This window comes from Heptranchias perlo, chromosome 10, assembly GCF_035084215.1.
Source record: "Heptranchias perlo isolate sHepPer1 chromosome 10, sHepPer1.hap1, whole genome shotgun sequence".
NCBI classification, from domain to species: domain Eukaryota; kingdom Metazoa; phylum Chordata; class Chondrichthyes; order Hexanchiformes; family Hexanchidae; genus Heptranchias; species Heptranchias perlo.
In genome coordinates, this window is record NC_090334.1 from 46638448 (window position 1) to 46926805 (window position 288358).

At 42.9% G+C, this 288358-nt stretch overlaps 3 protein-coding genes across 4 annotated transcripts; 1 reads left to right on the top strand and 2 right to left on the bottom strand.

Moving 5' to 3' along the window:
* The first annotated feature begins 24518 nt into the window (after nucleotides 1-24518).
* Nucleotides 24519-127335, top strand: nid2a (nidogen 2a (osteonidogen)). Its single transcript, XM_067991629.1, has 29 exons — nucleotides 24519-24807; nucleotides 25372-25674; nucleotides 26584-26822; nucleotides 27447-28021; nucleotides 28594-28743; nucleotides 28862-29113; nucleotides 30791-30991; nucleotides 31407-31634; nucleotides 33538-33681; nucleotides 41477-41608; nucleotides 51325-51453; nucleotides 57110-57355; nucleotides 61366-61602; nucleotides 62775-63020; nucleotides 64338-64583; nucleotides 65797-66042; nucleotides 73983-74228; nucleotides 86330-86575; nucleotides 87755-88000; nucleotides 89576-89821; nucleotides 102012-102257; nucleotides 116716-116937; nucleotides 117631-117800; nucleotides 119710-119839; nucleotides 120401-120572; nucleotides 121116-121273; nucleotides 121478-121601; nucleotides 123074-123186; nucleotides 124310-127335. Exons 1-29 carry the CDS (start codon nucleotides 24607-24609, stop codon nucleotides 124318-124320), a joined length of 6105 nt encoding a protein of 2034 aa, XP_067847730.1. The 5' UTR covers nucleotides 24519-24606; the 3' UTR covers nucleotides 124321-127335.
* Nucleotides 127336-127337: 2 nt separating this feature from the next.
* Nucleotides 127338-177624, bottom strand: rtraf (RNA transcription, translation and transport factor). The gene is made up of 8 exons (XM_067991630.1): nucleotides 177457-177624; nucleotides 174460-174584; nucleotides 171450-171549; nucleotides 169256-169336; nucleotides 166864-166952; nucleotides 147078-147146; nucleotides 132003-132051; nucleotides 127338-127677 (listed from the first exon to the last, which is right to left on the bottom strand). Exons 1-8 carry the CDS (start codon nucleotides 177515-177517, stop codon nucleotides 127523-127525), a joined length of 729 nt encoding a protein of 242 aa, XP_067847731.1. The 5' UTR covers nucleotides 177518-177624; the 3' UTR covers nucleotides 127338-127522.
* Nucleotides 177625-209722: 32098 nt separating this feature from the next.
* LOC137326492 (guanine nucleotide-binding protein G(I)/G(S)/G(O) subunit gamma-2) lies at nucleotides 209723-272327 on the bottom strand. Of its 2 annotated transcripts, none has more exons than XM_067991631.1 (4): nucleotides 272118-272327; nucleotides 233146-233244; nucleotides 221066-221159; nucleotides 209723-211647 (listed from the first exon to the last, which is right to left on the bottom strand). In XM_067991631.1, the coding sequence occupies exons 3-4, from the start codon at nucleotides 221150-221152 to the stop codon at nucleotides 211519-211521; spliced, it is 216 nt and encodes a 71-aa protein (XP_067847732.1). In that variant the 5' UTR covers nucleotides 221153-221159; nucleotides 233146-233244; nucleotides 272118-272327; the 3' UTR covers nucleotides 209723-211518. The 2 variants fall into 2 exon arrangements, with proteins under 2 accessions (XP_067847732.1, XP_067847733.1); XM_067991632.1 differs by lacking the exon at nucleotides 272118-272327 and adding an exon at nucleotides 234057-234076.
* Between the last annotated feature and the right edge of the window lie 16031 nt (nucleotides 272328-288358).

A 288358-nucleotide genomic window follows, 5' to 3' on the forward strand; every position in this document is an offset into this window, starting at 1 on the left:
CAGGCGCAGATAACAAATGCTGGAATCATGTAAAGTAGGGAGAAAATGGCTTCAAACGGTGTGCAACGCTGATTTAAAGTGGTAAGTCGCAAAATGGTGTCTAACGCTCAACTCAATGCACAGACTTAACCCCGATCATCTGAACGTGTCTTAGAGTGCCTGGAGGACCCCCACCAACGCTATTTAAAGGGAACAAGCAGGATTTACAGGTTAGTGGCTGGATTATTGCTTCTGGCTGCCGAGACACTTGTAACTGTTTTTGGAGGTCTCCTAGACTTGAATACTAGGACGCGGGTACATAGCCTAACAGTTAGAGCCAGGAAGTGCAAGAGTGAAGTTAGGAAATGTTTCTACACGCAAAGGGCAGGAGAGGGTTGGAATGCTTTTCTGCAGACAGCAGTTGATGCTAGCTCACTTGTGAATGTTAAATCTGAGATTGATAGATTACTGTGAACCAAGGGTATTAAGGGATATGAGGCTAAGGCAGGTATATGGAGTTAGGTCACAGGTCCATCATTATCTCATTAAATGGTGGAACAGGCTTGAGGGGCTAAATGCCGCTGCCACTTGCTGCCTCCTGATATGCACCACCTTCTCCTGTAAAAAAGCGGGATGTGTGTCTGGATGATGTGTCTGTCATGGTGGAGTAGTAGCTGCCAGTGTGACCTGTGAGTTGTGGGTGGGCGGCTTGCAACAGTGGTAATGTGTAAGGGTGAGAGGAAGCATCTGGTTACAAGAGTTGAGTACTGATGGAAAGAGTTTGTTGGTATGTGGGTGATGGGGGGTGTAGTGCATGGTGCAGTTGGTAGGAGACACCACTTGACAGTTGACCTCACTCACCTTGAGCATTCATGTTAAAGCATTGAACTACTTCTTGCACTGCATCCATGTTCATGATGTTCTGGAGGGCCTCTTGCCCCCCCCCCCAACCCTGCAGATATAGGATGTCCCTTCTTCTGTCTACCTTTTGCACCAAGGTCTCTAGTGCATCAGCAGAGAACCTTGGTGCATGCACTCTCGCAGGCCTGGTACAACTCAGATCGGCAGATTGGTGAGGTGTGTCGTGCAGATTGTAGACTGTGGGATTTAGTAGTGCGCAACCTTTATTCAATGTTTTAACATAACTCATCAGTATGTAAACATAGAGATGGGACGTGCATCTGTGTTTTATGTGTGCGATGTCTGATCTCCGTTCAGACTCCGTGCAGACAGTAGACTGTTATTTTCAGAAAATAACAGGTACCAACTCCTTTAAGAGATTTCTAAGCAACATCCTCCCTTTAAGAGATTGAGCGCCCCCGGTGGTGGAAAGTGCGAATTGCATTGATTCCATGTGCAAGGCCAGGAATCGAACGCTGATTGCAGGTGAGTCCTCGGGCCGGTTGAAACTTGTGTCCAGCCTGTGCAGGGGTCATTGAGCACAGGGTAATAGCACATCACGCTACCCGCGCCCAAGAATGGCCCCTATCCAATTTTTTTTTCCCCCACAGTGTCTGAGTCTCCACCTAGAACATAAGAAATAGGGGCAGGAGTAGGCGACACGGCCCCTCGAGCCTGCTCCGCCACTCAATCAGATCATGGCTGATCTTCGACCTCAACTCCACTTGCCTGCCTGATCCCCATATCCCTTGATTCCCCTAGAGTCCAGAAATCTGTCTCTCTCAGCCTTGCATATATTCAACGACTCAGCATCCACAGCCCTCTGGGGTAGAGAATTCCAAAGGTTCACAGCCTACTGAGTGAAGAAATTCCTCCTCATCTCAGTCTTAAATGGCCGACCCCTTATCCTGTGACTATGCCCCCTAGTTCTAGACTCTCCAGCCAGGGGAAACAACCTCTTAGCATCTACCCTGTTAAGACCCCTCATAATCTTATGTTTCAATTAGAAACACCTCTCATTCTTCTAAACTCCAGAGAGTATAGGCCCATTCTACTCAATCTCTCCTCATGGGACAACCCTCTCATCCCAGGAATTAATCTAGTGAACCTTTGCTGCATCGCCTCTAAGGCAAGTATATCCTTCCTTGGATAAGGAGACCAAAACTGTATACAGTACTCTAGGTGATGTCTCACCAAAGCCCTGTACAATTGTAGTAAGACTGCCTTACTTTTGTACTCCAACCTTGCAATAAAGGCCAACATTCCATTTGCTTTCCTAATTGCTTGCTGTACCTGCATGATAACTTTTTGTGTTTCTTGTACAAGGACACCCAAGTCTCTCTGAACACCAACATTTAATAGTTTCTCATCATTTAAAAAATATTCTGTTTTTCTATTCTTCCTACCAAAGTGACTAACCTCACATCTCCCCACATCATACTCCATCGACCACCTTCTTATTTTTCCACAAGTGCTTCTAGGGTGGTGGGGCCAGGAAAATACACATTCCTCGGTATCTAATATCTTATATGCAACAGGCAATGCCTTTCGAAGTGTAAATGCCACTAAGCAACATAATAAATACTAGAAGATTCTATCAAAGCTCTGGGATTTCTTTCAGAATTACACAGAGCAGCTGGATTATAGGTGGAATATTATATGGATGATACATTGTGCATGGTTTGCAAATTTGATTTACATATTAATTGAACTGAAGCAGTATCATGAGGGCAGAATTCAAACTTGACTGCTTTATTGCTCTTTACATGTAGTGTGTGGACACCTTTACATGAACCATATCAGAAGAACTGGAGATCAGTACCAGAGGTCACCAACAATTTTATTAACATATTACAAATTCCAGTAACTTACATGTAGGCAGTTTCCTTTGCAGCCTGCAGCTGCAAAAGCAACTCATAAATTACAAGGCTATACAATACCAGGTGCAATTCATTTGGGAGAAAGCAGAACTGGTTAAATTCTCTTTACTGGTCTCATGGGTGCATGTAATCTGTTAAATATGTATATATTACAGTTCAGTGAGCATAAAACTTGAATCTCAAGCAGTGTTTGGCAAGAAATGTTGTAGCACTGTCATCCAATGTACAAATACTTTATAGAAATTATAAATTTACTTTATAGCTTGTTTTAAAATTATCTTCTCTAACATAAAAAAAGTTTTATCTCTGCTCTTCTAACCTTCAGAAAGATTAGTGCGTCCTTAGAGTGGACCTTTTGGCCATAAAGAACGACAACTGATTACTTTAGATCCCAATCATGTTTGTGGTTTCTTGTCAAACTTAGTATTGCAAAATGACTACCCAAAGAGAAAATCTTCCAGGCTTCTTGTAGAACAATAGTCTACACAGAGCTGTCGTGGACTGCATTAGGTTGTTTCTATCTGTTGAGCTATGTTATTTTTATTTATATTATAATATCTCAGTGATCTCCCAATCCAATTCATTTTCCCCATAAAAGAAAACAAGCTTCTAATTTTTTTAACAGATGTTCTGTAGACTCAATACAAGCTAAACTTTCCTGAATTTGCAATAATCATCTTTTGGAATTCTGTATTAACCAGTCTTCTGTATTAATACCGTGACACAGAGTTAATCACAGCTCCAAGCACAGAGCTACAAGATTGTACATTTAAAAATCATAGGAACATAGGAACAGGAGTAGGCCATTCAGCCCCTCGTGCCTGCTCCGCCATTTGATAAGATCAAGGCTGATCCATATACCCGTCTTTGGCCCATATCCCTTAATCAATGCGCAAATAGAACGTATAACAATAAAAACACACCCAGGTCCTGAAAACCAACAGTTTCTCTGAGAACAGTTTATTGCCACATTTATGTTATAGTGCTGCCTCTAAAACCTCCAAGGTTTGATGTTGGGTGAACAGAGCTCTCAGCCAGCCCATACAGGCCAGTCTTGTGGCATTCTCTTTGTGGCCTTACAAGTCCTTCCCTTGAGATTGGGAAGGTCTGAAGTCTGAATGGGGAAATTCACAAATGTGACTTTATAACAATTGTGATCTTGTGCATGCACAGTTATTCCAGTGTTGCTGTTGGTCTCTGGGTCTGCTCCCCACATGGTAATGGAGCAAATACAGAACACTGGACCCTGGATCATACTGCAGAGCTGAAATTTAAATTGGGTATTAGATAGGTACATTACAGAAACATGACAACTGTGACTCATATGACCAAAGGCAAGATTACACTGTTGTCAACAACTACAAGTTAAAACTTTTGTGAATTTATTTTCACAAAAGGTGAACCAGGTTTATGCTGCGGCACTTAAAAACAGAGTGGCTTTATTTAATTACTTCCAGTTCACATGATAACTTCAAGATTTCCCATCTTCAACTCCTCTGTTTTGCTGATGTGCAAGTTGGTACCCACAACAGACTAACAATCCTGTGCCTTCTATGTCCTGGGCTAGGGGTATTTCATTATTTTCACAAAACTACGTATGACACAAGAATTAAGTTCAGGAATTTCGACCAACTGCCAGGAACAATGGCAGACCATCCTTCCTGAAATCCCTTACTGCTCTATCAGAACATAAGAACATAAGAAATAGGAGCAGGAGTAGGCCATATGGCCCCTCGAGCCTGCTCCGCCATTCAATAAAATCATGGCTGATCAACTCCACTTTCCCGCCTGATCCCCATATCCCTTGATTCCCTTAGAGTCCAAACATCTATTGATCTCAGCCTTGAACATATTCAACAACTGAGCATCCACAGCCCTCTGAGGTAGAGAATTCCAAATAGTCACAACCCTCTGAACTCAGAGTTATGGTTGACAAGAATGTTCTTTGTTTTCTTCCTCTTCCAGTTTTTCCTTCACTTTTCTCCCTGTATCCCCTCCTCCCCAGAAGTCAACGGGACTGAATTTCTTTGGGGCTTCTCCCACTCCGCTGCCGTAACCTCAGTGGAAGTTCAGCGGAAATCCTCTTTATGCGCTTAAATTGGGTTCGGCCAAATTTCCTCCGAAGTTACAGGAGAGGCCCTGAGGAAATTCACTCCCAATGACTCATGCTGCAGTATAGTTGAAAAGACGACAGCACCATTCTGGTACCTCGCCTAAGTGGGCATTCTTAATGAGTGAGGCTGGACAGTAAACATTAATAGGTTATTAGACCAGGTAGGGCATTACAATTGAGCCCAACCCTGTCTTTATCTAATGTAACCACATGCACTTCCAGCAGAGGTTATTGGGTAGGGTTTTGGACTGGAGGGAGGTGTACAGTGGTGTTCCCTAGGGGTCAGTGTTGGGACCACTACTTTTCTTGATATATATTAATGACTTGGACTTGGGTGTACAGGGCACAATTTCAAAATTGTGCAGGTGACTCAAAACTTGGAAGGGTAGTAAACAGTGAGGAGGAGAGTGATAGACTTCAAGAACATATAGACAGGCTGGTGGCATGGGTGGACTCGTGGCAGATGAAATTTAACGCAGAAAAATGCGAAGTGATACATTTTGGTAGGAAGAACGAGGAGAGGCAATATAAACTAAAGGATATAATTATAAAAGGGGCACAAGAACAGAGAGATCTGGGGGTATATGTGCACAAATCGTTGGAAGTGGCAGGGCAGGTTGAGAAAGTGGTTAAAAAAGCATACGGGATCCTGGGCTTTATAAATAGAGGCATAGAGTACAAAAGTATGGAAGTCATGATGAACCTTTATAAAACACTGGTTCGACCATGACCACAATTGTGTCCAGTTCTGGACACCGCACTTCAGGAAAGTTGTGAAGGCCTTAGAGAGGGTGCAGAAGAGATTTACTAGAATGATTCCAGGGATGGGGGACTTTAGTTACGTGGATAGACTGGAGATGCTGGGGTTGTTCTCCTTGGAACAGAGACGGTTGCGAGGAGATTTGATAAAGGTATTCAAAATCATGAAGGGTCTGGACAGAGTAGATAGAGAGAAACTGTCCCCATTGGCGGAAGGGTCAAGAACCAGAAGACATAGATTTAAGGTGATTGGCAAAAGAACCAAAGGTGACATGAGGAAAAACTTTTTTACACAGCGAGTGGTTAGGATCTGGAATGCACTGCCCGAGAGGGTGGTGGAGGCAGATTTGATCATGGCCTTCAAAAGGGAACTGGATAAGTACTTGAAAGGAAAAAATTTGCAGGGCTATGGGGAAAGGGCGGGGGAGTGGGATTAGCTGGATTGCTCTTGCATAGAGCCGGCGCGGACTTGATGGGCCTCCTTCAGTGTTGTAACCTCTCTATGATTCTATGATTCTACTACTTAGGATCAAGAACCTTAGTTTCCCTTCATGTAACTGGGGGTTCTTAAAGCCAATTGAGTGTCCTGGCTGAAATGAGCTCAGTACAATATATGGATCAAACTTGGTCCTGGTCTCTGTGGCTCAGAACTAGAACTTTCTTAACTGGACAAAATAACTAACGAGTTCTATCAAAACAGCTCTTCAGATTTTCCTCACCTCTACTAATCAACACCTGACAGCACATTTCGTACCGTAGATAAGAGTTATGGCAACACTTAGAATGATAGAATCTTACTTCACAGGAGGCTGCCATTCGGCCTGTTGTGCCTGTGCTGGCTCTTTGAAAGAGCTGTCCAATTTAGTCTCACACCCCAGCTTTTTCCCCATAACCCTGCAAATTACTCATCTTCAAGTACATGTCCAGTTGTCTTTTGAAAGTTCCTATGGAATCTGCTTCCACCACCCTATCAGGTCGTGTGTTCCAGATTCTAACAACCCTCTGTGTGAAAACATTTCTCCTCATTTCCCCTCTAGTTCTTTTGCCAATTATTTAAAATAAATGACCTCTGGTTACCGATCCACTTGCCAGAGGAAACAGTTTCTCCCTATTTGCTCTATTAAAACCCCTCATAATTTTGAATACCTCTATTAGGTCTCCCCTTAACCTTCTCTGCTCCATGAACAATCCCAGCTTCTCCAATCTCTCCACATAACTGAAGTCCCTCATCCCCATTATCATCCTGGTAAACCTCCTCTGTACCCTCTCCAAGGCCTTGACATCCTTCCTAAAGTACGGTACCCAGAATTGTACACAATACTCCAACTGAGGTCTAACCAATGATTTGTAAAGGTTTAGCATGACTTCCTTGCTTTTGTATTCAGTGCCCCTATTTACAAAGCCAAGTATCCCATACGCTTTCTTAACTGCTGTATCAACTTGCCCTGCTTCAAAGATTTGTGAATATGCACCCCCAGGTCCCTCTGCTCTTGCACCCCCTCAAAATAGAACCATTTAGATTATACTGCCTCTCCATGTTGTTCCACCAAAAGTGGATCACTTCAAACTTATCCACACTAAATCGCATCTGCCATGTGTCTGTCCATTTCACCAGTCTGTCAATGTCCTCCTGAATTCCGCTACTATCCTCCTCACTATTTACTACTTTGCCAAGTTTTGTATCATCCGCAAACTTCGAAATTATACTCCCTATATCCAAGTCCAGGTCATTTATTTATAACGAGAAAAGCAATGGTCCGAGTACCGACCCCTGGGGGACCCCACTGCATACTTCTCTCCAGTCAGAAAAACATCCGTTCACCACTACTCTCTGCCTCCTATCCCTTAGCCAATTACGTACCCAAGTTACCACCGTCCCTTTAATCCCATGTGCTTCTATTTTTCGAATAAGCCTGTTATGTGGTACTTTATCAAATGCCTTTTTAAAGTCCATATATACACCATCTATTGCGGTACCTTCAACAACCCTCTCTGATACATCATCAAAGAACTCAATCAGGTTATTCAGACATGATTTGCCTTTAACAAATCCCGTGCTGGCTGTCCCTTATTAACCCATGCTTCTTCAAGTAAGAATTAATTATGTCCTTGTCAATGGTCTCTAGTAGTTTTTCCACCACTGGCGTTAGACTGAGTGGCCTGTAGTTACCAGGTTTAACCCTCTTCTCTTTTTTGAATAGGGGTGTAACATTTGCAATCCACCAGTCCTTTGGCACCACTCCCATATCCAGGGAGGATTGTAAGGTTGTGGTTAGAGCTTCTGCTATCTCCACCCTTGCTTCCCTCAGCAAGCTAGGATGCACCCCATCCAGACCGGGTGACTTGTTAACTTTGAGTGATGCCAACCTATTTAGCACCTTCTTTCTATCTATTTTTATCCTATCCAATATCTCTACTCCCTCCTCCTCTATGGCAACATTAACTTCATCCTCTTCTTTCCTTAAGAGAGATGCAAAGTACTCATTCAGTACCTTAGTCATGCCCTCTGCCTTCACAAGAAGTTTTCCTTCTTTGTCCCGAATCTTTTTGATATATATTAATGACCTGGACTTGGGACTAGACGGTATAATTCAAAGTTTGCAGATGTCACGAAACTCGGAAATGGAGTAAACAATGTGAAGGATAGTAACAGACTTCAGGAGGACATGGACAAACTGGTGAAATGGGCAGACACATGGGGGTAAATTTTATCCCCACATACGGGTGGGTTGGAGGCGGGTGGGTAAAAAAGTAAAATCCAACAACAACCCGCCTCCTACCCACCCACTTCCGGAAGCGGGTCGAGGGGCGGGTGAACAACCTGCTCTCAGGAGGCGGGTCGGTCAGTAAAATCTTTTAAGGAGACTGCGGGCCTCCATTTTAATAGGTTTTTAATTTTTAACTCCTGGGGGCCGGATTCCCGGGCCTTCTGCTTCACGCCACATAAGAGGAGATGAGAAGGCCTTTATTGCACTGCGTGTGGGCAGGAGTGTTTCTCCAGGCCCAACAAGCCTACCTGCCGTGATCCCCCACACACGATCGACCGACACCCACCCCATTTCAACCCCCCCACCCCGTGATCTCCGATCCCCCAACGATCTCTTACACCCCCATAATCTCCGCCCCCCCCCCCCCCACCACGAGTTCCGACTACCCCGATGTCCGGCTCCCCCCGTGACCGACCCCCCCCCCGCCCCCCGATGAACCCCCATGACCCACCCCCATGATCGACGCCACCCCCGCCCCCCCCCCCCCCCCGATCTAAGTCTTATCTGCTGGCATCCGTTCCCCGGCTGCTCTTCCGTCCGACTGACAGCCAGCCTATCAATCTGACTGGCTGTCGGGCAGGAAAGCTACTGCTAAAACTGAAAGATGTCCTTACGCCAAAATTGTGAGGACATCCAGGAAACCTATACTTCCGGGTTTCCCCCCGCCCCACCCCGCTCTCTTCCCGGTTCCCCATTAAAATTTACTTCATGGCAGATGAAATTTAACGCAGAGAAGTGTGAAGTGATGCATTTTGGTAGGAAGAATGAGGGGAGGCAATATAAACTAAATGGTACAATTTTAAAGGGGGTGCAGGAACAAAGAGACCTGGGGGTATATGTACACAAATCTTTGAAGGTGGTAGGACAAGTTGAGGAGGCTCTTAAAAAGCATATGGGATTGTGGGCATTATTAATAGAGGCTTAGAGTACAAAAGCAGGAAAGTTATGCCTAACCTTTATAAAACACTGGTTAGGCCTCAGCTGGAGTATTGTGTTCAATTCTGGGCACCACACTTTAAGAAGGATGTCAAAGCCTTGTAGAGGTTGCAGAAGAGATTTACTAGAGTGGTGCCAGGGACGAGGGACTTTAGTTATGTGGAGAGATTGGAGAAGCTAGGGCTGTTCTCCTTAGAACAGAGACGGTTAAGGGGAGATTTGATAGAGGTGTTCAAAATCATGACCGGTTTTGACAGAGTAAATAAGGAGAAACTGTTTCCAGTGGCAGAAGTGTCGGTAACCAGAGGACACAGATTTAAGGTGATCGGCAAAAGAGCCAGAGGTGACATGAAACATTTTTTTACGCAGCAAGTTGTAATGATCTGGAATGCACTGCCTGAAAGGGTGGTGGAAGCACATTCAATAGTAACTTTCAAAATGGAATTGGATAAATACTTGAAGGGAAAAAATTTACAGGGCAATGCAGAAACAACAGGGGAATGGGACTAATTGGCTAGCTCTTTCAAAGAGCCAGCACAGGCACGATGGGCCGAACACACTCCTCCTGTGCTGTACCTACTAGGATATGGTATTATGATAATCAGCCCCACCATTCCTTTAACTATCCTTTTACTTTTTATATGTTTATAAAAGATTTTTGGGTTCCCTTTTATGTTAACTTGTTAATCTTTTCTCTTATTCTCTCTTTGCCCTTTTATATCCTTATTTATTTTTCCCCTGCACTCTCTGTATTCTGCCTGGTTTTCAACTGTATTCTGTACCTAACATTTGTCATAAGCCTGCTTTTTCTGTTTTATTTCAACGTCTATTTCCTTTGTCATCCAGGGAGTTCTAGCTTTGGATGCCCCATCTCTCCTCCTCATGGGAATATACTTGGTTTGTACCCAAACTATCTTTGCCTTAAAGGCCTGCCATTGCTCATTTGGTGTTTTCTTGGCCAATCTTTATTTCCAGTCCACCTGTGCTAGATTCCTTCTCAAATCACTGAAATTGGCTCTCTTCCAGTTGGGTATTTTCACCTTTGATTTGATATAACTCCTTATTCCTATTTCAGGAAAATAATTAACAAACTTATCTCTATGAAAAACACTGGCAGCCCTATAAGCATGTACATCGTATAAGACATTGCAGGAAATAACAAAATGCTTGTTAGAAAGATCAGAACTGCCTCCATGAAAAATTGGAAAACCCGATTGAATGTGTTGAGGTTAGTACAGAATGCATGACAAATCCCTCCAGCACGCCAGCAGGACGGTGAGGTTTAGGGATCAGAAAAGTGCAACAAGGATGGCTATGGAATTAAAACTTTAAGTTGCTGTCTGTTTTAATTATTTTAAGAAACTAGAGCACACTGCTTTATCTTGGCTTTATATTTTAATAAGAAGCTTATCTTGTGGTGGTATAAGACAGCATTGATTTTAGTTCTTTTTCTGGCAATCGGGAATGTCTTGAGGAAAGACACTGGAATAACCTGGCAAGGACTGCGCAGTCCTTACAGTTCCTGATGTCTTTCTGCATCTTAAGATGTGGGATTCATTTTATCCACTTCGGACATTTTGAAAGGTTCGTGTAGAGTTTTGGGCTGCTGACTGATGAGCACACCAGCTGGCTGCCTGTTCCGGAGTCGAGGAAGCCGAAGCCATTTTGAGACCCAGGCCTCATTTAAATGGAAGCGGTGAGCTATGGGCAACAAATGGGCATCCCGATGCAGCTCGCTGGTTTCAGGCTACAGGAATTTAGACTGGCACCTATGCCGAGCTGGCCCACAGGTAGATCCTGTGATGGTGGGGAGGGGGGGGGGTAGGGATGCAAAGTGGAAGGCGGGCGAGCCAGGGTTGGTAGCATCCTGCAGTATTTTTTGGTGTCACAGGAGCCTGGAGTCCTCCCAAGGCATAAAATGGACGGAAGAAAAATGTATATTTTTAAACTCTTTGGCTCCCATTGGAGCCACTCCAACTAAAGAAGCCTGGGGGTCCAAGCCTGGATCGTGGCCTGAACGCCTACAGATCAGGAAAATATATTCAAAATTTCTTAGCCCCTTAACAAAGGGGGCCAATGAGGGCACGGAAATGATCTTTCTGTTGGTCCTTGGGCAATCCTTCCTTCGAAACTGTCACAGTCTGCCACAGTTTGCAGTCTCTTGGGGTAGGTGGATGCCTGAGATACACCTCTAGTGGCATGGGTACCCGCCCACTTTGTTCAAATTATGTGACTTCCCCTTGACCCCACGAACTTTGGTGAGGTCAGTCGTTGGCCGGCACATCCTGACACTTACGCCAGGATATCTGCCCAGCATGATTTTGTACCCAAGGTACTCTGCTCTTCAAATCTGTATGGTGTCAGATTTAGGTTAATTAATTCTTTTCCATGTAACTTCAGAAAAACATTACAGTATTAAACAACAACTTCAAAGTAAAATAATATGCAATGGCCTTATCTTCTGTGTTAAACCTTGAATTATTTTAAGTGAATCAACAACACTGTACATATACGTTGTTCTTTTAATACTAAAGAAAAATCTCAATGCTGCACAAATGGAAAATAAATGGGTAATGGATGCCAAGCCACAGAGGGCTGACCAAAAGCTTGACTGAATGTACAGATTTTGAGAAGATTTTTAAAGGAGGAGAGTGAAGTGGGGGGCTGTGGGGGGGGGGGGGGCAGGAGGATTTAGAGAGGGAGTTCTAAAGAGTAGGGCGAAGGCAGCTGAAGGCTCTGCTACCAGTGTTAGGGTGAAGGGAGATGGAATGTGCAAAAGGTCAGTCAGAGGACGAAAGAGTGTAGGAGGAGATATAGTTGGGGAGTTTGCAGAGGGATTTGAAAATGAGAACAAGGATTTTAAATTTAATACATTGGGATACTTGGAACCAATATAGGTCAGCAAGGACTGGGATGATGGAGGAGCAGCACTTAGTGCAAAACAGGATAAAGACAGCTGACTTTTGGAGTTCATGGAGGGTGGAGAATGGGAGGCCAACAAGGAGGGCATTTGAAAAATCAAGACTAGAGATAGCAAACCTATGGATAAGACTCTCAGTGGCAGAGGGACTGGGGGGTGGTGGTGAGGAGAATAATGCTGCAGAGGCGGAAGTAAGTGTTGATGGATAGAAGCTAAAATTTTCAAGCTTTTATGCTAGATATTGTTTCAGGTTCAGCTTCTCCAGCCTCTCCAGTAAGTGAACCAAGTGAACCTAATATCCCCAATGACCCTGAGTGCACCCTTTTCTGCCCAATACCGAGTTAAATAGGGCCCCCTTCAATGCCTGCACATGTGGAAGCTTCAGACATGGGCCTGGCACCCATTGCCAATGCAAGAGAAAGGTGCACAAGCAGGAGAATCCCTGTGGAAATTCAACCCAATTAATCTTCATCTGAAACGAAAACAGAAAATACTGGAAACACTCAGCAGGTTGGGGAGCAACTGTGGAGAGGAACAGAAAAGTTAACATTTCAGGTATGGAGCCTTCATCACAACTTCTCTGAATCTGATTCCTGTTGGATAATAGAGAGGTTAATATAATAATTGTTAAATGGCCAAACTTTTCATTTCATAGCTTCTGAACGATAGGAATTCTAGGCTGGTTTCACAATCATTACCTGTGTTTGAATATTGAGGAACAGCATGTCAGAAGGTGCTTCAATTTGTTATTTTTTTTGTTCTGGTCTGCCTTCACAGGATCTTGAAACAGGTTGTGAAACCCTCTGACACAGATCAAAGCATCAAGGATCTTGAGGTAGGGATTGTTGATTGACAGCTGAATCTAAAGTGAAGACATAGGTCAGCCTGTGAGTATAGAATCATAGAACATTTATGGCACAAGGAGGCCATTCGGTCCATCGTGTCTGCGCCGGCCGAAAATGAGCCACCCTGCCTAATCCCGCTTTCCAGCACTTGGTCCGTAGCCTTGTAGGTTACGGCACTTCAAGTGCATATCCAAGTACTTTTTAAATATGATGAGGGTTTCTGCCTCTATCACCCTTTCAGGCAGTGAGTTCCAGACCCCCACCAAACTTTGGGTGAAAAAACTTTTCCTCAGCTCCCCTCTAATCCGTCTACCAATCACTTTACATCTATGCCCCCTTGTTATTGACCGTCCTGCTAAGGGAAATAGGTCCTTCCTAGGCACTCTATCTAGGCCCTTCATAATTTTGTACACCTCAATTAAATCACCTCTCAGCCTCCTCTGTTCCAAAGAAAACAACTCCAGCCTATCCAATCTTTCCTCATAGCTAAAATTCTCCAGTCCTGGTAACATACTCGTAAATCTCCTCTGCACCCTCTCTAGTGCAATTACGTCTTTCCTGTAATGTGGTGACCAGAACTGTACACAGTACTCAAACTGTGGCCCAACTAGTGTTTTATACAGTTCTACCATAACCTCCCTGCTCTTATAGTCTATGCCTCGGCTAATAAAGGAAAGTATTCTATATGCCTTCTTAACCACCTTATCTACCTGTCCTGCTACCTTCAGGGATCTGTGGACATGCACTCCAAGGTCCCTCACATCCTCTACACCTCTCAGTATCCTCCCATTTATTGTTGTATTCCCTTGCCTTGTTTGCCCTCCCCAAATGCATCACCTCACACTTCTCCGGATTGAATTCCATTTGCCACTTTTATGCCCACATGACCAGTCCATTGATATCTTCCTGCAGTCTACAGCTTTCCTCCTCACTATCAACCACATGGCCAATTTCTGTATCATCTGCAAACTTCTTAATCATGCCGCCAACATTTAAGTTCAAATCATTAATACATACAACAAAAAGCAAGGGACCTAGTACCGAGCCATGCGGAACCCCACTGGAAACAGCCTTCCCGTTACAAAAACACCCATCAACCATTACCCTCTGCTTCCTGCCACTGAGCCAATTTTGGATCCAACTTGTCACTTTCCCTTGAATCCCATGGGCATATACTTTTTTGACCAGTCTGCCATGTGGGACCTGGTCGAAAGCCTTGCTAAAATCCATGTAGACTACATAAAATGCACTACCCTCATCGACCCTCCTTGTTACCTCCTCAAAAAATTCAATCAAATTAGTCAGAACGACCTTCCCTTCACAAATCTATGCTGACTGTCCTTGATTAATCCGTGCCTTTCTAAATGACGGTTTATTCTGTCCCCCAGAATTGATTCCAATAATTTGCCCACCCCGAGGTTAGAATGACTGGCCTGTAATTACTCGGTCTATCCATCTCTCCCTTTTTAAACAATGGTACAACGCTAGCAATCCTCCAATCCTTCGGCACCACACCTGTATCCAGGGAGAATTGGAAAATGATGGTCAGAGCCTCTGCTATTTCCTCCCTTGCTTCTTTTAACAGTCTGGGATACATTTCATCCGGACCTGTGATTTATCTACTTTCAAAGATACTAATCTCCTTAATACTTCCTCTCTCACTAAGTTTATCCCATCCAATATTTCACACTCCACCTCCTTAACTACAGTCTCTGCATCGTCCCTCTCTTCTGTGAAGACAGACGCAAAGTATTCATTAAGAACCATACCACATCTTCCGCCTCCACACATGGGTTACCTTTTTAGTCTCTAATAGGCCCTACTCTATCCTTAGATATCCTCTTGCTCTTTATGTATTTATAAAACATCTTTGGGTTTTCCTTGATTTTACTTGCCAATATTTTTTCATGCCCTCTCTTTGCTTTCCTAATTTCCTTTTTAATTTCACCCCTGCACTTTCTATACTCCTCTAGGCTTTCTGTAGTATTGAGCTCTCGGTGTCTGACATAAGCTTTCCTTTTTTGCCTTACCTTACCCTGTATGCTCCTTGACATCCAGGGGGCTCTAGATTTGGCAGTCCCACCCTTTTTCTCTGTAGGAACATATTTACTCTGAACCCCTTGAATCTTCCCCTTGAATACCTCCCACTGCTCTGACATTGATTTACCTTCAAGTAGCTGTTTCCAGTCCATTTTTGCTAAATCACTTCTCAGCTTAGTGAAATTAACCTTTCCCCAATTGAGAACTTTTATTCCTGTTCTATCTTTGTTCTTATCCATAACTATGCTAAATCTAACTGAGTTATGATCACTACCACCAAAATGCTCTCCCATTGATACTCCTTCCACCTGCCCAGCTTCATTTCCTAAAACTAAATCCAGAACTGCCCCCTCTCTTGTTGGGCTTGCTACATACTGGCTAAAAAAGTTCTCCTGAATTCAATTTAAGAATTTTGTGCCCTGTACACCCTTCACACTGATTGTATCCCAGCTAATATTAGGGTAGTTGAAATCCCTTACTATTATTGCCCTACTGTTTTTGCAGTTCTCAAAACTTTGCCTACCTATTTGCTCTTCTATCCCCCTCTGACTGTTTGTGGGTCTATAGTACACTCCCAGTAGTGTGACTGCCCCTTTTTTGTTCCTTAGCTCAATCCATATGGCCTCATTTGATGATCTTTCTCACATATCATCCCTCCTCACAGCTGTAATTGTTTCTTTAACCAAAATTGCCACCCCCCTCCTTTTTTATCCCCCTCTCTATTCCACCTGAAAACCCTGTAACGAGGAATGTTGAGCTGCCATTCCTGCCCCTCTTTAAGCCATGTTTCTGTAATAGCTAAGATATCTTACTGCTACGTGTCTATCTGTGCCCTTAGCTCATCTGCCTTTTTCACTATACTTGCATCGAGGTATATACCTTTAAGCACTCCTTTGTTGTTTATTTTCTAACCTTTGTTTCCTCTGCCTCCCAAACTCACTTACTAATTTTCTGCCTTCAATTACCAGTTTTGCTGCTCTCCCATCTGAATCTACACTCAGGTTCCCATCCCCCTGCCAAACTAGTTTAAACCCTCCCCAACAGCACTATCAAACCTCCCCGCGATGGGAGTAGGGGCAGGATTAATGATTTACGAAGTACACGGTGTGGACTCTGTCCATGGCAATATTATGCAGCAGGCTTTAATTTTTCTGACTTTCTCTGATGCATGTTATAAGCTCCACACCCCCTCCCATTCCGTCGAAGAGCTCAAGCATCTAAAATGTTGCATTGGCCCTCCATATGAGGATCCCAGTTCACCCATGTACCTAGTTGTACCTGTTCTCTGTTGGGGAAGGGGTGTTGTGCAGAGCTATCATTGAGGCTGCACAGTGCAACTCCAAGGAGTCCATTCTCTAACATTCCTTCTCCTTCGAAAAGCTATGCTATGTTTAATTACCTCAGAATGAAAGTATTGTGTGTAGTCCCTGGGAAGGGTAGGGACTTGGCAACAGGAGTAGGCCATTCAACCCTCGAGCCAATTCTGCCATTCTGTTAAATCGCGGTTGATCCGCACCTCAACTCCATTTACCCACCTTTTCGCCATTTCCCTCGATACCCTTACCCAACAAAAATCTATGGATCTCAGTCCTGAAAATTTCAATTGACCCATCATCCAGAGCCTTTTGGGGCAGCGAGTTCCAGATTTCCACCATCCTTTGTGTGAAAAAATGCTTTCTGATTTCACTCCTTACTGACCTAGCTCCAATTTTAAAAATATGTTGCTTTGTTCTGGATTCCCCCACCAGAGGAAATAGTTTCTCTGTATCTACCCTATCGAATCCCTTTATCATTTTAAACATCTTGATTAGATCACCGCTCAACCTTCTAAACTCAACGGAATACAAGCTACGCTTATGTGACCTGTCCTCATAATTTAACCCGGTATAATTCTGGTGAATCTGTGCTGTATCTCCATCAAAATCAATACATTTTTCCCGAGGTGCGGTACACAAACCAAATACAATACTCTAGATGGGGTGTGACAAAGGCTGTGTACAACTTTTGTGTTCCAATAATCTTGAGATAAAGGCTAACATTCCATAAGCCTTTTTGATTATTTTTGTACTCATGCACTTGCTTTTAGTGATTTGTGTACATGGACACCTAAATCTCTTTGCTTCTCCACAGCTCCCTCATTAAGAAAATATTCCGATTTGTCTTTCTTGGATTCAAAATGGATGACACTTCCCTACATTGAACTCTATCTGCCATAGTTTTGCCCATTCACTTCGCCTGTCTTTGTCCCTTTGTAACTTCCTGTTCCCATCTACACAACTTGCACTCACATCTGCACGCTTGGATATACAACTCAGTATTCATTGATGTGCAATATTTTCTGAAGAGGAGAGCATGCCACTTGCACGTTAATAAAATAAAAGCCTTCTTATTCAGGTATGACATTGGACTGTTGGTAATGACACAAATGGCTTCATGCACAAAGTCAATGATGCCCTCCATTTTGGGGAAGCAATCAATGTTGAAAGCTCTCACTACCTCTACTCCTGCTGTTGGTGGTCTCTGCTGATATGTATGTTGGTGGATGCATGGTGAATTAGGGTTTCAACTACTTACTTAATACAGCCGTGAATTACAGTGTTGGCTGACGTCTGCAAGTCCATGTAGCTTAAACAGCTGAGGGCAATGGTGACTTTCACCGCTACAACAACTTGCATTTATATAGTGTCTTTAACGTAGCAAAACGTCCCAAGGGGCTTCACAGGAGGGTTATCAAACAAAATTTGACACCGAGCCACATAAGGAGCAAAAGCTTGGTCAAAGAGGTAGGTTTTAACGGACGTCTTAAAGGTGGAGAGAAGTCGAGAGGTGGAGAGGATTAGGGAGGGAATTCCAGAGCTTAGGGCCTAGGCAGCTGAAGGCATGTCCGCCAATCATGGAGCAATTAAAGTCGGGGATGCGCAAGAGGCCAGAATTGGAGGAGCGCATAGATCTTGGAGGGTTGTAGGGCTGAAGGAGGCTACAGAGATAGGGAGGAGCAAGGGCATGGAGGGATTTGAAAACAAGGATGAGAATTTTAAAATTGAGGCGTTGTTGGACCAGGAGCCAATGTTGGTCAGTGAGCACAGGGCTCATGATGGGTGAACGGGTCTTGGTGCGAGTTAGGATATGGGCAGCAGACTCTTGGATGAGCTCAAGTTTCTGGAGGGTAGAAGAAGGGAGGCTAACCAGGAGAGCATTGGAATAGTCAAGACCAGAGGTAACAAAGGCATAGATGAGGGTTAATGTTACCTTCATGAACCAGGGGGCATATTTCAGTCACAGCATTTCTCCTGACTGTGAACCTCATCATGTAATGGACCTCTGTCATTATCAAGTAGGTGACTGGTGCTCCCAGGGACAGTTTTGTCAATGAGGATTGCACATCTTATAAACTCTATACTGCTAGGCCACCCTCTGCCATTCCCACTGCACCATCATATAGCAGAAAATGTCCCTGTATCATTCTGTGTAGCTGAAAAATCTTCTGTGCTATCCAATTCTGACAATGCTGTGTTGATAAGTCCAAATCTAATTCTTCCTTTGTAGGACTAGTCCACATTCTGAATGAGAGCTATCAAAGCTCTGGAATCTATTTTTTTGTACATTTCCCTCCCCCCTCCTCTTGTACAATTATCTCCTCAGGACAGATTTTTACCAAAATCTCCACACTTCTTAGCAAGCTCTTAATAAACGTTTTTATTTTGTTTTTCTAATTTACTTACGTTCATTTCAGCATGTGAGTAGGCCTCAGAATAGCCGTAATAAAGGACAAAATATCCAGTACCACTTTCCATCTGTTTTGTTCATCTGTTTATTCAATCTACTATTTTGTTCAAATTAAGACGCAGAAGAAAATCTCGCCCCATATTTGTTCACGACTTTTGTAACTTCTATATCTTAAGCATCACATTTTTTTTGGAAGAGAGTAAATTACAGGACTGCATGTCTTCTTCTTCCGGAACCGTCCCGGAGTTCCCTTATTAAGGTGCAAAGTATCGGAAGTCTGATGTTTTGCCTAAAATCTTTTCCAAATACAAAAGACTTCCTTTGACGGTCCCTGAAGCCTTTTCTAAACAGCCAGATCTTATCTATGATTTACTTTCAGAATAACAAATGTATGCTGGTGGTAACAAACCATAATTACACACCGATCCCTTTGAACATTGCCAGACACAATACGGAAAACCCCATTATGAACAGACAGACTACCTATTCCGTCTTTCTGTCCAAAGTCCTTTCATCTTACATAGTATGTGGGTAGAACTGGAGGGAAAAGAAACACAGTCACTTTTTTTCTCCGCTAAATTCCTGCTACATTTTAGCGATATTATGAATGATCTGTATCTCGGTAGGATTGGAATGGGAAACGATTGTGTGCGATTTCATTTGTAAACATATGAATTAGAAGGAAAAACATTAATTTACCATACGCGTAAAGTTCCAATTAATTATGATGGTGTAATTTTTCTGCATTAAATTCACATATTCTGTGATCACGACAGTATTGAATGTTTCTTGCACAGAGGTGCTTATATTAACTGATTAACACCGAAAGTCTGTTGGTATGTTATACAGGCGTTAAGGCATTTTAAAGTATTGTAATTAAAGAGAACCATACACCACTGGAGCAGTACAGAAAATAATTCAGTTGTCTTTTAATATTTACAATAATGGGACACGTCAGGAATGAATTACCAGACTATAACTAAGCATATATGAATATATTATAATTTACTGTGCAGGTACAGCATACTGTGTCAGACAACCAAAGATAGAGTGTGAATAAATGTGCATTGCAGCAATATTATTCTGAAACTATGTCAGGGGCATGTTTTGTTGAACCGTACCTAGTACAATCTTTCACCGGTGTGAGTTGGAATACGCCCGTTAACTTAAACATCTTGGGGGGAAAAAAAAATTGGATAGGGTCTATTATTGGGCGGGGGCAGCGCGATCTGCTATTACTCCACGCCCAATGGCCCCTGCGCAGGCAGGACCAGACTTTTGTGAGGCCTGAGGACTTACCTTCAAGCAGTGTTCCCAATCAGCATTGACATGAGGATTTAATGCAATTTGCACTTTCCACCAGCAGGGGGAGCGTCAATCTCTTAAAGGCAGGCTGTCCCTCAAAAATCTCCTAATGGTAGCTGGTACCTGTTTTTTGCTGAAAATACCAGTCTGCTGTCTGTGCAGAATCTGAACAGAGATTGGACATCGCACACGCAAAACACAGATGCACCTCCCGTGTCTATGTTTACAAACTGATGAGTTATGTTAAAACATTGAATAAAGGTTGTGCACTACTAAATCCCACATCCCCCAATCTGCATGCCAGATCTCACCAAAGTGCCAGGCAATGACTATCTTCAACAAGAGAGAATCTAATCACCTCCCCTCGACATTCAACGGCATTACCATCGCCGAATCCCACACCATCAACATCCTGGGGGTCACCATTGACCAGAAACTTAACTGGACCAGCCATATAAATACTGTGGCTACAAGAGCAGGTTAGAGGCTGGATATTCTGCGGCGAATGACTCACCTCCTGACTACTCAAAGCCTTTCCACCATCTACAAGGCACAAGTCAGGAGTGTGATGGAATACTCTCCACTTGCTTGGATGAGTGCAGCTCCAACAACACTCAAGAAGCTCGACACCATCCAGGACAAAGCAGCCCGCTTGATTGGCACTCCATCCACCACCCTAAACGTTCACTCCCTTCATCACTGGCGCACTGTGGCTGCAGTGTGTACCATCCACAGGATGCACTGCAGCAACTCGCCAAGGCTTCTTCGACAGCATCTCCCAAACCCACGACCTCTACCAACTAGAAGGACAAGGGCAGCAGGCACATGGGAACACCACCACCTGCACATTCCCCTCCAAGTCACACACCATCCCGACTTGGAAATATATCGCCGTTCCTTCATCATCGCTGGGTCAAAATCCTGGAACTCCCTTCCTAACAGCACTGTGGGAGAACCTTCACCACACGGACTGCAGCGATTCAAGAAGGCGGCTCACCACCACCTTCTCAAGGGCAATTAGGGATGGGTAATAAATGCTGGCCTTGCCAGCGATGCCCACATCCCATGAACGAATAAAAAATGTTTAAAAATCTGCCGATCTGAGTTTGTACCAGGCCTGTGAGAGTGCATGCACCAAGGTTCTCTGCTGATGCACTACATTCCTTAGTGCAAGAGATGGACAGAAGGAGGGACATCCTACATCCGTGGGGGTTGGGGGGGGGGGGGGGAAGAGGCGTTCCAGACATAGACCCAAAAGGCAGTGGGAGGCAGCGGGGAACAAAGTCAATGCCAGGTGCACAGCATCATGAACATGGATGCAGTGCAGGAAGAATTTCAATGCTTTGAAACGAGTGGTCAAGATGAACGAGGTCAACTGTCAAGTGGCATCACCTACCAACTACACCACTAGCCGCATCCAGTGCTCCACACACTACACCCCCCATCACCCACCTATCAACAAACTCTTTCCATCAGTACTCAACTCTTCCAATCAGATGCTTCCTCTCACCCTTACACTTTACCACTGTTGCAAGCCGCCCACCCACAACTCACAGGCCACACACACTGGCAGCTATTCAACCATGACAGGCACATCACCCTGTCAGACACATGTCCCACTTTCTTGCAGGAGAAGGTGGCACATATCAGGAGGCAGAAAGTGGCAGTGGCATTTAGCCCCTTGAGCCTGTTCTGCCATTCAGTGAGATCATGGTGGACCTGTGACCTAATTCCATATACCCGCCTTAGCCCCATATCCCTTAATACCCTTGGTTCACAGAAATCTATCAATCTCAGATTTAGAATTCACAATTGAGCTAGCATCAACTGCCATTAGCAGAATAGCATTCCAAACTTCTCCCACCGCTTGCCTGTAGAAGCATTTCCTAACTTCACTCTTGCATGTCCTGGTTCTAAATATTAGGCTATGTCCCCACGTCCTGTTATTCAAGTATAGGAGACCTCCAAAAACAGTTACAAATATTTCGGCAGCCAGAAGCAATAATCCAGCCACTAACCTGTAAATCCTGCATGGTCCCTTTAAATAGCGCTGGTGGGGTCCTCCAGGCACTCTAAGACACGTTCAGATGGTCGGGGTTAAGACTGTGCGTTGAGTTGAGCGTTAGACACCATTTTGGGACTTATCACTTTAAATCAGCGTTGCATACTGATTGTATCCATTTTCTCCTTACTTTACATGCTTCTGGCGTTCAGTAGTTGCGCATGCGCTAACTCCTATACCAAGATGGCGTCAGGTGCAAGTTATGCTGGAAACATGCGTGCGCAGCCAAGACGCCATCTTGGATGTTGGAGAGGCCGTGTGTTGCCTAAACAATGGCGCTACACCACCCAATTTAGCGCCCCTTCAGTCTTGTTACATTGAAGTTGGCCTCTTTTTGTAAAACAGTACTTCAAATGCTAAGCGCTATACCACATACAAGACTCGATTTTTTTAACAAGCCCTTAACTAAGCAGTAAGAACACGTTGACGGAATGTGTTTGAAGATCTTATTCACAATAGGATAGTTATTTGCCAAAGAAATTATGCAAAATGCACCAGCTCATGGATAGGTTCTTCATTTCTATCTGTTCCACGACATGCAAATAACTAAATGTGTTCACCGCAGGCCGCTTTGAAATATTCATATTGCTTCTAAACTCTAAGGCCTCCTACAGCTATTTGTGTTCATTGCATCCTGTGGCGAGGCAGAATTTAAAAGTAAATTGCAGTAATTTCAAAGCTTAATGCAGAGGTGAATGGGCGTAAATTTAAAATGTATATCTGGTAATAAAAACGCCAGCATAGGCACGACGGGCTGAATGGCCTCCTTCTGTGCTGTATGATTCAATGACATTGCTTTTGATTTGGTGATTTACTGATCACTATCAGTACATTTTCATTTTCAAAGAGTCAATTATGTTTCTGGTGTTTTGCAATGTGCCATAGAATAGTCAACTGTTTACTGATCTTAACTACTGCGAGAATATTTTACCCACTGTATTTCTTAATTTTCAGTTTCCAAGGAATATATAAGTTACACAATACCTTGAACTGAATTTGGAAATTGTTTCTGTTGGTATGTCTGATAAATGGTTAAAACACGTCTTGATTGCTTCAGATACCCCAGTAATCATTTCCTCTTATACAATTCATATTATTTTGAACATATTCTAAGTAAACGTACACAATCTTTACTAATGACTTAAATGTATACAGGTTTAGAGATGAGTCAATATAATGGAACATTGCCCTATTGAATTAGAGTTTAGTATCTAAACATGTAACATATGCATCACGCATATGGGATTGCAGCGGTTTAACTGGATTTCCTTTGGGCATAATAACTGTTTTACTGAAGGACATCCTCCCAGCAAAAACTCGGCAAGAACATTTTATTCTCGTCATCAGGATCAGCAGGGAGTGGCTGGAGAGGAAAGCTTTCTCTATTATAAAGCCATTGAAGTTTGAGGCAAATTAAGGGAAAGGGTGTGTAGCGTGCCATCATGGTCAAACTGCAATTTAGCTTGTCTCTGACTGAGGCCGAACACTCAACAAGGAGCCTTTGAAAAACACTGAAAAGCTGATACCATTTGCAACATGCTGTTAGGGAGTTTGAAAAGACTGTAACTGTCCCCTGCCCCCACCCTCGCCGCCTCAAAACATACAGACGGGAAAATGTTCAGATTATGGTTTAATAAAAATGGTTAATTTCAATTAGAAATTACAAGAACTGCTGGCCTCTGCTGAATACTCAAGTCTTTTTCAGAGCAAATGCTATCATTTGACCGTTTGCTGACCCCAGTATTGTTAAAAGAGTTTGTAATCGCAACACCAATTTGAATGCTGGAGATGGCCAAAAGCGATTGGAGTCTGATTCCCGTGAACAGCTCGGACTCCATCATTTTAGAATTTGGATCCGTCAGCTTTAGTAAATTCTGTTTTTACTGTTTTTTTTCTACGTGTCAAAAGACACGAAAATGCTGTCGTTTCGAACGGCAACAAGTCACCGGTCCACATCATTAGTGTTGGTGCAAACTGTCCTGGGGCTGTTTCCGATGGGTTCGCGCCAACATTTCTAAAACAGTTCCAACGATGTTTTTTTGTTCTTTCGGTGTTTTCTTTAGGTCTTGACTGTTTAAACGAATAAGTGCGATGAGAAAGTTGAGTATAGACAAAGTTTTAATAGGAACCAGATGTTAACTGATGGTAACGTGCGGCTTGACATGTCGATCATTTTTGACATTAGTCAATGAAAGTGCAGGGATTGGGTTGCTCCCGCCCTCGCCCGGGGGCTATTGGCTGTAGGTTCTGCGGCAGTTCCGGGGTTAAAATTCCAACATTAACCGAGCTATAAAACCGGGAGATCAGGGCACAAACCCGCTTCTCTCTTTTTCCTCTCCCATCCACTTTGGAACAAATCTGTTCGTTTCCAGAATGCAGGGAAAGGGTTTCGTTTTACTTTTAAAACTCCACTGTATTCTCAGCTTGGTTTCTGCAATCCAGAGAGAAGACCTTTTCCCGTTTGGTCCACACACACAGGACCTTACTCTACAGGAAGGCGATGATGAAACCTCTCAAGTTGTAAAACTCAAAAGGCCACTTGTCTTTTATGATACACAGTTCAATAATCTTTACGTAAGTTTTACCTTAAGTCGATTTATTATTGTGCCTGATTGTAAATAAAACAAGTTACATTCAGTGGGAACTGACTTCGTTGATGAAATTACACAATTAACAGTGGACCAGACCTTCTCCCGAATGAATGTTTTAAAGACTATTTTGTTGGGGGTTGGGATCTCCGCCTTATCGGTTCTCTTAAAATTTAGTCCAGTTAAGGTTTGACCCAGTAATTACACAGCGCCCTCCATTCACTTAAAAGGCAGAAGTTTTAGTAACTAATTCAAATGAATCGACGGAAGTTCGTTCTCATCTTTCTTGACAGGAGAAGGTGGAATGAAATCTGATCTAAAAATGTTGTGTAAGGAGGCATATATTTACCTATTTTATGTATAGATGTGAACATGTCTGTAAAGATCGCAGTTCAGGGTAATAATTGCCCAGGAACGGTACTAAAGGTGTCTAAAGTAAAATCAAAGTACTTCAGATCAATATTATTGTAGCCATTAGTTTTAAGAACAAAGACTGTGAATGAGGCGTTCTACTGGGTTGTTGATAAACGGTTGAATCTTTCATCTTCAGGTAGGAACGAATGGGATCATCTCCACCCAGGATTTCCCCAGAGAGACCCAGTACGTGGATGACGGATTCCCCATCGATTTCCCGGTGATAGCGCCTTACCTGTCAGATATCGACACAAGCAATGGCCGAGGGCGGATTTATTACAGAGAAGACGATTCCCCTGACATCCTTGACCGCGCCGGCCAGGAGATCAGGAGAGGCTTTCCTCAGAGCTCATTCACTCCGACCAACGCTTTCGTAGCCACTTGGGAGAACGTGGCGCCTTATGAGGAAGTGACGCGCTCGTTTGCCTCCTCCAACAGGGTAAGAAACTACAAGAAATCAGCAAACTGCAAAAGTACTGAGAAGAGATGCCAGCAATTATATATATGTCTGGCTTGGGTATACCTTTAGCAGCCATCCTATTAGTGCTTTCCTCTAAGATTGATGATCAAGCTCTTGGCTACCACTGGGGACCGCTTCTAATACAACACTACTTTCCATTATTGACTTATACAGTGATTTTGGATTTAAAGCCATAACTGATCAAGCATAGAGTCTGGTTGAAAGAAACCAGGATGCATTTTATTGGTTCTTTAAATATATACCTACAGGGCAAGTCATTCTAGCTGAAATGTCATCCATTCATAGTCAATGATGGGGGTGGGGGAGGAATACATCCTAAATCAACATAATGGGTGGGTGCATGTATCACGACATTTGAGACACAATTTAATTCTGCTTCACCTACTAAAAGCGATCTGAGTTTGTTAAAACCTCAGAGGGTTGTGAACTTTTGAAATTCTTTGCCCCAAAGAGCGGTGGAGGCTGAGTCATTGAATATTTCAAGGCTGAGTTAGACAAATTTTTGATCAGCAAGGGAGTCAAAGGATATGGGGAACAGGCGGGAAAGTGGAGTTGAGGCCAGAATCAGATCAGCCATGATCTCATTGAATGGCGGAGCAGGTTCGAAGGGCCAAATGGCCTACTTCTGCTCCTATCTCCTATATTCTTATGACCCAGATACACACTTTTTCCATCACTGATTTACCAGTTGTTTCTCAACAAGAGAGTTCTTTTGGAATTAACGTTAAAACTCCTGTAATATTGGTGTAAGACATCCAGTTTGCTATTTAGTTTGTGTCTGTTTAAATAGATTAATTCTCATGAAATGCCTTATGATTGAAAATATGGTGCAACTAAATAGAATTTGTACATATTTTTCCCTTCTAGTTCAACACCTTTCAAGCGCTGTTGGCTTTTGATGAGTCAAACACCTATGCAATTTTCTTGTACCCAGAAGATGGGTTGCAGTTTTTTGGCACCCGTCCTAAGGAGTCCTACAATGTTCAGATAGAGCTACCTGCTCGGGTGGGCTTCAGCAAAGGGGAGATTGTGTACATGCAGTGGAAAAGAGATGGTCCTTTTTACAGTGTTACCAGCAATGAGCAAACTGTGAAAAACCTATATCAGTGAGTACATTTTGTTCTCAGCCATGTACAGTCTTGCCCCTTTAAACCTCTTTGCTTATGTACCTCTCTCTCCTCCTTTAAGACACTTTATAAAACCTACCTCTTTGACCAGGTCTTCAGTTACGCTCCTAATATCTCCTTCTTTGGCTCAGTGTCAGTTTTTGTCTGATTAAGCGTCTTGGGATGTTTTACTATGATAAAGGTGCTATATAAATGCAAGTTGTTGTTTTGTTACAAAGCAACTTGAATAACAGAAGTGCAAGCTATTGAGCTTAATTTAATGAAATTTAAGCAATTAGCTAGCCACATTGCTGCACAAAATATTGCAAACTTTTATGTATATTAAGAACTGAAAATTATTTAATTTCCTAGATTAATACATTTCCAATTAGTAAAATGCCAAAGACTCAGTTTCTGTAAGTTTTGGAGTTGTGAGGCCTTGTGCTAGACTTAATATTCAATAAGTTCTACATATGACTAATTGGAATTACTTTGAATGGCAGAGGAGTTTTACTGAAATTTAGTGAAAATCTGCTTGAAACACTAATAACTAAAGCTTAAAAATGCCATTTAGAAAATGGGTATTAAATTAAGACTAAACTCATTATTTTATGACCACTGTAGGATGGGCAATTCAGGTGCCCGAGGAGTATGGGTTTTTCATATTGGTGGAACTTCCTCATTCAACAATATAGTGCAAGCAAAAGTGGGAGGGGAACCTTCACGAGAGGATTCTATCGTAACATTGGACAGTACCCTAAGTGGTCCAGTTAAGCCCAATATATTGGAATCTGATTACACTGAGACTGAAGATTACAAACAATATTATGAAGATGATGATGAAGAGGAGTTTGAATACACACCCTCAGTATCCACAGAACCTCAGGAGAGAGTTGACGGTATTCCGGAGGACCCACCTTATCCAGATGCAGGCATTATACCATCCTATCCTGAAGGTTATCCAGAGGCAGGCATTGTGTCATCATACCCTGAGTCTGGGGCTTTGCCATCATATCCTGAGAGATATCCAGAAATTGATGCTGGGTCATCATATCCTGAGAGGTACCCTGAGGTTAGAACTGGGCCAAGGTACCCTGATGGATACTCAGAAGTTGAATCTTTGCCTAGAAATCCATTACCAGTTACACTTGACAGACACGTTGTCAGTGTGGAAGAAGATGAGGAGCTAGGTACTGGTGGTAAGTGGCTTGGAAAGTTGATTTCAAATATGGCTATACTGTTTGACCAATGTATTACGATTAAAAACACATCACTTTTGAAATTGTAACCTGTACTATTCTAATCTGTAATAGTCGATAGAAGCAGAGTTTACCACTCAAGAATATAAAAAATATTTTTGCATTTGACATGAAAGCTTTTGGACAATTTGTAGCAATATTTAATTCGCACAATGTACTGTATATCAAATATGAATGCTGATTAAAATCACTATAGATTTTGACAATTTTATGCTCAAGTACCAAAGTGCAATTCTTGAAAAATAATGAAAGTAGAAATAAAATTATTGTATGATGGAGTTTGTAATTTTTGGAGTCGTGAATGGGGATTTGACAACTTACTTTCTCCTTAGTTTTCTGGGGCCTAGTGATACAGGTTTTTCAAACCAGGCAGCAGTGGCCAATCCCAATAAAACTTGTGCCATTATTACCTGTGGCTCATAAGAAGTGGTAAATATTTTGATCTGAGATTTTCTTTGTTGTAATCTGAAAATTTGTTGGATGTTTTGACGAAGGCATTCCTTGTCTTTCAGTTTTCACATACAGTACGGATACAAGGGAGACCTGTGAGAGAAACCAGGAGCAATGTTCCCAGCATGCTTATTGTGCTGATTACTCAAGTGGATTCTGCTGCCATTGCCATTCTGGTTACTATGGCAATGGAAGGCAATGTCTGCCAGCAGGTAGTTCAGATTTTTAAAATAAAGTTCTTAGCTTAATTGAAATTTATCTCTGTGCTTAGAAACTGTCTAGCAATTGAACTTATACCTTTATGTAATTATTTGATTAATTTCTCTGTAGGTGTTACGCAGCGTGTGAATGGAAAAGTCAATGGAAAGTTAATGGTTGGAGCCAGTCGAATGCCTGTGGAGTTTCAGAATGCTGACCTTCATGCATATGTAGTTGTAAATGATGGGAGAGCCTTTACAGCTATTAGTCAAATTCCTGAGATAGTGGGTTGGGCAATGCAATCACTGTCTATAATCGGAGATCTTTTTGGGTGGTTGTTTGCTATAGAACAACCAGGCTTCAAAAATGGTTTTAGCATTGCAGGTAAATGCATCTACATTGCCTAATTTTAATTGAAATTTGTCATATGTCCATTACCCAGAGTAAATGAGGAGTTGGGTAAGTGAAGAGTTACCAACTCCTGACCTCTGACTCCTTTTAATGTATAAGCCCACCTGGAAACTGGGTCATGCAGTTGGGCACAAAGTCCTTTGGGGCTCTTTAAGTGTAGTTGTAAAGATCAGTACTTTAGTGTACTAAATGCCTAATATTGTAGACATTGAGCAGAGCTGGAACCCAAACTAAAGTCGAGTTATATAGAATGACTTAACATAACTAGTTCCAAGGGAGATTTTGAAGCCCTTCGTTTACTTTTTAAACAGTAGTAAAGAAAATAACCTGTGGCTCTCTTATTTGAGTTACTGTTTATATTCGTTCATAATTTAAAATCAACAGAAGCTCCTTTTATGGCTCAGCGAGTAAAGGCACCACGTGGAGCAGTACTAGAATATCTCCGGTTAATATCTGGTCTGTGTTGAGTTAGCTTCACCAGGGCAGAGATTTGAAGGATTCTACCCAAAGTATTAACCTGCCTTTCTCTGTCAGATGCTAACTAACCTGCTATTGGTAACTCTTCATTTGCTCAAATTTCCAGCATTTCCTGTTTTTATTTAGCTATTCTCTGTATACCTGTGAACGTGATTGCGCACAGTGTATATCATCCCATGTGTCTCTGACTGTAATGATGCTAGTAATGCACACTGGGTACACCACTCCAGAGCAACAGTGGTAGCATTACAATTGACCTCAATGTCTCCGGAATAGGTTGTGGGAAAAAAGCATTGCCCATGGTTCTTGGCTCCTGATTGTTACTTGGAATGTACAGTGCAGAAACTGGCCATTCGACCCAACAGGTCCATGCTGGTGTTTATGCTCCACATGAGCCACCTCCCTCCCTACATCATCTAGCCCTATCAGCATATCCTTCTATTACTTTCTCCTTCATGTGTTTATCTAGCTTTCCCCTTAAATGCATCTATGCTAGTCACCTCAACTACTCTTTGTGGTAGCGAGTTCCACATTCTAACCACTCTCTGGTAGTTTCTCCTCAATTCTCTATTGGATTTATTAGTGACTATCTTTTATTTTTATATATATATATTATACTTAACCTCTCAGTTCTGGTATCATCCTAGTAAATCTTTTTTTCACCTTCTCCAATGCCTCTATCCTTTTTATAATTTGGAGACCAGAACTGTGCACAGTACTCCAAGTCTGGTCTAACCAAGGTTCTATACAAGTTTAACATAACTTCTCTGCTTTTCTATTCCATCCATCTAGAAATGAGCCCCAGTGCTTGGTTTGCCGTTTTTATGGCCTTATTAACCTGCTTCGCTACTTTTAGTGATTTGAGTATCTGTACCCTGAGATCCCTCTGCTCCTGTACCCCATGTAGACTCTTATAACGATTGTTATTCAGTGACCCCTGCTCAAATGCACATGTGAGGACAGGACCTGGTTTAGCTGTGATTTTCTCCATAGTTGCTGGGTGCTCACTGTCCACACTCGCACATAAAGAATGATCACTTGGTTGAGATATGATCACAAGAATTATTGGGTTTTGAGGAGGCGTTGTAAGGAAAGAAGAAATTGTAACAAATGTAATATTGCAGCAGTAGGTCACTTTCATTGCATAGCTTATTTTTAAAAAATGTCTTCTAGGTGCCAAATTTATTCGCAATGTCGATGTCACCTTCTATCCAGGCAATGAGAAGTTAAATATAATACAAATAGCTCAAGGTCTGGATGCACAGAATTATCTCAGTGTTACTACTGAGATTGAGGGTGAGTTGCCTAATATTGCCCAAGGTGCTACAGTCCAGATCCAGCCATATGATGAACTCTACCACCGCTCCAGTTCTGGTATGTCAACATCATTGTTAGGTTGTGTTTTTTTTTTACATATGTTAACATTTTTTACTTTTAAACTTCCCATCATTTTTATTGTGTTCTGAAAATTTTCAGTTATCATTTGGTTCTTTAAAAAAAAAATTCATGGTTTCTTGAACTTTCCTCTGAAATGTAAACAACTGTTAAATAGCTAGCTTGCCATTCACTAGGAAGAATATTGTGATATAACATCTTTAACTGAAGCTTTGTAAATGGATAAAACCATTTCATACTATGCAGCTGTATGTGTGAACACTGTCACACTTTACAAATGATGCAGTAAGAAGTATAAACCGTATTGCAGTTATTAAGATCTTTCATTTTTAATTTTCTTTAACTATGTAAATAGTGCAGATGCTACTTTTTTTTTCAAATTTCTTCTTTGCAGCAATGACTTCCACAGCCTACAGGGAGTATTCTGTTGAATCCGGGAATGGTGAGACGCAGACACTTAGATATCAGTTGAGACAGAATATTACCTACTATGACTGTGAACATGCACCAAGGACCATTCCAGCCACTCAACAACTCAATGCCGACCGTGTTTTTGTGCTATATGATCAGAATGAGCAGGTGGTTAGATATGCAATGATCAACCAGATTGGACCCGCCAGAGGTAAATGATATCTGGGTTAGACTCTTGCACTGTTTTTGCGTTTTTTAAAATTTTAGCTCTGTGGAGAAAGAATAAGATGTTGGAAATCTTGTGCACTCTGGGTGCCTATTTTAAATGGTAATACTGCATATAAACTGCGCAGCTAACAGTTTAAAAAAAAAATCCTGACCTGATTCTGTTGGATTCAAGGAGTCAGTGGTCAGTCTCAGAAATGCATGTTAAACAATATCTGCTTGCACCTGCTGGGGCAAGAGCATTGTTCACTTGATCCTTGAACAATGTATTTTATTTCTTCTCAGCAGTAACACATACTGAATGATTATTTGCAGACTATCTGACCCCTGCCTTCTGATTGTTCCTGCATGCATAGAAAGTACTTGCTCACGTGTTAAGCAATAAACAGACATTCATAAAGGAGGTAGGCAAGAGGAGAATTGGCATAATGACCTAACACCAAGGTCAATGAAAAGGGGGAGAAAGCGGCTTAATATGTCAGATCTTAACAAAGCTCTTTTTACTCTGAACGAGTGAATAAGTTGGCCACAGGCCTGAGGTCAGGAAGTCAAATGATTCAATGCATGAGATAAAGTGTCTGATGGGTGAAGCGAATCATGAGTTTGTTAATTTGCTTTCAAAATACACAAGACTCTTTTCCAGTAAGATTATGTGTAGAGAATGAGAATGTATTTTGTACATTGATATAAATTATATTTATCCATTACTGGCAGTCATTTTTTAAAATAACACTTTTCCTTTCTAGCAACTGAATTTGCTTTCGGTTGGAATTTCTTTTCCAGTTAAGAATGAACTTAAGACAATGAATCCTTTTTATTAAGCTGGGTTTAATGTGAGGACTAAAAACATTGAACCTTCTCTGATTGCTGGAGGGCACATTTAAAACTGCTGCCTATTGTACTAGTAAAAGGATGGCGACAAGTCTGATGGTGTGATTGTATTATTATCACAGAGGATACGTTGTCATGTTTAATGCACCTCCCCAGAATGGGAACACTTATGGAAACACAAGTCCTCAGGAATATTAATGGCACTATAGGTGTTTAATCAAGGTTTCCCGGAACTATCAATATCAATGGTATTCATTCTCACCATCTTTACTCATTCTGAATATCCTTCTTTCACCTCTCATCTGAAGCATAAATCTCTAATGATGGTTGTTAAATTTGCTAAAACAGTTGTTTAAATTTGAAATCTACATTAATTCAATTAGGAAAAGGCACAAGAAGATAGTATAAAATATCTGAGGCAGTTTAGAAGTTTATAGTAATAAATTGCCCCCTCTGCATATGATCCTACACATCGCGAATGGCACTGTGGGCTGGCACTTTCATATTCTTCCTCTTGCAAATGTCAGAGGGGAGAGAACAAGGTTGATTGCCTTTGGAACTAATTAATGTCTGGTTCATGCCTTGTCCTTGAACTAACACCACCAAAATCACATTATCTGGTCATTCCTTCATCTGCTGTTTGTGGAACTTTGCTAAGCACAAATTGGCTGCCATGTTTGCCTACATAACAATAGTGACTGCACTTCAAAGGTAATCCATTAGTTGTAAAGTTCTTTGGGATATCATGAGAACGTGATGAAGCAGTATATAAATGCAAGTGTTTTCTCTCTTTGTTCCTTTAGCTCTGCCAATAAAACATAGTCTAACAGCTGTGTTTAGGGCCAGTGTTTTGGTTAATTATGGATATGATTGATTTCCCTGGTGTTGTAAACTAATGGTAAAATACTGATAATGGTAGGTGTTAATTCTAATTAAGATACTCACCTGTCCTTGGGGCATCATATGACTGGTCTTCTAGAATTGTATATACTTCCTCAGCATACACACCTTCTTCTTTAAAATGCAGTTCTTCATTTATTTCTCTTCTTTTTGTGCAGCTAACTCCAGGCCTGAAACTGTAAATCCATGTCAGGTTGGAAGCCACACTTGTGATGTGAGGGCAGAGTGTATCCCAAGAAATGAGCATGACTACATCTGCATGTGTGCACCAGGCTACCAAGGAGATGGCAAGGTTTGCACAGGTGCGTAAAGAGAATAAATGTGATATTGGTGCTGCACAGTCTTGTGTGGTCTTTGCTGTACATCATTTAGGTTTTTTTCATTCTAACTAGCAATTTTTAAACCAACACTGACTGAGAAAGGTGCATCTACAATTTATTGCTGCCTGGCATAATATAGAATAAAATTCTATTTTACATGGCATGCAAGGATACTTTTTAAAGTTGTATGATCCCACAACTTATATTTTTATTTCATAAGTACTCATGAAAATAATGAACACCTGCAAAAAAAAAATAGTAAAACCGTATAGTAGTTTTGAAGTAGCATGGCAACATTTTGTTTACATTGGTCCTAAATTTACTCACCATTTCCAGCATTTTATTGCTGGCATGGCATTTCTGCTGTGAGACCTGCAAATTAGGGTTGATCCTATTTCCATTAGGTTTCCACTCTGTAATACCTGCGGTGCTGTTTCTATTTGGCTCTGGGGCCTCCCTGTGGGGTGTGAGCCAATGCTGCCTGGAGCTAGTTTAATATGTGCTAATGAATGCTGTACATGGGCCTAAAACACCAGGGTAAGTTAGAATGAAATAAATGGGGTGTTTCTGTTGCCACCATTGGCTGATACTGGTAGAAGTGTTTCTAGCTTGTAGCCTGTAGCCTTGAGAAGTTTTAAACAGTGATTGGTGGTATTTGAAGAGATATTTTGGAGCAGTTTTCTTGCAGTGCACCTGTATAAAGTTGCCCTTACACCTGACAGCCTGAGGGCCTCTGAGACTACAGGGAAATTTTTGTCCCCTCCCAAAGTAAAAGATTCAGAGTCAGCATAATGGGAGGCCCAATTAGCATTCCCTTGTACAGTATTTTAATAGTGGAAGAGCAATATGGAGGAAAGGAAGGTGATGCAGTACTTGAGCAGGATGCACCACACAAGTTGTTACCCTTTTACAAAGAGTTTACAGCCCATGGTTATCTTTTGAAGATCTCAGTGAGGAGCTTTCTGTGTGAAGAGTATACAGTGAAATCTGTAAATTAGGCACACTTAAGGGACTTGCATCAGATGTCCTTTTATTTGCAGGTGGCCCTATTTTCAAAATGGTCATTGTATGTACAGTAAATTATTTGGGACAGTCAACGAGCGTCCCTTTTTTGCAGGTGTCCCTTTTTTGGAGGTGTCCCTTTGTACAGGTTTCACTGTAGTTTATAAAAGAAGCTAAAGGAGAGCTGTGCCAGCTTTTGCATGAAGACCTGCAGCCAAGATTAGCCATGCCTGTGGCTGTAAAAACTATCACTGCACTCAATTTCAATGCCATTGGCTCCTTTCAAGTGACCAGGTGGGATCTTAATATCATCCGAGGATCTGTCAGAGCATGCACTTGTCAGATAACGGACATCATTTTCAAGGGAGGGGAACTGAAGGCAATGCATTTGATGTGTATATGGAATTTCAAAAGGCATTTGATAAAGTGCCGCACGGTAGGCTTTTCAAGATTGCGGCCCATGAAATAAAGGGGGCAGTAGCAACATGGATATCGAATTGGCTAAGGGATAGGAAACGGAGCGTGGTGGTGACCTGTTGTTTTTCGGACTGGAGGGAGATGTACAGTTGTGTTCCCCAGGGGTCAGTGCTAGGACCACTGCTTTTCTTGATATATTAATGACTTGGACTTGGGTGTACAGGGCACAATTTCCAAATTTGCAGATGACACAAAACTTGGAAGGGTAGCAAACAGTGAGGAGGATAGTAATAGATTTCAAGAGGATATAGACAAGCTGGTGGCATGGGTGGACACGTGGCAGATGAAATTTAACATAGAAAAATGCGAAGTGATACATTTTGGTAGGAAGAATGAGGAGAGACAATATAAACTAGAGTGCACAACTCTAAAACAGGTACAGGATCAGAGATCTGGGGGTATACGTGCACAAATCATTGAAAGTGGCAGGGCAGGTTGAGAGAGTGGTTGAAAAAGCATATGGGATCCTGGACTTTATAAATGGAGGCACAGAGTACAAAAGTATGGAAGTCATGATGAATCTTTATAAAACACTGGTTCGGCCACAACTGGAGTATTGTGTCCAGTTCTGGGCACTGCACTTCAGGAAAGATGTGAAGGCCTTAGAAAGGGTGCAGAAGAGATTTACTAGAATGATTCCAGGGATGAGAGAATTTAGTTACATGGATAGACTGGAGAAGCTGGGGTTGTTCTCCTTGGGACAGAGATGGTTGCGAGGAGATTTGATAGAGGTATTCAAAATCATGAAGTGTCTAGACAGTAGCTAGAGAGAAACTGTTCCCACTGGCGGAAGGGTCAAGGATCAGAGGACATAGATTTAAGATGATTGGCAAAAGAATCAAAGGTGACATGAAGAAAAACTTTTTTACACAGCGAGTGGTTAGGATCTGGAATGCACTGCCTATGGGGTGGTGGAGGCAGATTCAATCATGGCCTTCAAAAGGGAACTAGATAAGTACTTGAAAGGAAAAAATTTGCAGGGCTACGGGGAAAGGGCAGGGGAGTGGGACTAGCTGGATTGCTCTTGCATAGAGCCGGCGCAGACTCGATGAGCTGAATGGCCTCCTTTCGTGCTGTAACCTTTCTATGATTTTATGATTCTAGAGCTGGAGAATTCATGCAGTTTGGCATGATAGCAAGAGCATTCTTATAGGGCCATCCAATTTTATCAAGTTGCTGGTTTCTCAAGTTCAGGGTGCAATAGATGGCACCTACGTAGCAATGCAAGCTCCTACATAAAACCCACTGAACCTTCTGAATAGGAAGAGGTTCAGATAGTGTAACCAGATTCAAATAATTCTCCATGTCAATGCCAAATTTACTGGAAGTTGTCATGATGCCTTCATCCGCATGAATTCCAGCCTCCCGAATCGATCCCAGAAAGAAATTTAAATAAATGGATGGTTTTTCGGTGATAAAGTGTATCTCTTGCTTTCAGACATAATGGGCTCAATTTTAAAACCGAGCGGGGAAGGGGCGGGGGGGGGGGGGGTCAAATTGAGGACGGAAAACCCATTAGTACAGGTTTCCTGGGCGTCCTTACAATTTTGACGTCTTTTTTGTCGGTTTCCCGTCTGACTGATTGGCCTGATTGACAGGCTGGTCTCAGTTGGACAGGAGACCAGCTAGGGAGAGGACGTGTTCAGGTAAGTCTTTGTTTGTTGGGATGGCGGGGGGGGGGTGGGAGCATGGGTTGGCACGAGGGTCGTGAGTCATGGGGGGAGGGATTGGGGGTCCATCATGGGGTGGGCGGATGTCTGGATCGGGGGTCCACGATTTTTGAGGGGGAGGATCTGGATCGGGGGGGAGGATCGGGGTCGGGGAGGGAGGGTCATGGATCGGGAGTCTGTGGTCAGGGGTCAGGTGTCCACGATCATTGGGAGGTCGGTGTAGGAAGGCTTGTTGGGCCTGGGGGGAAGCACTCCTGCTCCTCTGGGCCCACAAGCTGTGCCTTTCTAGGCACCTACCTGTTGGTCTCGGACCTTCTCGCCTCCTTTCACGAGGAGCAAAACAGAAGGCCCGGGAATCCCGGCCCCCACCGGGGTTGAAATCAGGAAGTCCAGAAAAATGGAGGCCCAAAGCCTCCTTGAAAGGTTTTAAGGCCCGACCCGCCTCCTGGGAGCGGGTTGGTCGCCTGCCCCTCTTCCCGGTGAAAACCAGATATAGGCAGGTTGGGGGCGGGTCTGAAATGGTGGCGATTTTCAATGCCCCCGCCCCAACCCACCTGTTTTTCACTTTTAAAACTCTTCCGACTCCTCCGCGAGTTGCAAGAATGGAAGCAGAGGAGGACTACAACGAAGCACATGCTTCTACTAGAGTCATCATAGAGAGAATGATATGGGTCTTAAAGTAATGCTTTTGCTGCCTAGAAAGATCGGGAGGGACTCTGCAATGTTCTCCTGAGTGCGTATCATGTATAGTTATGGCTCTGCACAACTTTGCCATCCAAAAAGACTTGGATATTGGAGATTCCTGGAGAGGTGGCCCCAGCTGCTTTTGAGGAGAATGAATGGTGCCTCATGAGGAGTGTCACCTGGAGGATTCCTCAGTGCCAGTTGCAAGGGGGATCCGAATGCAACTAATGAATGAAGTATTCTCCTCTGTTTAAGTGTTTCCCTTTGTCACCATTGCCATTATTCCATTTCCCCCACCATCAGATCAACTTCAATTCCTTCAATGTAATCCACATTGTGGAACCCCACCGCACCTCGGACTTCTTTGCCCCTTTTAAACCCTGCCAGTCTTTGTGCTCAATTATTCATGGAGCTTATAAAGTAAGTGATCCTTTTCTTTTATTACAACAATTTCATAAGTGAACATTAGCCATCCTACTCTTTCTACACACCATACTTCCTCTGGTTGTTTAAACATGCCTTTCTTTCTCCTATTCTACTGCTTCTCATAGCTGCAACCCAAGGCCCAGCATCATGAGATAGTTGGTTGCCCTTATGGGACAAAAGCCTCATGTGACTGAGGTGGACCATGTGTCGTGACAGCTTGGACCTGGGAGGGACCTACTGTTGGCTGCATCTCTGGAGTTTATGCCTGGGCAGCCTGAACTCACCTTTTATGTGCCAATTGCATGGAGCTCTGAGGGGATAGGCAAGGTACTTGCCTTGCACTGCCTCTCCTGAGAAATGGCAACCTTATGCAGGCCAACTCCATCAGTCACCATTCTACTGTGCCAAGGATCTGTGTGTCCACTGATCTGCGGGGTGGAAGGTGTAATGACAGCTATCAGATCCTGAAAGCTTTGAGAGGCAATGCCTATATCCTGGCCAAAGTGTCTGCAGGGTTCTGACTAACTCGGCTCCTGTTGCTCCGGGGCTACAGTTTATGCTTCTGCAATGGAGGCCTCATTTGAATAATCTGAGCTGCCAGCACTAAGTCACTGCTGACATAGCAGCTCGGTGATTTGGGGGGTGCGGGAAATCCAGCAGCTCGTCTGTGAAGCTGAGCCAGGGGGAGGGTGGGGCATGGAGGGACTGGCAGCGGATGGGCTTTTTGTGGGGCTAGGTGGAGCATTAATGCAGAGGTCTTGTTAAAAACTGCTGGTTAGGTGGCTCTAGACCAAATATCAATGGGTGGAGCTTATGCAGCACACATTCTACCCATTGGTACCTGAAAACTGCATCAGGTTCCTACGTATGTCATAGGACCCCGATTTGCTTGCCTTAATGAGGCACCACCTGAAACAGGCAAGTAGTCTGGCTGCTCGTTTCCAGGACTGGATGGATCAACTGAGAATAGGGCAGTAAATAGTACCCTGCCATTTTCCCTGTGCTTGCCGCCCCGTTCCCACCCGGAAACCGGGGCGAAAATCATCCTCGTTCTTTATTTGCATTGTGGTGCTGAGACCCACGTGCTATCAACAAAAAGTTATCAGTAACACGTGACACATCAAATGAAAGTGATTTTCTCATCCCTACCTCCTCTAACGATGCATAAAGTGAGAACTATGGTTTGATTGATCTGTAAAAGTTTCAATTGCCATCCCTTCATTTGGGCAGCATAGCTATATTTGGCACACAACACAGCCTGTTACTCAGCTTATGATGTTAAATGCTATATTTTACTAAGTACAGCTGTGGCTTTTGCAGATACTTTGCTGGTATTCATGTTTCTTGTGCATACTTGGAAGGAACAAGAGCAGCACTAATTGTTCACTATACCATTGTGGACAACTAAATACAAGAAACTAGAGAGAAGTCTTCAAGGTATTGGAGACTCTCCAACTGAAAATTGCTCTGAATTTCTATGTCACTAGCACCTTCCAGGCATCATTCGAAGACTTAATTTGAATCAGCCGGTATGTAGCCAACTACTGCATTCCTGATGTAACCAAGGCCTGCCAGATTGCACAATATAGCATGGAGCCCCAGCAGCATAAAACAAAGGCAGCCTGGTTTTTATTAGCTGGCCACTTCCCCAAAATTATCAGCTTTACGCATGCTGCCATTCATACAGCTGGTCATAATCTCGGGCCACACATATTCATAGGAAGGGCTTCTATTCCTTCACAATGCTAATGTTTTGCAATAAGCAACTCAATATCCTTTGTATCAGGGGACGTCCCACTGGATTACAAATAAGCCAACGTGGCTATTTTCAAAAAAGACAACAAAATGAAACTGGATAAATACAGAGGATTACTTCTATCAAAATAACCAAGTAAATAGCAGCCAACCTGGCCTCAGAAGGGGGAAGCCCTATCTGACCAACCTTCTTGACTTTTTTGAGGTACTGACATCCCAAGTGGATTTGGAAAGCTTTTACGATGTGTTATATCTGGACTTGCAGAAAACCTTTGATAAAGTCCCACATGAACAGCTGCTGCTGAACTGTCTAGACAGCCATTGCCTGAGCATCCTAACCACTGCACAGCTGTATTTATAGCCTATTTACAAGAAGTGGTGATTAAGTAGTTCATTGATTTCTCGGAAGTTTGAAAATGACCAGGAGTGCCCATGGGTTTTGGGGTCGGTGTGTTGGGTCTCTAGTGTGCTGGGCCACATGGTGATGGGATGTGGGCTCATATCTGCAGTTCCCAACATACTAAGTTCTTTATCCCAACTGCGCCATTCTGGGAAGGCGTGTCTCCACAGACAAGGGAAAAATTAAAGGGTCAATCACCCAAGATCTCTTGCACACCTGGGGGCTGGTCGTAGAAGAGTAGTGCAAGATGTTTCCTTTTTCACATTCTTTGTGTGTTACTGCGTTTCCAGTCCATCTTCTCGGCTGGGATAGACACCCTGGGGCTATGTCTGAGTTTGGATGATAGTGTAAAATGTCCGTCCATTATACGCCCAGCCTAATTTTCCCTTCCATTGATTTCCATGGAAAGGAAAATCAGTCGTGGTGTATAACGGGCACCTAATTCGATATTGCCCATTTTACATTATCACCAAAGTTAGAATTGCTCCCCTTGTATGGAAAGATTTCAGCAGGGGGAATATTAAAATAACTTTTAAAAAAAAGTACTAGACACAGAGCACAGGAAGTAAGAATGAACCAAACTGAAAACTCAGTGACTGGAGTCTGCCCATTTTGATGTGATTGTGAATGTGGAAGCACCTTTGGATGCATCTGTTTCTCTAAAGAAAAAGTTATAGGATCTAACTTCAACACAATTTTATGCCACCTTTAAATTTCTAATGATAGAAGAGAGCTGACTATCCCATCAGATCCTTTGTATCAATAGAGATTTCACCAGCAGTCCAGCTTGGTAATGGAGCTCAGTGCATGTGCTTGAATATACATGTGCAGAGTTCCTGCTTTTTAACCACTCACCAATGTTGCAAGTGGACAATGCTAGCTCCCTGCTCACATCGCTTTTAAACACATTTAATGCTGAACTGCTTGGTGCAATTTAACTGGTGACCTAGTGTTATGTAGCACAGTAATCTTAAACTTATTAAAAAGTTCTTGGCAGCATGATTATCATTGACCCAACTTTCAAATTAAAAAAAAATATTAACAAGATTTCAGGCTGTTGACTGTTCATTTAAAAAAAATAATTTGCACCAGAACAATTTTTTTTCCACAAGTTCTGTGTAACAAAAGGTAGAATGAAATGTTTTGTGCTGTCCAGATGGGAACAAAAACTGTCTCTTTTAAAAAAAAACACCAGCTGGATTTGCTTCTTCCAACTTGTACTTTTAAAACTATTTAAATCCACATGGAACAACTTGGACGTTAAGTGAGACAGTTTCACCTAGTTAATTGGAAGACACTCATTTGCTGAAAGATTTTTCTTCATTAGTGTATAACTGTAACAAGACTTTCACTTTCTCCTCAGATATCGATGAGTGCGCTGATGGTGGTTCCCATGGATGTGGAGATAATACCGATTGTATCAATGTTGCTGGATCCTATGGGTGTGAGTGCCAGCGTGGCTTTGAAATTCCAGAGGATGGGCTCACGTGTGTTCGTAAGTATTTTTAGATATCTTTTTAAGTGAATAAGGTCATTCTTTTTCATTGTGCTTGGCAGCTAATAAACACCAAATTTTGTAACTAATCTTTTTAAACAGTGACATCAGTACAATCACCCTTATCCCAAAGGACCTCTAACAATATGGGTCATATTTTCCACTGTTTAATGTTCTTAGCAACAATACAAATGTGCATAAATACTGAACACTGATAGAACACCCTAATAGACTATTCATTTGAAGATTGCTCTGATCCAAAAATGGGTTTGTGAAAAGTGAGAGAAAAAAGCAGCTTTTTACTCATTCAGTCTTGTTAATCTGTAATCATGTAAAAGTCATGCCAAAATATGTGAGAAGAATAATCAAAAAAGGAGCATTTAACTCCCGGACAGACCCGGAGTTCTTGATCTTAATAGAGTCTAAGGTTTCAAAGTATCACTGCTGCAGAGACTGAAATGAACAGTACAAAGGAGTTTTCTTCCCCAGATAGGTTTGCCAACTCTCCAGGATTGTCCTGAAGTCTCCGAGATTAAAGATTAATCTCCTGGACATTGCTGCAAGCAACACAAGAGAAAAATCATAGGGGCTTTAAAAAAGAAATGGTGCAATTTTTTCATTTTCTTTGAACACTTCTTTATTAGTTATAAAAATATTGGAGATGGAAAAAAAAGTCTGTTTGATTGGACGGGAAGGTTGGAGGCTGTAGGTGATGTGATGAAACCTCCAGGAATATGTCCAACCAGAGTTGGCAATCCTATTCCCAGAGCATGGGTACACTTACCTTTTCCTATCCTGTAGTTCAGCAAGAGGAGGAAGAAAGGCTGACCCAGGAGCAAAGCAGTCACTGCTGATGGATGACTTATACTAGGCATTACCCCAGGCAGTGGATTTACCTCAATGGAATTAGCTACCTGGGCATGATGGCAAAGTAGTACTTAGCAGAAAGACAGTTGATCAAAAGAGACCTGCAGGGACAGCCGAACACCTGCTCCACATTATCAATGAAGGTCACCACTGCTCCCAGCTCTTATGCTACAAAATCCTTCCAGGCACCCACAGGAGATATTTCAGGATCAGATGCTTTCTATCACTGCATTAACAACATAACAAAACATTTTATAGCTACGCACCCAACTACATAAAACACAACATCAACAACAGTAAAGGCAGCTAAAGCTTTACTAAACTGGTGGCTTCGCTAAGATACTGGGCATCATGGACACTATTCACATAGTTATTTGTGTACCCAGCAATAATCTTATGGCATACCTAAATAGAAAGGACCATTAGCAGCTTTTGGCTACTGAAGGACTATTATTATAAAGAGTTTATAATTACAATTTTGTTTATTCATTCATGGGATGTGGGCGTTGCTGGCAAGGCCAGCATTCATTGCCCATCCCTAATTGCCCTTGAGAAGGTGATGGTGAGGCGCCTTCTTGAACCGCTGCAGTCCGTGTGAAGTTCTCCCAGTGTTGTTAGATCTAATTGAATGATGGAACAGGCTGGATGGTTGAATGGCCTACTCCTGTTCATGTGTTCCTTTGTTTCAATGTTCCTATGTTCCATAAACATGCCAATAGTATGCAATCAAAAAAAAATGCTAATCCTCAGTGCTGTTCCTGCCTGCAAATTTGCATTGAGCAAAATTGCATGTTTAGAAACAACGCATTCCTGCCATTATATTAATGCACCTTAATTTTTTTTTTAAATCCAAGAAAAAAGGATCATATAGCCAATTCAGCTTATGGGAGTGAATTTCCGCAGGGTTCTCCCGATTATCCGCCATACCTTTTATGGGGGGGGGGGGAATTCCTGGAAGAACGGAGCCCACTCCGTTTTTCCAGGGGGTTTCCGTGGCTCTGCCACTGAAATTGTTGGACGAGCTGAAATTTAGCCCTTGTGTTTCTTGTTTTTGAACTTTAATTTTAACTGACATTCAGTAAAACAACAAAATATGAAAAGCTTTCAAGTAAAAATCTGAATTATCTCTAATTCACATACTTGTTTATTCTTAGCTGATATTTTGCAGTTCAGGGCGAGCAATCTGGGCATCATTACGAGGATAGAGTGACTGCTATCTGTCGGTCTGCCTCTGTGCTTTAATGATGGAAGCAAATTAACTGAAAAAAGCTTTCACTGACTATTACCAAATTTTACAGATGAATTCCCTAGGGGATATGCTCCTTTCCTTTTTGATAAGTCTGATAACTCCATAGCTGCAGGAAGCGATACAGGAAGAGATTTGTTGGCATTGTGTCTAACCTTGATCTTATTTGTGACCCCAGGGTAAAAGGTTGCACACATTTTTTTTTACATATCCCATTGAGGATATATTTTGAGCCTTGCCAAAAAAATGTGCCTTGTAATCAGTATTCTGCTTGTGCTGAATGCAATTGTGGAAAACAAATGTGATGGAAGAAGTTTTTTTTTCCCCTCTGGATTTAAAACATCCTTTAGTCCTCCAAGGATTACAGATGACATGTATAGTTTGGCAGAAGCAGTTTCAGCTGTTTGTGATGCTGCAGATGTGATTTCAGCATTACCTCTCTTTGTGCTGACTGAAGCCATTTCTCTTGATTTGAGCAAATCAACATTAATTTTGAATAGGAAATCAGCAATTATAATACAAACACAACGGGGGTGAAATTGACCTTGGGCGATAGCGAATCGGCAGCTCGTTTTACACCCCGCTCGATTTGAAAAGAAAACAGGCTGCTGATTCTTTATCACCCACTTTACGCTACAGTCCAAGAGCAATTTCACCCTCATTCAATATCAAAAAAGGATAGGACCAGTCTTCAATACAAATACCTTTAAATTCGGAATCCAAAGAATTATTAGGGGTTGAAAGTTGACACGAGTACAAAATGGGGTTTTTCTCCCAGATATAGCCATCTGATCGGCAATCAGATTCAGGAAGCAGCTGCCACAGAAGTTCATGATGCCTCGGGTGCTAATGAACAGGTAAGCCCATTAGCTCTGTTGAGGTTGAGTGTTATTAACTTTAACATTCTGTAACCTGCTGCCCCATCCACTGTGCTTCACATCTTGGCTTCCATTCCTCCTCAGCTTCCACTCTGCTCCATTCCTCCTGAGTTCCAGCTGGGCTGCACAGCCTGACTCCCAAGCTGTGCTCTGGTCACTAGCTCAGAATGGGCCCACAATATACCTCCATAACTACACTCCAGATTGTGTGTTGCCATGGGAGATCAGCCAGTTCATGTATGAATATAAATGCTGTGTAATCAGTTTTTTTGCTGTGTATATATCCCTATGCATAAGAACTCTGAAAACCAAAATGAAAAATAAATGTATTAATTCTCACATTAGAATTAAATTAGTACTTGCTTATTGTTAAATTCTGAGAATTAACCTTTGACTTTAAAGCTTACCACCAGTGAATATGCAACTTTAAGAAAACTGGTGCTTTGATTCATAAAGCAGTTTAATTACACATCTTAATCACACAAACATTTGTTCCATTTTTAACGACAGGAAAGAGTCTCAGGATAACTTGATTATGTTTTCTGGTCATGGTCATACAGTAAATAACTAGAGTAACAAATTCAAGTTTTGTTACAATGTAGAGAATCTTATCAAGATGGAAAGAATTTTGCACACTAGTTTTGGGAGCTGAGCTATAGTTACTGTTAAGATCTCTAAAATTGAGACCCAGTGAAAGTATCTCCTTAAAAGTAAACAGTTCTGTCTAATGCTGGGATATCTTATTGCACCATATGAAGAAATAGATAAATTATGATGACATGAGCAACTAACATAAAATGTTATAATAGACTGTGTGGCATTCATAGTTAAAGTTAGCAATGTGCTGCAGAAAACTGTGGACCCCTCGCAAAAACACTTTACACACTCCAAAACAACGTTAGACTTACAATAAATTAGCAGAAACAGCCAGAGCAACTCTGAAGAGAAGAGACCCTTTTACATATCCAGAGTGTTTGAGTTTTAATGCAATAAAACACATTTACAACAGTAAATGGTTAAACATAAACTGAAACAGTAGGATTAATTCCACGATTCCATATTCTTCGTGGGAAGGCTGCACTCAAAGGCAGCATGGGTCGGAGATAAGGTACAGCATTGCAACCCTAATTCTTCGGCCCACGCTCTCTGCTGGGATCGCTGGATTACAGACTTGGTCCAAATATTTTTGGCGCAGTAAAATTTTAAGAGGTTGCAAAAGGGTTTCAAAGTGGAACTGGACAATCTCCTGGCATCCAAAAGGAATTTGTGGTTATTTAATTTCATAAATGATATATAGACATACGTCCCAAGAAAGAAGTGGGATAATTGGATGGGCAGGTTTGATGAACTTCTGCCTGAAATACAATGCAATGTTGCTAAAATTTTAATTGTATTTTATAATGTTCTACAACCAATTATTGCCTTTAATATAACATGTATGCCCCATCATAAGTATGAGAACTGATTGCACACTCCCAGTGTGGAGGAATCCTCAGACCTTTCAGCTTCTCAGAATTTTGTATGGTATCTGTGACAGGACTGACTACATTTCACTGCTTTCTCCCTAATGGGTCAGTGGGTAAATGTACCACATGGTGTGGACCTGAACCCCAGAGTGAGGAAAGTCCCAGGTTTGGTTCCCTTGTCTCTACTGGAGTTAGCTGATCTCCATTAGGGCAGCAGTGGGAGTGCTGCTGTTGTCTTTCAGCTAGTGAAGAGAAAATTATTCAGGGATCCCGCTGCACTACCCAGCAACCCCTGCTGGAAATAAGAACATAAGAAATAGGAGCAGGAGTAGGCCATATGGCCCCTCGAGCCTGCTCTGCTATTCAATAAGATCATGGCTGACCTTCAATCTCAACTCCACTTTCCGCCCGATCCCTGTAATCCCTTGATTCCCTTGGAGTCCAAAAATCTGCCGATCTCAGCCTTGAATATATTCAATGACTCAGCATCCACAACCCTCTGAGGTGCAGAATTCCAAAGATTCACAACCCTCTGAGTGAAGAAATTCCTCCTCATCTCAGTCTTAAATGGCCGACCCCTTATCCTGCGACTATACCCCCTAGTTCTAGACTGTCCAGCCAGGGGAAACAACCTCTCAGCATTTACCCTGTCAAGCCCCCTCAAAATCTTGTACGTTTCAATGAGATGACCTCTCATTCTTCTAAACTCCAGAGAGCATAGAATCATAGAATGGTTATAGCATGGAAGGAGGCCTTTCGGCCCATCGAGTCTGTGCCGGCTCTCTGCAAGAGCAATCCAGCTAGTCCCAATCCCTCACCCTATTCCCGTAGCCCAGCAAATTTTTTCCCTTCAAGTACTTATCCAATTCCCTTTTGAAAGCCACGAGTGAATCTGCCTCCACCACCGTGTCAGGCAGTGCATTCCAGATCCTAACCACTTGCTGTGTTTAAAAAAAAAAAAGGTTTTTTTTATTCGTTCATGGGATGTGGGCGTCGCTGGCAAGGCCAGCATTTATTGCCCATCCCTAATTGCCCTTGAGAAGGTGGTGGTGAGCCGCCTTCTTGAACCGCTGCAGTCCGTGTGGTGAAGGTTCTCCCACAGTGCTGTTAGGAAGGGAGTTCCAGGATTTTGACCCAGCGACAATGAAGGAACGGCGATATATTTCCAAGTCAGGATGGTGTGTGATTTGGAGGGGAACTTGCAGGTGGTGGTGTTCCAATGTGCCTGCTGCCCTTGTCCTTCTAGGTGGTAGAGGTCGCGGGTTTGGGAAGTGCTGATGAAGAAGCCTTGGCGAGTTGCTGCAGTGCATCCTGTAGATGGTAAATACTGCAGCCACGGTGCGCTGGTGGTGAAGGGAGTGAATGTTTAGGGTGGTGGATGGGGTGCCAATCAAGCGGGCTGCTTTGTCCTGGATGGTGTTGAGCTGCTTGAGTGTTGTTGGAGCTGCACTCATCCAGGCAAGTGGAGAGTATTCCATCACATTCCTGACTTGTGCCTTGTAGATGGTGGTAAGACTTTGGGTAGTCAGGAGGTGAGTCACTCACCGCAGAATACCCAGCCTCTGACCTGCTCTTGTAGCCACGGTATTTATGTGGCTGGTCCAGTTAAGTTTCTGGTCAATGGTGACCCCCAGGATGTTGATGGTAATTTGGCAATGGTAATGCCGTTGAATGTCAAGGGGAGATGGTTAGACTCTCTCTTGTTGGAGATGGTCATTGCCTGGCAATTTTCTGGCACGAATGTTACTTGCCACTTATGAGCCCAAGCCTGGATGTTGTCCAGGTCTTGCTGCATGCGGGCACGGTCTGCTTCATTATCTGAGGGATTGCGAATGGAACTGAACACTGTGCAGTCATCAGCGAACATCCCCATTTCTGACTTTATGATGGAGGGAAGGTCATTGATGAAGCAGCTGAAGATGGTTGGGCCTAGGACACTACCCTGAGGAGCTCCTGCAGCAATGTCCTGAGGCTGAGATGATTGTCCTCCAACAACCACTACCATCTTCCTTTGTGCTATGACTCCAGCCACTGGAGAGTTTTCCCCCTGATTCCCATTGACTTCAATTTTACGAGGGCTCCTTGGTGTCACGCTCTGTCAAATGCTGCCTTGATGTCAAGGGCAGTCACTCTCACCTCACCTCTGGAATTCAGCTCTTTTGTCCATGTTTGGACCAAGGCTGTAATGAAGTCTGAAGCCGAGTGGTCCTGGCAGAACCCAAACTGAGCATCGGTGAGCAGGTTATTGGTGAGTAAATGCCGCTTGATAGCACTGTCGACGACACCTTCCATCACTTTGCTGAAGGAATGGGGGGATAATTGGCTGGATTGGGTTTGTCCTGCTTTTCGTGGTCAGGGCAAACCTGGGCAATTTTCCACATTGTTGGGTAGATGGCAATATTGCAGCTGTACTGGAACAGTGTGGCTAGAGGCGCGGCTCGTTCTGGAGCACTACAGCCGAGATGTGGTCAGGGCCCATAGTCTTTGTTGTATCCAGTGCACTCAGCCGTTTCTTGATATCACGAGGAGTGAATCGAATTGGCTGAAGACTGGCTTCTGTGATGGTGGGGATATCTGGAGGAGGCCGAGATGGATCATCCACTCGGCACTTCTGGCTGAAGATGGTTGCAAACACTTCAGCCTTGTCTTTTGCACTCACATACTGGACTCTGCCATCATTGAGTATGGGGATGTTCACAGAGCCTCCTCCTCCGGTTAGTTGTTTAATTGTCCACCACCATTCACGACTGGATGTGGCAGGACTGCAGAGCTTTGATCTGATCCGTTGGTTGAGGGATCGCCTTAGCTCTGTCTATAGCATGTTGCTTCCGCTGTTTAGCACGCATGTAGTCCTGTGTTGTAGCTTCACCAGGTTGGCACCTCATTTTTAGGTACGCCTGGTGCTGCTCCTGGCATGCTCTTCTACACTCCTCATTGAACCAGGGTTGATCCCCTGGCTTGTTGGTAATGGTAGAGTGAGGAATATGCCAGGCCATGAGGTTACAGATTGTGTTGGAATACAATTCTGCTGCTGCTGATGGCCCATAGTGCCTCATGGATGCCCAGTTTTGAGCTGCTAGATCTGTCCTGAATCTAACCCATTTAGCATGGTGGTAGTGCCACACAACACGTTGGACGGTATCCTCAGTGCGAAGACGGGACTTCATCTCCACGAGGACTGTGCAGTGGTCACTCCTACCAATACTGTCATGGACAGATGTATCTGCGACAGGTAGATTGGTGAGGACGAGGTCAAGTAGGTTTTTCCTTCGTGTTGGTTCACTCACCACCTGCCACAGGCCCAGTCTGGCAGCTATGTCCTTCAGGACTCGGCCAGCTCGGTCAGTAGTGGTGCTACCGAGCCACTCTTGGTGATGGACATTGAAGTCCCCCCACCCAGAGTACATTTTGTGCCCTTGCTACCCTCAGTGCTTCCTCCAAGTGGTGGAGGAGGACTGCTTCATCAGCTGAGGGAGGACGGTAGGTGGTAATCAGCAGGAGGTTTCCTTGCCCATGTTTGACCTGATGCCATGAGATTTCATGGGGTCCAGAGTCAATGATGAGGACTCCCAGGGCTACTCCCTCCTGACTGCATATCACTGTACCGCCACCTCTGGTGGGTCTGTCCTGCCGGTGGGACAGGACATACCCAGGGATGGTGATGGAAGAGTCTGGGACGTTGGCTGAAAGGTATGATTCTGTGAGTATGTCTATGTCAGGCTGTTGCTTGACTAGTCTGTGGGACAGCTTTCCCAATTTTGGCACAAGTCCCCAGATGTTAGTGAGGAGGACTTTGCAGGGTCGACTGGGCTTGGTTTGCCTTTGTCGTGTCCGGTGCCGGGTGGTCCATCTGGTTTTATTCTTATGACTTTTTGTAGCGAGATTGTACAACTGAGTGGCTTGCTAGGCCATTTCAGAGGGTGAATAAGAATGAACCACATTGCTGTGGGTCTGGAGTCACATGTAGGCCAGACCGGGTAAGGACAGCAGGTTTCCTTCCCTAAAGGATATTAGTGAACCAGATGGGTTTTTACGACAATCCAATAGTTTCATCGCTACCATTACTGATACTAGTTTTTTATTCCAGATTTTATTTAATTAATTTAATTTAAATTCGCTGTGGCGGGATTTGAACTCGTGACTCCGGATTATTAGTCCAGTAGCATAACCACTATGCTATCGTACCCAAACATGTCACCTTTGGTTCTTTTGCCAATCACCTTAAATCTATGTCCTCTGGTTCTTGACCCTTCTGCCAATGGGAACAGTTTCTCTCTATCTACTCTCTCTGGACCTTCATGATTTTGAACACCTTTATCAAATCTACTCTCAACCTTCTCTTCTCGAAGGAGAACAACCCCAGCTTCTCCAGTCTATCCACGTAACTGAAGTCCCTCATCCCTGGAATCATTCTAATAATTCTCTTCTGCATCCTGTCTAAGGCCTTCACATCCATCCTAAAGTACAGTGCCCATAACTGGACACAATACTCCAGTTTCATAACCTCCCTTTTTATCAATTTTTTGGTCATCTTATGCTGATTTCTATAACTTCCCCATTCCTCAGGCTTACTACTCTTCTTCGCAACATTATAGGCCTCTGCTTTTAATCTAATACTATCCTTAACTTCTTTAGTTAGCCATGGATCAATCACTTTTCCCGTGGAGGTTTTATTTCTCAATGGAACGTATATTCATTGAGAATATTGAAATATTCCTTTAAATGTTTGCCATTCCTTATCTACCGTCATACCTTTTAATCTAATTTCCCAATTTACCTTAGCCAACTCGCCCCTCAATCCTATATAATTGGCTTTATTTAAGTTTAAGACTCTAGTTTCGGACTTAAGTCCGAAACTCCACGGGACTTAAGTCCGAAACTACTCAAACTCAATGGGAAATTCGTCATATTATGATCACTCTTCCCCAAAGGATCCTTTTGCGGTGAGATTACTAATTAACCCTGTCTCATTACACAAGACAAGATCTAAAATCTAAGTTCTAAAATGGGTATGTATATATGCATGTTGGGATGAGGACAGGATCAGGCTCAGTTGTGACAGCTCTCACAGTTGAATAGCCTACATGCATTCATTAGCTAAGCTCCAACATGAGGAATAGCCACTTGAAGGTACCGCAGGGTTTCTGCTGCCACATATGGTACTGTACTCCTGCAAGAGATGCTCAGGAAAGTAATGGTAACAGGATGGAAATCTGAGGGTGCAAAAACTGACTACATGCCTGTGCTATTTGCTTGCAGGTATTGATCAATGTGCTGAGAGTAGATGTCATCCAGATGCGACTTGCTACAATATCCCTGGTTCATTTGTCTGTGAGTGTAACCCTGGCTATGAAGGAGATGGTGTCCAGTGTCGACCGGTAAAGCCTGGTAGGAATCCAAAATCAAATGATATTTACAGTAACCTTGTTTCCTGTATGCAAACAGTAGGGTTTTACTTGAATGCTTTAATTTAAAGGACTGGGAAAAGCAGGAGGATTAATTTCTATATAGTGTACTTCTCCCCCACAGTAATATTTTTTTCTGGCTCTGACAACTACAGACCAGCCCTCAGGTCAGTTAGAAGTGCAGTCTTGCTTTAAAGAAAGGTGCCCCTGGAAATACATGGGTGAACCCTTTCACCAATATAACCATAGCAGATGAGTTGGAGACACCCAAAATGGTGCTCTCTACAAAGAATAAAATGAAGCAAGAGAAAGAAAGGGAAATACTTTGTACAGAGAGTGCCTTCTCCTGGGCTTCCCTTCATCTTTAATGAACTTGCAAGAATACTTTTGAATTGAAATGTCAGACTGGAAATCTATTTAAAATATTTCTCAGTACTGTGATGTCACTGCAGGATTGCTCTGTGACGACAATAATTATTGCTCTACTGCAGAAATGTAGAGAGACTCATTTCTGAAACTAGGTTATAGAACTCACTCCAGCTTTTATAAATAGTTGGCTCATATAAAGGAGTCACGAAGCAAGGGGAAATCGGTACTCTTTTGTTATAAAGTTTGAAGCCTGAAATCATCTTGGGTTCATGCAACTGTTTATTTTAGTTGCTAGAAATATCTTTCTGCTCTCTTTTTCCAGTTGTATCTCTTAGTTACCCAAATAGAGCTCAAACCTTGGCAGCAGTGCTAAGATAAACACCCAAAAAAATTACCGTCCATTACATGATTTTGGCTGGCTGAAAACGTATGTTTGTTTGGAAAAATATATTTCTAATGTGTCAGATAGTCTGATGTGCACGTCTCATCCTCATCCCATGTATCTCTGGATCTTTTTGAAAACTCTCATGACCTTTTGTTGCATGGCAAATTTTAGCTTTGTTTTATCTTCATCTAAAATGGGCAAAGTAATGTGTCAGATGCTTCAGTCTTACTTTAACTTAACCCTGACTTAACCTTTCAGTATTTTTGTGTGATTAAACTGGCTATTGTACTAACCCTCATTGAAGATATTATTCTTGATTTAAAAAAAAATAAATTTAGTCAACTTTCTGCAGTATTGTACCTATTGGTTATAAACAAGTATATGTTACTGAGGAAAAATATTCGATTCACAAATTGCCATTGATTTGAAAACCAGGCATCTCTGGGCCAATTTTCCTATTTGTCACAATAGGAGAAGACCATGGGGTCGATTTTCACTCCCTCTGCCTGGTGGAAAGCAGGCAGGGGGTGGGGGGGGGGGGGGGCAGTTAAATTGGAGTGGGGGATTTATCCACTCCTTTCCACCCGATGTGGATGACTGCAATTTTAAATGGCAGGCGGCAAGGACACGCGCCCCAAGCTGGTGGGGTACTCTTTAAATATGCAGATCAGGCTCTCATGACATCATTGGGGCCCGATCTGCCATTTTGACCTGAGGCCCGAGCAGCGAAACAGTGGTTGCTTACCTTCCAAGCCAAAGCTGCCAGGAACTGAAGCCAAGGCCAGACGAGGCCCTGTAAGGTAAGTTTTTTTTTCAAAAAAAAAGTCAGTTTCCACTTGCTCCATGTGGAGCAGGAGTGCTGCTCCAGGCTCCACAGGGAAACCATGGGCCTCCCCTGCCCCGGACTTCCAATCCCCCGACCAGGACTCCCCTCCCGGAGCACTTACCTTGTGCTGAGGACCGTTCCTGTATGTCCCTGGCGGCAGCACCCTGTCGCTCGATTTTAACAGCCGGGCGGCTGCTTCCCATCGACTATCCAGCCATTCTGGCCAGGAAGTCGGGAAGTGGCATGTTAATGAGGCCTGGCTATTAAAATCGGCCAAGCCTGCCTACTGCCAATCCTTGGTGCTTTGTATAAACCAGCTATTCAAATTTTAATCACCTTCCCCACAGCCCATAGCAATGCTGGGTGACAAGGATGCAAAGGCATCCCTCACACCCATCACTTTTAGGGCACAAATGATCATATGATGTTATCGCGTCGTTTGTGTCCCATTATAATACTATGGGTGGACTTATTATACACCCAATGTCACCTCTGGTGGAAAATCCGGGAAGTGGTAGCAGGTGGCAAGGAACTGGCAGAACTGTAACTGAACACTGAGAAACCGGATTTATATTGTAGTCTGCAAAGTTCCCTTTGATTTGAAATGCCCAACTGCCAGGGTTTTGCTTCTCAAATTCAAAAGCAGCAAAGATCACATCGTCAGTGTTACTCTTTGCTGCGATATGGCTCCAAGCGAGCTGGATGCCCTCCAGTTCCTCAGACAAGTGAGCCTCAGCAGTGAATATCAGCAGTATTTTACCACAGGAGCACCGTTACTGAGCCTGATCCTAGCCTCACCTGACATGTACACTTTCAGTTTGGATCAATGAATTGAGATATGGATTGGGAATCCTGGCCAACTTTTCCCTCCCTAACCCAAGGGTGCTGTAGTACCCTAATGTTCCAGTCTGAGACAAGCTCACTTAGCACAGACTGGGGATTGAATCTGGGATTTTCCTGGTCTATATGATTCAGCCATTCACAGGGTAAACTTGCTAAACTCTCTCCCGTGTCATTTACAACGACACTTTCAAATTCCCAACTGCCTAGCCTTTGGCTCTCCATTCATCACAACATTTCTGCAGCTACCGATCTGTTCATTCACACACTCACCTCCACCTTTGATGCCCTTGTCCCCATTAAAACCATTACTCTCTCTCACCCTGGTCATTCCCCCTGGTATGGTCCTCATCTCCACTCCCTTAAGTCTAAGGGACGCAGATTTGAACGTTTATGGTGGACAGCTGGTTTAACCATTTATCACCAGATCTGGCTGGATCACATAAAGTACTATTGGGTCCTGCTCTCCTTTGCCAAAACTGCTCACTATTCCAGGATCATCCTGGAATGTAAAGCTAACGCCCAGCTTCTCTTCACTACAAACCGCCTTCTTAAACTCCTCTCCCCTGCCCCCTCCACCCTCGCCTCCAACAACAAGCGTGTGGAGCTCATGAACTTCTTTGTCAATAAGATTGATCATCCGTTCAGCTGCCTCTGCTGCTTCCCTTCTCCCCCCACCTCCCAGCCCACCAAACCAAATTTCCCCTAATGTTCCCCCCTGCCCTAGCCCTCAACTCGTGTCTTTCGCTAGTTTCTCCCCTCATGTTCTTTCCAAGCTCATTTTGACCTTGAGACCCACCTCCTGCTCCCTCGACCCTAGTCCCACCAAACTGCTGACCGCTCAACTTCCCTTCCTGGACCCCATGTTAGCTGATGTTAACGGTTCCCTTTCCTCAGGTACTGTCCTCCTCCCTTCAAATCTGCTGTCATCCCCCTCCTCAAAAAACCCACCTTTGACCCCCCTGACCTTGCAAACTACTGTCCCATCTGCAGCCTCCCTTTCCTCAAGTCCTTGAACATGTTGTCACCTCCCAAATCCGTGCCCATCTTTCCCACAACTTCATGTTTGAATCCCTTCAATCAGGTTTCTGTCCCTGCCACAGTACTGAAACGGCCCTTATCAAAGTCACAAATGACATCCTATGTGACTATGACTGTGGTAAACTATCCCTCCTCATCCTTCTCGACCTGTCACGGTTGACCACACCATTCTCCAACTCCTCTCCTCTGTCGTCCGGCTGGGTGGGGCTGCGCTCACCTGGTTCCATTCTTATCTATCCAGTTCTAGCCAGAGAATCACCTGCAATGGCTTCTCTTCCCACACCGTTGCCTCTGGAGTCCCCCAAGGATCTATCCTTGGCCCCCTCCTAATTCTCATCTACATGCTGCCCCTTGGCAACATCATCCGAAAACACAATGTCCGGTTCCAAATGTACGCTGAAGACACCCAGCTCTACCTCACCACCACCTCTCTTGACCCCTCCACTGTCTCTGATTTGCCACACTGCTTGTCCGACATCCAGTGCTGGATCAGCAAAAATTTCCTCCAACTAAATATTGGGAAGTCGAAAGTCATTGTATTCGGACCCTGCCAAAAACTCCGTTCCCTAGCCACTGACTCGATCCCTCTCTCTGGCCACTGTTTGAAGCTGAAGCAGATCGCTCGCAACTGTGGGGTCCTATGTGACCCTGAGATGAGCTTCCGACCACACATCAGCTCCATCACCAAGACCACCTACTTCCACCTCCGTAACATCGCCCGCCCCTGCCTCAGCTCATCTGCTGCTGAAACCCTCATCCATGCCTTTGCTACCTCTAGACTGGACTATTCCAATGCTCTCCTGGCCGGCCTCCCATCTGCCACCCTCCATAAACTTGAGCTCATCCAAAACTCTGCTGCCTTTATCCTAACTTGCACCAAGTCCCGTTCTCCCGTTACCTCTATGCTTGCTGACCTTCAATGGCTCCCAGTCCAGGAACGCCTCGATTTTAAAATTCTCATCCTTGTTTTCAAATCCCTCAATGGCCTCGCCCCCTCCCTATCTCTGTCACCTCCTCCAACTCTCCAAGAACTCTGCGTTCCACCAATTCTTGCCTCTTCTATCCCCGATTTTAATTGCTCCACCATTGGCGGCCGTGCCTTCAGCTGCTTAGGTCCTAAGTTCTGGAATCCCCTCCCTAAATCTTACCGCCCCTCTACCTCTCTACCTCTCCTCCTTTAAGACGTTCCTTAAAACCTATCTCTTTGACCAAGCTTTTGGTCACCTGTCCTAATATCTCCTTATGTGGCTCGGTGTCAAATTTTGTTTGATAACGATCCTGTGAAGCGCCTTGGGATGTTTTATTACATTAAAGGTGTGATATAAATGCAAGTTGTTGTTGTAAGCCATTGGGGGAGCCTAATTCTTAACTTCTTTATTGATGTAACAGCTTATCATTCTGTCTCTACCAGCCTTTCTCATACTGAATGACATGCAAATTTTATTTGAGCCCGCTGTGATTAATGAAGCCAATATACTCATGCAGTGTTGACCATCCTACATGGTTGGTTTATTAAAAAAATGGGAATGTTACCTAAGTAATCTGGATACCACACCTCAGTAAGGATATATTGACCTTGGAGGGGGTACATTGCAGATTCCCCACAATGATACCAGGGCTTAAAGGGTTAAATTATGAGGATAGGTTGCATGAACTTGGTTTGTATTCCCTTGAAGTTAGAAGGTTGAGGGGTGATCTAAATGAGGTGTTTAAAATGATAGAGATTCAGTAGGGTTAATACTGAGAAACTATTTCCTTTGGTGGGGGAATTCAGAACAAGTGGGCATAATGTTAAGTGAAATTAGGAAGCACCTTTTCGCACAAAGGGTAGTGGAAATCTGGAACTCCACTTCCCCTAAAAGGCAGTGGATACTGGGTCAATTGAAATTTTCAATATTGAGATTGGACTTTTGTTAGGTAAGGGTATCAAGGGATATGGATTAAAGGTGGGTAAATGGAGTTGAGATACAGGTCAGCCGTGATCTGATTGAATGGCGGAACAGGCTCGAGGGGCTGAATGGCCTACTCCTGTTCCCATGTTTCTATTTAACTTCAGGTTGATTAAGTATGTATTGGGGAGGCGGGGACGGGGTTGCAATGCCATTTTATGATCTTATTTCAGTCTGAAGCGCTGTATTTTGTTGTGGAATAGTTGACAGAAATATTTTCTTTCTTTAGAACTAACAGGACGTCCAAAGACTGCTTGTGAGGAGCAGCGAGATGGAGTGCAAGGAGAGTTCAGCCCCCGCGGACATCGTCCACACTTTGGAATCCATGCTCCCCAGTGTGATGAACAAGGCAACTTCAGGCCTACGCAGTGCCACAGCAGTACGGGCCAGTGCTGGTGTGTGGATGAATGGGGAAGGGAAATTCCTGGAACCAGAACACTCCCTGGAACTAATCCACCACAGTGTCAGGTCCCAGGTCAGTAGGTCTAGTTTAGTTCATCCACAGTTGTTATCTCACTAAACCACTGATTAGCTGAAATTCTAAATGGGGTAAAATCATAGATCCACTGTCTCTTTAGACACGTCACTTTCAGTATCACTTGACCCTGCCTTTTGTTTACTTATTTACTTTCTACTTGCAAGGGTCAATTTTTAATTGGGATATGACTGAGGCCTGATCGCCACTCTTAATATACATGATGCTCATTTACGGCAGGTGTTTGGATTGGCATAACAAGTTCCCCCTGCAAAGAGATAGTTTGCTCCTTCATAATTTTGCCTGTATAAATCTGGTGTCCGGGCTGTTGCCTTTGAATTGAAAAAAAAATAAGGGACAAGCACCAAGTGAACTGTGTGCAGTTGAATTGTTATTTTCAGGTCTTTTACCACTGATTTTTCTTTTTGCCAATTCAATGACTAAGAAGAGTTTTTGTCTGAGGTTTTGGTGTATTTTTTATTTGCCACCTACAACTTGGAACAATAAGTGTCGATGGGATTCCCTCTCTCCTTGTATCATTTGGAGGGAAAACTTGTACAAAACTCTGCTGCATGTATCCTGAACTGCATTTGCCCCTGTCCTCGCTGACCTACATTGGCTCTCTGTCTCCGAAGGTCTTAAATTTAAAATCCTCATTCTTGTCTTAAAGCACCTCCATTACCTTGACCCATCCTATCTCTGCAATCTTCTCCAGTTCTATATCCCTCCACTTGAACACGCCATTCCTCTGTCCCCATTCTTTTGTGTGTCTCCCCCTCACATTGCCCCATCATTGGTGGCAGAGCCTTCAGCCACCTGGATGATACTCTCTGGAATTTCCTCACTAAACCTCTCCACCTTCACCCTTTCCTTTTGAAAACATCCTCAAAACCCATCTCTTCAACAAAGTTTTTGGTTACCCCTCCTTTTCTGGTTTGACATCTGTTTTCCATACACTTATCTGTGAAGTACTTTGGGGACATTGTTTATGTTAAAGTTGCTACATCAATTTAATTTGTTGTCACTAATGAGTACTAATTGGAGAAACTGAATGCTTGTAAATGAAGAAAGTTTGTTACCCCTCGAGACAAAACGGGCGCTCTCAGCAGAATTGCTTTCTTTAGTGCTGAATATAACAACATTTGTCAGCCCACTGCGCAATTCAGTCTACAGATACTTTCAATGATTCATTCACTGTTTATCTCATTGATTACTCTGTACGTAGGAACAGCAGTTCAGCCACTCGAGCCTGCTCCGCCGTTCAATAATAACAAAAATCTATCGATCTCAGTCTTGAAAGCTCCAATCGTCCTAGCATCCAGAGCCTTTGGGGAAGAGAATTCCAGATATCTACTACCTTTGTGTGAAAAAGTGCTTCCTGATTTCCCTCCTAACTGGCCTATCTCTAATCTTAAAATTAATGTCCCCTTGTTCTTGATTCCCCTACCAGAGGAAGTAGTTTCTCTGTATCTACCCTATCGAATCCTTTTCACATTTTAAACACCTCAATTAGATCACCCATCAATTTTGTGTAGAGGATGGTATCATCAACAAAAAGACCCACAAGATTTTGGATGAATTCTATCCTGTGGTCACTGGTCTTTTAGATGGGGACTTAGCCAGTGAGTACAGGGTGGCAAAATTTGCAAAAAAAAATCATAATTGACGAGCAGGTCAAGCTGACTTTCTTGATGCAGGAAAGCTAATTTCAATTTAACAAAAGTAGATGTTTGTGTTTTGTGAGGAAGCCAGCTCAAAAGCTTACCATGTATATCACAAAAAATTGGTGAAAAAGATGTCATACCTTATCTGAGGATTTAAAGATATTAAAGCTATTATTCAGACTTTGTATTAGCCTCAAGGGAATCATTGCATTCTGGATTAAAGGACTGAGAGTGTCAGAAATTAGATATATGGGTTTTCTGGGGGGGTTCTGCTAGTCTCTCACTGGAGTTATGACCGGAGACCAGCAGGACCACTGAGGAATTTCAGCCCTGTGATGTTAAACTTGTCCACCTTATGAACAGAATTGTATTTATGGCTCTATCCTTTTCAAGTGGAGGGATAGTGGGATTGGTCTATTGTTCACTGCAGATTTAGTTAAAGATTCACCAGCCTTGGAGCCATGTGAATCATCGTGTCTTTCAGAGCAAATCTTGGACTTTCTCTTCTAGTGAATTGTGATAGGGTATTTTCACATTGGGACCTGGCTTGGACCTATTGTGTTGCCTGCTCTATCCCATCTACCAAAGCATTTCTAATTTTGGCTATTGCTAAGTAACACACCCTTATTAAACAAGATTCTGTAGACATTCATAGTTTCTTGGATTGGATATGGCACCATACAACACTGAGATTTGCTTGGTTTGAGCCCAGTTTGCCTTACAAACAGGCCCCTTTTGACATTTGTAACAACTCAGAAAATATAGTAGCAGATTCCTTGAACAGACTCAAAGTTCACTTATCCAAAAGGATATTGAACCAAGAAGAAGCCAAATCATTTGGTTTCAAAATGATGTTACATTCAAAAAAGAATCCAACAAACTTCATGACTTCTGCCGAAGCATTCTGTTGGAGCTAATGCTACTTGTAAAGCTCCTACTTGAAGTCCTCACACATTTACTAAAGCCTACTGCTTGAATTTATCATCCACGACCATATAGTTTGGAGCCATAGTTCAAAGGAAGAATTTCTTTAGGTTGGCAGGCTGTAACTAGTGGGATGCTGCAAGGATCAGTGCTTGGGCCTCAGCTATTTACAATATATATCAATGACCTAGATGAAGGGACCAAGTGTAATGTATCCAAGTTTGCTGATGATACAAAGCTAGGTGGGAATGTAAACTGTGAGGAGGACACGAAGAGTATGCAAAGGGATATAGACAGGTAAGTGAGTGGGCAAGAAGGTGGCAGATGGAGTATAATGTGGGGAAATGTGAAATTATCCACTTTGGTAGGAAGAATAGAAAAACAGAATATTTTTTAAATCATGAAAAACTAAGAAATGTTGGTAATCAGAGGGATCTGGGTGCCCTTGTATACGAATTACAGAACGTTAACATGCAGGTACAGCAAGCAGTTTGGAAGGCAAATGGTATGTTAGCCTTTATCACAAGTGAGTTGGAGTATAAGATTAAGGAGGTCTTGCTGCAATTACATAGGGCTCTGGTGAGACCACACCTGGAGTACTGTGTACAGTTTTGGTCTTCTTACTTAAGGAAGGATATACTTGCCTTAGAGGGGGTGCAACGAAGGTTCACTAGATTGATTCCTGGGAGGAGAGGGTTGTCCTATGAAGAGATATTGAGTAGAATGGGCCTATATTCTCTGGAGTTTAGAAGAATGAGAGATGATCTCATTGGAATTCTTATAGGGCTTGACAGGGTAGATGCTGAGAGACTGTTTCCTCTGGCTGGAGAGACTAGAACAAGGTGTCATAGCCTCAAGATAAGCCATTTAGGATTGAGATGAGGAAACATTTCTTCACTCAGAGGGTTGTGAATATTTGGCATTCTCTACCCCAGAGGGCTGTGGATGCTCAGTTGTTGAATATATTCAAGACTGAGATCGATAGATTTTTGGACACTAAGGGAATCTAGGGCTGTGGAGATAGGGCAGGAAAGTGGAGTTGAGGTTGAAGATCAGCCATGATCTTATTGAATGGTGGAGCAGGCTCGAGGGGCTGTATGGCCTACTCCTGCTCCTATTTCTTATGTTCTTATGAATCAGATGCTGTCTAAATGTTCCACCCACCTTAGGATTCAACAGTATGTACAGAATAATAAATAAGAAAGATACCTCCAAAAAGTGAACAGTTCACTGGGAATGGTATGGGGAGCATAACAGTGTATGCCTGTTGCTGAAAGGAGGTGTTGTATAGACCAGTACGTGTTTTGTAATTGACTGGAATGCTGTGTCAGGTGCCGGAACATCACCTTTCGTGCTTTTTGTTCTGCTCTGTGATGATATGCAAATCGTCGTCTTCCTTTTTTATTTCGTTAACTTCAATAGAACATCCAAAGACTGCTTGTGAGGAGCAGCGAGACAGAGTGCAAGCAGAATTCAGCTCACGTGGAGATCAGCTGCACTTTGGAATCCACGTCCCTCAGTGTGACGAAGAAGGGAACTTCAGGCCTCTGCAATGCCATGGCAGTACAGGTCACTGCTGGTGTGTGGCTGAAAGCGGACAGGAAATTCCTGGGACTAGGACACCACCTGGAACTGGTCAACCACACTGTGGGCAGCCAGGTCAGTCAGTATTTTAATTAAGCAAAATGACCAGTGTTGTAGCAAAAATGAGAAGGTCAAAGAAACTTTAATTTTTTTAAAGTGAGTCTAACTTGGAACATGGTGAAACTCCCAGGTGTAATTCATAAAAGGTGAATATCATGGAAACATGATTTAGGCATCAGTTATCTCATGTGGTTATGAATTGTTTATCACTATTAATTGACATTGAGCTGCAAGTATGATTGGGACAAAAGGCCTAACCACATTTATTTGCATCCAAAAATCCCGATTATCCTTCCTGCGCCCTTCCTGCCCCTCCCCCCCACTTCACATCAGTCTTTTCTGTTGTCAGCCATCTCAGAATGCCTCTTGCATCCTTCATTTCTACTGATCTCTCTTTTCTACTGCTTTTTAATATAGGTTTCTTGTTCTCACCAAATTAATTCACCATTTATTTAGTCTTTCAACCTCAACAAAATGGCACTAAAGTTTCAGAAATAGATATAATGAACAAACAGGAATGAATAAAGGATTAAAATTGAAAAAAGCACACCAGAAAACAAAAAGATAGCAAAAAAGAGAGATCAGTATTTTATAATAACATTTCTTCTGCCTGTTTTAACCGTTGAGTATGTTTGTTAATTTTCTTCTTCCTTTTAGTTTGTGTTCCAGTCTCTGTTTTTCTTCTTTCTAATTGGATTTTTTCATTCAACAATCCTGTGACATTAAACTTTTCACCCCAAACACATTCCAGCAAAAAAAATCCTACAGTCACGTTCTACAAAACAAATTCTTTCCAATTACACCAGGAAAAACATTCTGCACGATACTGCTGCCATAACAGTTCCTTACAATAAACTCAAAGTAACATTTATGAAATAACACGCACAAATCCAGGGTTGTGTCCCGAACGAACTACATAACAAAAATTGAAAATAATGAATTCTGGAGGGTACAGGCATATCCCTGGCGGTGACAGAATTTGGATCAATTTGAAGTGATGAATTAAGAATATCAAATGTGAAGTATATTGAGCATTAAAACATAATGGCTTATGTGGGTCTTCTTTCCTGTAAACAGACTTGTGACAACATTCAGTATACAAGAAGAGATGTTACATGACTCAATTTGAGTGATTTGTACTTTTATTTTGTAATACTTTCAAAACCAGTTTCTTTTTCTTTAATTAGAACCCATTGAACGACCAAAGACTGCTTGTGAACAGCACAGAGAGAGACTGCAAACAGAGTCGAGCCCGCATGGATCTCCACATCTTGTTGGAATGTATATTCCTTGGTGTGATGAAGAAGGGAACTTCAGGCCTCTGCAATGCCATGGCAGTACGGGCTACTGCTGGTGTGTGGATGAAAGGGGACAGGAAATTCCTGGGACTAGGACACCACCTGGAACTGGTCAACCAAGCTGTGGGCTGCCAGGTCAGTCAGTATATTAATTAAGCAAAATGACCAGTGTAGCAAAAATCAGGAGCTCAAGTGGAATTTAATTTTTTTTAACGTGAGGCTAGCTTGGAACTTGGTGAAACACCTGGGTATAATTCACTGAAGCTGATTATGATTGAAACAGTGGATTTAGGCATTTGTTATCTCCTGTGTTTATGAAATGCCTATCACTGTTGACACTGAGCTGTAAGTATGACTGGGACAAAAGGCCTAACCACATTTATTTGCATCGAAAAGGCCATATTATCTTTCCCGATGATTTCCCCCCTCTCATCAGTCTCTTCTGTTGTCACCAATCCCTTGCATCCTTCATTTCTACTGATCGCTCTTTTGCACTGCTGTTCCTCTGGCTTCCTTTCTTACCGAATTAATTCAGGCTTTCAACTTCAGAAAATCGGCACTATATCTTTACTCTAAGATTCAGAAATAGATCCAATGAACAATACAGGTAAGAATAAAGGATTAAAATTAAAAGAGGAATTTCAGGCAACTCGAGCAAAAAAGAGAAATCAGTATTTTTTATATTCAAATTTAGGGCCTGTCGTAACCATTGCATCTGTTACTTTTCTTCTTCCTCATTAACTGTTCCATTCTCGTTAGGTAATTTTGGAATTAGCCATCTGGGCAGTAATCTGACCGAGTGGATCATCTGCCCATTACACAAGTGGCCCAATTTTCTTTGCATTGATCTTTGCCACCAGGTTACCACCCAGGTGGCAAAGTTCAAAATTACCCCCTCTGTGTTTTTCTCCTTTCTCATTGGTTATTTGCTGCACTTGTTATATTTATGTTATTCAACAATCCTGTGACATAAAATTTTTCTCTCCAGGTCAATTTTCTCCGCAATCATATTCCATCAAAAAAATTCCCACACAGACCTGTTTTACCAAACAAAATTCTTTCCAACTACACCCCAGATTAAAAAATTCTGCGAGATACTGCTGTCATAAGAGTTCCTCACAATAAACTTTCATACAGTAACATTTATTAAATAACACATACAAAGATCTAGGATTGTGTCTGGAATTATCTATATAATTAGTTGAAAATCTGGTGGTTACAGATGTATCCCTGCTGGTGAGAGAACTGGAATCAATTTGAGGTAATGAATTAAGAATATCATGTCAAATATATTGTATTTAAGGCATATCGGTTTAGGTATGTTTTCTTTACTGGAATCAGACTGGTGACAACACTCCATGTTCAAGAAGAGATATTACGTGACCCAATTTGAGTGATTTTGTATTTTTATTTTGGAATAGTTTCAAAAGCAGTTTCTTTGTGTTTAATTAGCACCCAATGAACGTCCAAGGACTGCTTGTGAACAGCACCGGGAGAGACTGCAAACAGAGTTCAGCCCACATGGATCTCGGCCTCTTATTGGAATGTATATTCCTCAGTGTGACGAAGAAGGGAACTTCAGGCCTCTGCAATGCCATGGCAGTACAGGTCACTGCTGGTGTGTGGATGAAAGCGGACAGGAAATTCCTGGAACTAGGACACCACCTGGAACTGGTCAACCACACTGTGGGCAGCCAGGTCAGTCAGTATTTTAATTAAGCAAAATGGCCAGTGTTGTAGCAAAAATGAGGAGTACGAAGAGATTTTAATTTTTTTAAAGTGAATCTATCTTGGAACTTGGTGAAACATCCGTGTGTAATTCATAAAAGCTGATTATCATGGAAGCAGCGGATTGAGGCATCTGTTATCTGCTGTATTTATGAAGTGCCTATCACGATTGATTGACATTGAACTGTAAGTACTCCTGGGACAAAAGGCTTGACCACATTTATTTGCATCCAAAAGGCCATATTATCCTTCCCGATCATTGCCCACACACCTCCCATCAGTCTACTGTGTTGTCAACCATCTGAGAATGCCCCTTGCCTCCTTCATTTCTACTGATCTCTCTTTTCCTCTGCTGTTTCTGACTTCCTTGTTCTCACCAAATTAATTCACCATTTATTCAGATTTTGCAGACTAGGGAATATGGCACTATATCTTCACTCTAAGATTCAGCAGTAGATGTATTGAACAATACAGGTATGAATAAAGGGTTAAAATTGGAAAAAAAACACTTCAGAAAAGTAACATAAGAAAGCAAAAAAGAGAAATCAATATTTTAAAAATAAAATGTCATCTGCCCGTTGTAGCCATTGAGAATATTGACTTTTTTGTTCCTTTTTCTTTAAGTGTTGCAGTATCTACGTTTTCTCCTTTGTAATTTTATATTTCCTATATTTTGTTATATTTTTGCCATTCAACAATTCAGAGACACAAAATCAATCTTCCCAAGGTCAATTTTCTCCCCAATCACATTCCAGCAAAATAAATCCTACACTGCTACATTCTACCAAACAAAATTCTGTCTAGTTACATTCCTGGAATAAAAATTCTGAGATACTGCTGTCATTACTGTTCCTCACAATAAACTCTCAAAAAAAGTTACATTATCAAATAATACACACAAAAATCAAAAATATTTCATTCCAGATACAATCTAATACTAATTGTGGTGGGTAGAGTTGTATCCCTGGTGTTGACAGTAGTGGAAACAATCTGATATATTAAGACTATCACACGTGAACTATATTGTGCATTAATGCTTATTGGCTTTGGTATGTTTTGTTTCCTATAAAAAGAATGGTGACAACACTCAGTGTACAAGAGGAGATGTTACATGACCCAATTTGAGTGATTTGTAGTTTAATTTTGTAATAGTTCCAAAAGCAGTTTCTTTGTGTTTAATTAGAACCCATTGTTCATCGAAAGACTGCTTGTGAACAGCACCAGGAGAGACTGCAAACAGAGTTGAGCTCGCATGGATCGCAACATCTTATTGGAATGTATATCCCTCAGTGTGACGAAGAAGGGAACTTCAGGCCTCTGCAATGCCATGGCAGTACAGGTCACTGCTGGTGTGTGGATGAAATTGGACAGGAAATTCCTGGGACTAGGACACCACCTGGAACTGGTCAACCACATTGTGGGCTGTCAGGTCAGTCAGTATATTAATTATGCAAATGACCAGTGTTGTAGCAAAAATGAGAAGTTCAAAAAGTTCAAATTTTTTGAAGTGAGTCTATCTTGGAACTTGGTGAAACACTGGTATGTAATTCAAAAAGCTGGTTGTCATGGAAGCAGCGGATTGAGGTATCTTTTATCTCCTATATTTATGAAGTGCCTATCACTATTTGACATTGAGCTGTAATTATCACTGGGACAAAAGGCCTGACCACATTTATTTGCATCCAAAAGGCTTGATTTTCCGGTCGCATCTATTACCACCACTGTGGTGGAACTAAGATAATTCACTATTCTCACCTACAGGAAGTGGGAGGACACGACTCACCCAACCCTTTGTCTGGAATGTGTAATTTGTCCCAGTCATTGTCAGGCAGGCTACAGAGTTCAGATAAGGCACGGTGCTAACACTACTGATTTTAAAGATCAGACAATGCTAACACTACCAAGTCCAGAGAACGCACAGCACTGACACTACTGATTTCAGAAAATGCACAGCGCTTAACACCACCCAGTTCAGAGAAGGCCCAGCACTGACACTACCGAGTTCAGAGAGGAAGGGGTGAGGCCGTGGAGGGATTTCAACATGAGGATGAGCATTTTAAAATCAAGGTGTTGGTGGACTGGGAGCCAATGTAGGTCAGTGAGCACAGGGTGATGGGTGAATGAGACTTGCTGCGAGTTAGAATACGTGCAGCAGTGTTTTGGATCAGCTCAAGTATATTGAGGGTGGAAGATGGGAGGCCGGCTAGGAGAGCATTGGAAATTTGAGGTAACAAAAGTATGGATGAGGCTTTCAGCAGCAGATGGGCTGAGATGAGCGATGTTGTGGAGGAAGTTGGTGTTCTTTTTGATGGAGAGGATTTGGGGTTGGAAGCTCAGCTCGGGATCAATTAAAATGCCACGGTTGCAAACAGCCCGTTTCAGCCTGAGACAGTGGACAGGGAGTGGGGGGGAATCAGCAGCAAGGGAACTGAGTTTGTGGCGGGGGCCAATGTTTAATTGGAGGAATTTGCAGTTCCTCTGGATGTTAGATAAGCAGTCCAAACAGTGGCAGTGGAGGGGTCAAGAGAGGTGGTGGTAGTGCTGGGTATCGTCAATATGCATGTGGAACCTGATGTCACGTCTTCGGATGATGTCGCCAATGGGCAACATGTAGATGAGAAATAGGATAGATCCATGGGGGACTCCAGAGGTAACGGTGCAGGGGTGGGAAGAGAAGCCATTGCAGGAGATTCTCTGGCTACAACTGGATAGGTAATAGTGGAACAAAGCAAGGGCATTCCCACTCAGCTGGACAATGGAGGAGAGGAGTTGAAGGACAGTGTGGTTAAACATCTTTTAAAAACAACTGAAATAAAGATGAGGTGTGATAGTGCACCTTAGTCACAGTCACAGAGGATGTCACTATTGACTTTGATTAGGGCTGAAACCTGATCGGAGAGTTCAAACATGGAGTTGCAGGAAAGATGGCAGACAGGTATAGGGCCAACAGACAGCAGCATTGTCTTCTACTCCACAGCCGCAGATAACGCACAGTTTCTTTTGGAATATAGGCGATGGCTGTTGGGAATTACAAACTGCACAGTGCCTCCTCTTCACTCCTACAGCTGCTCTTCCAGTTGGGTTATGTGTATCCATGAATGCTGCTTATTCTCCTTCACTGCTCCTTCTTCATTTAAAAAAAATTGATCACAAGATAACTATGGAAAAGCAAGGCCATCTGGCTCGCCTTGAATCAACTGTTCATAGAATCATAGAAAGTTACGGCACAGAAGGCGGCCATTCGGCCCATCGTGTCCGTGCCGGCTGAAAAAGAGCTATCCAGCTTAATCCCACTTTCCAGCACTTGGTCCGTAGCCCTATAGGTAACCGCACTCAAGTGTACATCCAAGTACTTTTTAAATGAGTTGAGGGTTTCTGCCTCTACCACCCTCTCAGGCAGTGAGTTCCAGACCCCACCACCCACTGGGTGAAAAAAATTTCTCCTCATCGCCACTCTAATCCTTCTACCAATTACTTTAAATCTGTGCCCCCTGGTCACTGACCCCTCTGCTAAGGGAAGTTTTGATCCCTCTTTGTGTGACGAATGATTTCTTGATATCAGTCCTACATTTGAATCTGTTGTTTTCTCCAATACTAGCAATCTGATCCTAGCTATACTAGGGCTCATGGGATTGGGGGTAATATATTAGCATGAATAGAGGATTGGTTAATGGAAAGAAAGCAGAGAAGGAATAAAAAGGTCATTTTCGGGTTGGCAGGCTGTAACTAGTGGGGTGCCGCAGGGATTGGAGCTTGGGCCTCAGCTATTTTCAATCTACATTAATGACTTAGATGAAGGGACCGAGTGTAATGTATCCAAATTTGCTGACAATACAAAGCTAGTGGGAAAGTAAGCTGTGAGGAGGACACAGAATCTGCAAAGGGATATAGACAGGTTAAGTGAGTGGGCAAGAAGGTGGCAGATGGAGTATAATGTGGGGTTAGTCACTTTGGTAGGAAAAATAGAAAAATGGAATATTTTTTAAATGGTGAAAAACTATTAAATGTTGGTGTTCAGAGGGATTTGGGTGTCCTTGTACATGAATCACAGGAAGTTAACATGCGGGTACAGCAAGCAATTAGGAAGGCAAATGGTATGTTGGCCTTTATTGCAAGGGGGTTGGAGTACAAGAGTAAGGAAGTCCTGCTGCAATTGTACAGGGCTTTGGTAAGACCACACCTGGAGTACTGCGTACAGTTTTGGCCTCCTTATCTAAGGAAGGATATGCTTGCTTTAGAGGCGATGCAACAAAGGTTCACTAGATTGATTCCTGGGATGAGAGGGTAGTCCTATGAGGAAAGACTGAGCAGAATGGGCCTATACTGTGTGGAGTTTAGAAGAATGAGAGGTGATCTCATTGAAACATATAAGATGCTAAGAGAGTAAATGCTGAGATTGTTTCTCCTGGCTGAAGAGTCTAGAACTAGGGGACATAATCTCAGAATAAGGGGTTTGCCATTTAACACTGAGATGAGGAGGAATTTCTTCACTCAGAGGGTCGTGAATATTTGGAATTGTCTACTCCAGAGTCCTGCGATTGCTCAGTCATTGGATATATTCAAGACTGAGATCGATAGGTTTTAGGATTCTAAGGCAATCAATGGATATGGGAATCGCGCAGGAAAGTGGAGTTGAGGAAGAAGATCGGCAATGATCTTCTTGAATGGCGGAGCAGGCTCGAGGGGCTGTATGGCCTTCTCCTGCTCCTCTTTCTTATGTCCTTATGATCCTCCTTGTAGCTTTTCTCTGCACTGGCCACAGCACATAGGTAGCTCCCTTGTGCCTCAGTGACTAGTATTGCACAAGGGAGTCAAGGTGTGGTCTGAGCTGCAGACTATTCACAACTTCCTCTGACGTAAAGGCCTAGACTTTCCTTATGAAAACCACCCACTTCTCGGTGGTGGTCTAGTAAGTGATGGGGCAGGGCACCTCAGCCAAAACTCTGCACCAGAACTGGCCACCTTGATTTCTGCCATGATTTCCCTCACTCGACCCCTCTGTGGCCCTGATCAGTCTGCTGGCAGTGCACTCACCGGAATCAAATGAAAGGAGTGGGGGAAATTGCTAAATTCAAACACACGAGCAGTAATTGTTGCCTCTACAGAAGTGACAACAGCTCTTGTACCCTACTCCTAATGTTTGGCTGGCGGCTACATTGATCTCCTGGACTGCCACAGCAACATAGGAATAGGAGTAGGCCATTGAGCCTCTTGAGCCTGTTCCCCCATTCAATTAGATCATGGTTGCTCTGTATCTTAACTTCATCTACCAGCCTTGGTTCCGTATCCCTTAATACCCTCAGCTAATAAAATTCTATCAATCTCAGGCTTGAAATTTTCAAGTGACCTAGTCTCACCACACTGTGGGCTGCCAGGTCAGTCAGTATTTTAATTAAGCAAAATGACCAGTTTTGTAACAAAAATGAGGAGTTCAAAGAGAGTTCAATTTTTTTTAAAGTGAGTCTATCTTGGAACTTGGTGAAACACTTGTATGCAATTCAAAAAGCTGGTTATCATGGAAGCAGCGGATTGAGGTATCTTTTATCTCAGGCACTTCATAAGTACAGATCACTATTTGACACTGAGCTGTAATTATCACTGGGACAAAAGGCCTAACCACACTTATTTGCTTCCAAAAGTCCATATTATCCAGTCGTGTCTATTACCACCACTGTGGTGGAACTAAGATACTTGGCAATTCTCACCGATAGGAAGTGGGAGGACACTACTCACCCAACCCTTTGTCTGGAATGTGTAATTTGATCCAGTCATTGTCAGACAGGCTAGAATTCAGACAAGGCACTACTGATTTTAGAGATCAGACAGTGCTAACACTACCAAGTCCAGAGAACGCACAGCGCTGACTACTGTTTTCAGAAAACGCGCAACGCTTAAGAATGATTGGGACAAAAGGCCTGACCATATTTATTTGCATTCAAAAGACCTGATTATCCTTCTCAATCATTCCCCTCACCCCTCCCATCAGTCTCTTCTGTTGTCAGCCAACTCTTCATTTCTACTGATTTCTCTTTTCCACTGCTGTTTCTCTGGCTTCCTTAGAATCATAGAATCATAGAAGTTTACAACATGGAAACAGGCCCTTCGGCCCAACATGTCCATGTCGCCCAGTTTATACCACTAAGCTAGTCCCAATTGCCTGCACTTGGCCCATATCCCTCTATACCCATCTTACCCATGTAACTGTCCAAATGCTTTTTAAAAGACAAAATTGTACCCACCTCTACTACTGCCTCTGGCAGCTCGTTCCAGACACTCACCACCCTTTGAGTGAAAAAATTGCCCCTCTGGACCCTTTTGTATCTCTCCCCTCTCACCTTAAATCTATGCCCCCTCGTTATAGACTCCCCTACCTTTGGGAAAAGATTTTGACTATCTACCTTATCTATGCCCCTCATTATTTTATAGACTTCTATAAGATCACCCCTAAACCTCCTACTCTCCAGGGAAAAAAGTCTCAGTCTATCCAACCTCTCCCTATAAGTCAAACCATCAAGTCCCGGTAGCATCCGAGTAAATCTTTTCTGCACTCTTTCTAGTTTAATAATATCCTTTCTATAATAGGGTGACCAGAACTGTACACAGTATTCCAAGTGTGGCCTTACTAATGTCTTGTACAACTTCAACAAGACATCCCAACTCCTGTATTCAGTGTTCTGACCAATGAAACCAAGCATGCTGAATGCCTTCTTCACCACCCTATCCACCTGTGACTCCACTTTCAAGGAGCTATGAACCTGTACTCCTAGATCTCTTTGTTCTATAACTCTCCCCAACGCCCTACCATTAACGGAGTAGGTCCTGGCCCGATTCGATCTTCCAAAATGCATCACCTCACATTTATCTAAATTAAACTCCATCTGCCATTCATCGGCACTGGCCCAATTTATCAAGATCCCGTTGCAATCCTAGATAACCTTCTTCACTGTCCACAATGCCACCAATCTTGGTGTCATCTGCAAACTTACTAACCATGCCTCCTAAATTCTCATCCAAATCATTAATATAAATAACAAATAACAGCAGACCCAGCACCGATCCCTGAGGCACACCGCTGGTCACAGGCCTCCAGTTTGAAAAAACAACCCTCTACAACCACCCTCTGTCTTCTGTCGTCAATCCAATTTTGTATCCAATTGGCTACCTCACCTTGGATCCCGTGAGATTTAACCTTATGTAACAACCTACCAAGCGGTACCTTGTCAAAGGCTTTGCTAAAGTCCATGTAGACCACGTCTACTGCACAGCCCTCATCTATCTTCTTGGTTACCCCTTCAAAAAACTCAATCAAATTCGTGAGACATGATTTTCCTCTCACAAAACCATGCTGACTGTTCCTAATCAGTCCCTGCCTCTCCAAATGCCTGTAGATCCTGTCTCTCTCAGAATACCCTCTAGCAACTTGCCCACTACAGATGTCTGTAGTTCCCAGGCTTTTCCCTGCCGCCCTTCTTAAACAAAGGCACAACATTTGCTACCCTCCAATCTTCAGGCACCTCACCTGTAGCTGTCGATGATTCAAATATCTCTGCTAGGGGACCCGCAATTTCCTCCCTAACCTCCCATAACGTCCTGGGATACATTTCATCAGGTCCCGGAGATTTATCTACCTTGATGCGCGTTAAGACTTCCAGCACCTCCCTCTCTGTAATATGTACACTCCTCAAGACATCACTATTTATTTCCCCAAGTTCCCTAACATCCATGCCTTTCTCAACCGTAAATACCGATGCGAAATATTCATTTAGGATCTCACCCATCTCTTGTGGTTCCGCACATAGCTGACCTTGTTGATCCTTAAGAGGCCCTACTCTCTCCCTAGTTACTCTTTTGCCCTTTATGTATTTGTAGAAGCTCTTTGGATTCTCCTTTGCCTTATCTGCCAAAGCAATCTCATGTCCCCTTTTTGCCCTCCTGATTTCTCTCTTAAATCTACCATGGCACTTTCTATACTCTTCAAGGGATCCACTTGATCCCAGCTGTCTATGCATGTCATATGCCTCCTTCTTCTTTGTGACCAGGGCCTCAATCTCCCGAGTCATCCAAGGTTCCCTACTTCTACCAGCCTTGCCCTTCACTTTATAAGGAATGTGCTTACCCTGAACCCTGGTTAACACACTTTTGAAAGCCTCCCACTTACCAGACGTCCGTTTGCCTGCCAACAGACTCTCCCAATCAACTTCTGAAAGTTCCTGTCTAATACCATCAAAATTGGCCTTTCCCCAATTTAGAATTTTAACTTTTGGGCCAGACCTATCATTCTCCATAGCTATCTTAAAACTAATGGAATTATGATCACTGGTCCCAAAGTGATCCCTCACTAACACTTCTGTCACCTGCCCTTCCTTATTTCCCAAGAGGAGGTCAAGTTTTGCCCCCTCTCTAGTCGGGCCATCCACATACTGAATGAGAAATTCCTCCTGAATACACTCAACAAATTTCTCCCCATCCAAGCCCCTAATGCTATGGCTGTTCCAGTCAATGTTGGGAAAGTTAAAGTCCCCTACTATTACCACCCTATTTTTCTTGCAGCTGTCTGTAATCTCCTTACATATTTGCTCCTCAATTTCCCATTGACTATTTGGGGGTCTGTAGTACAATCCTATCAAATTAATTCACCATTGATTCAGATTTTCAACCTCAAAAGTGTTGATATGTCTTCCCTCTAAGATTCAGAAATAGTTCAATGAACAAACAGGTGAGCACAAAGGAAGAAAATTGAAAAGTGAACATCAGAAAGTGAGACAAAATAAGCAAAAAAGAGAAATCGATGTTATTGTTACTTCTTTGTTCCTTTTTGTTTAAGTGTCCCAGTCTCTGTGTTTTACTCCTTCATAATTGGATATTTTCTATTTTTGACATAAAATCTTTGTCTCCAATTTCAATTTACTCCCCAATCACATTACAGCAAAAAAAATCCTATACCAATCACATTCTACCAAACAGAATTCTTTCCAATTTCACTCCGGGAAGAAAATTCTGTGAGAAATTGTGGCAATAACATTTCCTCACAATAAACTCTCAAAGTAACATTTATCAGATAAAACATACAAAAACCTACGGCTGTTTCTGAAATGAACTATATAACACTAGCTGAATGTTCTAAATTCTGGAGGGTACAGGTGTATCCATGGTGGTGATAATAGTGAAAACACTTTGAGGTAATGAATTAAGACTATCATATGAAATTTATTGTATTTAAAGCATATTGGCTTAGGTGTGTTTTCTTTCCTATAATCAGAATGGTGACAATACTTGGTGTACAAGAAGAGATGTTACATGACCCAATTTGAGCAATTTCTGCTTTGATTTTATAATTGTTTCAAGACCAGCATCTCTTTGTTTGATTAGCACCCAATGAACGTCCAAGGACTGCTTGTGAACAGCACCAAGAGAGACTGCAAACAGAGTTGAGCTTGCGTGGATCGCAACATCTTATTGGAATCCACATCCCTCAGTGTGATGAAACCGGGAACTTCAGGCCTCTGCAATGCCATGGCAGTACGGGCTACTGCTGGTGTGTGGATGAAAGCGGACAGGAAATTCCTGGGACTAGGACACCACCTGGAACTGATCAACCACGCTGTGGGCTGCCAGGTCAGTCAGTATTTTAATTATGCAAAATGGCCAGTGTTGTAGCAAAAATGAGGCGTTCTAAGGGACTTTAATTCTTTTTAAAGTGAGTCTAAAATGGAAATTGATAAAGCACCGAGGTGCCTTAATAAAAGGTGAATATCATGGAAACAGATGATTTAGACATCTGTTATCTCCTGTGGTTATGAAGTGCCTATCACTGTTGATTGACATTGAGCTGTGAGTATCACTGGTACAAAAGGCCTAACAACATTTATTTGCATCCAAAAGGCCTGATTATCCTTCCTGGTCACACCCCTCCCCCCAGTCTCTTCTGTTGTCAACCATCTGAGAATGCCCCTTGCATCCTTCGTTTCTACTGATCTCTCTTTTCCTCTGCTGTTTCCCTGACTTCCTTCTTCTCACCAAATTAATTCACCATTTATTCAGATTTTGCAGACCAGGGAATATGGCACTATATCTTCACTCGATAGATGCAATGAACAATACAGGTATGAATAAAGGAGTAAAACTGGAAAAAAAAAATCAGGAAAGTAACAGCAGAAAGCAAAAAAGAGAAAAATATTTTTAAAATAAAATTTCATCAGCCTGTTGTAACCATTGAGGTATTAACTTCCTTTTTGTTTAATTTTTATATCTCTGCATTTCCTCCTCTTTGTAATTTTATATTTCCTACATTTTGTTATATTTTTGTCATTCAACAATCCTGTGACATAAAGGGTTCGATTTTAAAAGGGCGGTGGGATGGTAGTGGTGGGGGGAAGGTCAATGAGCACGTGGCAAACGCGAATAATAAAAACCTACCTTTCCCCACGCGATTGTGACTTAATTGGTGGCCATTCATCTTGTTTCCGGGTTTGCCGGCCGAAAGCTGCGCAGTGGGCGGACTGCGCACTCGCATGACAGGCTGTCAGCTGGAGCGTCTGAGTTTAAAGGGCCGTTACTCCAATGGATTTTGCTGGAGCAAAGAGCCAGAAGACCCAATGGAGCAGCACAGGAGCAAGGCTGCTCCAAGATTCAGCGGTGCCTCACTTCAGCTGCTACTGGCTGGGGTGAGGAGGAGGAGGAGGAGGAAACTATTTTACCTGGCCAAGAGGAGGAAGTGCCCCGCCTCTGCCACCAAGAAGGCCTGGATCGAGGTGGCAGAGGTCACCAGCAGGAGCAGGAACATCTGCCGCACTTGGGTCCAGTGCAGGAAGTGCTTCAATGGCCTAAGTAGGTCAGCAAAAGTGAGTACACTTCTTGATTCTCCTGCATTCTGTGTTGCACATCAAACCACCCCACCCCAGCCACCCCAACTCGTTCTGCACAGCCAAGACTACTCCATCACATCACTCCTCACACCCATTTAAGGCTCCTCTTCAACTTACTTGCACTTCCTGAGCACATCCTCACCTCCCCATTTGTGACCCCACCACTATCACTCACCGCAATCCCGATCCAATGTGATGTCTCTGTCGAATGCTCACCCTCTGATGCACCTCTTTCACGGTCCGTCTCACCCAAAACAATGCATTCATCGGCTGACCACTTCACCATCACTCGCTCACATGTCTGTACTTTCTCCCCATGTAGGAGAAGAGAGCGCAAAATGCACGAGGGCGAGGACTGGAGGGGGGGCCACAACAAATAGTGGTCCTCACAGAGGCAGAGGAGGAGGCCCTGGAGATCAGCCGCACCCTCAAGTGCCTGTCAATCGGGGACGCCGACACAGGCACCCCACAAACATCTGGAGACACAACTTTAACATTCATCACGCACAACCTGAATTGATGTTAACAATGTTTGCCATGTTGAACACCTCAGTGTGCTCATCGCAACATGACACATCTGTGATGATGCTTAATATTGCCTTCTGTTCTCTTACAGGCCCTTCAACAACCGCAGTGATGGCAGAAGATGATTCCTCAGAGCTCCCAGCCTCTGAGGGCGCACTGTCACATCTTAGCGAGCCATCCACCAGCGCAGATACTCACACCTCGATGGGTCCTAGTAGTCAGTTAGTTGGGTTGGCACCTGGTGAGTCACCACACACAAGTGAGCACGAGCAGACACCGGTGGCAGGGGCAATCCGCGTCGGGGGGCACACTCCTCTCCAGGCTCTACTCAGCTGGACGCAGATGGTGAACCCCGGGGGCCATCTTTTTAAAAGGTTAATGATCGAGGGTTGGCAGCACATTGTGCGTGCCACCTGTTCCAGTACCTCGCAAATCTCCACAATAGCCCGCATGATGGAGGAGTCCAACTCCTGCATTAGTGAATTGGTGGCAGAGGAACATGAGGGAATCTGAGGTAGTGTCGCAGTTAAGTGCGGGAATGTCTGCGATGGAGAGAAAGCTAGCCTCCGTTGAGCTTCAAGCACGGTTCATAAATGAGTCCATTCAGGCCCTGACAACGGCCGTGCGGACTCAGGATGAACAACATTCTGCCGCCTTAAACAGGCTGAGAGATACTTTAGAAGTGGCCTTACAAGGCATCACACGTCCTCCAAACTGTTGTCCAGCAGAGTGGTAGGAGTGATGTGGGCCTGGCCCAGGGAAGCGTGATGGCGAAAGGGGACATGGAAATGGGAACGCCACTCAAAGTACTCCCATGTCTAACCCGTTGCCCCCCTCTTAGCCAGTACCCGCAATGCTGCCTCCTCTCCAGGTGGCCGTGTCAGCCCATGCACAGGTGCAGGTGGTGCAGTCTTTGGCGGGGCCCTCGGACTCCAAAACCAGAGTGTGTAGGCCAAAAGCATCTAAACAGTCCGGCCATAGACATGAGCAACCTGCCACTGCATCTGCTGCAGCCACAGGGGATGCACCATGTAGAAGCGGTAGGAAGAGAAAGGCGAAGGATTTGTGATCACGATGGGTATGCACAAGGGTGTCTGACGCACTATCATGTTTTTCATTTATATTTGGTTTATGTTAAAATCACATTAAATGTCATCATTCTCACCGCTACTGCCATGTCTTGCCCATTCTCGACTGGCTTTGTAATAATGCCCTTTCATATGCTTCACCGTGACATTTGATGCCACCCAGTGGGTCACTTTACAGTGGGTGTATGTGTAGTTGCAGGACTGTTTTGTGCAGGGAGGGGGAGAAGGGTGCTGGTGTTGGTGCTGGTCTTTCCAGATGGTGTGAGAACTGGACTCTTCACACTTCCTGACCTTTCAAGAACGTTCACAAATGAGCGACTCCCTGGCCTTACGAGCAGCCAGGTGAGCTGCTGCTCTGCCCATGGGTTCCTTGTACTCCTGCTCCTGCTCAATGTGGATGGTGGATGAGGGGATGGGACCTCCTCAACTGGTACCCCTCTCTGTTGCGCCATGTGGTGCAGGACACAGCACACTACTATAATGCGACCCGCTCTCACTGGTGCGTATTGAAGCGCTCCCCCAGAACGATCGAGGCACCAAAATCACATCTTCAACAACCCTATCGCATGTTCATTTGTACACCTGGTGGCAATGTGGCTGTCGTTGTATTGATGCTGTTGCTTGGTGATGGGGCTCGTCAGAGGTGTGACGAACCCGTGTGCAGGGGGTATCCCTTGTACCCCAGAAGCCAGCCCTTAAGGGTGTTCAGTGCTTGGAAGAGGCCCCGGATGTTGGATTCCCTCAGAATGAACGAATCATGGCAGCTGCCAGGGAATCTGGTGCACACATGAAGAAATCTTTTGCAGTGGTCACAAAGGAGCTGAGTGTTGATGGAGTGATACCCCTATCTATTGATGAACAGCCCTGGCTCGTGCGGAGGTGCTCGGATTGCTATATGCGTGCAATCGATTGCACCCTGTACCTGTGGGGAGCCAGCCAGAGAGTTGAATCCCACTGCCCTCTCCGTCTGGCTGAGGTCGTCCATCGGGAAGTTGACGTGTTGCGAGGCTCTGCGAAGTAAGCCATCGGTGACCTGCCTTATGCACATGTGTGCAGATGACTGAGAGACTCCAGTGATCTCACCAGTGGCACCCTGGAATGATCCAGAAGCGAAGCAGTTAAGAGCAGCGGTGACTTTAACTACAAAGGGTAATGAGATGCTGCCAGGCCCAGCCGGGAGCTGCTCGGCATGAAGGAGGCTGCAGATGTCTGCAACCACCTGGTGACTCACTCTGAGCCTTCGTATGCGCTGCTCCTCAGAGGTCCAGGAAGCTGAGCCTCGGTCTGTAGACCCTCTGACGAGGGTAGTGCCTCCTGCAATGTTGCTTCCTCTGTTGTTGCCCTCTGTGCTCTTGTGCAGGTGCCTGTGACGCAGCACTGTGTTGTGGAGCTGCAAGTGGCGGAAGTGCACACTGTGCCTGGCGAGGATGGTGCTGTTGCTCATCCTCTGATGTACTGGTGAATGCAGCCATCGCGATCCCCCATCCTGTTGGTATCAGTTTGTGGGGGTCTGAAAAGTTGGTAAATATACGTAAATGGAACAGTTCTAAGTGTGAACCAAGAATTTTCAGTCTACACAAAGAGATCCCAGCCAAAAGTTTGTCTGAGACAGAGTAAAAGGACTAGGCCGGTAGAGCAGGAGTCCCCTGGGGCCATCTCCCTCTCAAACAGATATTCCGCTTTGAATATTGTTGGGGGAGATGGATTATCAGGGGAATGCAGCAAGAGCCAAGACCGTGGCACCACGAGTGACTCAGCTGCACAGGAGGGGAGGAAAAAGAATGGGAGAGCAATATTGATAGGGGATTCCATTCTAAGTGAAATAGATAGGCATTTCTGCGGCCGCAGACGTGACTCCAGGATGGTATGTTGCTTCCCTGGTGCTAGAGTCAAGGATGTCACGGAGCGGCTGCAGGACATTCTGAAGGGGGGAAGGTGAACAGCCAGAGATCGTGGTCCATTTTAGTACCAACGACATCGGTAAAAAAAGGGATGAGGTCCTGTAAGCGGAATATAGGGAGTTAGGAAATAAATTAAAAAGCAGGATCTCTAAGGTAGTAATCTCAGGATTACTCCCAGTGCCACGTGCTAGCGAGAGCAGAAATAGGAGAACAGACCAGATGAATGCATGTCTTGAGAGATGGTATAGGAGGGAAGGGTTTAAATTCCTGAGGCATTGGGACCGATTCTGGGAAAGGCAGAACCTGTACAAGCTGGATGGGTTACACCCAAGCAGAACTAGGACCAATATCCTTGCCGGGGCATTTGCTAGTTCTGTTGGGGAGGATTTAAACTAGTATGGCAGGAGGATGGGAAACCAAAGGGCAGTACAGATAGGACAAATTCTGACCAGGAAACGGGAAGTAGAAAAGCAGTTAGTGACGTAGTTAGCAGCTCAGAAAGGCAAAAGAAGCCAAGGTTAAATAGTGTTCAGCACAGGAATTTGACGGGATTAAAGAGTATATACTTCAATGCAAGAAGTATTACAAACAAAGCAGATGAGCTAAGGGCACAGATAGACACACGGCAGCATGATATCATTGCTATAACAGAAACCTGGCTTAAAGAGGGGAATAATTGGCAGCTCAATATCCCTGGATATAGAGTTTTCAGGCAGGATAGAGTGGGTGATTAAAAAAGGAGGGGGGCTAGCATTGTTGGTTAAAGAATCAATTACAGTTATGAGAAGGGATGACATGCTAAATGGATCATCAATCGAGGCCATATGGGTTGAGCTAAGAAATAAAAAAGGGGCAGTCACATTACTAGGAGCGTATTATAGACCCCCGAATAGCGAAAGGGAGATGGAAGAACAAATATGTAGGCAAATTTCTGAGTGCAAAAATAAGAGGGCAATAATAGTAGGGGACTTCAACTACCCTAACATCAACTGGGATTCAAACAGTGTGAGGGGCACAGAGGGCACAAAATTCTTGATCGGTGTCCAGGAGAGCGTTTTTAGCCAGTACGTGACACGACCAACAAGAGGGGATGCAATTCTAAATTTAGTCCTGGGAAATGAAAATGGGCAAGTGGGTGAAGTGACAGTGGGTGACCATATTGGGGATAATGACCACAATTCAATTAGTTTTAGCATTGTTATGGAAAAGGACAGATTTAAATCAGGAGTAAATGTTTTAAATTGGGGGAAGGCAAATTTTATAGAACTAAGAAGTGGACTGGATACGACGACTTGAGGAGAAATCAGTGGCAAGCCAGTGGGAGGCACTAAAAAGTGAAATTCTACGGGTACAATGCAGACACGTCCCCTCAAAGAAAAAGGGTGGCACTGCCAAATTTAGAGCCCCCTGGTTGTCTAGAAGTATACGGGGCAAGATAAAGCAGAAAAAGAAAGCTTATGACTGTCACAGAAAACTAAATACTGCAGAAAGCCTAGAGGAGTATAGAAAGCACAGGGATGATGTAAATAAGGAAAGCAAAGCAAGGGCATGAAAAAATATTAGCTAGTGAGATTAAAGAAAACCCAAGGATGTTTCATCAGTACATTAAGAACAAGAGGATAGCTAAGGAAAAGGTGGGACCTATCTGGAATGATAAGGGTAACTTGTGTGTGGAAGCAGAGGATGTGGGTAGGGTTGTAAATGAATATTTTGTCTCCATATTCACAAAGGAAAGGGATGATCCGGACATAGTAGTTAAAGAGGAGAGGTGTGAAATATTGGATAAGGTAAACATAACGAGAGAGGAAGTATTAGAGGGACTGGAATCCTTGAAAGTTGATCAGTCACCAGGGCCGGATGGATTGTTTCCTAGGCGATTGAAGGAAGCCTGGGAGGAAATGTGGTGGATTCTTAATTGCCCTCTGAAATGGCCGAGCTAGCCACTCAGTTGTAAAATCTCACTTAAAAAAAGTGATAAGAATAAAACCGGACGGACCACCCGGTATCGGACCACGAGGCACCGGACACGACAAAGGCAAACCAAGCCCAGTCGACCCTGCAAAGTCTTCCTCACGAACATCTAGGGACTTGTGCCAAAATTGGGACAGCTGTCCCACAGACTAGTCAAGCAACAGCCTGACATAGCCATACTCACAGAATCATATCTTTCAGCCAACGTCCCAGACTCTTCCATCACCATCCCTGGGTATGTCCTGTCCCACCGGCAGGACAGACCCACCAGAGGTGGCGGTACAGTGATATACAGTCAGGAGGGAGTGGCCCTGGGAGTCCTCAACATTGACTCTGGACCCCATGAAATCTCATGGCATCAGGTCAAACATGGGCAAGGAAACCTCCTGCTGATTACCACCTACCGCCCTCCCTCAGCTGATGAATCAGTCCTCCTCCATGTTGAGTACCACTTGGAGGAAGCACTGACGGTAGCAAGGGCATAGAATGTCCTCTGGGTGGGGGACTTCAACGTCCATCACCAAGAGTGGCTCGGTAGCACCACTACTGACCGAGCTGGCCGAGTCCTGAAGGACATAGCTGCTAGACTGGGCCTGCGGCAGGTGGTGAGCGATCCAACATGAGGGGAAAAACCTACTCGACCTCGTTCTCACTAATCTACCTTTCGCAGATACATCTGTCCATGACAGTATTGGTAGGAGTGACCACCACACAGTCCTTGTGGAGACCAAGTCCCGTCTTCGCAGTGAGGACACCATCCAACGTGTCGTGTGGCACTATCACCGTGCTAAATGGGATAGATTCAGAACAGATCTAGCAGCTCAAAACTGGGCATCCATGAGGCGCTGTGGGCCATCAGCAGCAGCAGAATTGTATTCCAGCGCAATCTGTAACCTTATGGCTCGGCATATTCCTCACTCTACCATTACCAACAAGCCAGGGGATCAACCCTGGTTCAATGTGGAGTGTGGAAGAGCATGCCAGGACCAGCACCAGGCGTACCTAAAAATGAGGTGCCAACCCGGTGAAGCTACAACTCAGGACTACATGCATGCTAAACAGTGGAAGCAACATGCTATAGACAGAGCTAAGCGATTCCACAACCAACGGATCAGATCAAAGCTCTGCAGTCCTGCCACATTCAGTCGTAAATGGTGGTGGACAATTAAACAACTAACGGGAGGAGGAGGCTCTGTAAATATCCACATCCTCAATGATGGTGGAGTCCAGCACGTGAGTGCAAAAGACAAGGCTGAAGCGTTTGCAACCATCTTCAGCCAGAAGTGCCGAGTGGATGATCCATCTCGGCCTCCTCCCGATATCCCCACCATCACAGAAGCCAGTCTTCAGCCAATTCGATTCACTTCACGTGATTTCAAGAAACGGCTGAGTACACTGGATACAGCAAAGGCTATGGGTCCCGACAACATCCCGGCTGTAGTGCTGAAGACTTGTGCTCCAGAACTAGCTGCGCCTCTAGCCAAACTGTTCCAGTACAGCAACAACACTGGTATCTGCCCGACAATGTGAAAAATTGCCCAGATATGTCCTGTCCACAAAAAGCAGGATAAATCCAATCCGGCAAATTACTGCCCCATCAGCCCACTCTCAATCATCAGCAAAGTGATGGAAGGTGTCGTCGACAGTGCTATCAAGCGGAACTTACTCACCAATAACCTGCTCACTGATGCTCAGTTTGGGTTCCGCCAGGACCACTCGGCTCCAGACCTCATTACAGCCTTGGTCCAAACATGGACAAAGAGTTGAATTCCATTGGTGAGGTGAGAGTGACTGCCCTTGACATCAAGGCAGCATTTGACCGAGTGTGGCACCAAGCAGCCCTAGTAAAATTGAAGTCAATGGGAATCAGGGAGAAAACTCTCCAGTGGCTGGAGTCATACCTAGCACAAAGGAAGATGGTAGTGGTTGTTGGAGGCCAATCATCTGAGCCCCAGCAGTTCCTCAGGGCAGTGTCCTAGGTCCAACCATCTTCAGCTGCTTCATCAATGACCTTCCCTCCATCATAAGGTCAGAAATGGGGATGTTCGCTGATGATTGCACGGAGTTCAGTTCCATTCGCAACCCCTCAGATAATGAAGCCGTCCGTGGCCGCATGCAGCAAGACCTGGACAACATCCAGGCTTGGGCTGATAAGTGGCAAGTAACATTCGCACCAGACAAGTGCCAGGCAATGACCATCTCCAACAAGAGAGAGTCTAACCTCCTCCCCTTGACATTCAACAGCATTACCATCGCCGAATCCCCAACATTCAACATCCTGGGGGTCACCATTGACCAGAAACTTAACTGGACCAGCCACACAAATACTGTGGCTACAAGAGCGGTCAGAGGCTGGGTATTCTGCGGCGAGTGACTCACCTCCTGACTCCCCGAGGCCTTTCCACCATCTACAAGGCACAAGTCAGGAGTGTGATGGAATACTCTCCACTTGCCTGGATGAGTGCAGCTCTAACAACACTCAAGAAGCTCGACACCATCCAGCACAAAGCAGCCCGATTGATTGGCACCCCATCCACCACCTTAAACATTCACTCCCTTCACCACCGGCGCACAGTGGCTGCAGTGTTTACCATCCACAGGATGCACTGCAGCAACTCGCCAAGGCTTCTTCGACAGCACCTCCCAAACCCGCAACCTCTACCACCTAGAAGGACAAGGGCAGCAGGCACATGGGAACAACACCACCTGCACATTCCCCTCCAAGTCACACACCATCCCGACTTGGAAATATATCGCCGTTCCTTCATCGTCGCTGGGTCAAAATCCTGGAACTCCCTTCATAACAGCACTGTGGGAGAACCTTCACCACACGGACTGCAGCGGTTCAAGAAGGCGGCTCACCACCACCATTTCTAGGGCAATTACGGATGGGCAATAAATGCTGGCCTCGCCAGCGACACCCACATCCCATGAGCGAATTTTTAAAAATAGCAGACTCTCTGAGGATCATTTTCCAATCCTCACTGGATACAGGGGAGGTACCGGAGGACTGGAACACTGCAAACAGAGCACCATTGTTTAAAAAGGTTACGAGGGAAAGGCCGAACGATTATAGGCCGGTCAGTCTTACCTCGGTGGTGGGCAAACTATTAGAATCAATACTGAGAGATAGGATAAACTGTCACTTGAAAAGGCATGGTTTAATCAGGGATAGTCAGCATGGATTTGTTCAGGGAAGGTCATGCCTTACAAATCTGAATGAATTCTTTGAGGATGTGATAAGGAGGATTGATGAGGATAGTGCAGTGGATGTAATCTACATGGATTTTAGTAAGGTATTTGACAAGGTCCCCCATGGCAGACTGGTTGGAAAGGTAAAAGCCCATGGGATACAGGGAAATGTGGCGAATTGGATCCAAAATTGGCTCAGTAACAGGAAACAAAGGGGAAAAGTTGATGGATGTCTTTGCGAATGGAAATCTGTTTCCAGTCGTGTGCCACTAGGCTCAGTGTTGGGTCCCTTGCTGTTTGCGGTATATATTAATGATTTGGACTTGAATGTAGGGGGCATGATTGGCAAATTTGCAGATGACACAAAAATTGGCCGTGTAGTTGATAGTGAAGAGGATAGCTGTAGACCAAGAATATCAATGGGTTGGTGGAGTGGGCGGAAAAGTGGCAAATGGAGTTCAACCTGGCGAAGTGTGAGGTAATGCACTTAGGGAGGGCAAACAGTAAAACGGAATACTCAGTAAACGGGAATATATTGAGAGGGGTAGAGGAAGTGAGAGACCTTGGAGTGCATGTGCACAGGTCCCTGAAGGTGGCAGTACAGGTAAATAAGGTTGTGAAGAAGGCATATGGAATGCTCCCCGTTATTAGTCAAGGTATGGAATACAAAAGCAGGGATGTAATGATGGAACAGTATAAAACGCTGGTAAGGCCACAGCTGGAGTATTGTGCGCAGTTCTGGTCACCACATTACAGGAAGGATGTAATTGCTGTGGACAGAGTGCAGAGAAGATTTACAAGAATGTTGCCAGGGCTTGAAAATTGCAGCTACGAGGAGAGATTGGATAGGCTGGGGTTGTTTTCCTTGGAACAGAGGAGGCTGAGGGGAGACTTCGTTGAGGTGTACAAAATTATGAGGGGCCCAGATAGAATAGACAGGAAGTACCTGTTTCCCCTAGCGGACAGTTCAAGAACTAGAGGACATAGATTTAAGCTGATTGGCGGAAGGATTAGAGGGGACATGAGGAAAAACTTTTTTACCCAGAGGGTGGTGGGTGTATGGAATTCGCTGCCCGAATTGGTGGTAGAGGCAGGGACCATCAACTCTTTTTAAAAAGTACCTGGACCTGCACCTAAAGTGCTGTAAGCTGCAGGGCTACAGACCAGGAGCTGGAAGGTGGGAGTGGAATGGGGACCTGGTTGTCCTTTGAGCCGGCGCTGATACGATGGGCCGAATGGCCCCCTTCTGTACTGTACCTTTTCTATGGTTCTAAACCCTGCTGCAATAACTGACCTTTTATCCCCATCTGTCAAACAGGGATTTAAATGTCCAAATTTCTGCTGGCTGAAACACGACTCCTTCACCATGGTGTGTTTCACACAGCACGGGAAACACACTGAGGAAGCATTGAAATCGCTTGCCAGCATAATTAATTACATTCATGCACATTTCAAGTACTTTAAGTACATGAATTGGTGGTTTAAATATCATCCCACCAGCTTTAATTGCCGGTAGCACTTCCGGGTTCGGGAAGGGCACACGCATTCAGATGACTCTGGGTCGTGTGCATATTCAGTGTGTTGGAGCCAGGATTTCTGCCTGCTCCAAAAAAAAATGATTTTCTTTGCCCCCCCCCCCCCCCCGCCCGCAAGAAATCTGGACTTTTATTTTAAAATTGAACCCAAAATCTTTCTTCCCAAGGTCAATTTTCTCCCCAATCACATTCCAGCAAAATAAATCCTACACCACTACATTCTACTAAACAAAATTCTTTCCAGTTACATTCCTGGAATAAAAATTCTGAGATACTGCTATCATTACTGCTCCTCACAATAAACTCTCAAAAAATAAAATTTATCAAATAACACACAAAAATCTAGGATTTTGTCTGGAGTGAAATATTTGACACTAATTCTGGTGGGCCGAGGTGTATCCCTGATGGCGATACAGTGGAACCGAGGTGATGTGTTAAATACAATACATTTTACTTGATATTTCAAGGCTATCGTGTGAAATGTATTGTATTTAAAGCATATTGGTTTAGGTGTGTTTTCTTTCTTATCAGACTGGTGACAACACTTTGTGTACAAGAAGATAGGTTTCATGACCCAGCTTGAGTGATTTGTACTTCTATTTTATAATTGTTTCAAAACCAGTCTCTTTGTTTGATTAGCACTCAATGAACGTCCAAGGACTGCTTGTGAACAGCACCGGGAGAGACTGCAAACAGAGTTGAGCTCGCATGGATCGCAACATCTTATTGGAATGTATATCCCTCAGTGTGATGAAGAAGGGAACTTCAGGCCTCTGCAATGCCATGGCAGTACAGGTCACTGCTGGTGTGTGGATGAAAGCGGACAGGAAATTCGTGGGACTAGGACATCACCTGGAACTGGTCAACCGCACTGTGGGCTGCCAGGTCAGTCAGTATTTTAATTATGCAAAATGACCAGTGTTGTAGCAAAAATGAGGAGTTCAAAGAGACTTTAATTTTTTTTGAAGTAAGTCTAAATTGGAATTTGGTGAAACTCCCATGTGCAATTCATAGAGGCTGATTATCATGGACACAGCTGAATTAGGCATCTGTTATCTTCTGTGTTTATCTGGTGCCTAACTCTGATTGACATTGAGCTGTAAGTATGACTGGGATAAAAGGCCTGACCACATTTATTCGCATCCACAAGGCCTGATTATCCTTCCTGATCACCACCTACCCATCAGTCTCTTCTGTTGTCAACCATCTGAGAATGCCCCTTGCATCCTTTATTTCTACTGATCTACTTTTCCACTGCTGTTTCTCTGGCTTCCTTGTTCTCACAAAAATTAATTCACCATTTATTCAGATTTTGCAGACTTGGGAATTTGGCACTATAACTTTACTGTAAGATTTAGAAATAGATGTAATGAACAATACAGGTATGAATAAAGGATTACAATTTTTAAAAAAGCACAAAGCAAAAGTAACAGAAGAAAGCAAAAAGAAAATCAATATTTTTCAAATAAAATTTCATCTGCCTGTTTTTGTTAATTTGCTTTTTCCTTTGTATTCTGAGTCTCTCTTTTTGCTTCTTTCTATTGGGACATCTTCTATATTTGTTATATTTTTGTCAGTCAGCAATCATGTGACATAAAATAGTTCTCCCCTATTACATTCCAGCAAAATAAATCCTATACAGCCTCATTCTACCAAACAAAATTCTTTCCAAATACACTCTAAGCTGAACAATTCTGTGAGATACTGCTACTATAACAGTTCCTCAGGATAAACTGTCAAAAATCACATTTATGAAATAACAGATACAAAAATCTAGGGTTGTGTCTGCAATGAACTACATAACACTAGTTGAAAATCTGAATTCTGGTGAGTACAGGTATATCCCTAGTGGTGATAGAAGTAGAAATAATTTGAGAAGATGAATTAAGAATATTACATGTGAATTATATCACACATTTAAAATGTATCGGCTTAATTATAATTTCTTTCCTATAATCAGACTGGTGGCAACACTCCGTGTGCAAGAAGAGACGTTACGTGACTCAATTTGAGTGAATTGTACTTTTGTATAAGTTTAAAACCAGTTTCTTTTTGATTGATTAGAACCCATTGAACGTGCAAAGACTGTTTGTGAACAGCACCGAGAGAGACTGCAGACAGAATTGAGTCCGCGTGGATCTCGGCCTCTTATTGGAATGTATATTCCTCAGTGTGATGAAGAAGGGAACTTCAGGCCTCTGCAATGCCATGGCAGTACAGGTCACTGCTGGTGTGTGGATGAAGGGGGACAGGAAATTCCTGGGACTAGGACACCACCTGGAACTGGTCAACCACACTGTGGGCAGCCAGGTCAGTCAGTATATTAATTAAGCAAAATGACCAGTGTTGTAGCAAAAATAGAAAGACTTACATTTATATCGCGCCTTTCACAAACTCAGGACGTCCCAAAACACTTTACAGTACAATGAAGTAGTTTTAAAGCAAAGTCACTGTTGTATTCTAGGAAACACGGCAGCCAATTTGCACACAGCAAGGTCCCACAGACTGAGTGTTTTTATGTGATGGTTGAGGAATAAACTTTGGCCAGGACACTGGGGAGAACTCCCCAGCTCTTCGAAATAGTGCCATGGGATCGTTTACATCCACCTCAGAGGGCAGACAGGGCCTCTGTTTAACATCTCATCCGAGAAACAGCATCTCCGACTGTGCAGCACTTCCTCAGTACTGCACTGGAGTGTCAGCCTAGATGTTGTGCTTAAGTCCCTGAAGTGGGACTTGAACCCACCACCTTCTGGCGTAGAGAGGAGAGTGCTAAGATGGAGCCATGGCTGATACTAAGCGACTTTAATTTTTTTGAAAGTGAATCTAACTTGAAACTTGCTGCAACACTTGTGCATAATTAACAGAAGTTGATTATCATAGAAACTGTCGATTTGGGATCTGTTATCTGCTGTGTTTATGAAATGCCTATCACTATTGATTGACACTGAGCTGTAAGTATGACTGGTGCAAAAGGCCTGACCACATTTATTTGTATCCAAAAAGCCTGATTATCCTTCCTGATCACCACCACTCCCAGCACTCCCATCAGTCTCTTCTGTTGTCAACCGTCTCAGAATGGCCCTTGCATCCTTCATTTCTACTGATCTCTCTTTTCCACTGCTGTTAATCTAGGTTCCTTGTTCTCACCAAATTAATTCACCATTTGTTCAGATTGTGCAGCCTAGGGAATATGGCAGTAATCTTCAGTCTAAGATTCAGAAGTGAGATTACAATACAGGTAAGAAATAAAGGATAAAAATTGAAAAATGCACATCAGAAAAATAACAGATAAAAGCAAAGAAGGGAAATCAATTTATTTAAAATAACATTTATTCCGTCTATTATAACAGTTGAGTGCATTAACTTTTTCATCACATTTATTTAAGTGTCCCGGTCTCTGTGTCTTTTTCTAATTGGATATTATATATTTCTTATATTTTTTATCATTCAACAATCCTGTGACATTAAATCTTTCTCCCCAATTTCAATTTGCTGAACAGTCACATTCTACGAAACAAATTCTTTCAAATTACACTCCAGGAAGACAAATTCTGGGAGATACTGTTGCCTTAACTGTTCCTCAAAATAAACTCTCATGAAGTAATATTTATCAGATAACGTTAAAAAAAAATCTAGGGTTGTGTCTGTCATGAATTATATAATACTAGTTGAAAATACTAAATTCTGATGGGTACTTGTGGTGGTAGAATGGATCAACGTGAGGCGATCAATTAAAAATATCACGTGAATTGTGTCGCACTTGGTCTTTTTTCCTATAAACAGACTGGTGACGACAAGAAGAGATGTTTCACGCCCCAATTTGAGTGACTTGTACTTTTACTTTGTAATTGTTTCAAAACCAGTATCTCTTTGTTTGATTAGCACCCAATGAACGTCCAAGGACTGCTTGTGAACAGCACCAGGAGAGACTGCAAACAGAGTTGAGCTCGTATGGATCTCGGCCTCTTATTGGAATGTATATTCCTCAGTGTGACGAAGAAGGGAACTTCAGGCCTCTGCAATGCCATGGCAGTACAGGTCACTGCTGGTGTGTGGATGAAAGCGGACAGGAAATTCCTGGGACTAGGACACCACCTGGAACTGGTCAACCACATTGTGGGCTGCCAGGTCAGTCAGTATTTTAAATAAAGAAAAAACATTGTATTTATACCGCGCCTTTCACATCTGCAAGATGTCCAAAAGCACTTTACAGCCAGTGAAGTACTTTTGAAATGTGGTCACTGTTGTAATGTAGGAAACGTGACACCCAATGTGTTCACAGCAATAAGCAGCAGTGAGATCATGACCAGATAATCTGTTTGTGATGTTGGTTAAGGGATAAATATTGGTCAGGGCACTGAGGATAACCTCCCTGCTATTCTTCAAAATAGTGCCATGGGATCTTTTACGTCTCCCTGTGTGGGAAGTTTAATGTCTCATCTGAAAGACGGCACCTCTGACAGTGCAGCATTCCCTCCAGTTCTGCACTGGAGTGTCAGCCTAGATTTTGTACTCAAGTCTCTTGATTGGGGCTTGAATGTGCAACCCTCTGACTCAGAGGTGAGATTGCTACAACTGAACCATGGCTGACACCTAATTATAATGCAAAATGACCAGTGTAGCCGGAAAAATTCAGAGAAGCCAGTTACCACGAAATCAAATGAATTAGGAATCCATTATCTCTGTGATAGTTAAACTCATGTTACTATTGATTGATTGCTATCATATTGAGCAACTGTAACTATGACAGTGGGTTGAATTCGGGGTCGTATTTCAACCGACTGCTTCCATTGGATGGGTGGCAGGTGGAGTGCCCAATGGAAGCAGTCGGAGGTCTGAACCATTTTCATGGTTGGGCCTCATTAGCATTCCATCGGCAAGCTGCTCAACTTGCCAATCAGAGGGATATCCACGGAGCGCAGCTGGTGTAAGTAAGTTAAAGTGGGGGGGTGGCATTCCCAGGGAAGGGCAGGGGGTGGTTGATTTTTGGGGGAGCGAGGAGGAGCACCAATGCTCCCCCTGGTCCCACAAAATTGTTTTAAAACCTATTTTTCAACTTATTTGAGCAGGCCACAGTGACCCCTTTTAAGAACTGCTGGTTAGGCCATTCAACAGTAAATACCAATAGGCCTGAAAATCCGCAGGGGTGGGCATGCTATGGTGTAAGTGCTAGGATGCACCCAGTTCCAACCCTGCTGAAGTTGGTGGGATCCAGGGGGCCATGATGAGCAGACCATTTTTGGGTTGGGGGTGACTCTGCAACACCCCCCTAGGCAAAAAGACCAAAACTCCAAGGCCACTTGGAATATTTGAAAACAATTTTTCTCCCCCGATCTTCGGGGGTCCAGGCCAGAAACAGTTGGGCCCACTTCCGCCAGGTGTCGGGTTGGTGTGCTTGATCTGACCAGGCGTATGCCGGGTCCCCATTGAGGACCAGGGCCCGGCAACTCCCAACTTGAGGAGTCTCCACCCAGCCCTGCCCAACCTTTTATCAATGGCTATCGGGGGCACTTTAGACCATTCAGAAACTGATCCAAAAAAGGAGATATTTGGAGGAGTGACCAAAGGCTTGGTCAAAGAGGTGGGTTTTTATGAAGGAGGAGAGGGGGTGGAGAGGCAGAGGGGTCTAAGGAGTGAATTCTAGAGAGTGGGGCCGAGGCGACTGATGGCACATCTGCCAATGGTGGGGTAAAGAGAGAGGAGGATGCACAATTGGCTGGAGTCAGAGGAACAGAGCGTTTACAGGGGAATTATAGGGCTTGGGGAAGTTATGGAGATGGGAGGAGATGCAAAGGTCATGGAAAAGTTTTTAAAAAGTAAGCACAAGTACTGAATGTGCGTGGGGGCCCAGCATTTCCTGCAGAGCTTGAATCAGCAGCAGCAACATGCTCCACGTTGAATCCACCCACAGTTCCAGCTCCGAAATGCAGTTAGCCAGTAGCTGCAGCTGGACACACTTCCTGCACACACGGTCACCAGGGACACTGGTAGTGTCCATGACTTCCCACATAGTGCAGGAGGAGCATTTCACGGGTGCGAGCTCTGCTGGCATGACTTGCCTTAGATTTACACTGCGTTCACCTCTCGGGCTCTCTTCCCGTTCTCGGACTCTCCTTTTACACTGCGTTCACCTCTCGGGCTCTCTTCCCGCTCTCGGACTCTCCTTTAACACTGCGTTCACCTCTCGGACTCTCTTCCCGCTCTCGGACTCTCCTTTTACACTGCGTTCACCTCTCGGACTCTCTTCCCGCTCTCGGGCTCTCCTTTTACACTGCGCTCACCTCTCGGGCTCTCCCCTCGCTCTCGGGCTCTCCCCTTACACTGCGCTCACCTCTCGGGCTCTCCCCTCGCTCTCGGGCTCTCCCCTTACACTGCGCTCACCTCTCGGGCTCTCCTCCCGCTCTCGGGCTCTCCCCTTACACTGCGCTCACCTCTCGGGCTCTCCTCCCGCTCTCGGACTCTCCCTTTACACTGCGCTCACCTCTCGGGCTCTCCCCTCGCTCTCGGGCTCTCCCCTTACACTGCGCTCACCTCTCGGGCTCTCCCCTCGCTCTCGGGCTCTCCCCTTACACTGCGCTCACCTCTCGGGCTCTCCCCTCGCTCTCGGGCTCTCCCCTTACACTGCGCTCACCTCTCGGGCTCTCCCCTCGCTCTCGGACTCTCACGCACCCGTGATATGCTCCTCCTGCACTATGTGGGAAGTCATGGACACCACAAGTGTCCCTGGCGACCATGTGTGCAGGAAGTGTGTCCAGCTGCAGCTACTGGCTAACCGTATTTCGGAGCTGGAGCTGCGGGTGGATTCACTGTGGAGCATCCGTGATGCTGAGACTATCGTGGATAGCACGTTCAGTGAGGTGGTCACACCTCAGGTGAAGATTAAGCTGGCAGAAAGGAAATGGGTGACCGCCAGGCAGAGTAAAAGGACTAGGCAGGTAGAGCAGGAGTCCCCTGGGGCCAACTCCCTCAAACAGATATACCGCTTTGGATACTGTTGGAGGAGATGGCTTATCAGGGAAAAGCAGCAAGAGCCAAGTTCTTGGCACCACAGGTGGCTCTGCTGCACAGGAGGGGAGGAATAAGAGTGGCAGGGCTATAGTGATAGGGGATTCAATTGTAAGGGGAACAGATAGGCGTTTCTGCGGCTGCAAACGTGACTCCAGGATGGTATGTTGCCTCCCAAGGATGTCCTGGAGCGGCTGCAGGGCATTCTGGAGGGGGAGGGTGAACAGCCAGTAGTCGTGGTCCATATCCGTACCAACGACATCAGTAAAAAATAAAGGGATGAGGTCCTGCAAGGTGAATTTAAGGAGTTAGGAGATAAATTAAAAAGGAGGACCTCAAAGGTAGTGATCTCAGGATTACTACCAGTGCCAAGTGCTAGTGAGTATAGGAACAGGAGAATGGACCATATGAATGCATGGCTGCAGGGATGGTGTAGGAGGGAGGTATTTAGATTCCTGGGACATTGGGACCATTTCTGCGGAAGGTGGGACCTGTACAAGCGGGACGGGTTACACCCGAGCAGGACTGGGACCGATGTCCTCGCGGGGGTGTTGGCTAGAGTGGCAGAGGGATGGGAACCTGAGCAGTGAGACAGAGGAGGGGGAAACAAGGATAGAAACAAAAGACAGAAAGGGAAGAAGCAATAGTGGAAGGCAGAGAAAACAAGGGCAAAAAACATATAGGGCCATAGTGAAAAATAAGACGAAGATGACTGGCAATCTTAAAAAGACAAGTCTAAAGGCATTGTGTCTTAATGCGGGAGCATTCGCAATAAGCTAGATGAATTAACAGCGTAGACAGATATTAATGGTTATGATATAGTTGCGATTAAGGAGACATGGCTCCACGGTGACCAAGGATGGGAACTGAACATCCAGGGGTATTCAATATTTAGGAAGGACAGGCAAAAAGGGAAAGGAGGTGGGGTGTCATTGTCAGTAAAGGAGGAAATCAATGCAATAGTGAGGAAGGATATTGGCTCGGAAAATCATGATGTGGAATCTGTATGGGTGGAGCTAAGAAACACCAAGGGACAAAAACGCTGGTGGGGGTTGTCTATAGGCCCCCAAACAGTAGTGGAGATGTAGGGGAGGGCATTAAACAGGAAATTAGAGATGCATGCAAGAAGGGTACAACTATAATCATGGGTGACTTTAATATACATCTAGATTGGTCAAACCAAATTAGCAATAATACTGTGGGGGAGGAATTCCTTGAGTGTGTAAGTGATGGTTTTCTAGACCAATACGTTGAAAAGCCAGTTAGAGAACAGGCGATCCTAGACCGGGTATTGTGCAATGAGAAAGGATTAATTAACAATCTTGTTGTGCGGGGTCCCTTAGGGAAGAGCGACCATAACATGATAGAATTACTCATTAAGATGGAGAGTGAAGTCGTTGAATCTGAAACTAGGGTCCTGAATCTAAATAAAGGAAATTACGAAAGTATGAGGTGTGAGTTGGTTATGATAGATTGGGGAATTTTACTAAAAGGGATGACGGTGGATAGGCAATGGCTAATATTTAAAGAATGTGTGCAGGAATTACAACAATTATTCCTGTCTGGCGCAAAAATAAAACAGGAAAGGTGGCTCAACCGTGGCGTACAAAAGAAATTAGGGATAGTATTAGATCCAAAGAGGAGACATACAAAATTGCCAGAAAAAGCAGCAAGCCTGAGGATTGGGAGCAGTTCGGAATTCAGCAAAAGAGGACAAAGAGATTGATTTAAGAGGGGGAAAATACAGTATGAGAGTAAACTAGCAGGGAACGTAAAAACTGACTGTAAAAGCTTCCATAAATATGTCGAGAAAAAGATTAGTGAAGACAAATGTAGGTACCTTACAGTCAGAAATGGGGGAAATTATAATGGGGAACAAAGAAATGGCAGAACAATTAAACACATACTTTGGTTCTGTCTTCACAAAGGAGGATACAAATAACCTCCCAGAAATGTTAGGGAACCAAGGGTCTAGTGAGAGGGAGGAACTGAAGAAAACCAGTATGAATTTAAAAAAAATAGTGCTGACAAATCCCCAGGGCCTGGTAATCCACATCCCAGAGTACGAAAGGAAGTGGCCCTGGTAATAGTGGATGCATTGGTGATCATCTTCCAAAATTCTATAGACTCTGGAACAGTTCCTGCAGATTGGAGGGTGGCAAATGTAACCCCACTATTTAAAAAAGGAGGGAGAGAAAAAACAGGGAATTACAGACCAGTTAGCCTAACATCAGTAGTAGGGAAAATGCTAGAGTCTATTATAAAAGATGTTATAACAGAACACTTGGAAGGCATTAACGGGATTGGACAAAGTCAGCATGGGTTTATGAAAGGGAAATCATGCTTAACAAATCTACTGGAGTTTTTTGAGGATGTAACTAGTAGAATAGATAGGGGAGAACCAGTGGATGTGGTGTATTTGGATTTTAGAGTCATAGAGTTATACAGCATGGATAGAGGCCCTTCGGCCCATCGTGTCCGCGCCGGCCATCAGCCCTGTCTACTCTAATCCCATATTCCAGCATTTGGTCCGTAGCCTTGTATGCTATGGCATTTCAAGTGCTCATCCAAATGCTTCTTGAATGTTGTGAGGGTTCCTGCCTCCACAACCCTTTCAGGCAGTGAGTTCCAGACTCCAACCACCCTCTGGGTGAAAAAGTTATTTCTCAAATCCCCTCTAAACCTCCCGCCTTTTACCTTGAACCTATGTCCCCTTGTTATAGAACCCTCAACGAAGGGAAAAAGCTCCTTAGTATCCATCCTATCTGTGCCCCTCATAATTTTGTACACCTCAATCATGTCCCCCCTCAGCCTCCTCTGCTCCAAGGAAAACAAACCCAATCTTCCCAGTCTCTCTTCATAGCTGAAGCGCTCCAGCCCTGGTAACATCCTGGTGAATCTCCTCTGCACCCTCTCCAAAGCGATCACATCCTTCCTGTAGTGTGGCGACCAGAACTGCACACAGTACTCCAGCTGTGGCCTAACCAGTGTTTTATACAGCTCCATCATAACCTCCTTGCTCTTATATTCTATGCCTCGGCTAATAAAGGCAACTATCCCATATGCCTTCTTTACCACCTTATCTACCTGTTCCGACCGCCTTCAGGGATCTGTGAACTTGCACACCAAGATCCCTCTGACCCTCTGTCTTGCCTAGGGTCCTCCCATTCATTGTGTATTCCCTTGCCTTGTTAGTCCCTCCAAAGTGCATCACCTCGCACTTTTCCGGGTTAAATTCCATTTGCCACTGTTCCGCCCATCTGACCAACCCATCTATATCATCCTGCAGACTGAGGCTATCCTCCTCGCTATTTACCACCCTACCAATTTTTGTATCATCAGCGAACTTACTGATCATACCTTTTACATTCATATCCAAGTCATTAATGTAGACCACAAACAGCAAGGGACCCAGCACCGATCCCTGTGGTACCCCACTGGCCACAGGCTTCCAGTCACAAAAACAACCTTCGACCATCACCCTCTGCCTTCTGCCACTAAGCCAGTTTTGTATCCAAAGTGCCAAGGCACCCTGGATTCCATGGGCTCGTACCTTCTTGACCAGTCTCCTGTGGGGGACTTTATCGAAGGCCTTACTGAAATCCATGTATACCACATCCACTGCGTTACCCTCATCCACATGCCTAGTCACCCCCTCAAAAAATTCAATCAAATTAGTCAGACATGATCTTCCCTTGACAAAGCCATGTTGACTATCCCTGATTAATCCTTGCTTCTCCAAGTGGAGACTAATTTTGTCCTTCAGAATTTTTTCCAATAATTTTCCTATCACTGATGTTAGGCTCACTGGCCTGTAGTTCCCTGGTTTTTCCCTACTCCCCTTCTTGAATAATGGTATTACATTAGCGGTTCTCCAGTCCTCTGGCACATCCCCTGTGGCCAGAGAGGTTCTGAATATATGTGTCAGAGCCCCCGCTCTTGATAAAGTCCCACACAAGAGGTTAGTGTGCAAAATTAAAGCACATGGGATTGGGGGGAATATACTGGCATGGATTGAGAATTGGTTGAAAGACAGGAAACAGAGAGTAGGAATAAACGGGTCTTTTTCCGGGTGGCAGGCAGTGACTAGTGGGGTACCGCAGGGATCATTGCTTGGGCCCCAGCTATTCACAATATATATCATTGATTTGAATGAGGGAACTAAAAGTAACATTTCCAAGTTTGCAGACGACACAAAGCTGGGGTGGAATGTGAGCTGTGAAGAGGATGCAAAGAGGCTCCAATGTGATTTAGACAAGTTGGGTGAGTGGGCAAGAACATGGCAGATGCAGTATAACGTGTATAAATGTGAGGTCATCCACTTTGGTTGTAAAAACAGAAAGGCAGATTATTATCTGAATGGTGATAGATTGGGAAAAGGGGAGGTACAACGAGACCTGGGTGTCCTTGTACACCAGTCGCTGAAAGCGAGCATTCAGGTGCAGCAAGCAGTTAGGAAGGCGAATGGTATATTGGCCTTCATTGCAAGAGGATTTGAGTGCAAGAGCAGAGATGTCTTACTGCAGTTATTCAGGGCCTTGGTGAGACCACATCTGGAGTATTGTTTGCAGTTTTGGTCTCTTTTTTTATTCGTTCATGGGATGTGGGCATCGCTGGCGAGGCCGGCATTTATTGCCCATCGCTAATTGCCCTTGAGAAGGTGGTGGTGAGCCGCCTTCTTGAACCGCTGCAGTCCGTGTGGTGAAGGTTCTCTCACAGTGCTGTTAGGAAGGGAGTTCCAGGATTTTGACCCAGCGACGATGAAGGAACGGCGATATATTTCCAAGTCGGGATGGTGTGTGACTTGGAGGGGAACGTGCAGGTGGTGTTGGTCCCATGTGCCTGCTGCTCTTGTCCTTCTAGGTGGTAGAGGTCGTGGGTTTGGGGAGTGCTGTCGAAGAAGCCTTGGTGAGTTTCTGCAGTGCATCCTCTGGATGGTACACTGCAGCCACTGTGCGCCGGTGGTGAAGGGAGTGAATGTTTAGGGTGGTGGATGGGGTGCCAATCAAGCGGGCTGCTTTGTCCTGGATGGTGTTGAGCTTCTTGAGTGTTGTTGGAGCTGCACTCATGCTGTTGAATATCAAGGGGAGGTGGTTAGACTCTCTTTTGTTGGAGATAGTCATTGCCTGGCACTTGTCTGGCGCGAATGTTACTTGCCACTTATCAGCCCAAGCCTGGATGTTGTCCAGGTCTTGCTGCATGCGGGCTCAGACTGCTTCATTATTTGAGGGGTTGCGAATGGAACTGAACACTGTGCAATCATCAGCGAACAGCCCCATTTCTGACCTTATGATGAAGGCAAGGTCATCAGCGAACAGCCCCATTTCTGACCTTATGATGAAGGGAAGGTCATTGATGAAGCAGCTGAAGATGGTTGGGCGTAGGACACTGCCCTGAGGAACTCCTGCAGCAATGTCCTGGGGCTGAGATGATTGGCCTTCAACAACCACTACCATCTTCCTTTGTGCTCGGTATGACTCCAGCCACTGGAGAGTTTTCCCCCTGATTCCCATTGACTTCAATTTTACTAGGGCTCCTTGTTGCCACACTCTGTTAAATGCTGCCTTGATGTCAAGGGCAGTCACTCTCCCCTCACCTCTGGAATTCAGCTCTTTTGTCCATGTTTATCTGAGGAAGGATGTCCTTGCCATGGAGTGCAATGAAGGTTTACCAGACTGATTCCTGGGATGGCAGGACTGACGTATGAGGAGAGATTGGGTCGACTAGGCCTATATTCACTCGAGTTTAGAAGAATGAGAGGTGATCTCATCGAAACATACAAAATTCTAACAGGACTAGACAGACTAGATGCAGGGAGGATGTTCCCGATGGATGGGGATTCCATAACCAGGGGTCACAGTCTCAGGATACTGGGTATGCCTTTTGGAACCGAGATGAGGAGAAATTTCTTCACTCAGAGGGTGGTGAACCTGTGGAATTCTCTACCACAGAAGGCAGTGGAGGCCAAGTCATTAGATGTTTTCAAGAAGGAGATAGATATATTTCTTAATGCTAAAGGGATCAAGGGATATGGGGAAAAAGCGGGAACAGGGTACTGAGTTAGACGATCAGCCATAATCATTTTGAGTGGCGGAGCAGGCCCGAAGGGCCGAATGGCCTATTCTTGCTCCTATTTACTATGTTTCTATGTTTCAAAACAGGAGTGGCCCTGGGAGAGGAGCAGCCAGTAAAGGGGACTTTACTGTGGGTAAATAGTGAAAGATTGTTTCCACTGGCTGGCAAGTGAGGAACAAGGGGATGGAGATTGAGGATTCTCTGGAAGAACCGAAGGGGAAGGGAGAAGGAAAGTTTTTGAACTGATCATAGGATGCTTCACCACAGGTCGCTATTGAGGCAGAGACGAGAACATCATTTAAAAGGGAATGGAATAATTATTTGAGAAGGAGGAAGATAAAATGATCTGGGGGTATAAATTACTGGAGGGTGTCAGCATTGGCACAGGCACCAGGGGCCAAATGACTATAATTTCTATCATTCTATGAAAACTCTCCTTTATCGAGTCTGAGCCCAGAGAATGGTTTTGAAGTTTTGCTGCAGAGCTGAGTTTTTAACAATGTGCCATGTGAGAAGTGCCCGTCGGTTTTGATGTTTGAAGTACAAGTACAAATCAGCTCTGACTGAGGCTCCCAGTTCAGAGTTGTTAGCTTCACACAGAACCTGAGTCCAAACCAGAGTCCATGGAGAAAGGGAGAGTGATGGGGCCCATTAAACGTGGCATTGACTGGGTAGCCTGACCACACCATGTGCAGCGCAGGGTGATTCTGGCTGTAGTTACACGGTGAACTGAATATAAGAGGATTATAGGATTACTATTAGTTACAGGTAAGATTTTTTTTTTATTCGTTCAAGGGATGTGGGTGTCACTGGTAAGGCCAGCATTTATTGCCCATCCCTAATTGCCCTTGAGAAGGTGGTGGTGAGCTGCCTTCTTGAACCGCTGCAGTCCGTGTGGTGAAGGTTCTCCCACAGTGCTGTTAGGAAGGGAGTTCCAGGATTTTGACCCAGCAATGATGAAGGAACGGCGATATATTTCCAAGTCGGGATGGTGTGTGACTTGGAGGGGAACGTGCAGGTGGTGTTGTTCCCATGTGCCTGCTGCCCTTGTCCTTCTAGGTGGTAGAGGTCGCGGGTTTTGGAGGTGCTTTCGAAGAAGCCTTGGTGAGTTGCTGCAGTGCATCCTGTGGATGGTACACACTGTAGCCACAGTGCGCCGGTGGTGAAGGGAGTGAATGTTTAGGGTGGTGGATGGGGCACCAAACAAGCGGGCTGCTTTATCTTGGATGGTGTCGAGCTTCTTGAGTGTTGTTGGAGCTGCACTCATCCAGGCAAGTGGAGAGTATTCCATCACACGCCTGACTTGTACCTTGTAGATGGTGGAAAGGCTTTGGGGAGTCAGGAGGTGAGTCACTCGCTGCAGAATACCCAGCCTCTGACCTGCTCTTGTAGCCACAGTATTTGTGTCTGGTCCAGTTAAGTTTCTGGTCAATGGTGACTCCCAGGATGTTGATGGTGGGGGATTCGGCGATGGTAATGCTGTTGAACATCAAGGGGAGGTGGTTAGACTCTCTCTCGTTGGAGATGGTCATTGTCTGGCACGAATGTTACTTGCCACTTATGAGCCCAAGCCTGGATGTTGTCCAGGTCTTGCTGTATGCGGGCACGGATTGCTTCATTATCTGAGGGGTTGTGAATGGAACTGAACACTGGGCGTAGCACCTATTACTACTAGTTATGTACAGATTATCAGTGAATTATTGTATTACTGTTGGTTATGAAGGGAATCTGAGTGTTACCAGTATTAGTTATTGGTGCAATTTTAGTGAGTTACTATTAGTTACTGGTGGAATCAAAGTTCCTTCCATGGGGGAGGACCTCATATCGGTCACGTAATCAATCCTCCAGGAATACCTCCAACCAGAGTTGGCAACCCTATCTTACCCCCAGTTCACATTGGCACTTTTCTCCTTTTCCGCCCTGTTCATGCCAGCATTGTTCTCTCCATCCCAGTACATCGAGGCACTTTTCCCGCTCAGTTCATATCTTTCCTTCTGTGCATGTTGATACCATTTACCCCTTCCTCAGTTGATACTGGCACCTTTTTAACTCTCACCCTGCACCTTCAGTTCCCTCTCGAATTCTCACTTTCTACATTACAACAGTGACTACACTTCAAAAGCAAGGCTTCCTTTCTTTTCTGTTTCTTTCTGCTCCCTCTCTTGGACCTCCTCCTGCTCTGAGGAATGAAACACTGAGGTGGGCAGCAATTCTGAAGATAGTTGTGCAAGACTGGGAATCCCAATCTTACAAATTTATTACAAGAATTTCCACCTAGAGCTGCATTTCATCCATTAGAGCAGCACTATGGGGGAGCTGGGAATCCCCCAGGAAATTAAGACATATACATCAGTGCATACACTATGCTTGGCTACGCCCTGCACTTGGATACAAGGCTAGGTGAGTTGGAGTACTAAAGGGATTCATTTCTGTTCAGCTAAACCACCTTTTCCCATTCATGATTATTTCTCTGTTACATACTGACTTTTCTATATACTTACAATTATTAGGTCTGGATCTGTGATGTAGTATGCGGAGTAGGAATGTGCTCAATTCACCTCTGTGATCTGAATTTGAAGCACACGAGGACTGAAGGAATGAAAGGTTGCTTTCTCTCCCTGGGAGCTGTAAGAGTTCTAAATATGAGTTTGGGCCATCTCAACTAGTTCTCAGTAGGCATGAATCCACAGCCATTAACTGGCACTAAATGGTAATGGTAGAGAGGCCATAAGATTGACATATGGGATGTAGCCAATTTACCCTGGTGCAGTAGGTGGTTCTGTTCAGAGGTAGGTTTAAGATATTAGGGCCAAATAGAGGGAGCTTATCAAAAGAGAAGATGATGACTGATGTGTTTTCTCTGATGCGCACAAATATAATTTTCCTAGCTATTGTATAACATTGGTTCCCCCATGCCCTTTCATATTTTAAATGAACTTATTGACTGAGCACCACTTGGAACTTGCATTACTTTGATGTAAAATTGTAACAACAGTGATAGAGAAAAGTAACAGCAGAGCATTGAAGGAGAGACCATTTAAAGAGACCGCAGTTGAAATTGATATGTGAATGTATCCATACCATGCTCATACAGGCTTTACCATGGACAAAAATGTTGCATTGAAGTAATTAGTGGAAAGGAAAGATACCGAACATAATACTAAATGTTAGAATGTTGCCCTTTATATTTTTATCTGTGATAGTTTGAAATCTGGCTTCTTTCTTTTCAATTGACTAGCACCAACAGAACGTCCAAAAACTGCTTGTGTGGAGCAGCGAGATCAACTACAAGCAGAGCTCAATCTGCATAGAGCTCGACCTCCTCTCGGAATGTATATTCCTCAGTGTGATGCAGAAGGGAATTTCAGGTCTCTGCAGTGCCACGGCAATACAGGCCACTGCTGGTGTGTGGATGAATGGGGACGGGAAATTCCTGGAACCAGGACACTCCCTGGAAACGATCAGCCACAGTGTGGGCTGCCAGGTCAGTCAATACACAGTTTTATTTTGGAAAGTACTATAATGATTCCTGTCTGGGAGTACATAATCATTTTCATGCTAACTCCACTGCTGCTTCGTGTAATTTGGCATCAAAGGGAATCCAATGGTTTGGAACGAGTAATCTTTAGAACTCTAAGCTTTAGAATTCCATCAAAACAACAGAATCTAGCTTGTTGAATACTAGATTGGTTCATAGCAGCGCTGACAAAAGTAACACTACAAACTTGAATATGTGAATAAAGTTGTCCCTGAAGTTAGCTGGATTTTCCAATACATATTTCCGTAGTATTTTCAAAGGGATATATAGTTTTCATGAGCCTTACATTAATTGGTGGTGAGCATTCAGATTTCACCAAATGGTTGTACAGTCTACTGCTGAAAATTTAAGCAATGTAAATAACACAGCAAAGTGGGAATTTAGAGCTAAAAAATTAAATCAGATAATTTGAATTAAGCGACTTTGAATTAAGAGTAGTCTGTACTGAGTTTACAGAATAAAGTGAGAATGCTCTTAATGTTTGAACCATTCTTAGAAGAAAAAGGTCTCTCAGAACCTTTATTCCTGAATATTTTTAATGTACCATCCTTAATGATCTGAAGCTCACAGACGTTTCTCATGATTCCTTTACCTTGTCAAAAGAGTGCATCACATCTCCCCATCATGTGACTTCACCTTCCTACACCATACATAAAATGTAAATAACTGGGGGAGATTTTCTACTTGGGGACCAAATGGGCCTTATTAGCATTTCTCCAGTGAGCTATGGACGTCAAATGGGCATTCTGAGGCGGAAAATTGGCCGGCTGTAATACCGCAGCCAGCTGACAGGTAAGGCCTGTTAGGGGAGAGTGCATGCTGGGGAGGGGGGAGGGGGGAGGCGGAGGAACAAGAACAGACCACAGCGGGCCGGAAGTGGGGCCAGGAGGAGCACTCTTTAAAATCTTTTTTTTTTAAATGTCTCTTCCGTGAGAGGCCTCTCTTTAAGGACCGCTGGTTAGGTTTCTTAAAACCTGGAGAAAGTGGGACTGACATGCACATTCATGCTCTGCCTATTTTTCCACAAATTTCAATCAGGGCCCTGCAACAGGCATTGGACCCCGATTTGCATATTTTAAACAGTGTGCTTTGGACTGGAATACTGGGCACATGGCGCACAAGTTACCCACCAGATTTTCAGCTTAGATCGATGAGATGAAAGTCTCCTCTTTCTACCCACAATAAGGGTCATAATTGGCGGCTGGCAGTTGAAAATTCCCCCATTATTTTAGTGTATTGAATACTGTCATTATAAACACATTCAGTGATACACACACTTCTTTGTTCCTATCCCTATACCAATGCTTTGGAAGAAATAAGCTGATTCACTGTGTGAACAGTTAATTAAGCAGGTACTCAGTGTAATGTCTCTGAATTAGACAAAGGTCCAGGTTATACAATGAAAGAAAGCTCTCCTTTCACTACTGGCAACTGGGTTCAAATGCAACCCAGATCAATAAGCTGAAAGTCTCCACATTCTGTCCACAATAAGGGCTATAATAGAAATGGGTTTGGAAATTTGATCACTTTCTTGTGGGCATGAGTCTATCACTCAACGCTGATCAGCATTAAACTGGCAATATCACACAAAGGCCAAGAGATTCCATATTAAAAGAAAATATTATGGAGGCTTGGGTTTTAAGACATGTTGATCAGAGGAAAGCAAGACTTAATCTTCGTCTGTCCCTTGCTACACCTAACCTAGGACTGCTCAATGCTGACGCTGGGTGCCCAAATTTAAAAGTATACTATTTTTCTGGGGTGGATTAACGCACTGGTCTATAGGGCCTGAGACCAGGGGCCACGGCCAAACTCACCATGACAGGGCATGAAAAAATATTGGCAAATAAACTCATGGAAAACCCAAGATGTTTTATAAATACATTAAGAACAAGAGGATATCTAAGGAAAGATAGGGCCTATTAGAGACCAAAAAGATAACCTATGTGCGGAGGCGGAAGATGTGGTATGGTTCTTAATGAATACTTTGCATCTGTCTTCACAGAAGAGAGGGACGATGCAGACATTGTAGTTGAGGAGGAGGAGTGTGAAATATTGGATGGGATAAACTTAGTGAGAGAGGAAGTATTAAAGGGATTACCATCTTGGAAAGTAGATAAATCACCAGGCCCGGATGAAATGTATCCCAGGCTGTTAAAAGAAATAAGGGAGGTTCTGACCATCATTTTCCAATCCTGACCGGATACAAGCGTGGTGCCGGAGGATTGGAGGACTGCTAACATTGTACCATTGTTTAAAAAGGGAGCGAGGGATAGACCAGTAATTACAGGCCTGTCAGTCTAACCTCGGTGGTGGGCAAATTATTGGAATCAATTCTGAGAGTCAGGATAAACTGTCACTTAGAAAGGCACGGAGTAATCAAGGACAGTCAGCATGGATTTGTTAAGGGACAGTCATGTCTGACTAACTTGATTGAATTTTTTGAGGAGGTAACAATGAGAGTAGTCCGTTTGATGTATTTTACAAGAATTTTCGCAAGGCTTTTAACAAGGTCCCACATGGCAGACTGGTCAAAAAAGTACAGCCCATGGGATCCAATGGAGAGTGGCAAGTTGGATCCAAAGTTGGCTCAGTGCAAGGAAGCAAAGGGTAATGGTCGACGGGAGTTTTTTTGTGACTGGAGGGCTGTTTCCAATGGGGTTCCGCAGTACTAGGTCCCTTGCTTTTTGAGATATATATTAATGATTTGGACTTAAATGTAGAGGGCATGATTAAGAAGTTTGCAGATGATACAAAAATTGGCCGTGTGGTTGATAGTGAGGAGGAAAGCTGTAGACTGCAGAAAGATATCAATGGACTGGTCAGGTGGGCAAATGGAATACAATCTGGAGAAATGTGAGGTAATGCATTTGGGGGAGAGCAAATGAGGCAAAGGAGTACACAATAAATGGGAGGATACTGAAAAGTGTAGAGGCAGTGAGGGACCTTGGAGTGCATGTCCACAGATCCCTGAAGGTACCAGGACAAGCTACTAGCTAGGTAGATAAGGTGGTTAAGAAGGCATATGGAATACTTTATTAGCTGAGGCATAGAATATAAGAGGAGGGAGATTATGCTGGAACTGTATAAAACATTGGTTAGGCCACAGCTTGAGAACTGTGTACAGTTCTGGACACAACATTACAGGAAAGATGTGATTGCACTAGAGAGGGTACAGAGGAGATTTACGAGGATGTTGCCAGGACTGGAGAATTTTAGCTATGAGGAAAGATTGGATAGGCTGGGGTTGTTCTCTTTGGAACAGAGGAGGCTGAGGGGTGATTTAATTGAGGTGTGCAAAATTATGAGGGGCCTCGATAGAGTGGATAGGAAGGACCTATTTCCCATAGCAGAGGTCAATAACCAGGCGGCATAGATTTAAAGTGATTGGTAGAAGGATTAGCGGGGAGCTGAGGAAAAATGTTTTCACCCAAAGGGTGGTGGGGGTCTGGAACTCACTGCCTGAAAGGGTGGTAGAGGCAGAAACCCTCAACTCATTTAAAAGTATCTGGATGTGCACCTGAAGTGCTGTGACCTAAAAGGCTAGGGACCAAGTGCTGGAAAGTGTAATTATGCTGGGTGGCTCATTTTCGGCCGGCGCAGATACGTTGGGCTGAATGGCCTCCTTCTGTGCCGTAAATTTTCTGATAACACAGAATAACTGCATACAACTTCTGGATGCTGGGTCAACTTCATTAAAGTGTACTATGTTGCGATACGATTTGCTTTATTACTAATGCAGTATGTAAACATTCCAGGAGCCTATCTCTCCGTGCGTAGAAACATAGAAAATAGGAGCAAGAGCAGGTCATTCGGCCCTTCGGGCCTGCTCCAACATTCAAAATGATCATGGCTGATGGTCTAACTCAGTACCCTGTTTCCGCTTTTTCCCCATATCCCTTTAGCATTAAGAAATATATCCATCTCCTTCTTGAATACATCGAATGACTTGGCCTCCACTGCCTTCTGTGGTAGAGAATTCCACAGGTTCACCACCCTCTGAGTGAAGAAATTTCTACTCACCTCTGTTCTAAATGGCATACGCTGTATCCTGAGACTGTGACCCCTGGTTCTGGACTCCCCAGCCATCGGGAACATCCTCCCTGCATCTAGTCAGTCTAGTCCTGTTAGAATTTTGTATGTTTTGATGAGATCACCGCTCATTCTTCTAAACTCTAGTGAATATAGGCCTAGTCGACCCAATCTCTCCTCATACTTAAGTCCTGCCATCCCAGGAATCAGTCTGGTAAACCTTCGTTGCACTCCCTCCATGGCAAGGACATCCTTCCTCAGATAAGAGAACCAAAACTGCACACAATACTCTAGATGTGGTCTCACCAAGGCCCTGTATAACTGCAGTAAGACATCCCTGCTCCTGTACTCAAATCCTCTTGCAATGAAGGCCAACATACCATTCGCCTTCCTAACTGCATGCTGCACCTGAATGCTCGCTTTCAACGACTGGTGTACAAGGGCACCCAGGTCTCGTTGCACCTCCCCTTTTCCCAATCTATCACCATTCAGATAATAATCTGCCTTTCTGTTTTTACAACCAAAGTGGATAACCTCACATTTATCCACATTATACTGCATCTGCCATGTTCTTGCCCACTCACCCAACTTGTCTAAATCACATTGGAGCCTCTTTGCATCCTCCTCACAGCTCACATTCCACCCCAGCTTTGTGTCATCTGCAAACTTGGAAATGTTACATTTAGTTCCCTCATTCAAATCATTGATATATATTGTGAATAGCTGGGGCCCAAGCACTGATCCCTGCGGTGCCCCACTAGTCACTGCCTGCCACCCGGAAAAAGACCCGTTTATTCCTACTCTGTTTACTTTGTCTGTCAACTAATTCTCAATCCATGCCAGTATATTCCCCCCAATCCCATGTGCTTTAATTTTGCATGCTAACCTCTTGTGTGGGACCTTATCAAAAGCCTTCTGAAAATCCAAATACACCACATCCACTGGTTCTCCCCTATCTATTCGACTAGTTACATCCTCAAAAAAACTCCAGTAGATTTGTTAAGCATGATTTCCTTTTCATTTACCCATGCTGACTTTGTCCAATCCCATTAATGCCCTCCAAGTGTTCTGTTATCACACAGGAACATAGGAACAGGAGTAGGCCATTCAGCCTCTCGTGCCTGCTCCGCCATTTGATCTGTGATCTAACTCCATATACCTGCCTTTGGTTGCCAAAAAGCTATCTATCTCAGATTTAAATTTAGCAATTGAGCTAGTATCAATTGCCATTTGCGGAAGAGAGTTCCAAACTTCTACAACCCTTTGTGTGTAGAAATGTTTTCTAATCTCGCTCCTGAAAGGTCTGGCTCTAATTTTTAGACTGTGCCCCCTACTCCTAAAATCCCCAACCAGCGGAAATAGTTTCTCTCTATCCACCCTATCGGTTCCCCTTAATATCTTATAAACTTCGATCAGATCACCCCTTAACCTTCGAAACTCCAGAGAATCCAACCCCAATTTGTGTAATCTCTGCTCGTAACTTAACCCTTGAAGTCCGGGTATCATTCTAGTAAACCTACGCTGCACTCCCTCCAAGGCCAATATGTCCTTCCGAAGGTACGGTGCCCAGAACTGCTCACAGTACTCCAGGTGCGGTCTAACCAGGGTTTTGTATAGCTGCAGCATAACTTCTGCCCCCTTGTACTCCCGTCCTCTAGATATAAAGGCCAACATTCCATTTGCATTCTTGATTATTTTCTGCACCTGTTCATGACACTTCAATGATTTATGTACCAGAATCCCTTAGTCCCTTTGGACATCCACTGTTTTTAACTTTTTACCATTTAGAAAGTACCCTGTTCTATCCTTTTTTGATCCAAAGTGGATGACCTCACATTTGTCTACATTGAATTCCATTTGCCACAGTTTTGCCCATTCACATAATCTATCAATATCCCTTTGTAATTTTATGTTTTTATCTACACTGCTTACAATGCCACCAATCTTTGTGTCATCGGCAAACTTAGATATGAGACTTTCTATGCCTTCATCTAAGTCGTTAATAAATATTGTGAATAATTGAGGCCCCAAGACAGATCCCTGCGGGACTCCACTAGTCACATCCTGCCAATGTGAATACTTACCCATTATCCCTACTCTCTGTCGCCTTTCGCTCAGCCAACTTCCTAACCAAGTCCGTACTTTTCCCTCGATTCCATGGGCTTCTATCTTAGCTAACAGTCTCTTATGTGGGACCTTATCAAATGCCTTCTGGAAGTCCATATAAATAACATCCATTGACATTCCCCTGTCCACTACTTTAGTCACCCCTCCAAAAAATTCAATCAGGTTTGTCAGGCACGACCTACCTTTCACAAATCCATGCTGGCTCTCTCTGATTAACTGAAAATTCTCGGTGTTCAGTCACCCTATCCTTAATTATAGACTCCAGCATTTTCCCCACAACAGATGTTAGGCTAACTGGTCTATAATTCCCCGGTTTCCCTCTCTCTCCTTTCTTAAAAAGCGGAGTGACATGTGCAATTTTCCAATCTAGAGGGACAGTTCCTGAATCTGGAGAACTTTGAAAGATTATAGTTAGGGCATCCGCAATGTGCTCACCTACTTCCTTTAAAACCCTGCGATGGAAACCATCTGGTCCTGGGGATTTGTCACTCTTTAGTGCTATTATTTTCTTCATTACTGTTGCTTTACTTATGTTAATTTTATCGAGTCCCTGTCCCCGATTCAATATAAGTTTTCTTGGGATTTCCGGCATGCTATCCTCTTTTTCGACTGTAAATACTGACGCAAAGTAATTGTTCAACATGTCCGCCATTTCCCCATTGTCAATGACACTATCCCCACTTTCAGTTTTTAAGGGGCCAACACTGCTCCTGACCACCCTCTTTTTCCTAATATAACTATAAAAGTTCTTTGTATTGGTTTTGATATCCCTTGCGAGTTTCTTTTCATACTCTCTTTTTGTAGCTCTTACTATCTGTTTTGTGACCCTTTGTTGCTCTTTGTATCTTTCCCATTCGCCAGGATCTGTGTCATTTTTTGCCCTTTTGTATGCCCTTTCCTTATGTTTTATACTGTCCCTTATCTCTTTAGCTGTCCATGGCTGTTTTTTTTGGCAAGTAGAGTTCTTGCCCCTCAGGGGTATAAACCGATTCTGTATCACGTAAAATGTTTCTTTAAACATTTCCCACTGATCATCAGTCATTTTACCCATTAACAGATCTGCCCAGTTTACTGTGGACAGTCTCTGTCTCATCCCATTGAAGTCGGCCTTGCCCAAGTCTAGAATCTTAGCAGCTGATTCACTTTTTTCCCCAAGTGTTCTGTTATCACATCCTTTATAATAGACTCTAGCATTTTCCCCACTACTCATTTTTAGGCTAACTGGTCTGTAATTCCCTGTTTTTTCTCTCCCTCCTTTTTTAAATAGTGGGGTTACATTTGCCACCCTCTAATCTGTAGGAACTGTTCCAGAGTCTATAGAATTTTAGAAGATGATCACCAATGCATCCACTATTTCCAGGACCACTTCCTTTAGTATTCTGGGATGTAGATTATCAGGCCCTGGGGATTTGTCAGCCTCTAGCTCCATTAATTTTCCCAGCACTTTTTTTTACTCATACTGGTTTCCTTCAGTTCCTCCCTCTCACTGGACCCTTGATTCCCTAATATTTCTGGGAGGTTTTTTGTGTCGTCCTTTGTGAAGACAGAACCAAAGTATGTGTTTAATTGTTCTGCCATTTCTTTGTTCCCCATTATAATTTCCCCCATTTCTGACTGGAAGGGACCTACATTTATCTTCATTAATCTTTTTCTCTTGACATACTTATAGAAGCTTTTACAGTCAGTTTTTATGTTCCCTGCTAGTTTACTCTCATACTCAATTTTTCCCCTCTTAATCAATCTCTTTGTCCTCCTTTGCTGAATTCTGAACTGCTCCCAATCCTCAGGCTTGCTGCTTTTTCTGGCAATTTTGTATGTCTCCTCTTTGCATCTAATACTATCCCTAATTTCTTTTGTACGCCACGGTTGAGCCACTTTTCCTGTTTTATTTTTGCGCCAGACAGGAATAATTGTTGTAATTCCTGCACACATTCTTTAAATATTAGCCATTGCCTATCCACCGTCATCCCTTTTAGTAAAATTCCCCAATCTATCATAACCAACTCATACCTCATACTTTCGTAATTTCCTTTATTTAGATTCAGGACCCGAGTTTCGGATTCAACTACTTCACTCTCCATCTTAATGAGGAATTCTATCATGTTATGGTCGCTCTTCCCTAAGGGACCCCGCACAACAAGATTGTTAATTAATCCTTTCTCATTGCAATATACCCAGTCTAGGATCGCCTGTTCTCTCGTTGTTCCTCAACGTATTGGTCCAGAAAACCATCACGAACACACTCCAGGAATTCCTTCCCCACAGTATTACTGCTAATTTGGTTTGACCAATCTATATGTATATTAAAGTCACCCATGATTATAGTTGTACCCTTCTTGCATGCATCTCTAATTTCCTGTTTAATGCCCTCCCCTACATCTCCACTACTGTTTGGGGGCCCATAGACAACCCCCACCAGCGTTTTCTGCCCCTTAGCTCCACCCATACAGATTCCACAAGATTTTCTGAGCCAATATCCTTCCTCACTATTGCATTGATTTCCTCCTTTACTGACAGCGCTACCCCACCTCCTTTCCCTTTTTGCCTGTCCTTCCTAAATATTGAATACCCCTGGATGATCAGTTCCCATCCTTGATCACCCTGCAGCCATGGCTTCATAATCGCAGCTATATCATACCCGTTACTATCTATCTACGTTGTTAATTCATCTACCTTATTGCGAATGCTCCGCGCATTTAGACACAATGTCTTTAGACTTGTCTTTTTAAGATTGCTAGTCATCTTAATTTTATTTTGCACTTTACTACTCATTTCATTTTGAATTTTACTACTCATTTGTGTTTTAATGGATCGGGGTGGGGGGTTTCTGCACGGGGGAGTGGAAGGCTCTCTAATGTTCTTGATGCCCAGTTTACGAAGAATTCTTAATCCAGCTTTGACCATCCCCCAACATAACTGTTACAAATTTCAGGTCTTTCCTCGATATTATATTGAGTTCAGTGTCACTGGACAGTCCCATCAGCAGACCCGGTGACCCTACAATCTTGAGAGTACCTTTCTGGTTACATGATTGTGTGATTTGGAAGCTGTAACAATAAGATCCCTCATGGTGTGTACTGGATACTGTGATCTCGCACATGCTCCATGTTCATTTCTTCTATCTTCAAGGCAGATTGATAAGCATTCTAGTGAGATAAAATCAATTGTAAACCAACAAACTTGTTTATTTTACATGAAATGCATGACTGAACAGACTCTTTAACCTTGAAACCTTGAGAAAAGGTAAAAGAGAGAACAGCCTTAATACAGCTAAATAAGATACTAAGTAAACTGTTGTCGGGTGTGGTAGCATACTGGTTATGATGGTGGACTAGTAATCCAGAGTCATGAGTTCAAATCCTACATGGCAGCTGGGGAATTTAAATTCAATTAATCAAATAAAATCTGGAATAAAATACTAGTATCAGTAATGGTGGCCATGAAACTACCGGATTGTTGTAAAAACCCATCTGGTTCACTAATGCCCTCTTAGGGAAGGAAACCTGCTGTCCTTACCCGGTCTGGCCTATATGTGACCCACAGCAATGTGGTTGATTCCTAATTGCGCTCTGAAATGGCCTAGCAAGCCACTCAGTTGTAAAATCTCGCTTAAAAAAAGTCATAAGAATAAAACCAGACGGACCACCAGGCACCAGACACGACAAAGACAAACCAAGCCTAGTTGACCCTGCAAAGTCCACCTCCAGAACATCTGGGGACTTGTGCCAAAATTGGGAGAGCTGTCCCACAGACGAGTCAAGCAACAGTCTGACATAGCCATACTCACAGAATCATACCTTTCAGCCAACGTCCCAGACTCTTCCATCACCATCCCTGGGTATGTCCTGTCCCACCGGCAGGACAGACCGACCAAAGGTGCAGTACAGTGATATACAGTCAGGAGGGAGTGGCCCTGGGAGTCCTCAACATTGACTCCGGACACCATGAAATCTCATGGCATCAGGTAAAACATGGGCAAGGAAACCTCCTGCTGATTACTATCTACCGCCCTCCCTCAGCTGATGAATCAGTCCTCCTCCATGTTGAACACCACTTGGAGGAAGCACTGACGGTAGCATGGGCTCTGGGTGGGGGACTTCAATAACAATCTGTAACCTCAGCCCGGCATATTCCTCACTCTACCATTACCAACAAGCCAGGGAATCAACCCTGGCTCAATGAGGAGTGCAGAAGAGCATGCCAGGACCAGCAGCAGGCGTACCTAAAAATGAGGCGCCAACCCAGTGAAGCTACAACTCAGGACTACATGCATGCTAAACAGCGGAAGCAACATGCTATAGACAGAGGTAAGCAATTCCACAACCAACGGATCAGAACAAAGCACCGCAGTCGTGAATGGTGGTGGACAATTAAACAACTAACAGGAGGAGGAGGCTCTATAAACATCCCCGTCCTCAATGATGGCGGAGTACAGAACGTGAGTGCTAAAGACCAAGGCTGAAGCGTTTGCAACCATTTTCAGCCAGAAGGGCCGAGTGGATGATCCATCTCGGCCTCCTCCCGATATCCCCACCATCACAGAAGCCAGTCTTCAGCCAATTCGATTCACTCCACTTGATATCAAGGAACAGCTGAGTGCACTGGATACAGCAAAGGCTATGATCCCCGACAACATCCCGGCTGTAGTGCTGAAGACTTGTGCTCCAGAAGTAGCTGCGCCTCTAGCCAAGCTACAACCTGGCATCTACCCGACAATGTGGAAGATTGCCCAGGTATGTCCTGTCCACAAAAAGCAGGACAAATCCAATCCGGCCAAGTACCGCACCATCAGTCTACTCTCAATCATCAACAAAGTGATGGAAGGTGTCGTCGACAATGCCATCAAGCGGCACTTACTCACCAATAACCTGCTCACCGATGCTCAGTTTGGGTTCCGCTAGGGCCACACAGCTCCAGACCTCATTACAGCCTTGATCCAAACATGGACAAAAGAGCTGAATTCCAGAGGTGAGGTGAGAGTGACTGCCCTTGACATCAAGGCAGCATTTGACAGAGTGTGGCACCAAGGAGCCCTAGTAAAATTGAAGTCAATGGGAATCAGGGGGAAAACTCTCCAGTGGCTGGAGTCATACCTAGCACAGAGGAAGATGGTAGTGGTTGTTGGAGGCCAATCACCTCAGGTCCAGGACATTGCTGCATGAGTTCCTCAGGTGCAGTGTCCTAGGCCCAACCATCTTCAGCTGCTTCATCAATGACCTTCCCTCTAGCATAAGGTCAGAAATGGGGATGTTCGCTGATGATTGCACAGTGTTCAGTTCCATTCGCGAACCCTCAAATAATGAAGCAGTCCGAGCCCGCATGCAGCAAGACCTGGACAACATCCAGGCTTGGGCTGATAAGTGACAAGTAATATTTGCACCAGACAAGTGCCAGGCAATGACCATCTCCAACAAGAGAGAGTCTAACCATCTCCACTTGACATTCAACGGCATTACTATCGCCGAATCCCCCCCATCAACATCCTGGGGGGTCACCATTGACCAGAAACTTAACTGGACCAGCTGTGGGTACAAGATTAGGTCAGAGACTGGTATTCTGTGGCGAGTGACTCACCTCCTGACTCCCCAAAGCCTTTCCACCATCTACAAGGCACAAGTCAAGAGTGTGATGAAATACTCTCCACTTGCCTGGATGAGTGCAGCTCCAACAACACTCAAGAAGCTTGACACCATCCAGGTCAAAGCAGCCCACTTGATTGGCATCCCATCCACCATCCTAAACATTCACTCCCTTCACCACCAGCGCACAGTGGCTGCAGTGTGTACCATCCACAGGATGCACTGCAGCAACTCGCCAAGGCTTCTTTTACAGCACCTCCCAAACCCACAACCTCTACCACCTAGAAGGACAAGAGCAGCAGGCACATGGGAACACCACCACCTGCACGGTCCCCTCCAAGTCACACACCATCCCGACTTGGAAATATATCGTCGTTCCTTCATCGTCGCTGGGTCAAAATCCTGGAACTCTTTTTCTAACAGCCCGTGTGGGAGAACCTTCACCACACAGACTGCAGCGGTTCAAGAAGGCGGCTCACCACCACCTTCTCAAGGGCAATTAGGGATGGGCAATAAATGCTGGCCTTGCCAGCGATGCCCACTTCCCATGAATGAATTTTTAAAAAGTAACTAATTTTGAATCAGCGATGGGGGCTCACCATAATTAACGGAAGCAAATCAACAGTAATGAAGAAAATAATGGCACTAAAGGGTGACAAATCCCCAGGACCAGATAGTTTCCATCCCAGGGTTTTAAAGGACGTAAGTGAGGGGTTGTAGTCTAAAAATTCGAGCCAGGACTTTCAGGAGTGAAGATAGGAAACACTTCTACATAGAGTAGAAATTTGGAACACTCTTCCACAAACGGCAGTTGATGCTAGCTCAGTTGTTAATTTTAAATCTGAGATTAATAGATTTTTGTTAACCAAGGATATTAAGGGATATGGGACTGAGGTGGGTGTATGGAGTTAGGTCACAGATCAGCGATGATCTCATTGAATGGTGGAACAGGCTCGATCGGCTAAATGGCCTACTCCTGTTGCTATGTTCCTCGACTAGAAATAGTTAATCTAGAGCAATATTGTAAGTTAAGCCATGACTGCAGGACAAGGTCATGGGCACAAAGTGATGATAAGTAAGTTCAGGAAACACGTCTTCACAGGGATTAATATCTGGGACTGTCTTCTGGATAATTGGAGCTCGTGCTAGTGGTTGGTTTTCTACTGGAACTATCTACTCTATCCACGTTTCCCTGCCCTTTTCTGTATCCTTTTATATTCTTCTTTTTCCCATACATCCAATTCCCCTTATAACATGATTTAATGGGGAGAAATTGTTTTTGCACCAGTAACTGGTATTGATTTTTGTGTGTATTACCCAGACCAGAAATAAAGTATCACCTAAGTGGAGCACAGATAGGACAATTAGCCGGGAAGATCACATCTGTAATGGAGCCTGTAAATTTCCTTTTCATTAATTTTAAGTGGAAGAAAAATTGTCCAGTCACAGGCACACGATTGTGCTCCGCCAGGTGATAATTTACACCCAGGTAATACAGATGAAAATTTTCCCTTGCGTATCTGCACCCGTGGCTCTGTCTGTTCCCCCAATCTGATAACAATGTTACCATTTAGAGTTTACTTCCTCACTGTTTATCCAAAAATATGCCATTTCTCATTTCTCTGCATCAGCCACCTGACTTCCCACTACTAACATGTGTATGTCTTTCTGCATTCTTCCCCACAGCTTGCAATGGCCCTAATTTGGTATCTTCAACAAATTGCAATATCATTCCTCTTGTGCCTATGAACAACTCATACATAGAAATGGAAAAAAACAAGTGGTTCTAACACACATCTCTGAGACACACAACTACCTACGTCCTACCAATCCAAAACATCTATCCACTTACCTATGTGCTGCCCCCCAGCGACATCATTCGAAAACACGACATTAGGTTCCATATGTACACTGACAACACCCAGCTCTACCTCACCACCACCTCGCTCGACCCCTCTACTGCCTCTGATTTGTCACGCTGCTTGTCCGACATCCAGTACTGGGTCAACAGAAATTTGCTCCAACTAAATATCAGGAAGACCAAAGCCATTGTCTTCGGTCCCCGCCGCAAACTCCGTTCCCTAGCCACTGACTCCATCGCTCTCCCTGTCTGAGGCTGAACCAGACTGTTCGCAGCCTTGGCATCCTATTTGACCCTGAGATAAGCTTCCGAATCCATATCCTGTCCATCACCAAGACCGCCTACTTCTACCTCTGTAACATCGCCCGTCTTTGCCCCTGCCTCAGCTCATCTGCAGCTGAAGCCCTCATCTATGTCTGTGTTACAACAACAACGACAACAACTTGCATTTATATAGCACCTTTAACGTAGTTCAACATCCCAAGGCGCGTCACAGGAGCGATTTTCAAATAAAATTTGACACCGAGCCACATAAGGAGATATTAGGACAGGTGACCAAAAGCTTTAACTTTTAACTTTTTTAATATGGTTTCCCTTTGAATATCTATGGCTAGTGGTGACTCTTGCACATCCTCATCAGGAACTCCTACAATGCCTCTTTCACCTTCCTCTACAAAACTGAGGCAAAATACTTATTTGGCTTCTGTCATTTCCTCACATTCAAGTACAAGATGGCCTCCCTAATTATTTCATTTAACAAGAGGAGATTCTACATTTTAACTGTTCTTAAATCGATGCTTTTCAGAACCCATACAGCGTCCACAGACCGTGTGTGAACGTTGGAGACTGAGCCTTCTGGAACATTATGGTGGCATTCCAGCTGATGATCAGTATATCCCCCAATGTAATCAGTTTGGGGACTTTAGCCCTTTGCAGTGCCATGGAAACAGTGGTTACTGTTGGTGTGTGGACAAAGATGGTCGAGAAATTCAAGGAACTAGAACAGAACCTGGCAGTACACCAGCATGTGAGAACTTACCTCTTTACTTTGGTTGTAAAGTGAAAGTTAAAGACCTTTTTTAAAAAGAATAATGAAGAAATGGTATCTGGTAAAAATTTTACCGTTTGCTTTCCAAAATGAGAAGTTTAAATCATCAGGGCACTTTTAGGAAGGAAGAGTTTGCATTTTATAGCGCCTTTCACGACCTCAGAACATTCCAAAGCGCTTTTAGCCAATGAAGTACTTTTTTGAATTGTAGTCACTGTTGTAATGTTTGGAAATGTGATAGCCAATTTGCGCACAGCTAGGTCCCACAAACAGCAATAAGATAAATAATCTGTTTTAGTGATGCTGGTTGAGGGATAAATGTTGGCCAGAACACCGGGATAACTCCCCTGCAGATAGTGCCATGGGATCTTTTACATCCACCTGAGGGCAAATGGGGCCTCGGTTTAACATCTCAACCGAAAAACAGTGGGGCTTGAACCCACAACCTTCTGACTCAGAGGCGAAACTGCTACAAACTGAGCCAATGCTGACACTTTTGAAAAATATGCAGTATTAAAGATAGCAACAGTAGAAAGCCATAGTTTGTATTGGTTATTCAGAATTGTTCATATTGCCTTTTGATGTAACACTGCATTATAACCATAGTATTTTTACAAACATTTAGAATTCATCCTAGAAATTTATGATTTTTTTTTCTCTTGGATTTACCAGGTATACCAACTGTTGCACCTCCCATTATACAGCCTACTACAGCGCCTGTTGTGACTGCACCACCCACGGGTACCTTCCTTTTATATGCTCAGGGACAGCACATTGGGTACCTGCCCCTGAATGGTACTCAGCTAAACAAAGAGGGAGCCAAGAGCCTGTTAGCTCTTCATGTAAAGTATCTATTTTTATAAGTTTCTCCATTGGAATTGCCCCAGATAGTTCTAGCATTCAGGAAGGGGAAAAGTGGGGTCAGGTTATTTTCTTTTTTTGGCAAGTGCAAATGGCTCAAACCATTAAATTACTCATGCATAAAAAAAGAAAAATCAGAACAAGCACTGGGACAGGGAAATTAATACAACTGTGCAAATTAGATGAATTGAAGCATAATTAGTGGCAAGTACAGCTGGTGCAAGTGAGAGGCGTAAACACACAGATGTTAACTGGTAAGTTAAAAGAAAGAAAGACTTGCATTTATATAGTGCCTTTCACCACAACAGGATGTCCCAAAGTACTTTACAACCAATTAATTACTTTTGAAGTGTAGTCACTGTTGTAATGTAGGAAGTTGCCATTCCTGTGTTACAATTTGTTGGAAGTATTTTTATCCTTTTTAATTCTTTAAGAAATTTCAGGCCCTTGGAGCCGGTGATAATCGATGGGCCCTGAAATTCCTGGGGGACTGCTGCGCCAGATGAGTGAACCCTCCCTCCCACCTTAACCCCACAACCAAAACCTTGTCCCAAATCTTGGGAACAGGATCATTTGCATAATCAAGGCAGACCACTGGTTCCGGCAGGGACAACCCAGCATCACCTGCCCCAGCTTGACCTGTTCCGCCCTCGGAAGGTGAAGCAACACGTTGCTGCATTACCCGAGGTCTCCGAGGCCCAAAGAGGAAAAAAAATGTTTTCATTCTTCAGCTACCACTGGAGTCATTCTGCTACTAGAGAAGGTAAATTACCTTATTCTAGTAAAGGTTTGGGGACTTAAAAAGGACCCAGTGGAACTCATGCCAGTTGAGACCAGGTATGAGTCCCTTTGAAGGATGTAAAGGGAGGAATTTCCCAGGGTAGCCCAGGAACTCCCCCACCCTCACCTAGACATGGGGCAGGTAGAAGATCCACCCATGACCCCCTCCCTGGCCAGAATTTAAAGGTCCAGTCTAACTGAGTCAGAATTCTAATGGAACCAGTATTGCCTCATTATTGTAGACGCCCCCCCGCCCCCCCGCAAAGGGAGAAATCAGATACATACCCCCTCCCAACATAAGGATTGTGGGGTCATGATTTGACAGTTTTGTTGAAGTAATAAATCAGTGCCAACTTGACCTGGGTTCACACAGGTCTTCTCTATGCATAGTTCATAGATAAAAGTTACTAGGAAATAAGAGGAATGGTCATGGTCTTTCTGCAATGAAGTGAAATGCTCTGTGTTCATTGCTGACATGTGCAAGCAAGCCAGAAGCAGAAAACTGAGCACAATCATTTGCATATGCAAATATGCCTTATGTAACTGTTGCCAGTTCCTTTCTATGTGATCAGGCACATTGACAACATCTGCAGAGTTTTTTTTAAACACTTAGTAAATCATTACCACATTGGAATATATAACTGGCATTAGTCATATTCTGTGAATTAACTTAACGTGTATCCATTATAGAAAATACTAATTTAAAGTATCTCAATTTATGCTGCCATTTTACATGCTAGAGTATTTTTTTTCTCTTGCAGAGTTTTAAATGTCTCCTTTGCGGTTACTTTTTAAGTTTGCCTCTCTACAATGCTCTGATAGTGTTTATTCATCTGCTATTCTGGATTAATTAATGTTTAATAGATTAGTCTCTCCTTATATTTCAATAAAGTAAACTTAACTTCAAACAGTGTTGCTAGTTAAACAGAGCTATGTAATCTCTTTCCAATAAGATAATATGTGCAAACTTGTATTAATATCTAAGGTTCTCTAGCTGTTATACTGATTTGTAAGCCTGTCTAGATTGGGTTCTCTGCTTTTTGGATTTTTCCGAATGCTAGTCTATTAGACGATTAACTGTTTTCTTCTGGCTTATTTTTCCCTTCTAAGGGTTCAATTGTTATTGGTATTGATTATGACTGCAGGGAAAAGATGGTTTACTGGACTGATGTTGCTGGCCGAACTATTAATCGAGTTAGTTTGGAACCTGGTGTTGAGCCAGAAATTCTTATTAATTCGGGTGAGTTCTCATTCATTTGGGTCATGAAAACTAATATAAAAGCATAATAGTTAACCAACAAAAATCATGAACATAAGCAGAAAATGTTGTAAACTTTTTTTAAAAAATACTTTTGTATAGTTATGATTTCTTTTTAAATAGACTAATAAAGAAATGTTAGCAGCCCTCACTGCATTCTTCTTGAGGAGTGGAGCATGGGCAGGCGGGTGGAAGCGGGGTGCTAAATGCTGTTCAACTTTTTGGTCATGCCTTCCTTGCCACATTGTTATTTGTGCCAGTGTTTGTTACAATACATATCAAAATGGCCATTAATATTTTACATTGATCACAGGCTCATTTAATGCAACTCCAGCATGCACAAATACGTACAGAAAATAGAGTGCTGGCATCTTTACAGCTGGGACACACTTCATTAGATAACTTTAAGTTCTAAGATGTTTCCCATCGAAAATAGCTGACACACAAGTTGCAGCTACACAGGCCAATTACCATACCTACTAAATTGTAGGGTGGATACTGAATAACTTATACCTCCTCTTTGTACTTCTGCTTCTACTTTAGGACTGACTAGTCCTGAAGGACTAACCATAGACTATGTCCGCAGAAACATGTTTTGGACTGACAGTGGATCGGATAAAATAGAAGTTGCCAAAGTGGATGGATCTCAACGGCGAGTTCTTGTTGATACTGATCTGGTAAATCCCAGAGCAATAGTAGTGGACTCTCTTAGTGGGTAGGTTTCATACAGAGCTGTCAAAATGTTAGTTTTTTTTAAAAAAAGTCTTATTTTAGCTCTTCCATTTTGAGATTTTCAGAAGAAAATAATTTAAAAATATCAAGTGTTTTCTTTCCAATTAGGGACACGTACACAGCCTACGTAGGCAGCATAATTATAGCTTTTACAAGTTGTCAAGCAAACAGCAGGATTTTTCCAAAATGTTAACATATGACAGCAATCCAAATTACATGATATGGCATCATGTTGCACAGATGTTGGTACCACATTATATTATAGATCTAAAATACTTCCACTGTTCTTAGGATGGAGAAAATTTCTATTGCAGTAAATTGATCTGGGTAGAATACCTCAATGATTACTAGCAAAGTTCCAATAGAATTAAACAAAGTCTGGGGCAAGCAAATGTTTCCTTTTAAGATGGCCTCAAAAAGATAATGGCCTGTTTTGTAAATGCTAAATGACAGGCTCCCACTGCCCTTAGATTAGATACTCGAACTTGTTTGTATTAATTCTCACGCTCTTCTGGTTTCCCTCCAGCAACCTTTACTGGACAGACTGGAATCGTGAAGCTCCTAAAATTGAGACTTCTCATGTAGATGGAACTAACAGAAGGGTGTTGGTTAAAAATGACATTGGATTGCCCAATGGGTTGACTTTTGACCCATTTTCCTCACAACTGTGTTGGGCTGATGCCGGTATGTTTCATAGGCTAAGCAGGTTTTATTTTTAAAGGAAACCTGTTAAAAGGATCAAATTAGTTGGTGTTAAAGCTAATTTTAAAACATGACTGTAGGTCATGAAGAATAAAACAAAATTGAGGAATTTCACTTTTGAAATTTGCTATTGAATACTAACTACCTTTCTTATTACTTGATTTCATTGGTGATTGGGATGAAAAGGAACCAAAGACCTGGAGTGCATATTTCCAGATGGTACAGGAAGGCATGTGGTGCAGAATGGTCTAAATTATCCCTTTAGTGTTGCTGCCTACTCAAACCACTTCTACTACACAGACTGGAGAAGGTAGGAACTGTTAATTTAAATGTAAGTATATCTGAAACGCTGCATATACTCTATTAATGGACATTTGTAAAAACCAAAGGGGGAACTTTTTTAAACAAGATTAATTGAATATACGTATTATGGACCAATCCTGGTTATCAGTACTCAACTGTTAATTTCTCAGCAGACCTGCAGTAATATGTGGGCCTTCTTGAGCCGCTGCAGACCAGGTATTGAAGTTGCTCCCATAATGATGTAGGGTGATGACTTCCAGGATTTTGATCCAACGGCAATGAAGGAGTGATGATATATGTCCAAGTCAGGATGTGACTTGGAGGGCAACTGGGTGGTGATGTTCCCATGAACCATCTGCCTTTATCCTTCTAGATCAAGGGTCTCAAACATACAGCCCGCGATAGTTTAATCCAGTGTCCTGCGCTTAGTATTGCCCTGTACCCCAAAATGGGACATAAATCTCAGCGCTGCTTCTCATAACCCGGGAGAACAGCACCTTAAGGACCACTGTTTACGCTGCTGTAGGACAGCCAAAGTCTTGGCAAGTTGTTGCAGTGCATTCTGTAAGTAGCACACACTGCAGCCACAGTATGCTAGTGGTTGAGGGAGTGGATGTATAGACAACTGGATGAATTGTTAATCAAATGGACTTCTTTGGGGTGGACAGGATTGAGCTTCTTGAGTGTTATTGCAGCTGCACTCATACATGCAAGTGGACCATTATGCCTGATGTGTGCCTTGTAGGGCGAAGAGGCTTTAGGGATTCAAGTAAGCCACTTGCCACAGAATACCCAGCCTCTGAGCTGCTCTCGTAGCCACAGCATTTATATCGCTGGATTAATTGAGTTTCTGGTGAATAGTGGACCCCCCCAAAGACGTTGATGATGGCAGATTTTGCAATGCTAATGCTATTGGATGTCAATGGGAGGTGTTTAGGCTCGCTCTTGTTGGAGATGGTTATTGAGTTGAATTTGTATGGCACAAATGTTCCTTATCACATCAGCCCAAGCCTGGATGTTGTCTAGGTCTGGCTGCATGTGGGAATGGACTGCTTGATTACAAGGAATTGCAAATGGAGCTGAACACCATGCAATCATCAGTGAACAGCCCCACTTCTGACCTTATGATGGAGGGAAGGCTATTGACAAAGCAACATTAGGACAGGACATACCCATAGATGATAATGGAGGAGTCTGAGACATCGGCTGATAAGCAATAGGCTGACAGGTATGATTTTGTGAGTTTGATTAACTAGTCTGTAGGACAGCTCTCCCAAGTTTGGCACTAGTCCACTTTGCAAGGTTGAGTGGGCAAAGGTTAACTTATTTATAACTTATTAAACCACTTGATTAGATCAGTGTCTTGAGACCACTCACTAGTATCCACTAACCTATATTTAATTCTTTTTCCCAGCTGCTCCACACTTGGATTTTGCAGTTCTGATCGTGTTCACATTACTTCAATTTCTTGCTTTTCAGAGATGGAATTATAGTTGTAACTAAAGATGGCAATCAGCTTAATGATGAGTACCTACCCGATCAGCGATCACATCTGTACGGAATAACTGTGGCTTATCCTCGTTGTCCACATGGTATGGAGGATAAAGAATTGAAAGTCTCTTGTAGGAAAATAGCAATTCTAAGTTGAACAGAATTGTATGTTTTGTAATTGTATTGCTCCCCCTCCCCAAAGCAGTGTGTTCTAAAAGCAATTCCAAAAGGTCTAATGTAAAGTCGCAGCCATATTCTATTTGTACTACTACTTCCTGTTTAAAGCGTTTCTGGTGCAATCATCAACATATTGTAGCCTCCTTTACTTAAGATTCCAGAATTTTAAACAAAAATAATTAAAACTTAAGTTTAAAAAAAGTATTACAGGGCTACTCTGAGCTTTTTCTACTAGCAGTCACCATTTGAGTTAGAACTAAAATGCTTACCTAACATCAGTGATGACGACAATACTCCTTTCACTTAAAATATTGGTGATCGAAAAGTCCTACTTTCATTCTCCCCTCATCCTTTCGCATCCATTTGAGCAATTACGTTAAAGAAAAGGGTACAGGCTTTTAGGCAAGTCCTTCCTACAGTTTTGACTCATAGATCCTATACCAATATACTGTTCAGAAATCTGTTGCAAACTTATGGTTTGATATTACAGCAGTGCCTTTTCATTAATTGCTATCTACCTATATCATTCAGGATTGAGAGTAACGGGTTCCATGACCTATATAGGCAGATTAATAGGTTATTTGATTATTCCCTTATTCTGATCTTCAATGGTATGTAGAAATTGTTTCATATCATTTTGACTTAGCACCTCAAGTTTTCCTAAGTCCCCCACCCCACTTCATTTTCTTCCTTGGCCAAGTGGTTGACCTGTTCTCAAGTCAATGCCACTATTCAGAGATTTCAAAATAGAGTTCTCAAAGCTGTATCTTAGAGCTCTAGTCAGTTGGTAGAACTCAGGAGTCAAAAAAATGGGGAACTATGAATTATTAATCCAAATAATCAATTCTTGCCACATTATTGCAGAATATAGACTTGATAATTAACAATGTAATTCTTAGCGGGGAGAAAAAAACTAAAAATGGTAGCAAACAGCTACAATTGTTAAAATTCAGTAATAGTCCATTTAAAGTAGTGGTATGTACAGTGTGTGCATTTCTAACAGAGGTCTATCAGTTACACAGCTTATTTTTCTTTCCTTTCTGGCAGGGAGAAAATAATGACTGCTGGTAATGACAACTATATTTCAGCCTACTACATCTGGAGGAAAAGGAAGTCTCTATTTGGAGCACAGTGCTGCAGACAGATTGGTGTCAACTCCCCCCCACCCCTGCCCTGACCCCCTCCCCCACCCTGACCCCCTCCCCCACCACTAATTTAGTAGGAAGCTAAACTGAAAATGTGTTACATAGCAACTACTTTTTTGTAAGAGTTTTCATACCTCATTACTTAAGAAAAAACACTACTATGCTGACTTCTAATTGAATGGTATGAATACCACCCTACCTAGCCTCTCTAATTTTGAAATTTAATTTTAAGAACACAAGCTTAAAGCAGTAGTTCTGTGTAGGATACATGACAGAAGTACGTGATGCAGTGTAGCTATAAGCAAAACCAGCAAACTATATAATACAGCACTTCAGAGGTGGTTTAAAGGAAGGCAGTAACTTTTTTCTAAAGCTTATAAAAAAAAACCAGAACTTTTCAATTTCCTTTCCCATTATCCAGAATTTACTACAAATCTATTTCGGTATTATTCTTAGCTTCAAATAACTCTCCAAGCAAATATACCTTTCAGAAGTTCTACATGCTGAATCTGCACCTTAAACTTAGTTTCCAAGATTTAGTAATCCCCTTGAGTTACTGATTTTGTCATATGATAATTATGTTACCTTAGTGGAGGTCCATACAATACATGGACCTACCAGATGTATGAATGTTCCATAGCTTGACAATATCAAAGCATATAATCAATTCCTGTTTAGAGCAAATACTTCTTAGCCAAAACTGCTTTAACCACAATTAATATTACAAATTGAGCCAAAGCTTGGTACATTAGAGGATTTAATCTGGGACAAACTATAGTATTACCAGTTTTATTTAATTGTGACATGCCTATGTATCACTCAATGTCTTATGAATAGCCTGCCATATTCTGAGGTACAATACTATAATCACTAATGCTACAGACTAAAAGACAAAAAGCTAGACAGTCATGTTAGACCACTGCAGGCAATGAGTAATAATCTTAAAAAAAAATCCAGGTACAATATGATTTACTATAAGTTATCAAACACCATGGTATTAAAAATGGCCAAACTACTTTGTAAATTTAAAGGCTTCTATGATTCAAATTTAAGAAATAACTTCACATCATGAATATTGTAAATATTTACAGCAAAAACATGCCCAATTCTTAAAATTGGCTTCAATCGTCAAAGGGTTGAAAAGAACTGCACTGAAACTCTGCAGAATGTTCCTGATCTTTATGGCCGACTCAGACACTGAGAATGCATTTACACACTAAATCACTATGGAACTATTATATTTCCTAAAAGTTTTAGTTTTTAAATTGGCCTATTTAATAAATGAAGCAACAGATCTTTCGAAGTAGTTAACTGGTTCAGTGTTGGCATTGCCAAAAATGTCACTGGTTTTGCATCATGTAGATCTATTCAATATTGTTCTGATGCAGTATTCTACTAGATGTTAATGAATTACATAAAAGGTACCCAGCAACTCTGGAGACGAATTAGTTATAGTGATATTATAACTGACTATAGTAGCTGAGACACTTCTCTGCAGTTCTTAACCCTTAAGAACACAGTTTGCATACTAGACTTTTGACCAGTAGCATTTTCAACTTGTACTTCCCAAAGGATCTGGGCAGGAGAAGCAGACAGAGAGAGACAGACAGAGGAAAAATGTTTTCCCATCATTAAGGTACAGAAGGCTCATAATTGAGTTAAGAGCTTATCAAAATATTCTGATAGGTATCCAATTTATCTTTTATCTTAGATTGGCAGGAGTAAGGGCAGAAGAGAAAATACTTGTTTTTAATATTCATATTTAAAATTTTCAATAATGCTGAATGAGTAATCATTCACAAATCATTAAAAACATCATAGTAGAAAAAAGGGTGAAAGAAACAAAATCAGTATCTTAAAAAAACACAAAGCTCAGTTTAATCCAGGTATTCAGAACTTTGTGGAACTGATTATCTGAAGACCTAAATGGCAATTCAAAATACTATGTAGAATACAAAATTATCACGTAAAAGGTATTCTACAGAGTAATCACATAATATAAATGTTATGAAGGAATATATCTGTTCGCTTGATCTCAGTGGCTCTTTAGATACCATAGTCATGCTTTAAAAATGCTAGTTATAGCCTGGCAGTAGACATTGTGTGCAAAATCTGAGTGTGATGGGCACTAATGATTCATATCACACAAAGGACAGTTACACAAAATGTTTGTTCCCAGTCTAACTCCAACTAATATTTTTGAAGCATCACAAACAATTGTAGAGTGACAAAAACTGATAGCATGCAGTATTTCCTATGTCAGGATAATGTGCCACCTTCCTCTTTAAGCAGTTGAACAAATACTAGTATGACAGCAGACAGATTGATTGGAAAAACAATTCGAATCTTTCAATCAGTCCATCAATTCACACTCAGTGCAAATATTGCTAGTCTATCATACCTTCAAAACAGCAGGGTTTCCTTTTTAAAAACAATCCTGTTTTTGTTTCTAAACTGCTTCTCCAACTAGGGACAGTAGCACCAAACCCATCTCCATAACAGAATCTTCAATGGGCTCAATGTGGCATTCTCTACTGGTATCATAGAAAATAGTATAAATTATTCAGCTTTTCTAATTATACCATTCATTGAAAAAAATTAAGTAATTATGTTGACCCGCACAAGTTCTCAGATGGTTTATGTATAGATAAACATTTGACTAACTGAAACTGCTCTCTGAATTACTTGTTTTGTATTTCTACCCCTTCATTTTAGAAGACACATTGTGATGATGATCCATGCAAGTTTTTTTCTTGCAAGGCATATACTATAATTTTGACACAACCTGAACAGTTTAATTTTATACTTTTGCTATCTATTTCCTATTGTAAAACATATACAACACTTGGAATGTGTGTAACTAGACAATACTCTTGTAACCACACTGTTGTACTTTGTTGCAATTTAATAATAAACTCTGAAAACAAACCTTTTAATTTCTGAAGTTATTATAGCATTTATTCCACGTTAGTGAACCGTTTAATCACACCAGTTTACTTCAATCACCCAGGCTCAAAACAGTTATTTTCCCTTTATCAACTTCTCTTTACATCTACACAGTTTCAAAACAAAAATGACAAAACTGTGCAAATTGTTACATATTTCCATCTTTTGATCATCTTCCAACCTTTCCCAGCCTGTGATCAGTTTTGGGATCAGCTATTATTGACTGAACAGCTACAATAGCTTCATTAATCTTGGTCTGCAGGTCTCGTAGCTCCTCTATATGCAGCAACCGGAGGACTCTTGCAGCCTCATTCAAGGTAGCATCTGTTAAAGCCAATACATATTTCAATAGTGGTTAAGTCTAAATTCATGAGGTATAATCTATGTACTTTAATGTGGTGAAATTCAAAGCAACAGCTAGCAACGGAAGCAATCAAGCAACTTAGAAAGCCAATTTGGCAAGTAGCTGGAGCAGATCTGACAATACATAATAGGATCTACTGATAATACATACTAAGACTGAACAACAATATAAATCTGACATTCTATGCTCCAAATTTCTCCCAGAACAAAATAAACTTGCCCCATTTGGAACAGGTTTCTTGACTGGACCAATACAGAAGTGGTACAATGTAAATTGGTAGCAGATTTAGCACTGAATTAAGCACTGCAATGTGTGAGCTATAGCTACCTGGAGAAGGCATTAATAGTGAAAGGTCTATGAAAAACTTATGTCACTATATATTTATTGAATTTCATCAATCACAGACCCTAGCTGCATGTTTCCACGTATACGGAGGCAGGAAGCAAGATCACTTAAGAAATCAAGGTTATCGCTCTCTCAAATATAAGATTAATGTAAAAATTTAGGACAGAGGAGAGCAGGAAAAACTTTTTCTTTAACACAATTGTGAGGCTGTGAATGCACTAACGTAGTTCGTGATTGAAACCACGCTAAGTTTTAAGAATAGGTTAGATAAGTGGCTGATGGAATGGGGAAGAAAGAAATATAGGAGCAGGGTAGGTACATGGGATTAAGATTACTGCTCACTTGGAAGTTAAACACCAACTCAGACTGGTTAGACTGAATGGCTTGTTTCCATGTTGTAATTTCTATGTAACTTCATGTAATTCCTGGTCTATTAAGCAATTGAAGGGTTAGTATATGTGTAATCTCTGGGTTTACACTTCCAAATGACAATATATACCATTACTATTGAAGAAATCCCACATTAACATAGTATCCCAATTTGACAACATGGAAAGACAAATTAAATATTTCTTTAAAATGTTAACATGTATACACAATATGTAGTATAACACTCATTTGGTTTGGAAAGTGAGTAAATCAGGTGGGTGAGAATTCCAATGTCATACTGTATTAAGTATATTAATTCAGATAAAGGATAGAGTGTAAAATTATACACCAGGTCATGCTGGAAGGTTCAGTCAACTCAAATAACTTGTTCGATAAATGGTTCAAAAACACCTCTCACTGCACCTTTTCCAAAACCAAAAAGTCTCATGACACCACCACCCAAAAAGCAAGCAATGAATCAATGTCCCTTAATAATTAATTATTTTGTAGTGCCTACTTTGTCATTGGATTTAAACATGAATGGATAAACTAGATAGTGGAGAACATTATTATAAACAAATAGACTGAAGTGTGTAATGCTATAACTGAATATCTAATAACTACATTGGGCTCGATATTAGGAGGGAGGCGGGTTGGCAGCTGGGGGGAGGGGTTGACTGGGCGCGTGGGTAACGCGCCCAGTGAATTCGGGGTGCTCTGCACACGATTGCAGCCTAATTGAAGCCACTTACCTTGGTTTCCGGGTTTCGTGCTGGAAAGCTGCGCAGCAGGTGGACCATGCACCCGCATCATAGGCTGTCAGCTGGAGGAGCCCTATTTAAAGGGGCAGTCCTCCACTGACTGATGCTGCAGAAAGGAGCCAAAATTACAGTATGGAGCAGCCCAGGGAGAAGGCTGTTCCCAGGTTTAATGATGCCTCACTCCAAGTCCGACTGGATGGGGTGAGGAGGAGGACAGATCTTCTCCCCGGCAGACGGGAGGAAGTGGCCTGCCTCTGCCACCATGAAGGCCTGGCTTGAGGTGGCAGAGGAGGTCACCAGCACCACTAACATATCACACACCCGCAGACAGTGCAGGAGGCGCGTCAATGACCTAAGTAGGTCAGCCGAAGTGAGTACACTTTCTCATTCCCCTACACTCCGTCAACCACCTCACCGCCCCCACCCCACATCTCCTTCTGCACTGCCAACACTACTCTGTCACATCACCTCTCACACCCATTGAAAGCTCATCCTCATCTTACCTGCACTTACTCACCTCGCCAGTACTCATCCTGCCACTACCACTCAACCCAATCCTCATACAATCTCCTGGCTCTGTCTCATACTCAACCACTCATGCAGCTCTTTCACAGTCAGCCTCACCCAACCTGCCACTACCTGTGCTGCAGCCATAGGGCATGCATCACAAATGTGTAGTAGGAAGCATAAGGCAAACGTGTCGTGAGCATGAAGGAGATGCACAAGGGTGTTTGAGGGTTTGTCATGGTTTTTACTTATATTTGATTTCTGATCAACTCACATTACATATTATATTGTCACCACTACTGCCATGTCTTTGCAAATCTTGTCTGGTTTGTGCGATAATGCCCTTTCCTGAGGATCACCATGAAGACCCACAACTGATGCCACCCATTGTGTCACTGCAGAATGGGTATGGTGTATTTGCAGGGCTCTTTTGTGCAGACGACTAAGAGACGTCGGCGATGTCCCTGGTGGCACCCTGGAAGGATGCAGAGTTGTTGATGGCAGTGGTGACTGACAGCGACAGGTAAGAAGATGGTGCTCGGGCCAGCTGGGAGCAGCTCGGCATGAAGGAAGCTGCAGATGTCCACTACTACGTGTGCACTGCTGCTCAGAGAGGTCCAGAAAGCTGAGCCTCGGTTTGTAGGCCCTGTGGCAAGGGTAATGCCTTCTGTGCCACATCTCTCTCTGCGATTGCCCTCCCTCCTGCTGTGCAGGTGGATGTGTCATAGCACTGTGTTGTGGTGCTCCACGTGTCAGAGGTGGACGGTGTGGCCGGTGATGCTGTTCGTCCTCAGAGGAGGTCATGACGGCAGCTATGATGGCCCCCATCCGGAAGATGTACGTTTGAGGGGGTCCACAAGATAGGTAAATGTGTCTGCACACCGGGGTTGAGGTTCCAAGTTGGTGAATTTTGTTAGGAGGAGGGTGGTGGAGGCCAAACTTTATCCAAAGTGACAGAGTGGCCTCCTGCAAAGAGTGAGGGTCCCCCCCACCCCCACCTGTCAAATGGATCTTTGCAGCTGCCAAAGGCTGGTGGCAGCAACGCGTCCATTTCAACTGGGAGTGTTTCCCCCAGCTGCACGTGCATCTAAGCGAGTCACTGGGGAACCCGGAAGTGGGCGGGTTGGAGCCGGGCTCCGGACCTGCCCCGGGAATCCCCGATTTTCAGAGCCCCCTCCCCCGCCAGCTCTGACATCCAAAAATCGAGCCCATTAACTTCGTTCTTGCAGTTTAACACAGAAATTCCCACCATGTTACAGGTTCGCGGATGACATGAAGATATGAGCAGATACAAGGATCTTGGATGGAAAAAACAGGTCACGGACAGAGCTGGATGCAATGTAATATGGGCAGGGGCCAAATGCATCACACTGAACATTATTCAAGGTTGCATGCTCAAGGCTGCTGAGCAGAAGGACCTGGGGGTTATAGTTCATAAGTCATTGTAGGCCTATGACCAATGTCACAAAGCTCTTGCGAAAGCAAATAGGGTGTCAGAATGTATAGTTAGAACAATTCAATATAACTAGAAGTACTATCCTCTCCTCATACAAGGCCTTCGTCTGACTGCATCTAGAATACTGCATTCAGTTGTGGTGGTGGATATTGAGGCCCTGGTAAAGGTTTAGTGGAGGACTAAATGAATATCTAGCTTAAGGACAGGCTTGAACAGCTGGGACTTTTTTTTTTAAACTTTGGAAAAGCACAGACTTTGAGGAGAGATGATTGATGTCCTTAAGATAACAGAACCACATGGAATGGTTATTTGAGCTAGATAGGCAGGAGAAGACAAGGGGATATCAGTACAAGTTACGAAAGCATAGAATTAGGTTAGATGCTAGGAAGTATTTTGTTTCGCAGAGAGTAGTCAACTTCCAGAATAAGTTGCCAGTGTGCGCAATGAGTGCTGATTCACTGCAAGGGTTCAAAGGACATATGGACCAGTTCCTGTGTGTGGAAAGTATCAAATTATAGAAGGTAGGTGGGTAAATGGGATTGTGACACTAGTCACTGCGGTCTCTGGGATCTTGCTTGATTGGTTGGAGGGGTCTGGGGAAATTCCTGTCTGAGTTCTTTTCCTAAATTGGAGTTTTCTTCTCTGGCTTTTTGCCTCCCCAGGAGTTTGCCTGACTGGTGGGGGTTTAAGGATATGCGTAGGTTGCACCATGTCAGGACTGATCAGGCTTGATGAACCAACTGGTCTTTTCTTGTCCTTTTTTGTATCTTTATATATACAAGTTGCAGCACGCTTCCAAACCATTGGTTATAACAACAGATTTGCAATTCAACATCATTCTGCTTACCTCCAGTATCAAAGCCAAGAAAATGCTTTTCTAAAGATACAGTTAAGCCCTGAAAAATAAAATGGAAGAGTATATGGGCAAAAAAATTGTATAAACAAAGCATGTAAACGGAGTTAAAAATCTTTGACTTCCACCTTTAGGTGCAACAATCACTGCTCTTCAAAAATTAAAAGTTAGAGGATTTTGTGTAACACGAGTAAGATAAGATCTGCAACTAGAAAAAGGAGATATTAACAGAAGCATCCACGAAGAAATTTCACATTTGAACCATGTAGATATCTCCCCAGTAGAATCTAACTGCATCCTTTTGAATAGAAGCTGTATCTGATGGTTATCTGCACAGAGCCAGAGCCCCTGCCTAAAAACTAATCTTCAGCACAGCATTAGTTAGTTTACCATAAACAGTAAAACTAAAAAGGTTATTTAAATACTGGTATAGTGCAGTAATTTTAACTTGCAAAGGCAAGTTAATGTTCAGTGCACAGCTGATTCATAAAAATCTACTTTTGAGGATAATCAGTAGGAGAACCCAGGTCAATCCACAGGGCAAAAAAAAATGGCTGCGTGCCAACTGGCAGTGAATGTTTTGGGAATCTGATCGGCATTTGCCGACAAAAGTCAGCACAGCCAGGACCCCTCTGCCTCACCTGTTCCTCCAAAATCCCAGTGGCTAATGCAGAACAGGTCCCTGCATGCTCTCCATGCAGCTCCCAGTGCTAATGGCGGGGATGTGGTTTCTGTATTCTGGAGGCATTAACTCCCAATAACAGAAGCTCCCATGCCCTATATACAGAGGTCACAATCTCAGCCATTAACACTGGGAATGGCATGAAAAGCAGGGAGGACCTGTTCTACTGCATCAACCACCAGCCTCAGATAGGATTAGAAGGGGAATGAATGATTGTAAAACAGGAGACTGATGGTAGTAAAATGGGATAAGAAACAAAGCCTCAACAGCTTTTTGGGGGAAAGAGAGTTCCAGATTTCCACTACCTTTTGTGTGAAAAAGTGCTTCCTGATATTACCCCTGAACAGCCTAGCTCTAATTTTAAGGTTATGCCCCCTTGTTCTGGACTCTCCCATCAGAGGAAATAGTTTCTCTCTATCTACTCTATCAAATCCTTTAATCATCTTAAATGCCTCAATTAGATCACCCCTTAATCTTCTATATTCAAGGGAATACAAGCCTAGTCTATACAATCTGTCTTTATAATTTAACCCTTTTAGCCCCAGTATCATTCTGGTGAATCTGCACTGCACCCCTTCCAAGGCCAATATATCCTTCCTGAGATCTGGTGCCCAAAACTGAACACAGTACTTTAAATGGGGTCTAACCAGAGCTTTATATAACTAACATAACTTCCATCCCTGTGTGTTCCAACCCCCTTGAGATAAAGGCCAACATTCCATTAGCTTTTTAAATTATATTTTGTACCTGTCCACTAGCTTTTAGTGATTTCTGTACTTGGACCCCTAAATCTCTCTGCTTCTCCACAGTTCCTAGCTTCTCACCATCTAGAAAATACTCTGATCTATCTTTCTTTATCTAAATTAAAAAGCAAAACCACAAAAGGTAATAATCTCTGGATTATTACCTGAGCCACGAGCAAATTGGCATAGGGTAAATAAGATCAGAGAGATGAATGCGTGGCTCAAAGATTGGTGTGGGAGAAGAGAGTTTTGATTCACGGGGCACTGGCAGCAGTACTGGAGAAAGAGAGCTGTTCCGTCAAGATGGGCTTCACCTGAACCATGCTGGGACCAGTGTTCTGGCGAATCAAATAACTAAGACTATAGATAGGGCTTTAAACTAAATGGGGGGGGTTTCAGGTGGGGGGAAATTTAGAATGTTGGAGAAAAAAAGACAAGGAAATAGTACAGGTAAGAGATAGGGTAATGATAACCAGGGTGTGACAGGACGGGACAGAGCGAACAAACGTAAGAGTGCACCAGCAAATGGGGTCAGATTAGGAAAAGAAAAATGGTAAAAAGACAAAATTACAAGGTTATTTATGAAGAATGCTGGGCGCATTCAGATAAGATAGATGAATTCATGGCACAAATAGAAACAAATGGGTATGATCTCTTGCCATTACAGAGACATGGTTGCAAGGTGACCAAGGTTGGGAACTGAATATTCAGGGGTATCTGACACTTCAGAAGGATAGGAAGGAAGGAAAAAAAAGGTGGTGGGGAAGCTCTGTTAATAAAGAATGAAATTAGTACAATAGTGAGAAGTGATCATGGCTCAAAAGATCAAGATGTAGAATCAATTTGGGTGGAGGTAAGAAATAGCAAGGGTAAGAAATCACTGGTGGGAGTAGTCTATAGCCCCCCTAACAGTAGCTACAATGTAGGGCAAAATATAAATCAAGAAATAATGGGAGCTTATAAAAAAAAAGTAATGCAATAATCATGGGCTATTTTAACTTTCACATAGATTGGACAAATCAAATTGGCAAAAGTAGCCCTGAGGATGAGTTCATAGAGTGTATTTGGGAGTGTTTCTTAGAACAATACGTTGTGGAACCAACCAGGGAACAGGCCATTTTAGATCTGGCAATGGATAATGAGACAGGATTAATTAATGTCCTCAAAGTAAAGGATCCCTTAGGAAACACTGAACATAATATGATAGAATTTCACATCCAGTTTGTGTGTGAGGATCTTGGATCTGAAATTACTGTATTAAACCTAAATAAGGGCAATTACAATGGCGTGAGGACAGAGCTGGCTAAAGTAGACTGGGAAAACAGATTAGAAGGTATGATGGTGGATAAGCAGTGGCAGACATTTAAAAAGATATTTTATGACTCAACAAAAATATATCCCAGTAAGGAGGAAAGACTCCACAAGAAGGGTGTACCAACCATGGCTAACTAAGGAAGTTAAGGATGCTATCAAGTTAAAAGAAAAGGCATACAACATGGCAAAGATTAGTAGTAAGCCCAAAGATTGGGAAAACTTTAGAAACCAGCAAAGGAGGACTAAAAAGATAAAAGAGGGAGAAAATAAATTGAGAGTAAACTAGCAAGAAATAAAAACTGACAGTAAGAGCTTTTACAAGTATATAAAAAAGGAAGAGAGTAGCTGAAGTATAGGTCCCTTAGAGGATGAGACAGGGGAAATAATAATGGAAAACAAGGAAATGGCAGAGGCATTGAACAGATATTTTGTATCTGTCTTCACAGTAGAAGACACTAAAAGCATACCAATAATAGTAGATAATCAAGAGGCAAAGGGGACGGAGGATCGAAAAACAATCACTAGAGATAAAGTACTAGGCAAACTAATGGGTCTGCAGGCTGACAAGTCCCCTGGACCAGATGGCTTACATCTGAGGGTCTTAAAAGAAGTGGCTAGAGAGATAGTGGATGCATTGATTGTAATCTTCCAAAATTCACTAGATTCTGGAAAGGTCCCAGCGGATTGGAAAACCGCAAATGTAATTCCCCTATTCAAGAAAGGAGGGAGACAGAAAGCAGGTAACTATAGGCCAATTAGCCTAACATCTGTCATTGGGAAAATGCTAGAATCCATTATTAAGGAAGTAGTAGCAGGACATTTAGAGACTCAAAATAAAATCAAGGAGAGTCAACATGGTTTTATGAAAGGGAAATCGCATTTGACAAATTTATTAGAGTTCTTTGAGGAAGTAACGAGCAGGGTGGATTAAGGGGAAAACCAGTGGATGTAGTGTATTTGGATTTCCAAAAGGCATTCGATAAGGTGCCACATAAAAGGTTACTGCACAAGGTAAGAGCTCATGGTGTTGGGGGCAATATATTAGCATGGATAAGAGGATTGGCTAACTAACACGAGAGTCGAGATAAAGGGGTCATTTTCAGGATGGCAATCTGTAACTAGTGGGGTGCCGCAGGGATCAGTGCTAGGGCTTCAACTGTTTACAATCTATCAATGAAGGAAGCGAGTGTACTGCGGCCAAATTTGCTGATGATACAAAGATAGGTGGAAAATTAAGTTGTGAGGACAGTGTCTGCAAAGGGATATACATAGGTTAAGCGAGTGGGCAAAAATTTGGCAGATGGAGTATATTGTGAGAAAATGTGAAGACATCCACTTTGGTAGGAAGAATAAAAAAAGCAAAATATTATATAAATGGAGAAAGACTATAGAATGCTGTGGTAGAGGGATTTGGGTGTCCTCCTACATGAAACAAAGTTAGTTTTTGGTGCAACAGGTCATTGGGAAGGCAAATGGAATATTGGCCTTTATTTCAAGGGAGAGTATAAATGCAGGGAAGTCTTACTACAACTGTACAGGGTGCTGGTGAGACCACACCTAGAGTACTGCGTACAGTTTTGGTCCCCTTAATTAAGGAAGGATATACTTGCATTTGTGGCAGTTCAGAGAAGGTTCACTAGGTTGATTCTGGGTATGGGAGAGTTTTCTTATGAGGAAAGATTGAGCAGGTTGGGCCTATATTCACTGGAGTTTAGAAGAACGAGGGGAGATCTTATTGAAACATATAGGATTCTGAGGGGGCTTGACAGGGTAAATGCTGAGAGGATGTTTCCCCTCAAAGGGGAATCCAGAACTAGGGGGCAGAGTCTTAGAATTAGGGGTTACCCATTTAAGATGGAGATGAGGAGAAATTTCTTCTGAGGGTTGTGAACCTTTGGAATTCTTTGCTCCAAAGAGCGGTGGAGGCTAAGTCATTGAATATATTCAAGGCTGAGTTAGACAAATTTGATCAGCAAGGGAGTCAAAGGATATGGGGAACAGGCAGGAAAGTGGAGTTGATGCCTGAATCAGATCAGCCATGATCTCATTGAATGGTGGAGCAGGCTCGAAGGACCAAATGGCCGACACCTGCTCCTATCTCTTATGGTCTTATATTCTTGGATCCAAAGTGGATGACCTCATACTTTCCCACATTGAACACCATCTTCCACAGTTTTGCCCACTCACCTAATCTAACAACGTCCCATTGCAACTTTCTGCTCCCATCTTTTTTTAAAATTCATTCATGGGATGTGGGCGTCGCTGGCGAGGCCGGCATTTATTGCCCATCCCTAATTGCCCTTGAGAAAGTGGTGGTGAGCCACCTTCTTGAACCGCTGCAGTCCGTGTGGTGAAAGTTCTCCCACAGTGCTGTTAGGAAGGGAGTTCCAGGATTTTGACCCAGCGATGATGAAGGAACGGCGATATATTTCCAAGTCAGGATGGTGTGCGACTTGGAGGGGAACATGCAGGTGGTGCTGTTCCCATGTACCTGCTGCTCTTGTCCTTCTAGGTGGTAGAGGTCGCAGGTTTGGGAGATGCTGCAAGAAGCCTTGGCAAGTTGCTGCAGTGCATCCTGTGGATGGTACACACTGCAGCCACCGTGCGCCGGTGGTGAAGGAAAGTGAATGTTTAGGGTGGTGGATGGGGTGCCAATCAAGCAGGCTGCTTTGTCCTGGATGGTGTCGAGCTTCTTGAGTGTTGTTGGAGCTGCAATCATCCAGACAAGTGGAGAGTATTCCATCACACTCCAATCACAAATCCAATCTGGCCAAATACTGCACAATCAGTCTACTCTCAATCAGCAAAGTGATGGAAGGTGTCGTCGACAGTGCTATCAAGTGGCACTTACTCACCAATAACCTGCTCACCGATGCTCAGTTTGGGTTCCGCCAGGACCACTCGGCTCCAGACCTCATTACAGCCTTGGTCCAAACATGGACAAAAGAGCTGAATTCCAGAGGTGAGGTGAGAGTGACTGCCCTTGACATCAAGGCAGCATTTGACAGAGTGTGGCACCAAGGAGCCCTAGTAAAATTGTGCCTTGTAGATGGTGGAAAGGCTTTGGGAAATCAGGAGGCGAGTCACTCGTCACAGAATACCCAGCCTCTGACCTGCTCTTGTAGCCACAGTATTTATATGGCTGGTCCAGTTAAGTTTCTGGTCAATGGTGACCCCCAGGATGTTGATGGTGGGAGATTCAGCAATGGTAATGCCAATGAATGTCAAGGGGAGGTGGTTAGACTCTCTCTTGTTGGAGATGGTCATTGCCTGGCACTTGTCTAGCACAAATGTTACTTGCCACTTATGAGCCCAAGCTTGGATGCTGTCCAGGTCTTGCTGCATACGGGCTCGGACTGCTTCATTATTTGAGGGGTTGCGAATGGAACTGAACACTGTGCAATCATCAGCGAACATCCCCATTTCTGACCTGATGATGGAGGGAAGTTCATTGATGAAGCAGCTGAAGATGGTTGGGCCTAAGATACTGCCCTGAGGAACTCCTGCAGCAATGCCCTGGGGCTGAGATGATTGGCCTCCAACAACCACTACCATCTTCCATTGTGCTAGGTATGACTCCAGCCACTGGAGAGTTTTCCCCCCCGATTCCAATTTTACTAGGGCTCCTTGGTGCCACACTCGGTCAAATGCTGCCTTGATGTCAAGGGCAGTCACTCTCACCTCACCTCTGGAATTCAGCTCTTTTGTCCATGTTTGGACCAAGGCTGTAACGAGGTCTGGAGCCGAGTGGTCCTGGCGGAACCCAAACTGAGCATCGGTGAGCAGGTTATTGGTGAGTAAGTGCCACTTGATAGCACTGTCGACGACACCTTCCATCACTTTGCTGATTGAGAGTAGACTGATTGTGCAGTATTTGGCCAGATTGGATTTGTCCTGCTTTTTGTGGACAGGACATACCTGGGCAATTTTCCACATTGTCGGGTAGATGCCAGTGTTGTAGCTGCACTGGAACAGCTTGGCTATAGGCACAGCTAGCTCTGCAGCACAAGTCTTCAGCACTATAGCCGGGATTGTTGTCGGGGCCCATAACCTTTGCTGTATCCAGTATCTATACTATTTACTGTGCCGCCTAACTTGGTGTCATCAACAAACTTGGATAGGTGGCTCTCTATTCCTTCATCTGAGTCATTTACAAACATAGTGAAAAGCTGAGGCCCCAGTACAGATCGCTGGGGGACACTACTAGTCACATCAGAACACAAGAAATAGGAGGAATAGGCCATATGGCCCCTCAAGCCTGCTCTGCCATTCAATCGGATCATGGCTGATCTTTGACCTCAACTCCACTTTCCCCACCTGATCCCCATGTCCCTTGATTCCCCTAAAGTCCACAAATCTATCCATCTCACCCTTGAATATATTCAATGACTCAGCATCCACAGCCCTCTGGGGTAGAGAATTCCAAAGATTCACAACCCTCTCCATGAAGAAATTCCTCCTCATCTCAGTCTTAAATGGCTGACCCCTTATCCTGCGACTATGCCCCCTAGTACTAGACACTCTAGCCAGGGGAAACAATCTCTCAGTATCTACTCAGTCAAGCCCCCTCATAATCTTATGTTTCAATGAGATCACCTCTCCGTCTTCTAAACTCCAGAGAGTATAGGCCCATTTTACTCAACCTCTCCTCATAGGACAACCCTCTCATTCCAGGAATGAATCTAGTGAACCTTCAATGCACCTAGGCAAGTATATCATTCCTTAGATAAGGAGACTAAAACTGTACACAGTACTCCAGGTGAGGACTCACTAAAGCCCTGTACAACTGTAGTAAAACTGTCTTACTCTTGGCCTTTATTACAAGGGGGTTGGAGTACAACATGCTATTTGCTTTCTTAATTGCTTGTTGTACCTATATACTAACTTTTTGCGTTTCTTGTACGAGGACACCCAAGTTTCTCTGAACACCAACATTTAATAGTTTCGCACCATTTTAAAAATATTGTTTTTCTATTCTTCCTACCAAAATGGATAACCTCACATTTCCCCACATTATACTCCATCTGCCACCTTCTTGTCGCCAGTCACTTAACCTGTCTATATCCCTTTGCAGACTCTCTGTCCTCCTCACAACTCACTTTCCCACCTAGCTTTGTATCGTCAGCAAACTTGGATACATTATACTTGGTCCCTTCATCTAAGTCATTAATATAGATTGTAAATTGCTGAGGCCCAAGCACTGATCCTTGCGGCACCTCACTAGTTACAGCCTGCCAACCTGAAAATGACCTGTTTATCCCTAGTCTGCTTTATGTCCTTTAACCAATCCTCTATCCATGCTAATATATTACCCCCAACCCCATGATACCTTACCTTGTGTAACAACCTTTTATGTGGCACTTTATCAAATGCCTTTTGAAAATCCAAATATACTACATCCACTGGTTCCCCTTTATCTACCCTGCCATTTACATCCTCAAAAAAAAGTCTAATAAATTTGTCAAACACTATTTCCCTTTCATAAAACCATGTTGACTTTGCCTAATCATATTATGATTGTCTAAGTGCCCTGTTACCACTTCCTTAATAATGGATTCCAGCATTTTCCCCAAAGACCAATGTCAGGCTAACTGGCCTGTAGTTCTTAACCCTAACCCTTGTTTTCTCTCTCCCTCCCTTCTTGAATTGCAGGGTAACATTTTCTACCTTCCAGTCCAGTGGGACCATTCCAGAATCTAGAGAATTTTGGAAGATCATAACCAATGCATCCACTATCTCTAGCCACCTCTTTTAGAACCCTAGGATGTAGGCCATCAGGTCAAAGGGATTTGTTGGCTTTTAGTCCCATTAGCTTGTCCAGTACTTTTTCCTCTAGTGATATTCATTGTTTTAAGTTCTTCACACTCATTTACCCCATGGTTCCTCAATATTTTTGGTATGCTTTGTGTGTCTTCTACTGTGAAGACCGATACAAAGTATTTGTTTAACGCACCTGCCATCTCCATTATAATTTCTCCTGTCTCAGCCTCTAAGGGACCAAAGTTTACTTTTGCTACTCTCTTCATTTTTACATACTTGTAGAAGCTACTACAATCTGTTTTTATATTTCTTGCTAGTTTATTTTCATATTCTATTTTCTCCCTTTTTAATCAATTTCTTGGTCGTCCTTTGTTGGTTTCTAAAACTCTCCCAATCCCCAGGCTCATTACTCTTCTTGGCAACATTATAGGCCTCTTCTTTCAGTCTAATACTTAACTTCTTTAGTTAGCCATGGGTGGATCACTTTTCCCGTGGAGTTTTTATTTCTCAAGGAATGTATACTTGTTGAGAATACTGAAATATTTCTTTAAATGTTTGCCATTGCTTTTCAACTGTCAAACCCTTCAATTTAATTTCCAAATCTACCTTTGACAACTTGCCCCTCATACCTATGTAATTGGCTTTATTTAAGGTTAAGTTTCTGACTTAAGTACGTTACTTTCAAACTCAATGTGAAATTCTATCATATGATCACTCTTCCTGAGGTTCTTTAACTGTGAGATTACTAATTAATCCCATCTCATTACATACTACAAGATCTAAAATAGCCTGTTCCCTGGTTGGTTCCATGATGTATTGCTCCAGGAAACCTTCTCGAATACATTCCATGAACTCATCTTCCGAACTATCTTTGCCAATTTAATCTGCATAAAGACTAGGCAAATCAAAGTCCCCCATGATGATGATTGCATTTCCTTTGTTACAATCTCCCATTATTTTATAATTAATACTCTGTCCAATGGTATTACTACTATTAGGGGGCCTATAAACTACTACCACCAGTGCTTTCTGCCCCTTGTTATTTCTAAATTTCCACCCATATTGATTCCACTTCCTGATCTTCCAAGCCAAGATCCTTTCTCGCCACTGTCCCTATGTCATCCTTTATTATTAGGGCTACAACCTCTCCTTTTCCATTCTGCCTGTCTTTTCTAAATGTCATGTACCCTGGAATATTTAGTTCCCAACCTTGGTCATTTTGCAACCATGTCTCTGTAATGGCTATTAGGTCAAACCCATTTATCTCTATTTATGCATGCAATTTGCCAATTTGAGTGCATACCCATTATCCCTATTCTTTATCTCCTACCTCCTAACCAATTCCCTACCCATGTCAATAGGTTGCCTCCAATTCCTTACACTCATTTTTCTTCACAGTCTCTTATGTGGAACCTTATCGAATGCTTTCTGGAAGTCCATATAAATAACATCTATAGACACTCCCTTATCTACCATGTTAGTTAAATCCTCAAAAAATTCAACTAGGTTAGTTAGACATGACTTAACCCTTAACCAATCCATGCTGGCTCTCTCTGATCAGTTCATATTTATCCAAGTGCTCACTCTATCTCTAATTACAGATTCTAATAACGTCCCCACAACAGACATGAAGACTAATAGGCCTATAATTTCCTCATTTATCTCTCCTACCCTTCTTAAATAATAGTGGAGTGACAACTGGCAATTTTCCAATCCAAGAGGATTAAAGCGGCAAGGGCGGAGACCCGAGAGTATAAAAGCAGCGAGGGCGGGACCTAGACAAACAGGAAAAAATGCGAATAAGTGATGTCAAAATCAGCGCGGAGTGAGAGGAGCGGTGGAACCCGAGGAATTTAAGTAGAAATATTTAATTTACTTACACAATCTAATTTTAACTATAAACTAAACTATCAAATTTAAACAAAGTAAATAAACAAAAAACAAGACTAATTCATTACAAATTTATCTGAAATCCATCTACTAAATAAAAATCGAGATCTCAAGTAAATCTAGTATATCTAGAATTAAATTACAACTAATAAATAAATACTAGAAATGGCAGTGCGGCTAGGTGTCGTGACTAATCTGTGGGAGTATGCGGTCAGTGAGACTGTCCTCCAGTTGGAGTGCGAGTTAGACACACGCCAACACATAAGGGAGGGGGGAGGAATTTCTGGATATCTTTCTCCAGAGTACAGTCACACATCATGAAAGCATAAGTGCAGGAAGGGGAGTGTGTGACAGTCAGTCAGCAGGGTAGGGGGAACTGAGGGGATAGAGGAGGAGGTCCCACAGACACTGGTCCTATCCAACAGGTACAACGTACTTGTTACCTGTAGAGATAAGGAGGAAGACTGCGGGGAGGACAGCCGCAATGCTGACCTAGGCCCCATGGAGCAGAGGGCTGTCGGGGGGGGGGGGATGCAGAATAAAAACACAGGTTATAGGGGATTCAACAATTAGGGGGATAGAAAGCATCCTCTGAGAATCCCGGAGAGTGTCTTGCTTACCTGGTGCCACGGTAAAGGACATCTCAATGCGGCTGGAAAGGAATTTGGAAAGTGAAGGGGGGGTGGGGGCGGGGGAAGAGAAGAAAGGTGGGGAAGATCCAGTTGTCATCGTCCATGTCAGGGCCAATGAGAGAAGAAAAGGGAGGAGGTCCTGCTGAGGGAGTATCTGGAGTTAGGAGCCAAGTTAAAAAGCAGGATCTCAAGGGTGGTCATCTCAGGATTATTACCCAAGCCACGTGTTATTTGGCATAGGGACAAATAGATCACAAGTGGCTAAAGGAGTAGTGGGGGAAGGAGGGATTCCATTTCATGGACACTGGCACCAGTACTGGGACAGGAGGGAGCTGTACCATTGGGACGGGCTGCACCTGAACCGGGCTTGGACCAAGGTCCTAGCGGAAAGGATTAATAGGGTGGTAAAAAACTTTGGGGTAATAAATTTTGACGGGGAGAGGGGGTGCTCAGTCAGAAATAGGAAATTGATAGTTTAAAGATTTAAAAAATGGATGAACAGAGTTCAGGTCACAAACAGTGATATTCCAGGTGAAGGGACTATTTGTCACTCCTGCTGTAACTACTAAAGTACTACTAGTTAGGAGCAACAAATAAGAAACATGTTAAGTTAAACAGTATAAGAACGACAGCACAGGGCAGAAGGACAGGTTAGGAGCTCTTGCCCAAATAAGAGTTTTATATACTAATGCACAGAGTATAAGAAATAAATTGAGTGAATTAGAGGCTTAAGTACAGCTTAGAGGGTATGACAGTGACCATAACTCAGATATAGCAGCAAGCTGGTCATGACTGGAAGTTAAATATTCCAGGTTTTAAGGTCTTTAGAAAGGATAGGGAAACTGGAAGAGGATTAAATATCCTATTACAACATTAGTAAGAGAGGGTATAGGTAAGGGAAAGCAGTAAGTGGAGACTCAATGGTTAGAATTGAGGAATAAGAGGATTTAAAACTGTAATGGGAGTTGTCTACAGTCCTTCTGATAGCAGCAATATGTATTAATTCATTCAGAGATTAGAAAGGCTTGTAACAAAAGCAGAGTTGTTTTAAAGGGAGACTTTAATTTTCATATAGATTGGGATGAGCAGAATAGCTCAAGTCAGAAAGGTAATGAATTTCTTGAGTGCATTCAAGATAATTTTCTAAAGCAATATATTCTAGAACCAACAAGAGGGCAGGCCATACTCGATTTAGTAATGAGTAATAATCTAACAGTAAGGGAACATTTATCTAACAGTGATCATAATATGATTGAATTCAAGGTTAGGTTTGAAAAGGAGAAACGTAACAGTTACTAAGATTCTAGATTTTGGTATGGCTAACTTTAATGGATGAAACAGTCAGATGACAGCAAACTGGTCAAAAATGTTACCACTACAGATGAACAGTTCAAAAAAGAATTTAGCTTAATAATGGACCAGTATATACTCTCAAGGGGTAAGAGCTCTACTTATCAAATAAAACAACCATGGTTGACAAAAGAGGTGAGAGATAACACAAAACTAAAAGGAAATAGCATACAAAAAGTGCAAAGAATAGTTTAGATCCAGGGGACTGGGAAAGCTATAAAGAACAAAGAAAGATTTAAAAAAAGATAGTAAGAGCTGCAAAAAGGGAATATGAAAATAAGCTTGCGAGGGAGATCAAGATTAATACAAAAAGTTTTTACAATTATATAAGAAAAAGGGTCAACAAGGGTAATGTGGGCCCTTTTAAAAACAAACGCGGGTAATATTGCAAATGAAAATAAGAAAATGGCAGACTTGAATAATTACTGTATGTCAGTCTTCACAGTAGAAGAAGAGGATAATATACCAGACATTCCAGGGAAACTAAATGAATCAAGAACTAGAACTCACTAAAGTTAACATAAACAAGAAAACAGAATTAGAAAAAAAAATAATGGCACTAAAGACTGACAAATTCCCAGGACCTGATGGTTTCTACCCCAGGATTTTAAAGGATGTAAGTGAGGATAGTGCAGATGCTTTAGCCATAATCTTCCAAAGCTCTCAATTCAGGAATTGTCCCTTTAGATTAGAAAATTGCAAATGTAACTCCATTATTTAAGAAGGGTGAGAGAGAAACCAGGAAATCATAGACTTGTTAGTCTAACTTCTGTTGTGGGGAAGTTATTGGAATCTGTAATTAAGGACAAAGTGACTAAGCACTTCGATAAATCCAACATTGATTTGTAAAGGGTAGGTCATGTCCAACTAACTTAATTGAGATTTTTGAGGAAGTAAAGTAGACGACAGGAGAATGTCTATGGACTTCCAGAAGGCATTTGATAAGGTTTCACATAAGAGACTGTTAGCTAAAATTATAGCTCATGAAATCGAAGGCAAATTATTGACTTGATTAGGAGATGGGTTAGGCGATAGAAGACAGAGTAGGGATAATGGGTATGTATTCTATTTGGAAGGAAATGACTAGTGGTGTACCATGAGGATCTGTGTTGGGGCCTCAACTATTGAAAATTATATATTATGGACAATGTAAAATTTCAAAATATTCCAATGGAGCATGACCCTGGAAATGCACTACCAATTTTGCACCTTTAACATTTAGGTTTCCAATTATATTCCATTTACACCAGGAAACTTTCCCAAACTCATTTCACTGATCTGAGTCAGTTGCTCATCTGATCAAAGTGCACCTATCACTTGGGTTTCCAGAAGAAAATGGCAAAAGCAAGATCATCTTGCGTTCACTTTATTAGCATGTGGTATGGTGGTAATGAAAGCTTAGATAGTGGTGATCATGTTCTCAGCTTGTGATTGAAGCCTTTTCCCTCTTCTCCTCCCACTTTCCCCCTCTCGCCATCCCCCCATAAATTATATTTGTGCCCACTTACCCTCACAACTACCGCAGTTAAAAAGTACTAGTTTCAAAGTATTAATAACTGTCACATACGCTGGCACTAAAGAAATATGTTCCAACTGGCCGTTTAGGAAGAAAGCATGAGTCCCCAATACTGACAGTTAGGCCACATGACAGCTCTAAACAAAGTAATATTCTAACATTTTTCACAGCAAAGTGAGGGAGCTAAAAATTTAATTCATTTCTGAGATCAGTCTGCTTTGTTTGATAGATAAGAATCAAAGTCAACAGGGCTGGCACCATGGGGCCATAAGACAGACTAGTCTGCAAAAATTAAGTAAAGTGGTACGGTAGTACAAAAAGAACTTCATATATCAAGAGAGGGATAGTCCATCGTAAAATTGTGCTATAGCAGAGCTGGTTCTGTGTGTTCTTCCTCCACGCTAACTGGAAAACTTGGCGAGATTGCCACCTATCAAACATAATGTGAGCCACCTCCCATGGATGAGCCATTCACAGAAACCTGATCTAACCAAATTTGCTGTTACCAAGGTATTTCCCACTTTATGTTAAGTAGCTTAAAGGCACCATAATAACAGCCTTTCTACTGCAACACACTTTCTTTATCTTTTCATAGCATCCTGACATTTTTATTTTGACCTGGTGGTCTATAGAAAACCCTTTGTCACTTTGCTCCCTTTGTACAACATATTTCGAGCCAGACTAATTTTGTGGGAATTTTATCCTGTACCAACAAACCAAATTCCTTTATCTCTTGGGTGTCCCAGACATGTACAACTAATCATCTTCCTTTCCTGTGCAGTCTGTCCTTCTTGAAAGCTCTAAACCCGTTGTTGTTGTATTCCTCTCCATCACTGGAGGTTAATTATGTTTCTGACATTCGTATTACATCAGTTTTCAACTGCTGCAACGGGCTAACGTTGAGCTATTCTGGTACAAAAGCTTCTTACATTCGTATATATGCATCTTAACAGATAACATTCCTTTTCTGATTTGATCTTTTTGCTCTCATTAATTTCCATTCTTTTTGATCTGTTTTGTTTAGCCCTCAATCCTGCTTCACGATCATGCCAAAACTGAGTAACAAAGATTTACATAATTGTGCATCTGATTCAACTGTATCAATGATCAAGTCAGAACTTAAAAAACAGAAAAATACACAGATCATTTTCATGCTGAACAACTTTTGAAAACATAATTTACCTCCTTTGACCGGTTTGCTTTTGCAATGGCTTCCGGGCTTAAGCGTTCTTGCACCAAAATACGAATGGCCTAAAGCAAATTCAAAGTTTGAAAATATATCAATGTGATAAAGAAAAAAACAAATTGAAATTAACATAGAGAATAGAATCATAGAACATTTACGGCATAGAAGGAGGCTATTCGGCCCATCGTGTCCGCACCTGCCGAAAATTAGCCACTCGGCCTAATTCCACTTTCCAGCACTTGGTCCACAGCCTTGTAAGTCACGGCACTTCAGGTGCACATCCAGATACTTTTTAAAATTAGTTGAGGGTTTCTGCCTCTACCACCCTTTCAGGCAGTGAGTTCCAGACCCCCACCACCCTCTGGTGAAAAAGTTTTTCCTCAGCTCCCCTCTAATATATCTGACAATCACTTTAAATCTATGCCCCCTGGTTACTGACCTCTCTGCTAAGGGAAATAAGGTCACTAAGGTCCTTCCTCTCCACTCTATCTAGGCCCCTCAATTTTGTACACCTCAATTAAATCACCCCTCAGCCTCCTCTGTTCCAAAGAGAACAATCCCAGCCTATCCACTCTTTCCTCATAGCAACATCCTTGTAAATCTCCTCTGTACCCTCTCTAGTGCAATCACATCTTTCCTGTAATGTGGTGACCAGAACTGTACACAGTACTCAAGCTGTGGCCTAACTAGTGTTTTATACAGTTCCAGCATAACCTCCCTGCTCTTATATTCTATGTCTCGCCTAATAAAGGAAAGTGTTCCATATGCCTTTTTAACCACCTTATCTACCTGTCCTGCTACCTTTAGGGATCTGTGGACATGCACTCCAAGGTCCCTCACTTCCTCTGCACCTTTCAGTATCCTCCCATTTATTGTGTCCCCCCTTGCCTTGTTTGCCCTCCCCAAATACATTACCTCACAATTCTCCGGATTGAAATCCATTTGCCACTTTTCTGCCCACATGACCAGTCCATTGATATGTTCCTGCAGTCTACAGCTTTCTTCCTCTCTATAAACCACAGCCAATTTTTATATCATCTGCAAACTTCTTAATCATGCCCCCTACATTTAAGTCCAAATCATTAATATATATCACAAAAAGCAAGGGGCCCTAGTACAGAGCCCTGCGGAACCCACTGGAAACAGCCTTCCAGTCACAAAAACACCCGTCAACCATTACCCTTTGCTTCCTGCCACTGAGCCAATTTTGGATCCAACTTGCCATCCTCCCTTGGATCCCATGGGCTTGTTCTTTTTTGATCAGTCTGCCATGTGGAACCTTGTCAAAAGCCTTACTAAAATCCATGTAGACTACATCAAATGCATTACTCCTCATCGACCCTCCTTGTTACCTCCTCAAAAAATTCAATCAAGTTAGTCAGACACGACCTACCCTTACCAAAATTACAGCCTTGCTCCAAACATGGACAAAAGAGCTGAATTCCAGGGGTGAGGCGAGAGTGACTGCCCTTGACATCAAGGCTGCATTTGACCGAGTGTGGCACCAAGGAGCCTTAGTAAAATTGAAATCAATGGGAATCAGGGGGAAAACTCTCCAGTGGCTGGAGTCATACCTAGCACAAAGGAAGATGGTAGTGGTTGTCGGTGGCCAATCATCTCAGCCCCAGGACATTGCTGCAGGAGTTCCTCAGGGCAGTGTCCTAGGCCCAACCATCTTCAGCTGCTTCATCAATGACCTTCCATCCATCAGGTCAGAAATGGGGATGTTCACTGATGATTGCACAGTGTTCAGTTCCATTCGCAACCCCTCAAATAATGAAGCAGTCCGAGCCCGCATGCAGCAAGACCTGGACAACATCCAGGCTTGGGCTGATAAGTGGCAAATAACATTCATAAGAACATAAGAAATTGGAGCAGGAGTAGGCCAATCGGCCCCTCGAGCGTGCTCCGCCATTCAATAAGATCATGGCTGATCTGATCCCAACCACAAATCTAAAGAACACAAGAAGTAGGAGCAGGACCCGGCCACACAGCCCCTGGGCCCTCTCCGCCACCCACAGGGCATTGACCGATCCGAACTCAGCTTCATGTCCAATTTCCTGCCCGCTCCCGATAACCCCTAATTCCCTTTACTTCTAGAAAACTGTCTATTTCTGTTTTAAATTTATCTAATGATGTAGCTTCCACAGCTTCCTGGGGCAGCAAATTCCACAGACCTACCACCCTCTGAGTGAAGAAGTTTCTCCTCATCTCAGTTTTGACGCCCTAGTAAGAACGGGATATGACGCTCGACTCATCGATCGACAGTTCCGACGGGCCACAGCAAAAAATCGCATAGACCTCCTCAGGAGACTAACACGGGACGCAACCAACAGAGTACCCTTTGTCGTCCAGTACTTCCCCGGAGCGGAGAAACTACGCCATGTTCTCCGCAGCCTTCAACATGTCATCAATGACGACGAACACCTCGCTATGGCCATCCCCACACCTCCACTACTCGCCTTTAAACAGCCACCCAACCTCAAACAGACCATCGTTCGCAGCAAATTACCCAGCTTTCAAGAGAACAGCGTCCACGACACCACACAACCCTGCCGCGGTAACCTCTGCAAGACATGCCAGATCATCGACACAGATACCACCATCACACGAGAGGACACCACCCACCAGGTGCATGGTTCATACTCCTGTGACTCGGCCAACGTTGTCTACCTCATACGTTGCAGGAAAGGATGCCCCGGAGCATGGTACATTGGCGAGACCATGCAGACACTGCGACAACGGATGAACGGACACCGCGCAACAATCGCCAAACAGGAGGGTTCCCTCCCAGTCGGGGAACACTTCAGCAGTCAAGGACATTCAGCCACCGACCTTCGGGTAAGCGTACTCCAAGGCGGCCTTCGAGACACACGACAACGCAAAATCGTAGAGCAGAAATTGATAGCCAAGTTCCGCACCCATGAGGACGGCCTCAACCGGGATCTTGGGTTCATGTCACGCTACACGTTACCCCACCAGCGAACAAATGTTATCTGTTTTTAATATAACGGGTCAGTTGCTGTCTTTTCTATGTTTCTACCTCTCTATCTCTGTTTTTTTTTGTTTGTTGTTTTTTTTGGTGATTTGTATATTCTGAGACCTGGCAGGTAACACCTGTCTGTCTGCACACTGATTGCCTTGGCAACGGGCAGTTGAAAAAACTGTCTGTTATCACCAGCATTGTTCTGTGAATTATAAATGCGACTTCATTTCGAGGACTTCATTTCCACATCGTTCACCTGAGGAAGGAGGTAGCCTCCGAAAGCTTGTGAATTTAAAATAAAATTGCTGGACTATAACTTGGTGTTGTAAAATTGTTTACAATTGTCAACCCCAGTCCATCACCGGCATCTCCACATCAGTTTTGAAAGAGCAGCCCCTTATTCTAAGATTATGCCCCCTAGTTCTAGTTTCACCCATCTTTGGGAACATCCTTACCGCATCCACCCGATCAAGCCCCTTCACAATCTTATATGTTTCAATAAGATCACCTCTCATTCTTCTGAACTCCAATGAGTAGAGTCCCAATCTACTCAACCTCTCCTCATATGTCCGCCCCCTCATCCCCGGGATTAACCGAGTGAACCTTCTTTGTACTGCCTCGAGAGCAAGTATGTCTTTTCTTAAGTATGGAGACCAAAACTGTATGCAGACTTCGCGCCAGAAAAGTGCCAGGCAATGACCATCTCCAACAAGAGAGAGTCTAACCACCTTCCCTTGACATTCAACGGCATTACCATTGCCGAATCCCCCACCATCAACATCCTGGGGGTCATAATTGACCAGAAACTTAACTGGAACAGCCATATAAATACTGTGGCCACAAGAACAGGTCAGAGGCTGGGTATTCTGCGGCGAGTGACTCACCTCCCGACTCCCCAAAGCCTTTCCACCATCTACAAAGGCACAAGTCAGGAGTGTGATGGAATACTCTCCACGTGCCTGGATGAGTGCAGCTCCAACAACACTCAAGAAGCTCGACACCATCCAGGACAAAGCAGCCCACTTGATTGGCACACCATCCACCACCCTAAACATTCACTCCCTTCACCACCGGCGCACAATGGCTGCAGTGTACACCATCCACAGGATGCACTGCAGCAACTCGCCAAGGCTTCTTCGACAGCACCTCCAAAACCCGCGACCTCTACCACCTAGAAGGACAAGAGCAGCAGGCACATGGGAACACCACCACCTGCACGTTCCCGTCCAAGTCACACACCATCCCGACTTGGAAATATATCGCCGTTCCTTCATCGTTGCTGGGTCAAAATCCTGGAACTCCCTTCCTAACAGCATTGTGGGAGAACCTTCAACACACAGACTGCAGCGGTTCAAGGCGGCGGCTCACCACCACCTTCTCAAGAGCAATTAGGGATGAGGAATAAATGCCGGCCTCGCCAGCGACACACTCATCCCATGAACAAATTTTTTAAAAATCCATGCTGACTGTCCTAGAGCTAAGCGAGATCAGAGGCTGATAAAGGAGGGCCCGAGAGCGGGAGAGCTGAGCTAAGCAAGATCGGAGGCAGATAAAGGAGGGCCCGAGAGCGGGAGAGCTGATCGGAGCTGGATAAACTGAGACCAGCAGTGGAGTTCCAGAGGTGACGTCACCAGTGAAAAAGTGACGCGGCGCAGGGGAGGCAGCTGATTGGTAAGTAGGTTCAGGTGAGTATTTCTTCTATTCTACAGTGCAGTAACTAAAGTAAGAAGAAAGGCAAGGTCTGCAGGTCTTATAGCAAGTAGCGTTTTTTAGTGAATCAAGGGGCCTAGTGTAGTTAACATTCTCTAAATTAAGAGTAATTTAAAGAAGTAAACTCCTTAAAAGGGAGTAACTAACGAGCATAATCTAAAGCAAGTCACGGCAGCAGAGCTCGCACCCGTGATATGCTCCTCCTGCGCTACGTGGGAAGTCATGGACACTACCGGTGTCGCTGATGACCATGTGTGCAGGAAGCTACTGGCTAACTGCATTTCGGAGCTGGAACTGCAGGTGGAATCGCTGTGGAGCATCCGCGATGCTGAGATTATCGTGGATAGACAGTTCAGTGAGGTGGTCACAACACAAGTAAAGATTATGCAGGCAGAAAGGAAATGGGTGACCGCCAGGCAGAGTAAAAGGACTAGACAGGTACAGCAGGAGTCCCCTGGGGCCATCTCCCTCTCAAACAGATATTCCGCTTTGAATATTGTTGGCGGAGATGGCTTATCAGGGGAATGCAGCAAGAGCCAAGACCGTGGCACCACGAGTGACTCAGCTGCACAGGAGGGGAGGAAAAAGAATGGGAGAGCAATATTGATAGGGGATTCTATCGTAAGGGGAACACAGGCGTTTCTTTGGCCGCAGACGTGACTCCAGGATAGTATGTTGCCTCCCTGGTGCTAGGGTCAAGGATGTCACGGAGCGGCTGCAGGACATTCTGAAGGGGGAGGGTGAACAGCCAGAGGTGGTGGTCCATTTTGGTACCAACAACAATCGGTAAAAAAAAGGGATGAGGTCCTGTAAGCGGAATATAGGGAGTTAGGAAATAAATTAAAAAGCAGGACCTTTAAGGTAGTAATCTCAGGATTACTCCCAATGCCACGTGCTAGCGAGAGCAGAAATTGGAGAATAGACCAGATGAATACGGGGCTTGAGAGATGGTATAGGAGGGAGGGGTTTAAATTCCTGAGGCATTGGGACCGATTCTGGGAAAGGCAGAACCTGTACAAGCTGGACAGGTTACACCCAAGCAGAACTAGGACCAATATCCTCGCGGGGGCATTTGCTAGTTCTGTTGGGGAGGGTTTAAACTAGTATGGCAGGAAGATGGGAAACCAAAGGGCAGTACCGATAGGACAAATTCTGACCAGGAAACGGGAAGTACAAAAGCAGTTAGGCACATAGTTAGTGGCTCAGAAAGGCAAAACAAACAAAGGTTAAATAGTGTTCAGCACAGGAATTTGACGGGGTTAAAGGGTATATACTTCAATGCAAGAAGTATTACAAACAAAGCAGGCTTGGGCTCATAAGTAGCAAGTAGCAATCGTGCCAGACAAGTGCCAGGCAATGACTATCTCCAACAAGAGAGTCTAACCACCTCCCCTTGACATTCAACGGCATTACCATCGCCGAATCCCCCACCATCAACATCCTGGGGATCACCATTGACCAGAAAGTTAACTGGACCAGCCATATAAATACTGTGGCTACAAGAGCAGGTCAGAGACTGGGTATTCTGTGGCGAGTGACTCACCTCCTGACTACTCAAAGCCTTTCCACCATCTACAAGGCACAAGTCAGGAGTGTGATGGAATACTCTCCACTTGCCTGGATGAATGCAGCTCCAACAACACTCAAGAAGCTCGACACCATCCAGGACAAAGCAACCCGCTTGACTGGCACCCCATCCACCACCCTAAACATTCGCTCCTTTCAACACCGGCACACTGTGGCTGCAGTGTGTACCATCCACAGGATGCACTGCAGCAACTCGCCAAGGCTTCTTCGACAGCATCTCCCAAACCCGCGACCTCTACCTAGAAGGACAAGAGCCGTAGGTACATGGGAACAACACCACCTGCACGTTCCCCTCCAAGTCACACACCATCCTGACTTGGAAATACATCGCCGTTCCTTCATCGTCGCTGGGTCAAAATCCTGGAATTCCCTTCCTAACAGCACTATGGGAGAACCTTCACCACACGGACTGCAGCGGTTCAAGGCAGCGGCTCACCACCACCTTCTCAAGGGCAATTAGGGATGGGCGATAAAGGCTGGCCTCGCCAGCGACGCCCACATCTCATGAACAAATAAAAAAAAGCTAAGGGCACAGATAGACAAACGGCAGCATGATATCATTGCTATAACAGAAACCTGGCTTAAAGAGGGGGATAATTGGCAGCTCAATATCCCTGGATATAGAGTTTTCAGGCAGGATAGAGTGGGTGATAAAAAAAAGCAGGGGTTAGCATTATTGGTTAAAGAATCAAGTACAATTGTGAGAAGGGATGATATTCTAAATGGATCAATTGAGGCCATTTGGGTTGAGCTAAGAAACAAAAAAGGGGCAGTCACACTACTAGGAGTGTACTATAGACCCCCAAATAGCAAAAGGGAGATAGAAGAACAAATATGTAGGCAAATTTCTGCGTGCAAAAATAAGAGGGCAATAATAGTAGGGAACTTCCAACTACCCTAACATCAACTGGGATTCAAACAGTGTGAGGGGCACAGAGGGCGCAATATTCTTGATCTGTGTCCAGGATAACTTTTTGCGCCAGTCTGTGACAGGCCCAACAAGAGGGTATGCAATTCTAGATTTAGTCCTGGGAAATGGGCACGTGGGTGAAGTGACAGTGGGTGACCATATTGGGGATAGTGACCACAATTCAGTTAGTTTTAGCATTATTATGGAAAAGGACAGAGTTAAATCAGGAGCAAACGTTTTAAATTGGGGGAAGGCAAATTTTACAGAACTAAGAGGTGATTTGGCAGAAGTGGACTGGATACAACTACTTGAGGAGAAATCAGTGGCAAGCCAGTGGGAGGCACTAAAAAGTGAAATTCTACAGGTACAATGCAGAGAAGTCCCCTCAAAGAAAAAGGGTGGCACTGCCAAATTTAGAGCCCCCTGGTTGTCTAGAAGTATACGGGGCAAGATAAAGCAGAAAAAGAAAGCTTATGACTGTCACAGAAAACTAAATACTGCAGAAAGCCTAGAGGAGTATAGAAAGCACAGGGATGATGTAAAAAAGGAAATAAGGAAAGCAAAGCAAGGGCATGAAAAAATATTAGCTAGTGAGATTAAAGAAAACCCAAAGATGTTTTAAGAGTACATTAAGAACAAGAGGATAGCTAAGGAAAAGGTGGGACCTATCAGGGATGATAAGGGTAACTTGTGTGTAGAAGCAGAGGATGTGGGTAGGGTTTTAAATGAATATTTTGTCTCCGTATTCACAAAGGAAAGGGATCATCCGGACGTAATAGTTAAAGAGGTGTGAAATATTGGATACACTAAACATTACCAGAGAGGAAGTATTAGAGGGACTGGAATCCTTGAAAGTTGATAAGTCACCAGGGCCAGATGGATTGATTCCTAGGCTATTGAAAGAAGCCTGGGAGGAAATAGCAGATGCTCTGAGGATCATTTTCCAATCCTCACTAGATACAGGGGAGGTACCGGAGGACTGGAAGACTGCAAATGTAGTACCATTGTTTAAAAAAGGGTACGAGGGAAAGGCCGAACAATTATAGGCCAGTCAGTCTTACCTCGGTGGTAGGCAAACTATTAGAATCAATACTGAGAGATAGGATAAACTGTCACTTGGAAAGGCATGGTTTAATCAGGGATAGTCAGCATGGATTTGTTCAAGGAAGATCATGCCTTACAAATCTGATTAAATTCTTTGAGTAAGTGACAAGGAGGATTGATGAGGATAGTGCGGTGGATGTTGTCTACATGGATTTTAGTAAGGCATTTGACAAGGCAGACTGGTCAGAAAGGTAAAAGCCCATAGGATACAGGGAAATGTGGTGAACTGGATCCAAAATTGGCTCCATAAAAGGAAACAAAGGGCAAAAGTCAATGAATGTCTTTGCAAATGAAAATCCGTTTCCAGTCGTGTGCCACAGGGCTCAGTGTTGGATCCCTTGCTGTTTGTGGTAGATATTAATGATTTGGACTTGAATGTAGGGGGCATGATTGGTAAATTTGTAGACGACACAAAAATTGGCCGTGTAGTTGACAGTGAAGAGGATAGCTGTAGACTCCAAGATGATATCAATGGGTTGGTGGAGTGGGTGGAAGTGTGGCAAATGGAGTTCAACCCGGAGATGTGTGAGGTAATGCACTTAGGGAGGGCAAACAGTAAAACGGAATACTCAGTAAACGGGAATATATTGAGAGGGGCAGAGGAAGTGAGAGACCTTGGAGTGCATGTGCACAGGTCCCTGAAGGTGGCAGTACAGGTAGATAAGGTTGTGAAGAAGGCATATGGAATGCTCCCCGTTATTAGCAGAGGTACAGAATACAAAAGCAGGAATGTAATGATGGAACAGTATAAAACGCTGGTAAGGCCACAGCTGGAGTATTGTGTGCAGTTCTGGTCACCACATTACAGGAAGGACGTAATTGCTATGAAGAGAGTGCAGAGAAGATTTACAAGAATGTTGCTAGGGCTTGAAAATTGCAGCTACGAGGAGAGATTGGATAGGCTGGGGTTGTTTTCCTTGGAGCAGAGGAGGCTGAGGGGTGACTTGATTGAGGTGTACAAAATTATGAGGGGCCCAGATAAAGTAGACAGGAAGTACCTGTTTCCCCTAGCAGAGAGTTCAAGAACCAGAGGACATAGATTTAAGCTGACTGGCGGAAGGATTAGAGGGGACGTGAGGCGAAACTTTTTTACCCAGAGGGTGGTGGGTGTCCGAATTCGCTGCCCAAATTGGTGGTAGAGGCAGGGACCCTCAACTCTTAAAAAGTACCTGGACCTGCTCCTAAATGCTGTAAGCTGCAGGTCTACAGACCGGGTGCTGGAAGGTGGGGTTAGAATGGGCACCTGGTTGTTCTTCGAGCCGGCACGGACATGATGGCCCCCTTCTGTACTGTATCTTTTCTATGGTTCTATTACTCTATGCCTTTTAAGTGACGGCTTATCCTGTCCCTCAGAATTGATTCCAATAATTTGCCCACCACTGAGGTTAGAATGACTGGCCTGTAATTACTTGGTCTATCCTTCGCTTCCTTTTTAAACAATGGTCCAATCCTCTGGCACCACGCCTGTATCCAGTGAAGATTGGAAAATGATGGTCAGAGCCTCCATTATTTACTCCCTTTCTTCTTTTAAGAGCCTGTTATACATTTCATCCGGTGCTGGCGATTTATCTACCTTAATACTTCCTCTCTCACTAAGTTTATCCCATCCAATATTTCACACTCCTCCTCCCCAACTACAATGTCTGCATCGTCCCTCTCTTTTGTGAAGACAGAAGCGAAGTATTTATTAAAGAACCAAACCAACGTCTTCCGCCTCCACACATAGGTTACCTTTTTGGTCTCTAATGGGCCCTACTCTTGCCTTAGTTATCCTCTTACTCTTAATGTATTTATAAAACATCTTTGGGTTGTCCTTGATTTTACTTGCCAATATTTTTTCATGCCCTCTCTTTGCTTTCCTAATTTCCTTTTTAATTTCACCCCTGCACTTTTTATACTTTATGCAATATTGAGTTGTGTGTCTGACAAGCTTTCCTTTTCTGCCTTGCCTCACCTTATCCTGTATGCTCCTGGACATCCAGGGGGCTCTTGATTTGGCAGCTCCACCCTTTTTTTGTGGGAACATGTTTACTCTGCACCCCTTGAATGCCTCCCACTGATCAGACATTGATTTACCTTCAAGTAGCTGTTTCCAGTCCACTTTTGCTAAATCACTTCTCAGCTTAGTAAAATTGGCCTTTCCCCAGTTGAAAACTTTAACTCCTGTTCTATCTTTGTCCTTTTCCATAACTATGCTAAGACTAACTGAATTATGATCACTACCACCAAAAGGCTCTCCCACTGATACTCCTTCCACCTGCCGAGCCTCATTTCCTAAAACTAAATCCAGAACTGCCCCCTCTAGCGAGATGCATTCGGGGGTCTCCTGCACTACCTGCGTGGTCCTCCTCTCTGCCTGGCAGAATAGACTTCATTGGCCCTAGTTCAACTATCATAAAATAACATTTTTCACCCAACCGAGGAGTTTTTTGTATAGCCAATGGCATCTATATTTTAACACAACTCAGACCATTCACCAAGAATTGAGAGATTTCATGGCTAACATATAGAAACAATTTTACAAAATGTTTTCTAGATGGAAGCCCATGGAGCATTAGATGGTTTCATTTACATTTCTGCTGGGAACAAACATAGAAACATAGAAAATAGGAGCAAGAGTAGGACATTCTGCCCTTCGGGCCTGCTCGGCCATTCAAAATGATCATGGCTGATCATCTAACTCAGTAACCTGTTCCCGCTTTTTCCCCATATCCCTTGATCCCTTAGCATTAAGAAATATATCCATCTCCTTCTTGAATACATCTAATGACTTGGCCTCCACTGCCTTCTGTGGTAGAGAATTCCACAGGTTCACCACCCTCAGTAAGAAATTTCTCCTCATCTCTGTTCTAAATGGCATACCTCATATCCTGAGACTGTGACCCCTGGTTCTGGACTCCACAGCCATCTGGAACATCCTTCCTGCATCTAGTCTGTCTAGTCCTGTTAGAATTTTATATGTTTCGATGAGATCACCTCTCATTCTTCTAAACTCTAGTGAGTATAGGCTTAGTCGATCCAATCTCTCCTCATACGTCAGTCCTGCCATCCCAGGAATCAGTCTGGTAACCTTCGTTGCACTCCCTCCATGGCAAGGACATTCTTCCTCAGATGAGGAGACCAAAACTGCACACAATACTCCAGATGTCGTCTCACCAAGGCCCTGTATAACTGCAGTTAGACATCCCTGCTCCTGTACTCAAATCCTCTTGCAATGAAGGTCAACATACCATTCGCCTTCCTAACTGCTTGCTGCACCTGAATGCTCACTTTCAGCGACTGGTGTACAAGGACACCCAGGTCTCGTTGCATCTCCCCTTTTCCCAATCTATCACCATTCAGATAATAATCTGTCTTTCTGTTTTTACAACCAAAGTGGATAACCTCACATTTATACACGTTATACTGCATCTGCCATGTTCTTGCCCACTCACCCAGCTTGTCTAAATCACTTTGGGAGCCTCTTTGCATCCTCCTCAGCTCACATTCCACCCCAGCTTTGTGTCGTCTGCAAACTTGGAAATGTTACATTTAGTTCCCTCATCCAAATCACCGATATATTGTGAATAGCTGGGGCCCAAGCACTGATCCCTGCAGTACCCAACTAGTCACTGCCTGCCACCCGGACAAAGACCTGTTTATTCCTACTCTCTGTTTCCTGTCTGTCAACCAATTCTCAATCCATGCCAGTATATTCCCCCAATCCCATGTGCTTTAATTTTGCACACTAACCTCTTGTGTGGGACCTTATCAAAAGCCTTCTGAAAATCCAAATATACATCCACTGGTTCTCCCCTATCTATTCTACTAGTTACATCCTCAAAAAACTCCAGTGGATTTGTTAAGCATGATTTCCCTTTCATAAAGCCATGCTGACTTTGTCCAATCCCTTCCAAGTGTTCTGTTATCACATCTTTTATAATAAACCCACTACTGATGTTAGGCTAACTAGTCTGTAATTCCCTGTTTTTTTTCCCCTCCCTCCTTTTTTTAAAAAAAAAGTGGGGTTACATTTGCCACCCTCTAATCTGTAGGAACTGTTCCAGAGTCTATAGAATTTTGGAAGATGATCACCAATGCATGCACTATTTCCAGGGCCACTTCCTTTAGTATTCTGGGATGTAGATTATCAGGCCCTGGGGATTTGTCAGCCTTTAGCCCCATTAATTTCCCTAGCACTATTTTTTTTTTACTAATATTGGTTTCCTTCAGTTCTTCCCTCTCACTACACCCTTGGTTCCCTAACATTTCTGGGAGGTTATTTGTGTCCTCCTTTGTGAAGACAGAACCAAAGTATGTGTTTAATTGTTCTGCCATTTCTTTGTTCCCCATTATAATTTCCCCCATTTCTGATTGTAAGGGACCTACATTTGTCTTCGCTAAGCAGTTAATCCCACTGTTTACAATTTTAAAAATTGAGAGTTCAGTGGTTTCTTAGGTTTTTTTTTTAAGATTACACAATGTCTTAAGACAATTTTATTGGTTGTAAAAATATAGATACAGCAGCTGGCTAACACCAATCATGAAGATATTCTAAACAAGAATAAATCTTAGGGAAAACAGACATCTTACAAGTCCTGTAGCAGCTGCTAGAGAAAATGCTTTCTTCTCCACTAGAAAATTTTCTACAGCAACATCATAGAATCAGTAGGTGCAGCACACGAGGAAGCCATTCGGCCCATCGTGCCTGTGCCAGCTCTTTGAAACAGCTATCAAATTAGTCCCATTCCCCTGCTCTTTCCTCATAGCCCTGTAAATTTTTCCCCAATTCCCTTTCGAAAGTTACTATTGAAACTGCTTCCACCACCCTTTCAGACAGTGTACTCCAGATCATTACAACTCGCTGCATTGAAAAAAAGGTTTCCTCATGTTGCCTCTAGCTCTTTTGCTAATCACCTTAAATTTGTCCCCTCTGGTTAACGACCCTTCTGCCACTGGAAACAGTTTCTCCTTATTTACTCTGTCAAAACTGTTCATGATTTTGAACAAGTCTATCAAATCTCCCCATAACCTTTTGTGTTCTAAGGAGAACAACCCCAGCTTCTCCACATAACTGAAGTCCCTCATCCATGGTACCATTCTAGTAAATCTCTTCTGTACCCTCTCTAAAGGCCTTGACATCCTTCCTAAAGTGTGGTGCCGAGAATTGAACAGAATATGCCAGCTGAGGCCTAACCAGTGTTTTATCAAAGGTTTAGCATAACTTTCTTGCTTTTGTACTCTATGCCTCTATTGATAAAGCCCAGGATTCCATATGCTTTTTTTATTAAAAAAAAGCAGCCTTCTTAACATGTCCCACCCATCTTCAAAGATTTGTGTATGTGTACCCCCAGGTCTTTCTGTTTCTGCACCCCCTTTAAAATTGTACCGTTTTAGTTTATATTAACTCTCCTCTACCAAAATGTATCACTTCACACGTCTCTGCATTAAATTTCATCTGCCATGTGTCTGCCCATTTCACCAGTCTGTTTATGTCCTCCTGAAGCCTGTTACTATCCTCCACATTGTTTACTACATTTGAGTTTCATGTCATCTGCAAACTCTGAAATTCTACCCAAGTCCAGGTCACTAATATATATCAAAAACTGACCCCTGGGGAACACCACTATATACTTCCCTCCAGTCTGAAAACAAGCATTCAACACTACTCTGCTTTCTGTCCCTTCGTCAATTTTGTAACCATGCTGTCACTGTCCCTTTAATCTCATGGGCTTAATTTTGCTAACAAATCTATTATGTGGTACTTTATCAAATGCCTTTTGAAAGTCCAGATAGGTGACATTAACTACACTACCCTCATCAAACCTCCTATTACTTCATCAAAGAACTCAATCAAGTTCTTCAAAACACAATTTTCCTTTAACAAATCCGTGCTGACTTCCATTTAATAGCCCATACTTTTCCAAGTGCCAATTAATTTTGTCTCGGATTATTGATTCTAAAAGTTTCCCCACCACCGACGTTAGGCTGACCGGCCTGTAACTGCCGGGTTTATCCCTCTCCCCTTTTTTGATCAGGGGTGTAACATTTGCAATCCTCCAGTCCTCTGGCATCATCCCCATATCTAAGGATTGGAAGATTGTAGCCAGAACCTCTGCAATTTCCACCCTTACTTCCCTCAGTAAGCTAGGATGCATCCCATCTGGACCAGGTGACTTTTCTACTTTGAGTACTGCCAATCTTTTAAGTTCTTCCTCTTATCTATTTTTATCCTATCCAATATCACTCCTACCTCCTCCTTTACACCTACAATGGCAGCATCCTCTTCTCTAGCGAAGGCAGATGCAAAGTATTCATTTAGTACCTCAGCCATGTCCTCAGCCTCCACAAGATTACTTTCTTTGTCCCTAAAATCGGTCCAACCCTTCCTTTTACTATTTATATGTTTCTAAAAGACTTTTGGGTTCCCTATTATGTTAGCCACTAATCTATTCTCTCACTCTTTGCCCCTCTTATTCCATTTTTTAGATCTCCTCTGTACTTTCCGTATTCAGCCTGGTTCCTTTACTGTATTATGAACCTTACATTTGTCAATAGCCTCCTTTTTCTGTTTCATTTTAATTTCTATATCTTTAGTCATCAAGGGATTTTAGTTTTGGATGCCCTTCCTTTCCCCACCTACAGGAATGTGTCTACTCTGTACCCGAACCAACTCCTGCTTGAAGGCCTCCTATTGTTCAATTACTGTTTTGCTTACCAATTTTTCATTCCAATCCACCCGGGCAAGATCCCTTTTTAACTCACTGAAATTTGCCCTACTCCAGTTTAGTATTGTCACATTTGATTGTTCCTCCTCCTTTTCCATAACTGTTCTAATCCTAATGATATTATGATTACTGTTCCCCAAATGCTCCCCCACTGAAATATGCTCCACCTGCCCCATTTCATTCCCCAGAGCTAGATCCAGCACTGTTTCCTTCCTGGTTGGCTGGAAACAAACTAATCAAGAAAGTTCTCAAACACATTTCAGGAATTCCTCCCCCTCTTTGCCCTTTACACTGTTACTGTCCCAGTCTATATTGAGATAATTGAAGTCCCCCATTATCACTACTCTATAGTTCTTGCATCTTTCTGTAATTTGCCTGCAAATTTGCTCCTCTATCTCCTTCCCACTATTTGGTGGCCTATAGTATACATCCAGTAGTGTAATAGCTCCATAATTCCAACCAAACAAATTCTGTCTTTGACCCCTCAACTACATCATCGCTTTCCAGTGCTATAATAGTTTCTTTGATCAATACTGTCACCACCCACCACCCCCCCTCCCTTTCTTTCCTTCCTTCCCTATCTTACCAGAATATCTTGCAGCCAGGAATATTACATACCCAATCCTCCCCTTCTTTGAGCCAGGTCTCTGTTAGTGCCAAAATATCATAGTCCCATGTGGTGACTTGAGCCTGCAGCTAATCAACCTTATTTACCACGCTATGCGCACTCTAAAATCATCTTAGACTGCCTCGGATTTGCCCCATGATACCTCCCATTTCTGAACTATTCTTTACTTTAGTGCTACTTGTCCCTCCCAGTCCTCTGTGCACCTTGTTTTTCCTCTCTAATGTTTCATCCTGGTGCCCACCCCCCAGCCAAATTAGTTTAAACCCTCCCCCACAGCGCAAGTTAACCTCTCAGAGGACATTGGTCCCAGCTCAGTTGAGGTGCAATCCATCCATCTTGTATAGATCCCTCCTGCCCCAGAACTGGTTCCAATGCCCCAGGAATCTGAAGCCCTCCCTCCTGCACCATTTCCCCAGCCACGTATTAACCTGTCTTATTCTAGAATTCCTATACTCACTAGCACGTGGTACTGGGAGTAATCCAGAGATTACTACCTTTGAGGTCCGGTTTTTTATTTCCTCCCTAGCTCCTGAAACTCTGACTGCAGGACCACGACCCTTTTCCTTCCTATGTCATTGGTTCCCATATGGACCAAGACTTCTGACTGTTCCCCTTCCTCCCTCAAAACATTCTGCACCCTCTCAGTGATGTCCTTTACCCTGGCACCAAGGAGGCAACACCATGCGGGACTCATGTCGGCAGTTGCAGAAATGCCTGTCTATCCCCCAGCAATCGAATCCCCTATAACAACTGCATTTCTTTTGCCCCCTTGAGAAGCCAAGTCTCCCACGGTGCTATGGATTTGCTCCTGACTTCACTCCCGAGGTGTCAACAGCCTCAATGGTATTCAACACTGAATGTCAAGTTTTGACTTTTTCCTTGATTTTTTGATTCCTTGCACGGCTCCCTTTAGGCTCTATCCAGTCTTAGTCTTTTTTTTGTATGTATTTTTTTTTTAATTTACATTTTAAAAAGCTGATAGATTAGTTTATAGTCCCTTGGTTTAAATCACTTAGCATCTCCTTCCCCTCTGCATCTAATTCCCACACTCACCAAATTCCCAGTTGAAAGTCTTCACTCTGTTAGAGATTCATTCTCTGTCTTTGCCAACCTCTGTGCTTGCTATAAGCTTGCTGAATGCAAGGGGTAACTTCCGATCTCGTGTTTACAGCAGGAGCCTCGCACTGGAAAAACATCAAAATCTGGACACATGCGCGTTTGATGTATGGACCATTTCAACTGATAGTTGGAAAACTGTACACAGCGTACCAGAACTTCTGATATATTATCCTGACAGTGGTGACTTCCGACGGGAGCACAAAGTTATTAAATTATCATGGTACATTCATCTTCAGTATTTCTTCTTCAATTGTTTCACTGTTCTTCTTGTTCATTAATAGGTTAATGGTAGCAGCCGTGGGAGGAGTGGGCATTGACCCAAGGCCCAAAAGTTGAACAGGGCAGGCAGACCAGCAGTACCAGTGGAAACAAGAGGCAGGAGAGCCAGGAAGAATGGCAGAGAAATTGCGAAAAGTGATTGGAAGGACCATCTCATGTGATCAACTCCAGCCAGAGATAAGTGATATCACACTGCCACCGCCACTTAGCTTGGAGGTTCACCTGGAAGGCCTGAATCAGCAACGGATTAGAGATCGCTAAAATTAATAGGTAAATATTGAAGCAAGCTGGAAATTAGCGTGACGGAGTTCCTGTAAGACTCAATACTGTCTCCCTGAAAGTGCACACATATGCAAGAATTTTAATATAGATAAGTTGTATTTAATATAACCAGAGAACACAATTTAAAATGCAGACATTACTGCTCATATGGAGTGGTAGCCAAGTGAGCAGCTGGGGAGGGGGATAGATTTGGTCCCATTGCTCAAATGGAGGAAGGTCTGGCTCATCCATGACTTGATGTCAGTTTCATAACAGAGATGGTCATGGAATCAAAGCTGTTGGTGGAAAGATAGAGCTAGTATACTCAGCCTACAAATGGAAACTGACCACAAGTCTACAAATAATGTCTCTGAAGGAAAACTTGTAAATTATGAAAAGGAGGGGGTACTCAGGAGATGATAATGTAGGGGTGGCAGAAGAAGCCATTTCTGGAGATGTGCTGGCTACGTTAAGTAGCCTGAGGACATAAGATAGTAAAAGATTGGAGAAAACCACTGCGGTCCATCTGGCCTGTTCAAATAGGAGTGAGGGGGATATCTCGTGGATGTGGACCGCATAGGAAGGGCGGAGCAGCCAACCGTACCAGAGAGGTCAAGTATAAAGAGTCATAGAGGATACTGTTGCAGTCATAGAGGATATCATTGAAGCTTTTGATCGAGTCAGTCCCAGTGCTGTGGACAGAGTAGAACCCTGACTGAGATTCAAACAGAGAAACACAGAAGTGAACACAGAGTTGGGTGGTGACAACCTTAAGAGAAGAAAGGAGATTAGAAATGCAGTGGTAGTTGGAGAGGTTGCGTGACCTGGACAATGTGTCCGTTTACTTTCCATTCTAGTGCTTCCCCCAACAGCTCAGCAAGCTTATCCAGCAAGTAATTGAGCCATACAGGCCATGAAGATCACAGGTCTAATTTCCAATCTTTGCCCAGATCTTAGTCAGAACCAGTAGCAGAGATACTACAATTGGCCTCAAAGTCCCAGGTCAGGGAAAATCAGCCAGGCTTCCACACCTGATCACAATCTAGTGGCCCCTCTGGAAATGTTCATGTAAACAACGAGTGAGGCCAGGATCAGGCTGACCTCTGAAGGCATCCCCCTGGTCCCCACAGAATAGCCGGTCAACACTAAGTGTCAAGGCTTGTACATGATTAAAGGCCATTTGTGAGAGTTACTGGCAGCCATAGAACTGTAGCCAGCAAGGATTCAACACATTCAAGAGAGATGAGAGTGAAGGAGAAAAAAAAGTATTTTTCTTCCTGTGGAAAAGTGTTTAGCTTCTGCTATGCACTTTTCCTAGGAGCACCACCAAGATAGGATGCTTACTGTGACCTACCATATCATTGCAGTATGCTGCACCAATGTGCTGGGCCATCAATTATATAAAATCATGATTTAATTTTAGTACAATCTCAAACAAAACTATTAATTTTTAATTCAACTGGAGCCTTAACACAGAGAGCGCCTAAATAAACCACTCTCTTCCTCCTACAGGGTTTTGTTTTGCACTCGTCAGTGACACCAGAGTAACTTCCAAAGGACTGGTTGCACTCATCAGGAGTGGGAAGAGTATAATGTAGACTATGCAGAGTCTGATTTTTGACATCAATGCAGTCATGTTAACTGTAGCTCTAGTACCAATAATATGATGAAATGCAACTTATATAAATGAAGTGCCCTCTGGTCTGAACACCGATTTCAGACATCGCTATTTCCCAGTTTTGTATACAACAGGAAGTACTGGTGATATGGGGTGGATCTGCCAGCAAGGGGGAGGGGGAAGGAGAGAGAAAGGGAGGAGAGGTGGGGGCAAGGTTTACATTCTGGGTGTAGATCTTTCTTTAGAACACAGTTCTGGCAGGGGATACTGCACCTGGGACATTAGGCTATTTATTTTGTTTTTCGGGACTAGCAGGCCTACCGTTGCCAGCATTTTCTATTATCACTTCAAAATTTCTGCACCTGCAGGGTTTCTCCCCCCACCTCCTCCCACCACTTTTGTCCATTTTCTTATTTTTTTTTTAAATGTATCTCTCCAATGTTGTTTTGCTCTCAGCTATTTGCATGTTTTTTTGTTTTAATGTCTTTCCATTGCCTCAGAGATAATCTTTGATATCAAGGTTTTCTATTAAGCGGTTTGCAGATCATTCAACCCATTAATTTTCTCTGTGACTGAAATATCTGTTATTTCTACCCTTTCCTTTCCCTCAACCCTATTAAAACACTAGCTCATCTTTCAGCTGAGAAAGGCTCTAAAACCCAAAATATTAACCTGTATTTTTTCTTTACAGATGTTGACTGATGTGTTGCAAATTACCAGCATTTTCTGTTTTTGTTTGAGTTCCACCATTTGCAGTTTTTAAAATTTTTACTTATTAAAATATTTCTTCACCAGGTGCAGTACAAAGAGAACTATCTTACATACGTTGCGGAGACTTGTTTAAGGGACACTGGCGATGCTGAATGTGCTTACCTTCAACATTACCAGGTAGTCATCATGGCGCTGGATTTGCAAAAGGTTAGCCAATGCCATCACACCGGCCTTAAAGTCAGGGTTGTTAACTACAACAAAAAGAACCAAAGCATTTGTAGGCAGAAGAGAAAAAATACAAACAGCATCTTCTATTTTATTTCAAATGAAAAATGCAAATTTGGGCTAATACGATTTCTTAAATTCTGAAGATAAGTCTCAAAACAAAATTTACTTTGTCGCCTCAATACTTTGAGAGACTGATGGAATTGTCATTATAAAATATAGCAGAATATGGTACACCACCAGTGGATGTAAACAGCACCCTCTGCAGGGTGTATGCTTCTGAGAATCTAGATCTCAAGTCAGAAATACAATAGCCTGGAATTTGATGCAATGGCAATATTGGCAAACCCCACAAGTTAAACCGTTGTACTCCCCGAGCCTCCAATGGCAAATTCACACCACAATTTGCTAGAAAAAATAATTAGAATACACTGCAGTATAGCAGCGGATCGTGAGCAGCATGGCCAATATCCGATACACATCCAAGATACCGGGGCCCGATACAAAATGGAACAACAGGTTATTCAACAGGGAAACGTTTAGGAGCAGTGGCTCCGATCTGATAATGTGGGGATGGGTCACAGAATATCCAGGACAGGTTTAATTTGATTTGAGTTTTTACTGAAACAATAAATATATAAATTGGCCTCAAGAAGGGACCCAATATTGCACAGGGTTGCCTCTTGAACTGCGTGTGAACCCTAACCATATGCTTAGTGCATGAGCTCAATAAATAACTTAAAATTATTAGTCTGGGGAAAATCATGTCATGCCTGGCTGTCAAAACACTTACTTTATTATTATTTGAGGTTTTGGTATTCCTAGAACAAGTCATAAAGATGTTACCCTTAGGCAACCTGCTGAGTGATTAAATACTTTACTGATTCTAAGACCTCCAGCGCTATTCTGTAACGATCTACGTGGACGTTGCTATCACAGTGATGTTAAATCAGCAAACTAGATCACGCCATTGATTTTAAGGAGGGTGGAACTATAATTAGCTGTTCATCTTTTTTGACGAGGGTCTCTGTGGCGCAGCGCAAAAGTTCCAGCAAATTATGGCATACATAATAGCATGTCACTTGCCATAATTTCCTGGTGTTTCTGCACAATAATTACTTGCCGCAAGTTTTCAGCAAATTCAGGCCAAATGGCAATACAGGCTTCAAGTGCAATAAAATTCGCTGATCTAAATAGAAAATCTTTCAGTTTTGAAATTACTGTATTTTCTCCCCCTCCCTAATTCATTTAAAGCTTTTATTTTTATTTATATAACATGCAAATGAAAGCTGACCAGGAGCAATCAAAAGCCATCAGATAAATGATTATGATATGAGCAAATTATTAGTTTTATTCCATTCCTGGAACTTGTATAGAACTTTGTAGAGCTACAATAAAAAAAACATGAACCGTTCAATTTGACAACAAAGCTGAAAAGAACCATGGGCAAACAGAAGTCTAGAATAGAGCTGGGAAAGACTGAGGATTAGGATCCAGAGTGCAACACGTAGTTGGCAGATCGAAGTTATAATGCCAATTGTACTTTGCTGCCTGTCGCACCGAGTTCAGCACAAAGGAGCCCTTTGCGTGCATTGTTGAACACAGCACAGTGGTGCACCCAGGCAGCTAGCTTTTGATGTTGGAAAACAGGAAGTGTCTGATCTTAGTATTGAGGATTCCACATAAAGTTTTAAAGGAGGTCCAACGACCGTTTATACACTTTCATTACACAGCAGCTGACGTGATCTCAAATTGGTATAAAGTGGCAGGAGTCTCACTTTGCTTAAATATGCCCAAGATTATGATTCAGGCCCAATTCCTGAGTTATACAGCCACTTGTTTTGGGTGCTTATCAACACTATTTCACATTATTGCAAGGATAGCAGCATAACTCAAACTTTAAGAATGGGTTGTTAGCAGAGCTAAAGAAACAGCATAAAATTGATTGAGCTAAGTGGAAGAAACTAATTTCTGGTAGAGAAACAAGAAACTAAGATTAGTATGTCTAACAGTTATATAAAATGAATACAGAAAAAAAAAGCACTGGCAACCCTTTAAGGCATGATACGAGAATAATACAAGTTCACAGCCATGATTCTCTACATGGCACGTTCCTAACCTTGCCTATAGTATATCCTAGAACTAGTGAATAATGTCTTAATGATACAGTCTCCAGGTATTGACAGCTACTGCAGTATTTGCTGAGAAGTACCCTGGGCCTTTCAACAGAAACATACTGTTTATCTGCAACTTTTTGGTCAATCTGGACAATCCATGTGTGCTTTAATCACATCCATTCCTCTTGCAGTAAACTATGGCTGATACTTACCATCCAGATTAATAAGTGGATCTGTGCCTTTTGTAGCATCATTTCTTACACTGTCTGCTGTACAATTCTTGTATTTATCCACTGTGGAGGAAAAACATTCACAATTTAAAAAAACAAGCTTACTGACCGACTATACCACTTCTAAAATTTCTCAGGGTGTGGGCAACACTGACAAGGCCACAATTATTGCCCATCTCCTAGCTGCTCTAGTAGGGATTATTTTTACAACTGAAGGCTTGCTAGGCCACTTCAGAGGGCATATACAACCAACCACATAATCAGACACTGGAGTCACAAGAAAGTGAGACCAGGTAGGGGTGACGTGCCTCCTTCCCTGAAGGAAGGACATTAGTGAACCAGTTTTTACAACAATGCAGCAGCTTTCATGGTCATTTTTCTGGCCACAAATTACCAGCTAGAAGTTGCCAAGGTTGGGATTGGAAGTCACAATCTTAGGGTTGCTAGTCAAGTACCACAGAGGTTACAACATAGAAACAGGCCATTTGTCCCAACCAGTCCATTTTGACATTTACCTTCCTTGCAAGTAAATATCCTAAATCACATTTGTCCACCCTGTTTCCATATCCCTTTATCTCCTTTTGCTTCATTCACCTATCCAATCTAATCTTGAATGTTGACAGTTACTGCCTCAACCATTAACTCAAAGTGAATTCCACAGCCTCACAACTCTGTACCACAACCACTACATCACCATACCCATTAGCACTGTATGTAGAAGTTCAATATATGTCCATTATGTTTGAAACAAATTAAAGTTGATGGTTTTAATTAAAAATGTATTCCCACTTTTAGAATAATGATATGTACCATAGTAACGCATGGTCAACATACAGCTGACTCATGTAGCAATCAACCCACAAAAACAATTTGCTGCATATAGTTTAATGCACAGTAACATGCAAGAGGGTTAACTTCCTTTCTTTGCTGTTAATCTGTTTCATTCTGTATGTATAATTCCAAACAGAAATTCAATATTCTGTAAATTAATCCCTTTATATATTTAATGCAACCATCACATAAATGCAAATCCCTGATTCCAGCATAAAAGTCCTGCATCACATCATCTGACTTACTTTTGAAAGAGTTTAAGGTTTTTGCTTCCAATAAGATACTTGGAAAACCATTCCAAGTAATGATCACTCTTTGCATAAAGAACTTGCGCCTAATATTTATCCTACATCATATAGGCAGAGGAAAACAGTAGTCATTCACCTCTTGGTATAATGTATTTACAAGAGGAGAAAGGGATTTTTTTTGACACTGGAAGTGGAAAGAGGCACTTTTGTTCTGGTGTAGTCCATCAGCCTCCTATCAACAAAGTATGGTTGCCTATATCTGGAAGGGTGAAATCCTGTTTTGAACAGGCATGGAAAGCCTACTGATAACTGACTCCCAGGTCTCCCAACTGAACAGATTTAATCTGCAACTGTATGTACAACATACAAGAAAAAGGAAGATTTCAATATTGTTAGCGTGGAATTAGCATCCTCTGGTCCAGAATGTCAATTTTGGTTCAATACAGTACAGCATTGGGGTCAACAATAACAACCAGAAAGGATGGCAACCATCATTGAAATGATGGAGAACCACCTAACAGAGGACTTGCTGTAGACATCAGCAAAACCCTCGGATAACCAACATGGTTATAGTTGAAATTTGGAATGACTCTCGAAGGACAAACAGAAATAAGTCATAGGCTGGAGGTGGATAAGCAAGAGAGAGGATGTACTTTACTATACTTTCACCCCTCCCCAACTGTATTGCTTCCCTTTTAGCAGTCAAATTTCAATAGCTTAAAAGAGGAAAGCAAGGATATTCCATTTTAAAAGCAGACTACAGAAAATTAAATGCAACCAGTACTCAAATATATTGAGAATAATGGATGCTCAGAGGCTGAAATTCAGTTGAAAGTTTAAGCGCAAATAGTCAAGGGTCATCAACAGAATCGTTCAAATGCACTACAGCTTTATCCTGACCCAATATCATATTGTGGTCTACATTTAATGAAAGCTTAATTACCAACTTGTAAACTGACAACACAAAAATCAAAGCAAAAGCATGATGCAAACAAAATACAGGTCACTTTAAAAGCTGAAAGTTACACAATGATAGAAAGCCTCACAATGTCAATTATAAAATAGCCAGCAACATCTAGCTATTCAAAGAAGCGTACCATTATCTGAGTATTCAAGTCTCACAGCCAAGCCCAGAAGCCAGTCAACATTTTCCTGCCTTTCTTGCGCCTTGAATGGGCAGTTTACATCTGTCAGGTACTGAAAATAAAGGAATCACAGATACAACAGGATGTTAAGTTTGCAAAATCAACAACCATTTAAAAGGATTCACACATAAAAGTTGAATTAAGGCTTTCATATACATTTTAAATAGGCAGTAAATTTGTGTTAGTGGCTAGAACGGCTGATAGGAAATCTTGGATCTTTAAATACATTGGACTGTGAACATGCTAGCAGTAAGGATGCTTACCAGTAAACAAAAATTCATAGATGCACATTTCAAATCATGGCTAAATGTTTATTATAAAATTAATGCCTCATAGGAAGAATAAAGAGTAGTGGACATACAAAATCTAACGTTCATCTTCGGAGCAATTCATAACAACTAAAATCATTCGATTTGCATGCACATAATTCCAATTATAAACTACCTGTCTGGGCAATTGTACTAAGACCTGGTTTCGTTCCTATTCATTATTATTTAAAAATATTGGGAAGCTGTTAGAAGCACATTTGCATTGTAGATCAGAGCCAGATTTATTGCTATTAGTCTCAAGTCTGCAAATTTTCTGAGAAATTACTAGATGTGGAAAATTACAAACAGCCCTTCCACTCCACCAATACAGTTTCTTTGCAAAAACAAATCTACTCACTGCTTTTCACAGACAGGAAAAGCATTTAATGAAACTGTGTGATACATTTAAGAATATCAATGTTGTCTGGACTGTAGGTTAGTACAGAAATGTTAGTTTAATATTGCCAGGAATTCCCACATTTTAATATTAAACAAATCCTCCAGTGCTATATATATTTTTAGGGACACAAGAACCATTGGCATGTTACTACAATTATGCCAGGAAAAAATAAAAGAAAAAAATGTGCATGACTTCATGATGTCCCAAAGCCTTCAGAGCCAATGAAGTACATTATTGTTGTAATGTAGGGAAAGGCAGCAGCTAATTTGCGCAGAGCAAGGTCCCACAAACAGCAATGAGATAAATGACCAAATAATCTGAGTTTAGTGGTTTTGGGAAGATGGATAAAAATTGGCCAGGGCACCAGAAGAAGTCTCTGCTCTTTGAATAGTGCCATGGGATCTTTGACATCCACCTGAGAGGGCAGACAGAGCCACAGATTAACATCTCATCCAAAAGACGGCACCTCCAACAGTGCAGCAGTCAGTACTGCACTGAAGCGTTTGTCTCGATTATGCGCTCAAATCTCTGGAGTGGGGCTTGAACCTAGGACCTTCTGATTCAAGAGACAAGAGTGCCACCGCTGAGCCAATGAAATGAGAGATTATGAAAAAAAGATTCAAAAATTGTTTTTCTCCCCCCTCAATGGAACAGAGAAGATTGGGCAAAGGAGAATCAGATATTGATTTTCAAAATTGTGAAAGATTTTCATTGCATAAACAGTACTGCCACTGATTGTAAGGAAGGAGACAGAGATTCAGGATTAATATTAAAAGAACAAAAGGGAGAAGAAATAATTTATTTTTCCCCCCCCACAGGAGGCTTATTAGAATGTGGAACATGCTATCACAAGTGATTACCGAGGCAAAGGCTATAATATTTATAAGGGAACTGGAGAAGTGTTTAAAAATATAAAAGGATATGGGAATAGGGCATTTAGAGTAGATAATTTCAGTTGAGAAGCTAGCGCCACCACTATCACTATACACCAAATGGCCTCCTTTTGAGCTGTAATTTCTATGACTATCTTCCGACGCCATTATAACCTCAAGGAAAATAATTTCTCCTTCTTCTGAAGTCAAAATTATCCCTGGCAAAGACTTAGTAAAATATTCAATGGAATTGTATGAAAAGATTATGCAGGTTCACCACTTCATGCGTCATCTGCTATTCCTAGCAAGACCCAAGTCAAACATGTTGAAAGTTGGCTGCTAGCTGCAGCTATACGTAGAATTGACAGTTGAAGGAAACAGGGGTGCTAGTCAGCAGTAAAGGGAGTGAAGTGATATATAGGAAAATGCAAGTCAATTCCAATAAAGATCAGCCATATTTTTCTGGTTACTGATCTATTTCCTTCCTCTTCCCCCTCCCAAAATATTTGCATATGTGTCAAAAGCAAAATACTGCAGATGATGGAAATCTGAAAAAGAAGCAGAAAATGCTGGAAATACTCAGGACAGGCAGCATGTGTGGAGCGAGAAACAGAGTTAACGTTTCAGGTCGATGACCTTTCGTCAGAACTGGAAGAAGTAAAGATTTAACAGTTTTTAAGCAAATACAGAACCAGGGAAAGGAAGAAGTAAAGATTGATTTCAATAACTTCAGATCATAACCACTGCTCCCATTTTTTCATGATGTGGAGATGCCGGTGATGGACTGGGGTTGACTAAGGAGGAAGCCTCTGAAAGCTTGTGGAATTTAAAATAAATTTGTTGGACTATAACTTGGTGTTGTAAAATTGTTTACAATTCCCATTTTTTCAGACAGCAGGTGCTGGTAATGGTTCTGCTGTTGCTATTTACAGCTCCTCCGGACCCATTTTTTGTTTCTTTACTTGTCCCATTACTACCCCCTTTGCCTTGCAACATCATCCCTTTTGTCACTTAATCACTCCTGCCCTCCACCCAAACACAGATCTTCCCTTTTGTTCTTTCCTCCACTCCCTTTCCTTGGCTTTGTACTTGCTTAAAAACTTAAATCTTTACTTCTTCCAGTTCTGAACCCTTGTCTGTGTTTCTCTCTCCCCAGATGCTGCCTGGCCTGAGTATTTCCAGCATTTTCTGATTTTATACCATTTGTGTACTTGCTGTTTCCTCATCACTATTGTTTGCAATCTATGAAACTCACACACAGACATTAGCTATTTTCTAATTCACTGGTAAAACAATATACAAATAGATCAAATTATTCTTGATAGACTAAAACATGCATATTTAAAATACACACAAAGCTCTTTATCCAAAATAGTGCTCACCTTTTCAAAGTGTTTTGGCCATTCATTATTGTGCACATTTCTAAGGTTGCCTCTCTCTTCAATCTTATAATGTCTTACCTTCTGATCTTCAAGCCACACAATTAAATTTCTAAATTCCACCTCATCTAGAATATAAAAAGTAACCTCTTCAGACACAGATTAAAAAAAATACATTGACAGACAAAACTGCAGGCTCAAGACTAATTAAATGTATTAAAAAAATCTTAGCACTGTACCATCCACCACAAGGGAAATATCTTTCCAGAATTTAAAAAGTGTACAGCTGTTCTACATATCCAAAAAGGATCTGAACATCAAATTACTAATTTTTGCATCAAGAAATGACACAGGTGAAAGCCAACGCTGAACTATCAGCAATGTCTCACATAAAATTTCTATGACTCACTGTAAGGTCTATACTTAGATTTAAGGCTCACATTTAAACATACTGCAGAATCAGGACTGTAAATATGAAAGCCTACATTTGAAATAATCATCTTTTCGCAAGTTTTAAAATTGATTAAGTCTTTGTCTCATCCCTCCCCTAAGAGTAAGCTCTTAATTGGCTCTATTTGATAAACTCTAGTCAGAGAGTACTGCACCTACTCAGCATTACTGTAATCTTTTTTTAAAAACTACAGTTAATTTTTTGAAGTACAATTTGATTCTATCTTAAAAATAGATAGAGCAGAGTTATTAGATTTATTTCCACAAACAGCCTTTTAATTCTTAATTGTTCCCCCCCCCCCCCCATCAACATCATCAATAGTCTGGGCCAAGATCACTGGTGCTGGAAGAGTTTTTGTTAATTGGAGAAAGTCTAATTGGGGACGGTCATGGGTCAAGCTCTACTCTGGAAATTGAGCACAAAATCTAGACTGACACCAGCGCAGTACTGAGGAAGTGCTAAGTTATTAAAGGTGCCGTCTTTCAGGTAAAGCATTAAACTGAGGCCTTATTCACCTCAGTACTGGTACCGTATGCCAAAGAGTGAGGGGGTTCTCCAAAAGCCCTGCCCCGCATTCCTCTTACAATCAACGCTACCAAAAAAAATGAATGAGTCAATGGTTTCATTAGCTGGTTGTAGGACCATGTTGTGTGAAGTTGGGTTCCATTTCTACCTACATAAGTGACTGCACTTCAACAGCAATTCATTGATTCTGATTGCACTTTGAAATATTGTAAAGATACATTAAAATGTTAAGTAAATAACTAACTTCTTAACATCAAACCCACATCAGGAAGAACTTCTTTAATTTCAGAGTAATAATATTGGTAATCTTTCAGGTAGGGTAATTGAGGCAAAACATTGGGATCATTCAAAATAGTTTGATGCAGTATGATCAAAAATTTAGAGTACCAGTAGAATGATCTTTGATGGGCTGACTGGCTTTTTCCAGTCTGTCTTTTCTTACATTCTTGTGACGTACCTCTATCAACAAGCATAACTGACTCATACTCAGTTGATACAATATTAGGTACTCCCAAGCTCAAATGAACTTTTTCAGGCCTAAAAACTCATGATAATACAGCCCCTTGATAATTATAGAGCAGAAGTTAAAATTCTTCATCTGTGGTTCAGAAATACTGGCACATGTGGAGCAGTAACTTGACAGGACCCTAGACTTATATTCCTGAAAATGATTTTCAATGTTTTTCAGCAGCTCTCATAACCCACTCGCCTTAAACATATACTTCACTGATTATGTAAGCATCACTAACAATTTGAAGTCAGCTACACTTATGGTTCCAATGGAGCAGATATGGTACTGAAAAGCTAATTTGAAAGATTACACCAAAAGAAACTACTTTACATTTACTGAGAATTTTTTATTGGCAAGTACAAAATTATGCAATTTTCACCTGTGCATAAAGATAATGTAAACCTCAACCATTTCACTAGAATGAAGGCACAGTGTTATAACCGGGATGGGACAAAAGGGTTGAAACATTCAGGTTTCATTCATTTTTATTAAGGGATAAGGGTCATGTCCTCTCTCATTTTTGAGGCCTGATTTCACATGTTTCCTCATAAGTAGCTATTTCTACTGAATCTTCAACAAAGCCATAATGCATAACAAACTATCTTCATCACACCTCAACATTTTACAGGGTATGCTCTATTTTAAGACCCCATCTTGTCACACTAGCCAGTCAGTGCATCAGCAAAGTCTATACCTTCCATTTCCAAACACAACATTAACATATCTCTTAACATTGCATCTAACAATATGGAAAGTACTTACACAAAAAGCAAACAACTTTTTACTTTCTCTTTTGGAACTATATACCTTGTCTTGTCTTGGTAAACTGTGCACTTATCTTTGGTATTATGTAGAAAGTACACATTTGCTCTCACCCCCCACCCCCACCAAGAACTCACTGTAAATTTGCTTTGGCCCAAATGTGTTTTTCCACTCTTTGTAGCTCAGTACAAATGATGACTGTCACTGCTTCACAAGAGGTACCTATCCTCTCAAAATCATAACTTTTGTTCAATTCTATTATTTCTTACAATTTAGGAATTCAGATTGGGTGGACTTGAAAAATCTTGTGGCACTATTTGAAAAATAGGGAACTTTCCTGTCCAATTGTCCTCTTCAAGTACCACCAAAAACAGTTTCATTTCACCACTGTCTGTGGGACCTTGCTGTGCATAAAATGGCTGCCTCATTTGCCTACATAACAACAGTAACTGCACTTCAGTGGTTTATATGTTGCACTTTGGACGTTTCTAAGACATATAATGCAAGTCTTCAATTTTAAAATTATTTTTAAAGCTAATTATATCCACATTATACAAGACTAATGAAACCAGTGGTGGGGTGGCTCATTAAAAGCACAGAAATCGGGCCCCTCTATATCCCAGACACTGGGGCATCAGCTTGAACTATACAATGCGAGCGCATTGGGTCCTGCGAACCCTCAAAGCGGCCACGGCCTAGCAACCAAAGCGCCACCGTGCCGTCCAACAACTGCCAGTTCCGGCCCTCATACCTTTACAGTCAAACACGCCGCTGTTATGATACTCTAAAGCCGACAGTTTCCTCCGAAACATATTAACGTCTACTGTCTTATTCGCCAACAATGAGCTAACCCTCAACCGTCACCGCGTCAATTAAACGCTCGAGCCCCACCGCACGCCGGCAAAAGGACAACGTCACCTCGCGATTGACAGCGCGCGCCCTTTCGTCTCACTCCACGTCACAAAGGCGGGTCTTCCTTGGCAACTGAACTGCCATTGCTTCAATTAAACTTTATTTATAAACAACCACAATTACATTGCGATTTTTAATATGGACGCATTTAGTGAGAACGGTAATTGTTGTTAAGAGATTTCAAGCGAGCAACGCAGAGATAACTGCGCGGTTGTTTGTTTAGATCTTGCACAGCGCTAACAATCCCCAAACTCTAGCCCCCCCCCCCCCCAACCGAGGTGTCAATAGTGTGATGCAGGATGGCCGTGGTGGATCCGACTTCTGTACGCCGCCGCGGAGTGTCTGATTAAGGTTAACGGATCCTTGACGGTGCCCCTTCGCTTCGGGAGAGGAGTGCGTCAGGGGTGCCCCATGTCCGGCCAATTATACACCGTCTGCGTGGAGCCTTTCCTGCGCCTCTTGCGCAAGAGGTTGTCGGGACTGGCTCTGCGCGAGCCGGACGTGGAGGTCGTCCTTTCGGCTTACGCCGACGACGTGCTCCTCGTGGTCACCGATCCCCTTGACTTGCGGAGGATGCGCGAGTGCCAAGAGGTCTACTCTGCCACGTCCTCCGCAAGGATCAACTGGGAGAAATGTTCCGGACTCCTGGTGGGTCAGTGGCGGGTGGGCTCCCTGCCGGAGCAGCTCAGGCCTTTCGCCTGGAGTACCACGCACCTCCGGTACCTGGGAGTCTACCTTAGCCCTGCCGAGGAAGCCTGGCCGGCGAACTGGGAAGAGCTGGAGACCAAGGTCGCCGCTCGCCTGGCGCGCTGGACAGGGCTGCTCCGAGTGTTATCCTACAGGGGTCGAGTGCTGGTCATAAACCAGCTGGTGGCCGCCATGTTGTGGTACCGGTTGGTCACTTTGATCCCTCCCCCTGAGTTTGTCGCCAAGATTCAGAAGAAGCTCGTCGACTTCTTCTGGGCCAAAGGGATGCACTGGTTCGCTGCCGCGGTGTTGAGTCTCCCGCTTAGGGAGGGCGGTCAGGGGCTGGTGTGCGTCCGCACCCAGGTGGCAACTTTCCGCCTTCGGACGCTGCGGCGATACCTGTACGTTGAGCGTCCTCTTAGATGGCGTGCGCTGACGACGTACTTTTTCCGCCAGCTGCACGGCCTGAACTACGACACGCAGCTCCTGTTCATCTCACTGCTGGGCGGCCACATGTCTTTGCAGGAGCTGCCTGTCTTTTACCAGGATCTGCTCAGGGTCTGGAACATGGTTGCCTCCAGTCGGAGCTATCGCCCGTCAGGGGTAGCGGCCGTCCTGCAGGAGCCGCTGCTCGGGAATCCGTTCCTCCGCGATATTGGCTTCAGCCACTCGCGGCTGTCGGTGCGGAGGGCCGTGGCCGGTCGGGTAACCAGAGTCAGGGACGTCCTGGATGGCGGAGGGTCGGGTTGGTTGGAGCCGTGGGCGCTTGCCGCACGGATGTCCTCGTGGCGTGCCGGGGACGCGGCCGCCGCCATCCGGGCGTTGAAATCGACGCTCGGCCCTGACTCCACTCGGGGTGTGGAGGCGGCTCAAGCGTGCGGAGCCATCCCGTCCGATCTGACCCCCGTTCGGACAGAATTCCTCATCGGCGCCAGGCCCCGAAACCTCCCTCGGAGGGCTGCGCCTCACAACTTGAGCCGTCTCTCGGAAATTCCCTCCGTGCCGTTTCACTCCGCGCGGAGGGATTTCCTGTACGGGCTGCTCCTGCACACTCTCCACTTCCTCGCCCTCGTCTCTCGCCCGGACACGCCCTGGCGTACCATCCTGCCGCCCGGCGGAGACGGAGGTCCCCAGTGGGGGGCTCTCCACTCAGGGATCCTCCCGTGTCACATCGGGGATCTGGGGTGGAGAGTGTTGCACGGAGCAGTCGCATGCAACAGGCGTTTACGCCATTTTACGGACTCCCAGGCCGCCTGCAATTTCTGCGGCCTGGATGAGTCCGTGTTTCATTTGTTCACGGGGTGTGGGAGACTGCAGCCCCTGTTTGATTATTTGGAGGGGCTGCTCCTCAGGTTCTGGCTGCACTTCAGTCCCACGCTCCTGATCTTTGGCCGCCCGGTGAGGAGGGGGGCGGGCAGGTCGGTGGACATCCTCGTGGGCCTGCTCCTGGGCCTGTCCAAGGTGGCCATCCACAGGTCCAGGTTGCGTGCGGCCAGTGGTGGCGGTCGCTCGGACTGTCTGCCTCTCTTCCGCGGAATGCTCCGCGCCCGGGTGGCCCTGGAGATGGAGCACACGGTGTCTGCCGGTACGCTTGAGGTTTTCCGCGACCGGTGGGCACCAGAGGGGCTGGAGTGTATCCTGAACGAGGAAAATAACATTTTAATTTGATACCTGGTTTCGGTTTATTTGGTTTCTAGTATTTAAGCACACCCTACATCCCCCCCTTATAAAAGGGGGGCCTAAAAACACAAAAAAAAAGGTGCTGGTTGGTGGGTAAAGTGATAGTTGAGTTGTTTGGTATCATGGGGGATTTAGTGGTGAGAGGTTTCTTCCCGGTGCTGGTAAAAAAAAAATTAAAAAAAAGGATGGCCGTGGTGTCAATAATCATCCCGTTTTTATATCACAGAATCTTACGGCACAGAAGGAGGCCCTTTGGTCCGTGGTGCCTGTGCGGACTCTTTGGAAGAGCTGTCCAATTAGCCCCATAACCCTGCATATTAGTCCTCTTCAAGAACGTGTCCGATTGCCTTTTGAAAGTTCCTATAAAATCTGCTTCCACCATCCTTACATTCCAGATCTTAAAAACCCTTTATGTGTAAAAATCCCTCCTCATTTCCCCGCTAGTTCTTTTGCCAATTATTTTACATTTATGTCCTCTAGTTACTGACCCCCCTTGTCATAGGAAACAGTTACTTGCTCTATGAAAACCCCTCATAATTTTGAATAACTCTTATCAGGTCTCCCCTTAACTTTTTCTGCTCTAAGGAGAACAATCCCAGCTTCTCCAATCTCCCCACATAACTGAAGTCCCTAATCCTGGTAAACCTCCTCTGTACCCTCTTCAAGGCCTTGACATCCTTCCTGAAGTGTGATGCCTAGAATTGTACACAATATAGCTGAGGCCTAACCAGTGATTTGTAAAGGTTTAGTATGACTTCCTTGTTTTTGTATTCAGTGCCCCTATTTACAAAGGCAAGTATCATAGAAACATAGATTTTTTTTGAACTATGCAATGCGAGCTCACGTTAAATTGGGTCCTGCGAACCCTCAAAGCAGCCACTGCCTTTGTGCTTTCATATGCTTTCTTAACCGCCTCATCAATTTGCCCGGCCGCTGTCAAAGATTTGTGACTATGCACTCCCAGATCCCTCTGCTCTTGCTCCCCACTCAAAATAGTACCATTTAGATTATACTGCCTCTCCATGTTGTTCCTCCCAAAGTCCATCACTTCACACTTATCCACATTAAATTGCATCTGCCGTGTGTCTGCCCATTTCACCGGTTTATCTGTGTCCTCCTGAAGTCTGCTACTATCCTCCTCACTATTTACTATGCTGCCACATTTTGTATCATCCGCAAACTTCAAAATTAGATTCCCTATACCCAAGCCCAGGTCATTTATATATATATATAATATATATAAAAATCAAGAAAAGCAATGGTCCTAATACCGACCCCTGATGGACTCCACTGCATACTTCTCTCCAGTCAGAAAAACATTCGTTCACCACTACTCTCTCCCTCCTATCCCTTAGCCAATTATGTACCCAAGTTACCACCATCCCTTTAATCCCACAAGCTTCTATTTTCTGAATAAGTCTGTTATGTGGTACTTTATCAAATGCCTTTTGAAAGTCCATAAACACAACATCTACTGCGCTACTTTCATCAACCTTCTCTGTTACTTCATCAAAGAACTCAATCAGATTAATCAGACATGATTTGCCTTTAACAAATCCCATGCTGGCTGTCCCTTATTAACCCAAGTGAGAATTAATTTTGTCCTTGACACTGGTCTCTAGTAGTTTGCCCACCATTGATGTTAGACTGATTGGCCTGTAGTTACCAGGCATATCCCTCTCCCCTTTTTTGAATAGGGGTGTAAAATTTGCAATCCTCCAGTCCCACTCCCATATTCAAGGAGGATTGAAAGATTGTGGTAAGAGCATCTGCTATTTCCACCTTGCTTCACTCAGCAAGCTAGGATGCATGCGGACCGGGTGACTTGTTAATTTTGAGTGATGCCAACCTATATAGCACCTCCTTTCTATCTATTTTTATCCTATCCAATATCTCTACTCCCTCCTCCTCTATGGCAACATTAACTTCATCCTCTTCTTTCGTGAAGACAGATGCAAAGTACTCATTCAGTACCTCAGTCATGCCCTCTGCCTCCACAAGAAAATTGCCTTTTTTATCCCTAATCTACCCCACCGTTCCTTTAACTATCCTTTTACTTTTTATATGTTTATAAAACATTTTTGGGTTCCCTTTTATGTTATCTGCTGATCTTTTCTCACATTCTCTCTTTACCCTTCTTATATCCTTTTTAAATTTCCGCTTGCACTCTCCATATTCTGCCTGGTTTCTGATTGTATTCTGTACCTAATATTTGTCATAAACCTTTTTCTGTTTTATTTTTATTTTAACCTCTATTTCCTTTGTTATCTGGGGCACTAGCTTTGGATGCCCTATCTTTCCTCCTTATGGGAATATGCTTGGTTTGTGCCCGAACTATTTCCACCTTGAAGGCTTGCTATTGCTCACTGCCTCCCTTTCCATAACCACTTTAAACCTTAGGAGTCTTACAACACCAGGTTATAGTCCAACAGCTTTTGGAGCTTTCCTCCTTCGTCAGGTGAGTGCAGGGTTCCATAAAGGCACCGCATATATAGTCAGAGAACAATGCCTGGTGATTACAGATAATCTTTCCAACTGCCCGTTATCACACCTTGGCAGAGAGGTAATTTATGCGGTGCCTTTATGGAACCCTGCACTCACCTGACGAAGGAGGAAAGCTCCGAAAGCTTGTGATTTCAAATAAAGCTGTTGGACTATAACCTGGTGTTGTAAGACTCCTTACATTTGTCCACCCCAGTCCATCACCGGCATCTCCACATCATGGCTACTTTAAACCTAATTATATTATGATCACTATTACCCATATATTGATTCTTAATGCTAAACATTACCTGATGTAAAATAATATGTTGAGAAAATAATCTAGGGTAACTTTACAGTGCAGTACTGAGAGAGGTGAGATTTAAATGAGCCCAGGAAGTTGAACTATCCCAGTGCTCATTTCTGGAGCAGTGGGTGTATTTCCAACTCATCTCGCTACCTACCTGCCAAAAACCTGTCCAGAATTAAAATCGGGACCAGATTATCTGGTCATTTATCTCACTGTTTGTGGGACCTTGCTATATGCAAATTGGCTGCAGTGTTTCCCTACATTACATTACAACAGAGACTGCACTTAAAAAGTACTTCATTGGCTGTGAAGCATTTTGGGACATCCTGATGAGGTGAACAGTGCTTTATAAATGCAACTCTTTTCTTTCTAAATGAGTATAATTATCACATATTATGGCATCTAAAATCTTATCCACTTCTGATGTTAGGCTGACTAATTGTTAGTTACATTGCTTATCCCTTTCTCGTTTCTTGAACAGAGGTGCTATACTGGCAACCCTGCAGTCCTCTGACATAACTTCCATATCCAAGGATGTTTCAAAGGTTGCCCTGAGAGCCTCTGGTATTTCCTCAGCATGCTATGATACTGCCATCAGTGCCTTTTCCACCTTGTGTTCCACCAATGTTTTCAATATTACTTCCCTATCTATTGTTATTCTATTTAATTACTCCACCTCTTCCCCTTCCACCCTTTCATTCTCACCATCATAATCTTCTGTGACAACTGAGGCAAAGTATTCATTTAGTTTGAAATTTACCCTTTGTTCGTCCATTTTCGTCTTTGCCAATTTTTCTTTCTAATTCATTAGCCCTTTTTACATTATTAAAATTTATTTTGTCCAGTACCTTTATCTTTGACTGTTCCCTCTCTTTTTCATTTTTTTATATCAAACCTTATTATGTTTGTTATGATCATTGTCTACTAAATGTTTCCCTACCCTTACATCAACTACTGTGCATTACATTCTATGTAATACTTGCCCCACTCCATTTCCTACAACTAGATCTAGCTCTGTTCCGTTCCTTGTTGGACTAAAAACATACTGACCTAAAATCAGATCTGGACACATTGTTGATATCCTTCTCCTTCTTATGCACATAAAATACTTTTACCCCAGTCAACTTTGGATAATTACAGTCATCCATTATTATGAACATGTTACTTCTGAATATTTCTCTAATTTGCCTACATATCTGTTAGCGGATTTTCCCTTTACTGTCACTACAAAAGAGTTGTTAACCCTTCAACAATAACTTCCGTTTGATTCTGGCCCAAGTGGTTATGAAACAATAAGCTTTAATAGATTGACTCACAGCAGTATTATATGCAACTGTCTTCAGATTACATTAAATGACAAGCAATTAATACAACCTGATTAGCCTGTGGACTCAGATTGAGATCAGACCTCCATGGTTGCCTGGGGCGGTAGACCTCCAACTGTCCTCTCGAGAGCTCCAACTTTTGGGAGGGAGCATGGCCTATCTTTATACTATTTGGCTGTGTTGTTCTGCACGTAAAGCATCTCTGTCCTTATCTCCTGGTTGTAAATCATCCCGCCCCAAGCTGACTGTTAAAACAACCAGAGATGAGCCATACCATGTTAGCGTGGCTTCCTCATACATTATCTCTGCTGCATAAACAGTTTGTTCCACTTAGGAATGCGCAGGACCCTCTTATCTGAATACAGCCCCCTTATTCGGCCTTGCATGGCTTCTGCCATGTCTACAGTTTAAGTAGCCTTTCTCTGCTATCAGGCCTTAGGGTATGTGGTTTCTTTAAGCACTATCTGGTATGGACTGTCTCCTGACTTTGATTGTTTTCATCATTCTAATGCCTCAGCTTTCTTTGAATGACCTCTTGGGTTTCTGTAAGTTATCCTTCTCACAGAGATGCTGAACTTCGCCCCCCTGTAACATCTACCCTCTTGCGCTATGAGAGCTGGTATTCTGTTTTAAACCATATTCTTACATCTGCCTCCTCTTGCATCTGAGTGAAATCACTCTGGTTCAATTTTCATGTTATCCATCAAGTATCTTCTTTGTCTTGCCTAAAATCACCTTGAGTTTACATTTTATCAACATTAGGCTTACAGAAGCACACATAGACATATTGCTTCTAGGTTTCATTTGGTTAATACAGAAACCTAAAGTGTATCATATTATCAAGAAATCATGGACTTAAAAGATTCTCCAGCTCTCCTTTTACTAATATCTATCTTGTGGCTATTTTTGCTAAGTATTATTTCTCCTCTGCCCAATTTCATTGTTAACTCAAAGGAACCTAACCCTGATTTTTGGAAATCCAAATTACTATGTCCCTCTTTACTTTAATTTCAATCCCTCTGATAGGTACCAGTGTGTCCTGATTGTTTCATTAATTAGTCGGTTTCTCTATGGAGCATGTGCCAGTGCCTTGCTCAGAAGGTTTTCTTACTCGCCTCAGCCACATTAACCATTTCATGTTGTGCTGTTGTCAAGTAACTGAGCATGTCTGAGACCCATTCTCCAGTGCATCTTCATCATGCATTTCCGCATACTAGTTGCCTCACATGCAACATATCACAGGTAATCAAATTTCTGCTAGCCAGTTTCTTTTTCATCATGGTATTGGTGAATGTGTTTTCCATGGCACATGTCATATATCCAGTAAAATTCAATCCTGTAAGATCAACAGCTCTGTTTGAAGACTGTTTCCAATAGCTCACCAGGCTGTAGGCCTTTGTAATCATTTCATCATCCTGGTCTCCATTTCCAATTGATGGCAATATACATTTGTATCTTTCATGTCCACTGTAGCCATTCTTGGGCTTTCAGGTTATCTTATCAAAAGATCGGGGGGGTGTCTGGATGTCTTTGCTTATCTCTTCATGCAGGGTCCCGATGACTCGGGTTGAGGCCAGGCTATCAAATGCCGTTTTCTCATTGTTCAGTATAGGCAAGGACACAAATATCTCCAAGAGAAAGCTATCAATTAACTATTCTCAACTACACTTCCGTGACTTTCACTAGATGGTACATTTATACCAGATTGATATATTTTCGTAAATCATGCCCAGGTGATTTATTTACCCATAATCACCCAGGGTGATGACTTCAGAGAAATTCCCATTTGGTGGTGTAATTTATCTGATTCTATCTTTCAATCTCAATCACTTCCTCTCATCCAATTTTACACATCCCATTATATTACCATTTTATCTCATTCATGAGCCCTGGAGGAACTTTACTGTTCAATACAATATTTAGAGTCTGGTCCAATATCTTAGCACATTTTTTGTTTATTTTACTTAAATTCTTCTTGGACCACTTTTTATTTCCCAAAATATACCACTACATTGTGCCTGAATCCATTCCATCATTTCAAAATTATCCCAATTCCAGAGAGCAGTGTTGTTGGACTGACAGGACTTGTCAATGTACAATTTTATTTCTCCCCCCAAAATACTTTCTTCCTTGATACACAGCATTGGGCAGGAACCACTCAGACTGGACTCCTTTTATTTTAAAATATAATTTGATTATCCCCTTAAACTACAGGTAAATTTTCCCTTCTTGAGTGCTTGAACCGGAACTCATATCAATTTATCTTATCAATTCCAATTCAGAAACAAATTATGTCAGGCTTTATGGTTTTACAGTAGAGACAGAAGTGCTTGTAATTATTTTTGGATATATCTCCCCCCCCCCCTCCCCACACTGTCTCGGAAAATAAATGGGTTAAAGCAAAACAAATCAAAACATTTTCAAAAGCGGAAAAGCAACTTGGTATATTCTTGGCTGAGTAAAGAGATTTGATCAAAGCTGATGATTGCTTTTCCTTCTCTGTAATTTTGAATTTTCGAAATCCAAGTCTTTAAGTCTTAGTCCAAAACGTCACCATGCTGTGACATCTGCTGATGTCTGCGGATAAGGTCTTAAATTCTTAACACCACTGGATCGTTTCCTGCACCAACATGTCTCCAGCAAAGGTTGATACGTAACTTTGTGAAGCCACTTTTATGTCAAAGAACTACTCTTGATAATCCTGCACCATCAACACTCATGCGGTCCCGAAAACCATGGTCCCCTGTTTGAAATAAAACACAGAAAATCCATTGTGGCTCTTCTTGAGAGCTCAAGGGATTAATTTGTCAATTCATGATTTCATGGTTTTATTCTGTCACCATGGGGAAATATCCAATTAAATTATACCAATTATTTTAAATAAATGCAAAGGTTGTTGTTTGGTGAATTAAAAACAGATGTCGGTGTCCTTGGAAGGGGTTAACATAAGAAATAGGAGCAGGAGTAGGCCACATGGCCCCTTGAGTCTGCTCCACCATTCAATCAGATCATGGCTGATCTTTGACCTCAACTCCACTTTCCTGCCCGATCCCCATATCCCTTGATTCCCCAACAGTCCAAAAATCTATTCATCTCAGCCTTGAATATATTCAACAACTCAGGATCCACAGCCCTCTGGGGTAAAGAATTCCAAAGAATCACACCCTCTGAGTGAAGAAATTCCACCTCGTCTCAGTCTTAAATGGCCAACCCCATATCCTGCGACTATGCCCCCTGGTTCTAGACTCACCAGCCATGGGAAACAACCTCTCAGGATCTACCCTGTCAAGCCACCTCATAATCTTAAATGTTTCAATTAGATCACCTCTCATTCTTCTAAACTCCAGAGAGTATAGGCCCATTCTACTCAACCTCTCCTCATAGGACAACCCTCTCATCCCAGGAATTAATCTAGTGAACCTTCGCTGCATTGCCTCTCAGGCAAGTATATCCTTCCTTAGATAAGGAGATCAAAACTGTACATAGTTAACTTCTTTGGAGAAACAAAACGACGGAACTAGGTATCATCAGACTCACGCAGCATACGTCAATATAGCTTACACGTAAATTTTTAAAACCTTTCGTGTCAGGAGATAGCATTTTAGTTCGTTCGTGTCAGTTTTTTTAAAAAAAGAGTACTTGTGCCTATCCTTTTTATCTACAAATGTTGCAGATTAAATTCTAATTGTTGTTAAAACATTTAGCATTTATTTAAGAGCTATCCAAAATTTATTAACTCTTAGATAGTCCAAAGACATAACATTTCCCAATTCTTGTCATAGAGATTCATGATATCCTTTATTTAATCTTTTTTTTTCTTGGTCACTTCTTTCTGACCACAGCCAATCACAAGATAAATGGGGTGTTGTCAGTTTGCTAACAACTATTTCATTTCATTACAACCAAGGTGATTATCTCAAAATTTTCAAAATTGATGCCCTGTACTAAATAACAACATATCATTCTTCGATTACAGTTACACACATTAACTCCTTACACATCAATTCACACCCACCAATACTCAACACACTTCAATCAGATAAATTCACACTCTCCGATTCTCAACACAACTCCAAATGCATGAATTCACGCTCACCAATACTCAACAAAACTTCAATCACATCAATTCACACTCACCAATACTCAACAAAACTTCAGTCACATCAATTCACACTCACCAATACTCAACAAAACTTCAGTCACATCAATTCACACTCACCAATACTCAACAAAACTTCAGTCACATCAATTCACACTCACCAATCCTCAACAAAACTTCAGTCACATCAATTCACGCTCACCAATACTCAACAAAACTTCAATCACATCAATTCACACTCACCAATACTCAACAAAACTTCAGTCACATCAATTCACACTCACCAATGCTCAACAAAACTTCAATCACATCAATTCACGCTCACCAATATTCAACAAAACTTCAATCACATCAATTCACACTCACCAATGCTCAACAAAACTTCAGTCACATCAATTCACACTCACCAATACTCAACAAAACTTCAGTCACATCAATTCACACTCACCAATACTCAACAAAACTTCAGTCACATCAATTCACGCTCACCAATACTCAACAAAACTTCAGTCACATCAATTCATGCTCACCAATACTCAACAAAACTTCAGTCACATCAATTCACGCTCACCAATACTCAACAAAACTTCAGTCACATCAATTCATGCTCACCAATACTCAACAAAACTTCAATCACATCAATTCACACTCACCAATATTCAACAAAACTTCAGTCACATCAATTCACGCTCACCAATGCTCAACAAAACTTCAGTCACATCAATTCACACTCACCAATGCTCAACAAAACTTCAGTCACATCAATTCACACTCACCAATGCTCAACAAAACTTCAATCACATCAATTCACGCTCACCAATATTCAACAAAACTTCAATCACATCAATTCACACTCACCAATGCTCAACAAAACTTCAGTCACATCAATTCACACTCACCAATAGTCAACAAAACTTCAATCACATCAGTTCACACTCACCAATGCTCAACAAAACTTCAGTCACATCAATTCACACTCACCAATAGTCAACAAAACTTCAATCACATCAATTCACGCTCACCAATACTCAACAAAACTTCAATCACATCAATTCATGCTCACCAATATTCAACAAAACTTCAGTCACATCAATTCATGCTCACCAATATTCAAGAAAACTTCAGTCACATCAATTCACGCTCACCAATATTCAACAAAACTTCAGTCACATCAATTCACACTCACCAATGCTCAACAAAACTTCAGTCACATCAATTCATGCTCACCAATAGTCAACAAAACTTCAGTCACATCAATTCACACTCACCAATGCTCAACAAAACTTCAGTCACATCAATTCATGCTCACCAATAGTCAACAAAACTTCAGTCACATCAATTCACGCTCACCAATAATCAACAAAACTTCAGTCACATCAATTCACGCTCACCAATACTCAACAAAACTTCAGTCACATCAATTCACACTCACCAATAGTCAACAAAACTTCAATCACATCAATTCACGCTCACCAATAATCAACAAAACTTCAGTCACATCAATTCACGCTCACCAATATTCAACAAAACTTCAGTCACATCAATTCACGCTCACCAATGCTCAACAAAACTTCAGTCACATCAATTCACGCTCACCAATAATCAACAAAACTTCAGTCACATCAATTCACGCTCACCAATACTCAACAAAACTTCAATCACATCAATTCACACTCACCAATACTCAACAAAACTTCAGTCACATCAATTAACACTTACAAATACTCAACATAAGTTCAATCAGATCAATTCAGGATCAGCAATAAGCAACATATTAAGCACTTAAGAAATTCAAAATTCTAATTTTCATATGTGATAATCTCATGTCCGGAATTTGAGACTCTCATTTACATTTATAAGAACCAGAATTTCACTGTAGTCACAATGAAAGTGTGGTCTCCACAATTTGATGGGTTAGTTAACCTCAATAACTCCGATTTTAATTTAGCAATATGAAAATTAAACACAAGACAGATCAGATAAAATTATCAATATGCTTACTAAAGCCCAGTAAATTACATCATCTTTCACTTCATTCTTCAGGTGCGCCTTTCCAAAAACTGTAAAAATACTGAAAATAACTGCTTGCACAACTAAGCAAAATCTTTGTAACATTACATAATAGAGAAAAACATATACAAGCATTACAAAGAGGACATAGAACCATAGAACCATAGAAAAGATACAACAGAGAAGGGGGCCATTCGGTCTATCGTGTCCGTGTCAGCTTGAAGAACAACCAGGTGCCTATTCTAATCCCACCTTCCAGCGCCCGGTCCGTAGCCCTGCAGTTTACAGCACTTTAGGTGCAGGTCCAGGTACTTTTTAAAAGAGTTGAGGGTCCTTGCCTCTACCATCAATTCCGGCAGCGAATTCCATACACCCACCACCCTCTGGGTAAAAAAGTTTTTCTTCATGTCCCCTCTAATCCTTCCGCCAATCAGCTTAAATTTATGTCCTCTAGTTCTTGAACTCTCCATTAGGGGAAACAGGTACTTCCTGTCTGCTCTATCGAGGCCCCTCATAATTTTGTACACCTCAATAAAGTCTCCCCTCAGCCTCCTCTGCTCCAAGGAAAACAACCCCAGCCTATCCAATCTCTCCTCGTAGTTGCAATTTTCAAGCCCTGGCAACATTCTCGTAAATCTTCTCTGCACTCTCTCCAGAGCAATTACGTCCTTCCTGTAATGTGGTGACCAGAACTGCACACAATACTCCAGCTGTGGCCTTACCAGCGTTTTATACACTTCCATCATTACATCCCTGCTTTTGTATTCTATACCTCGGCTAATAACGGAGAGCATTCCATATGCCTTCTTCACAACCTTATTTACCTGTACTGCCACCTTCAGGGATCTGTGCATATGCACTCCAAGGTCTCTCACTTCCTCTACTCCTCTCAATATATTCCCGTTTACTGTGTATTCCGTTTTACTGTTTGCCCTCCCTAAGTGCATTACCTCACACTTCTCCAGGTTGAACTTCATTTGCCACTTTTCCGCCCACTCCACCAACCCATTGATATCTTCTTGGTCTACAGCTATCCTCTTCACTATCAACTACACGGCCAATTTTTGTGTCGTCTGAAAATTTGCTAACCATGTCTCCTACATTCAAGTCCAAATCATTAATATATACTACAAACAGCAAGGGACCCTACACTGAGCCCAGTGGCACACCACTGGAAACAGATTTCCATTTGCAAAGACATCTATCAACTTTTACCCTTTGTTTCCTGTTACTGAGCCAATTTTGGATCCAATTCACCACATTTCCCTGTATCCCATGGGCTTTTACCTTTCTGACCAGTCTGCCATGTGGGACCTTGTCAAATGCCTTACTAAAATCCATGTAGACAACATCCACTACACTACCCTCATCAATCCTCCTTGTCACTTCCTCAAAGAATTCAATCAGATTTGTAAGGCATGACCTTCCCTGAACAAATCCATGCTCACTATCCCTGATTAAACCATGCCTTTCCAAGTGACAGTTTATCCTTTCTCTCAGTATTGATTCTATTAGTTTGCCACCACCGAGGAAAGACTGACCGGCCTATAATTGTTCGGCCTTTCCCTCGTACCCTTTTTGAACAATGGTACTACGTTTGCAGTCTTCCAGTTCTCCCCTGTTTCTAGTGAGGATTGGAAAATGATCCTCAGAGCATCCGTTATTTGCTCCCTGTCTTCCTTGAATAGCCTAGGAAATAATCCATCCGGCCCTGGTGACTTATCAACTTTCAAGGATTCCAGTCCCTCTAGTACTTCCTCTCTCATTATGTTTACCTTATCCAATATTTCACACCTCTCCTCTTTAACTACTACGTCCGGATCATCCCTTTCCTTTGTGAATACGGAGACAAAATATTCATTTAAAACCCTACCCACATCCTCTGCTTCTACACACAAGTTACCCTTATCATCCCTGATAGGTCCCACCTTTTCCTTAGCTATCCTCTTGTTCTTAATGTACTCTTAAAACATCCTTGGGTTTTCTTTAATCTTACCAGCTAATATTTTTTCATGCGGTCTCTTTGCTTTCCTTATTTCCTTTTTTATGTCATCCCTGTACTTTCTATACTCCCCTAGGCAGTATTTAGTTTTCTGTGACAGTCGTAAGCTTTCTTTTTCTGCTTTATCTTGCCTCGTATACTTCTAGACAACCATGGGGCTCTAAATTTGGCAGTGCCACCCTTTTTCTTTGAGGGGACTTCTCTGCATTGTACCTGTAGAATTTCACTTTTTAGTGCCTCCCACTGGCTTGCCACTGATTTCTCCTCAAGTAGTTGTGTCCAGTCACTTCTGCCAAATCACCTCTTAGTTCTGTAAAATTTGCCTTCCCCCAATTTAAAATGTTTACTCCTGATTTAACTCTTCCTTTTCCATAATAATGCTAAAACTAACTGAATTGTGGTCACTATCCCCAATATGGTCACCCACTGTCACTTCACCCACTTGCCCATCTTCATTTCCCAGGACTAAATTTAGAATTGCATCCCCTCTTGTTGGGCTTGTCACATACTGGCTAAAAAAGTTCTCCTGTACACCGATCAAGAATTTTGCACCCTCTGTGCCCCTCACACTGTTTGAATCCCAGTTGATGTTAGGGTAGTTGAAGTCCCCTACTATTATTGCCCTCTTATTTTTGCACTCAGAAATTTGCCTACATATTTGTTCTTCTATCTCCCTTTTGCTATTCGGGGGTCTATAGTACACTCCGAGTAATGTGACTGCCCCTTTTTTTATTTCTTAGCTCAACCCATATGGCCTCGATTGATGATCCATTTAGCATATCATCCCTTTTCACAACTGTAATTGAGTCTTTAACCAATAATGCTACGCCCCTCCTTTTTTATCACCCACTCTATCCTAGCCCGCAACAGCAAAAAGAAAGCATTCACAATGAGGCTTTTTAGAGAGACACCATCAACATCCTGGGGGTCACCATTGACCAGAAACTTAACTGGACCAGCCACATAAATACTGTGGCTACAAGAGCAGGTCACCTCCTGACTCCCCAAAGCCTTTCCACCATCTACAAGGCATAAGTCAGGAGTGTGATGGAATACTCTCCACTTGCCTGGATGAGTGCAGCTCCAACAACACTCAAGAAGCTCGACACCATCCAGGACAAAGAAGCCCGCTTGATTGGCACCCCATCCACCACCCTAAATATTCACGCACTGCAGCAACTCGCCAAGGCTTCTTCGACAACGCCTCCCAAACCCGCAACCTCTACCACCTAGAAGCACAAGGGCAGCAGGCACATGGGAACAACACCACCTGCACGTTCCCCTCCAAGTCACACACCATTCCGACTTGGAAATATATCGCCGTTCCTTCATCGTCGCTGGGTCAAAATCCTGGAACTCCCTATCTAACAGCACTATGGGAGAACCTTCACCACACGGACTGCAGCGGTTCAAGAAGGCGGCTCACCACCACCTTCTCAAGGGCAATTAGGGATGGGCGATAAAGATGGCCTTATCAGCGACGCCCACATCCCATGAAGGAATAAAAAAAGTACACTGAAAACAAAAGAACACATTCTATAGCCTCTCCCTTTCTCCTTCTTGATTCCATCATAGATTACCCTTTTTTTTACTTAAACCTGATTTCAATTTCTGATATTTATGACTTAACCCCATTTTGTACTGACTCAAAGGGCCCGATTTTAGCACCCGCTACCGGGTGCGTTCTCGGCGGGGGGGGCCCCGAAAATCCCAAAATCCAGGTGCGGGACCGGATCGCGCCTCGATCCCGCCCACTTCCGGGTTCCCCGATGACGCACCCGCGTGCACGCGCAGCCCCCGCTGGTGGGAATCCCGCAGGCAATTAAAGCCAGCGGGATGCCACTTGAGAGTATTTACTTTGCTTGTTCAGGTCATTAATTGATCTGATTAAGGTACTGTGTGTGATTTTGGATAAACATGGGACTGTTTCACACACTGGGGGAAACACTCCCAGTTGAAATGGACGTGTTGCAGCTGTCAGCCTGTGGCAGCTGCAAAGGTCCATTTGACAGGTGGAGGGGGGGGGGGGGAGACCCTCAGCCATTGCAGGAGGCCGCTCTATCACTTGGGACAAAGTTTGGCCTCCACCACCCTCCTCCTGATGGTCGAAGTCACCAACCTGCACACTTACCCCGGGGTCCAGAGACATGTCCCTACCTTGCGGACCCCCTCAGGTGTACATCTTGCGGATGGGGGCCGCCGTAGCTGCAGTCATGACCTCCTCGGAGGGCGAACAGCATCACAGCCTCACCAGCCTCGCCATCCACGCCGTCCACCTCTGACACGTGGAGCTCCACAACAGAGTGCTGTGACACATCCACCTGTACAGCAGGAGGGAGGGCTACCGCAGAGAGAGACGCGTCGCAGAGGGCACTACCCTCGCCACACGTTCCACAGACCGAGGCTCAGCCTCCTGGACCTCTCTGAGCAGCAGTGCACACAGAGGCTCAGAGTCAGTCGACATGTAGCCGTGGACATCTGCAGCCTCTTTCATGCCGAGCAGCTCCTGGCTGGCCCGTGCACCATCTTCCTACCTGTCGCTGTCAAAGTCACCACTGCCCTCCCGAACTTCTGCTCCACAGCCTTCCAGGCTGCAACCGGGGACATCGCCGATGTCTCTCAGTCGTCTGCGCAGAAGAGCCCTGCAAATACACCTACACCCACTCTGCAGTGACACACTGGGTGGCATCAGTGGTGGGTCCTCATAGTGATACCCAGGAGCGGGCATTATTGCACAAACCGGACAGGATTCGCGAAGACATGGCAGTAGTGGTGCCAATATAATGTGTGATGTGAGTTGTTCTGAAATTCAATAGAAGTAAGAACCAGGACAAACCCTCAAACACCCTTGTGCATCCCCTTCATGCTCACGACACGTTTGCCTTACGCTGCCTACTGCACATATGTGATGCAGGCCCTGTGGCTGCAGCACAGGTGGTGGCAGGTTGAGTGAGGCTGGCTGTGAGAGAGATGCACGAGAGGGTGAGTATGGGATAGAGCCATGAGATTGTATGAGGATTGGGTTGCGTGGTAGTGGCGGGGTGAGTACTCGCGAGGTGAGTAGGTGCAGGTAAGATGAGGATGAGGTTTGAGTGGGTATGATGGGTGATGTGACACAGTAGTGTTGGCAGTGCCGAAGGAGATGTGGGGTGGGGGCAGTGTTGTGGCAGACGGAATGTAGGGGAAAGAGTACGTGTTCTCACTGTGGCTGACCTACTGAGGTCATTGGAGCGCCTCCTGCACTGTATGCAGGTGCGCGATATGTTGGTGGTGCAGATGACCTCCTCTGCCACCTCGAGCCAGGCCTTATTGGTGGCAGAGGCAGGCTGCTTCCTCCCGCCCGCCGGGTGGAAGATCTCTGTCCTCCCCCTCTTCCTCACCCCATCTAATGATACCTGGGGTGAGGCATCATTAAACTGGGAGCAGCCTTCCCCCTGGGCTGCTCCATGCTGTAATATTTGCTGTTTGTGGCAGCATCTGTCAGTGGAGGACTGCCCCTTTAAATAGAGCGCCTCCAGCTGACAGATCTTACTGCGCATGCGCAGCCCGCCCGACACACAGATCAGCAGCGGGGAACCTGGAGGAGCAGGTAAGTGAATCCAATTAGTGTGTTGCCTGCTACGATCGAGCGGGCAACCCACTAATTTCACCAGGCGCGTTTTCAACGCGCCCGCTGGCCCACCCGCCGGGAACCCACACCCCTGGTAAAATCAGGCCCAAGTCTCAAGCTCACCCAAGCCTGGTGAGGTGAAGGTCCCTCCATCATTTTGTTCTTCATCCTCATCTTTCAACCTATCCTTCCGAATTTCAACTTCCTCGCTCAACCTCCCTAACTCTTGTGGCTGAAACAACAAGATTCTCACTTTCTAATCCTTCTCTTTAATTTTCTTCTCCTTTACCAGTTTCTTCATCTTAGTCTCCACCTCACACAAAGTTTGACAGATTTTAACTAATACAGTACAACTTCTTATGTTCTTTGGATATACTTTGCATCTGAGTTTTACATAATTCCTTTACTGCCTCTGTTTGCTGTGAAAGGACTCATTTTATCTCCTCATGTAAGGATAAATTTATAAGTCTAAAGAGAAAAGTCAAGGCTGCAGAGCAGAGTAGCGATTTGTGTGAAAACAAGCAGAGTGTGTCAGGAAGGTAATATAGTATTCGTGATTAAGGTAATATCAGGGAAAAATAGTAAAAAGTTAAAATTAAAGGTGCTATATCTGAATGCACGAAACATTTGTAACAAGATAGATGAACTAACAGCACAAATAGAGATAAATGGGTTTGATCTAGTAGCCATTACTGAGACATAGATGCAGGGTGACCAAGGTTGAGAACTAAATATTCCACAGTACCTGACTTTTAGAAAAGGAGGGGTGTAGCCCTGATAATAAAGGATGAGATAAAGGCAGTAGTGAGAAAGGATCATAGCTCAGAAAATCATGCAGGTTAACACAATTAGGAAGGAAAATTGTATTTTGGCCTTTATTGCAAGGGGGTAGAAGTATAAGAGTAAGGAGGTCTTGCTGTAATTATAAAGATCTATGGTGAGACGACACTTGGAGTACTGTGTACCGTTTTGGTCTCCTTACCTAGTAAGGATGTACTTGCCTTATAGGAGATGCAACAAAGTTTCATTAGATTGATTCCTGGGATGAGAGGGTTGTCCTATGAGGAGAGATTAAGTAAAATGGGCCTATATTCTTTGAAGTTTGGAAGAATGAGAGGCGATCTCATTGAAGCGTATAAAATTCTTAGAGGGCTTGACAGGGTAAATGCTGAGAGGTTGTTTCCCCTGGCTGGAGAGTCTAGAACTAGGGGGTTATAGTCTCAAGATTAAAGGTCGGCCATTTCGGACCAAGATGAGGAAAAATGTCTTCACTCAGAGGGTTCTGAATGTTTGGAATTCCCTACCCCAGAGCAATCTTCCCTCTAATTTTTTTCGGCCATGTATGGAATTAATTTGGATGTGTGCACCACCGTAAAACAAAATCATAACTTTGAATCGAAAATCTTTTTAGAAAACATTATTCAGGGTATATAACAAACAGAACAAATGTACAAAATTATGGATAATTATAACAATTTAATGTTATATTGTCCGATAAATTTATGTAATTTATGAAATGGGTTTCTTAAATTGCACTAGGATTGAGCAGACCAGTCTCATTATATTTTATTAAAAATTATCTGGTGGGAACGATTCCAATCAGCTTTTTGTTGAATCATCTTAATGACTCTGATTCAAACATAAATAAATCGTGTGCAATCAGAATTTTTAAATTGAGTCAGAAATACAAAACAGCTGTCAAATCAGTCAGTGTGAATTTGGGGATAGGGAACAGTTTAATTAAAGCTCTCTCTCCCCTCCCCCCCCCTCCATTGAATCCTCAGTGGGGTTTAGCAATTGTACACCTTGCAGGTCTCATTAGTTTTGGTTGCCTCGATGTAAAGGCAGGGAGCAGTTTGTTCATGGGCCCCTCATCTGTGATTGGGTGGGGATGCCTGGTCTCTGATTGGGTGGAGGTGCCTGGTCTCTGATTGGGCGGATAGGTCTGGCCTGTGATTGGCCACTGACAAACGCATTGGTTTCAATTTTACTTTTTGGTCTGGTTTCCGCGCAGCTAATCAACTGCCCGTTCACTGCATTTCCTAGCAATGCGGCAAACAATGAGGCAGCTGGGGCCTCTGGACAGTCTCCAGCACCAAAGGCAGAGCAACCTGCCAGGGGCTACAGCATTGGGAACCAGGGAGGCAGAGCTGGAGAAGGGCCTGGGGTTTGGGCACTGGTCAGTGTGGGAGAAGGGCAGAGAGCACTGGTTTGGCGTGCGGATGGAATGATTAAGTGCATGGCACAGAACAGACTGCTGCACGGCCAACTCAGAGGGAACAGTGCCTCAGAGGGCTGTGGATGTTCAGTCGTTGAGTACATTCAAGACTGAGATTGATCGATTTTTGGACACTAAGGGAATCAAGGGATATGGGGATCAGGCAGGAAAGTGGAGTTGAGGTAGAAGATCAGCCATGATCTTATTGAATGGCAGAGCAGGCTTCAGGGGCCATGTATTTCTTATGTTCTTATGCCCTCCTGTACAAATACTTTCCCTCTCCCCTTTTGCTTAGAACATTTTAACTCTTCATCCTCCTGCACAATTTCTTTCCTCTTTTTTGCTCAGAATATTTTAACTCCTCGGCCTCCTGCACAATTTCTTTCCTCTTCTCTCAAGGTCAGGAATGACCCTAATGACTTTTTCATGTATGTGTGGATTGTCGAACATAAAGCATCCGGTGCATTCGCCATGGTTTATTTTCCTACGGACTTGAGGGGTTGGCTACCCCTTCCAACTACTTATTCCTCCTCCCCGTCTCATCGGAATTACTCAGCCAATCACTTAACACTAGTTATTCTTAAACCTGTAAAGCTCGGACCCACCCAGGAAAGCCATTTTTTAGTGGACTTTCCTGTTAAAGTTGCTACAAAAGTGTTATTAATCCTTCAACAATAACTTCCGCTTGATTCTGGCCTGAGTGGTTATGAAACAACAAGCTTTAATCGATTGACTCATAACAGTATTATAGTTATAATACAACTGTCTTCAGATTACAGTAAATGATACGCAATTAAAACAACCTGATTTGCCCACAGGCTCAGATTGAGATCAGACCTCTGTGGCAGCTTGGGGCGGTGGACCTCCGGCTGTCTTCTTGAGCGCTCTAACTTTTGGGAGGTTGCGTGCTCTCTCTTTATACTATTCGGCTGCGTTGTTCTGCATGTAAGCATCTCTGTCCTTATCTCCTGGTTGTAAATCACTCGCCCCAAGCTGACTGTTAAAGCAACCAGAGATGAGCCCTACCATGTTAGCGTGGCTACCTCATCCCTTATCCTTGCTGCATAAACAGTTTGTTCCACTTAGGAATGGGCGGGACCCTCTTATCTGAGTACAGCCCCCTTATTTGGCCTTGCATGTCTCCCGCCATGTCTACTGTTTAAGTAGCTTTCACTGCTATCAGGTCTTGGGGTATGCGGTTTCTTCAGCCACTATCTGGTACGGACTGTCTCCTTACTTTGGTTGCTTTCATCATTCTAATGCCTCACATTCTTTGAATGACCTCTTGGGTTTCTGTAAGTTATCCCTCTCACAGAGTTGCTGAACTTCGTCCCCCACCCCCGTAACATAAGCCCTCTTGCTAAGATGTTTGGCGCTTTGCGAGCCGGTATTCTTGTTTTAAACCATTTTCTTACAATATTTTTTTCTCTACATATAATAACATTCCGATTCCTTAACTCTTAACCAAATAGATTCACATTTTGTACCATATCCTGTATCATCTTTACAGTCTAGTGTTGTAATGACATCTTTGATTAAAGTGCCACCCATCCTTTATTTCCTATTCTATCCCTCCCGCATATTCTGTAACTAGGAATGATGAGCACTCAGTCCTGCCCTAGCCTAAGTCACATCTCTGTTATTATTGTTGGAATGTACCCCCAAAGCATGCCTCTAGCCCTTTTACAGTTATGTACCTCGCTCCTGGTCTTAGGTACTTCTGACCCCCAAATTCTCTTAAAATCTGTGGTCATTCTATGATTGCCATGATTTCCATTTCCTGTACATTTTCTATGCCATTTTCAAATACAAGATCAAGATAAGCATTGCCTCTTGTGGCATCCTTGACACATTGGCCCCGATATTTACGGGGAGGTGGGGAGGGAATGTGTTTGCAGGAAGGAATCCCGGGAACACAGAGTTCCTGCCGAATTTAAAGGCAGGGCCTCATTATCATTTTTTTATTCTGTTTCCCGACCGTCAGCCGGTCAGATTGACAGGCTGGGCGGCTGCCAGGCGGGAAAGCCAGTGGTAGAAGGCCGCAGTCGGGAAAGATCACAGGTTAAAGAGGGGGGTCGGACCGGCAATCGGGAGGGAGGGAAAGATCACAGTTAAAGGGGTGGGGGGGTAGGGGGGGGTTGGTGGTCGGACCGACAATCAGGAGAGAGGGAAAGATAGTGGGTTGAAGGTGGGGGGTTGGCACATCGCGGGGCAGAAGGAGGGGTCGGCAGATCGCAGGGCAGAAGGAGGGGATGGCAGATCGCGGGGCAGAAGGAGGGGTAGGCAGATCGCGGGGCAGAAGGAGGGGTCGGCAGATCGCCGGGGCAGAAGGAGGGGATGGCAGATCGCGGGGCAGAAGGAGGGGTCGGCAGATCGCGGGGCAGAAGGCTCGGGGTCGCAGGGTTGGAGGGGAGTGGGTCGGGCAATAACGGCAGCGAGGAGAGGTCGCGATCGGCAGACGGTCTTCTTTAGTGGGGGGGAGGGGGCGGCAGCACTCCTGCTCCTCCTGACTCACAAGCAGTGCTATAAAAATCACTTATCTGCTTGATCCAGCTGCTCACATCTCCATTTAGCTGCCGGGTTTCCTGAGCCCTGGGAATCCCGGCCGGCCAGTGTTAAATATAAAACAGGCTCCCAACTGCACTGTGGGGGCTTGATTTAAATATTATAATGAAGTGTCCCACCTCTCTAAGATGGGGCACTCGCACAGCATGCCATCCGCCGTAATATAAATGGTGGTAGGCATGTATGCGGCGGGTTGAGGTCGCGTTTCACAATTTTTAATCCCGGCCCTCTCCCGCCCATCGTGGGGGGTGGGGGTTAATATCGACCCCATTGGGACAAGAAGTAGTCATGCACTACATCTACCAACTCTGGCTGTAACATCTTGGGATTTCCCAATTTATATTTGGTTTCTAGGCTGCACTCTCCGGTTTTCTAACTAACCTTGTTTTATTCTGCAGTGTTGCTCAGTGCCTGGTATCTGTTTATTAGTGTAATCTTTTGGGTAGTTCTCATTTGTGAACACCCCACAGCAAACACACCTTATCGTCTCCATTTTAGATTTCCTTCTCTCAGCTGTTTCCCCTTCTTGTTCTGTTTCTCCCGTTGCCTTCTTTTGGTTTAACTTTATTTAATCCCAGTTGCTCCATTTTGATTTTATGTCTATCTGGTGCCCCCTTTTACTTTTTACTTCCCTTGAGTATTATTTAATTTGGCTTATTTTGGGTGGTCGCCTTTGTCATCTATTTCACATAGATGTTGGCTTTCATCTTAGTTCCTCCCCACCGCACCCGTAACTTCTTAGGTACTTTCCTTTGAAATCTACTTCTATTTGTGCTCCCCTTAAGAAAATACCTAGAATTACTGTTCTGTTTGTCTTTCCTGCTTCCCCCCACCATTATTTTACTTGTTTTCTGAAACTTCTTGCTGTTCAGAGGTTTTGGAGAACTGAGCTCTCCCAACTACAAAGCACTGGCCGTTACAATTTACCTTGTTTACCAATTTAGATAGCTCCTGATGGAGTCTGCGGTCTTTGTGAGATATCTCTGCTGATATTTGAGCTCTTCGGAGTCATGGTGCCCCTTGAAGCTTTGCGGGAGTTCCCTGAAACAGCTGCCACACTAGTGGACCACATGTAGATCCAATGATATCAGCAAATGATGTACAGTACATAGATATGCATCAGAGATACAGTGAGATAATGATGAGATTACATACACTAGAGGAAGAATCATGTAGTACAGTGAGGTTTTAGACAGTTTTCGGACAGACACCAAAACCATCAAAGAGAGCAGGAACAAACACGTGCATAATCTCGTATAACTGTTTTGTATTATTTAATTGTGCTACAACTACGCATTTAAAGTCTGATGACTATAACTCAGTTAAAAATTGATGTTATTGTAATGTGACTATTTCAATTGATGTTTAAATAAAGGTTTATGCCACTTCTGCAACTTGGAAAAATCTCCGCCATGAACTGGCAGATGGTCCTGAAAATATCACTGTAACTCTGTGGCACCATCTTTTAACAGTGGGAAGGTATATTCTTAGGATGAGATAGTAGGATAGATCTTCCAGCTACCTGCTGGTAGCACAGGAGAGGGGTGTGTGAATAATAATTGGAAAATTGGGCAAAGAGTCATTAGGCTTGTCTCCTGCCCAATTGCTTCTCCCTGTGATTTTCCAGTGTGAGAAAATTGTCTGCACTTAGGCCTCTCGCCTCATTAAATCCTGAATAATATGTAAACTAACATGCCATTTCCTGGGTTTCTCACCGGGAATGTGCACCAGGGGGCAGATTTTCCTGTGATTTGTGCCCGATGAATACTTATTCCCCAGGATAAAGCACAAGAAAAAGGCATGGAGACCCATGACACTGAATTACTGCCCCCTTTATGTTGCCCCTGGATTTCCAGGGCTTCCCCTGAGGGAGCGAGGGCAGAGTCCCTGTGCTTGTAATAGGTTCAGACTAAGGGCAGTCATTCACGTGACGCTGGAGGGGTGGTTCCCAACCCTCCCGCCTCATTTTCCTCCAGTAATGCCTGCGGGCACTAATTTTGAGATGAGGATCTACTCCAAGCCCTTCTCCGATTGGAGAGGTAGGCAACAAACAGGCAGGACGCAAAAGTAAGTCCCTTTTGTTTTTGTTTTACAGGGATATTGGACCAGGAATTGATGCCAGAGCCCTTCTGGCTGCTGTTCAAAAACAGCAGCCAGAATGTGCCGACCATGGTGGCCAATTTTTCTCCCACGCTTCCAGGTGCTAGGCTATGCAAGTGGGCAGGTTTGCTCTGTGGGAGCATCTGGGCTATTAAACCGAGCTGAACACACAAATGCAGGCGTGTTCAGAAAATTGCACTTTAGTTGTGTGCACCTAGCAGCGCCCATGGGAAAACCAATCTTAATATTGCTAAGCTGATTTAAAACTGGTGCTGCAATTGAGATTATTGGAGTTCTGGTTTTGGGATTCACTTTTCTGCATTTTTACCTAAATTTTGCATTTTTGTTTATTTCTAGTACTAATAATTTCCATTTCTGGCTTTTTGAAGCTCAGTTTCAGCAACTAAAACTGCATGGAAGGCAATTCCTCTGGGGACTCCTCTCTGCTTGTTGGAGGAGGAAGAAGAGGATATCAGGAGGAACCAGAGGCAGGTCTGTTCGTACATGAAGCCAACTACCCACACCCACCTTGATCAGATCAGCTGTGTCTATTGCCAAAGACACAGATGCCTACATGTGTCTGAGGACACCTTCTTTCACCAGCTATGGTCCACTCATGGAATTAGGCCGTCTCTTTGAGCTAGACCTTCAGATAAGATGACCGAGGGCGATTTACAGCGAAACTCACAGGGAGTATCGTAATGAAGTTGCCTTGTCTAAATCACATGAGGTCAGCTCTGTAAGCAAAATGCATGTGGTGCCCATAGAACAATTCTGTCCCGTCAGCACCTACAGGGACAGGAAAATCCATCTATGGTGAAATTACAGTGTTAGATAAAAGGCAGATGGTTTACATATAATAGCGTGACTACAGAATTGAATAGAATGTTATATGTTTGAAAGCTGTTTAACCATACTCTGAGTCATTGTTTTCAGGAGTGGATGGGAGAAATGGGAAGAAAATTCAGAAATAAAAACATAAAAAGTCTTACTGGAGACATTTCATTGCAAAAGGATTAGGCAGCACTGTAAAAGTGAACAGTGCATTGAAGAAGATACAAAAATAGTGCTAATAATTGCAATATTTTTAGATCATTTAAATCATTTATTATTTAAAATTATTTAAGGCAAAATGAAATGATTTATTTAATGTGAGTCATAAAAATGATTATAACATTTTGTTAAATCAGCTCAGGCTAAATAATAACAGCAACAACAGCAAAAAATGTTTTTTTTTCCCTGACAGGCATTATTCTGAGGTTCTGCAATTTCTACAGTGATGTACTTAAATTCTATAACTAATGAAGTAATGTTGACTTACCAATCAATTAAGTTGTAATTTTAATAATTTACTGTTTCCTTCAGGACAATGAGGGAAGGAAGATTTGTACAGGACCGAAGACATGTTGATTTATCAATTTGAGTCCAGGAAGTGGAAGTTCATGTTCATTGAGTGTGCTCAGAACATCTGCTCCAAGAGACCCATGTTTTGTATATGTTAGTAAAGGGTACAATAATATTCTACATCATCTGAATCACTCAGTAGGCAGATTCTCTATCTGATGTTAAGATAGCAATTGTTTCTGTATTTGACTTGAGTAAAAATGACTGCATCGATCAATTATTAAAATACAGACATTAACCAGGCATTTATAAAATGCATCAATCTCCTACATAAGAGAACAATAAAGGAAGTGGCCCTGTAAATAGTGGATGCATTGGTGGTCATCTTCCAAAATTCTATAGACTCTGGAACAGTTCCTACAGATTGGAGGGTGGCAAATGTAACCCCACTATTTAAAAAAGGAGGGAAAGAAAAAACATGGAATTACAGACCAGTTAGCCTAACATCAGTAGTGGGGAAAATGCTCGAGTCTATTGTAAAGGATGTGATAACAGAACACTTGGGATTGGACAAAGTCAGCATGGGTTTATGAAAGGGAAATCATGCTTAACAAATCTACTGGAGTTTTTTGAGGAGGTAACTAATAGAATAGATAGGGGAGAACCAGTGGATGTGATGTATTTGGATTTTCAGAAGGCTTTTGATAAGGTCCCACACAAGAGGTTAGTGTGCAAAATTAAAGCACATGGGATTGGGGGGAATATATTGGCATGGGTTGAGAATTGGTTGACAGACAGGAAACAGAGAGTAGGAATAAACGGGTCTTTTTCCAGGTGGCAGGCAGTGACTAGTGGGGTACTGCAGGGATCAGTGCTTGGGCCCCAGCTATTCACAATATATATCAATGATTTGGATGAGGGAATGGAATGTAACATTTCCAAGTTTGCAGACGACACAAAGCTGGGGTGGAATGTGAGCTGTGAAGAGGATGCAAAGAGGCTCCAATGTGATTTAGACAAGTTGGGTGAGTGGGCAAGAACATGGCAGATGCAGTATAACGTGGATAAATGTGAGGTTATCTGCTTTGGTTGTAAAAACAGAAAGACAGATTATTATCTGAATGGTGATAGATTGGGAAAAGGGGAGGTGCAACAAGACCTGGGTGTCCTTGTACACCAGACGCTGAAAGCAAGTATTCAGGTGCAGCAGGCAGTTAGGAAGGCAAATGGTATGTTGGCGTTCATTGCAAGAGGATTTGAGTACAGGAGCAGAGATGTCTTACTGCAGTTGTACAGGGCGTTGGTGAGATGACATCTGGAGTATTGTGTGCAGTTTTGGTCTCCTTATCTGAGGAAGGATGTCCTTGCCATGGAGGAAGTGCAACGAAGGTTTACCAGACTGATTCCTGGGACGGCAGGACTGAAGTATGAGGAGAGATTGGGTCGACTAGGCCTATATTCACTAGTGTTTAGAAGAATGAGAGGTGATCTCATCGAAACATATAAAATTCTAACAGGACTAGACAGACTAGATGCAGGGAGGATGTTCCCAATGGCTGGGGAGTCCAGAACCAGGGGTCACAGTCTCAGGATATGGGGTATGCCATTTAGAACCGAGATGAGGAGAAATTTCTTCACTCAGAGGGTGGTGAACCTGTGGAATTCTCTACCACAGAAGGCAGTGGAGGCCAAGTCATTAGATGTATTCAAGAAGGATATAGATATATTTCTTAATGCTAAAGGGATCAAGGGATATGGGGATAAAGCAGGAACAGGATACTGAGTTGGATGATCAGCCATGATCATTTTGAATGGTGGAGCAGGCCCGAAGGGCCGAATGGCCTACTCTTGCTCCTATTTTCTATGTTTCTATGTTCCTATCATAACTTGCTGCATAGAAAAAATTCTCATCTCCCCTCTGGTCCTTTTGACAGTGTGTGACATATGTCCTTTTATTTTGGTATTTTGTCTAAGAACTACCTTTTTCATCCTTGGGAGATGGGCATTGTTGGCAAGGCCGACATTTATTGCCCGTCCCCAGTTGCCCTTGAGAAAGTGGTGGTGAGCGTTTTTCTTGAACCACTGCAATCCATGTGGTGAAAGTATTCCTGCAATGCTGTTTGGTAGGAAGTTCCAGGCTTTTGACCCAACGACGATATATGTCAAAGTCAAGATGGTGTATGACTTGGAGGGCAATTTGGAGGTGATATTGTTCCCATGCACCTGCTGCCCTTGTCCTTCTAGGTGGTGGAGGTCACAGGTTTGGGAAGAAGCCTTGGCAACCTGCTGCAGTGCATCTGGTAGATAGTAAATGCTACAGCCACAGTACGCCTGTGGTGGAAGGAGTGGACGCTTAAGCTGGTGTGTGGGGTGCTGATCAAGCTTGACTTTGTCCTGGATGGTGGTAAGCTTTTTGAGTGTTGTTGCAGCTGCACCCATCCAGGCAAGTGGAGGGTATTCCATTACATTCCTGATGGGCCTTGTAGGTGGTGGAGGTGGTTTGGGGAGTCAGGAGGCGAGCCACTTGCCACAGAATACCCAGCCTCTGACCTGCTCTAGTAGCCACGGTATTTATTTGGCTGCTCCAGTTTAGTTTCTGGTCAATGGTAACCTTCAGGATGTTGATGGTGGGGGATTCGGCGATGATAATGTCATTGAATGTCAAGAGGAGGTGGTTAAGCTCTGTCTTGTTGGAGGTGGTCATTGCCTGGCACTTCTGTGGTGTGAATCTTACTTTCCAATTATCATCCTGAGCCTGGATGTTGTCCAGGTCTTGGTGCATGCAGGCATGGACCGCTTCATTATCTGAGGAATTGCGAATGGAGCTGAACACTGCTATCATCAATGAACTTCTGACCTTATGATGAAGGGAAGTTTACTGATGAAGCTACTGAAGATAGTTGGGCTTGAGACGCTGCACTGAGGAAATCCTGCAGCGATGTCCTGGATCTGAGATGATTGGCCTTCAACAACCACAACCATCTTCCTTTGTGCCAGGTATGACTTCAGCCACTGGAGAGTTTTCTCCCGATCCCCATTGACTTAAGTTTTCCCATCTGGTTTTATTCTTCTTATTCTTTGTAGCAGTTCGATACAACTGAGTGGCTTGCTACGCCACTTCAGGGGGCAGTTAAGAATCAATCACGTTAGTGTGGGCTGGAGTTACGTATAGGTCAGGCTGGATAAGGATGGCGGGTTTCCTTCCCTAAAGGACATTAGTGAATCAGTTGTTTTTTTAGGACAATCTGACAGCTTCATGGTCACTTTTGTGAGATGGCTGACTACGTGTATCTGTAACAGCCTCTTGGAATCCTCAATCCCACCTTGAGTCCTGAGATTTACCAGCTGTAGGCTTCATTGCTGCCACAACTGCATGGTTCTACCTACTTTCTGGCACATGTCCAGGCATTGGAGGTGTTGCTGTCCTGAGGGACACGATCATCCATGCCCACTGCAGCCATGACCTTGCTGCTTGGCATTGTCTCACCTTGGTCACAGATCAGTATGACAGCAGATTTAATGGCATCAATTAAATCAGTAATGCCCTGTCTCTTGGTTCTCTCTGGAGGACTCCCAAGCCTGTCAAAGCTGGGATAGCAGTGCTGATTTTCCTGACTCTTGTCCCTGGGATCGCCCATTTCCCCAGGTGCATAGGTAATAAAAAAGAAGTGGAGACCCGTGTCACCATGTTCCCGCCTCTTTTACATTGTCCCAGGATTTCCGGGGCATACTAATGAAGCTGGAGGGGCATTTCTCATCTGCCTTTTTTTCCTTGAAGACGGCTCACTGGGTACTCCAGTGCACTGCATTAGTGGAAGGTAATGGTGCTACCTTGACTGACCTAGTAAGGTCATTAAACTTCTTACAGCATTGTTTTGAATGTGCATGGAATGGTGGAGGTTACATTGACAGTAGTCACGGCCTCACCCCGTTCTCCCCAGGTTTCTTTCTTGGAGCTCTGTGGTGCTAGTTCCTGAAGAAGGCCCTCACTCCTCTTCCTGACTTCTTGCAGGAGAATCTCTATAATTCCATCTGAGAAGATAGCTGTTCTTGGTCTGCATCCACTGCTTGCAGATATTTTGTTTAATTTCCTTCCTGGTTATCAAACTGCCAGTCACCATGCTTGGCCCTTTAGGCCACCACTGGCCTTTCAGTCCTGCAGCAGTGAGAGATTTCCTGCCCATCAATGAGCAAACTCATAACCACAAGCATTTTCAACACCGGGAGCTTGCCCACATTAAGATAATGAGGTTGACCCCAAGAATCACACAAGGGATCAGCGCAATAAAGGTCGGGCTGGTGCTCTTCCCACTTCACTCAACTTCAGGTTGGACTTATGCCTAACCAGAAAATCTATAACTCTTTATTTTTTAGTAATTTGTTATGAAAAAATTGTGCTAGCGAAGAACCGTGAAGAGAAAAGTTATCTGGAAAATATAAATCACTTGTTGTTTAACAGTGCTTAGCTCTTTATAATCAATTTCTGCATCTTGTGAGAAAATGTGATAATGAACATGGCCACGACCGAGGTCTCCACCCAAAAGGATAACCTACTTTTTCTCATTTCAGATGTTCATGGAGCAGCTGAGTATTTCCAAAATTTTCTGTTTGAAATTCAGATTTCCAGCATCTGTGTTCTTTTCCTTCCATCAGATTATAATGAGCATGTCTGACTTCTAATTGATACCTGTCAAGTACACTGTACTAAAAATGTAGCATTTATGCAAATGATTCCAATGCATTGCAATTAAATCCTTGCCATGGTGACATAAGTGCCTCTAAATGCTATCTTTTATAAATGTATGTTAATGTATTATTACTGTGGGTACAAGCTTCCCATATTTACTCTACTGAAACAGGCAGCCTTTTATTTTTGAAGCACAGTGTAAGGATAATGTGAAAGTTCCAGTGCCAGTTTGCAATACTAGTATGCAGCATCCCCTCCCCACCCCTTCCCTCTCAGCTGTCATCATGTTACTTGTCCTACATATAGTTTCTTCAAATATATCGGGGGGTGATTTCCATCTGGCTACTGCCCTATTTTTCAGCGTGAACGGGGCGGTAAGCAAACAATTTTTTTTTAAAAACTGTCACTCACTTGCTTCCTGAGGCCTGCCCAACTTGGTATTTGAGCAGGCCTCAAAATGGTGCTGAACAACCAAACCCACAGTCCTTGAAGGGACAGCAGCAAGCTGCTCCGAAAACCCCAAAAAGAAGCTGTTCCAATGATTTCTGTAGGGGCAGGAGAAACATGAATGCTCTTCCTGGCCCCACATAAATCTTTACATAGTGCCGGTCCCTAAATTTGGACCTTGCTGGCCATGTTCGCAACCTACAACTCGCTGTGTCTGGAGCCTGCAAGCAGTTTCTTTTTTTGCTTGCTGGCCAGATTTTGGGACCCTGCTGACCATGTTTGCAGCCTGTGTCAATGAAAAGACTGACATCTTCCCCACCAAGCAACAGCTAAGCTAGCAGACAAAAATCATCACACATTGTCTTAGCCAGGCTGTGAACCTGCAGATAAGAAATTGTTACACAAGTACATTACCATGGTAGCATGAATTTTCCAAGAATGACACCATGTTTAATATTCCAACAGCAATGACTCACCACATTAATTAGGTGTAGTATATTATGCATAATACTATGCAGTTTAAGATGCCTGTAACTGAAATGATTTGAAGATTTTATTTAAAACTGATACATTGTTCACATGGCATGAAAATGTGCACTACATCATACTTTGTTCAAGTTTCCCTATACAAAGTTGACAAGGGTATACAACCAGAAATACAATACACATTTTTACAATGTACTCAGTTTAAGAAAATTCACACATCCCTTTTATTCTTGCTGTCATATATAGCATTCCTGGTGACTCAAATAGGCACTACAACTCACTGCTGCCATGAACACAAGTTTACAGAAAAATTAGACTCCACAAGCCATAGTCATACATGTCAGTCTTTCTCGTTTTGTAATGTTTTGGTTAATGATTTGGTTAATGTATTGTTTTGTTTGATAGTAACCCCTTCTTTTCTGTGCTAATGAGGGTCTAATACAATGGTAAACCACTCCTTTGTATTGAATTGGAAATGGAGCAGAGGGCTTGTTTGGCAGTGTAGTGGCAGATGTTGGTACATGCAGATCTAAGAAAATTAGCAATTGAGTAAAAATACATATCTGAAAATATCAAAAAGGTTTAAAAGACGGTGAAATAGTCTGAGGTAAAATCATCCGATCATTCAGAAAAGTTGAGACGTATTTGTACATCTGCATATTACACTGTCCTTTTCTGCTGTTTCAGTTGGGTAAAAAAGATACACAGAAAGATTACATCAAGGGATGGAGTCTTTTGGCTTCTAAAATTGTTTTGTTTTGTTAAACTAATAAAGTAAGAGAAATGTTATCAATCATTGGTCTGTTTTTTCAGTACTTTGTATACAAAGCTACTTGTTGACAATTAGTCTTATTTTTCAAACATTGCCATGTATGTCTATGTACTATTGTTTGCACGCAAGTTTTACTTCCAGTAAAACGCTTGTTATTTTACAATATTTAATTTGGTGTAAACTTTTTATAAATGATTTAATGACATATATTTCTTATAGTGTTCACAAGCAATGGTGAGAGAACAGGGCCGTCAAGAAATAGGCTGTGCTTCATTAGTGGTTAGAATTTGAAATTAAAATCTTGTGTTTTGTATAATTACATAGCATCATTTCAGATCAGCTGAAGTAAATCAATTAACAGGGGAAGGGCTGGAATATTTTCATGCAATTCTTTTGTTGCTATCACAAACATTAGGATCATTAACACAGCACACAAGTTACTAGTACTAGCAGAAATCGTAAGCTACTATACACAAATGTTAGAAGAGCACTAACAAGAGTCTAAGAAAATACACAAGCTGCCAGCTTTTATGTTTCGCAAATGACATTCCATTTGCCAAATGCTTATTAGTAACATTTCTCTTCCTTGAAAATCAGCTCTCAAAGCAAAGTCCAGCATATCATTGTGCTACTCTAATGCAAAAAGCACATAACCAAATGTTAAGGTACAACACCATAGTAATCTATCTTGTTTGTATACTTGTCCGTTTAACTTAAATAAAAATTATATTGAAGAACAACAATTATCATTCCAATAAAATTATACATTTTCCTCAGTAGTTACCTTGCTTAGAACAATTGTCATACTTTAGACATCAAACTATCAGACATAACTTACGGTCTTTGCAAGAGCAAAAATGTGACATATCTCTACACTGTTTTGTTCTAAGTTGTTTTAGAATCTCTATTTTCACAAGGTAGTTCTTCTGCTTCCATTCCCAATAAGGTGATTCTTTAAACATGCACATCCCTGTAGCTTCCAGGCTTTGTTAAAAATTCTGTGGACAGGAATGTGTCCACATTGGTAAAATTCTACATCATTGTTCAGAATGGCCTGATTCTCAGGCTTGGTGGGGCTTTACAGGATGGTACAAAAGAACTTCTTCTCTCTGAAAGGGTTTTCTGATGCAGGAACCGGTGTCAGTAGAGGATCTTCTTTAGCATGAGCTTCACAGTAAGCCATCAAATCTGCTGCTGCTTTGGACACCTGGAACATGTAGGTAGAAGTTAGGCTTTTTCATTTTTGCTTTTAACTCTGAGTAATTGGGTTTAAGTGATTGCCAACAATGAATAAAAATAGTTAATCAGAGACAGTCGCTAATTTTTCATCAGAGAATGTCAAAGCCACACCTTTGTAAAATGTTGCTATAAACGGGGAATCAATGGCATTCATGCAAAACACTGATTATTAGGTAAGAGGGCAGTTGAAACAAATAGAAAATCATGGACATTTTGTGTTGCTGAAAAGCATTTCACAGCAGCACAAAATGCACAGCTGAACCAGTGAGAGTTTGGGATTTGATACTGGAGGGGAAATTTCAACCCTACCCACCTGGCGGAAACTGGGCCACACAAGGAAAGCTTAAGCCTCCCCTGCTCAAGGTGCCTCTCCTTCCATCCTATGAAACCCTCTGGAAATGCCCTCCCTGCAACTTACTTTGTTGCCAGCGGCCGTTCTTTTGTTGCCAACCGGCGGTCTCCTGCCACCCGAAATTTCACTCCCACCCACCGGCCAGCTGCCACTTGCCACCCGTTTCAGAGAGGCAGCCAACCGGCAGCATGCAGACAAGGCCCGGGAATTAGAACAGCCAGGGGCTCACGCTGCCACGGTCAGGAGGGCTTGGATGTGTCACTATCTTAATAAGGTAGCTTCACATTGTCTGCAGTATAACTACAATTGGTACAAAGCCACACTTTTAAACTTTAGTTTTTAAAGTTTAAAAAGCACTGAGTAAAGAATTCATGTTTATTAGTTGGAAGTGGTTTTAAAAATGGGTAAGTTCATCACAGAATAAACTCGGAACTGTTCAACATAGAGAATTTGAAAAGCTACCAATTTCTAGTACTGAATTTTTGAGTTTCTGTTCCTTGTTATATATTTCAATCATGTCAGTGTATTTGATGCTTACAATGTACTGACCAACATCAAGGAAGCAGTGACTCAATTGCCAAGAAGCAGCATACTGCTGCATCAATTTTGTCAGAATGATGTACTTTGCGAGTGATGTAATGAGGGGTGATTTTGCTGACCACCATCCTCACCCCCCCAAATCGACCCCCATGCCCTGGTGTTGGACTTGAAATAGGATGTTCCTTTCCAGGCCCCAGAGAAGCAGGATTTCCTGTCCCGAGCCATTAACATGGCCTGGAGGTATGCCCAACACAGGCCCGGTGACAGACAGGGCAGGAAATGTAAGTGCAGCTGCAGTCCTGCGAGCTTCGCTTCAGGCCTCTGAAATCAGGACCTTCTGGCTGCTGATGGAGATCAACAGTCAGGAGCCTCCAATGGCTTTTCTGTATTCTGGGGGTTGGGGGGAGGGTTAAAAACTGTTAAAGAACTCACTTCTTGTATTTGGCCTGCACCTGGGACCCCCATCGACCCTCCGTTCGGTGGGGTCTGGGGACAGATCAGTGCTTCTACCCTGGGGTGCCAAGCCAACATCACAGCAGGAAAATGAGGTGAGAGGCCAGTGATGCCTCCTTCCACCTCATTTGAATGGGATCATTGCACCTCTGCTCTTCCAAGGATTCCCTGGAAATCCCAAACAATGTAAAAAGGTGAAATGGGTCTCAGCCCCTTTTTCCTGACCTTTGTAGCCAGTGATGTGGGTGTTCCCTGGAGCGAAGGATCAGGAAAATTGGCCCTATGATACTTTTACCATTTAATGATGGATTTCATTGTAAATCACATTGGGAAAGACTATTAGGTAAAGAACATGCCTCTTTAAAACACACTTATTTAGCTGAATTTTCTTTAGCGAATTTGTTTGTTTATTTACATGGTCTTTAAGTATCATCCTTGACTCAGTGGCAGCACTTTTGGCCCTGAGTCAGAAGGTCATGGGTTTAAGCGCCACTCCAGAGACGTGAGCACATAATCCAGGCTGACACTTCAGTGCAGTAGTAAGGGAGTACTGCACTGTTATATTGACGTCTTTCAGATGAGACCGTTTAAATCGAGGTCCCGTTTACCCCCTCTGATAGACGTCAAAGATCCCATGGCTCTATTTGAAGAAGGGCAGGAACTGTCCAAAGTTTATTCCTCAACCAATATCACCAAAACAAGTTATCTGTCCATTTGTCTCATTGCTGTTTGTGGGACCTTGCTTTGCACAAGTTAGTTGCCACATTTCCCTATTTTTGACTTCAAAAGTACTTCATTGGCTGTGAAGCACTATGGGACGTCCTGAAGAGAAAGGCAATATATAAATGCCAGTTCTTCCTTTGAACGATTTTAGGTTGAAATTAGTAGGACTACTAAGAAGCTCCACAAATTCACAATGTACTGAAGTAAGAATGAAATTTTAGGCAGTCAGTTGCACACTGAAACTAACTTCAAACCTAATAGAGCTAAGCTACCCTGGAATTTATGGGGGTGAATTTCCCTGGAGGTTCTTCTGCTCATCTGCCGTAACCGTAGAAAGCTGCACAAATCCCAGTCAAAGGCGATTTCCACGGTACTTCTGCCAAAGTTACGAAGGACGAGTGGGAGAATCCCTGTAGAAATTCACCCCCCCATTATTTCTCCAACTATGCAAGACTGTAGCCAGACCTAAAGGTCAAATGTCTAACTTGTAGGTAATGTATATGTTGGGAAATTAAAATGATTCCTGTGTTTCAAGGCCCAGAGGTTAGCTATATTGTGGTCAAGACCTCTGATGCATAATGGCTCAATCACAGCATCTAAACCTATAAATAGATCCCCAATTCACTGTAAAGGAAATTGTACTTCTGTGTGGTCTCTCTATCAAGCAATGAATGGGACAGTACAAACCTGAAGCAGAGAAAGACAGGAAGCAGTAGAGCACTAGAAATGTAACAGTGCAACAAAATAGCAAAGTGAATAAACATAGGTATCTATATTGTTCAGCTCTCCGCATTAAAAGAAAATCCAGGTTCATCAAATGGCCTAGTGGGTGAAGATATCACCCAGCGCAATTGTAAGTCACACAGACCAGAAGATTCCAGCTTCAATTCGCTAGCTAACCTCACGTAGGACATGAGTTGGGATACTACAATTTGTCCAGTTGCCCCTGGGCTAAGAGGGACAAAAATCAACCAGGGTTTCCATTGATTGCTATCCAGTGACCCCCGCTGGTTTATACATTTGTGTGGATGTTGGGTGGGAACAGGATCTAGCTTGACTGTAATGTCCTCCAAGGGCAAATAACCTACCAACACTCACTGCCAGCACTGTTGGAACTGTACTGCAGGTGTCAGTACCTTCAGGAGAGGAAATGAAAAGAATAGATTTTGCTAATCTGATAGCAATATTTTTCAGCAGATGGGTTTACGTCAATATCAGAAATAGTTTGATTAAATAATAATTTTTTTTTGTTTTGGAGAGAGGGAAATTATATTGTATTTTTGCCCTTTGCTTTCTTCAGGTTTCTCCATGCCAAATGTAGCTAAGAAATTAGAAAGACCACCAGCTATTGGTACTCTGAAAGTGCCTAGCGACTGTGAATGCCAGTTTTAAACTAGCATGATTAAGACCTAATGGAAATGAGGCAGTAATGATGGGAAATGGGTCATATGAGTCTTAATGACGTCAGTTAGAAACTAGCTTCCACAGTTGCTAGGCGTTACCCTGAAAGTGAAAGTAAGTTTAAAGTGATGAGTTTATTCCGTTTTTGTTGCAGTTAAAACCTTATTACTTCGTCTTTGTTTTTTTCACTGTTGCCATCTATTTTGACATTTGCTGAAGGGCTGCTATTTACTGCCCACTCCCCTTTCAGACAGGCACAACTGGTTTCCCATTGGAGATTCCCCAATATCTTTACTTCTTGGGAGAAATGAAAGAGCAACAAAGGGAGGCCAGGCTGGTGAGGCTTCAGCACAGGCAAATGGCACTTACCCACCAAGACCCCCATACCCCAGAGTACATAGGCAGATGTGCTTCTACCTGCATTTGGCCGCAGATCAGTGCCTACAGAGGGCCTGTTTTCCAAAGGAAGCTGTCACAGAGTTATGCCACATACTGCAAACAGACCTGTACCCCACCTCCACCATATGCACTGCTCTGCCAATGGCAGGTTCAGGTTATCGCCACTCTTAACTTGTATGTCAGACACTCATTCCAGGCTGCCACTGGGGATAATAGCCAAACAGCTGTCACACATGCATGAATCTCTACAGCTAGCAATTGCACATGGCAAACGGCACCAACATGACAAATGCACTGCTATTTTAATGAATAGCAGGATTCAAAGAGGCATTGATGGCACACACATGGCTGAACATTCACCCTTCTCAGTGGCCAACTGTATGTCAATAGGAAAGGATACTCAATGTGCAGCTTGTTTTCAAACAGCAGCACACCATCTTGAAAGTGACTGCTCGCTTCCCTGGCTGCTGCCACAGTGCCTTTGTTTTGAGAAACTTCACCATGCCAGCACTCTTTATAGAAAGTTCCTGGGTGACCTCATGGTGATAAAGGTTATCTTCTACTGCACTGGTTGATGATACCTGTGCACATTTTCCAAGACGCTAGATGAGAGGTACTATACAGTGGGTCCATTGATCCAACAGATAAGTTTGTTGAATGCCCATTTCAGGGTTGCAAAATGTCCCAGCCTTTCTGATGGAGTCCACTGGAACAGCTGCAAATTAGTCTCGGACCCAGATACGCCAGATCCCAGTCTTGTGCCTGAATCAAACATGGCCCCTGCTGTAAGGTTGTGGGGGTGGGGGGGAGCGGAGCTGGGGCTGAAGACTCCCCAAAAGGAAATTCCTATACCCAGGCCCTTCAGTGGGATCCAGCGTATTGTCAGCCCCAGATGCACCCGTCAAAGGCACTTAAATTGCGGAACCTGGTGGGGTCAGTGGCAGAGATCGTGGACAGGAACATCTCGACACATGTACAGGATATCCCCTGCCCCTCCCCCACCCCGTCCCTCCCCACAGATTTTACAGGGACCAGGAACCATAATTAATCTGGGGCATCCTGCAGTATAGTCTGGTATGGGTCTCAGGGATCAGGGAATATCCTTACCTGGAGGTCTTATTGCAGTATGAAGAAAAAGTGGAGGACAATCCATTGCCAGCTGCAAATGACATTTATGCCAATTTGATACAGTGGGCATTCTCTTGACTATCATATTTTGCCACTACATGAACTGTCCAGTCTACATCTTTCTCCTCGCCACAAATATTCCATCAATTAAAGTCGCTTCTCTGCACACACCCAACTCAAATAGCTACCATTCATTCCACCTCCTTAAAGCCACAAACTATAGGAGGTGATTTTAACTCTACCCACCCGATGAAACTGAGTGAGCATGTGGGCAGTTAAAATTGCCCAGGGGATTTAACCACCGACATCCCACTCCATTCACATTGTCTTCTATTTTAACCTGCTCTTCTGAACAGGCGGCAAGGACCCCCACCTGAAGTTGGTGGGGTCCTGCTTTAAATATTCAGATCCAATTACATCATCTGGCCCCGACTGTTATTTTAACCAGTGGCTTGAGTGGGGAAACAGTTGTGGCTTTCCCGCCAGCTGAAGACAACGGAAAGAGGAGCCTGAACCAGAAGAAACCCAAAACACGTACGTTTTTTTAACTTTCCTTGTGGGCCATCACCACTCCCACCTCGAACTAGAGACCCTCCCGGAACCCCATCCCCGCGACATACCTGAGTGCCGGCAAACATTCCTTCGGTCCCAGCCAGCAACCTCCCGCCCACCAGCTAGATGCCACTTCCTGCCCATTGTGAATGGGCAACTGACTAAAGGCAAGCAGATGAGACCCGGGAGTTAAAATCACCCGGGCCTCACGCTGCCGTGGTCAGTGGGGATTGGCGCATGCCTCGGATCCCACCCACCCGATTCCTGCTCCGGGTTAAAATCATCTTCTCAGGCACATGTGCAGACATTGGAATGGGCTGGTAGAAGGGCCAGCATGTGACATCTTGACAGAGAGCAGCATCATGTGTGCCTATTCCTGCGATGCCACAAATGCTGGGCATTGACTCTAAATGGCAACTGAACTGTGGGTACCAATGAGATCCAATAAAATACAGGTATCAGCCTGCAGACCATAATGTGGCGATGACTAGTACCTACAGCAAGTAATTATATACCAGGTGAGGTTTTCTTAGTGGAGTGAATGCATATAAGGCCATGATTGAAGAAACACTTTCAGGTGCAGGCTGGAGTTGTAAAGAGCACTATGTAGTTTCCTGGACTTTTACGGTAAGCAATCCGAACACCTTAACCCAGTGTGAGGGGCAGGACATTGTATGTGGCAGACATGTTTAACACAGTGCATGCCCTGGTAAGGTCATTAAACTTTTTCTAGCAGTGAGTTGCTGTGGTCAAGTTGGTACCTACCGCGGCTGTGCTGCTCTCCTTGCTCCCCACCATATTGTTTCTCACTATTTCACCCAAGCGGAAAATCTAGGCCTTTGATTTTACATCAATCTAGCTATTTTTCTGTAAAGTTTAGAGGCTTTAGGGTAAAATTCAACTATGCTGGAGCACAAATGGACGGTAGCTGATTGATCACCCGGTATACACCCTGCTCAACTTTCCTTTCTATTGACTTGGCGAGGTGTATAAGAGGTGGTCGATCCGTTACTTAATTTTACAGCCTTGCCGAAATTGAATTTTACCCCCATCGATTCTGTATGATTCACCCTTGAAAAAGGCTTATTTTGACCCTGATGAATGAACTGCACAGACCTGTAATATTGTTTGCGAGCTTACATTTGAGAATTCTGTAATTTATGACTAGATTATAGGGCTAATTCCATGTCTTTGCATCCCAAAGGAAGCAGTGCTCAAAGGGATGCAAGTCAGAGATAGGGCTACAACATTGTAGCCCCAATATTATGACTGTGCTTCATATGAGCACAGCTCCCTACTGGCGTAACTAGTCACGTAAACTTCTACTTTATTGGAACGCAATCAATAGAAACTGTTCTGGTCCATTCCATCAACATTGTTTTGCTTCTGAAACATATTTATTAAGGCTGGTTCAATAAAAGAGTTGGCCAATAGGCTTAGAGTTTGTGCTATAGAATGATTGGATGAAGATTTGTGCCTGTGGTTTCCTACACTGGGAATTTCTGGTTTTGACCATGTTGAGGGAGCTGCAAAGTGGAGACCAACCACTTCTTGATAGGGAGAGATGTACAAGTCATCCACAGATGCTCTCACCCACCTCACAGAGGATGTTTGCACAGCAACGCTAGACCATGTTTGCTCACCCCCTTGGGTGAGACAGTTTGTACAACTTAGGAAACTAAAGCCAAAGAAAATGACTTTAAAATTCTTGATGTGGAGATGCCGGTGATGGACTGGGGTTGACAATTGTAAACAATTTTACAACACCAAGTTATAGTCCAGCAATTTTATTTTAAATTCACAAGCTTTCGGAGATTTTCTCCTTCCTCAGGTAAATGTTTCAAGATCTTGAAACATTTACCTGAGGAAGGAGAAAATCTCCGAAAGCTTGTGAATTTAAAATAAAATTGCTGGACTATAACTTGGTGTTGTAAAATTGTTTACAATTTAAAATTCTTAGTTAAATTAATTTATATCAAAAGGTATTTCACAGCGTTTTTTATGTTACACATCATATGACTCTTACAATTGCAATAGTTGAAAAAAGTTCTACTTTCACACTCATGGTCGAAAGTACTTTGTAAAAGATTATGTTAAAGTGCTGGACTTCCTCTTCTGCTGATTCTGTAGTTTAGTGGTTTCCACCCTTAGCCATATTTTTAAAGGCAGATTGTGATTCACTGAACTTAAGTCCTGCTGGCTATGTTTTTTTACATTTTACCTTACTTTTAGTGATGTTCCTCTATGCCATTTCAAGCGATTTCCCAACAGTGCCACATCTGTCTTGTGACCAACTATAGATCATTGATGTTGGGTCTTCTATAGTTGTTACTCACATTCATTTTGCCTTTTGTAATGAATCCAGCCCATGTTTTGTAATGCATCATTTCCATGTTTTGTGTTAGATCCTTTCTATGCTTTTGATAGACATAGTTCAGAGCTAAATATTGAACGTCAAGTACAATGGTCCTGAAAAATCATCGGGTGTGCGATCCCAGCAGTTATGCTGGGATTGTGACTACTGGTGACCTCTGCCACTGACCTCACGGAATATGTGGGGGTCAGTGGGAGGTCTCTTCATTTGCATGAGCTGGTGGGTGCCTATGCCATTACGAGCGCATTTTGGGTACCTTCTTGCTCTGGTAGGCTGCAAAATATGGCTTTAGTGACTTGGATGGGGAGGGAGAGCAAAGGGTGTCACCTCCCACCCACTGAAATTGCAGACTTTGCCTGCAGCAGCCTCCTCACCAAGCGGGTCACCTTAAAAAATGTTGTCTGACCTCCTTGTCAAGAATCCAGACCACAGCCCAGGCCTGCACCCCCAAAAATGTCACTCCTGATGCCAGTATACTTTCCTTTGGGAGTACTGGCCAACAATCCCCTAACTGGTCCACCACCACCCCTGCCCCCTCCACGCCAATAGCCTTGTTTCAGGCGAAAGGTAGTTCTGGGCTAAAGAAAACTCCTGGGCAGGGTCAGGACCTGATGTATCCGGGTTCCAGCCTAGTTTGTTGTCCTTCCAGCACACTCCTGCCAAATGGCATGGAATTTTGGCCAGTTGTTTTAAACATTGTGTTTTGTACAACTCTGATGAAAGCATAGGGCCTCCAATAATTGGATAAATGCAGTAAAATGATACTTTGAAATATTAATAGAAAAAAAGAACTGAGATGAACGCATTATAAGTAAACACAAGCTCCAGTTTCTCCTTTCTGGTGGTTGCAGTGTATAATGTGTTGTGCCATTGGTGGTAGTTCCTCTATTTCCCAGATTTGCAATTTTTCTCTTCAGGCACTGCCTGCATGAATATAATTGTGTAAGTGAAGTTGTGTGCTTTAGCCTGCCTCGGTGCCCATTTTATCATCTTAGTACTGCTCCTGCAGGTTTGGAATCACAAACATAATCCAAGAAGTTTTCAAATAAAAATGTATGTAAGTTAGTCACAGCACTCAATGATTTCTGGTTGCAGAAAAAACTTCCCCATTTCAGTGCCAGCTGAATTATAAATATCATACCCAACCAGTACATATTAAAATGGAGTACAGAGACTCACAAATATACTGTCTATACTAATAGTCCTTTTTTTAAATCTTGGCAAGTCAGATCTTGGACATTTTTATTTTTTAAATGAGAAGAAAAGGGATGAGAGCTTGACGTTTGTTACACCAAAAACTTGCATTTATATAGCACATTTAACATAGAAAAACATCCCAAGCTTCTTTCCAGTGGCATAAAGAAAAAAAATGGTTGCCGAACCAAAGAAAGATATATTAGATCCACTGAATTAACCTTGTTATTTTACCGAATGTATGGAGAGTGCAAACGATAGCTTTCTCACCTTTATTCTGTCAATGTTGGCTTCCATTTTCAGCTGTTCCACCATCTTTCTGGCTTGTGCTATGCTTGCTGTGTTGTTGCTAGCCATTTGATCTCTAGTAAGTGAAAACAGAAAATATGTGAAATACAATTTTATAATAAGACGATTGCTAAAGAAAACCTAGTTTCTTAAGTAACACACAACAGTTGGAAGTGGAGACTTTCAAACCGGGAAGGGCTTATAGATGAGGTACCCCAAGGGTCAAATTTTGGGCCTCTGTTATTTATAATATAAACAGTTTTTTTTTCAAATTAACCCCAAATCCCTGTTCCTTTCAACACATACACCCTATTTTTCTTCTTTGTTATCCTACTAATTAGGTTCCACGTGTTGAACGGCACAATCATTCAGTGTACTGATCGTTAAAGAATTCAGTGGTCATTGCAACAAAACTGTTGAGAGTATGGCTGCAGTAAAAATGGCATTGTATTGGGTTGCATTAACAGAGGGATGGCAAAGGTGTAAGGAAGTGACAGGTATAACCTTATCTGTCACTTCCTTAAGCTGAACCTTACCAGCTTCAGGGAACAACAAATTCCATATTTTACCTTTTTATATGAATTTGTAGCTAGGCCAAGTACTGTAACAATTTAAAATAATTTCTGTAATTGCTTGTTGAAAGGGATGTGGGGGTAGGGATTAAACAAATAGACATAGAAAACATAAACATAGAAAACATAGAAAATAGGAGCAAGAGTAGGCCATTTGGCCCTTCGGGACTGCTCCGCCATTCAAAATGATCATGGCTGATCGCCTAACTCAGTAACCTGTTCCTGCTTTTTCCCCATATCCTTTGATCCCTTTCGCATTAAGAAATAAATCTATCTCCTTCTTGAATACATCTAATGACTTGGCCTCCACTGCCTTCTGTGGTAGAGAATTCCACAGGTTCACCACACTCTGAGTGAAGAAATTTCTCCTCATGTCAGTTCTAAATGGCATACCCCGTATCCTGAGACTGTGATCCCTAGTTCTGGACTCCACAGCCATCGGGAACATCCTCCCTGCATCTAGTCTGTCTAGTCCTGTTAGAATTTTATATGTTTCGATGAGATCACCTCTCATTCTTCATATTTTCTGGTTTGAGACTCCAATAATCAACAGTCTTCTCTCTGATGACTTCAACTACTTAGGAGAAAATAGACAGGCATCAGTCTGGATTCCGAATCCAATTAAGTCAAATCTGGTTCAGTGCTGGATGAATTCCCTTTTGTGTCTGGACTGCCGTTGCAGGAGGTGATTCAACAGTCACAGTTTTGATTAATTGGGACAAATATCTTTTTAAAAAGAATGTTCTTTTATACCATCTGGGGTATTAAAGCAAAGAAGAGAGATAACCAAGCTGGTGTCCCGTGCTCTTCAGTTTCCTATTTCTCTGTGTCGCTTTATGAGTCACAGGTTACAGTGCTCCCATGAGATTTATTCTTCACATAAAGCTTTTCATCATAAACTCATGTTCAAAAGTTACTGTGGAAAACTACAAGACTTTGGAACTTTTACTGTTTTGGAACAGATGATGTAAAGTTAAATAATGTGTTATCTGCTGATTCATTCTTCCTTTTATATCATTTTACTTCTTAATAAGCGTGAATTAGTAAGTAGTGTTTAGTTTGAGCTACACGGTCTGTAAATGTAGTATTTTTCCACTAGTTTAGAGAGATCTAGAGAGAACAGCAGGTAGATAGTATTATTTCCGGTGTATACTGCAACTACAATGCTACCCTAGACACTTCACGCATAAGGCGATGCTATTTCACAAGTAAGATCAAGTTTCAGTTCATAGGAAGCACATGTTTGCCTAGGGAAGCTAACTTTGGTGGACAGCATGAATAAAGATTATTGGAAAGTACCTTGAATACTAACTGATATTGTCAGCTAATGAAACACTGTAAGACCCTATCGAGAGTACAGTATTGTGTGCCGTACTAATCACCGTACCATAGGAAGGATATTATAGGCTTTGAAAGGGCACAGTGTAAGTTAATGAATCACCAGGTGGCATGCAAAGGTTGAGGAAGTTGGGGTTGTTCTCATTGGAAAAGAGGAAATTGAGGTGACCTGATGGAAATTTTCAAAATTCCGAAAGCCATTGATGATGTTAATCCAGACCATTGATAAAGGGTAAAGAACAAAGGATGTAGTTATATTGTCACTTTTGAATTGCAGCTAAGCAGTTTTTCCTTCACAGTGCTGCAAATGTGACAGTGTAATTCTGGAGTCTGGTCTTGATCTGCAATAGTGTGCGAGCCCCTCAGAGATGCTGTTTCACACTGCTAGCTTGACATGGAGCACAACTCTAGCACAGTGGCAAGCAGTTTTGAAAAAAGCTCTGGGAACTTTTGGACATTCTGGGCCACTTATAAGCTTCAGCGTTGTTTAATGTTTTCAGAAAGCAGACACCTCTAGCTGTGTTCTTAAAACATATAAAATTTCCAGCCAGGTGCAAAGCTCTGCGATGCATTTTGGCTGTGAATGACATCCTTAGGGACACAGTTTTTAAAAAGTTAGGAATAAATGGGGAGCTATAGAAAACTGTTTCACAAAAAGGGTAATAATAATACCAGGGTAGGTCATTCAAGCAAATAGTTTATATTTTTATATTTTTTGAAAAATGGAAGAACATTTTTCACTGAAATTTACAACCTTCTAAGAAAATCAGGAAAAATCAGTTTTGAAATGTGCAATTCCTGATTTCCTCAATTGCAATAAAAAGTAACAGCCAATCATGAGGCACAATAACAACAATCCTTTAATACTTCCCAATCAGTTAATAAGTCATCTCACTGGTATAAATGTCAAAAAAATTATTTGTCCAGTTATGGAGTGTTCAATATTTGTGGAAAAGCCCAATTTAATGACTCATACTGGTAACCTCTGTAATAGAGATTAGGACTCAGATATTTGATAGGAGAGGACTGTTCCCAGAATATACTAAATAGCCAACAATTTTGTTGTCACTGAAAAAGTGAACCTCAACTACATGGAGGGCTTGTCCAGAGATCTGGAAGAACTGACTTGACTTAAAGAGAAGCACATAGGTAAGGCATGAGTATTACTAAATTACCAGTACTGCATATATATGGACATGAGCAAAAGTAGTGGTTGTTAAAGATATATGGAGAAAACATTTACTTGTACAGAAAAATATTAGCAGGGATGGAGCAAATATGATAGTACAAGTAATCCAAATTACATTAGACATTTCACTGTGGGAAAGCAAATGCACTGCAGGAAGGATTTTCCACTTGGGAAAATCACCCTGTCATAACTGGATTAACAAACTGCTTATTTTAACCAGAGGGCACAGTAGACTAGGTGATGGACCATATGGTAAGAAACAACTCACTATGCACGAATAGGCAATAGTTGATTTACTTGGCTCGATTGGAAAGGGGGTTGATCTGTCCTTGAATTTGATCAAATTCCTTTTATCGGGGCCTGAGCTGCTTGCCTGGTCTGGATCCCACCGGTGGACCCCACATGCACCCTTGTAGAACCTGAAGAATTCAAACTCACTTGGCGTACCGGTCTCTACTGAGATGCCGGATCCCAATCCAGCTCAAGGAGCAGGAACCCCTGGCTTAACGAGTCCTCTCCGACCATGGTCCTTGGCTGTCATTTGCCTTGAAAGAGGCAGATGGAGGTTCTGCCCCTTACAAGTCAACCAGAAAATTCTTGGAAACGGTGGAAATCTGGCACAGCTGGATCCGTGCCACTTTTCGAGGGAATCTGCGAATGACGTCCTGCTGGAGTTACAGCAGGATATCAAGGGATTCCCTCAAGCAATTCTGGGCCCACTGTCTTATCAGATTTCTTCACGGAGCAAGGAGATCCCAGTGGTCTACAAGTTGCATTGGAAGAGTAGAACTCATCTAAGCACCATGCGTTACCACCTCCACTTGAAGCAGGCACCACCACAGGTAAACATGCTATGAGAGAAGATCATAGTGACGTTGAGGAGGAATCATGGGATGAGGAGTAAGAACTGATGATGAAGGAGTAGCAGTCACCTGGTACAGGGCAGAGGTTCAGTATACTGAATGCCCATCCTAAATTGTATTAGAATACAGAGCTTAGTGGACCTAACAGAGGCTGTTGTAACATGAGGTCTATGTTGAACAGTATCTTATCTCCATTTTTGGATCAAATGACATTTCCAAGCTTTTAAAAAATATGCATATCCCTATTTAACAATAGCTATTGCACGTCATTATTTTGCTCTTTCTTAGATGAAGTAGTTGGAGGATAAAGGGAACTTCATAGATTTTGAAACAGGATGCCATTTCTAAACACCAGAGATTTCAAAGTGTGTGCATGTGGAAGAGACGATACTAAGTGTAGCAGAATGTTCATGCATAGGGAGGATAAGAGTTTTACAAAGTGGTCTTCCTCCGAATACCCTTTACTCACATTCACAGTCGAAAGGCAGTTTTCTTAAGCAGACCTGCATCTGTTATGATCTGAAACTTACAACGTTACAGGTCTCATACATAAAATAGTCAGCTACAGGACTAACAATTACTCTTTTATCACAGTGTTAGAAACTGAAGGCCCACATGAGCTTCCCACCATATACTGACCACTCGGAAAGGCAAAAATTACTACACTGTCAGATCATATTGTTCAAGCTAAAGCTAATAATCAAATTTATTATAAGAATTATAATTATATGGAAGTAGAAAAATACAGCCAGAAACTAAGGGCCGCATTTCCTTTTCCCACCTCAACGGGGTCAGTATAGGATTGTTCCTGTCATGACCCTGACCCAATTTCCTAGGTCAGTGGTTATTCCACATTTATAGTTGCCTCCCAGTGGGATTCCTGCCTGCGAGTCAGAGCCTGCCAGTGGCCCCAAACAAAGTTCAGGTAGTATATCAGTGGGACCAGTGCTGCAGCATCAGAAGTGGTGGGAGCCACATTAAATGGGCGGAAGAGCCTGGCAAGGGCAGGGGGGGAAATTCAGGATGAGGCAGTGAGGTGGCGGTAGGCCTTCCCGCCCAATTTTGCTCCCTGTCCCGTCCAATTTTGGATGGGATAGCAGAAGAAAATACAGCCCCGGGAGCACAAAAGGGGTAATTTTAGCTTTTGGCGATAGTGTAAAACATGCACTATCGGATCGGCCACTTGTTATACCCCCCGCCTGATTTTCCTTTCTATTGAAGTCAATCGGGAGAGGTGTATGATGGGCGGCCGATTTGATAGCGCCAATTTTACACTATTGCCAAAAGCTAAAATTACCCCCGTATACTTAGGAAACAATCAAGATGGATTCAGTCCACAAAATTTTAAGCCAGAGGTTTTATTCAGTTGTGCTAGGGGATAAATAATTACCTGGGTGGAGCACAAAATTGTGGGGTGGGGGGGGGTGGTGGGGTGCAGGATCACCTGCCCAGAACAGAGACTGCTTGATTTTTTTGTCCATTTAAATTATATATGGAAATATATAATTTAAATGGGGAGCTTTATTAAAGGGTGTGCCATCTTCTCCATCTGATTTTTCTTTATGTGCTCTGTTCTAATGATCCCACCCAAGTGTAGCAGTGGAAAATGTGGCCTTAAATATCTTCTTCAGAATCTATTTCCGATAGTTCCAATAAACTGCAAGAACTTTGGAGGACACAGACTTTTGTAGATTCCCTGATGCTATGTTTGTATGTGGATATGGTGATATTCTTGCTACTGCACTGAGTCCAGTTGTCAACTTTAGACAGATCTAAAACAGTTCTAAAAAGTACAGGAAAGACTGCATTTCCAGTTCACCAGGCCTCTGAAAAAGAACTATCAATCTACCAAAGCCACAATGGCAGGAGATGCTTGCATTCCATGTTAATGAGCACAAATCACACCTATCATCTGCTTTATCCAAGGTTTGATCATGTTTTAAACAATGCACAACCTGACTCCTCTTTAGTACAAAGCTCCCTTGATGACTTAAGCCATTGGAGATGGGGGTGACTTTACGTGTGCACGTAGCTGGCGGTGCAAATCAGAAATTTGAGCTGGGGCTGCCCATGATTCTCCATTGATAATGCAGACTTGTAAATTTACCCCAGTCTGCAACCTCACATTCTTTGAGATCAGTCAGCAATTAAAACCATTTGCCTGCCTCACTGGAATCTTCAAATAAAGTATTGTCCTTCAGTAATTTGATTAGCTTGAGATCAAAAGCTAATGGGGATTCTGTCCAGAAAACCCAACTGCATTGCTCTTGCTATAGATACAATTATATGGGGTAGAAATTGGTATACGTCACACCCATTTCTTGGGCGTTTAATGGGCGCAAAACATGCCAATTTAGCAGTGGGAGGGCCTGCACCCAATCTGCACAGGCGTTGGTCCCACTGCTAAACTCGTGGGGCTAATTTTTTAACCATCCTGCATGGATGCCTAAAACAGACATCAGCCCCTTTCAATATGTTATTTAGGGACCTAATGCCTTTTGAAGGACCCCCTTTCATAATTAGTCAGCGATGACTGCCCCGCTCAGGATTCCTCAGCGGCATTACATTGCCATCTGTCCTTGCCATGACCCTGTCCCAAATCCCAGGGAAGGGGTCATTTACATATTAGGGATGGGCCTCTAGGCCAGTATTACAGCTAGTGGAATGCCACCCCCCATATATCAGGCAGGATTTCAGAATGGCACCTTGCTGCACTGCCAACGCAATAGATGGGGTGGCAGGGGCAAATCTGACTCAAGATTGAAAGGCCTCTAATTTTGTTTATCACTGCTCACCCACTGGTGGCCCCAAATTTGAAAGGCAGCAATTTTTCTGCTATCAACTTCCATTTTGAATCTGGCTTTGTGTGGCCTATATGTAGCCTGCTTCAAGCAATGTTGGAAAGGTGGGAAGGGGTCTATATTTTGGCAGTAATTGTTATTGAATTGTTAGTCTCACTTCAAGAGGCCAAGGGAACACCTGGTGTGAAAAACATAAGCACCAACCTCCACAATATATTGTGGTATAAATTTTCCCACGCTCTGGGAAACAATGCTGTCAGATGAGGAAGCTCTTTGCAAGAAATTCGATTTCTGTGATTTTACTGCAAGTATGGATGGCACAGATGTGCAGGTGACTTATAAGTGTTTGGTTCTGTTGTACTATTCTGCAAAAACTCAGCTTTATTTTTCCCTCCATGTTAAAAAAAATGTATTTCTTCCTCTTTAGGTTCTCCCCAATGCTACTGGCAAGTTCTGGCAAGGAGTTCATCATAAATCCTCAAATGCCTTTGCTTTAGTTTGTTGGCCAGGGGCTGCAGAAGGTAACCTGAGACGTCAGCTGCTGATACACAGGCAGGGACGACTTTTGAATTAAAGTAACCTGAGTTCAGTCCTGGCCTTGGCTGGCTGGAACTGGTTTGAATTAACCAAGTTTTGTGAAAGACAAAAGAAATGTGATAAGACACAAGTCCTTATTTAGAAAAGGAGTAATGAGGTATTGCTACCTAAGTCCTTGGGACAGAGCCAATGAGGAGAAGACCCAGGCAAAAGCGAGCAGGCCTAAACCAAAGGGAGAGAGACAGCACAGCTTGAAGAGATAAGATTCAGAATAAGAATGAAGGATCTGAGGTGTGGAGGCAGAGCGAAGACTCCGGAGACCAACCATCGCAGAAGTGGAAGACCCTACGTTAGGGACGTAGAGACGACGTTGAGAGAGAGAGAGAACGGAATGCCTGGCCAGCGTCAGCTCTCCTTTTCGGGTATTATCCTTTATATTCTGTGACCACTCAGGGAGTGTCAGAGAAACTTAGTGGGTGTGCGTTTAGATCTTAGTTTGGGTATAAGACTGTATAACCTGGTGTAAACTGCATGCCTATATCTAACCAGACGTATAAGCTATATGTATATGATCTAACGGCGTGAATAAAGTGAATTGAGAGTTAAGAGAGAATTGACTCTTCTCCTCTTTGTACTAAGCCAGTAACCGTAACCGGTGACCTCAGGTCAACAAGTTGGTGTGGGGTCCTTCCAGTGCCAGTGATATCAAGAGAACCAAAAGTGGAGGGAATAGCTTTATTTAGGTATGTGCAATCACAAATTGTTCTTTATTCTTCTCAACATCCATTGTGCTGCTTTGTTTCTTTTTCCTGTGCTTTTTTCTTTTAGCTCCTCTGACTCATAGAGACAATTGTCCTGTTATTTTGATTGCACCATGTGCAGTTGTTTCCTCCCTTGCACCCTGATGAAATTCTGGCACATCGATATGTTGGAAATCCACATAAATTAATTTGTGCTTATTTACCAACATAAAATGGTGCTTTGCACAATCCTCTCCAACAGGATAATCATTCTGGCGAGGATTGTTGTACTAAAACATTTTGATAAGTAAGAGAACTGCATTCATCATAGTTGGGGGGCAGAGGATAAAATTACCCACCATCTAATCCATTGATCTAGAAGTGCAAACAAAAAAGAAAAATATTTTATTCCCCAGCTCCCACACCTCAATGGGCAAAAAAAAATTGGCCCCAAAATGCAAAAACAAAGCATTCACTGCATTTAATTACTGTACCATTTATATATACTATGAAACGATCAGAATAGCTGCCTCAACAATTAAATCTTTGATCAAGGCCACCTACAGATTAAAAAGTCCAGCTTGTTATATTGCAGTGGTGCTCAGGGACAGGTAAGAACAGATGTGAGCCAAATACTGTGAATTTTTTAATTAGTGTAGAGATTAAACACTGATCGAACTGCCTAAATGAAAACTCACACCCATCACTGAGAAACTGCTGCACAGTCAAACTAATGTGCACATTTGCACAGAACAGGATGCTGAGGTTTTCCTGTTTATCTTACAGGTGCTGAATATTAAAACGATAATTTCTTAGTGAAACATTCAAGACTTTCAGCAAATAGAGTAAAAGAAATTCGTACTCCTTTCACAATCTTCATTTACAGGCAAAACAGTAACTTGTAGGCTAATAAAGAATTTCATATAATTAAAAGAACTTATTATATAGAATCATGAAATTTTACAGCTCAGAAGGAGGCCATTCAGCCCATGCGTCTGTTCTGGCTCTCTGAAAATGCTATCTATTTAGTCCCATTTCCCTGCTTCTTCTTTTAATTTTTCTTTTACAAATATTTATTTTCTTCCCTTTTAAAAGCTATTATAGATTCTGCCTCCACCACTGCTTCTGTTAGAGCACCCCAAATCCTAACAGCACGCTGCTCAAGAATGTTTCTTCTAATCTCTTCCATCGTTTTGGGTGATGATGTTAAATTTAGGCCCTGCAGGTACTGCCGCACTGATCAGTGGAAAGTTCTTTTCCTATTTATGCGATAGTCCCTCATAACTTTGAACACCTCTATCGGATGTTCTCTTAACCATTCCTGTTCTGGTGCAAAGATCCTCCCATAACTAAAGCTACTCATCCTTGGTATATAACTTTTAGTGGACCTCCCATTTTATTGCTGACCATAAGTTGTAGGAAGCATTGTTTTATAAGGATAGCAGCAGTATTGCATATAACGCACAATGTATTATTCTGTTGCTAAGTGAGAACTTTGCGGAACCTGCCATGTTGTTTTAAGAGTCTAATCACATCTTGAGGAAAACTAGAGAGTAATTGCTATATTTTGGACTTGGGAGTGGAGAGGGATAGAGAAGGCATTGGGAGGCTGGGAAGGAGTGGGACCACAAAGGGAAGAACTCGAGTACTAGGGAAGGACTCTTAGCAGACAGCAATTAAATATAAGGCTGTCAAGGAGGAAGTAGGACTCATGGAGAAAATGTGTTTCCAGGGATTTAGGCCTTAGAGAGATATCACTTTATAGGGATTTAAATACCGTACAGGGAAATCTTTGAAAATAAACAGTTTATTTAGAACCATTTCTCATAGGTTTCTTATGTTAGAAATGTTAGTTTACTAAATGTCACTTTTATTTGTAAATACATATTTTTATTCCTGCTTGCTACTTTTCAGTTATGGGAACATAGGAAGGAACATAGGAACATAGGAACAGGCGTAGGCCATTCAGCCCCTCAAGCCTGTTCCACCATTCAATTAGATTATGGCTGATCTGTATCTCCATCTACCCACCTTGGTTCCGTAACCCTTAATATCCTTGCCTAACAAAAATCTATCAATCTCAGTTTTGAAATTTTCAATTGACCTCGCCTCAACAGCTTGGGGGAGAGAAGGAGTGCTTTCTGACATCTGAATGGCCATAATTTTAAGCTTATTCCCCCTTGTTCTGGACTACCCCACCAGTGGAAATTGTTTCTTTCTAGCTACCCTATCAAATCCTTTAATCATCTTAAACACTTCAATTAGATCGCCCCTTAATCTTCTATATTCAAGAGAATACAAGCCTAGTCGATGCAACTTGTCCTCATAATTTAACCCTTTTAGCCCCGGTATCACCCTGGGTGGGTGGATTTTCCTATGCATTACAGCACATATGCGTCTATTCTGGGGTATAAAACAGAAGAAAAAGGGGCAGAGACCCCCTCGTGTCATGTCTCCTCCAGTTGAGCTTTACGCATAAACACCATAGCTCAACCCATAGGTTTCTATTCAACGCAAGGATTTCCAAAGGTCTGAGTCCGGATGTCATTCATAGCACCTTTGTGCTCCTGCAGACAGGACAGATCCATATATGAACTGCTGCTGGCACCTGAGAAGTCATCCGGGGGAGGGGAGGACTGGTATGGATCTTTCATACCTGTACTTCCAATGCTGCAGGCTGAACTCTCTGGCTGACACTTAAAAATGTTTCTATTGTCATACCTAACTTTTGCATGTTGTGGCACCAATTCAACTTGGAACTACCTGCATGCTACTTTGTAAAGTATTTATATGAGGCGGGGTGTAGGCAAAGTACTGGTATAGCACTCTCTGCTCTTCTAAATGTTTTTTGTCTGGCTTTCAAGGAGAAGACAGACCACAACCACTTACTGTCCCAGAGGACCTCAGGCTGTCAGAGGCAAGTCCAGCTGAATCTGAGTACAAGACAGAAAAAGCACTTTAAAGGCTTTTCTGTAACTCCAGCAATCTCTCTAGAAAATGTCTTCAAGCTGCAAGCTACAAAGTAAAGCACTTCCAACAGTATCAGCTGATGCTAGCAATAGTATGGAGCTGTTATCTATGGAAATACTCATGATGGTAAATAGAAATATACCTATTTAACTGAAAAGTTTTGGTCTCTTTGGTTTGGCCTCTTTGACAGTTATGTAAGTCTCCTATATTCTCTTCTAACGTGTAAAGCAAAAGGATTTCCTGCTGACTTGTGTAATATTGAAAGCTCTGTGTCAGACTACTTCCCAGTACTGTTCTGCTTGTTTTATACTCAAATTCATTACTCTGAGTCAAAGCACTTTATAATCTCCTGAGCTCAGTTACATGTAAATAATTGCATCACAAGCAATAATTCTACCACTAAAGTACAAATATATTTAAAGATATTAAAATTTATACTGTGAAATCCAATACTTTCAGCAATAAATGGGAATCAAATGCACTTCAGAATAAATTTGAAATGAGACTCAAGTGGAGCACAGTTGAGTGAATTCTATTTGAAGTATAAATTTAGTCGGGTAAATCCAAATCGGTAGTGCAGATCTGTAACATACTTGAATGAATCTGAAGTGGATTGAGGATTCACAACATTGCTTCACTTATTACTGAATCTTCTTTCACCAACACTGTGTGATGGAGCTATGTTTTTTAAAAATCTGTAGTTCACAGACTCACACACCTGATACTGCGTTTCCCATAATTTGGCAGTGTATATCATCCAAAATCCAAACTGTAAAATTCAGGAAAAACCAAATTGATCCAATTTGAATGATTTTAGCTTCTGAAACTACATATCAGCTCATTTCTGGTTAATACTTAATCCTGTTATGGAGGTCTTGTGCAGATTACGCAGAGCAGAAAGTTAAATAAATCATACTGTTACATCACAATCAGTTCTACAGGCAAGTCTCATTTAAACTCCTCTGTTTACTAACCCTGCTAAAACAAAGCTTATTCCTTCTACAGTACTAAATATCTACAACATTTGCCATATTCAGAAGCAGAATTTGTACCTAAATGCGCAGTGTTGCTGTAATGTCCTCTCTGAGGGCTTCGGTTCCTTTCTGATCCCCTTTTAGTTTCCTCTTCTTCCAACAGCTAGTTCAATAAATCTAAAGCAAATAAACAGAGGTCAATTGTTGCATGGAATTTAAGCAGTAAGAAAATAATGCTCAGTTGCAAACAGGAAACAAAAGAAGTACAGGACTAAATTTGGCAATAATTTTAAAACTCCGTTAGTCTCTGTTTCAAATATACCCACATTCTGTTTAAGTTCCACCCCCGCATTCCCCCACCCCCACTGCACCCGCCATTCATCAAGTATCATTCTTTAACTGTCTATGCAGAAATGGCCAGAGTAACTTTTATTCCCCATCTCAAATGAAAGGCTACTGGTTTTTTCAATCACTAGATATTTCTAAATTTAAATAAAAATTATACTGTATCTAGTATCTCAGTAAAACACCTGATCCCATTTCCCTTCAGATCAGATTAGATGATGAACCTATCACATCCATACAATGCCTAGGAATGGCATAAGGCAGACCACCAGCTGCAAAATGGCAGCTCTGACAGGGGAGAAGAAGTACCATTCTGCTTAAAATTGATTTTATCATTTGTTTGCAAACACGTCAAGTAATTATATAAAATCGGGATAAAGTGCACTATTTTATCACTTTTGTGAGACGAATTCACCACAAAAATTATACATGCCTCTTCAACCAAGAGACAGTCTTTGGTAAACACTTTTTCACCAAACCAGCACTCTTCAAATGGCAGACTGCTAATATGCAACATCATCGCTTTTACATGTGGCTGGTACATAAACATTGGCATGGTAATGTCATTTTGTCAACACTGATGACATTATTTGTACTTGTTAGTTTTTAACAAAGCTGATATAACAAATTTAAAGTTTGCATACCGATGATGCAGCATATAATGAATTGCTCACGGCAGCCAATAAGACAACTTGACAGCAGAGTTTCCAGAGTGAGCATATCCAGGAAGTAAGCCTGCTCCAAAATTCCCAAATATGGCAACACTAGCCTTTTGTGCAGAGATTAGAGTTTCAAATGTTGCTGAGCTGTGGGTGTGCTCGTTGTACATGTGATAGGAAGACTCAACCTTCTTTTTCTACATGTTATTTGAGACCCAAGTTACAGTAAACTGAGTGCTTAAGCTGGGCCTTTCACCTCTGTCAAGAGGGCATTTTAATAAGGCATGTCACTTGCTGTAACTGCAGACAAACTTTAGAGTATTTATTTTAAAAAAGCATTATTTACAACTAACTCAAAATGAATCAAACATTTTGGCAAGTTAGGTGGTGTGATTTGAAGCATTCCAGTAAATATTTACTCAGATGTTCCAAAATGACACCCATGGGCATCTGGTTGGAACACTAAAGCCAGTAATATAAGTCGTTTGTAGCCTTGCCCATATCACAGGGCAGCACATAGTTTGCTTTTATATGTAAACAGATAAAAACCACAGATAAACCATCAGAGCTGCAGGACTTGCTGAATTCAATGGGCCCCTTAGCAACATTTAATTAGAGAAATGAGATGAATACACAATGAAAATCATTCCAATATGTCAATAGGTTTGTATGTTGCAATTGAGTAGATTGACAGGCTAGAGGTGCTTCGTATCTGGGGGATCAGGGACTCAGGGAATCTACCCAGCAGTTCCTATATAACTCAAGTCACCTAAACGCACATCATCCAAAGTTACTCCTATACAATTGAATCCATGTTGTTACACAGATTTTCTTGGGCGGATAAAAGCGACACTCATTCTTTGTTGCTCAATGTATAAAATCCATATGAATTCAAGCAAGTCAGAGTTACTAAGTACTATAAAACTGGTTAATTTACATTCTGGATCATAGCTACAGTACAGCCCACCCTTCATACGAAAAATTTGTGTGGGTTATTTTGGATCAGAGGCAGCATGTCAGGCATCTGAGGCAAATGTTAGATGTAGTGGGAAGGAGCATTCCAAAGATTTCTAAAGAAATGACCTAGCAAAGTCTGCAAAATTGGCTGATTGTTCACCACAGCAATTTGTAAGAAACAGACCAGATTTTGCCCAGCAGACATAGGGGTGGGCGCTGTAAAACAGCAGGTCACAAGAAGCACAAAATCTGAACAATGTAGAAAAGATTTGCTCATCTGACTGACATGCTTCTACCAAAGGGTGTTGTTCACACGATATATAAAGCACAGAAACATGAGCCTACAAATGGTAAGTCCCGGTTTCCCTGCAAACCTTCTGAAAGCATCTGAAGGAGAGCCTGCATGCTGCTTTTCAGAGCTGCTTTGGGAATATAATCACAAACAATCGATGAGTCAACAGCAGTTATAAAGCACGTTTGTTCAGATTAGCCATTTTTCTGCTGAATCTAAAAACCAGTGCACAGTTTCCATAACATACAATCAATTTCCTGTACACGCTGAATGCTCAAAAGGGCATTATCATCATTGAACAATGTTTGGCAAACCTTTCTCTTTCTGTTGGCCAACATGTAAGGATGTCATTGACAGTACAATGATATAATTCATCTCAAAAAACATCAGTGTTCAAATATATCATCACAATGCTTGTGCATGACAATGGCAGTGAAAATGACAGCAGGCATATCTGTCTATTCCTCTCCCCAAAACAGCAATAATTATTCTTTAATATTAAAAATAGGGAAGTACAGAATATATCACAATTTCAATATTCTCTGAACAAAACTCAAGTGAACAAATGTTCTTGGTTCTGTACCATGCTGTTAATTATTTTCCAGTCAGTAACAACCATTCTGCGCCTGGATTTCCTAGGTAACGTAGTAATACTGGCGGATCGCACCAATAAAACTAATATTCGAACAATTATGAATGCCTAGTAGTGGAAAGGATGGTAAGAAGAGGACACAGATTTAAGATAATTGGCAAAAGAATCAGAGGGGAGATGAGGAGAATTTGTTTTTATGCAGCGAGTTGTTATGATCTGGAATTCAATAGTGCCTTTTAAAAGGAAATCGAATATATATATGACAAGGAAAAACATTGCAGGCCCATGGAGAAAGAGCGGGGGATTGGGACTAATTGGATAACTCTTTCAAAGGCCCGGCACAGGCACGATGGGCTGAATGGCTTCTTTCTGTGCTGTAACAGTCTATGATTATGATTCTAATATTCAAAACCAGAATCCAGGGAGCACATAGCATATACAGCATTTCTTTGTTCGCAATTGCCTGGAATTTCTGCGGACGTTCTCCCGATCTCCTGCCATAACCTTGGCAGAAACCCTGGAGAAATGGCACAAACGGCCATTTCTGCAGAATTTCTACCCTAATATGTTTAATAAAAAAAACGTTACTTTTCCATTTTTGTAAATAGATTTTTGCTATAGCCCTAAATGTGCTAATAATTTACAGATGCGATAGAAAAAATCCATTTGAAAAGTTCCAAAGAATATACAACTTCAGAGTGTTAGTACAAATATAAAGACCCATCAGAGATTTTTTTAGTAGTACAGTGCAAAATGTGTTAATGAGTAATGATTTTGCCAAGTAATTTCATTCACTTCACCGTTTTATTCTGGATTGCAACTACAGTACTGTTAAGGATAACAAAACGTATTTATGTCATTTGCTTCATTACAATATACACCTTACAGTGCAGCATGACAACTTTTTTTTAAAAAAGGAATATGGTTTTATGGTGAGTTGAGGGATAGGTGGTTTTATGATGAGTTGAGGGATAGGTGGTTTTATGATGAGTTGAGGGATAGGTGGTTTTATGGTGAGTTGAGAGATATGTAGCTTTTTGGTGAGTTGAGAGATACATGGTTTTATGGGGAGTTGAGGGATATGTGGGTTCATGGTGGTTTGAGAGATACGTGGTTTAATGGTGAGCTGATGGATACGTGGTTTAATGGTGAATTAAGGCATACGTGATTTTATGGTGAGTCGAGGGATATGTGATTTTATGGTGAGTTGGGGGATAAGTGGTTTTATGGTGAATTGAGGCATACATGATGTTATGGGGAGTTGAGGGAAATGTGGTTTTATGGTGAGTTGAGGGATATGTGGTTTTATGGAGAGCTGAGGGATATGTGGTTTTATGGTGAGTTGAGGGATATGTGGTTTTATGGTGAGGTGAGGGATACTTGTTTTTTTGGTGAGTTGAAGGATACATGGTTTTATGGTGAGTTGAGGGATATGTGGTTTTATGGTGAGTTGAGGGATATGTGGTTTTATGGTGAGTTGAGGGATATGTGGTTTTATGGTGAGTTGAGGGATATGTGGTTTTATGGTGAGTTGAGGGATATGTGGTTTTATGGTGAGTTGAGGGATATGTGGTTTTATGGTGAGTTGAGGGATATGTGGTTTTATGGTGAGTTGAGAGATATGTGGTTTTATGGTGAGTTGAGGGATATGTGGTTTTATGGTGAGTTGAGGGATATGTGGTTTTATGCTGAGGTGAGGGATATGTGGTTTTATGCTGAGGTGAGGGATACATGGTTTTATGGTTTGTTGAGGGATACGTATTATTTTGGTGAATTGGGAGATTCATGGTCTTATGGTGAGTTGAGGAATTAATGGTTCTATGGTGAGCTGAGGGATACTTCGTTTTTTGGTGAGTTGAAGGATACATGGTTTTATGGTGAGTTGAGGGATATTTTTTTTTTGGTGAGTTGGTGAGTTGAAAGATACATGGTTTTATGGTATTGAGGGATGCATGGGTTTAATGTTGTATTGAGAGCTACATGGTTTTATGGTGAGTTGAGCGATATGTCGTTATTTGGTGAGTTGAGAGATACGTGCTTTTATGGTGAGTTGAGGGATACGTAGTTATTTGGTGAGTTGCAGGATATGTGGTGTTATGGTGAGTTCAGGGAGAAGTGGTTTTATGGTGAGTTGAGTCATAGATGCTTTTATTGTGAGTTAAGGGATATATGCTTTAATGGTGAGTTGAGGGATTCATGGTTTTATGGAGCAATGTCCAAATGTTTAAAGTTTGGAGTACAATTCAAAATGGCAGTGTGCCTTATCCATTCTAATGTTTGTTTTATTGGATTTCTCTTTCAGTAATACAATACAGCAAAAACAATTGTATCATTGTGTACCAAGTAAAATTATGAAGTCATTTCTTAAGTTTCCAAATATTAATCTGTAAATCTCAAAACTCAAAAATAGAATTCTTTAGATGTCATAAAAATAACAGTGAAGTAAATTCCATTTTTGAAGTGTTTAAGGGTATGTGGCTGTAATATTTCTAAACCAGCGTATTACTTTGTGAGCCCAAAACTATATTAAAAAGTGTCTGATTGCTGGAAAGCACTGCCTGACAAAATGAGTCATCTCCTTTATGTGTATGCCAGACAGTATGAGCTTCCAAGTCATTCCTGGAGGTACATCCAAGGTACATTAAAACAAGCTAACACAAATAAATGTAAGTCACTGTCACTTTAGATCACATTTTAAGATATAGTTCTGTGCTGCTTGACATGAAGCTGAATTATACTACATTTCAATGTTGTGGAGAATCGGCAACATAGTTGGTTAACACACTGTCCTGTCTCCTCAGTTTGAATCCAGGCTACAATGATAGTCTCCTCTCTCTGCCTTTCTAAGGGGCGCAATTCATGCGGGTTGCACAGTCTCAATCTAATTCCTAATGAGCATGGCTCCAGAGCATGAAACTGCTCACAACCTTGGACCTTTCATTCAAACAAACCAAAGAGAAGGTTGCTTTGGGAAATGGCTAGCAAAGACCAGCATCTGCTGACTGCAATACACAGTCAACAGACCCTTGTTGTAATGCAGATTGACCTTGGTCTTACCAGTGTTGAGATGCATGGAGCTTCACTCCCTCAGCAGCTAATTTTTAATGTTAGGGGAATGCCGGTGGAAGTATCACTTTATCCTGATATTATAGAGATTTCACACAAAATTCTCAGGAGGTTGAGTAGCCACTTTTAAAAGCCAGTGCAAAGTCTAAGCAGGTTGAGACAACATTTTGAAGGGTTTCTCACACTGCTTGGCTTTAGAGCACTCAGGAGTCAGATCAAGCTGATGTACACCTGAAATCATTTTATATCAATACAAAAGTGATACTATAATTGAACAACTATTTTATTTTTAAATAGCATTAAGACTGTGGGCATCACCAGAGTTTCAGGCACCATGGTGAAGCCCACATCCATTAAATCTTATTGGGAAGCATACATCCATTAAATTAATTAGAAAAATTGTCAACTTTTGCACAGGTAGTGTGCTAATGTCGCAATGAGTGCATAGAAATCTGGTCACTTGATTAGATATACAAATCTAAATTATCCAGTCAGATAGAGTACATGTCATCAGGCACAAACATTAAATGCAACTACTTGGCTCATTGGTGGGTTTATTGCTATTGCATGACCACATTAAAATGTCTTCTACAAACAATGCAGACATGCTGTTGTTGGTAGGAGCTGCTGGCAATGTGAGCATACTTAAAGCGGAAATTTAATAAACAAGAAAAATCACAGGGAAGTAAACCACACCCTGTCTGAAAAATGATGTTCTGGTGCTCCTAACTGCCAGGAAACTTGCTGTCCAAATGCTTGACTGATTTACCTTCCATAGAATCCAAACCAAACTGACTTACATTAGTGCTAAACCATTTGACCTCTTCTGTCAAGTATCTGTAAAGTATTCCAAACATACTGTTAATAGAAGTAACGTACCACTGTGAGGTGTACATAGGTTAACTGGGAAGTCGACCTTAATTGTCAGTTACAAATTAAACACAGGGGAGTATGAAGATAGTATTCACTTAATAATAAATCCTTATCAAAGAAATACAATATTGCAGGTTAAAAAGATGTATTCAATAATGTAATCATTATATTTGATAGTCACTGAAAATATTAGAAAGTGAGATTTCAATTTGGAATGACAGTGTGTCCCAAAATAATCATGTTTTAATTTAAACCATAGAAGTTCACATCATAGAAGGAGTCCATTCAGCCCATTAAATCTATGCTGGCCCTTTGCTAGGGCAATCCAGACTAATCCCACTGCCCTGTTTTCTCTCAACAGCCCTGAATTTTGCTCTGCTTCAAATATTTATTCACTTTTACTTTAAAAAATGCAAAGGCCTACATGTATAAGAGGGTTTCAAAAATAGATTGTAGCAGATTATATCATGGATATTAAGAAAACACTAATAGTCACATGCACTACTTTACTGTCCTTATTGCATAAAACTGTATTATACTGTTCATCTTAAAAAGTCACTTCTAGGACAAATGGGTGGTGCAGTGCATTAGTGGACTATCCTATTACCGTTAGGGCCTGGCTTTGAATCTAGCCCAGGCTGACGGTTTGAAAGTCTCCTCTCTCTGCTGAGTTAAGAGTCCCACATGAAATTAATTTGGGTAGCTTCAATTCAGTTTCTGATGATGTCAGCCCATAGGTCAAAACTTAGCACAACTTCATCCAGACTGAGACTGAGGGGGTGAATTTCCACAAGGGTTCTTCTGCTTCTCCACCATTACTTTCACAGAAGAGCTGCAGAAACCCTGGAGAAATGGCGTAAACGCCATTTATTCCATTTTTCCAGCATTTCCGCAACTCTTCTGCCAAAGTTACGACGCATAAGCAGGAGAAACCCTGTGGAAATTCACCTTCTAAATGTTCAGGCCACAGGAACAGCTGGTGCAAGAAATGGAAAAAATCATATATGTGCTCTTCTGAAGTTGGGATCAAAGCATTTGTTGGGACAGGTAGAGAGAGTTTACTGTAGATCTAGTCTATGTTATATCTAACCTGGAAGAGGCTGTCACTGACACTGGATACCCAAAGTGGAAAATATTAGTGTGAAAACCCTTGAAAGGCACAAATATATATATTAAGAGGAATGAAAAATTTAAAAGAATTTTGTGAGGACAGCATTGCAACTGTATTGCAGGATCAAACAGTCCGGCCTAGTTTAAATCCACGACACAACTGATGACATTTCATCAGTTCTTGGAGCTCCGCAGCAGAGACCTTTATCAGTAGTGGGAAAGAGTGAACAGGATCAGCTCTGTCCTATTTCAGCATATAGAATCATAGATGATGGCAATCATGGAAAACTGGAGCATGTCAGACTCACAAGGGTAACTTCAGTGATCCCTTTGAGTGTGGCTCCAAGCTGCTAGATGGGATTATTAAATTTACCTTACAGTGACTGAGGGTAATTTTGATTTTGGGTGCTAGTGTGAAATGGGCGATATCAATTCAGCCCCCCGATTTTCATTTCCATTGAAGTCAATTGTGTCATCTTTCCAGAGTCCTGGTAGAACAAGAAAGAATGGTGCCAGTAGGCAACAAATGAGGATCTAAAGGTGGGGAACAATGGAGTTGCAATAGACATTCAAAACTGTATTTATTTGGATTGACTGCTAAAAAAATGAATACAGCATATTTCTCAATATACCACATTTTAGGCTGTGCTATTTTAAGTGACTTTCATAAATATTTAAAATTCAATGTTGCACATGCTGGCTACATGCCTTATACCATCATTGATTACAGTAAAAGTAATTTAGCACAGATTACAAGAAGAAAACTGAGATGGTAATGCAATAGGGAAGGATTCCTCTTGCTAGCTCTCCTCTGACTTCACTGCCCTCCTGTCCTCACTTAATTTCATCCCGGATGTAAACTTCCCATGTACATCCATACCCTCAACCTTGCCATTTCACATGGTCCAGTCACCTCCGACATCTTGAGCACCGATGTGACTATCTCTAACTTTGGGGGTAATTTTTACTTAACGTGCCCGGCGGGAAACTGACAGGATCAGATCGACTGTCCATCTTACACTCCGCCCAATTTTATTTTCCTTTGAAGTTAATGGAAAGTAAAATCGGGCAGGGTGTAAAATGGGCAGCTGATCTGATCCTGTCAGTTTCCTGCCAGGCAGGTTAGGTTAAAATTAATCCACTCATCTTCCTGCCTTCTTCCAACCTGACTACCCTAATCCTCCATTCATTTCCCCAGTTCTCTCCCCAATTCAGTCTCAAACTCCCAATGCCTTCTCCTTCACCTATAACAATGTTACTGCCACTGTTGATCTGTTCAAAAAGTTCCTTTGATTCTGCCTTTGATGCCACCTGAGAGCACAGAGAGGGCCTTGGTTTAACGTCTCAGAATTACAAATTAAATTTGTTTGGATGAGTAGGTGACAAGGTGAGGAGCTGGAGGTCAGGTCAAACCATCATGCTGCTGCCAGCTGGACTGGATGACGTACAGTGGCCCACTCACCATTAGGACCCAAGTTTTAATCCAGCCCAGACTGGGATGAAAAAAATCTTTCTCTGAAGGTTGTAAGGAAATTATAGGAAATAAATTGCAGTTGTTTGATCCAGTTTGTGGTGAATGAGAGTCCACAGCATAAGACTGCCCAAAATAATTACAATAAAATTGTCAGTCTCACTCAGAGAGATCCTGGGTATGGCTAGTGTGCGAAATGGAAACATAAGCAGTAGTAGATGGTCTTCTACAATTGGCAATAAGTGTGTTGCTGGGTGGAATTTCATAATTCTATGAATTACGTGTACTGACACAGCAGAACAACTGCTGAGATAGACAACTAAGAATGTGACTCAAAGAACTGCATGAGTTCACAATGACGGTGTAACACTGGCACCGTGGCATCATTATATAAATTTTTGCTTCTAACATGTGTCCATTACACTCCAGATGTCACATCTTTTACAGATGCAAAACAGTCTTTAAAAAAAAGAAAACCAGTCATTGACCTGGAGCTTGGTGTTTATGCACAATTTACTGACTCTAATTGACCTCAGGTACAGTCAGCTGCAATTACCTGGATTCCCACAGGGAGTACCTTGAACAGTGGTCTTAAAGAGACAGGGCAGATTAGCAGCTAAACATCACAGCTGTGCTCCAGATTTTGGACTACCAATGGAAGATTTGATGGTGAATAGTCCAACTTATCACAATATATAATAGAGTAGCCAATTCAGTTCAATAGTGATCAAGTATTATCTAATTATTCTGTGCTACAATGTCTTGCAAGTGAGATTCTTTGTTCTGAAAAGTTGAATCAAACAATTTTCTACGGTTTTCACAGCCACACAATGCTAGACTGCCATTTTATCATATTTGTGATCTGGGTTACAGAACCAAGGCGGGTAGATAGGGTTAAGATACAGATCAGCCAGGATCTAATTGAATGGTGGAACAGGCTCAAGGGGCTGAATGACCTACTCCTATTCCTATGTCCCTATGTATTTTTCATTGCAAAATTCAAAAAGTACCTAACGCATTTTGTAAATTTTGCATATTGAACTTGCATATAAATGATGAAAATGGCATGCTTGCACTTGCAGTGGATATGTTGTATCATGTCGAAAGGAAGGGAGAAATTCCCTCATTTGTGGGCATGAACTACAGAGAAAAACATTATGGGCAGAATTTTATAATTAAAGTTAGCAGCATTAAAAGTGTGAAGATAATTACAAACTTTGTCCTCAGATATGAATTTGCTATCTATTTGGTCATGTGTCACAATTAACAGCACTACATTGTCAATGCCGAATTCTACATTTGAAATGACCTACACCACTTATAAATGTCAGCAATATCTAAAGTCAGGGATAATTAACCACCTAAAAGGAGGATAAATCTAAGATTATACTTATTCCACCATATCACATAATAAATATTCAACAATAATTTTTTAAAAAGGCTCTCTAGAACTTTAGGTCCATTGTGGTAAATCATTTGTGGTACTGCTAGGTTTTGAAAATTTAACATAAATCAGTACCTCGGAACCAGAAAACACAAAGCAAAATACTGTAGATGCTGGAAATCTGAAATAAAGACAGAAAATGCTGGAAACACTCAGCAGGTCAGGCAGCATCTGCGGAGAAAGGTAAACGGTTAGGTTAACGTTTCAGGTCTATTACCCTTTGTCAAAACCGGAAGATGTTACAGATAAACAGTTTATAAGGAGGAACAGAACCAGGGAAAAGAGGGCGGGAAAAAAAATGACCACACACAAAAGAAAAGAAAAAAAGGTCTGTGAAGTAATTAGGTGGAGGATAGGAGAAGATTAAATTACAGAAGTAATAATGGTGTAAGATAAAATAAGCCAATAATGAGAGAAATTGGAGAAATAAAAGATATACGCAGCTATTCTACTGCAACCATTCACACATCCTCTGGGTCTTGAATATATCTTTTATTTCCCTCACATTTTCACCATTTCTCCAGGTGTCCCCACTGATCTTCTGCCGGAGTTACAGCGGGAGATTGGGAGAACCTCCGTGAAGATTCTACCCCTTAGATTCTTCTGGTTTTCAAGCAAAACTGAAGCTGCTCTACTGCTCCTGCTTAGCTTTGTACTTGATAAAAGGTGACAGCCTTAATTCAGTAAGGTTGGAACATTCAGGTTTTACAGTTAGCAAAGCAAATGTACTACTGAGACAGTCATTCCACATTAGATCTCCTTGTGAAACCTGCTAAGCTTGCTTCAAACAAGCAAATGGCTGCTTTGGTCATTCATTACAGCAAATTACAAACTTAAGTCTTACAGAAATATTTTACTTTAAATCAAAAGGACATTGACTTCTCTGTGAAGTTGTAAGGCAGAACTTTTTGAGATCTGTTCATCAAAATTTAAGAGGATGTAATTCACTTCATGTAATCTTGTAAATGACTTGCAACTATACTGAGCGCTTACAGAATTGAGCGATTACTATTCCCTCTCCTAAACAGTGATGAATTCCCTTTAATATAATCTAAATAATATATAATACAATAAATAAGAGTTACACTCAAGAACTCAACTATTTCTTCAATCAAATTTTGTCACCAATTACCTGAGACACCAAAAAATTAAGAATTGACTGTTTAGGTATTTTCACTCTGGTCTGCCTTCCAATAAAGGAAATTACTTTGTGTTACCAGGGATACGAAAAGTCACAAGCTAATTGTCACACACCAGTAGCAGAACTTAATGGGTCTAAATTTAACATCATTGTGCCATTTTATGGACCTAAAACGGGCGCAATGATAACCAATTTAGTAGTGCAGAGGCCTGCCCTTGATCTGCACGGGAGTTCGGGCCACTGCTAAATTGGTCAGAGCTCTTTTTTAGGTATTTTAGGCTTGCAATGTGCAAGTTCCGACTGGCATTTTGGATCTTGAGCAGCCTAATCAGCGGTCCTTAAAGGGAGCGTTGGAGGCCGCTCAAACAAGGCCCAAAAGAAAAGTTTTATTATTTTGAGGAGTCGGAAGGAGAATGATTGCTCCTCCTGGCTCCACAATACAACTGCGGACCATTACTGACCCACCCTCGCTCACCTCACCTCCTTTTTGGTCACCCTCGCCCTCCCCCACAACTACCCGACCTCGGGCGCCCTGACACAACCAAGGCGAGTTGTGTCAGGGCGCCCGACCCACCGACCGACACTCACAGCTGGCTTGATTTACTCTGGTGAGGCCTGTGGGTGAATTTACTTCGGTCCTCAGGCCTCTCCGTTTCAGCATGCCGTCGCTACGCAACACAGGAATTGCGCCCAATTCGGGGCGCTAAGGAATTTAGGCCCCAATGACTTTCACACTCACCAATATTTAATATTACTTTGAATACTGACCATTATAATATCTTCTTCCAGCAACTTGCATTTATATAGTGCTTTTAATGTTAAAAAAAAATCCCAAGACTTGCCTTGTAAAGGCAGAAACTCCACCCACCCCTTACAAGGCAAAGGTGACTGGAAGGAAAGAGTTGGATGGGGACTCCACCATGGGCACGATTTTAAAAGGGTGGTGGGATGGCAGGGGGGGGGGGGGGGGGGGGACGGGTGCACGGGTAACCCAAGTAATAATATCTTACTGTTCTCCACGCGATCGCAACCTAATTGGTGGCCCTTAACCTTGTTTCCGGGTTTGCCGTCTGCCGGACTGCGCTCCCATATGACCTGCTGTCAGCTGGAGTGTCCAGATTTAAAGGGCCATTGCTTCAATGGAGTTTGCTGAAGCAAGGAGCAAGGAGACACAATGGAGCAGCAAAGGGACAAGGCTGCTCCAAGATTCAGCGTCGCCTCACTTGAGGTGCTGCTGGCCGAGGTGAGGAGGAGGAGGGAACTATTTTACCCAGCTGACAGGAGGAGGCGCCCTGCCTCTACCACCAAGAAGGCCTGGCTCGAGGTGGTAGAGGAGGTCACAAGGAGCAACATATCCTGCACTTGGGCCCAGTGCAGGAAGCGTTTCAATGACCTAACTGGGTCAGCAAAAGCGAGTACACTTACTGATTCTCCTGCATTCCGTGTTGCACATCACCTCCCCCCCCTCACATCATCCTGCACAGCCAAGACTACTCCATCACATCACTCCTCACACCCATTTAAGGCTCATCCTCAACTTACCTGCACTTCCTGAGCACTTCCTCACCTCTCCATTTGTGACCCTACCGCTACCACTCACCCCATTCCTGATCCAATGTGATGTCTCTGTCTGACACCAAACCTCTGATGCACCTCTTCCATGGTCAGCCTCACCCAGAGCAATGCATTCATCGACTGACCACTTCACCATCACTCACTCACACGTCTGTACTTTCTCCCCTTGTTGGAGAAGAGAGCGCAAAATGCACGTGAGAGGGTGAGGACTGGAGGGGGGCCACAGCAAATAGTGGTCCTCACAGACGCGGAGGAGGAGGCCCTGCAGATCAGCCGCACCCTCAAGTGTCTGTCAATTGGGGACGCCGAGACTGGCACCCCACAAACATCTGGTGACACAACTTTAACATTCATCACACACATTCATCAATTCAGGTTGTGAATTGATGTGAACAATGTTTGCCATGTTGAACACCTCAGTATGCTCATCGCAACATGACACATCTGTGATGATGCTTAATATTGCCTTCTGTTCTCTTGCAGGCCCTTCATCAATCACAGTGATGGCAGAGGGCGATTCCTCAGAGGAGCTTCCGGCTTCTGAGCGCGTACCGTCACATCTTAGCGAGCCATCCACCAGCGCAGATACTCACACCTCGATGGGTCCCAGTAGTCAGTTAGTTGGGTTGGCACCTGGTGAGTCACCACACACAAGTGAGCATGAGCAGACAATGATGGCAGAGGCAGCTATGGAGAGTCCACAACAGTGGGCGCACTCTTCTCCAGGCTCTGCTCAGCTAGAGGCAGATGCTGAACCCCAGGGGCCAGCCTTTAAAAGGAGAATGATCGAGGGACAGCAGCACATTTGTGAGGTACTAGAACAGGTGCCACGCACACTCTCCACAATAGCGCAGAGGATGGAGGAATCCAATTCCTGCATTAGTGGAATGATGGCACAGATACGTGAGGGAATCTCTGAGATAGTATCACAGGTAAGTGTGGAAATGTCTGAGATAGTGTCGCAGGTAAGTGTGGGAATGTCTGAGATAGTGTCGCAGGTAAGTGTGGGAATGTCTGCGATGGAGAGAAGGTTAGCCTCCATTGAGCTTCAAGCATGCTCACAAATGAATCCATTCAGGCCCTGACAACGGCCGTTCAGACTCAGGGTGAACAACATTCTGCCACCTTAAACAGGCAGACAGAAACTTTACAACTGGGCTTACAAGGCATCACACATGTCCTCCAAACTGTTCTCCAGCACAGTGCTAGGAGTGATGTAGGTCTGGCCCAGGAGAGGGATGACGACGAAAGGGGACATGGAAGTGGGGACACCACTCAAAGCTCTCCCACGTCTCACCCGTTGCCCCCCTCTCAGCCAGTACCCGCAATGCTGCCTCCTCTCCAGGTGGCTGAGTCTGCTCCTGCACAGGTGCAGGTGGAGCAGTTTTTGGCAGGGCCCTCATGGGCTCCAAAACCCAGAGGGCGTAGGCCGAAAGCATCTAAGCAGTCCGGGAATGAACATGAGAAACCTGCCACTATCTCTACTGCAGCCACGGGGGATGCACCACGTAGAAGCAGGAGGAAGAGGAAGGCTAAGGATTTGTGATCACAAAGGGTATGCACAAGGGTGTATGACAGACTGTCATGTTTTTCATTCATATTTGTTTTTTGATAAAGTCACATTAAATGTTATCATTCTCACCACTACTGCCACGTCTTGCCCATCCTTGACTGCCTTTTGTGATAGCGCCCTTTCATGTGCTTCATCATGAACGGCGAGACTTGATGCCACCCAGTGGTGTATGTGTAGCTGTAGGACTGTTTTGTGCAGCAGGGGGATGGTATTGGTGCTGCTCTTTCCAAGAGGACTATTCTCACTTTGTGATCTCCTTATGAGAACCGTTCACATATCAGTGACTCCCTAGCCACATGAGCAGCCAGGTGAGCCGCTGCTCTGCTGATGGGTTCCTCCTCCTGCTCCTCCTCCTCCTGCTGCTGCTCCTCCTCAATGTTCATGGCCGATGTGGATGGTGGATGAGGGGATGGGACCTCATCAACCGTTACCCCTCTCTGTTGCGCCATGTTGCGCAGGACACAACACACAACTATAATTCGACCCACTCTCACTGGTGTGTAATGAAGCGCTCTTCCAGAGTGATGGAGGCACTGAAATCGCATCTCGAGCAGTCCTATCGCATGTTCGATTATAGTCCTGGTGGCAATGTGACTGTCTATGTATTGAATGCTGTTGCTCGCTGATGGGGTTCCTCAGAGGTGTCATGAGCCACATGTGCAGGGGGTATCCCTTGTCCCCAAGGAGGCAGCCCTTAATGTTGTTTTGTGCATGGAAGAGGGCTGGGATGTTGAATTCCCTCAGAATGAATGGATCATGGCAGCTGTCAGGGAATCTGGTGCACAAATGAAGACATTTTTTGCGGTGGTCACAATCGAGCTGTGCGTTGACGGAATGATATCCCTTTCTGTTAATGAACAGTCCTGGCTCATGTGGAGGTGCTCGGATTGCTATATGGGTGCAATCGATTGCACCCTGTACCTGTGGGAAGCCAGCCACAGAGTGGAATCCTACTGCCCTTTACGTCTGACTGAGGTCGTCCAGGGGGAAGTTGATGTATTGCGAGACCCTGCGAAACAAACCGATAGTGACCTGTCTTATGCACTTGCGGACAGATGATTGAGAGACTCTGGTGATGTCATCAGTGGCACCCTGGAATGATCCGAAGACGAAGAAGTTGAGGGCAGTGGTCGCTTTAAATGTGACGGGTAATGAGATGCCGCCAAGCCCAGCCGGGAGCAGCTCGGCATGAAGGACGCTGCAGATGTCTGCAACCACCTGGCGACTCTCTCTCAGCCTCCTTGGCACTGCTCCTCAGAGAGGTCGAGGAAGCTCAGCCTTGGTCTGACGAGGGTCGTACCTCCTGCGACGTTGGTCCCTCTGTTGTTCCCCTCTCTGCTCTTATGCAGGTGCCCATGGCGCAGCACTGTGTTGTGCAGCTACAAGTGGTGGAAGTGCACACCGTGCCTGGCGAGGATGGTGATGTTCCTCGTCCTCGGATGTACTCGTGAATGCAGCCATCACTCCCCCCATCCTGATGGTGTCAGTTTGAGGGGGTCCGAAAAGTTGGTAAATATGTGTAAACAGAACAATTCTGAGTGGAAACCAAGAATTTTCAGTCTAAACACAAAGGTCTCCCAGCCAAAAGTTTGTCTGAGAGAACTGAGTGCCCTGCTGCAATAACTGGCCTTTTATCCCCATCTGTCAAACGGGGATTTAAATGTCCAAATCAGTCGTCTGCCCACAAACCCGACTACTTTCCCATGGCGTGCTTCACACAGCACGGGAAACACGTTGAGGCAGCGTTGAAATCGCTTGCCTTCATTCTTAATTGGACTTATGGACATTTCACGTGTTTTAAGTACTTAATTTACTGCTTTAAATATAAAGCCACGGAACATAGTAAGATACTTCAAACAGGTAAAAAAACATCAGCCATCTAGCCTGCCCATGCAATTATTCTTTTTTTTCTGTAAATTATCTCTATATATCATTTATAAATTTAATAACCATGAAACTTTTCAGCTGCCAGGAACTTGTCAATTTCCTATTTGAAACCCCTTTAAAGTTTCCTGTTTAACCACCTACACTTTGTTCCTACAGTTTGTTTCACATGTCAATTCTCCTTTGATGAAGGAAGTTTGTCTGAATTGTCTCTAACTTGCCACATCTTTAAACTGTGTCCCTGGTTCTGTAATTCTACACATAGCAGAAAAATATAGCAGTTGTCAAACCCTTCATAATCTTATAAATTTCTATCAACATTCCCCTTAGGCTTCTTTTCTCAAGGGAGAAAAGTTCTAAGATGCACAATTGCTCATTCCTCTAAGTTCTGATATTAGTCGTTGAACACTCTCCCATAAAATGATATCCCTATTGATGTAGGGGGACCAAAACCTGACACAATACTCCATATGTGGTCTCAAAGCCAAATACAGTTTCAAAATCATCTCTGATTTCTACATTATACCCTTTCCCCCAAGGATCCATCCTTGGCCCCCTCCTCTTCCCCATCTACATGTTGCCCCTTGGTGACATCATCCACGGACATGGGTTCAGCTTCCAGATGTACAGTTGTGACACACAGCTCTTTCTCTCCATCAGTTCTCCCTACTCTTTCACTGTCTCTGTGTTGTCAGAACTACTCGTCCAACATCCTGTCTTGGATGAGCCACAATTTCCTCCAGCCAGACATTGAAAAGACCGAAGCCATTGTCTTCGGCCCCCACCATAAACTCTGTACCCTTTCCGCAGGCTCCTTCTCCTTCTCCGGCTACTGTCCCAAGCTGAACTAAACTGTTAACAAACTCAGCATTCTGTTTAACCCCGAGCTGAGCTTCTGAGCCTCATATCCTCTCCATCATAAAGACCACCTACTTCTGCAACATCATCCACCTCTCCCTCTACCTCAGCCCATCTGCTACTGAAATCCTCAAACAAGCCTTTGTCACCTCCAGACTCGACTGTTCGAATGCTCTCCTGGCAGGCCGCCCATCCTAAACCCTCCGTAAACTTCAGCTCATGCAAAATTCTGCTGCCCATATCCTATCCCACACCAAGTCCTTCTCACCTATCACCCCTGGCCTATCTGACCTACAATGGCTCCCAGTACCCCAGTGCCTCAAATTTAAAATGATCATCCTCGTGTACAAACCCCTTCATGACCTTGCGTTCCCTGCTCTGTAACCTCCTCCAACCTACAACTCCCCATTAATCTATCTGTTCCTCTAACTTTGGCCTCTTGTTCATCCTTACTCCTGTTACCTCACCATTGGCAGCCAAGCCTTTATTTACCCAGGCTTCACGCTCTGGAATTCCCTCCATAAACCCCTGTACCTCTCCCTCTCCTTCTTTAAGACTCTCCTTAAAACTCACCTCTGACTAAGATTCTGGTCACCTCTCCTAATATCTCCTCCTTTGGTTTGGCATCCATTTTTTTGGTTATGCCTCTGTTACATCCATGGGAACATTTATCTACATTAAATGCATTGTTGCTGCTATGCATCCTAACAACTTGTTTTGCTTTCTTTACAACCCAACAACACTGAACTAATGACTTTAGTAGCCTTTGCAAGGCCTCTCTCCTGCTTTGATCCCTGCAGTGTGGGTACACTGAGTATACAATCCATGTTTTTTTACATAGAATTACATGGAATGTACAGCACAGAAACAGGCCATTCAGCCCAACAGGTCCATGCAGATGTTTATACTTCACACAAACCTCCTCCCACCCTTCTTCATCTATACCCGTCAACATATCCTTTTATTCCTTTCTCCCTCATATGTTTATTTAGCTTCCCCTTAAATGCTTTTATGCTAGTCGCCTCAACTACTTCTTGTGGTAGCGAGTTCCACATTCTAACCAGTCTCTGGGTAAAGAAGTTTCTCCTGAATTCCCTATTGGATTTATTAGTGACTATCTTATAGTTATGACCCCTAGGTCTGGTCTCCCCCTCAAGTGGAAACATTTTCTCCACGTCTACCTTATCAAACCCTCTCATTATCTTAAAGACCTCGATCAGGTCACCGCTCAGTTTTCTTTTTTCTAGTGAAAAGAACCCCAGCCTGTTCAGCCTTTCCTGATAAGGATATCCTCTCAGTTCTGGTATCATCCATGTGAATCTTTTTTGCACCTTCTCCAATGTCTCTATATCCCTTCTTTAATATGGAGACCAGAACGGTGCACAGTACTCCAAGTGTGGTATAACTAAGGTTCTATACAAGTTTAACATAACTTCCCTGCTATTCAATTCCTCTATCCCTCTAGAAATGAATGCCAGTGCTTTGTTTGCTTTTTTACGGCCTTATTAACCTGCGTCACTACTTTTAGTGATTTGTGTATCCTTACCCCCAGATCACTTTGCTCCTCTATCCCATTTAGACTCTTATTATCCAAGCAGTATGTGGCCTCCTTATTCTTCCTAGCAAAATGTACCACCTCACACTTATCTATATTGAAATTCATTTGCCAATTATATGCCCATTCTGTGAGTTTATTAATATTTTCTTGTATTTTGTCGCAGTCCTCCTCAGTATTAACTATACCACCCAATTCGGTGCCGTCTGCAAATTTTGAAATTGTACTTCCGATTCTCAAGGCCAAATTGTTTATGTAAATGGTGAATAACAGTGGTCCCAGCACCGATCCTTGTGGAACACCACTTCCCAATTTTTGCAGTCTGAATAACTACCTTTAACCCCTACTCTCTGTTTTCTGTTTTGTAGCCAGCTTGCTATCCATTCTGCTACTTGTCCCCTGACTCCACATGCTCTGATCTTAGTCATGAGTCTACAATGCAGTACCTTATTGAACGCCTTTTGAAAATCCAAATATATTACATTTACTGCATTACCCTCGTCTACCCTTTCTGTTATTTCTTCGATGAATTCAAGCATGACCTTCTCTTTTGAAATCCGCACTGACTATTCTTTATTATATTTTTAGTTTCTAGATATTTTTCTATTACATCTTTTATTGAGGATACCAATGTCTTTCCTACAACTGATGTTAAGCTAATTGGTCTATAGTTCCCTGGACTGGTTCTATCTCCCTTTTTAAATATAGGAATCACATTAGCTACCCACCAGTCCTTTGGCACTATTCTGTCTTCTAATGAATTTATACATATCTGTAATAGTGCTTCTGCTATCTTTTCCCTAACTTCTTTAAATATGTGCAGATGCAATCCATCCGGACCAGGGGTTTTACCCTCTCTAAGTTTATCAATTATCTCCCCCCTTTCTATCTTAAAGGTCTTTATATCTTTTTTGGTCTCTTCTTCTAATGTCATGCCCATCATGTTAGTCTCCCTGGTAAATACTGAGGCAAAGTAATTATTTAATATTTCTGCCATTTTGCTGTCATTACCTGTGAGTTTATCGTGTGTACTTCTTAGTGGCCTATCCCTATCCTGATTTTTCTTTTGTTATTTATGTGTCTGTAGAATACTTAACTATTTCTTTTTATATTGCTTGATAATTTAATTTTGTAGTTTCTCTTTGCCTTCCTAATTGTTTTTTTAACTTCTTTCCTAACCTTTATTCCCTTATGTCACCCTTTCCTTTGTTGTCTATGTACATAGTGAATGCCTTTTTCTTTACCTTTACCTTTCCTTTTACCACATCTCATCACTTTTCCTTTACCTGCAGATTTGTGTACGATCAGAATGAGAGCTAGAATTTACAGTAGAAGAAGAGGATATCATGCTGGACACCCCAAGGAAACTAATTTTGAATCGGGGACAGGGAAGCACCATAATTAACATAAGCAAATTAACAGTAATGAAGAAAATAATGGCACTAAAGAGTGAAAAATCCCCAGGACCAGATGGTTTTCATCCCAAGGTTTTAAAGATGCCTTAACTATAATCTTCCAAAGTTCTCTTAATTCAGGAACCGTTCCTTTAGATTGGAAAATTGCACATGTCATTCTGCTGTTTAAGAAAGGTGAGAGAGGGAAACCAGGGAATTATAGAACAGTTAGCCTAACATCTGTTGTCGGGAAATTACTAGAGTCTATAATTAAGGATAGAGTGACTGAACACCTTGAAAATTTTCAGCTGATCAGAGAGAGCCAGCATAGATTTGTAAAGGGTAAGTCATACCTGACGAACCTGATTGAATTTTTTGAAGAGGTGATAAAAGTAGTGGACAGGGAATGTCTACGGATGTTGTTTATATGGACTTTCAGAAGGTATTCGATAAAGTCCCTCATAAGAGATTGTTAACTAAAGTCGAAGCTCATGGAATTGAGGGCAAATTATTGACCTGGTTAGGAAATTGGCTGAGTGGCAGGAGACAGAGAATAGGGCAGGATTTAACCAGTGGCGTCCCACAGGGATCTGTGTTGGGGCCTCAACTATTCACTGTATTTATTAATAACTTAGATGATGGGATAGAGAGCCACATATCCAAGTTTGCTGATGACACAAAGATAGGCAGCATTGTAAGCAGTGTAAATGGAAGCATAAAATTACAGAGAGATATTAATAGATTAAATGAATGTGCAAAACTGTGGCAAATAGATTTGAATGTAGGCAAGTGTGAGGTCATCCACTTTGGACCTAAAAATGATAAATCAGAGTACTTTCTAAATGGTGAAAAGCTCGAAACAGTGGCGGCCCAAAGAGACTTAGGGGTCCTCGTACATAAATCATTAAAATGTCATGGACAGGTACAGAAAATAATCAAAAAGGCTAATGGAATGCTGGCCTTTACATCTAGAGGACTAGAATACAAGAGGGTAGAAGCTATGCTACAGTTATACAAAGCCCTGGTTGGACCACACCTGGAGTACTATGTTCAGTTCTGGGCACCGCACCTTAGGTAGGCTATATTGGCCTTGGAGGGAGTGCAGCGTAGATTTACTAGGATGATACCTGGACTCCAAGGGTTAAATTCCGAGGAGAACCCTACAAACTAAGTTTGTATTCCCTGGAATTTAGAAGATTAACGGGTAATTTGACCAAAGTTTTCAAGATATTAAGGGGAACTGATAGGGTAGATAGAGAGAAACTCTTTCCGCTGGTTGGGGAGTCTAGGACTAGGAGATATAGCCTAAAAATTAGAGCCAGGACTTTCAGGAGTGAAGTTAGGAAACACTTCTACATGCAAAGGGTGGTAGAAGATTGGAACTCTCTTCCACAAACAGCAGTTGATGCTAGCACAATTATTAATTTTAAATCTGAGATTGCTAAATTTTTGTTAACCAAAGGTACTAAGAGATAAAGGGCTAAGGCGGAGTTAGATCACAGATCAGCCATGATCTCATTGAATGGTGGAACAGGCTTGAGGGGCAAAATAGCCTACTTCTGTTTCTATGTTCTTCGAATCAATAAAACAAGAGGGGTTTCGAAATGTTAATTTTAGGGACACAATAATTGGATTAGCACCCCTGAGCTAAGGAGGGGAAATATGGCCTGGAGTGCAGCTCCTAATTCCTATCCAATGACTCCTGCTGATCATGCTGTTTCATGATGGCCCCATGGTTGAATACCTAATAGCACTCACTGTCCAGTGTCACACATAAACAATATCCAATTTGGAGAGTACAAGAGGCTACTATTGTATGTAGAAAAGTACCAATGAGTACATGCCCTCAGGACTGGAAGACGACTAATGTAAACGATCGTAGAGACTTGAAATTCCACTGTTGTTACCTTTGTATCTCCCAAGCCGGGCCCAGGTATTGTATATGTGGATCATTGTAGAGTTTCCATGACAAGAATCATTGTGCATAACTATACTAGCTGCGAATGCTACTAATTCAATGAGTATTACAATTGTCACTTGGCTTATTTTTGTATACCAGCTGTCTACAGTTTTAAAAAACGTGTCAGTACACTTCTTGTGTAATATTCTTAATTGATCACCTCAAATTGATCTCACTGTAACCATGCCAATTGACAGACCTGTAACTGCCAGTACTACACTCTGTGGTATAGCTCAAAATGCTCTCTGCAGACATAACACATGTTTGGAAGAACAATCCTTTAATTGTACTGCTGGGTGTTATTTGAGTTGGCATAGCAGAAAAATTTCACACCCACCATTGCACTTTAGTAAGATTCTAGTGATGATACTCAGCCAAGAGACAAAACCAGCAGCATAGGTCATTATAGTTGACACATTATAAATTGCAGTTTTTAACCTGCCCTTGTAGCAGGTGTGTGACTTAGGTGACACAAAAGTTTATAGGTGAATTTGACACCCTGAACCAGAGACGCTGCATTATTCAGGTGTGTGATTCGCACAAATTGGTGAAATTGAGAATTCATTTTTGAAAATCAGTTCTGTCAATAAAATAAAACTTAGTTATTGGACGGGAAGCCCATAATCATGTCCTGTAATACAGCAGGAGATCTGTCTCCTTGTTTCTGCACTTCTAAATCATGGGGATGCATTCCACGGATTTGTAGTGCTTGTGACTTCCAGGTTTAACCATGGTGAAAGGAATTATGCTTAAGATGACGAAGATACACCATTTGGGTTACCTATTGACGAGCATTGTTTTGACAGAATATAGAAACCATTCTGGAGCAGAAGAGACGGATCATGCAATGTGAAAGGGAAGGTACTGTATATGAGAGCAGTTGACACTTTTGTATCCTGCTGTGAGCAGGACCCTGATGAAGGCACTCAAGTACAACATGAAAGCGTGAGGAAAATTCTGTGCAAGGGACCTGTTGGGTTTCAGCTGGGAGGATAGTCTGACCAACACTGAAGGGAGAAGAAGTGGCCTTCATGTATTAACAGAGTCTGTTACAGCAAGAAGATTATAATTGGTAGTACATGTGTACCTCATGACTAAAGATGGGTATCTTCAGGGCATACAGAATGGGTTCCGGCTGGGAAGAGATCATGTGGAAAGCCAAAGAGCAGGTGGCAACTGAGCACAAGAAGATGCGAATGGAAGAATGACAATGGGCAGATAGCTGTGGGAGCTGGCAATGTGGCAGAGGAGAGTTATTGCTGGCATGGTCTTATGACAACTATAGCCAACTTGGTTTTAAAGAGAATAATAATTGTTACTAAAATGGAGAAATAGCGATTAATGGGTTGGAGAACTGTCCTTTCAATCCTAGGACCTCGATTTGAAACCAGCCAAGACTAATTTATGTCCATGGCCTATCTCAAAGAAGCCATGATGTGGAGATGCCGGTGATGGACTGGGGTTGACAAATGTAAGGAATCTTACAACACCAGGTTATAGTCCAACTGTTTTATTTAAAAATCACAAGCTTTCGGAGGCTTTCTCCTTCGTCAGGTGAGCGAGTGTGGGATTCCATGGAAGGTTACCGCATTTATATTCAGAGAACAATACTTGGTGATTACAGATAATCTTTCCAACTGCCCGTTGTCAAGGCAATCAAAGTGTTCAGACAGAGTGATGTTACCTACAGGACCACCGAATACACAAACGGCCAGAACACAAAACAGAGAGAGAGAGGGAGAGAAACATCCGGAAGGAAGAGAAAGACAGAGAATGACCCGTTGTGTTAAAAACAGATAACTTTTTTTCGCTGGTGGGGTTACGTGTAGCGTGACATGAACCCAAGATCCCGGTTGAGGCCGTTCTCATGGGTGCGGAACTTGATAGCCAAGTTCCGCACCCATGAGGACGGCCTCAACCAGGATCTTGGGTTCATGTCACGCTACACGTAACTCCACCAGCGAAAAAAAGTTATCTGTTTTTAACACAAGGGGTCATTCTCTGTCTTTCTCTTCCTTTCGGATGTTTCTCTCCCTCTCTCTCTGTTTTGTGTTCTGGCCGTTTGTGTATTCGGTGGTCCTGTAGGTAACATCACTCTGTCTGAACACTTTGATTGCCTTGACAACGGGCAGTTGGAAAGATTATCTGTAATCACCAAGTATTGTTCTCTGAATATAAATGCAGTAACCTTCCATGGAATCCCACACTCGCTCACCTGACGAAGGAGAAAGCCTCCGAAAGCTTGTGATTTTTAAATAAAACAGTTGGACTATAACCTAGTGTTGTAAGATTCCTTACATTTATCTCAAAGAAGGAATTGAGTCAAAAATGTCCAAAATCATTTCACTTGTAACCCCTACGGCACAGAGAGAGAGAGAGAGAGAGAAGACTATCATTCTAATGAGGGTTTGTATGTAAATTTGTGTAGTAGCTGTCCGTCTGAGGTTGTGGTTGAGGTATATTGTCAGGACTACGCATAGCTTCATATTTCACGTGAACCATGTTATGTTTGACCCCCTAGGAGTGTTTAATGTTAATTCCAGTGGGAAGAGAAACAGGAAACGATTCCATTCCTCAGTACTGACATCCCTCACCTTACAGAGCTCAACATCTGAAATTGATATTTTTCAAATGGAAAAATAAAATGAATGATTTTATTTGCCATAACAACAACAACTTGCATTTAAAAAGTGCCTTTAAAGTAGTAAAATGTCCCAAGGCGCTTCACAGGAGCGATTATCAAACAAAATTTGACACCAAGCCACATAAGACGATATTAGGACAAGTGACCAAAAGCTTGGCTAAAGAGATAGGTTTTAAGGAGCATCTTAAAGGAGGAGAGAAAGGTGGAGAGGTTTAGGGGGGGAATTCCAGAGCTTAGGACCTAGGCAGCTGAAGGCACAGCCACCAATGGTGAAGTGATTAAAATCAGGGATGTGCAAGAGGCAAGAATTGGAGGAGCGCAGAGATCTTGGAGGGTTGTAGGGTTGGAGGAGGTCACAGAGATAAGGAGGGGCGAGGCCATGGAGGGATTTGAAAACAAGAACGAGAATTTTAAAATCGAGGTGTTGCCGGACTGGGAGCCAATGTAGGTCAAGGAGCATAGGGGTGATGGGTGAACAGGACTTGGTGCGAGTTAGCAGAGCTTTGGACGAGTATCAAGTTTATAAAGGGTGGAAGAGGGAGGCTGAGCAGGAGAGCATTGGAATAGTCAAGTTTAGAAGTAACAAAGGCATGGATGAGGGTTTCAGTAGCAGATGAGCTGAGGCAGGGCGGAGATGGGTGATGTTACGGAGGTGGAAGCAGGCGGTCTTGGTGATGGAGTAGATATGTGATCTGAAGCTCATCTCAGGATCAGATAGGACGCTAAAGTTGTGAATGGTCTGGTTCAGCCTCAGACAGTGGCCAGGGAGAATTGGTGGCTAGGGAATGGAGTTAGTGGCAGGGACCAAACACAATGGTCTTCCCAATATTTAACTGGAGGAAGTTTCTGCTCATCCAGTACTGGATGTCGGACAAGCAATGTGACAAATCAGAGGCAGTGGAGGAGTAAAGAGGGGTGGTGGTGAGGTACAGCTGAGTGTTGTCGGCGTACATGTGGAACCTGACGTTGTGTTTTCGGATGATGTTGCTTAGAGGCAGCATGCAGTTGAGAAATTGGAGGGGGCCAAGGATAGATCTTTGGGGGACTCCAGAGGTAACAATGCGGGAGCTGGAAGAGAAGCCATTGCAGGTGATTCTCTGGCTACGACTGGATAGATAAGAATGGAACCAGGCGAAGGCAGTCCCACCCAGCTATAAGCAGCTATGGATCATAGTAGGATACGGCACAGAAGGAGGCCATTGGGCCCATTGTGCCTGTGTACAGATTTTACAATTAATCTGAGTTTTTCTTCAGACATACATGTAAATATCCAACATTTTAAATTCCAGTTGTTTCTTGATTTTAGCATTTAGCTTTTGACACAGAGCCACACAGGGGACTGGTCCACAAAGTCATACGGCGTGGATGATATTGGGGGGGGGGTCCAGAATGGAGTAGAAATTGACTCAAATAGAGGAAATAATCAAAAGCTATAAATGGAACAGCACCAGACTGTCAGACGGTGATTGGTAGGATGCCTCATAGGTCAATGCTGGGACTATATTACTTACACTTTACATAAATGATATGGAACTGGGGACAGAAACAAAGCTGTTTAGGTTTGCTGACAATATGAAATTTGAGGGGAACTCCAAATAGCAGATGTTGCTCAATTTGGACAAATATAAGGTGATAAGACAGTGGAAATATAAAATGAATGTTAGTAGACTGCACAACACAACAGAGGAAAGGGATCCACTGAAACCATCAGCACAGTTTGCGACAGTGGTAAGGAAGGCAAACCAGATCTTAGGGTATGGAGACAAAGGGATTAAACATCAATCTCAGAAGGTAATAGTGAGCTTGTACAGAGTATCAGCCAGGCCCCCTGCAGTACTGTGCACAATTCTGGTCAGAGTACTTCAATGGGGACATCCAGGCTTTGGAAAGGGTACAAGTAAACGGATACTGACAATTAGGCACTTGAGTTAAATGAAGAGACTACGGAAGCTTGGAATCCTTGCACTGGAAAAAGATGGCTCAGGGAGGGAGACCTTATTGAAGTATTTAAAATTATAAGGCGTGCAGGTGAACTCTACCCAAATAAATTGCTTGACACGCCCACAAACTCTGTCACCAGGGGGCACAAACTGCAGGTCAGAAACAGGATGGTGGGCAGAGAGATTTCATTTAGCTACTTCACACAGAGGGAGGCGATTGTGTAGAATAGGCTTCCCAGGGAGGCAGTGAAAGGGGTTAATTTCAGCAAATTCAAGAGGGATCTGCATAATTTCTTGGTGAATGTTGCATTTTTCTGGAGGGGTGCGAGGGATAAGAATATTGTGATTTTTTTATAACTTTGGGACTGGTCAGATGATCTGCATGGTTCTTTCCAGTTCTGTACATTCTATGTTCCTCTCCGTTCCTTTCAATTGTCATATCTTCGTATGACATTTATTGCCACTTCCGCCTCCCCCCCACACACCCAAGGTCATAATTCTTTTCAGCAGAACCCATTCATTTTATGTAGTGTGCAGCAATATCACATTTTACAGCCAATTCTGTGCATTCTGACAGTATTTTATACAAGACATGCAGATGCAGGTGTACTTATTTACCATGAGACCCACCTCCTGCTCCCTCAACCCTATTCCCACCAAACTGCTGACCACCCAATTTCCCAGCCAACTTCCCTTCCTTGGCCCCCATGATAGTTGATATCGTTAACGGTTCCCTCTCCTCAGATATTGTTCCCCTCCCCTTCAAATCTGCCGTCATCATCCCCCTCGTCAAAAAACTTACCCTTGACCCCATTGTCCTTGCAAACCAACACCCCATCTCCAACCTCCCTTTCCCCTCCAAAGTCCTTGAACGTATTGTCGCCTCCCAAATCCGTGCCCATCTTTCCCGCAACTCCATGTTTGGATCCCTCCAATCAGGTTTCCGCCCCTGCCATAGCACTGAAAAGGCCCTTATCAAAGTCACAAATGACATCCTATGTGACTGTGACCGTGGTAAACTATCCCTCCTCATCCTTCTCGACCTGTCTGCAGCCTTTGACACGGTTGACCACACCACGCTCCGCCAAAGCCTTTCCTCCGTCGTCCAGCTGGGTTGGACTGCCCTCGCCTGGTTCCATTCTTATCTATCCAGTCGTAGCCAGAGAATCACCTGCAATGGCTTCTCTTCCCGCACATCTGGAGTCCCCCAAAGATCTATCCTTGGCCCCCTCCTATTTCTCAGCTACATGCCACCCCTCAGCGACATCATCCAAAAACACGTCAGGTTCCACATGTACACTGTCGGCACTCAGTTCTACCTCTCCAAACCTCTCTCAACCCCTCCACGGTCTCTGATTTGTCACACTGCTTGTCCGACATCCAGTACTGGATGAGCAAAAATTTCCTCCAACTAAATATTGGGAAAACTGAAGCCATTATCTTTGGTCCCTACCACAAACTCCGTTCCCTAGCCACCAACTCCATCCCACTCCCTGGCCACTGTCTGAAGCTGAACCAGACTGTTCGCAATCTTGATCCTGAGATGAGCTTCTGACCACATATCTGCTCCATCACCAAGACCACCTACTTCCACCTCTGTAACATTGCCCATCTCCGCCCCTGCCTCAGATTATATGCTGCTGAAACTCTCATCCCTGCCTTTGTTGCTTCTAGACTTGAGTCTAGCACAAGGGTGGTCTGCAGTTTGCCTCTGTGGCTCAGTTGGTAGCACTCTTGCCTCTGAGTCAGAAAGTCATGGGTTCAAGTCCCACTTCAAAGACTTGAGCACAAACTCTAGGCTGACACTCCAGTACAGTACAGATGCTGTATTGTTGGAGGTGCCGTCTTTCAGATGAGACGTTAAACTGAGGCCCCGTCTACCCTCTCAGGTGGACGTAAAAGAGCCCACGGCACTATTTCAAAGAAGAGCAGGGGAGATGTCCCCAGTGTCCTGGCCCATATTTATCCCTCAACCAGCTTCACTAAAACAGATTATCTGGTCATTATCAAATTGCTGTTTGTGGGACCTTGCTGTGTGCAAATTGGCTGCTGCGTTTCCTACATTACAACAGTGACCACACTTCAAAAATACTTCCTGGGCTGTAAAGCGCTTTGGGACGTCCTGAGGTTGTGAAAAGCATTATAATAATGCAAGTCTTTCTTTCTTTCTAGACTTGACTATTCCAATGCTCTCCTGGCCAGCCTCCCATCTTCCACCCTTTATAAACTTGATACTCGTCCAAAACTCTGCTAACTCGCACAAAGTCCCGTTCACCCATTACCCCCATGCTCCTTGACCTACATTGGCTCCCAGTCCGGCAACGCCTCGATTTTAAAATTCTCATCCTTGTTTTCAAATCCCTCCATGGCCTCGCCCCTCCTTATCTCTGTGACCTCCTCCCAGCCCTACACCCCGCCAAGATCTCTGCGCCCCTCCAATTCTTGCCTCTTGCGCATCTCCTGGCCGGCCTCCCATCTTCCACCTTCCATAAACTTGAGCTCATCCAAAACTCTGCTGTCCATATCCTAACTCGCACCAAGTCCCATTCACCCATCACCATCACCCCTGTGCTCGCTGACCTACATTGGCTCCTGGTTCGGGAATGCCGCAATTTTAAAAATCTCATCCTTGTTCATCAGAACATATAAACAATCCCTCCATGGCCTCACCCTCCCTATCTCTGTAACCTCCTCCAGCCCAACAACCCTCCGAGATCTCTGCGCTCCTCCAATTCTTGCCTCTTGAGCATCCCCGATTTTAATCGCTGTTACAAGGCTGCAATATAATCAAGTGGCTCTGATTTCACAAACTGAACTAGTGAAGCTTGAGTAATTTGGAGTCAATAACACATTTCCAGCTGCTTCAAAAAAAGTATAACATGCACAAATACAGTCTTTCAATGTTGTTTTTGCAGCTGATGAGCTTTCCCTTTCAAGTTTTGCCTTTGAATGCTTATCATCTTTCCCCGCCACCACCAACACCCAACAGTTTTGCTGTGTGTTTTTTTTTTAAATGTCATGACAGGAAGAGGAAGTTTTGCAATTAAATCAAGTGGTTTTGTCACGTGAAAAGGGGGGCAGGTTTGCTGTAAAAACATGAAATGACATGATATTCATTAAACGGAAAGCTCCCAAAATCTTACATTTTAATATCTAATATCATAATTGTACTTTACCGTAACGGATTGTCAAAACTGCTTTGTGAAAATAAAAACTTTCCAACTGCTAAAGGCTGTTGGCAGCGTCTTGAGGGAATTGTGTGATGGTTGTTTTTCGCTATTTAAAATAGGAAAAGACAAACACCTGTGAAGAATATTCACTGGGGTACTGGTTATTATAAGGAGTCCCCATTCATCTAGTACATTCTGTGATTGGCTAATTAAGTCGTAATTAAAGACAATAATCTGCCTCAATTATATATTTAAAATGTTGTTGCAAGCTTTTTGTTTTGACTATAATAGATTGCTGTAGGGTTGGGTGGTGCATGAACTGTAAAAGTTAATCTTTCTGACTCGTGTATGATGGGGCTTTATCAGCAGTGCTAGACCAGCTTATTTATTGGACAGAGGTGAGATAATTTCTTCATTTGTATTTGAATGTTCTGTTTAGACCCAGGATGTTCATGTTAAGAAACGACCAGCATTGGAATTTAGAATTTGCTGCCCTTCTGAAAGTTTAAATACTGCAGTCCTCTCACCAAGACATTACTATAAAAAGACTCAGTAGTTTCCTTTACAAATGGCACAGCCTAATCCAGAAAGCTCCCAAAAACAAAAGAATGCAGAGTTTCTGTTGCTTATATGCTAATTAGTCATGATGTTATCTGTTCATGTGATCTCCTGGAGGGGGTCGGAGAGGAATTTTACAGAGTATTTTTTCCCGTATTGGCCCTGAGTTTTTTCTGATTTTTGCCTTTTCCGGGAGATTACATGGCTGCGGGGGTGGGTGTGAGGTTGGGAGGTGAGGGGAGGGAAGAAGTATTTAGCCATCATGGTCTGGCCATCATGGTGCGGGGGCAGGCTTGATGGACCAGCTGGTCTTTTCCTGCCCGTCAATATCGTACGTTCGTATGTTCTGATGAACACATGAGAATTCTTAGCTTTATCATTGATTATTATAGCGCTTCATCTCCTTTGGTTGCCAGGGAAGAGATCATCTGATCTTTCAATAAACTACTAAAGTACAATATAATAACAATCCATTCATATTATGATAACGTCTCTGTCACATTAAAGGAAAAATGCACATTACTATTTTGCATTTGTAGATATCATAAAGCTGGACACAGAGATGCCACAGTGCTGTACCCCAGAGATCAATGTGTCACTCTTCAAATCTATCACAAGTGCAAAATAATTTGTGCCTGGGACGTCTGGGACCCTGGAATATAAAAAGAGCAGACTGATGACAAAGGGCATGTACTCTGAATTTCTTATTTTTTGTATTTGATTTTCAGTGGTCTCCTGCTGCAGCATTTACAGTCGGGCTAAGCCCCCACCCCTGATTCAGGGGCTTGATGTAGCCACGGATTTCATGGGTGCCAAAAATGAATAAATTAATTTGTTACTGTACACATTCCAGAAGTTTTATCACCTTAATAAAACTAAAATTGTTTCCTGCAAAGTGTTGCACTGCAAGGCAAAAAGAAAATTGAAAAAAATCTAGTCAGTCATGCATCTCACTCCCCAACTGGTTCATACCCATCCTGTGCAGTGTCTTCCTAACTGATAATTCATGTTCCATCTGAAGTGGACCTAAATTTTCCAGACAACCAACTATCTTACCCCCTACCCAAAACCATGATCAATATGATGTGTCAGCTGCTTCTATTGAAGCCGAGGTCTGACAAAAATATACATTTAACAATGAATCTAAATAAAACCTTTAAAAATCTCATTCCGTATTTTAGGACAAAACTTTTGTCTGACTTTTCTGTTCCCCTCATTTTCAATTCTAATTTTACTCATACTGGCAATAATGGATGGGGATTTGACTGGCATTTTCCCCACTTTCAATCACCAGTAATAGTAAGCTACTGCTGAGATTCTGAGAAAAAGGTGTATTGTTAAAAAAGGGCATGGGTCAAGGGGAGATAGAACCTGCATCTGGTAGTAAGGTGTCACTGCCAGGCTCAGAAAAAGAGACATGCTGGTTAACAATGGTGTGTGTGTCAGTGGGAGGGGTAGCCTGCTTGTCAATCTTTCTCTTTGACACTTGTTAAGAACTTTATTGGATAAAAGGCTAACCAGAAGCTGGACTTTCTCCTTCAGAAGTCATATTTTTATTAGAAATGTACAATGTGTAGCAAAGCGCTGTGTTGCTGATCCAATATCCATGTGACTCCACAGAAGACAAGCTCTTAATTGCTTCCATACTGTCAGGGATTTGTACTTCCCAACAGGGAGGGAAAGTAAATCAGAAGACAAGTCACCACAGGCAGCTCTTGTGTACCTTTTTGTAGCATACCCCAAAACAAGCATCACAGAGGGCTTGAAGGAGGTCACCTATTGAACCTCTCCACTGGAAAACATTGTGGGGTGAATAACAAGAAGTTTTCAGAGGAATTTGGACTTTGGGACTCTGGCATTACCTCTGTATATCTAATTCACACAAACTGTTAGTAAGTATATTTATTAGAACTGTTATCCACTGGAAGAGGAAATCTCAATCTCTTTTCCTGTCTTTGCTTCATTCATTTTTTAAAAAGCATTCCCAAATTTAGAAACTTACTAACTACACTGCATGTCTGCACAAAGACTTCCCGATGAAACTGGTGCTTGCATCAAATGGTAAAAAAGGGGTTACATCAGTGTAACAGCATTTCAGTAATGACCCTTTAAAATGATTGGGAGACATTTTCATTTTGTTCGATAGTGTAAAACATGCGACATTGAATCAGCCACCTGTTACACATCTCTCCCAATTGAAATGGAAATGAAAATTGAGAGAGGTGTATGATGGGCGACTGATCTGATGTTGCCCGGTTTACACTATCGCACAAGATCAAAATTTCCCTCAATGTCTCCAATTAGAAGGATTGTGCAGAATGTGAAAAACAGCATATTTCTGCAGTATATTTGGCACTAGTTTAGTAATAAAGAATCTTCATTATGACATTTTTGGTTTACAATAAGCAATGACTTAATATGATATCATCAGTTTTGCAACAGATCTCGCTATAGACTGTCATTGGACCAGATTGCACTGATATATAATTTGACTGTGTGAGACAACCCTTGGATTTCTTCTCCTTCTCGTTTTCTCCCCTCTTCTCCTAAACATAATGACTCACGCTGGGCTGCAGTTTTACTAGTGCTAGCAGCCCAGTGATCATTGATGGGCGAATCTAGACAGTGAATGTCAGCAGACTATCCAACCTTGTCCACATAGCTGCACTTTCCAGCAGTTGTCTATACATACTCATCACCTATAAGAATCCTAGTTAATTCTTTATTCTCCTAGGCCAGGAGCCCCAGGATCAATTGTAACATCTCTGCTGCCATCTTTGCTAAAATCAATTATTCTAATTCACTTTAAAGGGGAATGATCACTACTGAAATGTTATTAGGTAAGCTTTGTAAACATGCCTAGATATGCCCAAGATACACTGATGCAATTCATGTCTCGTCTCCTTGAACACTTGTTTTTAAAAGTGTATTAAAAATTAACACCATTCCACTAAATCATACATCTCAAAAGTTAGTTCTCCAGTAGGTATCACATCCGCTGCACTAGAAACTTTCCCAGTGACCAGAAGTGACTCAAAAATTGAATTTTCCTGGCTGTTTCAGGAACAGAGCTTATCCGCAAACTCCTTGAAAGAGTGATTGTGCTTTTCTCAAAACTACGAACATTTAAGCAATATTTATAAAGTACCCAGTCACAATAATTGTCCACATCCCTTATTACCATTGCAAAATGAGGGATCTAGAATCCAAAATTTTGAAGGTTTCTTGGTTCCACCATACCAGCTACAATCATTTAAAGACTGTAACCACCCGAGGGCTCAGCCAGGTCATCCCCAGGAAACATGCAAGTGGAGACGAAATGCTTGGGCTATAGAGAGAAAATCAGAAAATGTCAACTTGGATGCTGGTCACAGATCAACACGAGTAGAATGAATGTTGACCAAGGCACCACAAGAGCTGCTCTTCTTTGAATTATGCATGGGATATTTTACATCCAGCTGGACAAGAAGACTCGGCCTTGTTTTGACATTTCATCTGAAAGGTAGCATCTCCAACAATCCAGTACTCCCTCTGCACAGCACTGAAGTTTCAGCTTAGATTATGTCTTTAAGTCTTGGAATGGGGCTTTAAACCCACAACTTTAGAGGTAAGCATTCTACTAACTGGACTAAAATGACACTTGAAACACAATATTACCTCAAAACCTGTATAACAAATTCAGCTCAGAGCACATGGCAGTTTAGTCAAAAACAATGAAGGCTAATATTTTGCAAGATCGATTTCACCTTAAAATATTCTTCAAATAGTTTTGATAGTGCCGCTAAAAAGTTAAACAAAACTTGCAGAAAGTCCTATAATTTGAGTTCCTCAACTTATGTTAATGAAATAGTAAACACAATAAAACAATATTTTCAATCCCCAAAATAGTGATTTGCATATGGTTCAACTTCACATGCAATGCCTGGGTATTGACATGCCTTGGGGTTCCTTTATAACAACAATGACTTGCATTTATATAGCACCTTTTACGTAGTAAAACATTCCAAGGCACTTCACAGGAGCAATTATCACACAAAATTTGACACCAAGCCACGTAAGGAGATATTAGAACAGGTGGTAGATTTTAAGCAGCGTCTTAAAGGAAGAGAGCGAGGTAGAGAGGCGGAGAGGTTTAGGAAGGGAATTCCAGAGCTTAGGGCCTAGGCAGCTGAATGCACAGCCACCAATGGTGGAGCGATGAAAATCGGGGATGTGCAAGAGGCAAGAATTGGAGGAGTGCAGAGATCTCGAAGGGTTGTAGGGCTGGAGGAGGTTACAGAGATGGGGAGCGGTGAGGCCATGGAGGGATTTGAAAACCAGGATGAGAATTTTAAAATCGAGTCTTTGCCGGACCGGGAGCCAATGTAGGTCAGCGAGCACAGGGGTGATGGGTGAACGGGACTTGGTGCGAGTTAGGATTCGGGCAGCATAGTTTTGGATGAGCTCAAGTTTATGCAGGGTGGAAGGTGGAAGGCCGGCCAGAAGAGCATTGGAATAGTCAACTCTAGAGGTAACAAAGACATGGATGAGGGTTTCAGCAGCAGATGAGCTGAGGCAGAAGCAGAGACTGGTGATGTTACGTAGGTGGAAGTAAGTGGTCTTGTGATGGAGCGGATATATGGTCAGAAGTATATCTCAGGGTCAAATAGGACCCCAAGGTTGCAAACGGTCTTGTTCAACCTCAGACACTGGTCAGGGAGAGGGGTGCAGTTGAGGGCTAGGGAACCGAGTTTGTGACAGAGACCGAAGGCAATGGCTTCGGTCTTCTCAATACTTAGTTGGAGGAAATTTTTGCTCATCCAGTGGGAGAAGCAGTGTGACAAATAAGATATGGAGATGCCAGTGATGGACTGGGGTGGACAAATGTAAGGAATCTTACAACACCAGGTTATGGTCCAACAATTTTATTTTAAAATCACAAGCTTTCGGAGATTATCCCCTTCGTCAGGTGAGTGAATGAAAACTCACCTGACGAAGGGGATAATCTCCGAAAGCTTGCGATTTTAAAATAAAATTGTTGGACTATAACCTGGTGTTGTAAGATTCCTTACATTTGACAAATAAGAGATAGTGGAGGGGTCAAGAGAGGTGGTGGTAAGGTAGAGCTGGGTGTCATCAGCAAAACCATGGATGAGGGTTTCAGCAGCAGATGAGCTGAGGCAGGAGTAGACACAGGTGATGTTATGGAGGTGGAATTAGGTGGTCTTGGTGATGGAGCGGATATGTGATCAGAAGCTCATCTCAGGGTCAAATAGGATGCCAAGGTTGTGAACGGTCTGGTTCAGCCTCAGACAGTGGCCAGGGAGAGGGATAGAGTCGGTAGCTAAGGAACGGAGTTTGTGGTGGGAACCTAAGGCCTTATCAACCTTCAAGTGGAACAACAGAAATGGAATCATACAAACACTATCATTTCTTTCTGCAATAATCATTACATTGTATTTTGATAGATTAATAATGCTAAGTATTGTAAAAGATAGCAAATTAACCATCACATTTTTCCATCAAAAAGTCAGACAGTTTTCATGCAAATGAATCAATATTTGAATAAAAGTTAACACAAACTGAAAATCATTCTAGTTTGCTGTCAGTGTTTTTTAAAATTTAAATTGGAGTGCCCTTTTGAGCCTATCATGTTGCACAACAGATATCATGAATTAAGAGCAACAGACAGGTAGGTCATCCAGCAGGGACAGTGAGCGTAATTTCTAAAATACTGGGACACAGAAATACACACGTAATAACATTTTAGATTATTGCCACTTCCAGGGCCTATCTCATATAGAATTGCTGATTTTCAGCCTTATGGTCTGTAACATTGTCCCTGGTTATACAGGAACTATTGCACAGTGTCTCTTTTTGCCATTATAAAAGTCTATTTATGCCACAGTAATTTCTTCATTCAGGTAAAAAAAATCTAGATATGGTCTCTGAGCCCTTCTTTATTTTAAGCACATTTGTCTTGTGAAAAGAAAAGTAATGGACCTGATTTTTCTTAGTGCATACTAAACTGTTACAACATGGTACCATACTCTAATATTCACCTTGTCCTTCAATGTCTACAACTCTGATTCTGAACAAATACTGTATTGTAGTTGAGAATGGTAACAAAAGAATGAGTAATGGTGGTACCAGTTTCTACAGTGCTGTGCTGATCTCTTCACATCATCCAATCCAAAGGCAGCATCTATACTTCTATAAATGGACTGTTGTGATCATTTATAATGCAACACAAACACCTGGTGTTGATTTAGTTATCAATACAAAATGCCCTATTGTTGGACAATGGGAGGCCATTGCTGTAGACTTCTTGTATTGGTATCTGCATCAGATTGAGATTCCTTGTGACAATGAAAGAAGCTCTACAGTTTATTTAATGGATTCATAATTCAGTCACACTATATGACAGGAAGGATTAAATCAATACCTATTGTTGATGATCAGTAATCTAATCCAGTTAACATTTCTAAACATCAGTAAAATAACTATTGACAGTAGGTAAAACCTACTGACTGATTTAAATGTTATTAAAATCAACTGCCTATTGGATTCCACTAATGTTTCCATAACTGAAAGCAGGGAATGTACAGGCTAAAACTGAAATTTGATTCTGAAGTGTCTGTATTGCTGTGGTAGACACAGAGCATTTCTTTCTCTGATTGGGAGGGGTCAATGGAAACCTCACTGGGCTGTGAACTTTCAGAGACTGCTGTGTGTAGAATTTCCCAAATGATTCTCATTTGTGTAACAGCTTCATTCCCCTGTGCACATTAAGCCTGAACACAGAACTGATTGATTAAATAAGTCTCAAATTACACAACGATAAAAGTCAATTAGTGAATATATAAAGTAGAAGTTCTTTTTACACTAGTTTGTTCACAATATTTGCTATTTATTTTTTCAGATGTTTGGGTAATACACAATCTACAACACATATCAGCTCAGCAGAACTCGCCAGTAAGTATGTAAAAAGACTCTCATGTCATTGGACTGTTTGGATATGAATATCCAGCCAAGTAATTAGAATCCACTATTTGACCGATATTTCACATCAAAACTATTGATTCCTCAATGTCAAGTTAACATGTTACAGGTTGCATTCCTATAGAATGCAAGAAGTATCATTGTAGTATGCAGCTATGAACTGTCTGAGTTAATCTGAATTTTGAAGTGTCTACATTTTCTTCAATAAAATGGAGGTGGTACACTGTAAATAAGCCACGTGATATCACAGTATTCAAAAATAGCATTCATAGTTACTAATTAAATGCTATTACTGGCAACCAAATCAATGCCTTCTTCTGTCTGATGGACTGCTCCATGCAGATACTCTGATATTATATAAAAAAAACACTGGTTTTGATGTTTTTGTACTGTTCTCTGTAGTGGTCTCAACAGCTTTCAAAAGTAATTTCAATATTAAAAATATGTTTTTATTCTATGTAGCATTCTACTGTTCGGTATGTTGTCTTTAATGGGTTAGAAAATGATTTTGTATATACGGACATTTAACTACAACAAAAATTTAAATATGAAAATTCATTGATACAGTAAAATCCATATAGGCTTCTTTGTGGTTATTGGAGGAACATAGCTAGTTACTGACTGTTGCTGGGTGTTCTTTTATACAAAATTTAAAAAGCAGCATTTAGTGATATAGTACAAACTCCAAAGCTCAATATAATGAATTACAATTAAATCATTCTATCCTCTTTTCATAGCCCTCTCCTTGTTAGCAGCTACACATTTATTTTCTGTAAGCTTTCAGATTAAAAGCACTGCCTTTTCCTAACACCAATCACACCCATAATCATTATCACAGTTGTTGATAATACCGGTACATTTTGAATAATAGACACACATCTTTAACCATTTTATAGTCTCATATAATAGCATTGAATGCAAACCAAGTGTGTTTTAGCAAAAAATACATTAATCAATAAAATTCTTCACTGTAACATTAAAAACAGTGAAGGACAAAGGCAAATTTACCTCGTACAGTGAACTGAAGGCAGATATTCACTCTTCTCTTCTTAAAATAGGTTAAATATGCAGGAGAATCCAAGCTTAGCAGCTGTGTAAGCAGCAGCCCTGCGAGATGAGTCCACACCCAGCTTTGTCTTCAATCATCATTCTGTCTACAGGAAGCAGCAGATCTCCCACTTCCTTCCCTTTCTAGCTGCTGTAACTTCCCCTCCTCAGTCTCTCTCATTCAGCCCCTCTCTCTGTGTCTCCTTTTTGCTCCCTTCCTCTCTACTATTGCTCTCAGCAGATTATTTTTTTTGCTCTTCTGCAGAGATCCCCACAATTACTTTATTAGCAATGCTCTCTGGCTGCTCTCTGAGCTTCTCGTGAAGCATCAGTTGAAGTAATCAGGGAATTTAATCTTATACTAAAATATTAAACAAAAGGTAAAAAAAAATATCTGAGGGCATGCTTCCCCTTCCCCCACCAACAGAAACCTCTGTATGACTTTTATATTCCTCCCAGCTGCTGTCGTGGAGGGATGTTCCCTGATCAAGGCTACCTGACCAGCATCACCAACAAAGGCTGCCCAATGTTAAAAAACAAAAAACAGAGTTGTTGTACCATACTTTTCATTTGCACCCGATCTAGTTCTATTATTCCAAGATTTTTTTTTGCAATGTTCCTGTGAGGGACACAGTGGACTGTAATAAAATGGATTGCCCCCATGCTACCATGGCAACTGTGAATGACTGATTTCCTGTGTTGTTTATGTAAATGTAGCAATGCTGCTGTCTTTGCACAGCAGACAGAGAATACAGTAATCAGAACCTAATCCTCTGCTCACAGAGGTAAGAAAAATGGAATCTCTTTCTTTCTTCAAGTGCTCTAAGTACACATTCATGCTATGATGAAGGATGTGATTTGTTCAAAAGTAAAGTTCCAGTCATGACAGGTACTGATATGAGCACAATAACATTAGACTTTTTACATATGTTCATTCCTTTGAGTGCCTCATTCATGGTTTCCTCGCCCAGTACTGATTCCTGAAGTGTGACAACTGAGGATTCACTGTTGATTTCTGTAAACCAATGTTCTCCAAGCATAGCGTGCTGTATACAGTATTTACCAGTCATTCAACCTGGGCATGAATAATACATGAATGGCCAGATGAAATTGCTATTGTTGTTAATTTTCTGGTGGCCATCAATCAATCATTTCCGACTGTAATTGTTATGGTTCCCATTCACATTTCTATCACAATGAATTAACATCAATGTTGAGTTTTCACCTTCCTAGTGTGTATCACATTGTTTGTTTTGCATGTACAAACAAAGTACATTTCCTCCCCCCATCAACCTCTTTGAATTTCGTCCCCGTTACCTCTGCTACTACAACCAAACTACAACTACTGCAATTTGCAATTACATAGCCTCTTCAACGTAGTAAAACATCCCAAGGCGCTTCACAGGAGTGTTATCAAACAAAATTTGACACCAAGCCACTTAAGGAGATAGTCATCGAGCTACATCGAATCTACAGCACAGAAACAGGCCATTCGGCCCAACCGGTATATGCCACCACTTACGCTCCACACGAGCCTCTTCCCTCCCTACTTCATCTAATCCTATCAGGATAACCTTCTATTCCTTTCTCCCTCATGTGTTTATCTAGCTTCCCCTTAAATGCATCTATGCTGGTCGCCTCAACTACTCCTTGTGGTAGCACGTTTCACATTCTTACCACTCTTTAGGTAAAGAAGTTTCTCCTGAATTCCCTATTGGATTTATTAGTGACAATTTTATATTTATGACCTCTAGTTTTGGACACCCCCCAAGCAGAAACATTTTCTCTACGTCTACTCTACCAAATCCTTTCATTATCTTAAAGACCTCTATCAGGTCACCCCTCAGCCTTCTCTTTTCTAGTGAAAAGAGCCCCAGCCTGATCAGCCTTTCCTGATAACGACATCCTTTCAGTTCTAATATCATCCTTGTGAATCTTTTTGTACCCTCTCCAAAGCCTCTATATCCTTTTTATAAGATGGAGAGCAGAGCTATGCACAGTACTCCAAGTGTAGTCTAAACAAGGTTCTATACAAGTTTAACATCATTTCTTTGAGTTCAATTCTATCCCTCCAGAAATGAACCCTAGCGCTTGATTTGCCCATTTTATGGCCTTATTAACCTGGATGCTACTTTTAGTGATTTGTGTATATGTACCCCCAGATCCCAGAGATAGGTAAGACAGGTGACCAAAAGCTTGGTCAAAGAGATAAGTTTTAAGGAGCGTCTTAAAGGAGGAGAGAGAGGTAGAGAAGCGGAGAGGTTTAGGGAGGGAATTCCAAAGCTTAGGGCCTAGGCAGCTGAAGGCACGACCGGCAATGGTGGAGCAATTAAAATCAGCAATGCACAAGAGGCAAGAATTGGAGGAGCGCAGAGATCTCGGAGGGTTGTAGGGCTGTAGGAGGTTACAGAGATAGGGAGGGGCGAGGCCATGGAGGGATTTGAAAACCAGGATGAGAATTTTAAAATCGAGGCTTTGCTGGACCGTGAGCCAATGTAGGTCAGCGAGCACGGGTGAACAGGACTTGGTGCAAGTTAGGATATGGGCAGCAGAGTTTTGGATGAGCTCAGGTTTATGGAGGGTGGAAGACGGGAGGCCAGCCAGGAGAGCATTGGAATAGTCAAGTCTAGAGATAACAAAGGCATGGTTGAGGGTTTCAGCAGCAGATGAGTTGAGGCAGGGGCGGAGACTGGCAATATTACGAAGGTGGAAGTAGGCAGTCTCGGTAATGGAGCAGATATGTGGTCGGAAGCTCATCTCAGGGTCAAATAGGATGCCAACATTCTGGTTCAGCCTCAGACAGTGGCCAGGGAGAGAGATGGAGTCGGTAGCTAGGGAACAGAGTTTGTGGCGAGGGCCAAAGAAAATGGCTTTGGTATTCCCAATATTTAGTTGGAGTAAATTTCTTCTCACCCAATACTGAATGTTGGACAAGCAGCGTGAAAAATGAGAGAATGTGGAGGGGTTGAGAAAGGTGGAGGTGAAATAATTTGCATTTATATAATGCCTTATCACGTCTTCAGGATGAAGAAACTTTGATGAAGAAATGTTTTGCCCCCACCGTAAGAAGGTACCACGTATGAGATTCCCAATAGACATTCCCTTGTGTAAGATTTTAGTGGAGGAGGAGGACGACCAGGAAAGAAGAATGAGGCAGCATTTGAAAAGACAATGCCCTATAAGATATTACCCTCCAAAAGAATTCATAGACCACGCAGATTCTATGAAGACATTAGTGAGGAGCTCTGTGTTAGAAGAGTGTATTTCATCAAAGACGCAATAGGGGAAAAGTGCCAGTTACTGTATGAGAACCTGTGGCCAATGTCTTCTGCCTGGCCTGTTCTGCCTGTGCCTGTGAAAGTGCTCCCATGCATAATGACTTCCCTAAGAGTTGCAAGAACAGCAACTGAGGAGTGGTACAAGGAAGCACATGCCTCTACACGAGTGGATATTGAAAGGATCATCAGAATCTTAAAGGGGAACTTTTTCTGCCTTGATTGATCAGGAGGAGCTTTGCAATATGCTCCAAATCGAGTATCCCGCATAGTTGTAGCTTGCTGTGCCCTGTACAATTTTGCCATCCAAAAATATCTGGGCATTCCTGGGGAGTTGGGGCCCTACCTGGTACAAAGGGAGCTTTCTATTCTCACCCCTATTGCCACCAGAGCTGTAGTCTGTGCTTCCGTGGCCACACTGGTCACATCTTAGGTTCCAGTGAAGCTGTTACACACTCTATTGATTCTTGCAATGAAGAAAAAGCTTCCTTGATGTTCCCATAAACAAGGGATGTAAACTCCAGTCACAACTGTCTCAACTACCACACATCCTCGGTGACTGACCTCAAAGCCTGTACATAGGAGTGACGTTGCTCGAACATAGGAACATAGGAACAGGAGTAGGCCATCCAGCCCCTCGAGCCCGCTCCGCCATTTGATAAGATCATGGCTGATCTGTGATCTATCTCCATATACCTCCTTTGGCCCATATCCCTTAATACCTTTGGTTGGCAAAAAGCTACCTATCTCAGATTTAAAATTAGCAATTGAGCTAGTATCAATTGCCGTTTGCGGAAGAGAGTTGCAAACATACTTCTTTTCAAGGGAGTACACATGAGATCTGGGTCACACAACTTTAACTTTGGCCTCTTCTAGGAAGGCACATACTTACTGACAGTATCTAATTCCCCCCAGGTGATGAAAGCAAGTAATTCCGGGGGGTGAAATCAAGGAACTTAGTGCTGGATCTTACTGGAACTTCTGTGTGGCCTTGTCCTCAACATAATTATCAGCACTGTTATCATCACAGTCCATGAGGAAGAATTTTCTTCCCCCCGCTTCTCCTCCTCTTCATCATCATTATCTTCCTCCTCACCATCATCCTCTGCCTCCCTCACCCCACCCACCCCCCACCATTACTGTGAACATTCTGCAGGAAAGGAGGGCATAAGCTAAGAATGGATAATAATACAACCTGTGGATTTAAGGAAACAGGCCAATCTGCCACCAGCACTGTCCCTCCATCTCCCGCAGTTAGAGCAGAGAGACTCCTGAACAGCTCTACGGCCTGCTCCTTGTAGGGAGTCAATTCTCAAATGTATGAAATGCCCCTCTGGTCCTCTGCCTTCCCAGTCATTGTGCCCAAGTTCCTACTGTAACAAGATTGAATGAATTAGGTGAAGGCTAGCATTTCAAGGATGTCTCCAAAGTGGCATCAAACAGTGAATGTAATAAATCTGTTGGTATCACCCAGTTAAAATGGAGGAAGGGCTTGTAAAGTTCTCCACACAACTAATTGTTGTTAGGGGAAATTACATCAAATACTGTCCGATCTGAGTTAATGAGCCCCTTAACTACAGAGCAGTTACTTGTGCAGCTGTTAATCTTAGAGTTTTCAGGATCAGTGGTAGGGAACTTAATCACATGGGGCAGGCACACACAAGCACCACTACTGTTGCATCATCGGTTCCCGCCCATGTCTCTCCTATCTCCCCTTATGCCCTCTCTGAGCTCATCTTAACCATGAGACCCACCTCCTGCTCCCTTGACCTTATTCCCACCAAACTGCTGACCACCCAACTTCCCTTTCTGGCCCTCATTAGATGATATTGTTAACGGTTCCCTCTCCTCAGGTACTGTCCCCCTCCCCTTCAAATCTGCCGTCATCAGCCCCTCCTCAAAAAACCCACTCTTGACCCCTCTGTCCTTGCAAACTATCACCCCATCTCCAACCTCCCTTTCCTCTCCAAAGTCCTTGAACGTGTTGTCGCCTCCCAAATCTGTGCCCATCTTTCCTGCAACTCCATGTTTGAATCCCTCCAATCAGGTTTCCGCCCCTGCCACAGTACTGAAACAGCCCTTATCAAAGTCACAAATGACATCCCATGTGATTGTGACCATAGTAAACTATCCCTCCTCATCTTTCTCCATCTGTATACAGCCTTTGACATGGTCGACCACACCATGCTCCTCCAATGCCTCTCCTCCGTCGTCCAGCTTTGTGGGACCGCGTTGGCCTGGTTCCATTCCTATCTATCCAGCCGTAGCCAGAGACTCACCTGCAATGGCTTCTCTTCCCACTCCCGCCCCATTACCTTTGGAGCCCTCTAAGGATTTATCTTTTCCCCCCTCCTATTTCTCATCTACATGCTGCCCCTCGGCGACATCATCCGAAAACACGACGTCAGGTTACAAATGTACGCTGATGACACCCAGCTCTACCTCACCACCACCTCTCTCGACCTCTCCGCTGTCTCTCATTTGTCACACTGCTTGTCCGACAATGTGCAAAAATTTCTTCCAACTAAATATTGAGAAGACTGAAGCCATTGTCTTCGGTCCCCGCCACAAACTCTGTTCCCTAGCCCCTGACTGCACCCCTCTCCCTGGCCAGTGTCTGAGGTTGAACGAGGCCCTTTGCATCCTTGGCATCCTATTTGACCCTGAGATGAGCTTCCGATCACATATCCGCTTCATCACCAAGATCGCCTACGTCCACCTCCACAACATTGCCCGTCTCCGCCCCTGCCTTAGCTCATCTGTTGCTGAAACCCTCATCCATGCCTTTGTTACCTCTAGACTTGACTATTTCAATACTCTCCTGGCTGGCCTCCCTCTTCCACCCTTCGTAAACCTGAGCTCATCCAAAACTCTGCTGCCCATATGCTAACTCATACCAAGTCCCGTTCACCCATCACCTCTGTGCTCACTGACCTATATTGGCTCCCGGTCCACCAATGCCTCATCCTTTGTTTCAAATCCCTCCATGGCCTCTCCCCTCCCTACCTCTGTAACCTCCTCCAGTCCTACAATCTCTTGTGCATCCCTGAATTTACTCGCTCCCACCATTGGCGGCCGTGCCTTCAGCTGCCTAGGACCTAAGCTCTGAAATTCCCTCCTCAAACCTCTTCGTCTCTCTATCCCTCTCTCCTCCTTTAAGACGCTCCTTAAAACCGGCCTCTTTGACCAAGCTTTTAGTCACCTGTCCTAATATCTCCTTATGTGACTCAGCATCACATTTTGTTTGATAATGCTCCTGTGAAGTGCCTTGAGACGTTTTAGTATGTTAAAGGCGCTATATAAATGCAAGTTGTTGTTGTTGATAGAACCACCATTCAGTGGCTCTGCTGTGTGATGATGCTCTGATCAGGAAGGTGGTGCAACACACTCACACATTTTATGGTGAGTTCCTAACATCTGCGGTCCATCTAATGAATTAACAAATCTGTCTTTGTCAGTTCCTAACAACCAACTAGAGACTATCCTCCTTGAGGAAGGGGGTGGGGGAGGTAAGTGGGGTTATTTTGGGTAGAGTTGGCTAGAAGATGACATGCTTTGTGATGGACATTTGCAACTGAGTCAAGTCTCCTTGGCAGACTTAGTAATCTGATATCTGAACCAGGCAGCTCTGCAGTACTCTTGAGTAGTGTTGATACTTGACTATCCAATCCTGCTCATTAAAGGGAGATGGAGGACAGACCTGTCAGCAGCGGCTGAGATTATTCTTACTTGGCTCCAGATAACCCTATAACTCAATGCCCTAACAAGATGACACGCTTTGTGATGGAAGTTTGCATTTTCGTTGGAGGAAGGTCTCATTTCATATGCAGAGCTGGTTTAGAGCAGGAATCCCACTCCTGACAGTTCTCTACCACTGGGAAGAATCCTGAAACGCTAGTTAGAAGCAATCACCCTGCACGCATTCTAACCATTATGGCAAGTGACGCACTTCCAATGTGAACTGAGTGCGCGCACGCTGCACGCCATATTGGATCCTGCAACACCTGTTTCTCGCCCATAAAATGGGAGCTGTACAATCAAATTTCTATGCCATTGTACTGGACCCAACACCACTACCTTTACAGTGACAGTGTTTTCTAGGGGCTGCAAATGGTTGGAAAGACAAGGAAATCCTGGGAACTATTAAACATACACAACTTATATAGCATCAGGCTGGGCTTCGGGCAGATGAATCCAGATTACAGCAGAGTCAGCAGAGATAAATAGTGGCGGCCATTTCTTGGGCCGGTGGTTTGGCAGAAGGTCTCTCTACCCCATTTTCCTTCCCAAACAGCCTGAAAATCGATGGTTTCATTAAGGAAAATCCAGGCCTACCTGTACAGATTTCGTAGTAGAATAGTTTTGAGACTTTTAAGCATGGTGATAGGTTTCTACATGTATCGGACACCTGGGTGATAAAAAAAAATGTACCCTTCTTTTTTTCTTTTAGTTTATCTCCTTCATTCATTCCGTCTATAATTGAACTTCCTTTTCTGAACATTGTGTTTGGTTCTGTATTTCTTTTATACTTTCCATTCCTTATTCACATCCTTTTCTTTCACTTATGTTCCTATATCCTTAAATAACCCTATTGTTCAGTTTTCTAGCTGTTGGAACTTTGATTCCATTTGGTTTGAATTGGAGTTTGAACTTTGCACTGTTTCCTTTCATCTTGCCTGCTGTTGAGTCTACCATTTTATCTTCTCGATGGCAGGTTTTTTCCACAGGATATACAGGTATTTTTAACACTTAACTTCCATTTACACTAATTATGGTCTTGAATTTCCATCTTCAAAGTGGCAGCCAAAAAGTCTTGTTTCAACTTGAGATCCTTCCTCCCACTTAGATTTCCTACTGGTAGCAAGGCAGTGATAAAGCATTGCATCATTCCATAATTCAGATTCAGTAACAAAAATTTAAAGTAAGACTTACTAAGGATAAAAATCCACAGCCCTGGCAGTGCATTCCAACCATACATCCAGTGGGAATATAGCAAAAGGGCTGTGAATTAGGCTGGGGCTTGGAAACTCTTGGTCCCGGCCTTCCCTGGTAGTTTCTATCAAACCTTGTTAGGGAGGAACCTCCACCTGCTCAAACAAGGTCAGCAAGGTAAGATGGGGTGTGGCCAGGGTGGGGACTCCCAGGCCGGGAGTTTCTTCATCCCTTGCTTGATGGGACATCAGTGGCCTGTTACGCGCGGATGTGCTGTCCACTTCGGGGGTCCAGGCCTTGGACGCAGGCTGGACTTCCAAAGGTTTTACACTTTTTCTCAGCCCCTTATAAAGGGAGGAATATCTTCTTAGTAGGCACCAGAAGCCGCATTTTGCAGTGTTTTCACCATGGCAGGAACCCGAGATGCACCACTAGTGGCCCAGGCATCTGCCCTGTCGATGTAAATTCGGTAACATCCTCTCTCTGCCCCCCCCCCCCCAACCAACCTCATCAACTTTGGCAGGGTTAGCGCTGACATCACCAATGGGTGGACCCTGTCATTTACCCCAGGATCAAAGGCTGGCAGATTTTCAGGATCTCTATAGCTATTGAGTTATTGATTAGAATTAAAGCAAGAGTGGCATAGTAGGTGAGATAATGGCCTTTCATTTCTAGGACTTGGATCAGAATGACCTTCCCTCCATGATAAGGTCAGAAATGGGGATGTTCGCTGATGATTGCACAGTGTTCAGTTCCATTTGCAACCCCTCAAATAATGAAGCAGTCCGAGCCCGCATGCAGCAAGACCTGGACAACATCCAGGCTTGAGCTCATAAGTGGCAAATAACATTCGCACCAGACAAGTGCCAGGCAATGACCATCTCCAACAAGAGAGAGTCTAACCACCTCCCCTTGACATTCAACAGCATTTCCATCGCCGAATCCCCCACCATCAACATCCTGGGGGTCACCATTGACCAGAAACTTAACTGGACCAGCCATATAAATACTGTGGCCACAAGAGCAGGTCAGAGGCTGGGTATTCTGCGGCGGGTGACTCACCTCCTGACTCCCCAAAGCCTTTCCACCATCTACAAGGCACAAGTCAGGAGTGTGATGGAATACTCTCCACTTGCCTGGATGAGTGCAGCTCCAACAACACTCAAGAAGCTCGACACCATCCAGGACAAAGCAGCCCGCTTGATTGGCACTCCATCCACCACCCTAAACGTTCACTCCCTTCATCACTGGCACACTGTGGCTGCAGTGTGTACCATCCACAGGATGCACTGCAGCAACTCGCCAAGGCTTCTTCGACAGCATCTCCCAAACCCACGACCTCTGCCAACTAGAAGGACAAGGGCAGCAGGCACATGGGAACACCACCACCTGCACATTCCCCTCCAAGTCACACACCATCCCGACTTGGAAATATATCGCCGTTCCTTCATCATCGCTGGGTCAAAATCCTGGAACTCCCTTCCTAACAGCACTGTGGGAGAACCTTCACCACACGGACTGCAGCGGTTCAAGAAGGCGGCTCACCACCACCTTCTCAAGGGCAATTAGGGATGGGCAATAAATGCCGGCCTCGCCAGCAACACCCACATCCCATGAACGAATAAAAAAAAAATCCAATGTGATTATAGAACAATGGTTTATTTTCTCTATTGGTTATAAAGGAATTACTTGAAAAGAGTTTTGGTAGCGTCACACTACAAAATGTCCCTACTTTGGCATTAGTTGCAATCTCAGGTGAGTGAGAAATTGAGGTGTCACCCTGGTTGGGGCTAGAGCACATTGGAAGACATATTACTCAGCAGCTGCCTGTGCTTTTCCCAAGTACTTGATGCTAACACCAGAGCCTAGATTTTCTGATATGGGAACAGTTTAAATCTGAATGGTTAGAACTGAATTTTAGATAAGTTCAAGTGGAGGTATGCTGTTAACACCCAATTTTCTGAAATTAGTTCATTAATATAGCTCCAGGTGCAGATTTGGACTTGTAGTTAAACCAAAAAATTGTGTGTAAGTAAAATTTAAATGGAAGGGAAAATTATAGGGAAGTGGCGGTATACGGAAATAAAAATTCAGAAAGCCTTTGGAAAACATCAAAAGATATCATAGTATCATAATAGGTACAGTACAGGAGGAGGCCATTTAGCCCACCGTGCCTGTGCCGGCTCATTGAAAGAGCTATCCAATTAGTCCCATTATCATAGAATCATAGAACCATAGAATGGTTACAGCACGGAAGGAGGCCACTCGGCCAGTCGATTCCGTGCCAGCTCTCTGCAAGAGCAATCCAACTAGTCCCATTCCCCCGCCCTTTCCCGTAGCCCTGCAAATATTTTCTCTTCAAGTACTTATCCAGTTCCCTTTTGAAAACCATGATTGAATCTGCCTCCACCACCCCCTCAGGCAGTACATTCCAGATCATAACCACTCGCTGTGTAAAAATGTTTTTCCTCATGTCGCCTTTGGTTCTTTTGCCAATAACCATAAATCTATGTCCTCTGGTTCTTGACCCTTCCGCCAATGGGAACTGTTTCTCTCTATCTACTCTGTCTAGATCCTTCATGATTTTGAATATCTCTATAAAATCTCCTCTCAACCTTCTCTGCTCCAAGGAGAACAAACCCAGCTTCTCCAGTCTATCCACGTAACTGAAGTCCCTCGTCTCTGGAATCATTCTAGTAAATCTCTTCTGCACCCTCTCTAAGGCCTTCACATTCTTCCTAATAAAAAAGCATAGTATCACTAATCAATATGTGTAATTAAAAAGTAGATTGGTTGACTACATTACTATCAGTAGAGCTGAGGACAGTGTGATACCTAGAATATTTTTATATTATGTTGGTAGTCCTGTAGGCATTGCTTTAATAGAATTCTATTGTTCCCCTGCTCTTTCCCCATAGCACTGTAAATTTTTTCCCTTCAAGTATTTATCTAATTTCCTTTTGAAAGTTATTATTGAATCTGCTTCCACCACCCTTTCAGGCAGTGCATTCCAGATCATTACAACTCGCTGTGTAAAAAAATGTTTCCTCAGGCCGCCTCTGGCTCTTTTGCCGATCACCCTAAATTTGTGTCCTCTGGTTACCGACCCTTCTGCCACTGGAAACAGTTTCTCCTTATTTACTCTGTCAAAACTGTTCATGATTTTGAACACCTCGATCAAATCTCCCTTTATCCTTCTCTGTTCTAAAGAGAACAACCCCAGCTTCTCCAGTCTCTCCACATAACTGAAGTCCCTCATCCATAGCACCGTTCTAGTAAATATCTTCCAGATCCTCTCTAAGTGTGGTGCCCATTAGCAACCTTTGCCAAGGCTGAATCACGGAACCATGGGAGTTTACAACACATAAGGAGGCTATTTGGCCCATCATGTTTGCACTGACTCTTTGCTGGATTAACCCAGAATTAGTCCCACAGCTCTGCTCATTCCCCTAGATCCCTGTATCTTGCTCTGTTTCAAATATTTATTCACTTTTCTCTTAAAAGATGTAATGCTTTCTGCCTGAACTACTCCCTGTGGCAAAACACTCTATGCTTGAACAACTCTGTGTAAAGAAATTTCTCTTAACCTCTTCACCTGCTATTTTAGTGACAATGTTAAATTGATGACCCCTTCACCACAGATGCCTCAACCAGAGAAAATAATCTTTCCTTATTCACTCTACCAAAACTCTTCATAATTTTTTAAATGTCTATTAAATCTCCTCTATGTCTTCTCCACTCCAATGGAAATAGTCCCGGCATCTCAAGTGTCTTCTCACAACTACAATGTCCTTCCCTGACATCATCCTGGTGAATTAATGCTGTACGCTCTCTATGACCTTTATTAGTCTTTCTATAATGGGATGCCCAAAACTGCACAGCCTGACCATTGACTTATACAAATTTAACTTAACTTTTATACTCTACACCCCTATTTATGAGACACAAAATTCTATTGATCCTTTTATGTCTGTATCTACCTGTACTTGCATTTTCAGGGAATTATGTATTTGAACCTCTGGATCTCTCGGTTTATCCACACTCATCAGCGTTTTTCCATTGCGTATACACTCCCATTCATTGTTTTTCCTTCAAAAATGTATAATCTCAAACTTTTCCATGTTAAATTGCATCTGTCACCATTCTGCTAACCTGTCTATGTCCTCTTGAGAAGATTTTTACTGACCCCCTTTGCATCCCCTTTTTGCCTTCTAGGAATATAATTATTTTGTACTCTATCCTCATATTTAAAGATATCCCACTGATGACCAGTCGACCTTTAAAAAGGTCCAGATTTCTTCTTGCCTCATTGAATTTTGCTTTCTTTCAGTCGCGCACCCTTATCTTTGACTCTTTTGCATTTTTGCTTTGAAGCTAACTATGTTGTGGCCGTTACTTCCCACTTGTCTTCCTACTCTCAGATCAGTTATTTGCCCCACTCATTTCTCAGAACGAAATTAAGCATTGCTTTTTTCCTTGTAGTACCAGAAACACAGGCCCCAAAAGTCTGGTTGAGTGGGAGGTCAGAGTAGGTGGATACACATGAAATTGCATTAAATATCAAGACACTTCATTCTGCAAGCATCCTTCCTTTTATTGCAAGACCCCTGAGATTATTGCCAACACTGTCTAGAGCCAGCGGCTGATTTTTCTTGAGCCTCTGCTCAGGAACATCATGTCCCTTTTCCACTGCCACATCCACTGGCTTCCTTGTCTTATGTGACTCACCCAGTGACAAATCTTCATTTATTCTATCTAATTCATCCCAAATGTCTGTCTCTGGGCTGGTGAGTGCTGGTGATAGGTGAATAATGGATTGGGAGAACTTTGTGCGACTGTACCCGATGTGGAGGGCCCATAAAATTATTCTCTGTGTCCTCTTCCAATGATTTTTTTCTTGTGGCATCTGTGGAGATAAAAAAAGAATCACTAAGAGTTTCAGATTTATAAGGTTATTGCTCCCATTTGAATTTCTATTCCTTTACGAGTCCTACACAATAACAGCTATAGATCTGATGCACATGAAATTTAATTAAATTCCAAGACACTTTGCTGGCCTGCATGAACACACTGCAGTTGCAAGGCATCCTACTTCTCCATCCTCCCTGCTACCATTCCCGGAAGGGCCCGATGCTCGCTAGGCAGCGTTCCCGCCCGGGAGAAATAAACGACCTCCCCAGGATTTATGATGAGGTAAGCATCTGAGATATAGGATGAATGGAAATCCCACCCTGCCACATTTTCAGTGGCAGATCATGAGTCTCAGAATTTCAGGGCCAAACTGTATCTAGGAAGCAGTTCTGGATGCATTCAAAAAAGTATTCCCCACTGTGGCCACATGCATTACTTTTATTCTAGTTTATCTTGGGATTGTTAAAATCTCCAGTGTTATTATCCTGTTGTTTTTACATATTTCTCTGAACAGTGTGCAGATCTCCCCCTCTATCTCATCCACAATGTTTGTGGACCAGTGCAAACAACTGTACTATTTTCCTTCCTAATTCTTATCTCTATCCATGTAGATTCTGTCTTAATAAAGAGAAGGGTGGAGATTGAAAAATACCCGAGGGCCAAAATATACCTGCGATGGGTGGGGGTTGGGGGGAAATCTGGAGGGGTTGCAGAGAATTCCTAGAAGGGAGAATAGGGAAAGATGTAGCAATAGGATGTAAAATCTCCTGCTGCATAAAAGGACAATGACAGTACTGGAGAAAAAGGGAGAAAGGGATAGACTTACAGGCCAGTCAGCCTAACCTCGGTGGTGGGCAAATTATCGGAAAAAATTCTGAGGGACAGTATTAATCATCATTTAGAAAGGCACAGATTAATCCAGGACAGTCAGCATGGATTTGTTAAGGGAAGGCCGTGTCTGACTAACTTGATTGAATTTTTTGAGGCGGTAACAAGGAAGGACGATGAGGGTAGAGTGTTTGATGTCGTCTACATGGATTTTAGCAAGGCTTTTTGACAAGGTCCCACATGACAGAATGGTCAGGAAAGTAAAAGCCCATGGAATCCAAGGGAAAGTGGCAAGTTGGATCCAAAATTGGCTCAGTGGCAGGAAGCAAAGGGTAATGGTTGACGGGTGTTTTTATGACTGGAAGGCTGTTTCTGTGGGGTTCTGCAGGGCTCAGTACTAGATCCTTTACTTTTTGTGGTATAGATCAATGATTTAGACTTAAATGTAGGTGGCATGATTAAGCAGTTTGCAGATAATACAAAAATTGGCCGTGTGGTTGATTGTGAGGAAGAAAGCTGTGGACTGCAGGAAGATATCAATGGATTGATCAGGTGGGCAGAAAAGTGGCAAATGGAATTTGATCTGGAGAAGTGTGAGGTAATGCATTTGGGGAGGGCAAACAAGGCAAGGGAGTACACAATAAATGGGAGGATACTGAGAGGTGTAGAGGAACAAAGGGACCTTCGAGTGCATGTCCACAGATCCCTGAAGGTGGCAGGACAGGTAGATAAGAACATAAGGACATAAGAAATAGGAGCAGGAGTAGGCCGTATGGTGCCTTGAGCCTGCTCCACTATTCAATTAGATCATGGCTGATCTTCAACCTCGACTCCACTTTCCCACCCTATCCCCATATCCCTTGATTCCCCTGGAGTCCAAAAATCTATCGATCTCAGCCTTGAATATACTCAACGACTCAGCATCCACAGCCCCCTGGGGTAGAGAATTCCAAAGATTCACAGCCCTGAGTGAAGAAACTCCTCCTCATTTCAGTCTTAACTGGCCGATCCCTTATTCTGCGACTATGGTCTCTAATTTCTATAAGGTAATTAAAAAGGCATATGGAATACTTTACTTTATTAGCCAAGGCAAAGAATATAACAGCAGGGAGGTTATGCTGGAACTGTATAAAACATTAGTTAGGCCACAGCTAGAGTACTGTGTATAATTCTGGTCATCACATTACAGGAAAGATGTGATTGCATTAGAGAGGGCACAGAGGAGATTTAGGCGGATTTTGCCAGGAATGGAGAATTTTAGCTATGAGGGAAGATTGGATAGGCTGGGGTTGTTTTCTTTGGAACAGAGGAGGCTAAGGGGTGATTTAACTGAGGTGTATAAAATTATGAGGGGCCTAGATAGAGTGGATAGGGAGGACCTATATCCCTTAGCAGAGGGGTCAGTGACCAGGGGGCTTAGATTTAAAGTAATTGGTAGAAGAATTAGAGGGGAGCTGAGGAGAATTTTTTTCACACAGAGGGTGGTAGGGGTTTGTAACTCACTGCCTGAAAGGTTGATACAGGCAGAAACCCTCATCACACTTAAAAAGTACTTGGATATGCACATGAAGTGCCGTAACCTACAGGGCTACGGACCAAGTGCTGGAAAGCGGGATTAGGCTGGATAGCTCTTTTTCGGCCGGCACAGACATGATGGGCTGAATGGTCTCATTCTGTGCCACAAATTTCTGTGATTCAATGATTCTATGGAGGAAGCAGGCAACCTGGACTACAAGGATGGCAGCCAGATCAACTATCAGGAAAGATTAAGCAGGCTGGGGCTCTTTTCTCTGGAAAAGAGAAGATTAAGAAGAGGCCTGATAGAGGACTTTAAAATCATGATGGACTGGATGTGGAGAAATTGTTTCCACTTGTGGGTGAGTCCAGAACAAGGGGGTATAAATATAAGATGGCCACTAACAGATCAAATAAAGAATTTGGGAGGAATTTCCTTTCACAGAGTGTGGTGAGAATTTGGAACTCACTACCACATGGAGTGATTGAAGCAGATAGCATTGACATATTTAAGGGGAGGCTTGATGCAGACGAGGGAGAAGACAATTGAGGGATACAGGGGCAGAGTGGGCAGAGGTAATTAGAGTGGGAGGAGGCTCGTGTGGTGAACACCAGCATAGACCAGTTGAGCCAAATGGCCTGTTTCTATTTAATTCTATGTAAATCAAAGAAACAAGCAGCAAATATCAAGGAGTCGGACCTGGATGTGTTTGTAATGGAAATACAGAGCAAGAGAGATTG

Excerpts from the sequence above, each read along its gene's own strand:
- rtraf (XM_067991630.1), bottom strand. The coding sequence starts at position 177,517 with ATGTTTCGGAGGAAACTGTCGGCTTTAGAGTATCATAACAGCGGCGTG. Across the intron at positions 169,337-171,449 it reads ACTTGAATACTCAGATAATG|TGGATAAATACAAGAATTGT; the intron begins GTACGCTTCTTT and ends TTTCCTCCACAG. Across the intron at positions 127,678-132,002 it reads TCTTGGCTTTGATACTGGAG|ATGCTACCTTGAATGAGGCT; the intron begins GTAAGCAGAATG and ends TGGCTTTAACAG.
- LOC137326492 (XM_067991631.1), bottom strand. The coding sequence starts at position 221,152 with ATGGCTAGCAACAACACAGCAAGCATAGCACAAGCCAGAAAGATGGTG. Across the intron at positions 211,648-221,065 it reads CCAACATTGACAGAATAAAG|GTGTCCAAAGCAGCAGCAGA; the intron begins GTGAGAAAGCTA and ends TACATGTTCCAG.
- nid2a (XM_067991629.1), top strand. The coding sequence starts at position 24,607 with ATGCAGGGAAAGGGTTTCGTTTTACTTTTAAAACTCCACTGTATTCTC. Across the intron at positions 41,609-51,324 it reads GGATGGGCTCACGTGTGTTC|GTATTGATCAATGTGCTGAG; the intron begins GTAAGTATTTTT and ends ATTTGCTTGCAG. Across the intron at positions 74,229-86,329 it reads ACCACGCTGTGGGCTGCCAG|CACTCAATGAACGTCCAAGG; the intron begins GTCAGTCAGTAT and ends TTGTTTGATTAG.